Source organism: Apus apus, chromosome 2 (genome assembly GCF_020740795.1).
Source record: "Apus apus isolate bApuApu2 chromosome 2, bApuApu2.pri.cur, whole genome shotgun sequence".
Taxonomy (NCBI): Eukaryota; Metazoa; Chordata; class Aves; order Apodiformes; family Apodidae; genus Apus; species Apus apus.
In genome coordinates this window covers 117,636,259-117,912,097 of record NC_067283.1, presented here as the reverse complement: position 1 = coordinate 117,912,097, position 275,839 = coordinate 117,636,259, and the positions used below count along the sequence as shown (strand labels likewise).

At 40.4% G+C, this 275,839-nt stretch overlaps 1 protein-coding gene across 4 annotated transcripts; it reads right to left on the bottom strand.

Annotated features, from left to right (window-relative positions):
• Nucleotides 1-78,221: 78,221 nt before the first annotated feature.
• Nucleotides 78,222-200,355, bottom strand: FAM110B (family with sequence similarity 110 member B). 4 transcript variants are annotated; one of them, XM_051612178.1, is made up of 4 exons: nucleotides 200,252-200,355; nucleotides 168,883-169,011; nucleotides 95,590-95,656; nucleotides 78,222-81,928 (listed from the first exon to the last, which is right to left on the bottom strand). In XM_051612178.1, the coding sequence occupies exon 4, from the start codon at nucleotides 81,624-81,626 to the stop codon at nucleotides 80,514-80,516; it is 1,113 nt and encodes a 370-aa protein (XP_051468138.1). In that variant the 5' UTR covers nucleotides 81,627-81,928; nucleotides 95,590-95,656; nucleotides 168,883-169,011; nucleotides 200,252-200,355; the 3' UTR covers nucleotides 78,222-80,513. The 4 variants fall into 4 exon arrangements, with proteins under 4 accessions (XP_051468138.1, XP_051468140.1, XP_051468142.1 ...); XM_051612180.1 differs by lacking the exon at nucleotides 200,252-200,355 and adding an exon at nucleotides 178,134-178,149; XM_051612182.1 differs by lacking the exon at nucleotides 168,883-169,011.
• Between the last annotated feature and the right edge of the window lie 75,484 nt (nucleotides 200,356-275,839).

Here is a 275,839-nt window from a genome sequence, read left to right as displayed (position 1 = left end):
AAGGAGAAAAATTGACAAAAGGCAGCTGTTAGTTGCTATTCAGCGGCCACAGCAGTATCTTCTAGGCACTTACAGACAAATGGTAGAAATCTGGATCTACAAATCACCCTCCCATTAATCCACATTAACAGGGACAGCCCATGATGGAGTTGTAGAACCTGCCACACCTTGCGAGCTGAGAGATGACAAACACCACCTGTTCTATTTCAGGATATGTGAACTATGGAAAAAGACATTACCTGAAAAATGTCTATGAAGAAGGAATCCTGGGAAGAGAGATGTCTTCTGTGAGCCTTTGAAGTGCTCTGTACAAAGAAAAAACACAGGAATGCCAAGAAAGGTCACTTGGTATGACATAGGTTGGTACACTGCAGGTTTCTGCAAACTAGAGCATCTGGGAGTCAATTGCAACTTCTTTTTGAAAGTAAAATATTTTTCTTCCACTCATTTGCTTTTTTAATTTCAGCTTCAGCCCTTGCTCAAGTCAGGATGAAAATTTTAAAACTTGAAAAATATTCATGAGCAAAATTAAATAGGTCATTTATTTTTACTGATTTCATGGTTGGTTAGTTTAAATAGCTTGAAGTAGCTTGAATTTCAAAATATGGAACTTAGAAGAGCAGAGCTGGAATCTCCCAATTAATAATGATGCTAATAGATGTTTTGACAGGTTCAAAATGTGTTGTTTTTTTGCCAAAATATTGCAGGAACAAATATTTGTTGAAACCAAAGCCCTTTCCTCACTAACCTGTCAATTCTGACAATCTGGCATTTTGCAGTTGAAAAATCACTTGAGCGAGAAATTTCTGCCCAACTGTATTTATAATGGAAGGATTAGGCAGTTCTGCAGTCCTGCCTTGGTTGTTCCTCTTCCCCTCAATGACTGTGAAATAGTCTTGAGGTTCTCCAGATTAGCCTAGTAATCTTGTAACTCACCTCTCAGAGAAGATACCATTTTGTTACCTGCTTTGCTGCAGCACTATGTTTCAGGATGTCCAATGTGAAAATATTTTCTTGTCAAATATGACCATTAACAAATTTTGGTCTAGCTAGTGAAAGCATAGTATAAAAACAGTCCCAGGATGGACAGTGAAAGATGTTTGTATGTACCATGGTGATGCGTGAAGCTGGATGTCCTCTCATTCATCCCTAGTCAGAGAAGAGCTACTGGTTGCTACAGCACTGACAAGCAACATTAGCAGGACTTACGTTGTTAAAAGAATTGCTGAAGAGTCAGCTCATGCTTTTATACCGATTTTAGGAGCTACAAGCTCTTCACGGGTCAGCCTGCCTTCAAAAAACAGGTTGTTGGGCATTTCTTTCAGTATGTTTATTCAAATATTTTTTAGTCTCTCTGACTTGTTTTGCGTTTAAGTAAAGAGAATGTTAAAAAAGGAGTCTTGACCACTCATCATTTTCCAGTGTACCCTGTAACACTACATGATAAAACACTAGTATAGGCCAAACCTTTCCAAGATGGATATTCAGAGGCAGTGCAGTTATGATGGAGCCAAACTCCCTGGAAAAATGTGCATAGTCTAAATCTCATGTGTGGCTGCACAAGTAGTCAGTGGCTATAGGGCATTTTTGTCCTTGTTTGAAATTACTTGGCATTACATGGTATCAGCTTCTAACCCTATTGGATTTGTATTCAATTTGCTCTCAAAACTTTGCAAGTCTGGGCATTATTAGAAGCTGTCAGTTTGTTAAGGGATGCTTTTATGTATCTCCACCCTTGGGACTGTGGAATTGCATTCAATATTACTAGCTTGCCCAAGTAGCTGGCACTGGCCCCCGAATTAAGAATATTAACAAGCCACAGCACCTTCAGATGCATTGACATTAGTCTAGCAGAACCAAAGCAAATGCTGTGGGTGAGCTCTATCATCATACCACTTCCAGGAGAGAGGCAATTATAAGATTGAGATCTCTGATCAACAAAGCAATTTCTTTTGTAGTGACACCACTGGCATGGCTTGTCTGTGATGCTACGTTTGTATTAGCAAACAAATGAACCATTTTTTATTGTGAAAGAAATGGAAAAAACATTGTGAATTACCCAACAGAATATCACTGCATTAAGTGATTCAAAATGAGCATATTTTTAGCCATTGAGGAACCTTTCTGAATTTCTCTTATTAGTGACTACATAAAGCTCAATTTGCTTGTCTGAATTCTCTGTATTTTCAAGTCTCCTCCACTTCTGTCTGAATGTGAGTGGAACATTTGATTGCACAGTTGAACTTCTGGATCATTTCACTCATCAGAAGCTGTTTTAGATGCTAAGCAAAGAGGCCACCATGTGGAATTTCTATTGGAATCTAGAGGCTTGATTGTATGAAAAGTGTATGCTGGTTCAAGGTGAAGTATGGATTACAGGATTCAGGATTGTGGTCTGTGATTTGATGAGTTGCTACTCATCAACCAGAAGGTGAAAACTGTTCATGCGTGTTCTTAGTGTGTGACAAAAATGAAGCATCACGACTTAGACTACCCACCTTTATGTGAATATTGTAACCTTTCAAAAAGTTAAGTAAGAAAGATGGGTCTTTTGATTGAGGTTATGATACCTTAGAAGGGGTTAAAAATAAGAGTGTTGAAAGATGCATAATGTAGCAGGAGCAGTTCAGTCATGTGAGTAATTATGCTGGTAGCAGAGACTGAAACTTTTTCACACATAGGCAAACTCTGAGAGCCTTCAGGCTGTAATGTGATCTGTACAGGTTAGCTATTCCAACAGAGTTAAATATTGTACCTTTTGTTAAGACTGAAGGGGAAGTTTGCTAGAAATCAACAGCCAAAGACTAAATAAATAAATAAAGTCAAATTCTGAGTTCTGTGAATGTTGGAAGTTGAGACTTGCAAGCAAACTGTTTTTTGTTTGTATTTCGATTTACCAAAGTTATCAGTTACTTCAGTATTTAATGTGCTTCTACCACATCTCTGAGCAAAGTCAGCATGTCTATCCTCCCTGCAATAAAAACAAACTTTATGATGGAGAGGCTGATTTTTTTCAAAGTTATTTAAGTGGCTACAGGCACAGAAAACATTTCAAATGGGGTTTGGTGTCTAAATATGTTGAAAAACCTGGTCATAAATGATTTGCTTAGGATTGCGGTGCAAACCTGTGATGAAGACTTGAGCTGAGGTTTTACGTAAGAGCTCTCTGAAACAGCTCAGTTCCAGAAACATACACTAATATTTGCCAGTTTTTGCAATGAATTTATTTCCGTCAGCTTCTGACATAGTATAGATTCTTTTTTGCTTCATTTTTAACTTGCCAAAATTGAAGATGAAACAGCTTCCTTCCTGCTATAGCAAACTATCTCTTTGCATCCTGGAAACTGACTTCTAATACAGGGTTTCTAACTTTGTTCATTTTCAGGATATACATTTAACTCATTTGTTCTTTGACTTTGAGAGACCATGGCATGAGTTCAATACTAAGAAGTGGTCAGAATTCTAAATATAGGCTAGTGACATGGTCCCTGTTGACATTTGAAGACAATATGAGCTCTTCCATTAACCGTATGCAGTACAGGTCAGTTAAAAATTAAGGCAGGATGGAAGTAAATTACTTCATTCTTCATGGTTTAAGGAAAGGAAAATGAATCTGAAATTGAAGGCGTTTTTTAACAAACCAGCCTAATAGGGCTGAATAAATTAAACTGTCAGACTTTAGTCATTACACATCTTCCTGTGTGAGGCATGGAAATTGGAAGCACAGACTGTGCATATTATGTTAATACTATTTACTCTACTTGGTATCCATGACGTATCCTGGTGAGTCTAAGCTACAACAGAATGATGCCTTAAAGAAAAGAAAAGAGAAATAAGGTTAATGAAACTGCATCTTGGCACTACAGCTAAGTAAAACACATCTCTGACTAGAGTGCTGAACAGTATTTGGGGTATTCATGAGCTATTCTGCAGATGCTATGGCTCACATTAGCATGTATAACACCAAATCATTCTGTCAAAGAACCCTTTTTCTGTTCAAAGGCGTGACAAGGCATTGATTGTGATTGTTGGATTACAGAGTCTGTCTACTCAGATTCGTGCAAGATGTTAAAATGACACAGAGAGCTGTATTCTGCACTCGAATCTAGAAGTGTAACTTCCATAAAATATGTTGTCCCCAACATATAACAAAAGATTGTACATTTAGAACTGACTTTCTATTTCATTATGCTTTAGCATTATGGGGGATCTTACATGGTGTTTTAATTTCACAGCGACCAAAATTTTCCATTCCACCAAAGAGATACTTATCTTAAAGTAATTTACAGAAAACTTATTACTTCCTAGAGGGTAGAGTCTCGTTTTGTCATATTGAGTGACATCCTGAAACCTATGTGATTATTTGAGAGTAAGCAACTTCTTTTCAGCTAAAGACAAGACAAAGTTATTGAGTATTTTTGTCTGCTGTACATCACATTGACTTTAACAGAACAAACACCAAAGCACTATTGGATATTGAATCAGGTTTTTTTAATGCTCTATAATATAGATGTGATGCAGAGCTGACACTGCAGATTATACTCCACTTACCGCAATTCTCTGAGCTCAGTCCTTCAACCAATTCTCAATCCACACCACTGCCCTATCATCCAATCCATACTTTTTTAGTTTGACTGTGAGGATGCTGTGGGGTCCATGGATTTATGGATGTCCAGTTTACACAGTTGGTCTCTAACCCAATCCTCTTCAACCAAGGCAAAGTCTTAATTTCACCAGACTTCCTCTGTTGTCATGAAGGTCTGGGACTCCTGAGGACTGGCCATAGCAGTAAAGAAAGAACGAGGCAAAGGCAGCCTTCAGTGACTCTTCCTCCTCTGTACCCTCCATCTCCAGGGCACCCATTTCGTTCAGCAGCAGGCCCACATTTTCTCTAAACTTCTTTTTCCCTCCAATGTTGTTAAAGAAGCCTTTCTTGTTGTCTTTCACCTCTCTTGCCAGTTTTAATTCTAGGGAGGCCTTAGCTTTCCTCGTTGCATCCCTACATCCTCTCACAACATTCTTGTATCCTCCCAAGTGGTCAGGCCCTTGTTCCATGATCTATAAACTTCTTTCTTCCAATTGAATATTTTCAGTTTTTCCTTGTTTAGCCATTAAGGTCTCCTAGCTCTTACTTGATTTCTTATTCTTTGGGATGCTCCTATCTTGAGGTTGGAGGAAATGGTGCTTAAGTATTAACCAAATGTCTTGGATAATCTCCCCCTACCCTCTAGTACTCTATCCCATTGGATCTCACCAAGCAGTTCCTTGAAGAGGTCACAGTTACCTCTTCTGAAGTCCAAGGTCGTGACCATGCTCTGTACCCTCTGCATTTGATCCTGAACTCCACCACGTCCTAGTCACTACAGCCAAGCCTGTTCCCATGCTTTATGTTTTCCACCAGCCCCTCTTTGTTTGTCAGAACTAGGTCCAGTAGTACAGCTCTCCTTGTTGACTGCTCCACCACCTGACTTAAAAAGTAATCATCACGCCACTAGAAGACAAATTTAGCATTAGGTCACTAACACAATACATGTGCAGGCTGTGGTGAAGTACAGGTGATGCTCATGCTCTGGTCTCAGTGCTATGCTGCCATGTGCAGTATTGTGGTGACTCAGGAATGATGAATCGGGAATGATGTCACTACATTTGCTTCAGGATCAACTCAAGGGTGGTCAAAACGTTGCAAAGACAGGTGAGACCATGGCACCAGCAACCACCAGTTCTGCAATGTAGCTGTCAAGTCCAGTTGCAGATCTATGGGAGAATGACATCCTGAAAGGGCTTTTACACCCATTAGTGTTAACTGCTGTGCCATACATGCAGCTTGCTGTGTCATGAGTGAGCAGGTCACTGTTTCTTAGCCCTGCCACCAGAACAGGGCAGACATCCAAATGTTTGTGAGTGGTTGCTCCCTACAGCCTGCTGCTAGCTCCCGTCTCCCCAGACCAGTAGTCCAGGGCTTCCAGACCAAGGCTGTGGCAGAGATGCTCTACAGCATGACTGGAAAGGGACAGCAATGCCTTTTCCTGGCCATAGGAAGAGACTCTGGAAAGATGAGCACTTATAAAGAAATTTTGTTTTCTCACTCTGAGCAAAGTATAGAAGTGTTCTGGCAAGAATGAAATGGTGATAAAATACAATTTTGGAAACATTAAAATGCTTTGTTTTGTTTTGTATTTCTCCAAAGTAAAACATAACCCCCATTTTTCTCCTACTTGGGATGCAGACTCATGAGCAGATAAAGCTGTTGCCTGTTAAGTAACGGAGTCCTTACCTGGTTTTGCTGACTTCGCTGAGTTCTGGATAGGTCAATGTACTAGTCCAGAGGTATGCAAGAATACAGAGAAGGGTAAAAAGAAATACATTTAATAACAGTAAGTGTGGTGAACTGGAGGTGGGGTGAGATAGGGAGCTATTCTTCTGACTTTAGACAGACCCTTATGTCCCTAAAGAGGGTCAAAACTCAAGAATTTGATCTGAAAACAACCAAAGTCATACTCGTTTTTGTAAATAGCTTATCTGATGCCAAAGAAATTTCTGAAAGAAGTTATGAAGCCAAGTACATTAACAATTTTCTTGCCCTTGGTGTGCATCTTGAAGGTTGTATTATGATACAATTTGGAGGCAGATATTTCTGCTGAAAGTAGAATTTTCTAAACCATTGGTCACAGACAAAAAACGACCTAAAATGAAAGTGAAATGATGGCTCTGTTGCAATGTAATATATAAAAAATACATTTAAAAGGTATATAGAACACTGTTTTGAGAAAAAGTTCTAAAATATATTTGGTTTATTTAGGCAAAAATGCCTAATTGAATTATTTGCATTTAGCACCAAGGAATGCACTTAATTAATTTATACACGACACATTAATATTTCTGTTTAAACCAGCATAACCTAGTCTTAATTTGCTTTGCTAATCAAAATATACCACTGCAATCAAATTGGGCATAAGAGGAAATTACAAAGTTTCAGAAGGCTGTTTCATAGCCTGTTTTACCAAGTGAAAATTTGGGCAGAGCATCTAAGCAATCTAAAATACGAATTCTCTTCATTAGCAACAAATCAAAATGTTTTACTTCATTGACTTGAGATTCAGCAACAAGTAAGATGAAGTTATGGCTGGATAAATGTAACATACAGAAAGAAGAAAAAACCCAACTCTAATTAAAATAATATAGACCTGAGGATACCACATCTGTTAAAAGACATGGAACAATAAATGAATTTAGGTGACTACCTCATAGGAAAGCAGAGAGAGAGACACCTTTAGAGTTACCTTTTTTTTTGCAGCTCTGTGACTTAGTGATGAATATGCTTAATACACACTTTGTTGATTTTGCCATTTCATTTTACAGTTTCATTTGAATGAGTGGCAGGGAGTCACAAAATTCACTTGATAAAAAAGATTACTGCAGAGGAGAAATATCTCTGAAAGAAATGCAATGTACGTGCCACTTAGGAGGTGATGCTCTAATTAAAATAATTAATCCCAGGCAAGTTTACATAAGAAAGGAAGAAACTGTGGAAGCTCTGTGTGGTTTTGTGCTATGCCAATTTTATTGGACTTCGTGCCTTTTCCAGACAACATATATGGGCTGTAGAATACAAAACAAGGCTGGAAAAGTGCTGTGCATGTGCACCACTTTGATCTGAGGAATGACATGATTCCCACCAGACTTCAAAAGACCAATCTAAGTGGTTTAAAGATATGAAACCCTGGAACTGTATAAATGTGCACGAAGTGTTAAAATAAAATGTTTAAATCCAAATAACAGGACCTTTCCATAATTTATGTTTATTCCACTACATAAAAAGAGACCCTCAGAGGGGCAGAGAATGTAAAGTCTCCATTGAAGGAAGGTTTTTTTACAGAAACCTGGCATTTATATTTAAATTACTCTTTAATTCAGACTGCACCAATCTGACACGCTTCACACCACCATGCTTGTAAGACACAGCAGCTTCTTATCGAGCAGGGAAAATGTCAAAAAGCAACATGAATTATTTGCCAGGAACTGGGGAAGGCGCTCAACACTACAGTGGACTTGGCCCTTTAAATTTAGCAAGATAATTTTAAAAGCCCTGAGCATCTACATCTTCAGGAAATCATGTGGAAGAACATGCCACTTTGTCAACCTCTCCTGATTACACTGGTGCATCGGTGATGTTCTGCTTATCGTGTTTTCTCTAACCTCCACCTGGTGATGGTAGTAGCCAAATGCTGATAGTCTCATTTGCTTTTCTGATTGAATGAGTGGTTTTACAGCCCCATCTCTTCTTCTTACAGCAGTACAGGCAGCAGTGAAAAGGGTTATCTTTAAGTGCCAGACAAAAACCCTGCATCCACACACCACCACAGTCAAAGTGGGCCATCTGAAACTCTTGCACCCAGCCATGCTCCAAAGGTGAAACACTGGGCAAAAGGGAAAGAATTGTGGGGTTCCTTTTGCATATGGGAGCTTTCTTAAAAAGGGAAGAACTCAGGACATTGCATAGGGATAGTGGGGCTCTTCCTTTTAGAAGGTACCCATGTATGGAAATGGAATACAGGGGTGTTTTTTTTCTCGTCACTTAAAGAAGAGGCACTGGACTGCATCCCTGAGGCAGTGGGAGGTTGTCACTGTTTGACTCAGGTCTGACAACAATGCTCTCAATCCCCTCCCCCTTGCACCCAGGCAGGGAAGGAGAGAGAAAAAGAGAGAGACTTGGCTGGATTGAAAACTAAACTACATAGCTTTAATTAAACACTAATGAATTATATAAGAAAATATGTATACAATTATATACAAATATGTTCAGGTATGGGCAAAAGCCTCTCACCTTCCCTCACCCCAGCAACTCCCACAGCACTCCCCTGAGCTGGAACAGTCCCAAGAAATCTCAGAACTGCTGCTGGAGAAAGCACAGAGTGTTGAGGGTCAGGAGAGATCGAGCTTAAGGGTTGACGCTGATGGATGGACGGGGTCCTCCCCGGGCACCGGCCATGGACAGGAGAGAAGGGAAAAAGAAAAAGGAAGGAAGTTGTCTTCTGTGATCTCTGACCTTCCTCTGAGCTTATGTAGATACATGGAATGGAATATCTCTGGCCAGTTTTGCTGTCTGTCTAATTCAGCCTCCTACAGGGGAGTGATACATCTCCCCGTAGTATCTGAGCTGGCAGAGTAAAGATGCGACCTTGAAGCCCCAGCAGTTAGAAAAACATTCCAGTGTCTTATCAGCCTTAGCTAGAACAGAGTGTTGCTAGTTAGAATAAAGCTCACTGAAGGAAAAAAAAACAGCAAAAGGAAAATGGGCTTAATCCTGGCTCAAACCAGGACAGAGGTAGTGAAACTGAAGCAAATAGGCAGATGACAGAGGGAAAATCCAAAGAAATGCCAAATCCGGGGGTCTGGCCATGTTGTTGACTAGGCTACATTCGAGAAAAAGACAAATCTGGATGAGGTACAGTGACTGGCATTTTCCAAGCACCATGGGATTTGGGATGTAATATCTTACAAACCCTCAGCAGCACACCTGATTCCTCCAGCTTCAGGGGCTATATGGTTTTTTTTTTTGGAGAAGGATGGAAATACCCTACCTACACTGTAAATATTATAGCTTTGAAAACAACTCAGTGAAAACTTTCAGGTGGTCCAGCCTTGTTATCTGTAGTGGTTGGATTGAATTGGGGGGCCTACGATTTGAGGCCTCCCACAATGTTTTGTGTTGATGTAACAGTAAGTGTTGGGCCATACAAGTGCATATGAAGAAATGCCTGTGGTCTCACTTTTCCCTAGGTACATACAGTGCATAAATATTTCAGCCCTAAGTGTTTCATCGAGCAGCTTTCCTTGTGTTTCCTTTGCGAAGTGTAGTAGGCTAGAGGGATTTGTCCCATGAAGCACCTAATGAACCCTGCTGCTGTAAGTGATCTTTTGGATATGTATTACTTGAATTTATTTTTTAAGTGTTATGATTATTTATTCTATGAGATAAATTTGTCTTGCTAGTCTGAGACTACAATCAAGGTAGGACTGAACCTTGACATTTCAGCATTATTTCATTTTATAAACTTAATAGTAAGTTTGGTGATTTTTATGATGTTAAAAAAAATACAATTCTGAGAATGAACAACTTTTTTTGCCTCCTTCTTATCAATTTTTATACTGAGATTCACCAGAGGCAGCAAAGCCTTAATAGGACATACAATGGCCTTTTCTAGTCAGTTCCAAGAATATGTCATGTGGTTACATGCTGAACAGAGCTGTGTGCAATAGAGCAGATGTAGCTGAGATGATGGGAGAGAGTGTTCTAATTGGATCTGTAGGCAAACATTAGGAGACAGAAAACACTTGTGGAGGCCAATATGATTAAATTGCTATTTGCTAGTCATATCCACGTTGTATGCCATGTCCAAAAATACCAATATAGTTACTGAAGGTAGAACTAACAAAAGAGTGCGAGTGCCACAGTTTTTGAGGGGGAGAAAGTATCTGTTTTATCCCCTCTGTTTTTTTCCAGGCTATAGTTTTGATTAAAGGAAATGATGTCATGGGACTTTTCTAGGCAACGTTCAATGTACAGAATAAAAAGTTCAGCAGTAGAAATTAATCAAAATGTCATGTAGATATTGCTAGGAAGTCTAGCTTTTTCAAAAGGTTCCTCATGATTTCCATACTAAATAGAAGACGATCCTCTTTCTCTAGCAAGTTATAGTACTTTAATGATCACTGTGGATTACAAGGTGCCAGGCAGTGACTTGTAATGTGTCACCTTAGGTCCAGATTCAGTTTCACTGTGAGCTGGCTCTGCCAGCTAACACATCTGGGCCGCATCTGGCCACCAGCTGTTAAAACCCATGTAACCCTTGACAGTAGTGCCTGCGCTGACCCACACAGGCGCTCAGGTTCTCTGAGGATCTATGTAAGAACATCCATTTCACAATGTAGATGTACTACAAGTTGTATGGAAATGGGTATATTAAAAAAGCCAAATGGCACTGACTTGTTTGTACCCACAGTACTTAGTGTTTGGCTCCTATAAAAGAGATTTTTCCTGGTGAGACTCCATTGAAACAGTGCAAAATAAAACAGTCTAACAATTAAGTGATGTGGACACTCAAGTGTCTGGTGTCTAAATTCACTTCTTTGCTCTCTTTTCTTTAGCATTATAGTCCTGATGGTACAGTACAAAACAATTTGGTTACGTTATTCCAGTCCATATAATCTGCTGCCTTTATCCCCTTATAGTGTCCTACTTGGCATGTTATACACTGATGTGTATGTTATTGTAGCTTGAAAAGAGCAACATAAAAAGGGGAACATATTCCTCACTGCACTGCTTGTGTTATTTAGAATATTTGTCTGATTTCTCAGGGACAGAATAGTAAGTAAACAGATGTGTCAAAGACACCAGCCTATGAACAACATAAGCTTTCAGAAATAAAAAATTATAGAGGTTAGATAATGAAATTTGGAATCTGTTACCAGACAAAGCTTTTTACCAGGTATCTGTTACTTGTGATGAGACTTTAAATACTTTCTGCTGCCATGCAATGAAATGAATTGTACCGCAGCAAATATAATAGATACCAGAGATGTAATAGGTATTGTAGCCTGTTACAAAAGGAGATGGTTTCCTTGGCAATAAGAATGATGCCAAAGGAGTACCTTATTTCTTCTCTTACTTTCTTTTCCATAAATTCTCATGTTTGCTGGCTTGCATGAAGACCCAGCTATCTACTATCTAGCTTCAACTGATGTGAAGATACGCAAAGTGAACAGATCTCACATTGATTAACCACAAATGAATTCTATGAGATCAGGCTCTTTTTAAACTTAGAAATATTAATGGTTTTCCTGTTAGTGTGCAATTCCTGACTGACGCTGTGGGAAAACATTTGCATTATGTATCTTGCATGACATTTGAAGTGTTGAGTGTTGGCATATCATCTAAACTGATTTCAGTTCTCATGCTATTAGGTCACATGAATGCATTTAATGCTTAAACCAAATTCTCAGGTTTCGTACTTAGGGGAAGTGGATAAGAAAGGATTCATGCTGTCTCGCAATCCTAGTAGCTATTAGGAAATCAATACTTTTCAGGCACTAATCGATTTCCATAATTTTATGTGGAAGTTTTTTATGAAAAATCATGCAGGATTTCTAAACACCTGATTCTCATAGGATCTGATTCTCATTTACCTTGATACCCAAATTCTGTTCTGGCACCATGAAACATGTTTAAACCGTATACATTTTATTCTTGAGATATGAGAAAAGCTTACTTGTTATGCCATCCACAAAGTATGTTCTTCGTAGAGAAGTTGTATAAATCTATAACACAGATTTTTTTTCTTAAATAAATGAGATTCTGTTAAAACAACTACATATATAAATATAAACATTCTGTATTGTTCTTCTTGAAAGAAGTAAACAAAACCAATCCTCTCCCTGCATGTCCCTTAGCTATAATTTGTTTGATTTAGCTGTGAACCTTAGAGGACTATGTTGCAGGATTTGCAGTCCTGTTTTTATAAATAATGATCATAACACATTCTGGGCAAAGCTGAGGTGTGCACAACATACATTGCTACTGTATTGAAAACATATTTAAAAAGTATAGATAAGACATTCTGAAAGAATCTGTGACTTGTGGGGTGAATAGGGCAAGGGACTAAAGAAGATACATGATGCTGCACAAAGCAGAAGGGAAGTCATGCTAAATTGTAATGTCAGAGTGTTGATGGTCAGGAAGAGTATTTTGCTCCCACACTGAACAAAGGCAATGGCGGTCTGATGTGTTAGAAGCACAGTGTGTGACTTAAGAAGGATTTAAGAGTACATGCAATGCTGCCCAGTATTTTAACACCTCCAATATACACACTTTTCACTATCACAGAATCACAGAATCATAGAACCATCCTGGTTGGAAGGGACCTTAAAGATCATCAAGTCCAACCATAACCTAAATCCCCCTACCATAACCTCATTTACCCGTTCAGTGCTTAAATCATGTCACTAAGCACTACATCTATATTTCTTTTAAACACTTCCAGGGATGGTGGCTCCACCACCTCCCTGAGCAGCCTGTTCCAGTGTCCAACCACTCTTTTGGTAAAGAAATTCTTTCTAATATCCAGTCTAAACCTCCCCTGGTGCAGCTTCAGGCCATTTCCTGTCATTCTGTCATTATTCACTTGAGAGAAAAGGCCAACTCCCATCTCCCTACAACCTTCTTTCACGTAGTTGTAGAGAGCAATGAGTTCTCCCCTCAGCCTCCTCTTCTTCAAACTGAATAGCCCCAGTTCCCTCAGCCTTTCCTCATAGGATTTATTCTCCAGACCCTTCACCAGCTTGGTACATCTTCTCTAGACATGCTCCAGCAACTCTACATCCTTCTTGTAGTGAAGGGCCCAGAACTGAACACAATGCTCAAGGTGAGGCCTCACCAGTGCCGAGTACAGGGGCATGATCACATCCCTACTCCTACTGGCCACACTATTCCCGATGCAGGCCAGGATGCTGTTGGCCCTCTTGGCCACCTAGGCATACTGCTGGCTCATGTTAAGTTGCCTGTCAATCAGCATCCCCAGGTCCTTCTCCACCAAGGAGCTTTCCAACCACTCATCCCCAGGCCTGTAGCTTTGCATGGGGTTGTTGTGACCAACGTGCAGGATTTGGTCTTGATAAAACTCATACAATGGTACGAACTAAAAGTCCCCCTAACTAGAGAAACATAAGAAACCCTGATTCCAGTTTTTCAGAAATGCTTATTATGGTTAAAAATATATCCAATATTTAAGAGCTTTACTTTATTATGTTCTCATTCCTGCCATACTGTGTCTGTGTGTGGCTGAAAGACAGTGCTTTAGTGTCTTGTTGGGCAATGAATTGGAAGGCAGACATATAAAGTGCATGAGCCTTTGAGATATTTGAGAAACAGCCCTGCTTTTGTGATACAAAGTATAGATGAGTTTAACTTGTGAAGAAAGCTTTCCCATGAAAATCTGAGCCATGAAAATCCTAAGGGAAACAATCAGATTAATACTATCTCCATCAGTTTCCTCATTTCCCATGTGCTCTGTCTTCCAAACCAGATTGGAACAGACTCCAAAATTTGATAAATTCACATGAAGTCATTATTCTCAAGGCCTCTCAGGAGAGCTTGATACAGACTCCAGGCTGTTGATATTACTCTGTTGTGTTTTAAAGGGTGAAGCTTACAACAGCACAGGCACGTTTTCAGTAGTTGCAAAAGTCTCTCAGCCTCCACAGAGGTCACTGAAGTGAAGTATTTCCAATGCAATCTTTTTGCCAGGAGTCTCCAGCTGATAGGTTCTTTTTCCTGAAGATGGACTTCAGTTTAGACTTCTCTGGCATGACGTTTAAAAATCATAGCCCTTGGCTCTTCCAGAGTTAGTTCACCTTCTTTTGCAGGCTCTTATTTCACGTGTTGAAGGCAGCAGTCATTGCTTTTGAGACACCTCATCAATCAGAGAGATTTCCCAGTTTGTGTCCACATGTGGCTATATATCCTCCATTTTAGGGGAGAAAAATGGTTTCATTTTAATGGCTTCATCAGATAGAAGACCAAAGTGTTCTTCAGCTCTTTGCTATCCAGAGGGCTTAATTTTCTCTTTACCTATCTAAAATTACATTGTTACTCTTTGATCTCTGATGGGGAGTGTCTTAATACCAGAGATAGCACAGACTATATATACGCTCTTAGGGATGCTTCTCCTCTCTTCATATATGGTGTCTTTTTAGTTTCTAGAACTCTGCTGCTGTCAGTTGTATATTGGTAGTTGTTTTTTCTGTGATACACACCTTTCTGAGTCCATTAAATATGAATCAAACTACTATTTTTTCTGAAGAACACAGAAAATTCGATGACTAGTGGGGTTTTTTTATGTTGTAAGACACACTTTCAGTGTTTTTTTTCCTTTTTGTCTTCCTCTTTATTTTAGTTTTTCTTTCCCTCTCCATTGGGATTGGCCAAGGATTGCAGTCATTGCTATATCTGTCAAAATTATGTGAGAAATTAATCACAAGAATAATTTCAGACCCTAAGAAGGAAGTCCAAATTTTCTATTGCTTTTTCTTCTCCCAGATATCCATCCACAAATTGTGGAATACACTGTGTGACTAGAGGGTGTCCTAAAAAGTCCTTATAAGGACCTGTCACACTGAGTGAAGAATGGGATAGGTTCACTCAGTGAGGCATTTTTGGTAGTGTTAAGAAGCAAGAGAGATATGCTGGTGTGTCACTCCACAGAGAACCCAGACCCACATGGCCAGTCCTGACCCAGCTCATCCCACAGGAAAGCCCCAAACACAGCTCCCTGGACCTTCACTCTTCCTCCTCCTCCAGACTGTCAGTCACCTGCTCTGCTTGCCCCATAGGCATTTCTGAGAGGTAACAGTATGTTTTTGTCATCTGTCTGGCTTTATTGTAAGCCTCACTGACTTGTGACTATTCTCCTACCTCCGACTCCAAAGTTAAGTGCCCTGTCCCAGATGGTGTGAAAGGAGGCCACCAGCCCCACCATGGAGAGTGGCATGGTGGAAATGCCATAGCTTCATGTATCAGGGAAGGATGCAGCAGCCCACGGAGTGACTACCCACAGAGCATGGGGCTAAAACATGCCTTCTAAAGCCTAGCAGCTTTCAAAAATTATGGGTAGACTAGTCACCTTCCACAGAAGTCCTTTTGGACGTCTTTGGAGATGAAGGAATTTGAGGACAGAGGATAATGTTGAGGCTGCTCTGGAGGCTGAGAGAGCATAGCATTGGTGAAATGTCACACCACACCTGTGGTGATGCATGAAATTCCCTTTCTGCCTTCTCAGCCAGTTCACAGCATCATGGGAGAGCACTTGAAGGGAGTGTTAGGCATTATTCACAGTGGTGATAGTGCTTAGATTGGGTATGGCATTTCCAAGGTTTCAGATGAAACTTTAAATATCACAGCTGGTAACATTTCTAGCATCAGTTGCTAAAACTACTGTGACAAACTGAGTTTCCCCTTGTCCTTTTTGCATTGAATAAATTTAATCCTTTCAGCTTGCTATATGCTGAATATTCAAGACCAGACTTCAAAAGCTGTGTTTCTGTCTGAACAGCACAGACATTAAAAATCTCCTGACTAATATATGAAGCAGCTTCACCTTTCTGTCCTTGGCAACAATTTCCCCTGCCTCCAAATGCTGCAGTTGTATGATACAACATGAGCTACCTGTCCTCTTTCACCCCTGAAGTACCTGTATGTCAGTGCTAGAGGCTGCATATCATTAAAATACTATTTGTCATTCTTTGGTGTGTGAAGACCTATGGATATACATTATTCAAAAAAGAAAAATCCCTTCCAAGACCTCACTAGGTTTGGCTAGTTAAGTTTAGCTAGCTAGATTTGGCTAGCTAGGTTTGGCTAGCTGCTTGCCTAGCCCTTCTGGAAAGCAAAGGGAATTCTCACCAACCCCAAGTCAAAGCAAGTGTTCTCAGCGACCTTGTCCAATGCATTGCATTTAGCAGGCAAAACTAGCACAAAACTAGCACAAAGTCACAGAGCATTCCTGTCACACAGCTTCTGCAGTTTCTTCGTTGCCAAAGTCTCCAGTATTTTTTTTTCCATTTTGCAAATATTTTTTTTTATAAGCTCTACTTTCACCACTTTGATTGTGTTTAAATCCACTGAAAGTGGATATTGCTGCAGTGAAGGCAATGGGAATGCATTTTGATATCATGTGAGGAAGTTCAGTTACAGGCCACAGCAGTTCTTTGCTGGGTGTGATCTGTAATATTGCCTGCAGAGTTATTCCTGCCTGGCAGAAGGACTCCATTAGGGTATGATGCTGTTACAAGCTCCTTTTTTACCTTCACTGTGATCTCAGAGGACAGTCTTTTATATTCTCTCAGACTTCCTTAGGAGCTAATTTATCTTTGCAGAGCATGTCCTGCTCTTTGGAAGACAGAGGTTCTTATAATTAAAAGTCTGGCTAGGTGCTGTTCTGGGGCAACATTTATCCCTCCAGAATAAGATTATTCTCTTTTTTTAAGTCTAAATAATATGTTTTGTCTCTTTCTTTTTAAAAGCACTTATCCTGGTAATTCATTAATATGATCTGGGAGCACATGGCAACTTTTATCTGAAGCCTCCTATTCCAGGTTGAGGTAAATACTCTAATGAAGGAAGCAGGAACCAAACACCAAGAAGCTTAATTTGGGTCATATATAGCTGTGCAGGACAAAGAAGATGCCACATCAGGTAAAAGCATTTTGGGGGAAGGATGCAGCCACTGGAAGCAATGAAGAAGCTCCCTTCTGAATGACTTTCAGAAGGGAGAAAAATTTGCAAGCAAAGTGTGGAGTGGGATTAGAGAAATCCTCAGGTCCAAGACCTAGAAGTTCAGCGCTATATATCACTGTAGGCACAGAGCATTTGTGTATCAGTACAGCACAGCGAGCTGTCTGTACGTGAGCTGGGTACTTCATGCACAGCCAGGCATCCTAGAAGTGCCTGCGATTATTTCTTTCCACATGCAGGAACATCATTTTGACAATGGAACCTAGAAATTGAACCGTAAAATGTATTTGTTGAAATGTCGAAATGAGCTTTTCCCAAATTATATAAATTGCAAATGGGCATGAAGGGGAGCTGATTTTCTACATGACTGAAAATTCAGTTTCAAGAAACTAATGAAGATGAGGATTTTGCTGGGTAACAGGATCCTGACAGAAGCTGCTAGTATGTAAACACTACAGTAAACTGTATGGTTCATATGGCCTTGCTGTCTATCATAGAAGCATTGAATCGTTTAGGTTGGAAGGGACCTTGAAGATCATCTAGTTCCAATGCCCCTGCATGAGCAGGGATGCCTCCCACTGAACCAGGTTGCTGAAGTCCCCATCCAACCTGGCCTTGAAAACTTCCAGGGACTGGGGCATCCACGACTTCCCTGGGAAACCTGTCCTAGAATCTCACCACCCTCATAGTGAAGAATTTCATTCTAATGTCTAACCTGAATATACCCTCTTCCATTTTAAAGCCATTGTCTATGAATCTGACAAAGTTTATTAATCAAGATATTATAATATGCTAGGTTTTTTGGTTGGTTGGGTTTTTTTTGTTTCATTGATTTTTTTCTTTTTTAAACTCATGGCAACAGTGATGCATTAAATTAGCTTTTATATCTAACATAGTTTTCTAACTGAAAGAGTGAAAACTTTCTCTATTCTAACAGCAGTTGGCACTGAGATGAGACATGCCAGCAAAGCAGGTAAGAAGTTTCTTTGTTTGAAATCCCAAGGCTACAGAAGGCGTATCTCTCTACCTGGGTAAAATACACTTCAGTGAAACAGGGGTTCTTTGTATAAATACTGAAGTGTAAACTAAAGGCTGCTCTCACCCCCCAAAGCAGCCTAAGTACAAAGCTAACTTATGTCCATTCACTGTGGACTGGGATTCCTTAGGAGTTTATTACACTACTAAATTAAAGTTTCCTCAACCCATTCCATGGCAGCAGTGACAATGGGAACCAAATATCCCATGTTATAATCTATTACATGGTAAACAGGTGAGCTGCCTGTTGGGAATCGCCCTTGGCTTATACTATCTCCCAAATTGTGCCTGGGAACTGCGAGAGAAAGTGCAAATCAGAAAGCACCAAAAACATGACAGAAACCCTTCTGATGCTTAAAAGTAGAATGTAGAGTAGAGTTCCTGTGTCTGGGAACACTCCTCAGTGTCATTTCATTTACTAGAAGAGAGGTCCATGTATGAATTTATTTTTTATGACCTGTGGAAACACGTCTTTAAGAGAGGCTGGGGTTACATACATCATGTACAGTGAAATTTGGATCAGCTTTTTCATTCCTGGGTGACTAAATTGTTTAGTGCTGTCTCCAAAGCCTAGGTCTTAGGCTAAATTTTTCTGGAAGTGCAAACAGGTGTAGGAGCTTTTTGGTAGCAAAGGAACTATCACATCTTACTAATGGCATGCAGATTTTGAAGAGAAGTTCATAGTGCTGATCATTAAATGGATGGATGTACATATTGGGATAGCTTTTTCCCAATAAAGCTAGTCCGTGGAGTAGTTTCAGATTCTTGTTTTTATTTATTCTGCTGCTTGTGGAAAAATTTCCATTACTTGTAAAGTAGCTTGGGTGAAAAGCAGCAAGATTAAGTGCAATTAAGAACTAATCCAACTTCTCCTAGTAATAGGTATAGCAAAACAGGTGAACCCTGAGAAAAGCTGAAGGTGAACTGCTGGGAATCCTCAAATAAAATAAACACTTTATCCATTAGATTCACAACCTTCCTACTGGAATGTACAGATGAAGAAGTCACAGGAGAGCTGTGATTGCTAGGAGCCATACTATGCTGAGAATTACAGGTAAAAACATAATGAAAATGGAATATGAAACGGCATGGTTCACATAGGGCTGTTGTACATATACTGTCAGTCTTTTTCTGGACACATCTAGAAAATGCCACAAGCAATAGAACTAAAAGAAGACGTTTACATCTAGGAGTTATTTTAAATGGATCCCCTATTTGTGTATATAAATACATTTTAATAATGTTTTTCTGCACAGAAATTTAAGACAGTTAAGCATAGTTGCATGTCCCTAGCTGTGTAAAGTTACAGTTTGTGCATTCTCCAGCTACAATGCTGCAGACAAGAAAAAAAGGACCGTTTGTCTTTAAGTCACCACTGGGGGCATTAAACTCTGCCGGAATATTGCAAAGACAGATTGAAGTTAACTTTTCTATTATTCAGGACATGACATGGAGATGAAAAAAGAGTCTATGTGCTGCACGTGTTGGTGTTTATGTCCTGATTTCACTCAAATCCATGGCAAAATTTCCATTAATTTAATGAAGGCAAATACATCAACCAGGAGATCATTTGTAAACAGTTATAAGAATGCAAACAAAATGATGGTTTGATTCACCTCACCTGGTACTCATCACCTTTTCTTATGGTAGAACTTGATGATCAGAACTTTTCATTTTAATTAAAACAAAAAAAGATCTGTGTAGCTAGAGGAACAGTATTGTCTGTCATTCTGAGTAGCTAGCTTCTGCTCGACTAGGTTTATAAATGCAGCAATCAGAAGCCCAAAGTATTTTTGGTTATTATCCCTTTAAAAACCTTGGTTTGGGGAGTCTGTATTGAAATCACACCAATAGGGGTGAATTCAGATAGGTCCAAATGATTGAAGTCCAATGTACATGGTCAGGTTCCAGTCCGGTAATGAAATAATCCTTTTAGCATGGTGCACACAAGGGGGAAGGGACAACTCTGTGCCACCAACTCTCCACCAGGACATCTCTCAACCGGGACATCTTTATACCAGGACATCTCTGCACTGGGACATCACTGCACTGGGACCCTGGCACAGCTCCATACTATCTGCTGATCTGCAGAGAGTTGTGCCAATATAGAGATGTCCTGGCTCAGAGATGGTCCTCCTGGAGAAGAGCTGGCAGCGGAGACTTGTCCTAGACCCCACGCATGTACCCTGCCCATTTTACTCTGAGATCAAGCAAAACAGTGGTCCACAGAGGCCTGTGGCAAACCTGTACACCATGCATGCAAGGGCTACAAGGAGAGAAAGTCTTCTCTTAGATGACTTAAATTCATCAAGTGACAGTCTGCTAGTTGAAGAACCTAGGAGCTAGTGTTTATGACCGGTAAGTGGAAACTCCCTATTCCCTCCACATTTCCCTGGGTGCAGCAAGGGGCAACTTGCAGTAGAAGAGCTTTTGATAGCCATACAAATAGGTACATGTAATACAATGGAAGCTTTGGCTACAAAGAGTTAACAGGCAAGGTCCAAATTTTTAAATAGAATAAGCCTCATTGTTCAGTTGTGAGCATGTGTGTAATTGTTGACAAAACTGAAGCCAATCTTGGGAAAAAGGCTAGCAGTGATTTCACCATGGCTGCATATAGTGTAATGACAAAAGCAATTTAGACCGTGAAAGTTAAAGGTTTTTATTGACTAGATAGATCATGTTGTACTGTTCCCATGTGGTCCTGTAAGCACACCATCAGCTGGCTAACCCAGCTAGCAGGAAGTGTAACTCAGACAGATTTAATGAGATATATTTAAAGTACATTCACAACTAGGTTCAACACACAGGATTTTTTTGTTTTCCCCAGGCTTCTGAAAAAGCCTGTGACCAGCTGTGAAAGTTAATTGTATGCTATGTTGTAACTGGCTGGGGCTGGCAGAGAACCTTTAGTCTACGGTATATTTTTGTCCCTTGGCAGCAACACAGAAGGAGGAAAGGCTGAATTTCATTTCCCCTTAGTTTGATATATTACTAGTATGGCAAAGTGTAGGAACATGTTTTTATGTTGCAGTTTGTTGCAGATGGGGTCTTCAACATTTTGTCTTTTTGCTTCCATAAAGCAGAATACAGACTCTTGAAGATTCATTTGTATACACATTTAACCCTGATAAATCCAGTTATGGTGCTTGTCTGGTTTGCCACTGTGGTAAACACTGAAGGAAATTTTTCTGTATTCTTTCATGTGCTTAAAAAGTCTTGTGTTTCTCATCCAAGATAACACTTGCCTTTTTTTTCTGCTTTGGTGATTTCACATTTAATTCCAGGTAATTTGCCTTTGCACATCTTGTCACCCCTTTATTAAAACCACTGTTACACTAATCTACTCCAGTTAAGTAGCTGGTGATATTTGCATTGTAAACCATCCTATTTGGGTTGTACCGGTTGAGCTATTTGAAATCATAGTGGAGATTTATAACGGTCTCCTCCAACAGCAATGATTACAATAAAATTATTTATTACAATAAGGTGATTTAAAGTCTCCTTTTCTCTGGCCTTGCGTGTAGTCCCTGCTGCAGCTTCCTGGAGACTGCTTAATCACATCAAAACCAGAAGAACAGTTAACTTTTTTTCTTGGAGTTTATATTAAGAAAGTGCTTGGGCATTCTGTATCACATGGTGGGTTTTGGGCTTGTTTCTTTGTTCCTGAAGCCCATAGATTGCCATGCCTTACTAGAATGGGTGGGAATGAATGGATCAGTCGGAAAGGGCGTGTTGTAGGCAATAATTTCTTTGTGGTTTAGAGGCATCTGTTTTTTCTTTGTTCAAATAAACATTTTATCATCAAACAGCAGAAAGACATAGTCTTTGCTTCTTGCTTCCCAACACCCCTAATAGATCAAACTTTTGTGAATGCAAATTAAATATTTTAAAAATAGAACTGCAATATAGAGTGATTTGAAAGTTACAAGCTTATTGAATTGAATGCCTGTAAGTGAAGAATTTTAAGATATTTCACAGAGCAGGAAGGGACAACTCTCCACCACCAGCTGTGAGGTTTGTCTGTCTGGCTTTGGCTCTGTCTGTCTACCTGTCCTCTGCAAACTTATTTAAGCACAAGGCTGGGCTGAATCACTCTGGGCAGCATTTGGGCCAAGCTCAGGGGTTCCACACAGACGATGTCACTCCATGGTTTAATTTGGTTTCCAAAATACATAATTTATTAAAGCTGGTGCAGCTTCAGGAATTTAAAAACAAACAAACAAAAACCAACAACAAAAACAACAAAACCCACTCCAAAACAAGAATTAAAAAAAGCAAAATAATGTGGCTGGGAGGAGCAGGAGCTCTGCCTGGAGGTGACAGAAGATTATAGGATGTGAAGACTTCAGGTCAAATTTGCCCCTTCAACACAGAAAACAGGTGCCTTGGGCTGACATCACCAGAACTGTGGTCACCTTGGACCCCTCTGTGGTCCAAGTCCTGCATGTATCTCAACCCAAATATCACCTACAAACCCTCTGCGACTGGCCAGTGGCCAGAGGATAGTGTCTTTGAGAGACTTCAGAAGTGCAGAGGTATGAAAGGTAAGGGCAACACAGGCTTCAGGACTCACAAGAGCTGTGTTTTCAGCATACAAGCACAGCACTACTAGATGAGAAACACCTTGTATTTTCATGCAGGTGGGGAGCAGAGGTTTGCACTCCAGCAACAGGGAGAGCTTTACAGGGACACTTACAAATTTGTCTTTGGTGGGACAAATCTAAAGCTCTTCAAAAGCACAGCCTGCATTTGAACAGGTAAGTATACAAACCTGTTAAACCAGCTGGAAGTCCTCTCTGAACACCCTGACATCACCATAGGGTGCCCACAGCCTTTCAGCAGGTGGCACTGGCACTGCATCTGTGCCAGACTAAACTACACCCAAGAAGTATGGACCCCTCTTGCCATGAGAGCTGCTTGATAAGCAAATGGCCTAGTGCTGATAAGGGGATGCTCTGTGGCTGCTGGCCCCCAGATTGGGAAAGTAATTCATCTTTAGCCACAGATGAGGTTAATAAAAAATTGAGCCTTATAAGAGTGAAAAATAGCTCATTAAGAAGTTACACTGATAGTCTGGTCCTAATAAAACTTGAGCAATTCTCATCCACTGTGATGCTGCTACTTTCCTATAGGATGCTGATAAAATGGTAATGCTGTTTCTGGGAGAATTATCTTCTCACAGTAATTCGAATGCAACAGTTCACCACGGATACCTTTAAGTGTTTTCATGTGAGTAATATTAATGGATTGTGTATTTCCTGTGACTGATTTCATTTTTCCCCATTTGCAGACCCTCATTCTTCTCCAAGGACATCCTCAGCTGCATCCTGGTTTGTACTGTACCCTTATACATTCCATAAAAGGAATTATTTTTATTTCGTATTAAATGAGGGAAGAAGAGGAGTCACCATAACAACTGCTCTACCACCAAGAAAAGCAGCATTTTCTTAAAGTGATACATGTATCAGGCATGAAAAATATATATTTGGGGCTTAGGGTCAAAGACTGATGGCAATTACAGCAGTTTCACCGCAAAAAGAACAAAGAAGCAGGCCAACATCTTCTGTCTCAGTGCCTCAATTCTTCCTTCTTTTGTTTTTCTCAGATTATATGCACTTAGTCAGGTATATTCAGCAATATTTCTACACAGCACCACTTAGTTCCGATGTTTCTGTTTTTTCCTAGTGCAATATCTAAAACTAAAAAATAATTACATGAAGGTGACAGTTTCTTTTGTGTCAAGTGGAAATCCGTATTTCTTGGGTTATTTGCCTACACAGAACTCTGTCCTATCAACCCAGGCATTTTAGGCAGGGGAGTAGTCTTAGGGGTTGTCAGAATCTGGAGCTTTGATGTAATTTTAATGTTTAATATCACTACTGAGCTTCCTTTGTTAGGGTTTACACAGACACCTCATTATCAACACCAGTTCCTTCTTCCCATTACAAGGAAAACAACATTTGTTATCAATAAGAAAACAATCATATCACAGTTGGAATATTCCCTGGTTTATTCCTAAATTTAACTGTAGCTGGATAGAATTATTACAACACAGTAGTGTTGGAAAACAAAACTAATTTACATATAATGTCTCGCTCCATACATCCAGAGAGTTGTCTTACTCCCTTTTGGTATTTTCAGGCATAAGATTATGCATGTAATAACAATAGACCTTTTTGTCCCTCAAGTCTTCCATTTAGCCTCCAGAGGCAGATGATATCTTGTAGCTTGTCGGTGTGACAAGGAAAATGCTCTAATCAAACACTCCTGTGGGCCATTATAGCACATAATAACAGAGGTTTTTGATGACTTTATCAGATGTGCATCAGGAGGTTCCTTTTCAAAGAGGAAAAAATTATTTCAGTTTAATGCAGAGCTTTGGGATATACATTAGAAGGGCTAGAAACTATGAGCCAAAATGGAGGGACAAAACTATTATGTCTCTAGTGACACACAATAAATGTGGTTTATAATCTATGCTGTTTAAATTGAAATGTTCTCATCACTGATTACCAGGGTTTTCAGCTTGATTTCCAGGGCCTGAGCTGGGAGTTAGTAGTGTACAAAAGTCTGCAAATTCTATTACATCACTCGAATTATATGTAGTATATCACAGCTGCCCCAAGCTGCACCACTTCAGGGGACGATGTTTTCAAGACTAGCAAGAAAAAAAAACACAAACAACCAACTGGAGGAAGCCAGTGTGCCAGCTCTGCCAAGTAAAGCTGGATAGAACACACAGGGCAGTGTGGGCTGCTTTAGAGTCACCCTACTGAAGAAGTAGCTGTGTAAGGTGTTAGATCATCCAATCAAGCTGTCTCTAGCTGGACAGGCTGTCTGGTGAGCTCCTGTAGTCACTGAAAATCTATCATGAACATGATTATGAGCAAACATGTGCTCATTATTCACATGTGTACATTTTTACCTGCCATTATTTTGCTTACAAATGAAATAAACAGAAGGCAGAGTATGTTATGCACACCACAGGTAGGTGGAAGAACACAAATAATTTCACAAAGCAGTGAAATTATGTCAGGTTCAAGCACGAGCTAATGGAGCCTGGGCTGTTGTGCATCTGGAAGACAGTATTCTTGCTATTGTAAGGATTACTTAAAATATGGTACCCTTTAATTCTCTCTGCTTTTCCTTGGATAGTTTATATTTCCCTATACAAGAAAGCAATGCAAAAGTTCTTTAATCCTGTGATAGAATGTATTTATGAAGATCAATACACTCTTGGGTTTTTAGTACCTGCTTGTTTTATTACAGAGTAGTTGAGGTTGGGCAGGATCTCTAGATATTGTATACTCCAGCTCCACTGCTCGAGGCACGATCATCTAGATCAGGTGCCAAAGGCTATGTTGAGTTGGGTTTTGGATACTTCTGAGGATGGAGACTTCACAGCCTGTCCCTGGAAGAGTTTGGCTATGTCCATGCAATTCTTCCTCCTGCACAGAAGAGTAGCTTTTCCAATGTATAATACTCCCAAGTGCTGTTTTTTTGGTGTTTTGTTTGTTGTTTTTTTTTAAATCCAGATATAAAATATTACAGGCAACCATTGTTTCCATTTCAACAGTACATGTCTTGTTTATGAAGAACTGGAGACAAGCACTTGCCAGAGACATGGGGTAGTAGTGTTTCTCATTACAGTCCAGGCCCCTAGAAAGTTTGCTAGCCAAATTCCCATAGCATAACCACTAAGCAAGCATGTCTGTGAAGAAGATAAGAAATAATATTGGGAAACTCTGGCATGTTTTACACTGTCTAATACTGGCCTAAGAGTTCAGCTTCAAAATGCATCAGAGGAGACCAGGTTGATGCTGCAGAAAGGTCGCACCTGCTTTGAAACCTTACAGGCAAGGTTAAGATTTCACACACTGTTCAGTATCCACACATGCTGTATGTCATCTGAGCATGTATCAAATCCTGGGACTGAGCCAACCAGCTGGTGCAGCTGTGAAGGCAATGACAAGGTTGGTGTGGCAGCAGACATGCCAGCCACTACATTGAGTTAGCACTCCCAGCAGGTGGATTAATTCACAATTAGGAAACCATCTTTTTAATCATTTACTCACCTTTGCCTCTGAGCTGAGGTGCAGCCATGATAACTCATGAAAGAAGAGTGATGGCTTCAACAATTACAAATGCAATCTTGAACATCTTAATTAAATTGTGAAGGTGTTATTCATTCCAGTCACATGAGGCAACAGTCACACAGCAATAAAAACAGTAATATGCCATTGTATTCAACAGGATGAGTCAGTCAAGAAAATACTCTCTATATATCACATTTTGACACTTTTGGAAGCATAAATTTGTTATGATTAACTCTAGAAGCATTGCCTTGTCATCTGCAAAACAGATGAGTGGATTTAGGACTTTATCCAGCAGCAAGGCAGCCAAGGGATTTGCTACTGCCAACAAATACTCCACAAGTTCCTCTGCAACACTCTTACATTTGATCTCACTTCTGACCTGTAAGGAGGTCTCCTGCTCCCTCTCAATCTCTGTTGCGTGTTGTCCAGGGATGACATTAAAACCGGCAGATGGATTTTGATTGTGGTGCACAGCAGAGATGGGCTTCCTGGTGCAGCAGGCAGGAGTGGACTTGCCGAGGCAGATTGTGGTAAGATCTGCTCTCTGCACTGTCTCAGTGTGCAGCTTGGCACTGTGGTCAGGGTTAAACCCACCAGAGAGGACTCCTGAAACAAAAAAAATGCTTCAAAGAAGCCAAAAGCACAAGAAACTCACTAGCTTTTTATTTCATATTTCTTATTATTAAGTGTGAGTGGCTAATGATACAACCGAAGCAGGGAAACACAATATTCTGACTTCTTTAATCATTATTCTGGCAGAACATGAAAGAAAAACCAACCCAGTTTGGCTCACTGTCACATATTTCTCTCTTAAAATCAAATAGTATTTCTAAAACCTCTACCAGCTTTGAGCATACTCAGTGCTGCTCTGGAAGGATCCTTCCTCCAAGAAGACAGCGTCTTCAGGTATGTTCTTAAGCTAAGACTTTTTGCTTAGGTCTTTTGCCACCCTTGATGCCTTCACATTTTCCCCATTCCTTTATTTACCTCTAGCACAACTAAAGATGCTTCAACATGTTTTTATTCCCCACCCATGAAATATTTTAAAATAAAATACCAATTCTAAATCTTAGTGTTTCCTGCTGAAGAAGTATAAGTTATTCACGTTCATCTTTGAAAATGTGATGTGTGCCAGGGGAATAAAAACTCCAAAGATATGTTATTGCTAATCCCTCATTTTTTCCCCAAATGTGATTGCAATGTTTCAATTTGGTCAATTTTTATTTTTTTATTTTTTTTTTTCTCCAAGGCAGTGCCTTTGATACACAATCTGATTTTTTTCCTGGCAACTTCTTATTTGTAATCTTTCTGTTCATGCCAACAAGGTCTCCAGGGCATTTTCACTATGAATTTCTAAAATCTTCCCAAGATGGTGAATACATTTAAGGTAACAAAATTATTCTTTTAAAAATTGCTCAGATGTAGAAAAACCTGAAATAATAGATTGGATAGAGAAGAGCTTGTATGAGGCTGAAAAGGCAAATTACGTTAACAGTGTTTGCTTTTGCAGATTCTGTCAGCATTTGTGTTTCCCAGGGAAACGCTACTGGTTTAAGTGCAGGAATTCATAATTTTCTTAAATCTCTGCGATAAATATGACAACTGACATTTAAGGAATATCTATTACCCAACCCAAAGGAGCTATTTTTGTCCTGAAATAGACCATGCAACCAGTAAAGCTTTACAGCTTCTAGTCATGAATTTATTTTTCGCCTTCCCCTTGAGGGACAACAAATATAGCCCTATTACTAAGAGGAGCTGCCTTTCCTTGGTGTGACAGATAAAGAATTTAATCATTTGCCTTGCGGCTTTGTCAAACATTCCTTATTGCTGTGTTGACAATGAAATGTCAAATAGGTCCTCAGGGTCTTAATTTTATTTTATTTATTTGTTTGGATTTGTTAGGAGTGACAATAGAAATATCTAGTTTTTAAACTTAAACATCAACCTGAGCAAACAAATTACCCTTAAGGCACTGGGAGAGGAACTGTTTCAAGAAAGCATGTCAACATAGGTGAGAATAGGTTCAGATCTGAAGGTAAGAGGGCCCACTAACTTTCTCATAGAACAGATCTCATTGAGGTGTCCTTACCCTATAATACATTCACTACAGAGAAATACTCATACTCCTCAAACCTGAAAGGCACCCAGCTCCTTTCTTCATGCACAGCAACATTTAAGGTTACAGACGCAGTCTGTATGGTATGTGGAGCTAGTTATTTTCCTCAGCTTTGTCTCCAAGTTTTGCAATGCATTACTTATCCCATTTGTACTTTGCTTCATCAATAAGCATAGATAAAAAGTTCGTAAAACACCTCAGGATTCATGTCATCTAAGTGATGCACTTTTTATTCCAGGAGACGTGCATGAATTACCCCATCGACTTGCTTAGGTTTGCACTGGATCAGTGGAAGCTTCCCAGACTTCGTGGCCAGGCACACTCCTCTCAGACTTTTCCTCTTTCCTGCCTCCTCCTCTGGTGCTTTGGAGATAAGGTGGTCTTTGCCAGCTTCTTGGGTGTATGAATATTTACACCTGTGTATCTCAAACATTTGCAAAAAGCAGCTGAAGTTCACAAATATTGAGCCCTGTGTTCAGTCTGAGTCTACTTTCCTGTTAGAAGGAACTGCTTCACGTGGCTGTTTCTGAGGTCATTTGGGATGAAAGACTTCATTGGGAGGGAGAGCTTCCTTCAAAAGGCACAAAGTTACTTCTTTGGGAGAGCTGCTATCTGAGATAGTCTCAAAAGAGAACAACAGATCCTATTCAAGCAGTCTCCAGGCTCAAGTTCAGACACAAATCAGAGCTTCAGACCAAACCAGAGCACTGAGTCAGAATGTAGCCAGGTTCAGGAAAGAAAAATTTAGATTGTCTGCAAATCTAGACTTGACCATCATAGCTCAGAACCTGTTGGAACACATGCTTCACTCTTTATGATTTGTTGCATCATGAGCAAGCAGGATATAGGCGAGTGGCTGCAGCCTGCTGCTGAGCACCCTGGGTCATGTGATGGCAGGGGGATGGTGGCAGCATCGGACTCTGCCACCTAAAAGAGCCCTTTGTGGGCAGGACCCTGCTAGTTTACACACACATGCAAATACAAGGACACTACTTTTGGGTCAAGAGGCCCTTGAGCCAGAGACTGCTAGATGCAACGGTGGGAGTGTGCAACAGGAGGTATTGCTGCCTTTGCCTTGTTCTTGTACACTCCCAAGCCAGCTGCTTCTGGTCACTTCTGGCAATTGGACAGTGGATCAGATGAAGCTTTTGTCTCCCTCCTTATGGCCAGTCATAAGTCCTGAAATACAAAGATATGATTTAATATATAAATGCTCTGCAAAAAAAGCATCACTGGTATAATGAAAGAGGTACATCAGGGCCAACTACACAAGCTCTGCAATTCTTTTTTGCACTAGTCTGTGAGGATTTGAGGAATTCTGAATCTCAGAAGTTGTCCCTCTCATGGCCCTTCTTGGTGGCCTCCTTCTCACAGGAAGAGAGAGGGAGCAACACTCTGGTAATCCATAACTGCATCAGGACCTGGTGGGAGCCCTGGCCAACCAATGTAAGTCCAAAAATGCTTGGCAGGCTTGGCTTGGTACTGGCTCCTTCCCCCCGAATGATCTGGTGGGGAGAGATGGGGAATGCTGCTCCCAAAAAGACAAGGATGCATTTTCACACAACCTGATTTTCCCAGGGAACTACAAGCACAGTCTACTTGGCAGGGTGAATTATTGCTGTAAGAGGGCTTGTGCAGGTGGACAAACACTTCTGTTGTTTAAAGTGCACTTGAAATTCTGCAAAGAGACAGTAATACTCTCTCTTTAGATGGACAAGATACTATTTAGTAGCTGGTAGTCCTTGGAATAGCAAACTGTATGGTATTTTCTTAATCACCTCACTTCAGCCCATTTGTAACGGAAGAGAGCTCTTCTGTGGTCTGGGTGACTCCCCTACTCATACCCAGTGATACATATGCCATAAACAAAAGAAGGTCTTAACCTACAAGAGTCACCAAAATTATAGATGTGATGATTGTGCCTATCCAGTCACTTGTAAGTACCCTCTTAAGGCAGAAAGATGTTTTACAGAAAAAACAAGCATCAGTGAACAGTCATTACATGACCAGTATCCGCCCTGGAACTGTGATACAAACTATAAGCCAAATGCTGAACTTTGTCATCTTCCTAAACAATTTTAAAAACATATTTTTTAATATGCATTTACAGATTAAGTTAAATTTCTTCACAGTGACGACCTTTATTTTCAGTTGGATATGAAAGTGCAGAAGTTGGAAATGGAAAAAGCAGATTAGTAGTTTTGAAGTTCTTTTCTTTGTTTTCCATGCTTAGTCAGTCTGATCCAAGTCAATGTTAGTTCTTCTGTTAACTTTAGCTAGATTGACAACATCAGTGTCTTTTACCCCAGCTTGTACCTGTTTACCCTGGTGGAAGATTTTACCTTAGATGGAGACTTCAATGTTAACCTTAATCTAATCTGTTAAAGAGTAAGAATGGTGTCTCCTTCCAAAAGCAGTTTGGAATCTGCAAGTTAATAATGTTGTAAAAGAGGATGGTACTACATAGATACTATACTAATTATTACGTACTCATGGCTATGACTACTATTATGTGGGAGTCCAGAGAACTGCTTCTGGGAATGAAGAATGAGACATCATTTGTAGCACAACTAAACTGAAAAAACAAAGTTCTATGGGAGTCACCCTTAGCAAACCCTTTTCTGAGATCACAGCTGAAATAACAGCAACTGGTAAACAGGCATTAATCAAGCCAGCAGATTTCTCTTAGTGCAAGTAATTAGCTACTCTGCCAGCTTCCAGTCTGCACTGGAGTGGTGATTGGCTGGTAGAAAATCTTCATGGCAGACATATGAATGTACACACCCGTACCCAGATCCTGACCGGATTATAAAGTAGCTTTGCCGTGGAAGCTTCGACGCATAAAGGCTGCTTTTGGAAAGAGAAGTGCTCTGTACAAAGCCACTTATGATGTCTTCAGTTCCGTGGATGGCAATTGGATGTTTTCCATTTATTTTTATGAAGCTAGGATTTTTACCTTCAGTTTTACTCACGTGTATTCTCTCTCCACAAGCCTAATCTTCAGGGGCTTTTGAACATCTGTCAGATTCAAGTGGCAGAAGGAGATGGGCTGTTTTTTGTACAAAGAACATATTTTTAATGGATTCGACTAAAGCCTGAATTAACCTGACAACAGATACACTTGGGTATCCACAACTGAAACAAGAGGTAGCTCTAATTTTTGAGTCCATCTGCAGCCAACCCATGACATGGGGGAAAACTCATGGGATTTCACTTCCTCCATACATTAAGTTACTCTTTCATCCCTTTAATGTACTAATTCCTCAATTTATTCCATCCTAAAGCATACTTCTGTGCTAAACTGGTACAGCAGAATATATTTGATGCAGTTGATTGGCAACTTGGGACAAAATAACTACAGAAGAGTAAGAAGTAAGAGAAAAGACAATAAAAAAACAAATATTTACCTTCTGTGGGGCACATTCACAAAGACTAATAGTACTCCAAAGCAAGTAGTAATTCTGAGTGCCCAGTTTAAAGTTGATGAAAGAGATCAGATTTCCAGAGATCTGACACTGAACATTGTCAGACTCCTTGGGAATTCTGCAATTGGGGACTGAATAATGAAGAATTAAAAATCACCAGTTGCCAAAAAGAAATGTTGGCTGATATTCGTAAATTTGGTCTCATTTTTAATTTTCAAACTTCCAGCTGTGTTTACATTTTAAAACATTTCCATTTCAGTTCAAGTGTTCTTTTCGTAATTTCTTGATATCCTGCTCTCATAGTTCCTTTCATTACAGGAAAAGACAGATAAATAGCAAAGATAAGAAAGCTTATTTTGCCTGCAAGAAAACACAGGTTGTTGACAGCATCTTCTGTGACTTCTGAATGCTTTTCTCTTCCTTTAGCTACTTCTGAGTCTTGACAAAAAAGCTGTTCAAGGCCATTACATCTTTGCAAAACTGAAGCTTGACTGGAAAATTTGATGGATAATGGAGTCTATGTTAATCACAACTTCTGCTGGCAGGATTTGCAACTCAAAGTAGAGGAAATCTTTATTAGTGTTTTATTCAAAATACTTTGTGTGTCTGAGCTTTCAATTAAGTACACCAGAGCAAGAGTCAAGTGCCAATTTCATTAGATTCTTTCACTTTTTGTTTACCTTAAAGGTATACGCAATTTTTATTTTTTATTTGCAATGGAAAACAAAATAATAAAACACCCTTTAGGTACTTCCTTGTGAAAAGCAAATATTGTATAGCAAGCCCTGCCTTCTTCAATATTTGTAAAGCTTGCTAAGGCAAAGATTCACGTGTATGTGTTTAATGCTGCAGTACTTTTTCTACTTTTCCTGAAAAAACACTTACAAATCCTACGAAAGTATGAACAGAAGGGAGGATTTCTGGAGTACATAAAAATCACTAGGAGAACCAGTTGCTCCAGAATTTGAGACAAGTGTTTGTGGCACAGGTTTGTGCTATGAGAGATGCCTGAGCTAGCCTTGCATGAGCCTGTTTAGGTACCAGACATGCCTGGCTGTGTTATAGGGCATTGTATCAAGTGTAAAGAAGCAGCACCAGTTTCTACCAGGCTCATCTGGCTGTTCTGCTTCTCTAGGTTGAACTTAATGAGACGCTGTTAATTTTAGAACTCTCCCTTTCTGGCTGCTTTGGTATCGTTCAATTTCTAGAGTGGCACAACTTAGAGGGACATTGAGTGTCTTGGTTTTTTTTCTATCTGGTCACTCTTGCAGCATCAAGATTCGGACATTTACTTGGAATTGGTTGATGTGTGCATGAAATGTCTCAGGCCAGGAAGAACCCCAAATTCTTGTTTCCTACTTCCATTAGTCAATATCTTTTTTTAGATCAGCTGATGGAGCTGGAAGAAAACCTGATGTAGCCAAAAATGAAAAGGTTAAGAGCCTTTCTGCTCATCCTAGGCAGGATTTGTGTCACTCTGGGATTGTGGTTTGCAAATAGTCTGTATTATAACTGTAGGCTTTGGGTTCCTTTCTATCTGCAGAAGATAAGAGCTTAACTTGTTTGTGCATAAACTTGTCTGCATGGAACAGAAAATCTTAAAATAAGAGAGGATAAATCATGGGAAGAGTGAACACGCTATCGTTTAAATTTCCTGAGTGAAAACAGGGAATGCTTTATATTACTTTATTAGGAAGTAATAAAGGAGAGCTAAAACTCTAGGGCTTTAGTAGTCATACTGCTAGCTATAACACTGCTGATAATGAGCCACATTTGCTGACTATGCTGTTTTGAGTGCTCATTCCCTTCACCTCTTGCTCCCCTCCACACTCCCATATTGGCATCTGTAATTAGTTGTGGCCTTCAGCAATAACTACTGTCTCCCAAGCCTACCTTCTTCCCAGGGCTTTCAGTAGCAGTATCCACTTCAGGGCCTCAGGTCAAGTAATGAAGGAAAATTGTCCTGTCCATATAATAAGTATGAGATAATTACTAGGCACAGAGAAGGGAAGAGAGAGATCAGAGAAAATTAGAAGGCAAATACTAAACAGTGAAAGAATAGCCTGGATCCAACACCTCCATCAGAAGGGCTGGGAGCACAGAAGGGGGTTGTTGCATCAATGATACCCACATAGTACTGACATGCTTCCCATCCAATAAGCCACAGCCTGTGCTCAGTGCCTCATCTATCATTGTGTAAGATGTGCTGGTAATTTCCAAGCAGTAAGGATAGCAACTCCTACATGTGTACACACCTCCACACAAGCACACATGAAAGGCAGGAGCCTCCCTTCCCTTAACTGCCTTGAGGTACTTCTTTTTAAAGAAACACACCATGGGACATGTAGCAGTCCTAGCTGCTGCTGCACAAGCCCAGTGGCTCTATAGGATACAGCTCTGAAAAAATACAGCTCCTGGCCACACATGGGCCTGTTGCTCATCTACTGAGAGAAGAGGAAATTAAAAGAAGTGATAAAGAACAAAAAGCAACCTAAATGTGTGCATGGAGCTATGGGTACCTGCTGCATTAGGATATCTCCATACAAGTCCTGCCTCGTCCAGGCTATGGGAAGTCTGGCAAAGGCTGAGGAGCTGTTCTATTTCCACAAATCATTCCCTGCCAAATGAATGCAGAAGGACCTTTGGTAGTGAACACTTTGTCAGCAGCAGTTGCTGCTTGCACTTGCAGCTGAACCCCTCTGCCAGCATGTCTGGCACAGCTTGCCTGGGGATGGAAGGCAGCACAGCAAGGGTTAAGGGAGGCAGAGCCTCTCTGGGAACCTCTCAGCCTTTGTCAGAGCCACCTGGCATTACTTCCTGGGACATGGGGTATCTGTTGCATCAGGGGACTTTCTCACCCTGCAGGAAAGCTAAACACACCTGGCTTTTGGGAGCCCACCAACCTCCAGAGCAGCCAGAACTAAAAAAATACATGGGTTTAGTGCAATGAGCTTGGCTGCCACTAAGCGCTAATGGGACAAATCACATGAATTTCTAATATTCAATGACAGACTGTCTTCATATTCCCATTTTAACTGGCTTAAATCCCCTTGGAATTGTGGCAGATCAGCAGAGGTCTCAAAAGGAGCACTGGACTCTGTTACAGCAGCAGATGACTGCCAGTGCAGTTGGAAATGTACTCTGCACTTGTGCAGCAAAATCAGTCAGATTGGGATGTAATCCTAAAATTAACTTCATCATTTTGATCCAACATCCCCAAATCATTGCCATGCAAAGGAGAATGATGCCAGTTTCAGGGAAGTGGGACCATATTCCATTTGAGGACTCCTTCCCCTACGAGGTGTGTCAGTTTGCTGTTACTATGAAGTCCTGCAACTAGTACATGTCAAAATGTTAGTGCTCATTGTTATAATCTTTGTATTTCTCAGCAGAAGGCTGCTTATAGAAAGTGACAGTGATTCCAGCTTCCTGTATGCCAGACAAGCATTGATGCCTTGTTAGAGAGGTTTGCATTTTTCAGACAGAAAAACAAATAAATTAAAGGAGCCTGTGTATTAGACTGACACTCAAAACTGACAGAAAAACTCTGATAATACAAAGGACAACACAAGGCAAACATCTGTTAAAATAAAGAAAATTAGATAACTGCCTTTTGTTGCATTGAAGCAATATTCCACCCATAAAAATTAACCACTGTGTTTCTCCCCACACTTTATATCCTATTCATTTCTCCTTTGGATTGTGTTTACTGGAAAGTTTTGCTTGTGTCATTTCTTTTCATAGCAAGCTCATTTGTGGTTCCATGTAGCTTAATCACATTTTCTTCAGCCTGCTATTGAAAATACTAGCCTGGGACAAATAAAAAGCCATCATTCAAAGGAATAACATACCTTCTTAACACAAGCTGACATAGGAAAGCAGGCTAGGGCTCAGACAATCCCAAACCTCCTCCATTAAGAAACAACATTTTCTACAATAGATCTGTCGAACCCCATTGGGAATAATGGGCCCTCATCACAGCAGGAATTAGCACTGGCGACAGGTGATTATGTTCTGGAAATGTTCCAGTGCCAGCTGTGTTGCTGCACGTTATTTGTAACCTCTGTAATTGCGGCTTTTCCAAACCATTTTTATTTGGAAAGCTGGTATAGAAGGACAAAAAAACCCTACCACCATTTGTTCAGGGAAGAAAAGATCAGCATATCAAAGCCTGAACAGTGGTGCCTTGTTTTCTGAATTGATGGCTTAGAGTCCCTGTTCTAATAAAACCCCAAATGCTAAAGTAATTATTGTTACGTGTTTTCCCCCTTTACTCATAGTCCAGTTACAAATCCTGCTTACAAATGAATGGACCAGCAAGCATCTGTTTAATGCTTGTAAAGGAAATTCCTTCTGAAATACCAAGATGGTTGGAAAGCTGAGCCTGTCCACAGGGGTCAGTTGAGCAGTAAGCAGGCAGCCTTCTTTGTGTCTGGGGGTTGAACCAAGCAGGAGACGGAGAAATGAGCCATCTAAAGTTGCTCCCAAATGAACTTCATGCGTATTTTCAATTGCACATGCTTTTAAATACAGTGGCACTAGGCTGTGAGTAGTAACTGCGTGAGCCCACTACCAGCAGCTCTGGTCCCTGCTGCTGTTCTGGTTAGATCACTACTTTTGTCATATGTAATCACTATTCAGTCAGAACCACCCATGGAGGGAAGACATTCATTTTGTTTGCTCTGTACAGAGCAGAGCAGACTTGTGGTTGCTACACAGATAGTAATTCTTTCATGCTGTTCTTCTTGCTCACCTTGGCATTTTAGGAAAATTCTAGTCCTTGAATTTCTTTCCTTATATCACATCTGACTAGAGATTTAGAAGTTGGTGGGAGAGCATTACTTTGCCCCCCCAAAAATACAAAAATCGTCTGCCCATTATGCAAGTGATGGAGTACTAAGGCAGTAATGTGGGTAGTTATATTCCTGGTGGAATAGATAATCTAGGCATGAATAACCTTTTTTCTCCATTGTTTATATTCACAGCAAGTATTTTTTAATCTGTTGTTCATGATTTCTGAAACCACCAGAGGAAAAAAAAAGTATATAAGAAGAAGTCACATGAGAAATGAAGGAAGTTTTAAGAGCTTTCCTAGGATTTTTAGTTGCCAGGGTAACAGTTTTACTCTGTAATCAATATATTTGGCATGTTTCTATTGCTTTATGACTAATCCCAGAGACAACATTGAAAGGTGTTTGGGGAAAACACTGGAAGCAAAGACAACTACAAACTCTGAAAAAACCTGCTTCGGATATGAGAAAAGGAAATAACTTACCCCCCAAACAGTCTAAGGCTGTATCAGATTTTCTTGAGAAGTAGTGAAGTAATTTTCTTTAGTAGGTTTGCAGGATTTGAGAGGATCCTTTGGAGTCTGTGAGTTTCAGTACAATTCTTGCCAAGTTGAATGAAAACTACAATTTAGTTATTTCCCATGTTTAATATATTGCATCGTTTCAATTATTTTGTGACAATCAGTGAAGCTCTACCTTTAAGTGAGTAACACCTAAGTTTAGAAAAACATGGTGAGCCCACAACCAAACTACTTTAGCAAAATATCTGAGAAATGTTACCTATTTACATTTCTTCTTATTAAGACATTGCAAATATTTGGCACTGATCCAATGTGCATTATTAAGAAACTTGGGAATATCCCTACATAATGCTCATGTCGTATTTTCCGAACATTTCAGAATGTTTTTTGTAAACACAAGTATCATTCCTGTTCTAAAGGCAAACAGCACTATAACTATATACTATATAGTTATATACTATATGCTATAGTATATAGTATAGTATATACTATATACTGGCAAACAGCACTGTAACTATTTCCTCAAAGCTTTCACGGTGAAGCATAACATGACTTGTTGCTACAATTTTGACTTACTCCTTTGTAGACATTTCCATTGCTTGTATGTGTGTAGTAACATGGTGCCAAAGCTTATAACCCAGTCCCTCTTACTCACCACCTCCTGCCCCATTTCTTTTTTCTTGAGCTACTTCATCACAAGGACTGTATCAGATGTCTATGATGAAGTTGACCTAGGTTAAGGAGGTTGCATGACATAAATCCTACTGTTCCAGAAGGAAAACAGCAAGGGAGCTGATATGCTCATCATTTATCAGAGCCTCATCCTACCCCATGTTCTGAACAGCTCTTATACACACAGACATCTAAATGTTAAAAAACTCTTTATTCAGTTCAGCCTATTTTTTCTTGCAGCATTTTTCAAACAGAATCTTCAAAAACTTCACAGCTCAGGATATAATTAGAAACTGCTTTAAAGAGCTCGCTGCAGAAATGGCAAGATTGCAAGAGAAGACATAAGGAGATATATCAGAACTGTAAAGGAAAAAGTATTTTAGTAAAATTAACATCTGTATCGATGGGCATAGGGACAAGGCAAAGAAAACAGGGAACAATGGAAAAATGCTGGCTGTAAATAGCTGGAGCAGGCCATTAATTTTCGCTATTAGCATTTATGTAGTTCATAAAGGATCTTTCCATTTATTTTTGGATGGTATTATGCAAATTTTGTGGTGTCTGTAGATATTCCATGTGAAAATTTCTTTGTAAAATGAGTTCTCACTGAACCAATCCAAATTTTCTTTCTCTGAAAAACAATCAGAGGCCTTGGTGGTGACTTTGGTGCTCATGAAAGGTGACAGAGGCCTCTGTCATTGATCAAGCCTCTGGTTATAAGTGGTGTGGTACAGACTGTTCCCCTCCATGGAGGTGCTGCAAGGTAACTCTGAGATGCCCACATCAGTTGTTTGCTTCATTTATGGCACTTGTCTTCCTGCATCTTACATTATCTGTAAGTAATAACTACTAATGTTGTTTGATATTATAATTTATTACTCCTTTTGTAGCCATAATAGTGGGACCAAGAGCTCAGGTACCTGAGGAAAAAATAAGCCTGTGGAGCACAAGTCTGTCATAAAAAGTCCATGTTCTCTCTAATAAAGAAAAGGGAAACATTATGTTTGCAAAACAAGCTCTAAAGGCTTCCCATCTCTGCTTAGGAAAAAGGATGGAGAGCATGTTTGCTGTGAAGACATAGATGATGGTCCTATTCACTTCCCTCCAGGCAGGTCCACACTATAGGTCCTGGAGCCATCCTGCCCCCAACATACATTCAGCTACTTAAAGTGATGGGTAATAGTGGGGCTTTTACACAGCTTACTGCAAAATAACCTGTTCAGGGCTGCACTGAGACATTTGGCAGCTCATCTGTGCTGACCCCTCTGCTGCTACAGGCAGTGCACCAGCTGTGTGGGGGTGGATACGTTAATGGTGTTTACAGACAGTAACTGTTTACCAGCAGTGTTAGCCTTCAAGCCCTTACCAAAGTTTGTGTTTTTTTTCCTTAGACCTACAACTCTAAATTACATAAGATTTGTGAGAAGCTCATCCTGCCTAAAGAAAATACGAACTTTTTATCCTCACACTTGCAAACACACAGAAATGCCCAGCCCTTCTCCCCATAGTATTTTTGTTTTCAACCACATGATCTAAGTCATGATGTGGAAGCCTCACCTCATGTTTTTATATTTCTTCAGGTTGACAATGCTCTGATAAAGTCTGTTCTACCAGCAGAAAGGAGCTGACCAAATTGGTGGTACAATTTTTTTCAGGTCAAACCCCATTTGGACACTCTTACAGGGAGGACAGGAATGTGAACAGGGTACATCTTCCCTCAGAGACCTTTTTGGTATTTAATTTCTCTCTTTCACCACATGCTTTTCTGTACCACATAGTAATTATTTTAAAATGCATACTAAACCAGAGTTAGGGTTGTGAATATATGCAGTATGTTAACGTAATAAAACCTTACAGGGATATTATAATTACCCCATAAAGAAACATCACCATCTCAGCGACTTGTGATGAAGCATAAAATAAATTAAGTTAGAGATAGGAGAAATGTCTCCATATAACCTTTGTGAGGTTCTCTAGTGAGATCTTGAGAATTAAAAAAAGAAAAAAATAATCAAGTTAAATAAAAATGTCTTCTTCAAAAGCAAGAAATCATTGCTTTACATTCCTATATTGTTAAAACATAGTATACCTAAACCAGACTAGTTGGCAGTGGGCTAAACTTAATTAGTGTTTCTGATTGCAAAGGCTGGATCAGCTCTTGATTTACAGAGCTCTTTAGTGCCAGGTTGAAACACACTGGAAGCTCCAATGGGGACACAAACATGGCTTTTGTTTTCCCAGACTTTTTGAGAGTGTGCTCTGCTCGCTCTCTTGTCTTAGAAGAAATTTCATTGTTCACACTTGAGAATGTTCTTTTGTCTGCAGATGTTGCTTAATTGGTTTCAGTTTTGAAGACGTCCATGTGAGACTTACAAAATGAAAAATAAAATGAAATTTGATTAAACATTACAGGAAAAGAGCTAAGCATGGAACTGAAAGATTTCAGGAGTAAAGCAAGAAAAAAATAAAGAAGTCACAGTGGAATGTAAGATGGCTAGATTGTTATGGTGCACTTTCATTTCCATATTGCACTTCAATTCAGCAGTGTTGTGATACACTGTCTGTACAGCCAAGGTAATAATGATATCAAACTCAATCAGACTTCATGGGTTCCAACCTTTCCAAAGGCAGCTTAAACTGTGAGGTGATCTAGTTATCCATGCAACTGCAATGTGACAGAGATGTGCACAAAAGGTGCATAAATGTCACCAAACACCTGTGGCGATTTTCAATAAATCGGAATTACAGTTCAGGTGGGATGCTGGCACCATGCAGAAGAATCACATACCAGAAAATGAAAAAAAGGAGGTGACAAAATCAAAATAACTTGCTTCTGTATGTGCTGGCTTATGTACATATGCATGTGTACCTGAAGTAATGAACAGTGTGTCTGGATGAGGAGGAACAGGCTGATGCTGATCTGTTCTTGACACTGTGTTGAGGTCTCAGGTAGCTGTCAGCTCAGCTGTAGGTAAACTCAGAAACCAGCTCACTTGTAGCCACAGTTCAGTATCCTGACTGATTTGGTGTTAACCCCCCTCTTGTGTACTGATTGTCATCTCTTCTCACTACTGTTTTTCGTGTTTGCATCCACTCTTTCTTATATCATGTTGCATTACTCTAATTTATTAGTATCGCCAAAGTCAGTACCTTCACAAGACAAGAGCTACACTCCCATTACCCTCCCTGGTAGTGCTCTGGTTCTGCCCCATTGCCACGTGCACGTGTGTTGGGATATAATTTTAGTCATTCTTCATTTAATTATGGTCTCACAATGAAGCAACCTGTTGGCTCCCCGGTTGATGTGATGTATAATATTATTATTCTTTTATTATATGATGCCATATGATGTAGTGCCTTACAGCAGAAGGGGACTCATCTTGATTACCCTTCTGATACCAAGATTCTGTGTTGGTTTAACTTAGATAAATTGAAATGTGGCAAGGGGTAATGGGTTTTACTTGTGTGTTCACCATTTATACTATAGGTGTTGTATGTTCTCCTACAAGATGTCTGGACTGTTGCACTTGAGGCAGGCAGAGCCCTGGCAGAGAGGGGAGGAGGCAGCAGGGGAGGAAGTTTGTCCAGTTTAGCTGGGCTGCTCATGGACAGAGGCTGCAACAGGGAGCCTCCCATAGCAGTGAGGCTGAAAACAAAGAGGTTGCCCGTGGAGAGACGCTGTGTAAAGTTCCTTGCAATTTGGAAGCTACTAAAAGTTGCTGGCATGCTAGCAAGACTGAAGGAAAGGACCTACCCTGAAGAAGAGGGGGTTGGGGTTGTGAGGAGGAAGAGGTTTGTTTACAAGACTTTCTGTTTTAATCTGCTTCAGATGCAGCTGATTCGGGTTTCCTTGCCTGCAAGAGTGAGCTCTGGCTTGTCTTTTTAGTGAAACAGAGCTGCAGAGGTTGAAACAGATTTCATATGCTTACCAGAAGGAAAAGGTGTAAGCAGATCTATTTCAGAGCTCTGTCTTATATTGGGTCGTATCACATTAGTTTAAGTAGCAGTTCTTTTTCCCCTTTTCATATCTAGTTCAAAACCCCTCTCTTATGCTCTGCTTGAACAAAGCAGATGAAATCCAGCCAAGCTTTCAGCACAAAAGCCCCCAGCTCCAGAAACCAACATTAGTCTTGGCACTGTTCTTCTCCATTCTTGGTGGCTTGTGCATGCATCTAAGTACGGAAATCACCCTCAGCTCCCTGGACCCTCTAATAGAGAAAAAAATCTCTGCAAGAAATCAGTCTCCCTTTGGTCACATTATTTATTCTGATGTAGACACAGATGTGAATTCTGCAAGTATCCAGACTTTCTAGTGCAATTAAGTGCTGTATAGTGCTAGGGATGTCGTCCATGCAGTTTACTTTACTTCAGTCTTAGTCCAAGCTATTCACTGATCTGTAACTTTCATTTTCCCTAGCCCAGAGGTAGCTGCCAGCTCATATGCTGCAGCTAACTGCTGAGTTTTCTTCTTTCTTTTCACAGCAAATCTCTGAGCTTGTTCCTATTCTGTAACTCATACAGTTTAATTTTTTCTTTCTCCCTTCTTGCCTCTGCCTGAAGTCAGCTTCAGTCTGGTTAGCAAAATCCATGCTGATCCTTTATGATTTTCAGTCACAAATGTTAGCACCACAAAGGCAGTCCATTCCCTTGGACATTTTAATAAGCATCATCTATAGCAACAGTAGTGGTTTTTTGCAATACCTCTCCTACCTTCTCATCACACATTAATGTCAGTACTGTTTTAGGAATTTGTTCATCTTCTTTTTCTTGCTCTTTCCTTAATTTGGTTTTTTGATCCATCTAGGCCTAGAGTTCAGAGGCTTTCTGTTTGTGCCTACAGTCATCGTCTTTAGTCAGCTGTGGGCTGGCCCTCAGAGCTCTGATGAAAACTACATTTTAGGTCATGACTGTTCTTTGTACACCTTCATCTGTGAGGTTATTAGAGCCATCGATCAAAATACATAGTAAATAAAAAGCATGACTCTCCCTGGTGCTAGATATAGTATTGCTTTTTGCCTCTGTCTACTCTGCCCTTGGCGAATTCCACTTACCTTTTAATCTCTCTCATGCAAGCTTCATTCTGTTCAGGTGGCATGTCACATCAACATGCTAATGAGGTTGCAGCTCAAACAATGCCACATATGTCTCTAATATAAATGTTAAGCATTAAGCACACGTGTTTGCATGGAAAGTATATTTTGAAAAATGGGCTGATTATCATGCAGAGAATCAGGAATGTGCAGATGGCAACTCCATCCCCATCCTGCTCTCAGTGGGGTGACCCTTTCTCTGTTGTGCCACTAGAGCCCATTATCCTGGCTTACAATGCTGATGCAGGCAGTCCTTTTATACATATGGAGCATCAGAGTTTTTTTTCCTCTGAGTGTGTCACAATGCCTGGCTTCTTGATTTCAGAGGTCACCGGGGCTCGGATAACAGATTTTTATTTGCAGAATATGAATAAAAATTGGCCAATGCTTACACAGCATTATAAACTTGTTTGCTTTCATGTGTTTTCTGTGTGTTGCTTAAGAGATTACCGAGGTACTGGGCTTGGCATGAGGCTTCTGCCTGTTCACAGGACACAACACACTTGAGATCACACAGACTTCTCCATTAATGCTACTACGCATTTCCAAGACATGCCAGTGTAGGCTTCCTTCTCTGGCAGAGCTGAAAATCAGAAGGACTTGGAGCATCTTATAAAATTTACACATAAGAAATGTGGACATCTGTTCATTTCCCACCTTTCCATCCCATTCTTCTGCAGCTGTTTCACCTGCAGCATCTGTGGCTTTTTGGCTCACATGCTGCCCTCCTGCTGCAAGTGCATAATATCAACAGAGTACAAACTCTCTTTCAGCCCTTCTGACTTAAGTGTTGTGGCTACCTATCACCAGTGGGATGTTTCTTTTTTTCTTAAGCTTCTATATTATTTGAGCCTCACATTCCAGTTTTTTCCACATAATTCTCACCTCTTCTGTCTTTGAGGGTGCTAAGCCTGCCTTCTCTCACTTGCTACGTCACCTTGATTGAAACAGTATCTCAGCTGCCTCTGCCAAGATCCATTTTTCTGCTTATCTTGACACATTTAAACTCTAGGACTCTGAACACCCATTTACTTTTAAATCCAGCAGCTCTAGTCAGAGCTGGGAACAAGAGCGGTGCACCTTCTGCCTCTGGTATTGCCACTGTTCTCCAACCAACAGTAGGACTCCAAAAAAAAAAACCTCTGTTGCACATGAGCTTTCCAGAGCTGCCCCGCCCTTCTCTAGCCTTCTGATATCATCTTCTCACCTTGTAAAATTTATTATTTGCATTCTTCAGCCCCCCACATTAAAACTCTTTCCTCTGCTGCCTTCCACATGAACAGAAAATCATCTGGGCTGTCTTCACCGTTTAGTACGAGTGCCTACCCCATAGATTCCCACTGCATATTCCCATTGCACAGACTAGGCTACATCTGGCCATACCTTGGGAGAGGTCTTGACATCAGCACAGCTTCTCCTGTGGTGTGGGGTGGGCCTGATGCTGCTTAAGGGGACAATGAAATTTCATGCTGCTGGTGAACCTGTCATTCTGAAGGCCCATCTCTCTGCTCACAGATAAGCCAGATGTACCTTTCTCTGCCCTGCCTATGCTGGAAAAGAACCAGGAGAAGCTGTCTAATTTTATTTAAATTTTGTGCATAGTACCTATAATAATGAGATTGCAGGTAGAGGCGTTCTAACCATTATGTTTTATGAAAATTATATTTCCATATTTTCCCAGATGAAACATCATTCAGATTCCATCTCTATTTTTCCTCCAGAAAGGTCCAGAGGAGAATAATTTTTGTAATCTACTTTCAATTACTACAATTGCACAACCATAAAAAACCCACTAAGATAAAAAAACTCTGAAAACTATAACAGAGCCTCAGAAATTAACTTTTAAATTGCTGTGTTACATTCATTACCTACCTCAGTCGGCTCTCAATAGTTTATTATCATTTTAAACTCAATAAAGAGTGCATTCCTCAAAGGGCAGAAAAATCTTCATACTATTATTTTATTATTTATCAAGTTAATGCAAAAATATTTAATAATTAATACACTTTCGATTTTCAGAATTTTTCTTTTTAAAGCAATTTTCCTAGAAAATAAATGACAGAGAATCTGAAAATCTCTGCTTTTCAACAGTTCTGTTTTATACTGTTATTGTTCGGTTGTTTTCCTCCCTAGTGAGATACTGACCTGTAGAAGTGTTGCATTCACGAGCACATTGAATTTAGGTGTTCCAGTCAGCATTTTTGTACACTCTGTTTTTCAGTGAGTACTGGAAAGATGATGTTTGGTTGGCTGAACGTTTTATTCACTAAAAAAAAAAACAGTTTAAATTGTCTTTCCACAATTTAATGTTTTTATTTTAATGTTAATAGTTTATTTTTTAATTTTAATAAATAAAACAATAAATACAATATTTTTATTTTAATAGTTCTGAAATGAACTGAAATTTTTAATTGGTTCTGAAATGAAAATTTATTTCACTGAGGAATAAAGAAAGAGATCATGCTGATTTTATTTAAATTGATTTTTCCCATCCCAGGCTCAGTTCAGTTCTGTACCAGGTGAATCTATCCTTTATAATTCCTTTATACTTTTACTTGCAAGTGATACTTGAGTACTCTTCGAGAAAACTTGTGAAGACACAGCGGTCATATTCACATATCAATAGTTATAGGTGCAAATCAGGAAGTACATTTTTGTGTCATTGGCACATATATAAACAAAATACCAAATGAAATACAAATACCAAAACACCTCAGTGACAATCCCACTGATTAGAGTACAGAACAGTTTAGTCGGTAACTGCGTTGTAAAATTGTCTACCGAGTTTCTGAATCAGATTAATTGGATACCAACTGAGATCACCATTTTGTGAGAAGTATTACTCAGTCTGTGGAAAATGGGTTGGTCTGGTTGTCAGTGGAGGACACACATCCATAGATGCGGAGGTTTCACATTTTGGGGAGGTTCAGCAGTGGAGCTCTGGAATGACTGTATGGATGGAGCTATCTAGATTCCACCAAGACCCACCGTGACTTGGGAGGAAGGGCATGACAGACAGAGAACCTTAGCACTAAAAGAATAGGTTCACTGTAGAAAAAAAATGTAGTAGATTGTATTCTATGAATACGTTAAAAAATCACATAATCACAGAATTGTCAGACTTGGAAAGGACTTCGAGAGATCATCTAGTCCTGCTAAAACAGGATTGCCTAGAGCACATTACAAAGGGCTGCAGCCAGGTGGGTTTTTAGTATCTCCAGAGAAGGGAACTCCACAACCTCCCAGGGCAGCCTGTTCCAGTGATTTGTCACTGTGAAGAAGTTTTTCCTCATATTTATGTGGAACTTCCTATGTTCCAGCTTGTGCCCATTGCCCTTTGTCCTGTCACTGGGAACTACTGAAGAGAGTCTGTCTACATCCTCCTTGCCACCCTTTAGATACTTTTAGGCATTGATAAGGTCTCCTCTCAGCCTTCTCTTCACCAGGCTAGAGTCCCAGCTCTCTCAGCCTTTCCTCATAAGAGAGATGTTCCAGTGTCTCAGCCATCTTTTTTGCCCTCCACTAGTATCTCCCTGTCTCCCTTGAACTGGGGAGCCCAGAACTGGTTGCAGTATTCCAGCTGTGTCCTCACCAGGGCAGAGCAGAGGGGAAGAATGTCCTCCCTTGACCTACTGGCCACACTCTTCCTTATGTACCCCAGGATTCCATTTGCCCTCTCGGGGGCAAGGGCACATGGCTGGCTCGTGGGTAACTTGCTATCTACCAGGACTCCCAGATCCTTCTCTTCAGAACTGTTTTCCAGCAGGTCCACCCCTAACTTATATTGGTGTTTTGTGTTCTTCCTCCCCAGGTGAGGGACCCTACACTTCCTTTTGTTGAACCTCATTAGAATCTTCTCTGCCCAGCTCTCCAGCCTGCCCAGGTCCTGCTGGATGGCAGCACAGCCGTCTGGAGTGTCAGCCACCCCAGTATGGTATCATCAGCAAAGTTGCTGAGGATACACTCAGTCCCCTCTTCCAGGTCATTGATGAATATGTTGAACAAGATCAGACTGAGTATTGACCCTTGAGGACACCACTGGTTACAGGCCTCCAACTTGACTCTGCTCCATTAATCACAACCCTCTGAGTTCTGTCACACAGCCAGATCTCAGTCAACTTCACTGTCTACACATCTAGCCCACACTCCGTCCATTTCCTAATGAGGATGTTATGGGACACAGTGTCAAAAGCCTTGCTGAAGTCAAGGTAGGTAACATCCACTGCTCTCCTCAGCCAGTTATGAAATCATCGATTGCAATCAGATTGGTCAAACATTATTTCCCTTTGGTGAATCCCTGCTGACTTCTGCCAATGACTTTCTTCACTTTCACTTGCTTTATGATGATGTCCAGAAATTTTTTTTCCAACACCTTACTGGGGATAGAGGTGAGACTAACTGGCCTGTAGTTCCCTGGGTCCTCCTTCTCATGCTTTTTGAAGACTGGAGTGACACTGGCCTTCCTCTAGTCCTCAGGCAACTCTTCTGTTCACCACGACCTCTCAAAGATGATGGAGAGTGGCCTAGCAATAACATCTGCCAGCTCTCTCAGAACTCATGGATGCAACCCACCAGGGCCCATAGATTTATGGATGTCCAGTTTGGTTAAGTGGCCTCTAACCTGGTCCTCCTCTACTGAGGGAAAGTTTTCCTTTCTCCAGACCTTATCTCTTACCACCAGGGTTTGGGACTCCAGAAGGTTGGCTTTTCAGTGAAGACTGAAGCAAAGAAGGCATTCAGTAACTCTGCCTCCTCTGTGTCTTGTGCCACTTGGCACCTGCCTCATTTATCAGCAGGCCTAATTTTTCAGTAGTCTTCCTTTTTTTATTGATGTACTGGAAGAAACCCTTCTTGTTGTCCTTGATAACCCTCACCTGATTTAATTCCAAGTGGGCCTTAACTTTCTTTGTTGCACCTTTTCATTCTCTGACTACATCCTTGTGTTCCTCCCAAGTGGCCAGTCCTGTTTTCCACATTCTGTACATTTCCTTCTTCCATTTATTTTTTTCCAGAGACCCTTACTCATCCATGCAAATGGTGTGGATTGATAGCTAAAAATCTCCTTTGAAAAAAGAGCTAGCAAGGACTTATGTCCAAATAACATACTTGCTCTGCTTTTATCCACAACCAGTGCTGCGAGACTGGCAATCCCTCTCTTCAGGCAAATCTCCACTGTTCAGTCAGAAGCTTTTAATCCCTAGACATTCACCATGGTGCAAATGACTGCAGTCTAGTTTTTGCTAAGAAAGCTAGTGAAAAACATCATTCCAAAGCCCAAGATGTTCTGTTAGCCTCTGTGCTTATATGTATGTGGTTCTGTAGACACGTACATGATGCTGTCAGTTTGGAGACAGGGATGAACAAACTCACAGAAGCTTTGCTCCTGATTGCAGGATTGTTGATGAGGACAGAATTGGTACCTTCAAAATAGTTGTGGTCATTTCGCTGTTATCTCGTGCTGTGTACAGTGTCTTACCCATTTCTTGTATCTCTTAATTTTGCTGCCAGTTTTGTTACCATACGTCAAGCACGAATTCCTATGTGGGGCTAGGGCCTCATCACAGCTCTTCAGACCTGCCATAGTAAGGACAAATGACATTGAGTCTCTGAGAGGTGTACACAGTGCATTTGGAGGTGGACAGTATAGAGGCTCAGAGGGAGAGTACAGAACCCTCCTGCAGATGGTTCTCCAAAGGCAAAGGCACAATAATAGTGAAGAACTTTGTTTGGAAACTTGCTGCCTGTGAGCAGACTTGAAAGCCTACAGGACTATCAGATGCCTTGCCTGTACATTGAGAGGTTTGTCATCAAAAAAACCCCAAACAATTAACCTCCTTTGTACTGGAAACTTGCTTTTCTTGTCTGCAAAAAGGGAGACTGAGAATATGTAGGGGGTGGGATGAGAAGAAGCTGAGAGTGCTTTTAAAGTAAAAATGAAGAAATACCTATGAAGATTGCAGAGAAGACCAAGAGCTCTTCCTTCTGTCGGATAGAAGAGTGAAAGGAGAAAATACACAGTGAAGAAGGATTACTCTGGGACAGCTGACTTTACAAAGTGGATTACTAAAAACTCACTACCCTGTCATGCTAATGTTCTGAGAACATCAGCTGTTACAGTTTTGTATTTAACGTATTTAAAGATGGAGGAACCTCACCCTGCTGTCCTTTTATTTTTACTCTAGCGATTTAAGTAGTATAAATCACTGGTTTAATATTACACCCCAGACATCCTCTTTTGGCCTAGGAAGAAGGCACTAAAGTGATATCTTGAATCATACCTTCACTGCTTTGTTCACCTAATGTTAAGCCATTTTGCCCACAGTTTCCTGTAGGGTGATAGAGGAAGGGCACAGAAGGCTGGTCTGGCTACCTGTGAGCTTCACCAGGCTGGGTTCTCCTGGTGCAGACTCGAAAGTTTGACTAATCTAGCTTGGAAATGCAAAAAGTAGTTTAGCATAAAGACATTGGATGAAGTGCACCCTATAATGGCTTCTCATCCTATGGCAAACACATTAGCCTCATGGGAATTTCATTGCTGGGCCTGGCAGCAAGGTGTGTCCACCCTGGCAGTGCTGCTGGAAGTAAGTCACCACCCCCCCATGCAGCAAGGAGTCAGGAAGCCAGAGGATTGAAATCCCCACACCTCATGCCAAGAAGTGCAAGCAAGTCTAAAACCTTTTAAAAAACTTTCCTGCTTTGGAAGAATTTCAGTTCTCAGGCCTTGATACTGGAAGTGATATGCTTGGTGTTTCCCTGAGGCCAGGGGGATCCTGGAGGTGAGAGGCAGAAGATCTTTTGGGTGCAGCTGCACTTCCTACATGAGGAGGGTATTCTATTTGTTTCTTTGTAGAGACTGAGAAAAGATTTAAAGGAAGATAATGTGATAAAAAAACTGCAGGTGTGTTTTGATTTTTTGTGTTTGCTATGTGAACTACACCAAAAGAAGATGATAAAATAAACCTTTTCCTTAAAGGATTATTTATTTATAAGGTTGGATGCCTGCACTCTTCCTGCCTTGCTTCATACATCTTGTTCTTAACCCCAGCTCTTTGACTTCTCTTTGTAATGCAATTGTTAGAGAGGAAATATAGTTATCAATGATTGGTAGTAAGGAAATTCATTCAGATTCAGATACACCGGAGGTTTGGGCATGTTTCTGCTTCACCTTTATATTCCATCAGGCTATTCTTTACTGTTTACAGCTTCATTTTTAACAGATGAGAAGCACTGAATTTTGCAGACCACGGATTCAGTGTCACCAAACAGTAGGGAAGCTGAATGGTTTTAGAATGTCTACATGTCGTATAAGGCAAATACCACAGTTTTCTTTCAAACCAAAAATGTCAAATGCAAAATGTCAGCTCAACACTAGGAAAACCAGTACTGTTGTTATCACCTGCACATGCATACAGGATGCACTGAATGAATTCTTAAGATCTTAGCAGCTAAATTGAGAAGTGAGAAGTGAAAAGTAAAGACAGCACACTGGCCCCTGGGGTGTCATGGTACTGTTCCAGTGGCCTCTTGGAAGGAGGCTTGATGCTTCAGATCACCCCAGGGACAGCTGTAGCTGATTACTCTTCTTTAGACTGTGTATATGTGATTTTCCTGCATAGGTGCAATTCTTTCTTCAATGTTAAAGATTTTCAAAGGGGAGGTCATGACTGGTGCTTCAGCAATCACAGCCTTTAAAATGTTAGAGAACTCAAATGCTCAGTGGAATGCAATCAAGCTTCTGTGGACCAGGTGCATAACCGAATAAAGAAGATATTGTAATAATTAGAAGAATCTTGTGATTATAATCACAAGATGCTAACAGATAAGAGATGAGTGTGTGCTGGGATGTGATATCAAATGAAGAACATTTGCTTCCTGGCTGTGGAAACTCTTATACACCTGGACGGAGCCTTTGTCTGTTCACAGATTCAAAGGGAAAAAGTGAGATGAGTGAAGATTTAATGCAAGATGGAAAAGAGAAAACTGTATGCAAAAAGAGAGATTTGGGCATTTTCATATAAATTTGCCTCTGGAAGGAAGAAATGTGTAGTGGATGGCTAGTGTTACGCTTTAATATGTTTACTCTGGTGAAAAGGTCAGTGGGTCTTCCAAAGGTTAGAGCCAGTAAGAAAATCAATCACCGTGATATGCAAAGTTTGCAAGGTTGCAAAGGAAGAGCAGCATCCCTGGCCAAGCATCTTAGAATAGACTTGTAGAATTCAAGAGGTTCCTGGAATGTGTGGAAGATAACTTCCTCAAACAGCTGATAAGTTAGCCTACCAGGGAGGGTGCCTTCCTGGACCTGCTTCTGGTGAACAGGGAAGATCCTGTGGGGGAAGTAAAAGTTGGAGGCTGTCTAGGGCACAGTGATCATGAGATGACTGAGTTTTTGATTCTTGGAGAAACAAGAAAAGGGGGTAGTAAAACTGCCATCTTAGACTTCTGGAGGGCAAACTGACCTGCTCAGAAGACTGATTGACAAAGTCCCTTGGGAGGCTGCTTTGAAGGATAAAGGAGTCCACTTGAGCCACAACAACCCCATGCAACACTACAGGCTTGGGGAAGTGTGGCTGGAAAGTGTCTGGCAGAAAAGGACCTGGGGGTTCTAATTGACAAGCAGCTGAATATGAGCCAGCAGTGTGCCCAGGTGGCCAAGAAAGCCAATGGCATCCTGGCTTGTATTAGAAATAGTGTGACCAGCAGAAGTAGAGAGGTGATTGTCCCCCTGTCCTCAGCACTGGTGAGGCCACACCTGGAGTATTGTGTCCAGTTTTGGGCACCTCAATTCAAGAGAGATCTTGAGGTGCTGGAGCAAGTACAGAGGAGGGCAACGAAGCTGGTGCAGGGCCTAAAGAATCAATCTTATGAAGAATGCTTGAAGGAGCTGGGAACGTTTAGTTTGAGGAAGAGGAGGCTGAGGGGAGACCTCATCATTCTCTACAACTACCTGAAAGGTCATTGTAGAGAGGCTGGTGCTGGTCTCTTTTCACAGGTAATTAGCGACAGAACAGGAGGGAATGGCTTCAAGCTGCAACAGGGGAGGTTTAGACTGGACATTAGGAAAAAAATTTTCACAGGAAGAGTGGTTAGACACTGGAATAGGCTGCCCAGGGAGGTGGTTGAGTCACCATTCCTGGATGTGTTTAAGGGTCGTTTGGATGTGATGTTGGTGGATATGTTTTAGGGGAGAACTTTGTAGAGTAGGGATGATGGTTGGACTCGGTGATCCCAAGGGTCTTTTCCAGTCTGAATAGTTCTATGATTCTATGGTTCTAATGGAGAATGCATGGAAGCATGTATATGTACATGTGCCTGTGTGTGTTTAAGAAGACTGGGACAGGCTATTCTCCTGAGTCTTGATTTTAGCCACTGGCAATGCCACAGGCTGAGAGCTGTCCCTGTGTAGATGGTGAGAGTAGCATGGTCTCTCCCCACTCTCATGGGATTTGGCACCTTTTTATCTCCTCTGGAGACGATAGAGGAAGCACAATATCCCAGAAATTGCAGGCTTTACAGGATGACTTGCAAGTGGAGAGGGCATTCAGCTACCCTGTGGTACTACTGCCTTCAGACACTGAGTGTTACAGTTTAAGAAGAGATCCTCCTTTACCTGTGTGCAGGACCTGTGTATTTTTGCAGGCTACATGGTCAGTCTCAAGATGCCATCCTGAGTACCATAGTTTTTCAAGCCTCAGCAGTAATGCTGAAAGCTGATCTTTTCCCTCTCTCGTGATGTCACCAACTCCATTTCCTTCGTGTTTCTTCACTTGTCACTTTCCCTCATCATGGAGGTTGCACCTTGGTGTGTCCAGCAAATTAAACCTAAAGGCTTTTTTCAAGCATTAATGAGGTGAGCTGCTTTTCCTGCTATGGACATTCACTGCACTTTTGTGCCTTGAACAGCTTCAGCATTTTTACTAAGTTGCACAATGTTATTGATTTCTCCAGCTTCTGATGTGAGGGGCTTGTGGCGAAAAGCAGTGACTCAGCTGGTGTGCTCAGTGGAGCTGCTTTACATGCTCAGACCGTGCTGTTGTTGCTGCTGAGTGGTTAAAAAAATAATCAAAGGCAAGCCTTTTAATTTGGTTGCAGTAAAGTGCAGGCAGCAGCAAAGTTTTCTGAAAACTTTGCAGAGATTATTGCAAATAGTCTTAATGGCAGGCCTAATTCTGGGGGATAATGCTACGTGTTTCTGCAGCAAGAAAAGGGGAGACAGAGATCAGGGCTCCAGTTTCCCCCTTGATCAGAGCACAGTGCATTGAAGGAAAGAACAATCCCACCCCTTGAGCTGGGGCATTTGGAAAGCAAGATACCTGGAAATGCTGGCCTGTCTGCTGAAGCAGTGCAACCAATGGTGGGGTGGGGTTGTGCTGGCCATCTCAGCTCTCTGCTTGCATCTCTTTACTGCCTGCCTGGTCATGAGAGTGATTTACTGAGGCTGACCACCATTCTTCACGCCATCCCTCAGGAAACCTGCAGGTATGAAATGCTTGCCCGTCACCAGCCAGAACAAAGGTCAGACCTCTGAAGTTCTCACAGAGAGAAAATTCAGGAAGTGTGCAACCTGAGGAAGGGGAGGGAAAAAAAATGCATTTGTCCTGGGGTGAGAAGTGGGGATTTTTTATCCTTTTCTGAAAGATGAATAAGCTGTTCCTGCCTGTGATCCTGCTTATTTGTAGCACATGACTCCTAGGTGCTTTCAGATCACCACAGATTCAGAGAAGTGTAGGTCAGACAGCATCATTTAGAGGTCTCTAGTTCAGCCTCCTACTAAAAGTATGTTTAGCACTGATACTGCATGAAGTTACTCATGGCAATATTTTTTAATATTTAAAACCTCCAGGGATGGAGATTCTACAACATTGCTGGACAACATGCTTTGGTGCTGCACTGTCACCTCAGTAGAGCCATCTAATGTCTGTCCCAAACCTATCAAGCCAGAATTTGTGGCAATTACCTTTCGTCATATGGTCTGCCACTAACAAGAATTTGACTTTATCATCTTTGCAATTATCTTCTGAGTAGTTGTAGGCTGCTATTTTATTCCCCTTAGCCTCCCCTTCATCAGATTAAACAAGCCCAACCTTCCCTTACAAGATGAATTGTCCAGGCCTCTGACTCTCCTAATACCTTCTACTGGATTTCTTTCAGTTTCTCCATGAACAAACAAGTTGGAAAGCCTTTGGGCCCCATCAGTGGAGCAAGACCAGGACTTTTGAGTGTCTCTGGATGTGGAACTGAAATTACACATAGGAGACAACCTTGGTGTATTGAAAGAGAACTATATTTTTTCACCAAGCTTTTATGTTTTGACATCTTGATGTTCTTCTATCTCAGTAAAACTTCTGAAATCATATGGGTTACTTCAGTAGAAGAGTGCTGACTGGAGAAAATACTACTTTTGAAGCACTTAACCCATGTACTTTGCATTGCTCTGCCTTGAGAAGCAGAAATGGAAAAAAAAAAAAACAAACAAAAAACAACATAGAGACCAGACTGCCCTGAATTCAAAGACTGACAACAAGCCCAGTTGTTGGAAGACTGCAACACAGAAAGCTCACAGCGGGATCTCTGAAGCAGGGAAACCTAGGATCTTAGGGAAGGAGCACGGAAATACTGACTCACTGTCCACAGCAATCTCTCAGGTATTGCTAGGTCCATTACATGTTGGTGAGACCTCAAACTGCCAAACGTATGAAAAACATTTTCAGTTGTATTTAACAGTTGTGTAATGGCAAGAAAATGCTCTCACTCTTCTGAGTCCAAAGAGAGGAAGCAGCAGAGCTGCTCTCTTTCAAGGTCTGTACTCCCCCTGGATTTATGCATTCAGTGACCCTGGCAGAGGTACAGAAGAAACCCTTTACCATAGCAATGGATTGTTTCTGATTTCTTTCAAGATTAGGCACAAACAAAGTTTCTTTCATCAGATACACAGATTTTGAAATTCAACTTTTTTCCTCGCTCTCCAATAAAAGGATTTTCAAGTGCAGACAAAAACCACATACACCAGCTGTTTGGTTTCTGCTGCCCTCCTACAGCATCCCAAGACAGCAGATAAAAAGTTGCTGCTTTGAATCCTCTTTTCTGAGTCCAGTATTCAAGTTGCAATCAAAGTTACTATCTAAGTTGGCAATTTTAGTTCTCTGGTGATTGAAACCAATTTTTCTTAGCTAGACATGTAAAAATGTGACATGTTTTCCTTCATCTGAGAATACACAGGAATGGTATTGGGACACAGATGATGGGAACTGGAGGGTTCCCAGTTTAAACAGAGGATTTGCTATACTGAATCAAAGAGGTTTCCTATCCCACTCCTCTGCCCTCCATGCCAACAGTGTGATACTCTCAGTGGAGAAAAGGTGATTTCCTTCTGATCTAGAAGACCAGCTTAAGCAGTGAAGTTGCCATTATGCAAGCCAACAGATGCTGTAGTCAATGTCAAAGATCTATCACTTCTTATGAAAGAAAGACTCCAATGCTGCACGTAAAAGCTATAGTACTCTAAAGAAATATCAGACAGTATTAATATTGATAAACAACCAGCTTTTTTTTAATTAAATGTGTGGATATTTATATTTTGTAGAAGCTTGTGTTATACAATGCAATTCTTTTTTTCAGAGTTGCTTGGCCATCAGTCTAGCCCAACACTTCCACACATTTCTGACTAGAATAATTCCCTCTTGCTGGCAAGTTGCTTGTGGGATGTACCCTTGACAACATGATGAGAGCCATCTTCAGGTACAATGAGTTCTTTCCTTAGCAATTTCCACCATGAAGTTACTCTAAAAACCCCTACAGGATCAGTCTGCAATTATCCAGAAACAGAAAAATGCACACATTTTCAAAGGAACAGTCATGTTTCTCTTATCATGATATTAGTGAAAGCAAGCAGAATACAAAACCTTTCTTAACCTTGCACAAGCTATTATGGTGAATGGCTGTAGAAAGGTATTCTAGAAAACTGTTAATTCAACTGCTCAAGTCCTGTCACTTTTCTTTTCAGTCACTGAAATCACTACAGTTTCCATGTTAGTGACAGAAATACCTGATGGAGCTGTTAGATTAGAAATTAGGTGGCTTTCCCAGGTCACCTAGTCTGTATTCATAGAATCACAGAATCATCAAGGTTGGAAAAGACCTTCAAGATCAAGTTCAACCATCAGCCCTACACCCCCATGACCATTAAACAATCTCCCAAAGCACCAGGTCTACCTGATTTTTTAACACCTCCAGGGATAGTGCCTCCACCACCGCCCTGGGCAGCCTGTTCCAATACCTCACCACTGTTTCTGTGAAGAAATTTTCCTGATATCCAGTCTGAACTTCTCCTGGTGCAACTTGGCCCCATTTCCTCTTGTCCTGTCGCTAGTCACTAGAGAGAAGAAGCCAACACCCACCTCACTACAGTCTCCTTTCAGGCATTTGTAGAGAGCTATGAGGTCTTCCCTCAGCCTCCTCTTCTCCAGGCTGAACCGCCTCAGCTCCCTCAGCCTCCCCTCATAAGACCTGTTCTCCAGACCCCTAATCAGCCTTGTTGCCCTTCTCTGCACCCTCTCCAGCACCTCAATGTCCTTCCTATCCTGTGGTGCACAAAACTGCACACAGTGCTTGAGGTGCAGCCTCACCAAGGCTGTGTAGAGGGGCAGGATCACCTCCCTGGTCCTGCTGGTCACATTATTCCTGACGCAGGCCAGGATGCCATTGGCCTTCTTGGCCACCTGGTCACAGTGCTGCCTAATGTTCAGCTCAACCAGCAATCCCAGGTCCCTCTCTGCTGGGCAGCTCTCCAGCCACTCCTCCCCATGCCTGTAATGCTGCCGGAGGTTGTTGTGGCCAAAGTGCAGGACTCAACATTTGGCCTTATTGAAACTCATGCCGTTGGCCTCAGCCCATCGATAACGCCTGTCCAGATCCCTCTGCAGAGCTTCCCTGCCCTCAAGCAGATCGACACTCCCACCCAGCTCAGTGTCATCTGCAGACTTACTGAGGGTGCACTCTATCGCCTCATCCATGTCATTGATAAAGATGTTAAACAGGAGTGGCCCCAGCACTGAGCCCTGGAGAACACCACTCGTGACCGGCCGCCAACTGGATTTAACTCCACTGAGCACAACTCTGTGGATCCTTATTCAGCAAAGCATGTGCACATCCAAGCCATGAGCAGCCAGCTTCTCTAGGAGAAAGCTGTGGGAAACTGTGTCAAAAGCCTTGCTAAAGTCAAGGTAGACAACATCCACAGCGCTTCCCTCGTCCAATAAGGGGGTTACCCTGTCATAGAATTCATTGCCTTGAAAATTACTTGGAATCAGAATGGTTTGGGTTGGAAAGGACCTTAAAGGTCATCTAGTTCTACTTACAGGAATGGGGCATCCACACTTTCTCTGGGCAACCTGTTCCAATGTCTCACCACCCCCACAGTGAAGAATTTCTTCACAATATCTATTCTAAATCCACCCTCTTTTAGCATAAAAGCATTACCCCTTTTCGTATCACTACATGCACTTGTAAAAAGCCCCTCCCCAGCTTTCCTTTAGGTCCTTTCAGGTCCTGGAAGGCTGCTATAAGGTCTCCCTGGAGCTTTCTCTTCTCCAGGCTGAACAACCCCAACTCTCTCAGCCTGTCTTCACAGAAGAGGTGCTCCAGCCCTCTGATCATCTTCCTGGCCCTTCTCTGGACTTGCTTCAACAGTTCCATGTCATTCCTGTGTTGTGAGCTTCAGAACTGGACAGAGCAGAGGAGAATCACCTCCCTCAACCTCATACTTCTTTTGATGCAGCTCAGAATACTTTCAGGATTCTTTCTAGGGAATCCTTAAAGTTTAATTGCTGCACTGTGTCATATGACCAAGAAGAGCAGATGTAAAAAAAATATTGCATTATCCATGTTATCAACATCAGTTTTTACTCCTCACCTGCATGCATGGCTTTTTATAGACAGTAGCATCAGCAGACATTTTAAGAAGGTTTGTTCACAGAAACACATGACTGATGCCAAATATTTGCCCACTTACAAAAGATTTCTTTATTTACTTTTCGTTAAACAGTGTTAATGTGATTTTCATTAGACCCTCTTAAAGGGCTAATGAGCACAATTTGCCTGTGCACACACTGAGGGACTTCTCAGTAGATTATTGACATAGGAGTTACCAGAGCTACCATTACAACAAGAAGATATATTTACAGGGAATATGCAGGATAATATACTAACAAGTCAAAGCCTTTCGAATTATTGGGTAGGTCTTCTGATTTATTTGCTCAATGATTCATTTCAGAAAGGGTTGTTCTTGCTTGTAAGCAGCAAAGCAACATTACTGAAGGCAGAGTGAAAAAAGCCTTTCCCTTACAGATAAACATCAATGACCTCTGGCTGTTTGGTGGTGAAGTAATTCCCATGAGCATAACCCACAGTATTTGCTCCAGGCCTGCCTCCCCCTTTCACTGTGCCCTGGCTATTGGCACGTGTGGGAGATGGAAAGCAGGTCGTCGTGCCAGTGTCTTCTCCCACCAGCCTGGCCCTGGATAGGCTCCTGGGCCTTCACACACACCACCAAGAGTTTCTGGCCTGCAACAAGCACCAAAGGTCAAAATTAATTACAGAGATGGTTCGCAGAGAGCAATCTGGCAATCTGTGTCTTCCCACACAACCCAACTGCCAACAAGAAAAGCCAGTGCTTGAGGCAGACCTGGCTTCAGCCATTCTCCCTCTTTCATGTCTGGTACTGCATTATCTTTTCTAAAATGCTGTTCTCCTTCCCACGTGGTGGGGGAAAGAGAGATAACCATCAGTGCCACACAAGGGTGCAGGCAGAGCTGGCACATCTAGGATGAGACTTCCCTGCTTATCTGGGCATGGCACTCCCTGAGGCTGTCAGCAGAGCAGTGGGTCTTGGAGCCACATCTAGAAAGAGAGAAGACTATAAATTATAAAGATTGCCAGACTTAATGAGAGGAACTGGGCTCTTAGCTTTCACTGCCTTTCCCTGGGAAAGTAGTTCACAGACACTTGTGTAATTATTCTTTAACTGCCACATAGAGAGACAAAGAGAGAAACAGGTAGATATTTTGTCTGGCAGGCTTTCACTTAACAAGCCATATATTGGGCTAAGGCAGCTGCTATTGAATTTCAACTCCAAATTAAATTGTAGCCCTATGAATCGACCTTTTAAAATCTTGTCTTCTGCAGAGGCTTTTTTTTTTTTTTTTTTCTGGGGAAAAGTATTCTGTAATGCCTTTAAGCCATCCAGGGGCAGACAACAAGAAAGCAAGGGGAAGGCTTTCCTTCTGAGCTGACTTAAAGTCCTTCTTAAGCCTGGCAATGTGAGACCTGTTCTTCTAAGCCTGCAGAGACACACCATGGTCCACCTCCAATTCAAAACCCCAATGTAACCTCTATCTAAAGACATTCTCTTGGACGTTACCTAGGTACAGATAGGACTTTGCTAAATCTAAGTACTGATCCAGTCCTGTCATCCTCTGAACACCTTGGCAAATTAGTACTTACCCTAATCTCTTACAAGTGAAACATCGTTCTCTGTTTCACATGTAAAGCACAGAGAAAATAAATGGCTTTACACACAGAAAAATATGTCTGCTACAGACCTAGACTTTGAACTCAAGTTGATGGTGTCCCACATGGAAGTGTCTCCCTTGGCCAACACACTGGCTGAGTGACAGAGCACCCAGGAGCCACATCCTGCACCCACTGTCCAGCCATTGAGCACAGGGCATCAGCAAGGGCTCCTCACAAGGGAGTGCAAGAGTTGCTGCAGCAGCTGAGAATAATCCTCTCTTGGAGCTCAGAACAGCTGGAGTAATATCTATTATTCACTACACTAGAGTCGTTCAAGAGTAAAGATCCCAGAGGCCAAACCCATGAAAAACTTGGGAAAAGGGCAACAAAGACCAGGGAAGCATAATTTGCATTCATACTAAATACCATCAAGGAGTCTTAAACTCTTTGGGTTTATACTTGCTGAAGAAACTTTACAGATTACTCTTCCCCCTCCCCTTTAGCAAAAGCACATTTTGAAAATATAATTGAGAGATTGAAAAGACCTCACCTTGCATTTTTCTTCTATATCTGTATTAGGTGCTGACTGACTTAAGCTGTCTCTTAACAAGTATGCTGTTTATTTCCAGCTGATCAGACGCTTTCTGTGAGCACATTTGGCTGGCAGAGTAATGCTTTTTCTTAAGTACCGAAACTTTCCACAGCAGGGTGCTGGGTTCTGTGCAAACTTTTCCAAGCAGGTTCACAGCTCTGCCACAGCACTTCTGCTCTGAGAAGCTGATGCTAGATATCCCAGCCTCTTAATACAGCCACTCAGTAGGTTTGGTGCCCATGCTTAAGGCTGACCTCCCCAAGTTTAAGCAGCGATCCATGCCTGTTTCAGCTGGCATTGATGGGGTTCATAGCCACTTGGGTATTGTTTGTCTGGGACTAACTGTGTCTTACTTTCACAAATAATTTCTTGGGAAAGAAGGACCAATCTACCCTGAGCTTTTTTGGCAAAACTTAGGGAGCCAAAATGCTGATGCTGCAGTATTTCAGTTCCCATGTTGTGTGAGCTGCAGTGACCTGATTATACCCAGCCAGCAGGTTTTGTCAGCATGTTTCTTTTTCCTCTACATCATTTCCTTCCAAAAACAGCTTAGAAATTTAGTTAGGGCCTGGTTGGGTGTAAGAAGCAGGTAAGGGAATTGGAAGAGGACAGAGCCCTATTGAGTAGAGTGCATCAGGGGTAGCAGGGCAGACCACTGCAGTCTCTCAGCCCGTCTTCTACCCTGCTGTCTTCTCAGCAGCTTTGGGAAACTTTCCTGGAGGAAATCAGAAAGTTTCTGCAAGAGAAAGAAATGAAAATATTTAGAACTTTTGCTTTAGTCAGATGTACTTTCTCTCCTCTTTTCTTAACAGAACCTGTTACCCAAACCTTTCTGTGCTTTTGTTTCCAGCTCTATTCTGCTCTTACCTGAAGGGAGCAATTTTGCTCAAGAGATTTATAGCAATAGGAAATAGAAGACAAAAGTCTCACTGATTATTTCAGACAAAAAAGGGAAAACTGAACAAGAAGATAATTAAAGTAAAATCCTGGAAGCTTTTCATTCTACAAGGTAAAAAAAGTCTCTAAATCCCAGTTTAATTTTTCTTGTCATGTTGACTATCCAGCTTCAATGAACAGACAAAATGTTCTAGTGTATCTCCCTTTGTGTACACATTTTTAATTCTTTTTCCTGTACTTATATTACAAAAGATTGAGAAGCGGGAAGTGGTTTGGTGCACAAAGGAAGGGTATTTCCTCTGCAGCCTGATGCCTATTAGATTTTAAACCTGTTTTAAATAATGAATAGCAATCTATAGTAATTAAATATAAAACATTAATTAACTGAGTATGATTAACAAAGCAAACCAAGAACTGTTTGTAAAGTTTGTATTTCCTTTTACAGAAATTTCCTTGCTTATGAGAACACTGCCATCTAACCCTGACTTAAAGACTCCATGCCAATCACAAAAAGCATTTTTCGCTTTCAGATGAGAGAATTGCATTCCTTCATACAATGCAATATGAAATTATTTGAAGTGTAGAATTATTGTATGAAGAGCTTGTGCAAGAATTCTATCAGTAAAAACTGTAATTCTCTCTTTGCAGATATTTGTCTACACATCAGTCCCAGCAGAAAGATGCATGTGAGCAGTATAATTGAATTACTGGAATACACAGAATACACGTCATTCGATAACCTAGGTCTGAAAAGGCGCACCAGAGACCAGCATCTCAAGTGCTCTAGCACTAAGAAAATCTTAGAGCAAAATTTCTGGCCAGAAGGGAGTAAATGAATTTATTATACGTACCTCAGATTTTACTTCTTAAGATCTAATTGTTTCTGTCCCATATTGCACTTTGAAGGGCAGTTGACGAAATTTATTTTGGTGCATAAGGTACTTGTCTTTGAGAGACCTTAATGAACTGAAAGACTTCTTAAGTTTGGAGAAGCACAACATTGCCCAGTATAGTTGTGACAGCAGATGATTACTGAGGCAAAACAACATCTTTTTTTTGCGTTCTGTTGTGCCCCACCTGCTCCCTTCTTTACAATCCACTCATGGCATGGAACCTGCTCATCATAACCTATCACTGCACTGCCAAGGTACAGCAACCAAGGGTACAAACTCAGGTACAACTGCCCTTTCCTCTTGCACTCACACTAAGAGCAGCCAGTTTCCCAGTACCTCAAAGCAAATACAATAATTTAAAAATCACTAACTGCTGGGCTTTTGAAAAGAAAAAATTGCGAAGGAAAAGCATTTGCTTCTAGGCTCTGAAGGGAGACAGAAGGAATAATGGCTTGGCTGTTCAGTGAGGATTTGCCTAGCAGCAGCATCTGAATGCCAGTATCTCACCAGCAATGCAAATATTTTCTGCACCTTCTGTCAAGACAGAGATTAATTGTTAAAATAGATATTTGTATTAGGACACATGAGAGCACACCCTGCAGAAGTATGTAGACACAGCAGCCTCCACCTTGCTCAGAGAACAGCATCAACAGTACTTGGCTAAGCTGTACCCAGAATTCTGTCATTTACTCTTAAGGAGGGTTTTCACAGGCGTTTCTCCCTGTGTTAGTGCTATTTCTTCAACATGGAGCAGGAATAAAGCCAAAGCTCAGCAATCCCTTTAGCCTATTGCCTCCAAACTTCTTAAGAGCCACTGTCAGGAAAAGATAGATAGGTTCACATCTATGTCTATAGCTCCCTGTCCTCCTCCTCCTAAGTGGAGGAGTGTTTGCATGGGTTTTGTGCAGATATCCTTGACCAAATCCCAGTGTTCAACCTAGTTAATCCTCATAACTTCTCTGTGCATACATAATCCAAACAGCCATCTTTCCCAATATTTCACTGACATTTTTTCTGTTTGCATAACCCCTATGAGGTTTGCAGGCTGCATCTATTTCCCTCAGGGAGGTGGCAAAATCACAGCAAATCAGGCTCTTTGCTCTATAATTTCCCAAAGATCAAAGTTAAGTTATCATTAGAATGTAAATGTCATAATATTATGAAACTGGTGCATCAGGACAGAACATTTCTTGTTTGAAACTGTTTCTATGTGATGTGACATTTTGGTAACATTTGAGGGAAGATTATTTTTTTCATCTTTAATGATCTTTCTCAACATTTTTGCCCACTGTAGGTATGCTACTTCCACCTGCTAAAATAACATTTAAAATAAAGTATTTTACAAAGCTTTTTTCTTTTTCAAACCAGGTCCAATATCTACCTGATTATTTTATTGAATCTCTTCCTCAAGGCAAGAAAAAAAAATGGGTTGAGTTAATGAATATTCAGAAAGTATGGCTCCTAATATGTTTCTAAATATTCTTAAATATTATCAATATACCACAGCGAGAGCTGGTGTGGGAAACTGTTCTTTTCTTCCCCACATAAGTCTAAACTGGTACCAGCGTGCAACAGCTGGGTTGTTGGAGAGTGTGGGAACTGGGGATTTACTTGAGAAAAAATAATAATTTAAAAAATCCAATAAAATAATTATTCCTTTGAACAACAAAATTATGTATCTTAAACTTGCCTCTGTGAATCTATTACAACTACAGAAATGATAGTCCAAGAACTGTCTCAGCTTGTATGAGACATAAACAGCTGGTGATGCTGAAGCAGTACAATTTCTCAGACTTTGCTTCTGAACTCAGCCCTAAATTGCAGTTCCTGTTTTCTAAAGCTCCTCTGTGGGTGAATTTCATGCTGTATGCTACATATTGATAGAAAATGCAGTGTCAGAGAACAGCAGCTAGCAATCTGAACTGTCATCAAGGAAATTTTACCAAAGCTACAATCCCCAGCAAGCATTCTCAAGGTCAGACTTTTCTTCATTTTTTCAAGCCCATCTTGGCAACGTATTTCAGCTGAGATGTCTCAGGACACAGCAGAAGGCTGTTTTTACTAATTTAAGTACCAGAGAGTGGTTTAGTGGGAATTCTTTTCCAGAAATGGCCAGAGAAGAAATGGAAATTTTTCAAAGTGGTCTTCACTAGTCCGCTTCACTTGTCTTAGTATAATTCTCTCTTTCAAACCCTCCACTAATCAAAATCCCATATGAAGCACATATGCAGATGTCAGCAGTCTTCAAAGTCCCACAAGAAGGAAAAAGCCCAAGAAAATGTGATAAACATAAGCAGCCAGAAAAAAAAACCCCAACAAACCTAAACACCAAAAAAGAAAAATCAACAGAAAATGTTCTGAAAACATTACAGACGATATAAAGATGGGAAGTGAGGAGGAACAGAGCAAACCTTTTTGTTCTCTCCATTTGAAAGAAAAGAAAGAAAATTGCTGTTGTGAGATACTTGAATCCTGACTTGCACATACCACCTCCAGTGTGAGATGCAGCACATGTTATCAGATCATGTTTGTCTGTTTCTTCTCCAGTAGGTCAATTAAACTAACAGGACTGAGGTTTCTAAAGGTGTATTACATAAAGCACCGACTGCAGGAATCACGTAGTGAATATATCAGGTAATGCCAGTACATTGGACCATTACTTCAATGCAGCAGCCTGGAAACATTCATCTCCACACCAGCCCAGTTTAATAAATGATTAATGAAGCTACTCAGTTTGGCCTGTGGTAAGCAGTATTTGTGGCCCTGAGGAGGCCTGGCAGCCAGTGCTGGGCAGAGGCTGGGCTGCAGACCAGCTTCTTCCCTGCCAGCCCCTTTGTGGTGTCACGGGTGACCCTCCAAAGAACAGCTACCTACCTCTCCTTCAGTATGGGCTTCGTGCCTGCAGAAAGAGGCAGGAGCAGCTCCTACTGTTTCCTAGCATCCCCAGGCAAACACACCCCTGTGAATTTCCAAAAGGTATAGACACATGAAGAAATGTTTGAGTGCAGTATCAGCAACTATACTTAACCGAAGCACCTCAGCCCAAAAGGATTGTAAAGGAACACATTAATACCTCTGAAATTAAGTATTTTATCACCATAAATGATGCCTGCAGTCAAGTGATGCTCTTTGTTGTCAGCCAGTAAAAAGGCAACATTGAATTGGGGTGTTAGTGGCCATTAAAGAGATTTTTTTACAGAATGGTTCTTATAAGAAAGAAAACTAATCCATACTATACTATATTTTTTTGCACATTTTGGCTTAGACATTGTAAGGAATACATGCAATCTTAACTAGCTAAAAGTTGTGGGGTTTTTTTGTTTGTTTGTGTTGTTTTTTTTTTATATATTCCAGCGAGAATTATACCCTGTAACAACTCTGATAAGATTTGGAAAAGAAACAAAGATTCAAATGGAGTTTTAATTGGTTTGCTTTTTTTTGGTGTCGTTGTTGTTGTTTTTCTTTATTTTATTTTTAAACCATTTTTCAGATTCTGCTCACATTTCTGTTTGCTTTTTTCCATGCAGATAAACACTAGTAACTTAAACCATCATATCATTGTTGCTGTGAAACAAACAACTTAAGCAAAGCTTGGTTTTCAGCCTCTGGTTATTATAAACCAAATTCTGTTTTAATAAGACTAAATTGATATGAATAGGTAGGAATAGTGCCTGTTATTCCAATACTGCACTACATTGCATAAGGAAAACCTAAGTAATAAAGAGCTTAATGAGCTGTAATTTATATTGATCTTTATGATAATAAAATCATCAAAGTTTGGAACAACCTAATTTATTTTTTATAAGTGTTGCCTGAAAGACTAGTGATTACAGTCATAAACCAATTACTGAATTAAAGTGTACAATTTACAAACAAGAGCAGTCACAGGATATTTCTTTAGGAAGCCCACTATGTCAAAGCATAGGCTAATTTATGTTTATATGACACTGAAACTGCAGTAGAACCTGTGACAGGTGAATTTTCAAGTCTTTTTCCACTCTAAACTCGTTCTTGAGGTTTCCAGAAATATTTCTATTTTGTCTTTACAGTTGTAAGTACAGCACCAAAGCTGTCTTGTTGATTTAAGTGGACAATGATAATATTATCTCTGTGCGATGGGCGGGTGACAAATTCCCAGCAGACCCAGAAGTAGGTAGGTTGTGTTGAGTCCATAACTGAAGAACTCTGGAGAACAAGTTTGTGGGCTGACAAAGCAAGAGCTGCTCTTGGCAAAACTAACAGCTGTTGACTGATATATGAACTATGAATTCTTATGCTGAAAAGAACTTATTTTATTTTGTAAACTATGCCTAAGGAACGTTAGAGGAACTTAAAAATGGGATGGTAAAAAGATAGTGAAGACACAACTGTGTTAACATTTCTGCTATGGTGACACTTTGTGGTATACTAGAGAGGACCCAACCTCTCCTAAAAAGTTTGCTCCAGGCACAATGGTATGATGGCTCAATTTCTGAGAAAACTGAAGAAGACAGTAACTATTCCACTCAGTGAATGAAGAATGGTGAACATCATATCTTTCTTTAAATCCTCTCTGTAATTGAGGGTTATAGATATTATAGTTCCCACAAATGTACCAACAGGGTTCCCTGCAAAAACTGGACAAGAATTTATAAAATAACTCAATGAAAGACAAACTTGTGAAAGGTTACTAGTGATAGATGATCAAGCTTAAGAATGTCAATTGTTCAAGAGCTTCGAAGAACTACTTGGGTTTTCTAACAGATAAAAGAATTAGCAAATTCTGAAGATGGAGCAAAATTATTTGTTTTTCAGAGCAAGCAAAAAGTCTGATGAATTTTGCAAGCTTTAACACAGCAAGGTGTGAGGGTAGAATGATGTCCAGTAAGGCTGACAGTCAAATAATCCGAGACCATGTGTATTTGAGGGAGACCTTGACTAACATTCAGTTGGGTACGAAGTCATTTGCAAATGTGCAGGAAAAAGTGGTTCCTACTAAGGACTGTCAATGAAAATGTGTGCTCAATGCACAGTCTTGGACAAAGCAAAGAGAAGTTTTGGCTGAGCTCCAACACCATGTCCTGACTGCAGGTGACTTGATGTATGAGCTTATATCACTGCTTTCTGACCCTGTTCTGTCACCATAATCTAGGTTTGCCTTAACACTCTGAACAACGTGTTGCCCGTTGCTCCAGAACGTGCAAAGACTGCACAAAGGCAAGAAAATATAATTAATGGCATATGCATGGATAATGGACCTTCTCATTTTGACTGTTACTTCTGCTAGGACTCCCTGGAGCAGGTAGGATGATAAACTGTTCATCTGAAGGCTGTTTGGTTTGCCCAAGAAAAAGTTAAGGGCAGACACGATCACAGTCTCTGCACCTATACAGCCAGCAAAACTGTGGTAGTGGGCTCCTCAGCCAAGCACACGAATGTACAGCAGCACCTCGGAGCTGCTCTTTGAAGCTGGACTAAATCAGACTGGAAAGGAGATTACAATTTATCTAAGCAGGGGGTTATTAACCACTGAAATGATTTAGTAAATGCCGTTGTGAGTTCTTCATCACTGCCTTTGTTTGAATCAAAATAGGATTTCTCAGCTGAAATACAGTCTGTAATTTGAAGGGGAACTAATTCCTGCCCAGTTGTAACTGGTGTTATGGAGAAAGTCAGACAAGACAGTTACAGTGATCTCATATGGCCTAAATATCAATGAGTCTATTTAAAAGGAAAAAAAAAACAAACAACAAAACACCACATCACCCAATGTAACAAAACTCTCTCAGGAGGAATTAATTTAAGGAGATTGCATTTCACATTGCATATTACTTTCCACTAATGCAAATTCATACCTGGGGTCATGGTGCTATGTTTCTCAAAAAACACTGCTTAAAGAGGCAAACTGCTTTTTAAAGACAGCAGTTATTGTAATTCTTGGGTGAAATCAGAGCCTTGGTGGCAGAAATGAGACAAGTTTCACTTCTATAGGGGGTCAGAACTTTATCTGCTTTTCCTTCCTTTCACAGCCAAAAGCGTGTCTCATTCTGCAGGATTTTACAGAATGATACAGGGGATTTTCTGCTCTGCAAGTGGGGTGTTTTTTTTAGAAAATAAGACCCCACCATACCCTGGCTGAGTAGTTGGCTTTGATCTGATGGTGTCTTGAAGTCAGGGATTAGATAAACAGAGAATTGTCACTGATACTCTTCAGCTACAGAGGGTTGCAGTTACATCAGTGTGACATCCTCAGCAATAATGATTTGGTGTTTTTTATAGCCTATCACTGAGAAGGACTTAAAAATCAGAGTGAAAAAGCAGAGTACATGTAAAGAATTACTGCTACCACCCCAGAAATGTAACTACTGATGGAAAGGAATATGATGAGTTTTTAATACAATGAAAGAAAACCGATTCATTGAAAGAGACAATGGATAAAATTTCCAAAGCAAAGGAATGCTGACATCCCTCTTTCTAGCAAAGATAAAGTACGCTTACTGTTCAGAAGTGGTCAGAAAGATACTGGGATGTCAGCAACACAAAGCCATGTTGCTGCATTTTGGGACACTGATACGTTATCTCAGTGCATATACTGAATTATCAGACATTTCACTCAGAATCCAAGGATTCCAAAGAAGCCAAGCTCAAATGTAACATTTCAATGCTCACATTCACATTTTGAGGTGGTACTTTGTTTGAGAAGACATTCAATCCAATCCCACCCCTCAGAAGTAGCCAACGTGCAGTGAGCAGTTCAGCAATCCAAAACCTAACTTGTAAAAAGAAAAATGAGTAGTCTCCCTTTATTTAGAGTTTTCAGTCGCTTACGTAAGACAAACATGTACATATTTTTACAATATTTTATATGATATGGGCCAATTTTTTGTAGTGCGAGCACTGCTGAAGAGCCAAAGAAAAGGACAGGGAGAATATTTATTCCCTACATTTTACTACAGAGAACACATCTCCAGGTTTTGCAGATTTTTCTTGGACAGAACTGACAAAAGGAGGAGCTGTAAATGCTAGCTCAAGCTTATAGATTAGCCTGAAACAACAGCTGGCATCTGTGCTGACAAAAGCAACCCTATCTCAGGAATGAGTCCTCTCCAGAAAAGACTAAGATCTCAAAATTCCCTTTCCAAAAACTTTTGAATGCTCCCACAGGGTAGAAAACACCAGCATTTGTGGTGCAGAAAAGGAGGGCCTCAGAGCGCAGTGTTTCCCACCGAGGTGACTTGGCCATGGGACATGTTGGTTTTGATGACTGTGATTTCCAAGGCTCCCCCTGGAGCTACCCAGTTTAGACATGACTAATTCCCTTCACTGCCCATCACCAGGTGTGATACCATATTGTGATACAACACCTTCACGTTTTGCAAACTGTGTGCTCTTACAGGCCACACAAGCAACTTGTCATGGTACAGGGGTTGCCCAAATAGAGTGAAACACATATTCCTGAAGATGATGGGATATAACCACACAGAACAGCACCTGAAGAGACAACCACGCAATGGCTGCAGCTGCTCATGTTTTCTGAAGAAGAGTCATCTTTGGGAAGCAGCGCAAAGAGAACTTGGTAAAGCAGTAGCCATCTTAAAGCTGCAACTTGGTTAAAAGCGCGATTTATTTTAAAGATGGAGCTAACTCTGTTTGAGAGCAGCAACCCCAGAACGGTGGGCTGGGCTGCAGGTGATCGCAGGGCCCTTCTGCCCTCGGTTCCTCAGAAACCAGAAATCCCTAGAAGCAGAGATTTGCTGCTCTTTCATGACTCACTTCTCAATTAAATTCTTTGCTAGAAATAAAGCAAAAGCTTCAAGTTTCAACAGAATTATTTGAGGTTCCTCTAACTTGAAGGTGGCGCTTTTTTTTTTTATTTCCCCTGCTCCACAGAACATTTTCTCAACGTCAGTACAATTATGCACTGCTGAAAGATAAACAGGGCTCAGTAAGAGTTATTTCTTATGGGAAAAAAAAGTCTGTCAGGAACACATTACACATTCTATTTACTAATCAGAATCTTCTGATAATTTTAACTGTGAATTGCAAATGCAGGCAGCCCGTGTTACATCTGCAGTGCTCAGATAGTCTGGAACTGCTCCAAAATGCTTCTCAAAAAGTTATTTCTAGAATTTCCCATACATTTACTGTTCCTTCATTTGGGCCACTAGTGCATATTTATCCAATGAACTAACTACACGCATATCAATAATTTACTAAGAGTTACGTGTACCACAGTGTTAAAATAGTGGACTGTCTTTCAAAGTACACAGAAACAGTTGCTTAAAGAAAGAAATGCTTCAACTTGAGGAAACTCAAAGACTGAAAATACCGAGGAAGAAAGATAAATGGCCTCAGCTTACAGAAAAAAACAATAGGAAAACTCAAATTTTAGTAATATGCTTCATGAAACGATTTCATATGGATGGTCATAAATAAAAAGAAGAGCCAGGCAGTTGTCAAAAAAATTGCAAGGATGATCCAAACTGGTGAACAGCTGCAGCTCTGATTTCTGGTTTCAGCACTCCGCATCAGAATGATGAGGTCCAGGATAAAAGAACTTTGGCTTTTCAGCAGCTGTTGTGGAAATGGCGTTGGTAAAGAAATACCAGTGGTGAAGCACAGAGGAAACACAGAGACAAGAAGCATCACTCTGCAGAAGTGTCCCTTCCTGAAGCACAGGGGGAAGGGACATGTGAGGACACAGCTCAGCCAACCAGCTCCTGAATGTGCCATTTCCCCCCATGCCTACTAAATCACTGTAGAAATGCTGCTTATCTGTGGAAGCAAAATGTTTGAGGTGGCATGCAGGGCAGGACTGAAAAAAAGTGCCAATTTGCTTTCAGCAGAAGCTCTGAGGGAGACTGGGATTAGCATCTTGTTCAAAGAGGCTGGTAATTCCTTTCCAAAATGTTTAAAGGAGGCAGCTCCCGCCTCCACTATTGCACATCAGTGCCTCCCCCAAAGGAGCTGGTTTCTGAAGGGAACAGACAGGATATTTTCCTGAACTCCTGGATCTTTCATATCGCTCTCATCTCTGCTATGGTTTGCTGCTGAGAGTACAAAGACATCCAGTATTCTTCTCTTGGTATTCCCCTCTTAGGGGAATGAGAGAAGCATTAAAAATGAAGTCTGTAAGGGTGTATCATGAGAGGAGCAATAAAACCTAAAAACCTGTCACTAGGGGCTATGGCCACTCAGATCTTTTGGGAGCACTGAACAGTGAAACTGTCCCACATCCCTGCTCTGAAAAACTTCTTGACTGAAAACACAGTGACTAGCTCTGCTCATGCAGATTCTTCTGGTGGAAGACCTCACAGTCTGACCATCATGGCTAATGTTATTTTCAGATCACATTTCTGCTCCTCATTCTCTTCTCCTGCAGCAGTCCCTCCCCTTATTGTTCCCTGGCACCAGGCGGGACATAAGCAGGATACACTAACATCAAGGTCACTCTAAAAATTCATGCTCTCTCTCCTGTTTCCTTGTTTAATGGCTTTAGAGACAGCAAGTCTGTCACTTATTTTTGCAGCCTACAACTTACTTGTGGCTGTTGGGAAAGACACATGTGCAATAGTCAGCATCAGTCAGGAAACGCTTCTGTATGTTTTGTTTAAATCAGGGTTTTTTTCTGAAGAGTTTCATCTTCTTCATAATGCAGATAATAACTTCACACTGTTGTCTACGTGACCTGCTATCATCTGGCACAGTGAAAAAAAAGTGCAGTGTCATATAGAACTATTTCTCTAATTTAAAATAATATTAAAAAAAATTAAACAAACCACCACCACTCACAAACACATTACTCCAATGGATGAAATTTCCTGTGCATAAATATGAAGCTATAAATGACTCTTTGAAATGCTTAATTAAAAATATAATTAATTGCCCAAGCCTGGCTGGTGGTATGGCTTTATGGGCAGTCCCTCCTTCCAGCGCACCCAGGCTTCCCCATGCCTGGCATGTCAGCCTGTATCCCAGGAGGGGCTGATGCAGCTGCAGGATTTCACTGCTCCTTAAGTCACCCAAGTTCTCTCCTTCAGGCAGCCAGTCGGACTGCTGACTTTTGCCCAGTATCTACTGAATCTGAGTGCTCTGCCATGAATTCGACTATGGGAAAAGTAATTTTTTTATTCAGTGAAACATGTGGTCAAGAAACCCCTTTCCACATGCTTTCAACACATTCCACAATTCAATGGTGTTACACATCTGTCACTCAGCAGCCCCCTGAAAACTGTGTGCCTGAGCATCAGCTCTGTGTGGTACTTGTGTAGGAATAAGCCCAAGAGAAAAATCTCTAATTCCACACCACAGCTGCCGTTGGATATTAAACCATACACGTCCCCAAGCCCCGACAGTGCCCAAGTGTCCTGCCCATGGTGGGGGATTTGCCAGGACAGGGTCTTTAAATGCTTCCCTTGCTCCTTCTACCATAGCAGAGCTGGGAAGTAAAACCTCCAAAGAGCAAGGTCCACCGTGAACATTTCAGAAATGGCATCTAGAATAAATAGCACCCCATAAAGATTTTTGATGTCACAGCTGACTACTTTGCCATTTATTACTTAAACATTGTTTGTGGTAGGGTTCGTTTTAAATGCTATCAGTCACACATTGCTCCTGAAACACCTCATTGGTGTTTAGAGATGAGGGAAAGGGGCACCTTCCGAGGCCTGATATGAATATTCATGATGGTTTGTTAGTTCCCTGTTTTTCCATAAGGTGGTCATTAGCAGTCGGTAAAAACTCAAGAAACAAATTATAATGTGTGCTGTGTGCAAGGAGAGACACCCTGTGTTGGGCAGGTCAGTCCTGACCTTCTCCTCATAGCAGCAGTAGCACATCGCTAAGTTGGGCTTCACCAAACCTGCTCTTTGCCTCATTGCACACATCTACAACCTATAGAAAAAGTATTTTTCTTAAAGATCTTTCAGGACAGAACATCATGCAAATCTTCCGGGGTTAATGCAGTGAAAGTAACTGTAAAATTAGTGGTAACTTAGGTGTAACACATGCAGCTGTATGTGTGGGCAGCATCTGCTACGACTGTCTGGTGGCCTACGTGGTGTTTATCAGGGGTCTGAACAGTGCCACTGTAGAGGTGTGGGAATAAATTTCTTGGCCCAATGAGCAGAAGAAGCTGTAGATTGGGAATTTCAACACACCTAGCTAGATCCAGGGTAGATTCTCCTTCCATGTCACAGGATGAGGCAGTGACCTTACAGCGGCTGCTTTGTTTAGAACAGGGCTGTCCTCTGGCACCCATATCAGCTAGGTACCAAGGGTCTGAAACAGCCTCTTTGGGTGACTAATTTCACTAGACACCATTTTGGTAAGATCCACACATTCCTCAAAACACCAGGCTACCACGGGACACACCTGCAAGCCAGGAAAACAAGTAAGGTCGGAGAATATGATGGCTTTTTACCCTCTGAACCAAGGCAGGCTGATGGCCTAGGCAAATACCAGGCCAACGGTGAGTGATCCAGTGATGCTGCTGTGGGTCTGTCTGAAAACGAGGGATCTCTGCACGTGTGCACCAGGTTTCTCAGCTCCTGGGGCTCCTACCTGCGGTGCCTGGAGGGATTTCCCTCTTGTGCTGCTTGGGGAGACAGAAGAACAGGTGAGGAACCAGGAGAAAACAAGGTTGACAATAGAGGAACAAACCCACCCCCAAGAAGAGCAAAATAAAGCGCTGACAGTGGGTGAAATCCTGCCCACCCCACTTAAAATCAGTGGTAAAATTTCCATTTACTTCAATGGGGCCAAAATTTGGATATTTGCTTTTTCACAGTCTTCCCAGATGAAGCACCCAGGCACGTTTTAAAGTTTCCTCATGCCACGGTGTGGAACATCGCTATGGTTTTATTAGCTTCTTTGGCTCTGTTTCACTGTATGGCATTTAGGGGCAACCCCCCCCAACCCTGCAATTACATTAGGAAACAACAACAACAAATCATTTTACAATATGACCTCTTGGCTGCTCTCTACCTCCTGAATTCGATACCAGAGCAGATAACGATATAAAGCTCCTATTTTAACTCAGTCCATAGGAGAGGGTTTGAAAGGCCTCGCTTGTCGAACACGCTAGAAACAAAACCATGGGAAATCGAAAGCATTATGGTAGCTCTCTGCTCAGAGTCCTTCAACACAAAAGAAAATTCAGCAGATGGACTCAAATCCGTAAGCTCACAGAAAGCATTTTCAGATGGGATGAGTTAGTTTTGTGCCAGATACATGTAAGCTGATATGCTCCAAGATATGCAAAACATGGATAAAGAAAATCAAGCCTCTGCCAAAACTTAATACTGTAATTTTCATGCAGTCAGACATATTAACTGAACCTGTGACTCCCAGTGTTATTTGCAGGCCAACATTAACAAGTAAGATTATGTTAATTTTCTGTTGTCCCCCACAAATCTATTTAAAGAACAAAACCACCATCCCCCAAAACTCTAGTATAATATCGTTCACATTCAGCTAAGCACCCTTTTATCCTACTCTCTAAGCCACTCCAAATCACTGTCAGTATCTTTCTGAATTCTCTGTGCTGAGAGTAGCAAAGCTTTTACAGTTCAGAATGGCAAGACCGACTCCATAAAAGATTAATAACTTGAAAAGCAGGTCATTTATTAAAAGATCTTTTAAAAGCTTCATTTCTTAAAAAGCAGATCTACCTACCTTCACATCTCATCTGAAAGCATTTGCAGACACAGTTGTTCTTCAGATTTCAGCCCTGTTCTTTTTTTTCCCCTTCTTCATTTTTTAAGATATGAATAGCAGGTATTTATTGAAACAGTACCACACTCCACCAAGAGCCTTGTGCTTCCACACAGATTTATCCCATCTCCCAGATGAACACACAGATACCCTTTCCCACACGCAGGGTTGAGGTCCCAGACCCTTAGCCCCTGGGCCAGATGAGACAGCAACTGTGGGACTTTAGATTCCTAACCTACTCTTCTCTTTAGCACAGCTGGAAGTCTCCTTCAACAGCCACTGAGGACAGACTTTGTCTCACCTGGATCTTCCACTGTCCTCTTGTTTTACAGCACCCTTTTTAGGCAGTGCTCTTTGGCTAGCTGTGGGGGAACTGAGCAGTCATCACAAGTGTTCTGGATGCCATGGATGTAAGACACACAGATGAAAAGATACTAAATGGCAGAAGTCAAAATGGTAACTGCTGCTTGGATAGAAGACCTGTGTTACTCTTTTCTCTGGCAATTGTGCCACCTTTGTACATTCTGGTCCTCAGGCCAGCATTTTGTATACAGCTAAAGAAGGAGCAAGGGTATGCATTGAGTGAGATAGAGCACAGAAAGGAAAAAAGGGCAAATCTGGCCCTGAAGGTGGGTACTTCAAGGTATGTTTGGCATCTTGTTCTTCATGAATGTTTTCAATCACTACTTCCTGAAGAATCACCTCTTGCTGTTATGTCTTGCCTGCAAATAGCATGGCACAGTGAAAAAATTAAAAAATAGACAACTATCAGTTCAGGACAGGATAGCTCAACAGCAGCCACAGAGTTCCTCTCTTGGAAACAAGCTGCCACAAATGTGGGGGTTGTAAAGCAGGGGAAACTGTGGGAAAGTTGTTATGGGATTCAGGGGCATTAACATAACTGCTTAAGAGGCAAATCAAGGAGTAGATTATGACCTTGGTTATACATTTCAGAGAAGGGAAAATGAAAACACCAGACAAGACAAGAAATGAACATGCCAAAAGGAAGAATGGAAACTGGGAAAACTCAGAAAAGTTGACAACAAGAAGGTGGAAAAGACTTGCAGTGCCAAAAGCAGAAAACAACAGCACAGATAACAGCCCTCTCTTTCTCTTATCATAAGATCACAATGAAAATTACTTTAAATTTAGAAGAATGACATTTAAGAGACTACAGTTTTTGTTACATAATTGATTGTTTTCCATGAAAACTAAACAAAAAAAAAGTAACCACTTGTTATTACTGAGTTTTGATGGGCAGCCACAACCAAATTCTTAAGTGATCAAATATCCTATATGCCTGAAAGCTGTTCATACCTACCAGGGTAAGGCCGATGGTGTGGTGCAGGTGTCTCCACTTGACTGCACTGTGACCCAAGTGGACAACATCTAAGTATTTTACAACAACATACTAACTGTAACAAACAGTGGGACAAAGCTATTGGTCAGCAATTGAGCTTCCAGTGAGAAAAAGAAAAGGTGTTAATGAGTTAATACTTTTGACTGAAATGGGTTTATTTAGAGCTTCACTTAACAGATGCCATCATCAGCAGATAAAAGTCCTTACACTGAACAGACAATTTTAATGGCCTTTCCCATTAAGCTATGGGTGATATATATTTCAAAGGGCAGATTATTTGAGTCTTTCTGCTGACAGCTAGGTATGTCAGATGAATTCAGAATATCAGTGAACACCTAAGCCTTGGTAACTAGCATTTTAATATAGAGTTATATTACAATTTAGGACAAAACACCTTGACCAATTTATTCTCTTGTACAGCACAAAGAGACCCTACGCTATATCTGCATTTATATTCATTGCCAAAATAAGCAATGGACCCTTACTGTTCATGAGAACAAAGCTCCAGATGCTCTTACATTCTAAGCCTAATGTGCTCAGCTACTGGTGTGGCACCATTAATCACACAAAACATGAGTTTTACAGCTGTGGAAAACTGGCACCTCCCAGATTCATTGGTTTTACTACTCTGCTTAATAAAAAGTTTCTTACAAGTAGGTGAGCTCTGAATATAACATACTAAACATTATCATCCCGTGATCAATACGTAGCAGGAAGACTGGTTTTAATGTTTAAGTTCCTTTCCTGTTCTCCTACAGACAGTTCTTCAGCTCTGTACTGCAGAGCTCCATTAAGCACTTTGTTTTCCATTGAATGGCTAGAATCAAATGCGTATGGCTCTGTGGATGGATAAACTGCTGTAAAAAGAGGTAAGTCAGCAATACTGATTGGCTCTGTTGTCTGAGTGTGTCTTTTGATTTTTGAATTTCTGCCAAAAGCATCATCATTCTGTCTTTACCCTTCAAAAGCCCTTGGTCACTCAGATGGTGCATACATTTGCAGCACAGTAATCTCCCTTGCAGAAACAGAATTCATAAAGAAGCAAATTTCAGTACTTGTATTTCTGGAATGTAAATTTGTGGCACAGATCCTGTATCTCTCATCTTTCACAACATTGTTACTATATATTATGAAGTGATTAAAAGCGCAGTTTTACTTTGCTGCCCAGCTCCTTCACTCAGAGAAATGGTCTGTCTCTGTGCAAAGCTGTACATAGACTTCAAAGTGTACTTTGTCACATAAGTTTCCTTTTCCTTAGTCTCCCCAACAAGTCAAAATAACAGAACCACCATAAGCCTCTGTGGTATTTTCTTTTGTGCATGTGTGACTGTGAATTTATACCAACTACTGAAAACATACTGCATTTTTCCTCAGTTCTTCACTGGACTGCCAGTGCTGGGCTCAGGACTGGCTTCCACAGGATGTCACAGATTTGCATATCCCTCAAGAGCTGCTGCTGCAACAAGAGCTGTTGTTTAACCATGGCTGCTTGCTGTGCACTTTGCACCTGAGTAAACGGCAGCAGGAACAAGACCAGGAAGGGTCCCTGATGAGGTGTTTGAGCTGGATACAACTCTGCAAATTCAACATTTGGCACTCAGGAATCTCCTCAGGCAGAGACAAACAATACACCCTCTCGACATGTCTGCAAAGGCAAAATGGTTATTCTCATTTGAAAATAAAACAAGATCCGACAACAACCATGTGGCTTTTATCCAAACATACAGGTCACAGCAAGACTATAAATAAATAAATCGTATCTGCATAAACTGTAATAAAGTGACAAATGAAGGAAAGTGTTATTTACTTGTTCAAAGCCTTGGGGACACTTTGCAATATTGTGACTTCTATTACTGCAACCTCAACGGAGTTGCAGGTTCAGCTGACTGTGAAGGTCTGGGTCCTCTAAAATCTTGTTAATGTGCATGTTGTAAGAAGCAGGGACAGCAGACTCAGAGCCCTTTCTGTGTCAAAGGCGCTGCTTAAGGTCTCAGGCAAGGAAATGCTATCTTAGAGATAGCTCATGAGCCTAAAACCCTTGTGGCATTAAAAGGAAACAAATTTCATTTCTCAAGAGCCTACGGCTTCCTAACAAACCTTAGGAAACAAGTTCAGAATACTAGCATATGCTGAAATCCATTTTCTAGTTATAAAGCCTTCTTTATTAATGTTTTTGGCTGACCACAGTTGAGATGGCATGTTTATCATCATGCTCAAAACACTTGAGAGAGAACAATGTGAGTGCATTTTTATTTCGGTATTAACTTCTTTATTTCATTGCTATACAGCTGCATTACACTTGGCTTTAATCCCTTAAGCATTATTTTCCTTGGCAAAATAATCACTGAACTGAGTAGAACTTACTATTGGAAAAATATGCTTGAAAAACCAGTGTGATGTCAATGCCAACTGAAACCCATGAAGCTTAAAATGTCACAAATGTAACTGTAGCTGAAACACATAGCTCCTCATTTTTTTGACCGAACTAGGAAAGTTGTTAAGTTCAAGGTTGTGAAGCCAACTGTAAAAATCACAGAGTAGCCTCCTGATACTGAATGTGTGCTTTTTTTCCCCCTACATAAACAATCATTTGGAAAACAATTATATAAAACTTGATGTAGGATAATTTCATATGCAACAAATCACCACATGGCTTAGCTTCCAGGCTCACCTGCATTAACTGTGGCTATCAATAAGAAGCTGGGCTACAGGCTTCTTAGAGAAAAGATAGAACCCGACTTTGTAAAACATCTTTAATATTCAAATATGTAAATAAGCACTACTGAAGAATAATTCAGAAGACTGTGGTGATTCATTATGAACAGATGCCATAAACGGGAACAGTAACATTGCTAGGTAAGGAAGAAGCAAGCTATTTTAGGAGTCTGGAAAATCTCTTCTAGGTCTTCTGACAGATCATGCTGCTATAGTTACTTTATAAAAAATTATATTCTGAAAAGCACTTTAGTAAAAGAAACCTTTTACTGGAACTATTATTTTACCAAGACCTTCTACAGCACTAAAACACACTCCAGCTGAGTTCCCGATATAGTTTTAAAAATGGGAGGGGTAAAAAACAGAACAAAAAACCTACCATACCTGCACCAGGAGCTATTTATTAGCATAACACTCTTCCTTTTAAAGATTTCATAACAACTGAAGTATATACAAAGTCTTACAGCATTTACACAATAAAAAAAGTTTCCTATTAGCTGATGAAGTGTAAGGTAGTGCTGCAATTTACTTCAAAGCATGTATACAATAATAATGAAGCAGACCACTGTACTTTCAACTTCTGGGAAGACACAGATTATCAAAAGATTTTTAACAGGTTGACGTGCAGCACTAACCATCATAAGAAGAAATCAAATTTAAAAAAAGTAAAAGAAAATAAAAGCTACATACTGTCATGTTTCTACACTTTCCTAGAGCTGTAACAAATTTCCACAGCCTTAGATATAACATATGCAAGACAACATAATCACAATTTCTCAGATATAGTTCAGCTACTGAGTGTATTTACTTCTGAACAGGAGGCGTTATATTAATATGGCTGTGTGTTTCCATTTTTGTTCATTAACTGTTCAAATAGGTCTACAAAAATTTTTGAAAGACAGCATGGAGTTTGTTGCCATGATGCGTTTGACTAAGAAAGGCATTCAATATCAGCTATAGGATCTAATAATTCCTGTCAAAAGTTTAAGACCAGGAATCTTCGATTAAAAACCAAACCTGCGAAATCCTGCACCCACAATGTTTCCACCTGTTGACTCCAACCTTCTTTAAGCTTTTCCAACAGGGTAACACAAAACCATTAAAATGCTTATACCATCCCAAACACAAGAGTCATTTAGTTTATGAGAGGTCAAGTAGATTCACTAGACTACTTCTGCTGTAAAATTGAGGGAACTTACCTAGAAAAAAGAAACCTTTACTGAACAGTCCCTTACTACAAGTTGGGATATACAGTTTAACAATGATACATAATTTAAGAATACAACATTCTTTGCTTTTTAGAAACAGTTTTACATATGCCAATAATGCACTTTCTACAAGAGATAAGGCTGCTTTGCCTATCGTCGTATGCCTAAACCTCCTATTTTGGCCAATTTTGCTTTTCTTCTCCCCAATGGGATTCTGTTTCAACTTAGAAGCTAGTAACGTCAGTTGACAATATCTGTATTAAGACAAAAAGTGACATATAAAATCCACACGGAACTACATAAATACCAAAGAAGTCATATAACCTTTCCATGTAAACACTTTGATTATACTGAAGCCCTAATTAGATTCTTGTCTTAAACTTTTGGCAGATAATGTGTATGCTCAGCCAGGCTTTGTAGTTAGTTATTGTTCAAGTGGAAGCCAGGTCAGCTCACATGTTGACAGGCATGCAACTTGGAAACATTGCACAACAAGCAACACAAAGAGATTTGAGAAGTGTACAAGACTTCAAGTAGACTTCACAACCCTTCACAACTGAATATTCACAGACAAAGATACAGTCCTTGCTTTTTCTATGGTGGATTTTCTCTCACACATGGGATACTTTCTGTGACTCTCTAGCTTGCTTGATGCTATATAACCACTTGATGATTCTGGCATTCCTTTCAATGGCAGAAATGCCATATGGCACACGGTCATTGGCACTGTCATCATTTCTAAGGTCACTGTTGCTGTCCTGAGACTGTTCACAGTCTGAGCTAATCATGCTTGCACTGCGAAAGTTGAGGGATATAATATCAGAGTTAGCCCTTGCAAAGTTTTCCATCCCGAGGTTTTCAAGCTCTTCAGGATCCAGTCCGCAGTAGTTAAAGAACCGCTCAACATCTGCATCGACACGAAAATATCTGTCGCTTAAGTCTGATTTTGATCGCTGTAGGGAGGGTCTTCTACTAACTCCACATCCAGACTCAACTGCCTCAATCTCTGGGGATTTCAGGGTGGCGATGGCAGCGATTTTGGGCTTTGGAGGCAGGGGTGGGGCTGAACTACTGCAGGGTATTGCTTTTAAGGGCTTTGCACTAGTTACTTTCCTAATGTCTGAGGAGCTGTGAGAGACGTGCAAGAAAGTCTCTGCTGACTGATCTAGGAGCCTTCTGCTGACATTGGAGCTGCTCTCCTGTGGGCTGCTGCGGCCCTGCGTGGGGTAAACCTTCAAAGATTCAGCAAATGAGTGTCGGTTCAACTCTGTTGAATCAGCTCTGTGGGGTGGCCAGTTTCGAGGACCGTGCTTATACCCTGAACCTGAGCTGGAGCCTTCGGAGCTGTTGATGATGTTCTTCAAAATCTCAAGTTTCAGGTTTTCTCTCTGGACACCGCTCTCTGTCTTTGCATTGTTGCTGAAGACTTTCAAGGTGGGGCTCCCGAGCGCTCTCTTGGCCGCAGGACAGACGGGCGGCTTTGCCAGCACCGCTGGCTTCACAGGCTCCTGCTTGGCATTGATGACCTCCTGGCTCTTGACATATTTTGCCTTGTCGGCTTCTAGCCTCTCCACCGCACTCAGTCTTTTTGGATTAGGCTCCGCCTGCCTGCGAAAATAGTCGGGTCCTTTGTTCAGGATGCGGAGAGGAACGGCGGACGTGAAAGTGACGGCAGGGCTGACCGGCTTCACCATGCTACCTGTCGGTAGTGTTTCTGTAGGCATGTTTGGTGGCCTTTCCCCCGCAGCCGTTTTGGAATCTTCTCTGGGATCTCCTCAATGCACGGTGCAGAAACATGTACATTAAGCACAATGAATAGCCGATGAATCCTGGGATCTGAGCGTCAGCAGCAGCGCCTCATCTCACAGCTCATTAAATAACACTGCGTTTCTCTTTTAAAGGCAGCCTTTGTAGGGCAAGGCCACCCGACACAAGTCCCTGTTAGTCTGCTCCACCGACTCCTTTCTTCTCGCTGAACGATGTGGGAGTCTCGCCGTCCCCTTTGTGCTCCACTACCGGCAGCGATCTGAAACGCAGGAGAACCAACCACACGTTAGTGAGGGCGCCTGACATCAGAGCGATAGCAACAGCCGCCTCCCAGCCCTCCGCTCCCACTGCCGGCACAGGGAGGCAGCACTTGGGGTGCCCATCTCCCCGCCTCTCGCTCTGCACCCCTGCCCATCTCACAAGAAACATGTCACTCGCTGCTTACAGCCTAAGCTTGGATTTAACAAAATTACACCAGAAAGGATAAAAATACACACAAAAAAAGAAAGGCTAGCATGGTAAAGCCATGTATTTCTGGGAGCGAAATGTGTCCATTCAGAGACTGAGACCCATCTATCTCCTGAAGGTCAATGGAAGATCTTCTTCACTTTTAAACTAATACATTGAGCTTTGATTAGTTGATTTGCATATGCATTTTATCTCCAAACCTCAAACTTCTCTTTACATAGTCTGTAAATGAAAGAGATTAATTATATTTTCCTTTTTAATGAAATGCTCCAGAAAACAAACTGGCCTAAAAAGGTGAAAAAAAACAGAGATATGTAGCGTTTTAAGTGCAATGCACACCTTTTGTTATTAATCTAAAATCAACAAGTATAAGTAGGAGATCTTGCTAAAGTCACCTATTGCAGTTCACAGTCTGTTTGAACATTAGTCACCAAAGCACTGGTGCTCCAGCAGTCACGTAAGGATTTTCAGGTTCTCATGGCCACCTTACAGGCTTCACAGAACAACAGAAAATGCCTTTGTTTTTTTGAGGAAAGATTTCCAGAGCATGCAAAAACATTCTGATTGGGTTTGAAAGAAATGAACTTGTCTTCACATTTGGACATAATCATTCAATTTTTCTACCAAGCACTAAATGCATATGAAGCTTACCTTCATCTTAATTATTTTAAGTTCCTGTCTCTTAGGATTGTCACAACAATCTCAAATCCAACACCATGGATGACACTGCAAGTGCTGTAACTATTTCTCCCACAAGAGGCACTGAAGGGCACTTATAACAGAATCTACTTTTCAGTCAATGATTTAGCTAATGGGTCTCATTTGTTTTATTACTACTCCATTAATCTATATTTCCCTTTTTAATATCCCATTTCTGTTATCACTGTGTTCTTCAGAGAGAAATAGAAAAGAAACTGCTGCTTTTTCACGTGTCCTCAGGAAGGCAGAGCAGCATCCTTCCCAGGGATGACCTGTCTTCTTGTGTACTGCCATGACGTGCCTGCTCATCCATCAATACCCTATTTACTAGTTCAGGGTGTGCCATCAATATATTGTTCGGTCAAAAAAACCCCACAAAGCCCCTTAAATTCCAGCTAAATGTACGTTACTAGTAACAAGAAAACAACCTCAAATGCTGATTCCCAGAAATGCATTACATGTACACTGAATATTCTCTCTAAATCATCCAAGGTCAAAGCAAGCAAATGAAATATATAAATGCTATAATGAGATTACACAAAAAAGCTGAGCTTTCTCCTGAAGGCTCCCTGTCACCAGCATTCTTCAAATACAAACTAACATATTTAGGTGGGTGATAAACCACACAAGCATTTAGTGCAATTGAAAGGGTAGTGAAATGTTAATTAAGCTTCCCATTCAATGTTGTTTTATAAATCCTAGTGCTAACTCCTCAGCAGTTTGACTTCCTGAATTTTAACTAAGTCTTTCTGAAGGAAAAAAAAGCTTGCTTTCCTCATTTGAATCAACATATTTATTGGTACTATTTTGAAATTAAGTATCAAATTTCCAACATTCCTGAAGGCAATTCCAACACTCATCCATACACAAACATACATTTCTCTTCTGTACACACAAATCAAATCTTTCCACGTTGCCAGCCCAGAGCTTGATGGCTAAGTACTTGTAAAAATACCCCACTGGTATGTATGTTTGATACCTATGTGCAGAAATCAAATCTATGTGACAGCACAGGTCTTGTCAGCAGGAAGAATAACCCCCCCAACCAAATAATCAATTCTTTCTACTAAACACTGTCACCCAACTAATAAAATGTCACTTAAATAAGCAAGACCAAAACTCTCCATTTCTTCCCCAGACATGGTCATTAAAAGCCACCGTGGTCCTGCTCTGGAGGATAGTTGCCAAATCTATTCTCCTCCTGGCAAGTGTCTCCACACAACACTGCAGATTGGAGCTGTGGGAACTGAGGCATTGGACTTTTGGAAGTCTTTTTTCAGCACTTAACAACTTCCTCACTCTGGACTGCCCTAGTCAATGCCAGCAAGCATTGCTTAAGAGGCTAAGCATCCACATTTGCTTCAATACCACACTTAAAAGGAAAAAAAGAAGTAAAAAAAGAAAATCCCACTGTGCATGCATGTTCACCCAAGAGAACAAGAGTGCTTGTTTGCAAGCACATGCAGGGCCAAGTGCCCTGAAGTCAATGGAAATATGCTGTGACTGGCAATGAGCTTCAGACATGCCTAGAAAGAAAAGCAAAGACCTGCTGAGGAGCCAGGGCAGAAATGTTCAGCCAAGCATAGGGTACCAAGGGAATAACAGCCAGGTGATGATGTGGCCAGACATGGAGGCTTTGTACCTGTGAGGCTGCTGGTATAAATTAAGGTACATGCAGCTACAAAAAAAGGATTAGCTATATTTTTGTGTGTTCTTTGAATTGCTCCATTTCACTTAGGTGCTGAACTTAAAAATCACAGGGAAGTTTATTCAGTAGTCTCCTCTCAGAGACCTCAAAATTATGAACCAGACACTGCTAGAAAAGAAAGTGGGATGAAAGAAAGGTGGATGAATGTAAAGTGCTAATAAAACAACTTTTCCTGCCTGTGCTAGTGATGACTGCAGCCTAATTCTGCTCCTGGCTGGGAAAGTGAGAGCAATTCTTACCAGCCTCTCTGCTGTTTACAGGAACCTGAAACAGCAGAGTCACTAGAGAGCCTTCCTACTTACTAATTTCATTGGTAATGAAAAAGGCTGAGCAGCAGCAGTACAGTGTAGTCTCAGGAAGACAAAATTGTGCCACTTAAGTCTCCAATTGTGAAAATCATCATTGCAGCAACGGGGGTACAAAAGCAGCTTTCTTCTGGCTTAAACTCCAAAGAAACTCACTGCATAAGCATCTGAATTTCCTGTTTGCATCGGTTTTGCAGTGCAGAAATTCAAAGGCAAATTGGTGTTCTTCACCTGCCCATAGGAAATGTGTGAAATATACTTAGGGACCTAAGAAATGGTCCTTTTACTCTGTTTACATATGAATGTCTACCCTGTAAGTGTAATTCTTTTGTGGACTGAATTGTGTTTTCAGGATTCACTCTGGACTTCCATTATTGCTCTTCCTTGTAATAATTCATAGACCCAAGAGATTATATAAAGAAAAACAAAGCTAAAAACTTTCCAAACATTCAACCGTAGTTCATTTTAATACTATGTACACGTTAATAAAATCTTTATTGAAGTTCTTACTAACTGAGCTCCTCTAACACCCAACAACTGTTACAGACCTGCTGAATAGAATACGCAACATACACAGGGGTAGAGAGGGTTTGGATTTTTAAAGCTGTATTTTCAGATGGATAGTTCCATTCAGGATTCCTTTGCAACAGAGACAGAGTTCCAAAGCTCTTATTCATTCTAGGCACTGTGCTCTTAATCACTCTTAGGTCTGTAACATGTTTGTCAGATATTCACATTGAAACTACAGATGCACTATCTGTATGATTTAGGGGAACACAATAAAACCTAGAGCAGCAATAGCTATACAACTGACATTAAATACAAATAAATCCTCTAGAAAATATTCTTTCATTGATCACAGTAGGAGGAGATAAACTTTAGAATTACAGTTCCATATAGTCTATATATGCAGTTTTTCGAAATTTAAAAGACATCTATGAACTGGCCCCATTCTGGCAAGTATTTATTTCTAGCTTTATTATTAAAATAATTTTATTGTAGAATACTCAATGTTACTTTTCCTCTCATACTTAAAGGTGTACTCCAAACAAAGACTGAATGATGCTAACTGACAGCAAACAACACACTTCCCTCCCCAGTTCTCTGTTGCTCTGTAGGTCTTACACCCTGGCTAAGTTTCAGCCAGTCTTTACCTAAAAGTATCCACAGAAGAGCACTACATATTTTAACAATAGTCAAGATGCAAAAAAGCAGCAAAAAAACCCCCAACAAAACAGTGAAAATGTGGCCCAAATGAAATCGGTGGAATTTCTGCTCTTGACTTTGGCAAGGACACAGCTTCACCAAACAAAGCTACAATGAAGTTCAGGCTCTTAATTCATCCCTCTGGGATAGCGGATGAAGGGATTGTACAGGAGCTAGGATGAAGCACAGTGAATAAATACAGCAAAGGCTGACAGCCTTTACTCAGCTTTCCTTGAAATTTAAAGGCTTGTGTCAATTTTATTTTCCAGATGATAAAATATAACTACCACTACCTCAAGATGCACCATAAACATCCCATAAATTCCAGCATAAGTAATCAAAAAGTGATCTCAATAGGACTCAAAGAGATCACAAAATAAAATCTGCATAGGAACACAGGGCACAGATGGAAAATGTCAGGCTCTGCTAATGAATGACTAGGTGTGCTTTAGAGGTACCATTATGAAGATGCTGCTTTGATAACAGTCCCTGCAAAGCTCACAAATGAGGACTTCACTGGGAATGACTTGCTACAGGTCTATGCACTAAGTTATACCAATGTGTATGTCTAAAACCGGTCTAAGTTCTTCTGTGGATAACTGTAATTATAACCCCCCCATATAATATTACTAAGTTTAAAAATATAGGTTAAACCCAAATAAACTAGGCTTAAACTGACTTAAGATACTTCAAACCCAGAATGGCAGCAGTATTTAATTTTTGAAAACAATTTTAGATAAACATCTATAGGTGTAGACTTGGTCTCACATCATACAGATGAACGTATAACAGACTGATAAACTTATGCAAATGCTGCTTTGCTCTTATATCACACTCCAAGACTTAAAAGATAAAAGTCTCCATAAACAAAACACTGCCACCACTTAGCCTTCTTTCTATTCCACTGTGCAGTTGATACGATGAGGTTTAAGGCAGGATGCTGCCACAATCTGAAACGCTAACACTGTTATGGGAAAGTGCTTCTGAAAAATCCAGAGGTACAAATGCCTGGAAAGCAGGAAAGCAACTTAGCAGCTATACTTACATACAGTCCCTGTAATGCATGCCTAGTGCTCACTGGGAGCTGGATAAAGGTGTCTCTTTAAAAAAAAATATTCATAATGCATTTTGCTTCTTTTTACTTCTGAAATCTGGCACTATTACAGTAGGAATAACTCACTCTCAGCGACACTTGTTTCTGGGGATATACTGCCCTATAGATGGCTCCCAAACATGAAAACTCTGATTTCTTCCAAAAGGTACAAACAGCTGCACAAATGCACAAGGAATCTCAGAAATGAGAATTCCCCTTTCTTCCACCTAGATAGTAAAAAAAAAAAAGAGTCAACTTATTATTTAGAGCAATATTACATGCTGTGTTTGTAAAAGCTGTAATGGAAATTAATTCTGTTTTCTTTGGACCCCTGTGTTGCTTACACCATATTGCACACTCTTTGGAATAATTTCAGCCTCTTATTTAAAAAAAAATAAAAATCAGGGTCTAAAATGTATAAAAGAGAATGTAATTTTTTTCTACATTTGTAGCTGTAGCTTGATGTGAGTACTTCTATTTCAGTGTGCATTTTATGAGAATGATTCTCTAAACACTTTGCAAAGCTTTAGGAAACACTCTTACTGCTCATTCATCAGCCAGTGCCAATGGCCCCAAGCCAAACCACCATTACCCTTTTAATTCTGCATCTCTCTATGAACATCACATTTAAATTTATGACCTCCTCCCTACAACAAGATCACAGTTCCCAGTTTATCCTGTTATCTCCTGGGCCTACACAATTTCCCCAGGATCCTCTCTGTACTTTTACAAATCAACACAATCCCCGTCTTCATTACAGGATACTTCATCTTGCTGCTCTGTCACATTTCAGAGGTTCATAAGACCCTGAGACAGTTTCCTACTGCCCCGTGTCCCAGCTGCTTGGTTCCTCTTCTCTAGGCAAAGGGAAATTCTTATTCCTCTTCAGCTCCACCTCCTCTTCAAAGCATTTTTTTCATTCCATCATCCCATTCTTGAAAGACATGGCAACTCCTGCTCTGCTTAAGTTGAAGGAGCAGTGCTTTCTGGACTAGAATCATAGAATGGTTAAGGTTGGAAGGGACCTTAAAGATCATCAGGTTCCAACCTTCCTGCTATGAGCAGGGACACCTCCCACCAGACCAGGCTGCGCAAAGCCTCATCCAACCTGGCCTTGAACACCTCCAGAGAGGGGGCATCAACAAACTCCCTAGGCAACCTATTCCAGCACCTTACTACACACATGGTGAAGAATTTCTTCCTGATGTCTAAGCTAAATGTCCCCTCTTCAGTTTAAAATCCTTACCCCTTGTCCTATCGCCCTCTCTGGTGAAAAGCCCCTCCCCAGACTTCCTGTAGAGGCTCCTTCAGGTACTGGAAGGCTGCTATAAGGTCTCCCTTTTCTTTTCCTCTCCTCTCCTGACAGGAAAAGCCAGCACCTCATCTCCTTGCTCCTGGAAGCTGTCCTTCAAAGCCATGCTTGGATTTGGCATCCTGGAAATCCACTTGTTTTGCTAGTGGTAAGATCTTCAATGTGTAAAAAAAAAAATAATTAACTAGGGGAGAGCAGTACACTGGGAGAAAACAAAGGAAGGCAGAAAAATAAAACAGTTTTAATGATGAAGCTCAGTAAAAATGTTTTAAATGGAACACCATTCATTTTGATTCCCATCTCAAATCTGAGGTAATTCTTTAAAAGTCCATTTTAAGAGTGAGATGTATTTTAAGCTACCCAAATCTTTGTGGTAATAGGTTCAGTAGTAACCAAATGCACTAGTGAAGAAGGAAATAAAATCTTCTATCTGCAAAAATGTGCAGATACACCTGCAAAGCACCCTCCTTCTAGTATCACCACAGATACACCACCTCACTAGTAGAATTTACAGACTTCATACATCAGTAACCCATGTGGCCTGCAACCACACAGCAAAGTCTGATCTTCTGCCCTGCACAGAACAGCAGAAGCACAAACGTTATCAGTACTTAGGCAGCTGGGAAACAGCTCAGTAACTTCTGCAGCATCCCTCACCAAAAACTGATTATCATTAACTCAGCTATGGAACATACATTTCGAGAACAGCACTTTCAAGAAGCCAATTTGGGGTCATCTGACACACTGAGATAAGTTAAACATAGTCCTAAAATCTTTAGATGTTTGAAAATTTGCAGGAATGGTTGAAGCATTCTGCTGCAGCATCCTTAGCATCACCAGTGAAACTACAGAATCAGACTTCGTCTTTACTTATACTGTGGAGTGAGTTCTAAAACATAAATTACCTTGGATTAAAAGAACTGCGTGTAAACTTGGAAATACTAGGAAATCAAACCAGATTTAAACTGATAAAGTGAAAAGGATAGATATTCAAAATGAAAATTTATATTAAATCTGCAACTGTTATGTCTACCAACATGGCCCTGGAAGTAAAGATTTGAGGACCCATGACCAGGTGACTTCAACAGGTTCACCTCCTTCATTGCTACTGCAGCACAGCAACATGGCTCCCCTTTGAGATGTGGCATCTTGCTTAATGCAAACCTGTAAAAGCAACCTCAAGCTAAGCACTCAAAACTAATTAACACTGAAACACACACACACACCCCTAAAATGGCAGATTCTGTACAGAAACAGAGTCTCTATGGCAACCATTTAAGTCATAGTAGTTTTCATAACATCTTGGGTAGCTGACATTTAGCTTATATCTTCGCCTTGAAGCACACGTTCCTCTGCCAGTACTTTTTTTGCTTAAACTGAATACATTGAGACTTACTTCTGACTTCTGTCTGGGTACAACACCCCAGCTATGTCCTGAACGCCAAACCAGGTCAAAACTTGGACTCTGCTCCCATTTCCCATATTTAAGTTCCATGGACAGGAACTGTGAGAAATCTGTAAGGAACATGAGCATGCAGGACAGGAGGGATGCTCAGAGAGGTCCAGGGCTGCACGCCCTGGACACCCAAGCCACCCAAAATAGACGCAGCCCTGTTTCTAGAACTTCTTTCCTGTGAGGGTGACCGAGCCCTGGGACAGGCTGCCCAGAGAGGTTGCACAGTCTCTTTCTCTGGAGACTTTCAAGACCTGTCTGGATGCCTTTCTGAGTGACCTGCCCTAGTTTTGGTCCTGCTCTGGCAGGGGGGTTGGACTCGATGATCTTCAGAGGTCCCTTCCAACCCCTGACATCCTGTGATTCTGTGATTCTATGAACAGGAATGCACATGACTAAGCCTGATGGCTAATTCCTGAGCTGTAGAGGATCTAGGGACTTCCTTGCCCATCTTGCATGTTCACATTGTCTCATCCAGCAGGTACCTGCTGGCCCTAAAAATGCAGTCAGGGATAATGAGGATGACAAAGACAACACCTTTTCCTCTGCTTGACTTGGAGTGCAGACTGGAAACAGCCCTCCAGGGTAGACGCTCAAACTACTAGGCTATAACACATATAGAGATGGATCCTTCTCCAACACTTCTTTTCAAAGGTTTCCACTTTAAAAAAATAAATACTGTGCAAGACTTATTTGAACTAGGAAAAGAGTAAATAAGCTCACATAAGGTACTTGGTGAGGAAATTGGCTTATGAACCCTGCTCTTGTGCAATTAAGTAATTTCTAGCAAGCAGGACATTTTAGCAGACATAGGAAGACCTGCTTGATGTTCTGCCAACTGGGATCTTTCTCAGGAGGTAGAAAACTTGCTCCAGTTTGAGGATTTGGGATTTTATCCCATCTCGTGTTTCTCAGAATTGTGCAACAATCTCTGATCTCATGAACATAAATGGATACCTGCTGTCACTGCCAGCTTGCTTTCGTGGGAAAGAAAAAACGTTTACCAGACTGTTCTAAGAGGCCAAAAGCCCTGAAATCTCAGTTTGCTGTACTTAGACTTGTGTTTATTGATAAAAGGTTTCTAAAACTGTTTACAATGAGAAATATGTTAAGGGAACAGAGTATTGTAACCAGAAACAGTTTTTATTCGAGAAATAACAATAAACCCACAACACAACTAGCTGCAGTTAGACATTGCCTTGGAGTTACTAACCCTGCAAAACTCCAGAAATGTTCAAATACACAAAAACCCAAAGTAAACAAACATAGCCAAAAAAACAGGAATAATCCCAACAGTTTATGCTAGGCAAAACAGAAACTATGAAGAGCTATTACAAGTGGAAATAATAATAAAAAAAGATATAGCACTTAAAATTTCATTTCCTTTAGTCAGATTTTAATTAGAGAAACTTTTAAAAAGTTTCAAAAACAAAGCTTGATAGCATCTTTCTGAAGCTTCTTACCCTGTGTTAAAATACCTTTGAAAGATACAGTGCCCAAGTATATGGGATATCTTCTGTAATACTTACAAATTTTTACAAGCAAGAAACCAGAAAGTCACACAGATTATATATAACTCTTTTGTCTCTTAGTTTAGCAGCTTTCTCTTACCTGGTTATATGGAAAATTCTTGTTAATAAACTTGATACATAAACACAACCCTTTAATCTTTATACATAAATATTAAAATATAGCCAATGAAAGTTTTTTTACTGATACTAAGAACCTACAAGGCCACCTTTAATAGGCAGTAGAGCAGGCACAATTAGAAACTGAGTGTGCTAAAACAAGTACCATTACAAAAATGACAACGTCCAGCAGTGAAGTACAATAGAGTGGCCTAATTCTGACAACTGAGGACTCTGAGCCATTCTTCTCATTAGCTGTGGGGTTTTGTTTGTCAAAACTTTGTGTTAAATAGCTTTTTCTGTAACATGAGAAATTACTGCACTAAGGTCAGCATGGCTATTTAAAAATAATTTCTACCCCATAATTGCCCTTAGTTAAGAATTTCTAAGCACTGAAACTTTGCTACATGAAATATTGCCCATTTATTTTTTTCTTAAATAAACACACTACAAAAGTTTTGACTACGTAAAGACAAATCAGTTCTTTTTTAAAGAATAAAAAACCCAACATAAACAAACCACACATGATTTACAGAAGTGTTCCATGGCACTGCAACCTTCAGAGCAACTCCATGGATGATATCTCTTATTTTTGACTGGTACAGCTATGTTTTTCTCTAGATAAGAGGACTTTTTCCTGTGCCACAGGACAGTTCATTCCTCCTTCTTCCAGCCTGAAGTCTAAAGATTCATGGTGTTAGATGTTAAGAAAGAAAATGAAAGAAGTGCATGTCTTGAAGATATGTCTGAACATTTACAATCTCTTCAAGCAGATGGTTAAAAATACCAATTTTGGCACTGGAACACAATGTAATTTAGGTCTTCAGTGTTACTATGATGTTGCAATCAATGATACCGCTGTATAACCCAGCACAGGTACTTCACTGTATGTGCATGGCTTGACTGCACGTTTGCATGTGTAACCCTCAGACTACAGTAGATGTTTTTACTAGAAGTGTTGAGGTGTTAGCTGTTAAAACACACTGAGTGTATTTTCTTCTTAATTGTTTTATTGGAAAAATGTGCCCCCAGAGACCACATGTTAAAACCACAGATCTTCAGAAACTGTTCACAACTTACCTAACTGAAGATGAATATCCAATTAGCTACTTGTTAATGAGCATCTAAACTTTTGTTTAATGTCCAAGTTTGATGCTTAAAGTGTGTTTTTTTATTACTGTCATTTAATGTAATGACTCTTCACTAGGCAATGTTCTTGCAAAAATGCTTTTAAAGAAGTCAGACTGTCCAGAATCTGCACACTGAGTATTTTTTGCCTGAGAGCCCTGATGAAGCTATGATGGTGATGGAAATTCTTCCTGGCCACAACTTTTAAGAAACCATAAAAATGTCATGATCTTAAAGAAAACAAAAGTGTACTGAGTCACCACCAGTGCATTTAATCAAGTGGATAGGGAGGCAGTGCAGGGAGGGTTGAGGTATCTCAGGTCCAAGAAAAGAACAGACCCAAACGTGCAATTGGGAGTGTGCAGACAGACACAAGAAGAGTGAGAAATGGCAAGTCACAGAGAGGTAGAGGAGAAATGCAATTACCAGGAAAAGAGAGAGAGAAAAAGGTCGGGAATAGAGACACCGAACAGTGGATTGGAAAGCAGAAACAGATTACAAGGACAAAATGGAATTAGAGGAGAAAGGAAGGACATTCAAGTGCTCTTTCTCATCAACTCCCTCACAACTCCTAAATCCTGCATGGGGAACAGAGCTGGTGTAAGGGTGCAGAGGAGAAGAGTATCACCCAGTGAACTCTACCTGAAGCAAAGCTCCCTCCAACCTAGGCCACTTCTGGGTTGCTGTTGAGAGATACGTCCTCTCCTCTCTCCTATAACCTCTATGTCCAAGACAGACTGCCCACTGAGTCAACTGAACAAGTGCTGAGGTTACTCCTCAGTAAAACCAGTTCTTCCCTTTGGCATCATGACTTCAGCTTGCTTTCACATGCTGTCTGTGCAACAAGACGTGCAACAGGCTTAACCCTGGGGAGTCTTTCTGCGCTAGAGGTGCTCTTGATCCTGTTCTCACAAGCACCTTAGACTATTGCTTTGAAAGTTTACTTATTCTCTATTCCTATTCCCTCTTACAGCATCAGAGTACCTACTACATCAATGCTACAGATCTGTTCTCCTCTCAGACCTGTGATACACAGCCACATCAGCAGGTCCTCCCTCTCCTAGTAAACAAAGCAAATACTCCGAACAGGGAACTAAATACAGGATTGGATATGATTGCCCAAAAGAACAAAGGAAATTTATTCCAAACTCAGAAACCTGATACAAGTATCCCAATTTACTTGCTACTGCTTTACCCCAATAAATTGCTACTTCTTTTCAGATTATTATCAATACAATTTTAAGTGGATGCAGAGAAACTGAACTTGAGTATCAGACAGCCAAGCTGCTTAAGCCAGACAAATCATGACATGCAGCAAACAAGGTGCTGAGCCTCCAGGGAAGACACGTGGTATCTGTTTTTTCTCCTGTCCGGCCACCCTGTCAGCACACTGTCTCTGTCACTGCTGGGGAACAGAATCCCTCCATTGAAGATGTTCCTCAATCACTAGCATCAGCTCACCATTGATCTGGACATTTCAAGGCATTTTCTAAAAGCCAATAATGACAGAAGCCTAGCTGTGTTACAGCAGCCAGGACCAAACGCTGCTTTCATCATAAATCGCAGATTCAATCTTTGCTGTTTATAAAATAAGCAAAAAATCTCCTGCAAAACTACAGATCTCCTGGAGCATGTAATTCCCTTTTTTAAGAAGGGAGAAATAAATCCCATCCTGTATGACATCAGGAAGGTAAAAATATGAAATGTGACTATGAAATTAGCGTAGGTTAACTTGTGACCACAAAACATAACACAGATCACTTTGAAGGCTTGGAATGTTCCTGGTGTCAGTCCTTGGCACAGCCAAGACAGTTTTGCTGCCTTTAATTTCATACAACAATGCATCTGGAATTTCAAGCTCCCAATTTTGTCAGCTGACACAAACGGCTTCTGAGATAATTTCTATATTCTGGGAACAGATTTTTACGCTTAAAGAAGTCATGTGCACTTTGAGACTTAACATTTTTTATCTTGAAGTAAACCAGCAGCATTAATTATTCATTTAAGACCCCACACAATGCCAATTTATGTTCTGGAGCCAAATATGGTAACTGGAAACAGATGAACATGAAACATCTTCTAGTGAGAAGATTAAAACTTAATATTAGTGAAGCATGTTGCTGATGCATCAGACATTGATTACTGATTTTTTCTTTGCTACAGTGAAATACCAGAAATGCCCTACTAGTCTTCCAAGAATTGTACAACCACTGGTACAGAGTGCTACATGTACAGCTCCTGTCCTCTCCTGCCCTCTTAGGTTTCAGCTGGTTTCCTTGTATGCACCAAGGATAAAGCTACTCAACAGATGAAAATCTTTCCATGATTCCTAACACAGGATTTCCTCCTTTTGTTTAGGAGATTTAATGATGAATAAAGGATTTTAAACTTCAGCACTCATCTCCTGCTCAGTATTGAGGATGGACTCAGAGATGCTTAAGCTTTCTTCTGTTTCTGAGTGCAAAACCAGATAAACAACAGAAAGTACTGGAAGACTAAGGCTAAAACTGCTTGCTTGCACTCAAGGTCTCAGTTCTAAAAAGTCAACACAATCTAGTGAATGGGAAGCCTGTAACCAAACCATAGGTTGTGAATAAAGGATGGGAAGAAGCCTGGAACTACTAGACTATTTCCAGAAAGGATTCTGCCACATTGTCACACACATCGCTGCAAGACTGCAGCCAGCAAAAGCAAGCCTCAATCTTTCTTAAACAGTACTGAAGTATGCATTTGCATCTAATGAATCTGCCAAGCCAATCAATCAGTAAAGGTCAAAAAAGAGAAATGCATTACCAGAACACACCTCCCAGGACAGTAAATGAGGACATGGTAAAGTCCTTATGGAATTGTCCTCCTTTTATCAAACCTTGAGAAAGAAGGCATTTTACATGCCTTTTTACATTTTAATTCAAAAAGTTACCTGTATGAGGGCAATGCCAAACTCTTGTCCACACTCTGAATGAGCGAATGTAATGCTCCAGGGGATTCTGAAAAAAAGAAGAAAACAAAATATGAAGAAAGGCATTAAAAAACCCCAACAGAACAGTAACATGGCAGGCACATACACATCAGTGTGTCAGTGCTGCTGTGACGTTGGAGGTCACAGAAACAGGACGCCAAGCCATAAGAAGGGAGAGAAAGAAATGCCAAGGCAGCCACAAGAGCAACCAGGGCTATTTCACATGAAAGATGAGATAAGTGATGAAATCAACATGGCTGTGCATAGATAAAGCTACGAGCTGTGTAATAATAACAACTAATTAAAAAGTTGTTTAGGAAGCCTCAGGACACAGGCTCACATATGCCACAGTATCTGAGGTGTGAGATGAGATGCAGCCATGCAGTGGATTGATGTATAAATGCAAACAGGACCAAACTGCAAAATCAAATTCTAAATTCACCTACTAAGGACAACACAAAATTGTGTATGTTAAGCTCCCGCTATAGATAAACAGTCCCTTTTGATTTGGTTTTGGCTATTTACAAATGAAGAAGAGAGAAAATACTGTAAAAAAATAAAGCCCACTATATGTGCATGATACAGCTTTAATAGGGCACGGAATCCATATTAGCTACTTTGCAAGTAACTGAGGAAACATATCAACGTGTAAATGTTGGTGTTATTTCAGGGCAGCAACTAGTTGATTTTGACATGAAGACAGGCAACCTACAGTGATGATCTGTTTTTAAGTGACCTCTCATTTTCAGAGTTAAGGCCAAAGAGCAAAATGTTCATGTGCTTGAAAGCCCCTGCACCTCCCTGCTGAGAACTTGAGAGAGCTGACAGGACGTCTTCCAAACTAACAACCACCTCGACAAAAACTATTACTAAATTTGTACACATCAATTACAAACTTGTTATTTACTTTTCAACACCTATTTGAAATGATTATTCATGGATGAAGTATAATGTAAAATTGGTGGCAGAAAATTACTAAAATGTGTGAGTTATGTTAATTATTTTTTTTTATTAGCCTCTGCCCCTTTTCTAAAGCACTTATTTTTGACAATGCTTTTTTAAGCTACGGCAATATTATATTTACAAAACACTACTCCTGTCTAGCCAATGGATATTTCATTTTATACATAATATCTTATATTTTTTCTCTCAAAAATTATTACTTATTTTCCTGGGATTTAAATCAGTTATTAAAATGCATGCAAAAAAAAAAAAATAATCCAAACCTTCATATTTTGTGCCACCTGCTAGAAACATTTTAAAATATCTTCATAATATAATAAGCTGACAGAAAGGACATAATTCACATTTGGGGATTAAGTATTTGTATACATAATAGTTAAAGGAAAAATAGATCAGTGTATTCATTTGGGAGGAAAATGCCTTTGCTGCAGGATGCAGCCTTCCTGCGCACATTTTTTGTAAGAGAAGATGCAGTTTTCCTAACCCTGTGATGAGGCTGGTGACACCCAGCTGAAAGGTAGAAATGCCAAGCTGAGGAAGACTCTCCAGTACAATGCTTTTTTTAAGAGAGCTCCAAAACACAGACACGACATAAGGACACACACCCAAAAGTTTCTTTCTTCCCATATCTACACGTATACACTTTTATTTTTTATTGATACAAGCATATAGACATAAAAAATCACATACATGTGGTTTACTCCAACGCTAGTAATTCAAATGGACTTGAAAACTATTAATAAGATAGTAGGTATACACAAAAATAAATAACTCCAAATTTTCTGCAAGACTAGAAAAATTTCTATCATTTCCTCAAAACATATAACGTTTATTTTAGATTGTTATTCAAACAGCAGCAGGAATCAACACATTTATGATACAACTGTCAGTGTGAATGATACAGTGGAATATGTTCTGGTTTAGGGAAGAGCAGTGCATCCTACTTAAAAAAATGTGTAGCCTGTTGCATCTTCCAAGTGCTAGGAAGAGGTCATGGCAATAAAAAAGTGCAAGTAGTAATAATACTGGAGTAGCTCTCATATAGTAGGTTGCCTTAATCCTCTAGTTCCACAATAAACACACTGCTCCAGGTCTCAAGGGTTTCTCAAGAGGGTATGCATTAAACTGTGAAATTGTTAGGAAGGGACTTACCACATGGGCTTCACTGAGGTTGGATGTGGACTCAGTTCAGCAATGACAAAGGAAGATATACAAACAAACCCCAAATAGATTAATGCTCTGAAGAACTTTAAAGCACATCAAGCATGTGTAGATGTGGTGCTTAGGAACATGGTTTAGTGGTGGATTTGGCAGTTCTAGTTTAATGGTTAGTCCAGATGATTGTAAAAATGTCTTCCAACCAAAATGATTCTGTGATTTTATGAGTGGTTTCAATGTCCATGCTATGAAACAAAGCACCAACACTACCATTTAGCATCTGCAAAAGGAGTGTGCATTTACAAGACTGTTAATGGATAAGGCTGATAAGAGTAACATGGAGTCAGACCAAGGACTATGTAAGTTCTTGAACACAACACTGCAATGTTCTCCAGTCTACACATCTCAAAAATAGATGGGAACAACCATGAAGTACCACTGCAGACAACCATCTGTGAGGGCTCAGGTACCTCCACCAGGAGGAGAAGAAATTCTCAAGCAGGAAGCACTGGATTTTGTACACGCAGGATGAACAGCCCAAGGGAGAGCCATGCATTAATTGCACTGTTTTAAGTTCACAGAATCACAGAATGCTTTGGGTTGGAAGGGAACTTAAATCATCTTAAATCATCTAGTTCCAATGCCCCTGCATGGGCAGGGACACCTCTTGCTAGATCGGGTTGCTCAAGGCCCCATCCAACCTGGTTTTGAAGACCTCCAGGGAGGGGACACCCACAAACTCCCTAGGCAACCTGTTCCAGCTTCTCACCACCCTCAAAGAAAAGAAGTTTTTCCTAATGTCCAACCTGAATCTCCCCTCTTCAAACCATTGCCCCATGTCCTCTCACTATACACCCATGTAAAAAGCCCTACCCCAGCTTTCCTGTAGGCCCCCTTCAGATATTGGATATAAGTTGATAAACAGTTCTGGTTACAGATCACCATTACCACTTCATCAGTCCAACACAGTGTCCTTCAGTGATAGATTTCAGACAAACTTCTAAATCAACACAACACCCATAACACAGTTGAGAAGGACTATGGTGAATATTTTAAAACATAAACACTCAACTGCAAGAAAAAGTAAAGAAATGTAGACTACAGTGTAAAACTCAGCTGAAAACATGAGTGATTACTTGTTGGGACACCCAAAGGCACCAAATCCTCATTTCCCCATTAGTTATACTGTTGTAATGTTAAGAGATGTCATAATAGTATTACTCAAGTTCTAATTGCTCACAGAGGGTGAATTCTAAGGTATTTATAAAACTTCATCCCTTCTGCATGCACTAGGCCAGATCACTGTCACAAACTTTCGGTTCACCCACCCATCTGCCTGTCCAGCTCATCCCCAATGCAGAGCAACCCAGAAGGACCCTCACCATATAATGTGTGCTTGTCTTCACCAAGCAGAAGGAAGGTGATAAAGTAACAGCTGTGCTTGTCCCATGCCTTATGGGGAATTTGTAGTACAATACTTGGCCAGTCTTAGCTTGGAAGAGTCCATGTACTTGTGACTAAACCCCTACCAAATGCCTAGACTCCAAGAAGGCAACCAAACATTCAGTTGATTCTTTGGGGTTTTTTAATTCTTTATTGGATTCCTTCCTGGACTTGGAGGTCCAGGATTTAATTTATCTTGCAGATGTATGATTCCGAGGAAAATACAGCTAAGGCATGTTGCCATACAGTTTTACAGTGGATGCACAGTAGAGTCTGAAAACGTTTTCTAGCACATACAGCTACTGAGAGCTCAGTGATTCTTTCTGGTGAGGCACAAACCTGCTCCCTGCAGGCAGGGTACAGCAGGGCACCCCCACCAGCACAGCTGCCACAACATGCAGTGTCAGCTGTGCACAGTTACCACTCAATTTATTACCCACTGCCACTCTTTCTTAGACTTTTTTTTTTTTTCCCTGTAAGTAACTTAACAAGGCTAGTAGCAGTAGATTTGTATCACCTCAACAGGAAAGACTGGTCTCCAGACTAACTTATTTTAGGAACTATAAGTGGTCCCACTGTACTTCTCTTAAAAATCCATAATACATATGCTGGTACAGTGCCAAAGACAGAGTATCTGAGACCTGTGCAAAGAATGGATCGGTCACTGGCAAGATACTACTAGACAGATGCAGGGGATGTAGTTGAATTCTGGCCTCAATGCTAATCATTACAGCAACTGTCCTTATCTTTCCAATTTTCTTTAATTAAAAAAAATAAAAAAGAGAGTAAGGGGAAAAGAGAGAAATTTAAATAAGGGGAAAAAATGCTTTGAAACATCTAATCTCAAACAGCACAAGGAAAGCTGATGTCAGACTTCTAAAAATCCCAAAAATCCATGAAATTGAGCCGGTTTACCGCCTGAACTTCATCTGGAAGATTTAATCTCCTTTGTAAGGGCAGAAAATATCTAACACCTAGACAGGAAGCACCCAAACTGAGATAAGAAATTCTAGTCTAGAAGCAGATTGTAAAAAATATTTATTTAATATTTTTCAAATCTACCAATTACACAGTTGTGAAAAATTACATTCTCTTCTAAAGAGATGTTTACCTATAGTTTTGTTTCGTCTATAAAATCCTACAGCTTCATTCCAAAATTTTAAAAAAATATATATTTTTGAATGCCTACAATAAAACACAATGGATGGGCAGCTGGCATATTGCAATTGCTCATTATCCTGATTTCAACACTCTTTCTCATCTGCTGGTGAAATCAAGATCAAGCGAAAAACATCAACAACCACTATAAGGAGATCTGGGGATCTCAAAATTAATTTGGTAGCTAAAATAATTCTAAATATTTCTATGGTTTTCACTTTTTTAAAAAAAATTCACTTGGCAAGCAAAAGGATAGGCAAACTGTTCAGGAAGGAGTGATGCTCCTTTTCAAGACTGACTGACTTGAGGAAATCCACACCCAGGCTAGGTGCTGGCAGGACCAAAGCTCTCCTTCCATCTATAATGCCAGGATGTTCTAGTAACGTGCCACATTAAGACGACTCATTAAATAACTTCTATTTTCATAATGGGGTTGAGATCTTGAGGAGTAAAACTCACTGAAATGCAAGAGCAACATAAGAAAATAAGGATTTTTCTCTTTCTGCCTACCATCACTTCTTTCTGTGGGTCAACCTTATCTCTAAAGTTAGCTGGTCCTTTTGAGGTCATGTACATTTCCAATCAGTGAGACCAGAAAAGACCATGTTGTCCCACCAGTGGTCTCTCTAGTTGGCTGATGTTCAGCATACCTACAACAAAAAAGCACCATGCTATGAGAAAGAAAAACGGTGGGGTCCAGGTCAATGAGTACTGTGACTGACATTGCATATTCAAAATTTTGAAATCTCAAAGAAAGGAATGGCCAACTTGTCTGCTAAGCACACAAGAATCCAGTTAGGATTTTAAAAGGAAGAAAGAGGCCAGCCTGACATCTGGATTACTTATTTGTGATACATCTGAAGAATGAAAGACACATCTAGCCCTGGACACTACCAGAAATGGATATAGGTAGCTCATAACCAATTCTCCAAGGTATTGCCAAGTATGTATCTCCCTCAGTAGCTCTTAACTGAAAAGCATGGTGAATCCTACACCTGGGGTAAGCATACTGGCACTGTGGTGAGGATTCAGGGAGTCTGGCTGATTCTTCATATTTTAACTTGCTGAAAACCAGGCAGTTTGCTTCTTGAGACAGAACCTGGCTTTTCCTTAGATATCCACAACCACAGCACTGCCAAAACTTATCTCAGTTTACACTCAGAGATCTGAATCTTAAAGAAGATTAATTAAAGCAAATTAAAGGAGTGTTTCTCCTTGGTAATGAAAACTGAAGTGAAACAAATGGAAGGAAATTCTCATAAAATGAAGTTCAAGTATTTTCTTAGACAACATCATACCAACTAAAAACATCTTACTGTTTGCAGTCTTCTTTTTTTATGAGAAGCTAAAATATTTACACCTAAATGTACTTTCCATTGCTGTTCTGTTCAGTGAAATCTTGACCTCAAAAAGTAAAAGCACAGAAATACCATAACACAAAAAGTGAAAACCACACAAACATAACTTCATTTAAACTACCTGGATGATAACAAATCCCAATCAGAATGTCACACACTGGTGCATGCTGACCCAGAGAGGAAAGCTGTGTGCCCAAGCTGGCCAACCTGTATGTGAATAGAGAGGGAGCTCAAAGCCACAGGCTGTGCTGGGCTGAGGAGAACACAGTGCACATAATACAGCATGTGGTTGGAACCACGAGTTGCATGGCATATAACAGCTTGCTTAAAACATGTTTCCCATGACTGAAAACAAAAACTGGAAATTGTGTTAAGCACCTCACAACCACCTTTCTTTGTAGAAATACTTCTCTCACTGCTTTTTTTCGCCCCAAAAATTACCGTAATAGAGGGAAATAAACAAACAAACAAACAACCCAAGACAGTTCCAGAGCCACAAAAGCTAAATGGAAAATTTTAAGAGAACAAAAGTCAAATCATTACTGACCTTTGCCTGCATGAATCATGGTGTAACTTTGCTGGCTGTGGTACTGCCAGCAAATGGAGACTTAAAAGGTTTGATGGTTTATTTGAAATACTTGTATCTGGATGTGCCATTTTCTTACCTCATTCAACAAGTGTATCTGGTGTTTTCCGCAATGGCATAATCTAGTCCTCCACTCAATCAGTTGTGTAGTTTTTTGTTTGCTTTTTTAGAAATGTCTTGCAATAATTATATGTAAAAAAGAGTTGCAGGTAGCCTTTCATTCTGAGAGTTAATGTTGAACATATGTTTCAACACATCTAATTGTACTCAATTTTCTTAATCTACCACAAAAGGAAACCAAATTTTGAATTAAAGAGCTGTAGCTGGAGCAGTGTAGTTGGAGCAGAACTGAATCATACTACCTTTCCCAACAGTTACTGTGTATAACAAAGAAATTAAAACATTTTTATAAACATTTACATTTTTGCATAATTTTTACAAAAAGGTGAATTTAGGTAGTGAAAAGGTCAGACCCACATTTTTAATGGAAATGGTTAATTAAGCCTAAATTCAGAGCCTCTGTGTATCCTTTCACGAGGTGCTTAGCATTCACAACTCAAACGGTAATCATGAAGAAGGTGACTGGTATCTCTGAAAACCAAGTGTAGCAATTCAAACTGGAATGTACAAAGTTAAAGTTGAAAAACTGGACCTCATGTACCTCTGCTGCACAAAGGCACTGTGCAAGATGTAAAGAATACAGCTCGTTCCTCCTAATATCCCTGGTTCTATCACCTGTGGCAGCAGATCATACATATCTGTTACTAACATCTCTTGGTGAAGAGGTAGAGATGAAAATAGGACCCAACTACATATGTGCTCTAATACCAAAAGGGGATTCTTGCTTCCTCTCAAAAAAAACACAACAAAACCACCTTTGATTTTTATGCAGTTACCTAATTAAATTTCACCGTGAATATTAAGTTTTCTGATGTCTAGCTGTTTTATGTTCAGTCTAAAATCAAAAGAGCACACATTCATAAACATCCCTTTCATTAAAAGAAACCAAACAAAAAACTAAGACAAGGTTTGTTATATATAAAGATAGCCCTTGCTCTACTTTTTCTTTCCTCAGTTCAACCAAGGAGATCATGCACATAACTCCTAAGTAGGTCACAAACTTTACCTTTCTCATGTTTTATTCATGTATCTTGTAAAGGGATGCACATTATGTCAAGGTCCAAAAGGAACAACACGCTATGTGCAACAGCTCTTCAAGGATGGATCAATATGCTGTTAGTATTTCTCTATTTTAGCGGGGGAGTGACAGATCCAATTTCTTCCACCAGTGAGAAATACCAGCATAAAATTGTCATTCTCTTGACATACTATTTATTTTAACCTATAGTCAATAATTCCTTGATGAGCCTGTGGATTATTCCAAAGGAATTCTCAAAAATACCTTTAAGAAAACTTATTGTCTAAAGCCTAAATTAGTCACATAGAATTAATACATACATTAGGTAACATTTAATGGTCAGCACATTAAAAGGAAGTTGAAACCTAATGCTTCATATTACCTACTTTGAAAACCACAATGCTTTTAAAATATATACATAGAATAACTGCATATGAACATTAAGCTGGGAGATAATTGGTAACTTAAAAAATTATGTGAGAATTCATCAGACGCTGTAGATCTCAGCTCATTAACCTGGATGTTTACAGTGTGCTTGATCTTGTTTCCTAGGATCTTCACAAACTGTTGCCTTCTTCCAGTACTTATAACATGTGATTCACTAAGATTCAGAAGTTCTATCTTGAATTTTTTTTCTTTCTTGGCTACAAAATGTTGCTTATCTACACCCCATTCAGCACTGCTAAGAAAAGGGCCTCTGCAGAGGTTAAAAGCAGACATTGGGCACTGAGCCAGTCTCCTACTGTGCTCTGCCCTGCTAAACTGTGTTTGGATTTGTTGCAAGAGTATACAGGATCTGTATAAAGGCTCTTGAAATTTCAGGGACAACCTAATTTGAAAAAAAAACATAGGGAAGCAGCAGAAGACACTATTTAAACACCATTTTTTCACTTCAGTCGCTAACAGAATACGATTTACACCCAGATACTGTATCTGGAGTAGCATCCACCTTTTTGGGTTGAATCTTTGAATTTAACTGCAGAATATTTAGACAACATGTTTTAAGTTCCTCAAGAAAAAAAATCAGGATCAAGACTTTGCTGGATGGGGATAGTTTTAAGAATGGACATTGCTAGAGATACAAATAACCGAGCTAAGAAAGAATTTCCTTTTTTCTTTTCTATCACACCATACATAGAATGGTGTGACACCATGCTATATGCAACTACATGAAAACGTTTTTTTGAGATGTTACACAAAAAGGGAGAAAAAAGGGAAAGCTGAAGACAAGGTAATATGAAAAAAGAAACCACTCTCTGGAATACATCTGGGATGCAGCGCAGGAAGAAGAAATGCTGCCTAGAGAGGTGCTGGCTGCCCACTGCCAGACCCCTGTTGACCCACCAGAGTGAGCTGGGGGCTGCAGTATAGGAGGAGAGGGTGAAAGCACTGTGCTTGCTCAGCCCTGAAAAGAGAGGGCTACCGGGTAATCTACCCACTATCTGCAACTGCCTGACAGGAGAGGACACTGACTGTCCTCAAAGGTGCACAGAAAGGGGGACAGGCATTGGCCAGAGTTGCAAAATGGGAAATTCTGGTTCCATAAAGGAAAAAAAAATATCCTTTTATTGTCAGAGGTGAAACACTGGAACAGACACCTGGAGGGTTAGCTGGACAGCCATCCTTACAGATGCTCAAAAAAGTCCTGTGCACGGCCATGGGCAACCTGATACAATGGGACATGATTTGGGCAGCAGGACAGACCAGGTGATCTGTGGAGGCCCCCTCTAACCTACATAATTCTCTGATCTCATCTTGCTACCTCTGTTTCAGCAGTACCAAAATAAATATTAAAAATGTACATCACCATATAAAAATTCGTCACCATATACATCCATTTATTTCTGTTGCTCCTTTTCTCCATTCTTTCAAGACTAAGATACTTGCTTCTCAGTGTGTATTTCTAGGCATTTCATCTGCTATTCTGCTTTTTGTATCTCTCAGCGATTTAGTTGTCAACAGCAAACCAAACAGGATCACTTGAGGAAATCAAGAAAACATGAGGAGGCAGAACAACTACCTAGTAAAAAAACCCCAAAAAGCACGATCTCCTTTTTAGCAGCAGGCACCTGTAACATATTCAGCAAGGCAGTTAGTTAACAGGCAGTGTTATGCAGGACTTCTTTGTGTACAGCATTTAGGAATCAGTTCAGGAAAGGGCTGAGAAGGACAAGAAGCTGCTGATGCTGGTGTTTAACTGTCAGTAGAGCTTAAGCAGGGGGCTAATGGACGGTCATTCTGTGCCTAGCTGGCACACTGCAATAATCCATTATTCTACAGGCGTCCTAAATATACTGTACTGGTGATACAGATACACAGGGACACGAAGGTTACATTGAGACAAAACTATATGTTGGGGTATAACAAACATTGCTGTTTAGTAACTGTCTAATGAGAGGTGATTTTGTGGTGCCACAAAACCCTTACTGGACAGGGAAACATGGAGTCCCACACAAAGTTCTGTGGTACTTATCACATTGACTGAACTAGTCAGTTTGATAAAAATACTGTGATCTGCTCCTTGCAGCTCATGGAAGATCAATGTTTAGGCAGAACTGTGCAATGGTTTTGTCAAAAGAAAATAGAAGATATGCAAATAATCTTGAGCGAGGCTAACTGTCAGGTTCTCCTCAATGCTTCTGCTGACAGTATAGACAAGAACATACAAATTCCTAGCAGACACTGAGCAACAGAGCTCAAACTCATTTTTTTTTTTTTCTGTTTAGTGGAAATAAATAACAGCATTATTAGAAACTGACAGAGAACAAACAAACTAAAGCAACTCAGCAAACCCACACAGAAACTGGGCAATTAAACAAACTCCCATTTTTCAAAGCAAGGATGCCTGGAATCTCAAGACTGTAAAGCACGCAACTCTCTTCCCCCATGCCATTCTCCTTAAATCAGCTCTTTTTCTTCAGTATCCCAATCAAACAAGAATTACGTCTTAAAAACATCCATCTTAAGAGATGAGCACAACTTAATAATGAAGCTACTGAAATTAAAGCACAGCCTTCTGGTATTTTGTCATGTGGCTCCTGGGAAACACTGTTGGGAGAAGGGAGTCATTAGAGAAGCAAGTCCTGCTCAGTGGCTGCACATCTTAAAGATGTTAATGGAGATCTCAGGATTTGGATTCATGGCTATCTTGTCTGCTAATTACTAATGCTCACAAAGTGCACTTTGCAATGGAAATATCAATGTGTTCACCAGTAAACCTCCAAATGGCTTTATGCTGCAGATGTTTGTCACTCTGTATGTCAGCCACGGTATTACTAATGTGGTTTAAGGTTTGGTGAGGTTTCAGACCACTGTCTGCGCTGCCAGCAATCTCTTATTTGGTTCATCTTCTCATCATGTTGTCTATGCTATCATTGTTCAACACAATTATTACAACAGTATACCAGAAACCCACTGAAAAGGAGCACTTATTAGGATGGAACTGTTTTGCTTTCAGTATTTCCTCTGAAAGAATAAAGGTATACGGCTTGCACCACTGTATCTTTGTTTTCAGTTTCCAAGCATTATTACCAACTCTTCTGATAATGAAGTTATTATTATGTTTACACAATAAGAGGTGATGCTAAGGATTAATAACATGCTTAATGTTTATTAAATTCATACTGACAATTTATTTGCATTTATAAGCTATACCTCAGTTACAAAGACAGCACAGCTGCCCTCCACCAGTCACCGCAGCCAAGTTGCTTTCATCCTACAATCCTTCCACCAAAGCTCATGGTAAAGAAAAGCATAACTAATGTAAAATGCTTCACTGGGAAGCCCTGGGATGCTATGGGAATGCCATAGCATCCACAATGTATTAACTACAAAGCACTGAATCTAACCACTGAGCTCTCCCTCATCAAACTGCATACCTGGTGGGGCCAAGCCCACAGCAGCAATAAGGGATGTCCAGAAGCAGTGTGTGCCCTCCTAGCTATTTCAGCTGTCTGGGATGGAGCTGCAGGTGCACGATGCTGGTGGACGGCTCACCTCACAAGATGGATGCAGCTTAGGGCAGGGAGGGGGCTGTGCTACGACAGCTCTCGGTGCAGCTGGATGCTGGAGCACTTGCTGCTGTGACAAACCCTGGTGCTGCTGCCAGGAAGTGGGAGCGGAGAGAGGCAGCCCAGCCCAGCTGAGCAGAGGGTGCTGCTTGTGCTGCAGGTCACCTCCTGTTCTCCTGTCTCACAACGGCAAATCCCTTAGTGACTTTGCAGTTCTGGGAACGGAATATGTTCTTGGGAAACTACAACGCCTTTTCAACGCAATCATCATTAGCATTGTCTTCAGACAATAACATGTTCCGTCGCAGTCGCTGTGGGATGACAGCAGTGAATACACACTGAGTCACCCGCGTTAATTTAAACAGCGCAACTGGGTGAACACATGTTCTTTAGTTAAATACACACACACTCAAGCGAAAATAAGCAGATCTCCCAAGAAAGAACTCACTTTCTACACAATGCCAAAGCAACCCTTGCTGCTGTGCTTGAACAAACATGTAGCAAAGGTGTGGGAAACTGTTCTTTTCTTCCCCACATAAGTCTAAACAAAATGTCTTTTAAGCCAGTGAAGGCCTCTCCTGATTATCCCTAGCTAACGAACTAAAACAGACTTCCTAGCTACCACCCTGAAATACGGTCCCGCGGTGGCCGTTCCTCCGTGAGAGGCAGCGCCGCGTGTGACCCTCGGGCTCATTCACAAACCCCTCCACACTGAGAGGGGGAGTCGCAAAAGTATCCTGACAGCCGGTAGCCCCCCAGTACCGGCTTGCGACAAAAGGGCATAGTAAGAATACTCCTATTTTGTGATCTGGTAGTAGACAAGTACACAAAGGCACTCCCAAGGGGTTATGTCATTAAAAATGTATGCACCTAAACCTGGCTTTATTTGGTGACCTCCACAATACAAGTGGAGACAATACCCATAAACAGGCACTCAGCATCATGATGTTGACACAGAGTAGTTTCAGGTTCTCCTCCTCCCTCCCCCTTCAAATCCAAACAGTACCTCTCAAGAAGAAAAGTCACTCTGTTGTCTATTCACTATACATAATAACATACCCCCTGCCCTAGTTATGTTCAATCCCATTGAGAGCAGGAGATGCCCACAAGATTTCAAGTTGAGCACAAGGGCTACTGCTCAGACATTCATCCTTATCATAGAACTTTCTGTGCTGCCAACTCACCACGCACTGCTGATACCAATGAACATTAAAAGCAAAGTAAATAACTGCTCTGTGTTCACACTGGTCAGTGTTTCTGTCCCTTAACTAAACCATCACCAGAAATAGAAACAGGATGAAGTACAACTTCTGTATTTTGAAATGAAACTACAGAAGGCACAGAGGGTTTAAACAGTGTGTGTTTTTTCATATTACACCCATGAAACCATCCTCTAGTCTTCATCACACAGACCAAAGCTGCATAGCTGCCTGAAGGCACATAATTTTACACTTCCTAAAACAAATCTTCCTACGTCTAATGCTTCTAACATGCAACCACATACACTCCAACCAGGTATTGCCAGTATGAAAGGATTTTGCTGTCATGCATGCTCCCAATATCGGCACTTGATCAACTGCCCTGCCTGACAACACATGACTTCAGTACAACACAGATTCAAGGCATGTAAACTGAGGCCAACAGAGTATTAATGACACCTTAATTCCCTTTCTTTACAAGAAGCCCTAGAGTGCATACCTTGAGCTTGCTTTGTTTCTTAAGGGAACTTCTCTTCCTCTCCAATGATTCCTCATGGATGAGAGCTAGGGAAACAAGTCCCTGGCTGCCTGGCAGTTTTAAGACGAAGTTAGACAACATGAGTAAATAATACAGCATACAAAAATGTTTGAGTGTAGACCTGACTACAGTAAAAATAACACTGATAAAAAGCATTTATTTTTTTTCCACAGAGGATATCTGAAGGGCACTAAATTTCACAGGAAAATCCCCCCTTCTCTTAAAACAACAGTGTCTATTGGAAAGAAAAGGGGTTTTCTTGACTAATTGTGAGGGAAGCTGTGGATATAGTGTAGGCAATACCTAAAGATCTGAAGAAAGACTTTTTCACCCCTGTTCGAATCCTTACACAAGTTTCCATGATTGCCTACACAGAACATTAGACAAACACCCCAGGGCATCCTAAACCATACTTAAGGCTGTGTGGGAGCCAGACAAGAGGAGACAGCAGCTGGCCACCTCTCCAGGGACCAAGGTGACAGGACACGCTATCCTTAGGAGTTGCTTTTATCCTACACTTATTTCTCTTTCTTCTCCTGGCGGGTCTCTTGTGCATCTGTGCAATGCAAGCTCTCTGGCCCTTACTTCTACTGGCCCAAATCAGCCCAGCCCAGCACAGCCCACAGGGTCGCTCCCAGCAGCTGAGTTACACACAAAACAATGGTGTGCCGTTGTCCAAAATGTATGACATGTGCCACAGATTTTATTACTGTTGGGGCTCCTCAGGTTTACACAGTGTGGTTTATGTAGCAAACAGACAACAGCTTCCCCAATTCTCTGTGTTTTGCACAACAGCAACCAAATGCCAGGAATGTGCCCTGTGCGTAGAAATCCTCAAGATCCCCAGGGCAGCAAGGTGGGCTCACAGCAAGCTTACATACCCTTGACTTCAGAGGGGCAGATTTCAGCCTCTTCAGGGATCTGCTCAAGAGAGTGTCTTGGGATAACATCCTGGAGGGTAGAGGGGCCCATGAAAGCTGGCTGGTATTTAGGGATCACCTTCTCCAGGCCCAAGAACGTTGCATCTCAACTAAAAGGAAGTCAAGTAGAAACTCCAGGAAGCCGGAATGGATGAGTAAGCAGCTCCTAGAAAATCTCGGTCTTAAGAAGGAAGCGCATAGGGGGTGGAAGCTAGGACAGGTGTCCTGGGAGGATTACAGAGAGGTTGTCCGAGCAGCTAGGGATCACGTTAGGAGAGCCAAATCCCTGCTAGAATTAAATCTTGCCAGGGATGTTAAGAACAATCAGAAAAGCTTCTTTAGGTATGTTGGGGAGAAAAGGACATCCAGGAAGAGTGCAGGCCCTCTCCTGAAGGAAACAGGCAAGGTAGCATCACAGGATATTGAGAAGGCTGAGGTCCTCAATGACTTCTTTGCTTCGGTCTTCTCTGGCAAGTGCTCCAACCTCAACACAAAGGCCACAGAGGGTAAAAGGAGGGACTGGGAAAATGAACTACCCCCACTGTAGGTGTAGAGCAGGTTCGTGACCATCTAAAGAACCTGAAGGTGCATAAATCTATGGGACCTGATGGGATTCACCCAAGGGTCTTGAGGGAGCTGGCAGATGAAATTGCTAAGCCTCTGTCCATCATATTTGAGAGGTCATGGCAGTCTGGTGAAGTTCCCGCTGATTGGAAAAAAGGGAACATAGCCCCTGTTTTTAAAAAGGGGAAAAAGGAAGACCCAGGGAACTACAGGCTGGTCAGTCTCACCTCTGTGCCCGACAAGGTCATGAAGCAGATCCTCCTGGAAAGTCTGCAAAGGCACATGGAAAATAAAGAGGTGACTGGTGGCAGTGAACATGGCTTCACTAAGGGCAAGTCATGCCTGACCAATCTGGTGGCCTTCTACATCAAGGCTACAGAGATGGTGGATGGTGACAGACCAAATGATGTCATCTACCTGGATTTGTGCGTCTGACACTGTCCCACATGACATCCTGGTCTGCAAGCTGACAAGGCATGGATTTGACAGATGGACCACTCAGTGGGTAAGAGATTGGCTGGATGGCTGTACCCAGAGAGTTGTGATCAATGGCTCAACATCCATGGAGGAAGGTGACGAGTGGTGTCCCTCAGAGGTCAGTATCGGGACCAGTGCTGTTTAACATCTTTGTTGGAGATATGGACAGTGGGATTGAGTGTATCCACAGCAAATTTGCTGGTGACACCAAGCTGTGTGGTGTGGTTGACACCCTAGAGGAAAGGGATGCCATCCAGAGGGACCCTGACAGGCTGGAGAGGTGGGCCAATGCCAACCTCATGAAGTTCAACAAGGACAAGTGCAGGGTCCTGCACCTGGGTGGGCACAAGTCCAGACACAAATACAGGCTGAGGGAAGAATGGCTGGAGAGCAGTCCTGAGGAGAAGGACTTGGGGGTGGTAACCCTTTCAGTGAAGAAATTTTTCCTAACAGCCAATCTAAACCTTGCCTGGTACAGCTTGAGGCCATTTCCTCTCGTCCTCTCCCTTGTTACTAGGGAAAAGAGAACTTCCCCCTTGCTACAACCTCTTTATGGTATTTGTAGAGAGCTGTATGGTCTCCCCTCAGCCTCCCTTTCTCCAGGCTAAACAACTTCAGCTGCTCCTCTTAAGACTTGTTCTTTTGACCCTTAATCAGCTTTGTTGCCCTTCTCTGAACATGCTCCAGCACCTCAATGTCCTTTTTGTACTGAGGAGCCCAAAACTGAACACAGTATTTCAGGTGTGGCCTCACCAGTACTGAGTACAGGGAGAAAATCACTTCACTAGCCCTGCTGGCCACACTGTTTCTGATACAAACTAGGATGGTGGTGTTCTTCTTGGCCACCTTGGCACATTGCTGGCTCATGTTCAGCTGGCTGCCAACCAGCACCCCCAGGTCCTTTTCTGCTGGGCAGTCTTCCAGCCACTCTGCCCCAAGCCTGTAGCATTGCATGGGGTTGTTGTGACCCAAGTGCAGGACCTGGCACTTGGCCTTGTTGAACCTCATACAATTGGCCTTGGCCCTTCAATAGCATGCTACTGTCACCAATCCCTAGCTCTCTGAAAGCTTATTATACCTCGCTGAGGAAATTAATGAGACTCCAAGCCAAAGGCATCAGAGGAAGCAGTATGGCAGAGAGAAATGTGTAGATCTTTGCTCTGGGGTCCTTCCTCCCCTTGTATTTATTGCTCTTATTTCCTTCAGAGGAATCCATTTAAAGCCCTGCTGGCAGGTCACAGGCTTTCTGGCTGTCACACTTGCATTTGGCATCACACTCTGTTCAAATTAGACAATCAAGCCAGAAATGACTACTTGAGCAGTGAACAAAACTAGTGTAAACTACAAAGGGAAGCAGCATGGCTATCAAGGGTAATTTTAAGACAGTATTTTTAAGTCTAATTTTTAACTGGTCTCACATCACCACTATGACATGAATGGAACAAAGCTTCTGAGAAGGGTGTTAGAGCAGCCCTGCAAAGACTTGCAGCAAAATCAGTGAAATGGCAAAGTGCACCACGCCGACTAATGGCTAACTTGTGTTACTCATTTCTGATTACTCCTTGATTATTCCTGTAATCAAGATGCATATTTTTAATCTCATTTCCTAACTGTTCACATATTTTCACTTTATGTTGCCAAACAGGTCAATCCTTCAAACAACACTACACAAAAACTACATAAAACCTCAACATTTCAGGTCAGACCACTTCCTCTCCTACTTAAGCCCAGACTTTTCAAACAAGGAGAGACATGAAAAAATTATTAGTTATTATTACAGTACGTTTCATGCTAAATATTTATGCCCTTTTCTTGAGTGCCAAAAGCCTACTTTGATAGTTTTAACTTTACTGTGCAGATGTGAGCCTTGTATTTCTGGGTTACCTATCTTTTTTTCTTTTGTTTTTTTTCCTCCTCTTCCCTCAGATGTGAAGGTAAGCTTTAGTATTTATTCCAAATCCAAAAACAATGAAATTTTGGTGAAAAAAACATCTAAGATGACAAAATGCCCTGAGAATTAAAACATATTAAAACCACTCTATTTTATTTCACACATTCAATTCTAGAGAGAGTTTTAGTAGCCTACAGAACATTAAAGCCTTATAAGGTTAGATTTACAACAGAGCTTGAAACAGCCCCCTCTACAGCCCATGAAGTGCTGCTATAATACAAACTTTAAAACTGTCAAACTTCAGAGAATTATGAAACTCAGCACTTCTCTTGTTTTTAGCTGTAATCTTAAATGAAAAGTGGTTATCACAAAAACTGCCTGTCCTTCTGCTGTAAAAATGTATTATTTATCTCAGAGTTGCTACAAAATTAAAAACAAACCATGCACTAAGTCACTGGTTTTGTGAATTATTTTTTAAAGCCTGAATATCATTATAAGTTCTGCATTAAAATATGCAGACAAAAGCAAAAGGGACAAGATACACCAGGAATAAGTAGGTACCTTAAAAAATTAGGTTTATAAGTTTCATATTTTAAAACATATGGGAGGCAAAAAACAGGAAAAGAAGAATCTGACAATAACACAAATTCAGGCAGTAATGGTACGAAAGTTAAATTGAACAACTGTTTACTGGTTTTTATTACTTCTTCCTGCTTTCTCTTAGATTTTAGTATTTGCTACAGAAATTCAGCAAAATCACACACAATATACTGGTTTTTGTACATGATGTTTGGGTCAATCTGTTAATTTTCTTCTTAGTGGTACTTTCAGAAGTATAAATTTATACCAGTTTTTCACGGTGCACAAAGGTGAACAACTACTGGTCAGTAAATGTGAAAGACCTAAATATATATGTGCATTTCTCTTTAAGAATATAGAAGCACAATAACTTGGAGGAAACCCCATCAAACTGCTACATGAATCTACATGTACCATATTTTCACAGCGAAGGGGCAAATTACATCAAAGTAGCAGACTTTACCTTTTCCATGCACGCACTGGATGATAAATATATACTAGTGAAAATGTTTCTAAAAGTTCCATGGTAGAGGAGTTGGAACTCGATGATCTACAAATACTCTATTTTTTATATATTTTACCCTGAACTTCAGAAAAATCACTGCTTTCCTCCCCACCATGTTTTCCAATTCCTGCAAAGGAGGATGAAGATCTTAAGTAAAATGTCATTATAATGTAAAACATTTTATAAAGAGTAAACAGAATTTAACTTGTGGCAGTGGATGATACGAATAAGTGAGAAATGTCAGAAATACTGCCAGAGATAGACAGTGAACCAATTAATTAATGAAGTTCATTAGCTCTTAGAAGAAGATACCAAAGAATAAAATTAACAGAGGGTCAGCATCCCCACAGATTACTAGGATTTGAAAAGAGCAGAACAAACACTTCTAGACTGATTAAAACTGATAAGAATATCCAAGTAGCCACCAAATTTTGTGAAACTTTTAAATATTTCCTTTGTGATGCAAATCAAGCCTCCCTTACCCTCAAAACCCTTATCTTTCACAGCTTTTTCTGGATCTCCTCCAGGGCAAGGGAGCAGTATAGATGAGCTAAAACAAGTAACCCAACATATTAAACCCACTGCAAAACTGGATACATATGGAAATGAAATTTACATTCCCAAGCAGATAGACTAGATATGTTGGTACATTTTTGCCATCTCCGATATAAAAATAGGTGTCAGCAAAAGACAGTATAAATTCTTGCAAGCCCTTGCAGGAATGCTGCTGTTTTCCTCTGGACTGTTCAACCAGCACAACCACCCAGAAACTTCTTATAATCAAGGGGAAGGGAAACCACCCCAAACCCTCACTTTGGTTATATTAAAAACCTCTATCAAAGCAACTGAAACCATTTTTCTTCTTGATTATATGAACCTTGCAAAAAAATATTCCTGGGTCATCACTACTGACCCAGAGTTTGCCCCTTGTCCCAGAGGGAATGACAGGAGATCCCTTCCCTGGGGTACTGGTGCCGTCACTTGGGGTCTGGGAAGAAGAAGTCAGGAGCATTTTGTGGCCTGGAACTAAATCAAAACATCTGCTTCTACCAGCAAAAGCAAAACGAGGCGTGCTTCTACAGGCTGCATCTTACTATTTCTCAAGAAAACCTCCCTGGCTTTTTCTCTTCTGTATTTTAATGTGAGCAGGCATCACGATCGGCATGTGTGGGGGCTGTTGCCAAGTGCTCCTAAAACTTGCACTCCTACACCTCGTACGTGTGTGCCCCTGCTCACGCGTGCATAAAAAACCCTGGCAAACGTGGCAGCTGTGACCTGAAGGAAGAACCAAGTGCTGAACCAATTTATGCAGACTGCAAAGATGCTCTCCATCATCAGTGGGCAACAGCAAAATGCAATAAAAAGGAGCTCTTTCAAAAAACAAAGTAAAAAAAAAGGTAGGAAATGTTTTGCCTTTAGGCAGCTCCTGGTTTCTCCTCCCACCCAAAAAAGCTCATGTGTTGCTTTTCTAAGCCATTATTGTCATCATATACACAAATACAGCGCTTTCACACCTGTTCTAGACAGTGAACAAACTGAACTGCTGAAACACACCCCAGCACAAGACCAAAATGCAAGCTCTTGTGCTTTGATCAAGCTTCTCAAGTACAATTTCGCTTTTTTTTTTTTTGCATTACTTTCTATTGTTTTCTCTAGTTCCCTCCATTTTGTTCCAGACTTCCGATGTCGACATTTCAGTAGATTAAACTGGCAGAGATCTTGCTCCTCAATAAAAGCACTTTTCAGTCTGCAACCGCACCAGACAGGCAGGCTGCAGCCCGAGGACGCTGGATCAGACACAGAGTATGGAGCGTTTCAAATTTAGGTCACCCGTGCCACTCCGATCCCAGGGAACGGCAGTGGCATGATTTTCCACACTTGGCTGTTTTCCTGCTGACCTGTGTCTCCAATGAGACAGCAGTCCCAATGCAATATAAAGAACAAAGTCAGCACAAAAGATGCTGAAGATGTCAGGAAAGGGCTGAGGTGACTGGGAAGAAGAATTAACTTTCCTAAATCTGCTGCTGGAGACTGAACGTGCAAAGACTAACACTGCGGGAATGTACATCCTTTGGCCGGGTTCACTGCCTGCACAACCAGGACACAACGGGGAGACTGATGGCAGGCAGAAATTGTCACCATGTGAGGGAAAGCGGAGCTGAGCGAGCAGCACACATGATAAGAGTTATCTCTGCTGGAGGCTGCTCGCTGCCACGCCGGCACCTCAGCTCAGAGCTGACAAATGCCGGGGGGAGATGCAGCAGACGCCGGACCTCGCTAATGATAAATACGGTGCTTTGGGTGCATGGGCTGTAACACTGGCAGCCTACCCACTTTCTGCAAATTACCTAAGCCAGCCATATTCAAGAGAGTAAAACTCCTTGAGGAAGTAACTGCTTGCCACAGGAAGGTGACCCACCTAGCTGGGTCCTGTGATAGTGGAAGGTGAAAGAGGGAAAACCCCAACCCTCTTTCCTTGGGGCTCTGCTGTTCCTCAGAGGGCTGGAGTGGGGGAGCAATCCCCAGCATCCTACATCAGCTGAAGCTGTCCCAGAGCAGTGTGACAAGGCAAGACGTGACAGCTCTGTTGCACCTGCTCAAACTGCTTTCTAGCTGCTGGATTCAATGTTCAGCACCTTTGCCCCTGGAGTTCTCAAAAAAACAACAAGGATTATATGCTCAGCATAACACAGCAACTAGGCATGTTTTTACAGAAGAACAGTTCTTATATGACTGTGGTGTTCAACTACATATGAATCCAGAGGGGAAAAGCTTAATGGACAGTGATATGAGGTATTTTAGCTCACCCTGTAATTCTTATCCTACTGGTTCAAAGCTGTGTTGCTCCCCCGTGGGTATCCACAAGCACAGGCAGCACGGGCAATCCAAGGGAAAATGACTTGTGAGGATTTTTGCCCACTGGCTGTAGGCTTAGCCAAAGATTAATAGAGGGATCACCAGAGAAGCTACACCTACTGAATATTCACTAGCAACTAAAGCAGCTGAGCATGTAATCGAGCATTGCAAATTATTCACAAAGGAGAAAAACAATTTGGATGGGTCACAGTGTGAGAAGAAACTTTATTTTAAGGAGCTTTGGGTAAATCCACAGAATAGTAGATGTCTTACCCAGAGCATGATTTTCAATTTTAGAAAAGATAATAAGGGAATGTATCAGAAAAGATCCAACTTGGGGGAAAAAATCCACTTTATGTAAATAGAGATAGGTTACATGAAAGAGCTAAAAATGAAACTATAAATGGAAGAAAACTCAGTAAAATCTCTATATCATGACAACAGAAACCAGACCTGTCATGATAAGCACAGTTCATATTGTCTAATTTAGTTAATAGGTTTCTAGAGAAACAGCAAAGTTCATTCATGGGATACAATTGTTTTATGTCTGATGAGAGATTTGCAGGAGAATCAGTGTGACAGGCAGTCTTATTATAACTTTCACACACATAAAAGGCTAATAAGCAATTAGCAATTATAGATGTTAGGAAAAAGAGCTGAGCCCTTCTCCAGTCCATTACCCTGCCAACTGAAGATTATTCTCTACCATCTCTTAGCTAATGAACTGCTAGGTCTAGACCTAAAGGCCACAACTGCTAGAGATTCTTCACAGTTTCTGCAGGAGATCATTCCCTGGGTTTATGCCTCTACAAAACTAATAGTAAAAAAAAAAAAAGTGTTTATATTTTTCCTCTGTTAAACCCTGATTCTTGTTACAATCATCCAAGTTGAAAGTTTCTGTTGTACTTCAATTTTATTTCTTTTATTTGTCCTTCTCTTTCCTGACATCCTTCAAATATCGTTTATCTCCTCTAAGGGATAAAGCATCTGCAACTGACTGCCCATTTGAGGTGTCCACACAAGAGAAATGCAGAGCTTGTTGCAATGCCAACCAACATGAATATGAACCCTCCACCAACTTCAATGGGGTCAGGATCAGGCCTTCAGAGCTACTACTTCCCCCTGCAGTATGCTCATGTTAGGCTTATGTATTCAGCTAATAGCTGTAATATCCCTTCTCCCTTGTATTTCAGAACTTTGCTATTATTAGTCCTAAGTTTTTTACAGCATTACCCTTTTTGATGTCTCTCCATTATTTGCAATAGTTTTATTTGGAATTATCTTCAGTAAAGTTAATTACAGTTTAGCATTTTGTTTTATGTTCCTGACCTCTTTCGATTCTTTTGAACTTTAAACATTTGTCCAGACTTGTATTTTCAGCTCTTCCTAATTTGAATGTGGTTTGTACAGCATCTTAATTCCCTCCATAGTTTAGAAAGGACAAAACTAAGGATTTTGGAGAGGCAAAGCAGGAGAAACCTTTTGAATAAAGACTCAACAGTTAATCCTGTTTTATCACACTACCCATCAGATTATTTTTGCTGAAGCAATTTTGACTTAAAGTCCTATAATACTGGCACAAATGAAATATATTTTGAAGAAAAAAAACCCAACTCAGAATTAAAATTACATAAGCTTAGACTGACTTTTCTAATAAAGCAATGGGAAGCACCAAACTGCAGAGAAACAAGAGAAAACATCAGTAACAGACCCATGGATCAGAGATTATATTACCATATCAGAGAAAAATAGACACTTCAAGAGATGCCAACCTATGGGGAATACTAAACATCATTGTTGCTTAAAATGGTACAAGTAGTAGAAAATAAGTGTTTACAGAGTTACAGTTAAGCTATCTTTAGCACCTGAGGAGTCATTTTTTATTTTCTAGTCTAAGAACAAGAGGGCCTCTGCACATAATACACGTAAGCTGGGGAAGAAAGAAACAATTTGCACTAAAGACTTGAGTTTGGATATAAAAGACACTTTCCAATAATTTTTCCATAGTAAACAATGATAATAGAGAAAGGTGATGTAGACACCATATGGTATGTTAACTCTAGTCCTGACAACAGTTATATTATCCTAATCCTTTGCTAGACTGAGAGAAAACATGCAACTTGTGTCATTGACACCAACAGCAAAACCCAGCCTCCTCAGGCATGGCAAGTATTAATGGGTAGGTAAGTAAAAGCTTGGGAATAAAAATGTGAATAAGCAGCCCTACAAGTCATCTCTCTACCAACAAAGAGCATAGCTGTATGGACAAAGCACCACTGTAACTTCTTAGATGTTCAAGGAAGCCAGGATAATACACCCTGAAGCAAGCAGGATGCACGCTGCCTTTCCAGAAAAACATACAACAAAAAAAACCAAGCATCCAGTAACATACTTAGGAAAGGAGCCTGTGTCATTCTTCTATAAATTAAACCAGTCTTTATTGCACTAGAGCATAAAATCACACCTTAAAGGACTGGTGAGGACACAGACCCAGGGGCTGTGGGTAAGTGCACCCCACCCCACCAGAGCCGTGATGCTGATGCACCCAAATCTTCCTCGCAGGTGAAGGGATGGGGGAAAGGAAAGGGCTGACTGACCTGCTCATACTGGCAGTTCACAAACTGGCCCACAAACAGCCTGTGGCAGGAGACCTGCAGGAGACAATGAGCGGGCATTTTGATTTGGGGTGTGAAAGGCAAACAAAACAGCCTCTGCTTTCACATTCTGCACTGCAGCATGGCAGCGGGTGGTTGCCTCTGTTGGAGGCAGGCCTCGGCTTTTTCTTTTTAAGTCTCCTCAACTGGCAGGCAGGAAAATACTACACTTAAAAGAAATAGAAAAAAACAGCAACACAAAAACAAAAATAAAATAGGAAAAAAATCTCCCCAAACCCTCTGAAATCAATTAGACTAGGGTACCTGCTCCCAGTATCACCGTAATATTATTTGAAGGTCAGAAAACCTTGAGATACAACAAATGAGAAAAGCCTTTCACACCTCTGAAAACTAAAATTAGTAGCAAAGGGAGATGAAACTAGGAAAACTAAACAGAGTGTTCAGGTAGGACACCAGTTCTTCACCTAAAATATATTCTGACAACAGTAATTTAAGCAGGCAAAACCAGACAGGCAGTAATTACTATTTTGTTGTCTCCAGATAAAGCCGAAATGCCATTGCGGCTTGATACAAGAAGCAATATAATGAGTTGTAAGGAGCAGAGAACACAGAAATGCAAACTTGTTCTTGCTAGGCAATGTCATTCAAACTCTAAATATTTATTTACTTTTGCAGGGGGAAGGCAGCAGCGGGCTGCTGCAACACAGATGGGATGGCTCAGCAGCACGTGTCGCCGTGCTGTCCCACATGCCGCAATTTCCAGCTGGGATGGCACATGGCAGGGGAAGGGGAGCACAGCCAACATAGAAAACAGGACAGCTGTGGTCCCAGCAGCTGAGGCTCACTCTTCTCACTGAGCATGGAAACTTGGCCAAACGTGGTTCTTTTTTAGCCATGATTTTCCTCTCCCCAGCCTTCCCACTTAAAGGCCAGATGAGACTGGGCTCATACCTGCTCCATCCCAGTTCCCACCAGTGCTCCCCTCTGCACCACCTCCAGCACCAAAGCGTTTCTTGAAGGACCCAGGATTGTGTAGGTTGGGGTTGTGTATCCCACCCTAACTTCAAGATCTGGTCAGCAGCCTATCCCAGTCTGAGACCAGCTTCTTAAGTATCATCCCAGCACTGATTTGTTACCTCTCTGACCTAAAATTAGGCCATTTTGGCCAAGCTGCACATAGAATCATAGAACTATTCAGGTTGGAAAAGACCCTTAGAATCACCGAACCCAACTATCATCCCTACTCTACAAAGTTCTCCCCTAAACCATATTCACCAATACCACATCCAAACAACCCTTAAACACATCCAGGAATGGTGACTCAACCACCTCCCTGGGCAGCCTATTCCAGTGTCTAACCACTCTTCTGTGAAAAAAAAATTCCTAATGTCCAGTCTACATCTCCCCTGTAGCAGCTTGAAGCCATTCCCTCCTGTTCTGTCACTAATTACCTGTAAAGAGACCAGCACCAGCCTCTCTACAATGACCTTTCAGGTAGTTGTAGAGACTGATGAGGTCTCCCCTCAGCCTCCTGTTCCTCAAACTAAACATTCCCAGCTCCTTCAAGCATTCTTCATAAGATTGATTCTCTAGGCCCTTCACCAGCTTCATTTCCCTCCTCTGTACTCACTCCAGTACCTCAAGATCTCTCTTGAATTGAGGTGCCCAAAACTGGACACAATCCTCCAGGTGTGGCCTCACCAGTGCTGAGGACAGGGGGACAATCACCTCTCTACTTCTGCTGGTCACACTATTTCTAATACAAGCCAGGATGCCATTGGCTTTCTTGGCCACCTGGGCACACTGCTGGCTCATATTCAGCTGCTTGTCAATTAGAACCCCCAGGTCCTTTTCAATCAGACACTTTCCAGCCACACTTCCCCAAGCCTGTAGTGTTGCATGGGGTGGTTGTGGCCCAAGTGCAGGACCCAGCACTTGGCCTTGTTGAAGCCCAAACCATTAACATCAGCTTGATGATCTAATCTATCCAAGTCTCTCTTTAGAGCCTCCCTATCCTCATGCAGATCAACACTCCCACCTGGCTTGGTGTCATCTGCAAACTTACTGATGATACACTCTGGTCCTTATCAAGATCATCAACAAAGATGTTAAACAGAAGTGGTCCCAACACTGAGCCCTGAGGAACACCACTTGTGACCGGCCCCAGCTGGATTTGACTCCATTGGCCACCACTCTTTGGGCCTGACTGTCCAGCCAGTGCTTGATCCAACAGATCGTCTGCTTATCCAGGCCATGAGCGGCCAGTTTTTTTTATGAGAGTTCTAAGGGGAACTGTGTCAAATGCTTTTTGGAGGTCCAGATAGACAACATCCACAGCCTTTCCCTCGTCCAACAGTCAGGTAATCAGGTTATAAAAGGAGATGAGGTTCATCAGGCAGGACCTGCCTTTCATAAACCCATGCTGACTGGGCCTGATCCCCTTATTATGTCTTCTAATAACACTCAAGATGATCTGCTCCATGACCTTCCCTGGTACCGAGGTCAGACTGACAGATCTATAGTTTCCCGGATCCCTCTTTCTGCCTTTCTTATAGATGGGTGATACATTTGATACCCTACAGTCCATTGGGACCTCCCCAGTTAGCCAGGACTTCAGGTAAATAATGGCAAGTGGCTTGGTGATCACAGCTGCCAACTCTTTCAGCATCCTTGGATGTAGCCCACCCGGTCCCATAGACTTGTGTGTGTCTAAGTGGTGTAGTAGGCCTCTGACCACTTCCTCTTTAATTGCGGTGACCTCATTCTGCATCTCCTCCCTGTCTCCTAGTTCATGTGGCTCATCACTATGACAGTGGACATCAAGTGGCTGGGCAGGGTCAGGTTGCTGTGAGGCAAGGCACAGTGAGGAGGACAGGTCACAGCAGACATGCTCTGTACTGGAATCAGGCTGCAGGAAACCATACTCCAGCAGGAACATCATCTTCTGCATTGCAGGCATGATCCTCCTCTCTCTTCTGAAACATCTCTTGGGTTTCAGGGGAGCAGCAAAAGCAGGGTAGAGAATTGATGCAGCACAAAAGTATCTCCTCCTCACCAAAAGGAGTGTGGGGAGGACAAGAAAAAGAAGAATAATTTATAACCTGGCTCAGTTTTGGGTGCATTTAATTGTGCAAAATATGGATGCTTTCCTGTAGCTTTGTTCAGTTTTTCTTTAAAAATCTGAATGTTAACTGTTTTATTTAATCTAAGTATCTGCATTTGACATGCCCTGCTCACAGTATTGGCTTTACCCTATAAATACATACATGCACAGCAGCAATTATTATGGGAAAGCTTGAAATCCTGGCACAAGCACAGCATCATGTTGTTTTGGTTTGGAGCTTTTTCCCCTTGACCTGCAGAGGAGAACTGAACACAGGCACTTGCTGCGTGTTCAGACAAGGAGATACCTCAGCCTTCAGACACAGGCTGCAGTTGTTCTGCTTCAGAGTCAACATTCTCGAAGGCTGGTATGGTAGATGAAACAAATCCAAACTCTGGTTAGTACAGAGACATGTGAGGACATGTATGCTTCAGTTGCACTCCACTTGCAGGTTCAATGGTGATCCTCTTGACCATAAGTGCTGGAAATGCCTTTTTTCTTCTTTTAACCAAAGCTCAGAATCTAGAACAACCTAGATTTTGGCCAAGCTGGTGTTATGATCTAATCCTAGCTACTGATTCCCAGATCTGTCAGTTTAGTACCACTTAAAAAATAAGATTAAAACCTACCTTTGCCCCCCAAAAAAAGGATTTAAGAAATTTTCATGAAACAAGAAGCATACCAAGTCACTACAAAGAAGATTTGGTTAAATATGCTTCCTTCAGAGCAGGTTACTTTTCAGTCAACTGTTTTAACTATATTTCTTGACACTTCAATCTTCTTGTCACATCTTTTCTGGCAAAAATCTTCTTTACTTAGACTGTGGAATCAATTCAGCTGAGATCTAATGTATACTGCTAATTTCCCATGCTAAGATTGGTTTTGCTTAATGTAACTGAGATAGTAAAGAAGTGACAAATCCAGTTGTGTGCACATGTATTGATATGCAAGAAAAAGCATGTGAGTGAGTAAACATTACCAAAAATCCTCTGTAATGAGACCTGGTGAAAGAGGCCATAACTGACCAGCACCCCAGTTATGCACACACATTGCTAGTCCCACACAACCACAGTTCTCGCCAAACTCTGCAAGAAATAAGGGCTCACTGCAGCCTTAGAGCGTGTTATGAGAACAGGTTCAAGGAGTTGAGCCTACAAATTACTCTACTGAAGTCACCCATGACAGGGAGTGTAACAGGTAATTTTATTTACTTGGAGTTTTTTTACTATAAGATAAAGGAAATTATAGATGTAGTAAGAACAGTGAGATTGACAGATCTCTTGAAAAGAGGCATCTGCATTCTCAGTGAATATTAGCATTTCATCCTCTCTACTGCTGACATTTTTCAATATTTTTTTGCTTATTAGTTGAGAATAAATGTAAAGGTAGCAATGCAGCATTACAATAAGAATTTTTTTTTTTTTTTTTTTTCAAATATGCAAAAGAAAACACTAGTCAGCTCCCCAATGTAAGTGCAGCTGATATAAGCCAATATCATTGGGGAAAAAAACAGCAATCACAGGCAAATAGAATGATGCAGACTTGTTAATATCCAAGACTTGGAGCATGATAAACAGTCCACATATTGGGAGCAGGAAGCACATATCCATAATAACAGCCCCCTGTAGGGAAGAACTAAGCAGTTGCACCAATCACGTCTTTCAAAATAGGACCACAAAGGTCCAATTCCAAGAGAGAAATAAAACACACTAATAAGATAAATAGTGCAACCATTAAGATAAATTACTTTTTTTTTTCTGGTCATAGATATTTTTTACAATATAAACAATGTGAAGCCTAATAGAAACTGGGAGGAAAAAGTCCACATGTATCTACAGGGCTCATCCTAACTATTTAGCGGTTACTTTGACAATAAGTCTTTTCATGTTTTGGTATAGTAATGCAATGTTAGTGTTCTCAAAATTAGCCTGAAGGGTTTCTAAATTAGAAAGTCAATGTTACCATGGTAACATAATGTGCTACCAAAATGGATCACTTTTTATACATGCACTATAATCAAGTTAGTGACCAACAAGTTATAAAAATTGTTGCTTTTTTCAGTTTTGGCGGCTTGGTTTTTTGTTGTTTTTGTTTTTGTTTTTTTTTTTGTTTGGATTTGTTGTGGGGTTTTTTTTAACTATTCCTTCAGCCTTTTAAAAATCATTGGTGAGAAACAAACAGAATTTGTTTTGTTTATCATGCAGGAATAGATCCTGTATAAGCCGAAAAAGAATCACCACCACCAGCACCAATAAAATAGATCTTAGGACTGGCTCAGGGTCTCTGCAGTTTTACTGTCCAGACAGTGTAGATGTCCCATCTCTGGTTTGACTTTTGCAGACTGCTCCCAAGCAGAAGACAGTCTTTCCTTGTCAAGATACTATTTAAAACAAAGTGGCACCTCACTCTCAGAGCTTCTTACACAGCAGGATCCTGCCCACTACGCTGCTTCAGACACTCTGGGGCACGTTAAATGGCACTAGATGCCCTAAAAGTCAACCTGCCATCCTTGATCAGACAATTTTCAAAATGAGAATATTATAAGTTAAAAACACTCTCATATAAAGTTCAATATTCAAAAGACATCATCTTCACAGTCACCACATGTGAACAGACCAGATTATCTGCCCTACATTCATACAAACTTAATAAAAATTAGTTTCTTTATATCTCAAAAAAGCACCACCCCACAAACCAAAAATGCAACAAAAACAATCATCCTGGGAATAAATGCTCTCAGCACAGCCAGCCCTTCCCAGCTAGCCACATCATGCAGCACCTTCATACAAGGGCTACCACAGGATCCCATGAGAACAAGGAGCCCTGTCCATACCAGCAAGTTTTCACACTTGCCCATGTTTTTATTCAATTGGCATAAAATATTTTAACTTAAATTTTAAAGACTTGTATTTTGATATTTTCTATTAAAAGATAGCATCTTGTTGCATATAAATACTTCTTGTCATAAGCTTGCTGCAACAACCTCCTTGGGGTATTCTTGTGGTCTTACCATTACTAAAAAATATTTGGAAAAGTATTGAGATGATAAGAACTTTTTCTCACTTTCCTGTGTTGAAATAAAAGCTAAAAAATCATTAGTTTATAGTTGTGTCAATAAGAGCTGCATATATTGGTTTACAACATTACTTGCCAATAGCACTGACATTCTAAGCTGATCGCAGAGTTCAATGGTATGTGAAATTAGAGGGCTTGTTATTTTTAAAATTAATAGGAATTTTTACTTGCTGTTGTTAGTGGGATAATACAGCAAATATTCATCTTCTCTATTTTTGACCTGGCTGATTTGTTTTTATTCTTTTGGATGATGCTATCATTTATAGTTAGGAGGTTATTCCAAAGCATTTTTCATTAATTTTCTTAACTGGTTGCAATTTATATTCCTTTCAGAAAGCTGAAGGGAAAGTAGGAAATAATGTCCAAAGACATTATGCAAATCCCTCCAGAAAGACTTACAAGAACATAGGGATTGCTCCTCGCCTTCCTTGCCACATGAAGCAGCAGTAAGTGAGCCAAGAACCCAGGACTGGATGCTTGTTCCCTTCCACACTAGCTTTTCAAAACTAACATCCAGAAGATATAAAGGAGAAGCTGGGAAAACGTTTTCTACCTGGAAAAACGCATCAGTCAAAACAGACTACGTATATGTGTAGTGACATATTTATGTACACACACTCTCTCTGTATTTTTTTTATTATATTACTTATATATATATATTTATCTGTGTGCATACATGGCACTACAGTTTAACTTCTGTGATTTCCAATGTGGATGCACTTATTTAGGTATGACTAACTTTCTGCTATATGGGTGGACTTTGAGGGAAGAGTACCTGATTTTGGTTTGTGTTTTTTTTTCAAATATGTATCAAGGGGCCACCAAAGTGAAATTACACATAAAGCTCAAATTTAGCACTTACCATCTTAACTTCCTAACTTTAAATGGCTGGTTTAGCATAGCTGTACAGTCTGCAATACACTGCAAAACTTGTGTGTCTGTGTGGCTCTCTCTCCTAATGATTACTTTTTGTAGGCTAAAAAAAAAAATTAAAAAAAAAAATTAAACAAGTGGCTTAGGGACTTTCACATACAGCACTGAATTTTTACCTGAGTAAAAAAATACTGAAATCCCCACAAACTTATCCATTCAGTAAAAAGTAAAAAGCCCTGTACCTGTGAGTGTTCAAAATATCACACGAAAACTAAGTTCAAAGGCATTAGAAAATGTCCATTCCCCCACTATGTTAGAAAACATGCAGTGTGAAAAATCCTGTAGGATAATCTTCTCTGAATCATTAATTCTCTTCCATTCACAGAAGAAAAGAAACACCAGTTTGTTTTACATATATTCTCACAAAAAATCACAGCCCAGGGTACTTCCCATTAAACTCTGAGATCTTAGAACCTGGTCTTCTCCCAGCTGCTTTGAATGACAGATCCTTAATTCAATATTATCGTATTTACATCTTTAGGTAAAATAATTCCCACACACTCCAAAAGTCTCAATAGCTGCATCTTAATAGGAAAGAAAACTGATAAGGATGTGAATTAACAGTTGTTACTGCAAACTAGTGACTCTGGATCATCAAACCCTAAGGAGCCGCCTTTCTGCAAAAAAACAATACATAATCTGTAAACCTAAGGTGCTTGAAAATAAATCAAACACCAAAACTAAATTACTGCCAATAAGGACAGTGTATTTTAATGATAAAAATGCATGAAGCACCAGCCAATTTCAAGCTGCACTAATTTGAACATAATCCTTACATGCAAGTCATAGTACACGGGAAATAATAATTTGAAATACCGACAGTAGAATTTATATCTCAATAGCTAGCATGCCAACCCCTGAAACTACCCACACACCTGGCTGTTGGTATAATGTGTACTGCTAGGGTGGTGCAAAAATAACACTTATTTTCATTGATACCCATGCCAAGAGCACACCTGTCCTCCGATGGGTGAAGAAAACCAGTGGGTCAGCAGCAGCTCAGCTCTCACTTTACATTCCTCTGCTGCACATCAGATCGCCTGCCTTAAAATACCACAAAGTTTTACTGAAGAATTTCACTCCTTGTCAGAGGAACGTTTAAAATACAGCATCTTCTCTTGTCGAGGGTGATATTTACGCACATAAAAAAATGAAATTGCTGTGACAGTGTACAAGAGTTGCAAATTTGCGAAGGGAGTGCAGCGCAAGTCTGGGTGCTTCTCCATCACTTTGGCAGTGATGCATGGAAGGAAGGACAGTGGCTGCTGGGCAGCCACCATGCTGCCCCACCACGCTCCTCACTCCCCCTTTCCTCTCCCTGCTGCAATGACAGTCCCAGGGTAAGGAATAAAAACAGAGCTTTTAAATGTTTTGCAGTTGCTTAGCAACTGCTACAAAACCTCAAGACATTTCAGTCAATGAACTGGCACATACTTCTCTAAACATGTTGATGGTGATATGAGGAGTGCCACCACACTGTTAGACATCACAGCCCTGCAACGTCCCCAGCCTCAACCCTAGCATGTGCCTCATCACCTTCCAAACCTACTTCCAGCCTCCAATTATCCATCCCAAAACTCCCAGAACCACACAGAAGACCAGGAAAGCACCTGTGTGTTGGTAACAAGATTAATTTTAATTGCAAAGAGGCCAGAGGCCCCTGAACTAGCCCTCCCATGGTAGAGACCAGTTTTCTCTAAGCCATTGCAAGGCATGGCAGTGACCATTACTGGCAATTCCCATGGCTGTTACCCATGTCAGTGAGAAGTGATTGCTCAATTGCATGAAACTTTCAGACTCCATGATGGCACATCATCAACATCCCTAGTGTTTTCAGATTTTCAAACCCTGATATATGCCTCTCATGTAAAGATTTTGACAGGGCATGAAGATTCTTCCACTGCTTTTCTGTAAACTGTCTCTGGGTTCATATAATCTATATAAACTTGAAGAGATTATTCAAGGAAGCTACGCTTGGTAAAAAAACCCAAACTCTTCTATTTTACAGACACTTCACAAAAGAGTACATGAGGGGGGAAACCCACTCTGTAGTGCAGTAAGTTTTCTATTATCAGTATAGAATATTGTAATAAGAAGTAGACATTTATGCTGGAAATTAGACCACTTCTAACCACTGCAGCAGTTAAAATTCAGAAACAGCTTTCCAAGAAAAGCAACATGGCCAAGAAACTGCAGCCACATTTGAGTCATCTATCCCATCCTTTCCACAGCCACCAGAGAAGAATGACTACCTCCACCACCCAAGCTGATCAAAGAAGTCATACCTGCCCATTTCTTTTCACCAAATGCACTTTCTGTGATCCTTTACAGTACTCAAGTGCTTCTCTCACATGTTACCTTTACAATAAAGTAACTTTTAAAAATGCTGCCCCCAGTGAAAGCTCTGAATAAATATGCCACCATATTTCTAAGGAAGAGAAACGCTTATCAGAGTCACATTTGAATTTCACGGTACTTCTTGTTTCCTATGCTTACTTCAATCACTAAAACAGGAAATCCCTTAATTTAAATTAGTACCTGGTACATAACAAAACTCCTCCTTATCTGCTCTGAGTTATCACCAGTGAGTTTTACTTATGACAGCACTGTGGTACCAAGTAGACCTCTGTGACAGTGTTTCACAAACATCTCACTTGGCATCTCCAAAGGATCCATTACATTCTTTATTCTCATAATTCTTAGTATACTGAAATAATACAGATTCTTAAGAATGCTACTGTTCACAGATTTCTTCTAAACACCTAAAAGCAGTTAACATTCAAAAGTTTTCTGATTTCTTTCAACACTGTTTCACTTATTTTAATAGCCATGCACTCCCAAGTGTGTTTATGTGAACACTGGAAATATTGGGGACAAAGCCCGCAATAGACAGGTTTGGTGGTGTTGGTTTTATGCTGGGTTTTTGGTGTTTGTTTGGGGTTTTTTGTGTGGGTTTGTTTTGGTTGTGTTGTTGTATTTTTTTATTGGGGGGTAGGTTGGTAGTTAAAATGAAGTGACCACACAGTAGCATTGTTAATTGCCTTCACTAGGAGCTAGTGAATGTAGCACAGTTTTAAATAATCTGGCAAACAAAAATAGACTTACTACTTTCAGGCATCTGTTAAAAACCCCCACCACTAGACCTGAAAGGACAACAAGAAAAGCCCCTTGGCTTTCGAGAAGGGTATTAAACAGTTAATTAATGCATGGAAACACAGTGTGGGTTGGACCCGAGTCACTCTTGTTTCATACATGAACAAAGGTGCTTGGTCAGTGGAAGAGAAGTACAATAACTATTGCAACTCCTGGCTACTGAAGGAAGGCTGCTTCTTTGAGAGGCCACAACACAATGCTTCAAATCTTCCAAAATGACAAAGCTACCTTTGCTCCCAGAGCCAGCATATCTGCACAAATTATTCTGTGGAGCTCCAGAAATCACATACACACTTTGTTTAGGACCTCCAATACCACATAGCACCATAATAAGTTGTACTTAATTTCATTATTCTTTAAGCTGTCCTTTATCTTGTATTAACACTATTCTTTACCTTCCTTTCCCAGACAATTTGCTTTTCTAATTGATGGTAATTCTCATCTAATACAAATCCACTCATCTTGAAACACCACTGGACTAGACTCGTTCTCTGTAATCAGCAAAGACACCTCAGCAAGTTTCCATTGCATTACCAGCTTTTCCCTAACATCTGCAAAGAAAAGTCTTCCCAGCAGACATGATTCTCCAGCTGCACTGTTAGAAATACAAAAGCAAGTCCTTCTGAAAAGACCTTTTTCTAGGTCTTAAATGAAAAGTTACTAATATTCATTGTGCAAGCTTGCCTGGTGATAAAAGGTAAATTAAAGACCATAACACAGTGGAGCACACTGAATTGATTAAACAGTATTAGCTCTTCCCAGGTGGACAGGATGTAAAACAAAGGAAAAAGATAAGTGTTTGAAGGCATTATGACAAGGTGACTTCAGATGGAGGCAGAAAGTCAACATTTTGATAATAAATGAGATATCATAGAAAATGCTAGGATATCTCCTTAGTAAGAGTTTCAGTACTGGGTACAACAGAGGAGAAGGAAAAACAAGATGTGAAGAGGAACGATGTAATCAAAGCTACAGGTTTAGAAAAGGCTCTTTCAAGCAATATTCAGAATTGATATAAGTGGGACAAGGCTGCTTTCATCCAGGCCATAAAAGTGAAAGTGCAGTACTTCAGTAGCAGGATGAGAGACATGGACAGAAGATTTCAAAACACAGACAAGATGCGGAAGGCTGCACCTCAGACATGCTACTCTGGGAAAACCATCAAGGTATGGGCTTCCCCTGCTTGTGGGGACCTTGGAGGAAATAAAGCAGGGGTAGGAAAGATTAGGCAGTTTTTATTCCACCAATACTATATTTGATGACTGGCTGGTTTTTTTTATGTGTTCATTTCTTGTTATTATTTTAAAAGATCAACAGGTTTAAAGTGGGAAGAGAAAGCTATTTTCTCATTCAAGTGGATTGAAGAATTTCTACCTTAGAGAGAAATTATGAAACAAGTGTAAATGTTACTTTGTCTGGAAAATTCATCATAAAGAGCCCTTAAGACATGAGGCTCTCAGTAGGCTAACTTAGTAACAATTGCACTAGCTATGCAAGAAAGTGACCTTTATTGGTAAGAGCTAGTGATACACTTAATGGGTTTAAAACGCGCTGAAAGCAAATTCAAGTTTCCAGCTGACCAGAGGACAACTTTTCAGGAGAGACAGTAGTGTTTACAGAATGGTAGGGGCTGGAAGGGACCTCTGGAGATTATCTAGTTCAACCCTTCCCTACTAAAGCAGGTCCACCTAGAGCAGGTTGCACAGGATCATGTCCAGGTGGGTTTCGAACATATCCAGAGAAGGAGACTCGAGCAGCTCTTGGGGCAGCCTGTTCCAGTGCTGTCACCCTCACAGTAAAGAAGCTTTTTCTCATGAACAAACAGAACTTCCTGTGTTCAATTTTGTGCCCATTGCTCCTCATCCTGTCACTAGGTACACCTGAAGAGTCTGGTCCCATCCTCTTGCCACCTGCCCTTTAGATTTTTATAAGCATTGACAAGGTCCCCACTCAGTCTTCTTTTCTCCAGGCTAAACAGATCCAGCTCTCTCAGCCTTTCCTCATGAGAGAGATGCTCCAGTTCCCTAGTTACCTCCATAGCCCTATGCTGGACACTCCTTTAGTTCCTTGTCTTTCTTGAACTGGAGGACCCAGAACTGACAGTACTCCAGATGTGGTCTCACCAGGGCAGAGTATGAGTTATCCTCCCTCAACCTGCTGGTCACACACTTTTTAATGCACTCCAGGATGCCACTGGCCTTCCTGGCCACAAGGGCACATTGCTGGCTCATGATTAACTTGTCCACCAGACCTCCCAGCTCCACAGAACTGCTTTCCATCAGGTGAACCCCTAACTTGCATTGGTGCGTGGGATTATTCCTCCGTAGCTGCTGGATCCTGCATTTGCCTTTGTTGAACTTGATTAGATTCTCCTCCATTCAGCACTTCAGCCTGTCCAGGCTTCACTGAACAGCAACACAGCCTTCTGGTGTATCAGCCAATCCTCTCAGTTTTGTATCATAAATGAACTTGCTGAGGGTACACACTCTTGTCCTTTCATCCAGGTCATTAACGAGTATGTCGAACACCGTGTGGCAGAGCATTTGTCATCAAACCCCACTCCCCCTCCCTGGTGCTGGGGGTGGTTTTATCATCTGTTAAGCTCTCTGGAGATGGCAAAAGAACCTTTGATGGGCCTATCTTTGTTAGGTCAGACTGGGTGGCAATGAGACAGATTTCTGGTCTTAGCCCCTGCTGGGCTGTGGGACTGCCAGCAGACAGGGTGGTACCTGGTTTTGGCAAGCAAACCTTCTGTTGATGAACAGCGTATCCAGCCAATGGGGTGTCTTGGCCCAGGTAGATGAATGAATGAATGACCACACGTCACACCTGACGTAGTACATAAAAATGGAGTACCTCGCCAGGAAGCCAGTCAGCTTCTCCTTTGGAGCGGCAGGTCTGTGAGGAAGCCTACCCCTTAGGTCAGGAAACTGACAGAAACTTCTTGAGATTGAGTGACCTCATCTTTGGTGAATGATATATTTCTTCCATACATATCTCTGAGTGAGTCTTGTTCCTATTGGGCAAGTGATTCCAGGTACCTGAGGGGGAGTTTTTCCCTTTGAGTGAATGTGCCGACATGCAATTATTATTATCCATGTTAAGACTAGTAAAAAAAAAGCCTAGGAATTCTTAAGTAGTTGTGCTGTACTGTATTAATATTCCCAACCAACATCTGAATCTGTGATATTATTTTTTATCTATCAGAGTGCTAAATAGTGTTGCTTGGAATAAATATTCATTCCTAGTAAGCTCTTGTGTGTTTGTGGGTGCCTCCTTTACACACTGGACCCAGTACTGATCCCTGGGGAACACCACCAGCTACAGGCCTCCAACTAGATTCTGTGCCACTGATCACAATCCCCTGAGCTCTGTCATTCAGCTACTTCTCAACCCACATTATGGTCCACTTATCTAACCTATACTTCCTACACTTACCTATGAGGATGTTATGGGACAGTGTCAAAGGCCTTGCTGAAGTTGAGGTGGATAACACCTACTGCTCTCCCTTCATCTACTCAGACAGCCATGCCATCACAGAAAGCTATCAGATTGGTCAAGCATGACTTCCCCTTGGTGAATCCATGTTGGCTACTGCTGATCACCTTTTCCTCCACATGCTTAGAGATGACACCCAGAATGAGAAGTTCCATCACCTTTGCAGTGATTGAGATGAGGCTGACTGGCCTGTAGTTTCCTCTTAACCCTGTTTTTATGTACTTAAAAAATTATACAGCCCAATAGCACAACTATACAGAAACACAGGTTGCAATCTAACCATGTCAGAAGACAAGCATTCAAAACTTGTGCAGACTATTTTGAGGACTTAGTTTCAAGGGAAAGTACATTTAAGGAAGTACAGTTCTCCTCAGATGACAGCTTATGTGAACTAGAGGTGTTAAGGAAATTTCCCTGGACTCCAAAACTATGCTAAAACCATGCTAAATACAACAGGGACTGAGAGAGAATTACACCTAGCATGGTTTTACTCTCAGAGAAGCAAAAATGCAATTATTTTTTTGAGGCTGTATCAGTTCTGCATTCATAACTGGGCCATCTGACTTCTCCCACAAGTGCAAAAAATGTAAATGAGCCAATAGTAAAAATTAACCTCATAAACCTGTTTCTCAGTATTAGCAATTTATTTTCTAAATGTGGTAAAACAACTCCATTTTGAAGACAAAGTGCAATCAGGGTCCCACATAAGCATTATTGTAGATGGGTTTCTGTGCTCTTTATAAAAATGCACAGCTTCTAAATGTTTCCACTGCAAAGCAGGATCACTGATACAAGGTAGAGGGTCATGCTTTGATTGGTCTTCTGTCTGAAAGAAACCAAACACTGTAATGGCCTCAATCTATCGTAGCAATCTCAAAAAGTCACACCTCCACCCCAGCGTCCTGCACAAAAGCACCTGCCTTTGTGCAGCTTGCAATTGTTGTTCCAGCACCACATGGTGGTATTACAGGAGCCTACACAACTGGCAGGTTTCAGGAAGAAAATATCCTATAAAAGCATCTGATCCAAAACCATCATGCTTAATGAAAACTCCTTTCCACCTGAGAGGACAAGCAGGAAACTCATATCCCAGTACCTGTCACTTCCAGAAGCAGGGTACTGCTAATACCATTTTGAAGATCTGACATCAGATCTTCAAAACTTCAAGTCTTTCTTCCTTGGGGAACACCATACAAATACTCCATTTAGCTGAAGAGGAACTCTATCTACCAGTTCCATCACTTCTTCCCTGAGGAGTTTGGAAGGGAAGGACCATGCAGCATTTCCAGTTGTATCATAAAAAGGAAACTAAAAGCAAGGTTTACAATTTAAAACACGGAACAGAACTTCTTCTTTCTTCAAATGGACAAACAGTCCTTGAAATTGAAATCCATGACACATGAGTATTACAAACTGGAGAAGAAAAGGGGCTGGAGGACAGAAAGAGAAAGGGACAGTTTAAAAAACATGCAGAAAGGGAGAGAAGAGCAGGCAGGGAAGGGAAACTCAAGCTGTCTATAGGAACACATTCCTTCTTCAAGCATGTTTGTAACACACAACAAGATACAAGTTCTCTGCTATCTCAGGTGACCTCTAAAGGATTTTCAGAAGACAACTGCATGAACCAAAGAAAGTAATCTAATCAACTGTAAAAAGTTTAACTGTTACACTAAAATGAAACAAAGAGAGGAAAAACAGTACATTTGAGAAAGATTAAAGGATTTATCAGATTAATTTTTGAAAATTCAATGCAAAAGAAGTTCAAAACTTCCTAGTGGCTGTGATTCAAACTTATGAGTTAAGCATGGAGCTAAGCAAGTTCTTACAAATAGAGATTGCTTTCTCTCATCTTCAAAACAGATATTATCATTGTTATTATTATTGCACGTGCCTTAACTGCCTTAAAAATGTCTAAGTAGCGTTTCCAAGATGTTAAGTCAGGACCTGTGAACATGCGGAAAGAAGTAAATCTCACACTGTATCTGAACACAGTGCATCAGAGGAGAAAACATGGCATTGCCATGTATTTAAACAGTAAAAATCCAATTGCTTATAGGAACAAAGATAATGGTTTCTGCATCTTCAAATATAAAACCCCAGGTCTGCATGCTCCGTCACTTATCCTGGCCAAGATGTAAACAAAGACCAGCTCTTCAAGCCCAAACAATAAAATAGTAACAGTGATGATAATTTAAACAAGAGAAGAATTGACTTTAGTGGGGGCTGAAACAGAAAAAAGTGCTAATGCTAGAAGGCTTATGGCCTTGAAAGGACACCATTAAAGAGCTTTGCACGCATCCATTTTTCCTTACAAAGTTATCCAATTCATACTACAAAGGATGGTCACAGACAGCTTCATCCAGCACCTTCCCTGAGGTCATCTTGTGCTTCATGTGTATATTCCAAAGAGATTAAATGCAATATAGTAGTCAGCCTCACCCAGCTTCCTAGTTTTCAGCAACACTGTCAGACCTACACAGCTACCGTGGGCTGCAGAAACTGGGCTGAACACCAGCAGAACACTAATTATGCATATGTAGGACTCCAAAAAGTATTTGCATAAATACAAAATGCCTGTAGAGAGTTCTCAATTCAGGCCAATTTTCCCATGTTTACTACTTGATTTGAAGCTATATTTTTGAGAAAGTGGAATCTAGCTCAGGGTGCATTCTCCCTCTTCCAACCCAAAGTCTTTCAGACTCCTCTTTCTCTCATGCATATCTCCTTCTGGAAGATTTGTGTCCACTTAAACATAATGTGGACCATAACAAAGATGTAATTATGTATAAGTAGTGCCCAACAGAAATAATCTAAGAAAAATAAAGCTTTTTTAAAAGCAGTTTCATCTAGCATTTTTTTACTATACAGACATAGCATATTATTGTGGAAGAAAAAAATATCTCAAGAGTTACATAAAGCATAGAAAACCAATGTGGCCTGTATGAAATGGCATTTGTGTTTTTAAGAAAAATATAAAACATTTTTCTCCTCCCTTTTTCCATCTCTGGCATTCTCTAGTTTGTTCTAGCCTCCAGCTGTGTTTACACAGCAGCCACAAATAGGCAGGTGCATACACACCTATACATGTGCACATTTGTAACTAAGGATAGCATAAAACATGAAGTAATTTTGGATAGCAGAACACAAAAAATAACATGCCTAGATTTGCGAGGCCTGCCTGGTCTGCTGTTTGGAGACCTCTAATTACAGAATCATGGAACAGCTGTGACTAGACAGCTTCTCTGGAGATTGCCTAGTCTAACCCCTTGCTGGAAAGCAGGGTTAACATAGAGCGGTTTGTCCAGGACCATATTCCAATTAGGTTTTGACTATCTCCAAGGGCAAATACTCCACAACCCCTCTTGGACAACCTGTGCCAGGGTTTGGCCAATTTCAGACTAAAAAAAGTGGGGGTTTATGTTTAAATTGATTTTTTTTTTAATTACAATTTGTGCCCATTGCCTCTTGTCCTGTCATGAGACACCACTGAGAAGAGCTTGACTCCACCCTCTTTACTCCTCCCCATCAGGTAATTCTATACACTGGTAATTCTATACACTATTTTAGTGAGAAGCAGGAGAAAAAGAAACAAAACAAAAAGGCAAAAAAATACAGCTCTGTGTAGGATGCTAATGCTGCCAGCACTATGTTTGGCAAAAGTCAGCAGTAAGAGTCGCTATAAATGGCAGATGTACATATTTCTTGGCGATGCAAGAAGCATCAATCCAGTTTCGGCAAGCTTGCAAAAAATCAATGGTAATTCAACACCAGATGGATTTAGTGTTTGTAGACATCTTTTAAGACTGGAAGTGCTTCAAGAATTAATTGCAATCATGGTTTTGATGAAAATTTAGGCTTCAGAGTCATGCTGTAAGAAAGTGTAAGTTGCTTTCTAGCATATGAAAAGAGCATTTTACTTACAAAACCACAGTCAAGAGTAAAGAAGCATCCCGGTTTTTCTACGTGCAGCATAGGAAAAACTCCTCATCAAGCCACAGTACAGATGAACACCCCAAATCCCATTTACTTTAGCACAGGATGGTGGCATGATCTGCTTGGCTCTTGCTTTGTGAGAATTTAACAAAGGCACTCTGCAAAACCCTCTTCCAGGGTATAGTCTCTAGCAGGATCCTTTAGGCACCCAGTACAGCAAATGTGCCAAGTAGCTCGCACAAAAAGGAGCAAAATAAATGTGACTTTAAGGCAGTAAGCACCCACATGGCTCAGAGCCCTGGAGACATCAGTGAAGCTGTCAAGATTCAGGTCAGTAATGTGCCACCACTGCTTGAGACTTACAAAAAGCAGGAGGGCTGAAAGCAGCTCTGTAGGTCAAGCTCTTACAGAAGCAAGGCAACGTGAGGTACCTGCATGGAGGCATGATGAAAAGGAGCCTCACTTACTGAAACAATCAGCAAAGCTCATTAATCACTTTGGAAAGGCCTGATCTAGAGATGACAGGAGGATGATAGGAAGATGAACAGAGATGCCTGCTTTCAGTAAAGAGATAACAGGCTCAGAGAAAAAAAAAAAAAAGCAGACTTGGAAAGGTCAGAGTTAAGATTTGTATTTGTCAGAATGAGCTTTTGAAGCAGGAGCTGAGGACATCTTGCTCCAACAGATAAATAAATAAAAACTGCAAAAATACCAAGCATCTCTGGTAAGAGAATCAAGTTCTTCACCTGCATGCTGTCCTTGAGCACCTCTGCCTACAAGGTATTTTTGGATATCCACTCCCCCAAGAGGAGGAATGGCTGCAAATAAGTCAAAGAGCAAATGGTTGAATGACAGATAGAAGCTGAAAGGCAGAAAGCAATTGATTGGGGAAAGTGAATAAAAAGAGAAGACAAAAGATAGATTTGAATGGGAAAATGGGGCAGACAAATTTAGAAAGGAGGCAGCAACAAAGGAAAAAGAAGAGAACTGTGGGAAGAGAGAAATTAGGCAGCAAAACACTGAAGGACAATGACAACGGTCTATTTCAAGGTCCTGTTGCATAGCACCCACCATGCTACTTGCTTGCCATTTAAAATTAACAGCAACCGTACTGCTTCTGCTGGACTTCACCCAGTCCCTGGGGAGGTAGGGACCAAAACAGCAATCTTGGCACTCTACAATATTCTGAAGGAAAATGAGGGTAGGGGGTGGATGGTACAGGACCACAGATTGCAGCAGGGCTGATGTAACAGTAATGGAAGAGGAAGGGATGTAATTTATCAAGTCGCTTACATGTATTCTGAGTAGACTGCTGTTGTAATGTCACAGTAGAAATACAAAGCTGCATGCTCATTTCCAGATGACTGCAATGCCCAAAATACCCAATGCCAATTATGACAGTGAGACAGAAGGAAATCATCCTATCCTGGGACATTTGTACTGTAAGTGCTTATGTACAGACAAAAATAGCTAGAACGATCTTATTATAAGTTTCACTCTTTTTCAAGACATTTGCAGTCATGGTTTATGATTCTAAAGCACAAACTGTTCAGCCTACCTTGCAAGCCCACAGCCTGTGGTCATAAAAAGATGGTTCATCTTTTGCCTGTTTCTCCCATCCTCACTACCCCTTTTCTGCCAGGCAGATTAGACAGGCAGGAGACACTTTAGAACAAAAGCTGTATTTTATTATGCATTTGCATTGTAGGCCAACACACCTCATCATACTAGTATCTCTCCTTCAGTATCATTACCTACAAAACCAATACCCTGACCTTAAAAGAACCCATTATAACCACGGACCCTAGAGAGATACAAAAGCCAAATATTCCTCAACTTGTGAAAACGTGCATACTACTGCAAACCAGGATGTTCACAGTTCTCTCCAGTTAAGCAGAACACATAACCAATCCAATTGTATTCTGCATGACATGACTTTGCTACAGAATGTATTTCTACAGACTTCCTGATCAGGAAGCAGAACAGCCTAATCTTTGGGTTAGTTTACCAGCTTCCAAAATGCTAAGCTCCCTTAAAAGGGAGGCAATAATTTAATAGCCTTTGCCATTAATTGGGATTTTGTAGTACATGCATTCATATTAGAAAGGCATGAATGGATGCAGTAAAATCATTGGACAAGACTCAACAGATAAGCAGTCAAAAAAAATAGATGGCCATATAAACATCAGCAGTATAAATAAAATACTGTTTCAATTCATAAATCAACATACCACAGATGTACGAGACATGTGCATGACCGGGCATAAAATGAAACAATGTCTGTTATGGAATGGACAATTAATGTTTAAAAATGACATATTTACAAAGTGAGGATCTTGGTTGGAAGCTTCAGGTGCTTTGTGGAAAGGCTCTAACAAGGAGTTGTACCTACAGGTGGCTGAAGCACATCTATGAAAGACAATGCGAAATTGAGCCAGGAATCTCATTACCAGGATTATGCAGACAATAGCATCCAGGATTACTATTTGCCGTTGCATTCTACATTAAATCTATCAGGCCACACTTAAAACCGTAGGTAATACATTTATGAACAATTAAAATTAATCATAACAGGAGATTAAACGTAAAAAAAAAATAATCTATTTTGTTTTCAACTCGCCACACCCCTGCAGCTGTAAGAACTGTAAGACGACAAGATCACTGCTTTCATTCCCCAGTCTATAAAACACGATCTTCCTCTAAACATTGTAAATGTTTGACACACTGATGCCAAAAGCTAAGCACATTTCACCTGCTGTTTAAGTTTCTGACTCCACATAGTCCCCACAATAACTTGTGCTGGGTGAGCAAGACCCCTGCAGGAGGAGAGGGGCAGGACAAGGCAGACCTTCCCCACGGTGGGGCTCTGCCTGTGCCTGCCCTGGGCATGGGAACACCCCTGCCTCCAAACTGGGGCAGCAGCCACCTGCTTATAGAGAATACGGTCACATTTCTGACCCTAACAATGCTGCTGCATCAGTGTGGGAAGAATGTCTTGACAATAAAGCCTTCCCAACTTCACAGAATCGTAGAATCATTAAGGTTGGAAGGGACCTTAAAGATCATCAAGTTCCAACCCCCCTGCCATGAGCAGGGAACCCTACCACTAGACCAGGTTGCACAAAACCTCGTCCAACCTGACCTTAAAAACCTCCAGGGATGGGGCATCAACAACCTTCCTGGGCAACCCATTCCAGTTCCTCACCACCCTTACAGTGAAGAATTTCTTCCTAATATCTAACCTAAATCTCTCCTCTCTCAGTTTAAAACCATTACTCTTGTCCTGTCACTGTCTTCTCTGATGAAAAGCCCCTCCCCAGCTTTCCTGTAGGCCCCTTTCAAGTACTGGAAGGCTGCTAAAAGGTCTCCTCAAAGACTTCTCCTCTCCAGGCTGAACAGCCCCAATTGTCTTAGCCTGTCTTCATAGCAGAGGTGCTCCAGGCCTTTGATCATCACTTCCGTACACTTTCCAGGAGGTTGCTGGATCTTCTCCTCTCCAGCAGGAATGCCTGCAAGAAAGACTAATTCTCAAGAATTATGATTCACCCAGAGACGCTCAGCCATGACCTGGCAAGGGTAAGATATATTAACTCTTTCATTGTCTGTATTAATGAACCTAATGTTAGGTAGTCTTCATCATTAAATTTAAGACTGTAGAATCCTTGAGGAGTGACCATGAATTTTCTAGGCCTAGTATAGAATTTGGTAATAAGTTGCCAGCATTTGAATGATTAACGTTTGTTGCTTGTTTTAACTGTAAGTAGTAAAATTCCCTGTTAGAATACCCTTTGCCTTCAACTTCCAATCTCCCAGTTTCCCTGTGCTTTTGCTGTACCTGTGCCTTCCATTTGGAATAGTTAAGAACCCAACATTATATGTAAGAGATAATCATCTGTGCATATACAACTCACCTGCCTTCAGTCCCGTCTGCGACACAGCACCTGCCATCTGAAATAGCTTCTGGCAGTGCAGGTGTAAGAGCAGGAGCAAGCTGGGCAGGACTGCGTGCAGGTGCCCTGTTGTATTTGCCTTCCTAAAGAGCAGAGGTGGCAACCACAGGCATCTGGGTGCCCTTGGTGCATCCATCATGTGGCTGCATCTGGAGAGGGCAGCACATGAGGCTGTGTGGGGACACTGGGAAGGGCTGGGCTGGGTGTCCAGGGGGTGTGAGGAGAAGGCGGCGCATCCCCAGGGCAGAGGGACTGGCAGCTGCAAGGAAAGGCAGAGGTGGGGAGGCAGGGGACAGGGCGAGAGGGCTAAAGGACACGTACACTTTGCTGAGCCCACAGAGGAACTCTCCACCCAGGCTCATCCTGCACCTCCCCATCACCCAGTCCAAAAGTTTTCAGATTTAAAAGAATAAAATTACCTTCACCCAACAAAACACAGAAAACAGGCTATTGATTTCCCATGAACTCTTGAAGTGCTATAATAAGTGTTTATAAATGGGCTATTGAATGTCTCAACCATTTAACAAACAGATATTTAATCAGCAAAGTAATAACTGAAGTTGGTTCCAAAAACAGAGGAAAAGGAAACAGAAGCTTTAGGGCATAATGTCACTTTCCTCATTCTAATGTAAACCTTAAAACATGTATCACTTACTGCTACTTGACTTCAAATCCTGCAAAATAAACACTGTGGTAATACTTTAAATCCCTATGACTGTTTTACAGGAGTATCGCTTTCATTTCTAACAGACTACAAAAAAAATGCATTAACCTTAAGCATCATCTTTCCCCTTTAGACTTGGTAATGCAAAATTCACTTACACACATAGCAGTAAAAAGATGCAATGCCTTAATACACCAGAGCAAGTGTAGCACTGTTTATTACAGGCACTTAGTTTACTGCCTATATCCATCTTCAGCCGGAAGCTAAAGCCAGTGTTTTTGAAAACACTAGTGTTCAAGGAGTATTTATCTTCCTGTTGGATTACAATGAGAGTACTAGTATGACATTGAAAGTGTTAACAGCATACTTACATCTACACAAACATACATTAGTGTTAGATGGTATAAATGATTCTTCTCCGTTTATACGTGTTTGTATACATACACAAAACACTCAAGACATTGACTTTGTTAACAGACTTTTGTGCTCATACCATACACACTACACTCCTGACTGGAAAGAGAACTTTCCCTTTTATATAACAGAGGACTTGGAGATTTATCTACTGGGAAACACATCAGAAATAAGAACAGCTCACAGAGATGCACAGAAACTATGCTATGTATGCATCTTCTAATAAAGAACAATTAAAAACATTTACATCACGAAACTCACTGGCAAAACTTGAATACAAAATCTCATTGAGATTAATCTGAAGTGTGCTACATTTCCTGCAGCAACACGCAGGTTATCATTGCTATAAACATATTATAACTAAGATGGGACAACTTATTTAGAAAGCAATCCACATGAACTGTTGCTTCAATTTTTAATTTTTTTTTTATTTATTTACCCAGAAGCAAATAAAACCAGGTTATAACAAAAAATGAAGAAATAACAAAGTCACTTATTCCTTGCTGTTAAGGCAATGCAAGTTTAAATGACACATCACCAATTTTAGTTTCCCAACTAGAAACTCTTCTTCCAATGATGCTTGCTCATATCTTTTTGGAGGTAGAGATGTCCACACCTAAATAGCTGCTGGTGGTGGCATCACCTGTATCCATCACCAAAAAGATGCTAACTTCTACAGCATTTTTTTCCAGCTGTGCCTTAAGTTACTTACAAATAATGATAGCTCAATACATGGAATAGAAAATGTTTGCTTCCCTTCTCATTAAAATAAACTGTCTGGATATGGTAAACATACACATTCATCTAGGGATAGTATTTTCTACATGTCTTTATCACTAACATTCTTGTTATTTACTCCTTCATGAGATGCTGTTGCAAAGGTCATAAAGATGTAGGTAAATTACTTCTGGTAAGCCTCTGTTAAAAAAGGCAGAACGTATAGTTTAACTTAAAGCCTCTTTAAGATACTTTTAGTTGGTAATTCAGAGCAACACGGGAATATGAAACAGCCTGAGAACACACCTTCACATCCCTCCCTAGTCCTCCCTCTCCAGGCTTAACCATTACTACACAAAAATGTGTTTTCCAAGTCTACATTGAAGAAAACAACTTCAGATATAAAACCTAAATGAGCACTAAGGTAACTATTTTAATAAACAGAAAAAAAATTCAAAGAAACTAGTACCAGCTGTGATAAGACATCCCAAATACTTTTCCTTTTGAACACATTATCTCAAATAATAAAGCGTAAGTATGTGTTTTACCCACAGCAGTATAAAGTTAGCAGCCGCATAAATGCCCACTTTTAAGGGTATCTGTTCAGGGGGTAACAGTTTCATACCGCATAGTTTAAGAGACAACAACTTATATTTTGCTTTTGTTTATACAGTAGGAAAAACAACTTCATGGATAGGTTCAGAAGGAAGAGTGGAGACTAATACCAAAATAACTCCTGTTCCTGACACCTTTCTGATCCTGCCCGAGACAATCTACTTGTACCTCAGACGCATGGTGGCAGCCAGCCAGCCAGATGACTGGTGAGTTAATATACAAGTTCATGTGGGCTCTGGAGTCTGACACAGACAAGGGCATTAACTTTGAAGTCTCAACAGTCAGCCTCAATACAAAAGTCATGAAATGAGGCTTTTTTTTTTTTAATATACTTCATGCTTGCTTCCTTCTGTTCTGAATAGCTTTCATTGTAAAATGTGCTCATAAAATATGCATGTTTTCTAAAGGAAAAGTTGTGATCAATTGATGCATAGGTCAAGTGTGAAAAGAACTTAAATGAGTATGATGGTATGATAAATACTGAAATAGCCTCAGAATCACAGCTGAAAAGATTGCTACATTTATCTTGTTTCATTCTACTGCTGAGGGCAGCTCTGTCAATAAACAAGGCTTTGGACCAAAATCAAGCCTTTGAGAACAATACAAATATATTTAATTTATATGCGTGTGTATATATATAAATACATGTGTGTGCAAGAAAAGGATATACTGAAATCCACCAGGCAGAGTGGCTTTAGTTTCAATTTGAAAGCCACTTAAAACCCAGTGGATGAAACAAAGAATCCACCCAAATATGAAGCCTTGAGAATCTTTGTTGAAAGAACAATAGCATATTACTCCTCATCCCTCTATCTTGTTGCAAGAAAATCATCAAGACAGTTATTACTGGGATCAAATTAAAGAACACTTCACAGAAATATTCTTTAATCACTATTTATAGAGATTTATCTTCATGTACCAATAGTTATAAATGCTCTAATTCAACTGCTCCACAGAAAACATGCCCCAAAAATAAATATTTCCATTAGCATAATAAAAGGCAACCAGTAAAATCACTCAGATGCACTGGGCTCAAAATGTGAAACAAAAGCAATATTCCCATATAAATGCACCCTATTTTTGAACTAAATCCACTCTAATGACATGTTTTGTAATCTGATGGCTCTCCCACCAGACTACACATGATATTAATGAAAGCAAGATCAAATTAAACAGATGACATGATTAACACTTCATTTCATGCATGACTGTTTTACTGGAGAGATAAAGACCTGAAAGTAATTATCCCCAAGTAGAACTCCTTCACTGACCTCTCTCCTGGCTCCTAGCAGTCCTTAAGTCCTGATGTTTTGCAACAAAGACCAGTGCCTTTCATCTGTGAGCTTTCTGTGACGCTCCAAGCCGAGCACCTCTCCCGTCGCATGCACACAGTACCTCTGTATCTATGTCTGTAATGCAGCACACAGATTACTGGGGAAACCTATCAAACCGGCAGGCAGCAACCTTGCCCGCCAATAAGCGCCAGGCACATGCAGAATCCAGCACATGCTCGCTGGGGCTCGCAGGCTGTCACCGCTGCTTAGCAGCCTGCTCAGCTAATTATAGCCGGGCGCTGGAGCACAGGGCTGCCGAGGAACCGCGCGAGGAAGCCAGAGCTGAACAGATTACACCTCTGAGCCGAAGGCATCCACGTCTGGAATGGTTATTTGGTGGGGTGCACAAATATGAAATTCCAGTTGGGGTTTGTTGGTTGTTTTTTTTTGTTGCTGCTTTTCCAAGCGATTTGCCTAGGAGGGGAGTAGTCTCCAAGAAAAAGGATATATTTAGAAGTGCTCTTTCAGAAGCTGATCACTTGTCGTTTGCTAGATCTATTGGAAGGAGACAATAAAATGCAGCAGTTTATTCTGCCAGCGGGAATTCTTGTTCTGAATGCACACATGACCAGCGTCTCACAGGGGCTTATGTGCAGTACTTCACCATCTACAACACAGCCCTCAGAGCGAGGCACCACACGTGTGCTTCCAGCGCACAGTAGCCCTACAGAAGTCAACAGGATCCCCTCTGTCCTTTACCTTTACTCGTGGGCAGACACTCAGATGACGCCAGGGCCTCTGTGTGCATTGGCACATAAAGTCCTTACTAAGCTTTCACGAGGCTGTGGTGGAAATGCCAAGGAATTTCTTTGCCATTATGCAAAACAACTTGAATTCATTTGGAAAATACTTACTGTGAGCAAATACTCCTTAGAAATATGCAGAACTAACTCAAGTAAGCCTCACACGCACCTTATAAATATGGAAGTCCAGAAAACTAAGGAAAGTTATGATCTAAGAGACAATTGTGCATTTGAAAGATGCTGAGAGCTTCTCCAATATCAGGTAAATAATAATGAAGAAAGATAGAAGCACTTGTAGTTTAGTCTTCCTTGATAACATATTTCAATTAATCTTCTTTCTGATTAACTCAAATTAGGGAAAAAAAAAATATCTTCCGAAATTCCTTTCTCCCACATGGTTTGTATAATCATCTAAGCTCTACAATGACCAAAGGGTTTTCAAAAGCTAGTGGCAAGATGGAAGTACACAACCTGCTTCTCATGAATGCCAGTGCCAGCTGCCTCTTGTGAGATAAAGCACATTCTTCATGAGCGATATTGCCAAAATATCAAAATGCTACAGAATTTTGCATACACAAACTTCATGTTTTAAGATGCTCCACTACATGACACATAACACAGATCCATAAACATTATACTTACAAGACCATGAACTACACTGCAATGAGTTCCTGTGTGCCCACACCAGCATTTTTCCCAATTCTTTGCTTCCAGCAGCAGCACCACACAGTATCAGGCACAGTCCAAACGTGTGATATTAAAGGTTGATAATAATAATTTTTATCTATCATACTTACCTGAGTAAAGAAATTGAATTTGCTACCAGATAAATTGCTACTAATGCAACAAGACTCCCATGTTGTAACAGTGCAAAACTGTGTTACAGTATGTATTTATTGACAATATGTAAATAGTTGTGCCCCAGCTTTCATCTGCCAGTAAAAACTGCTCATAACGAGTCACTCTGTGCTAGAAGCAGACTTCATTTCTGTAAGAAAAACATTCTCAAAGCTATACATGGCTAGAAAGAAAAATTAAATGCAGGAAGAGTGGTATTTCACTCCTTTATTCAACTTTCAGTCAACATAAGTTTTGTGTTGCAATAAATGAAGGAAGCTGTTTTACTAAGTCTTCCTTCAGAGAAGGAAGTTACAGAGCAGTCAGGGTTGGAAGGGACCTCTGAAGATCATACAGTCCAGCCCCTTGCTAAAGAAGGATCACCAAGAGCAGATCACACAGGAAAACATCCAAGACAGGTCTGGAATGTCTGCAGAGTAGGCTCCATAACCTCTCTGGACAGCCTGTTCAGTGCTCTGTTACTCTCACAATAAACAAGTTTCTCCTTATGATTAACTTGAACCTCCTATGCTCCAGCTTGTGCCCATTGCCCCTGGTTCCATCATTGAACACTGTGGAAAAGAGACTGGTACCATCCTCCTGACACCCACCCTTCAGATATTTATAAGTGTTTATGAGATCACCCCTTGGTCTCCTCCCAGGCTAAACCAACCCAGCTCTCTCAGCCTTTCCTCATATGGCAAATGTTCCATTCCTTTAATCATCCTGCACTCTCTTTTCAGTAGTTCCTTATCCTTTAAAACTGCAGAGCCCAGAATTCGATGCAGTATTCCAGATGTGGCCTCATTAGGGCAGAAGAGAGGGGGAGAATAACCTCCTCTGACCTACTGCCACACTGCTCTTAATGCACCCCAGGATGCCACTAGCTTTCCTGGTTGCAAGGGCACATTGTTGGCTCATGGTCAGAAGGAGGGACTTAAAATTTCAGAACAGTTCAAGAAACACGGGGAGAAGAGATGCTCAATTATTTGATGATCAAATCCACAGTTATCTTTCACCAAAGGATGTAACAGGGGAACATGACCAATAGCCTTGACCCTAGTCCTCTGATCCAGCTATTGGGAACATTCATATTTGCTAAGCAAAGGAAAACACACACACAAAATAAAGATAAATGTATTTAAATAATTATTTTAATCTGATCCACCTTCACAGACCACCAAGACACACATAACAGGTGACAAAATGACCAAGAATCTTTAAAGAGAAATTAAACAAGCTTCAGCTGTCACAAGACACTCAGTTTTGGCTCCTTCCCACACAAGCTGCTTAGCTTATGCATCCGCCATCTCTGCCCAGTAGCTTCCCCAAGCCCTGGCTGCTGCCTCCTGCATGAGTCCAACACCATCCCCCAGCAGCCAGCCTGCTGCCTCCTCCCCACAGAGCTGCTGGCTCCAAGAACAAGTACATCCCATGTCCCTGGCAAGGGCTGTCCTGGCAGGGCACCCTCAACATACCATTGCATCAGGGTGTTTATTCTAGGAGTTGCCTTCTTTTTTAAAACATCACGGTAGCACTAACTGGCAGACATGTTACCACATCTAAGATCACATGGTGGGTTCAGGTCTTCCATTAGGACATTTTCCAATCAATGGCTGCCAAGCTGAAATTCCAGAAACACCTACTTGTCTCTGCAACACAATCAACATTCACTAGGCCTCTATGCCTAGCTTAGCAGACCAGTCAGAGGAGTCCTAATGTCTGTCTCAGTTTTAACAATTACTTCTAGCCACTGCAAAAATGTGCTAGGCAACAAAGGCGTGAGGAACAGCACTGCAGGTCTGACATCTGGAGCCAGCAGTGGTTTGTGAGGGTCCACATTCAGCAAAGGCAGGTGGCTAAAGCTGCAACTAAGAACAAAGTAGAGCTCCACCAGCCTGCTCCCACTGCCCACAGTGACAGCAGTGCCTGCACAACACACCACCCCTGAGATAGGATACAGTCATGTACAGGCATGCCAGCAAGAGAGGCCAAGAGAGGTTTCACAAGGACAGAGCCACAAGACACTCCTCAGGCCCAGCAAGTCTCTGTTGGAAAAGAACAAATCACAAAAGGTATGTGAGTTGGCCAGTATTCGGCAGACTTTCATCGAAAGCAAAAGCCTGTCCTTGGCACAAGTTACCACTTGTGCTGAGCTTCAAGATCCTGCTCCTCTGCAGAAGGTCTCTACAATGTTTTTAAAAACTAAAGCAAGTTAGGTTTTTTCCAGCCCTGCTCCTTGACAGAACAGTTTCTATCGAAATTTTCCAAAACCATATGGTCTAAGGCAGATGCCCATCACAGAGGGGAGGAGAGAGGAAAACCTATGGGGGTATGATGAACTCACCGAATGAAACTGAAACCCACAATATCTTACAGTGAAAAGTGCCTCGCTAGCACATTAATGAATTTTACACTTCATTTAAGCACACCTAGGTGAATTGACAGATGACTATTTTGGCAACAAATAACTTTTTACTATGTTATGATTACTTTTATAAATATTTCTTTATCCAATTATTTAAATACCAAAATATATAAAAATAAAAAAATTCTGATGTATCTTGCAACTAAACAGCTTTCACTCTGGGTAACACTTAACTTTTGACTTAAAAATATATCAAATATTGCTTGGAAACTACTACCTCAGTTATTTGCTTAGATTTTCAAAGTAGATTAAACATATGGAATGAACATGAGTTGAGCAAAAAGGTTAGTGATTTCTAAATGCAACAGTGTGCATATTTCCAAGCTGCAGTCTTGAGAGCTTGAACCGAACCAATTACTCTAATGAATATTTTACTTGCCTTGATGCATTCATTAGACTTTTAGAAGTAAGCCACATCATCCCATGGTTATGTCTACATAACAACAATAAAATCTTAAGATTTTTGTATGGTACTTTTAATATTTACACAGATTAAAAAATGAGGGAACTATTTTCTCTTCCACAATTCCTTCTACATTCCAATTTTCCTTCCAAAGAAAAGTATCTAGCTTGATTTCCTTTTTCTTGTGAAAGGTGACTTCACAGTAGCTACTTGTTGGGCTCTTTCCGCCCCGAGGAAGTATTTGGTAGCATTTGGGAAATCTGCAGACTAATGGGAAACTCATCACAAGAGCAATCACCATTTACAGAGGAAAATAAAACACAGGCCTAGCAGTGTTTGCCATATAAGCTTTCCTCTGGAAGTTACAAATGCCAGGCTTCAAGGTCAGCAGTCAGCATGGAAAAACCTACGCTCATTTTATGGAGCACAGGGACATTTCTTGGACTGATCTTGATTTCAGTTTGGTAAGACAGCAATTACCTGTACATGTGTGCACACATATGTGCACATACATCAACATTATTGATTGTGTTTTGAAGTTGGTCAGCTAACACACAACTTTAGGGCTTTTTTTCAAATACACTAATGATATCTCTAAACTCCTCAAACAGTGCTTCCTCTGTAGGCTTAGTAACAGGCAGAGACATCTGAAGTCATAGATTCTCTGCAGGATGGCACCAATTCCCACAGAGTATTTTTTTTTATAGCATTCATATTCCCTTTTTCCTCAGAATAATAAAAAAACCCCTACACATCCACATTCCAAAGGACGTTACCATCCCTTGTCTCCAGATGTACACATTGGCAGTATCTTCACTGAAGACTCAACTGATCAAAATGAAGACATCAGTCCACCACTGCCACCTTGGAGAAGCAGAGGAGGAGCAGTTAAAGCAGTCAGTGAGGTGCGTTTCATCTTACCACTGATGGATGCAGTAAAGAAGGATCTGAAGTGAAGCCTGCAGGAGGTTTACTATGCTGAGTACTTGCACGTTACCAACACAACTGGACACGGAAGAACAAAGTATTAGAATTCTGTTTTCAACCTTAAGAACACAGAAATCCCAAATTCAAAGGATAAGTAATTTTAAAGACTTCCACATCACCCTGAAACATGCTGCTGATCATGTACCACTCCAACAAATCCCCATCCCAACGTCAACTTTCCATTTCTTCTCAAGTTCTTTCCATTTTTCCTACAGTGCAATATTTTCTTCCATCCCTATACTGTATTTCAGCAATAACGTCAAATGATACAAATATTCTTTGTGTACTCTTGTCTTTCCGCCCTACTTCTTTTTCACTCCACTACATTTCCTCACAGCTGGCAACCAATATTCAAGTATCAACTGTCCATCCCAGAAGGCAACACAGCTGCCTGCACAACTGAGACCTTAACAAGACCAACATACATGTGACTCCTAACAACCACTTCATGACCTCTGGTTGATCAGCTAGATGGCGATGAAGTTGATGAACCACAGAAAGTGATCACGTTGCTTATCAGTAAATGATAAGCATAAGAAAGCCTAAGAAGTAGCCTTAAATAGTACATCCAGGCCATGGACCTCATATACTGCATGCCTGATTCACACAACATGAAAGCTCATTACTCTAGTGAGCCAGACTATAAAATATTGTTTAGAAAAAGTAGCCTCTGCTTTCAAACAGCCAAATGAGAAAGACACATTAGCAGACTGTTACAAACAGGTTTAAAAAGAGAGAGCAATTAAAAAATAAAAACAAAATATCACTGATGCTAAGATGTTGAAGTCCTAACACAAGGTATAATAGTAGCAAAAGTCAACTGCTCACAAGGACATGGGAGGTTAAGTCTACACTGGAACAAGCCACAAGAGGGCTTCGTAAGTGGAGATACATTTTCTGTACTTGATGTGGTGGAAAATAGGGACCTCAAGAGTGCCACTTTGACAGAAAGCTGACAGACAAGTACAGATTTTCATCAGTGGAAGAGCAGAAAAGCTTGCAATATAATAAGTATACTTCCCGTGCCTCTGCATTATTAATCTTCATCACTACTGCTGGCACTTTCTTCTTCTCTAATTAGTAACATTTTCACTATGACTGCCCTACTGCAATGGGTGACACAATCTGATGCTGAGTGTATCTAATTGAGATATCTATACATTGGCCCAGGAAAAATTTAAATGCAAGCCTTCCATTAGAAGACAGGTGTAATTTTTCAAAAATGCTATACTGTAAAGTGCACAAAAGCTGATGGATGAAGTGCAGTGTTCCTCCCTTTGAAAGGAAACTCTGTCAGACTTGCTCACTTCTGTAATTAAGAACGTTATTTCCAATTCTGAGTAGAAAGCACAGCTCCAAGGCTTTCTTTGATCTTGTGTGATGACAATGAAGACCCATCGAGCTCTCTAAAGTCCATTGTTATTTTATTCTTCAAAGACTGTTTTCTGTTCTGTTACATCTCTCTATGGGAAAACGATGTTTATGTTGAGCTGTAAGATGCAACTAGAAAGCAAGTGAAAATGTGACTGCTGGAACATGAAGCGGTTCCTCACAGACGCTAATGCGTACAGGCATTTGCTCAAAACCCGCCCCGCTGCCAGCCAGCTTGCTGGGAGCTCAGACACTGCAAACCTTTGAGACTTCAAGTCTCCAGTCCACACCCATAACTCAAAGTTTCAGAGAAACTCTCAGATCTTACTACTTTACAGAGGAGGTGAAGATACTCAGCACAATGAATTACAGAAGAAAGCCAGCTTGAATACAACAGCCTGGATTATTGTTTCAAGGCTAACTAGTTTGAAGACAGCCCACTAAACTTCAAGACTTTTTAGCAAAATGTAAAATAAATGTAGATTTTAATCTTAGAAAGATTGTTAATATAATCACTAGAAATTATGTCTATATAAAACCAGCCACTGTGACCTGCTATACCAGAATCCAGTCTCACAGTCTTCTTACAAGAAACCAGAAGCAATTTTCTGGAACAGATGAAAAGCCTCTCCAGGAAGAGAAGCTTAATTATTTAATACAGCAAGCCAAAAGCACTTTTATGAAAGAGTATTCAGGACTCTCACTCCATATAATGATCCTAAAGAAGCGCATTCTTGCATCTTGGCCACCTTGTAGACCTACCTGTTAGAAGTTCGCTGGACTGATTAGATCTCAAATGCTGCTTCCAAGACTGCTTCTGGCTTTTATCCAATCCTTTAATGCAAAATTAGCACACAAGTCACGTAACTAGGGTTGTGAAAAATCAGTATATATGATGATAGACAAATGTCCATTTCTCAAGTCTAGAGAATCCTACTCCTTGTTTTCCACCCCTTTCTGATCATTCAAACAGACACTCCTCTCTCTGCATAGCCCCCCAACCAAGGCGAGAGGGACAGGTAGGATCCTACCAAAACTAGCATGGGAGCTAGGGAGTGCTCTGAAGACAGAAAACATGCACCAGGGGAAGGAACTCTGTCATGTGGTGGGGGCAAACTACTTACTGGTCTACCTTCTTACACCTTTCTTGGACAAAACAGCAAGCATTTACTTCACCTTCGCTTCCTAGACCTGGGGGCAAAAAAATGTTGCCCAATTTCTCTGCAGTAAATGTCTGAATGGCACAGTAGCTTCCCCAAAGTCACAACGTGTAATACTACTGTTGTCGATGACCAGAATTTCTTCAGGTCGCCATAGCTGTGAAGTGCTGGCTGCTCAGAGAACCACTCTCTAATCAGATGGAACATTTCATCACCCTTTGTACCAGCTGCAAATCCCCAATGCTAACAGAACAGGTTTCTAAAAGCCAAGGCTTCAGGGTCTTCAGTTTCCCATTAAACACAATACAAGTACATAACAACCTTTGCCTCACTGGCACTGTTATTTAACTGTTGACTACACACATCATTTTAGTGGGCATTTGTTATTTTGATAAGAATTTATACAACATAAGATTAGGAATAAAGCAGGTTAACCGTTGTAGGTCTGAACCTAGTCTTCACTGCAAACTTCAATACATTTTGTGGGCACAAATATGGCTCACCTTGAGATCACTGGTTTCCCAAAATGTCTCAGTGGTGAGTCTAAAAGTCTCAAACATGTCAAAGGTGGAAAGTGAAATCAGTAATCCTGTAACATAACCTTAATAGCATAACAATAATCCTTTTCTGCCCCTACAGGAATTAGGCACAGACATGGGAAAATAAGGTCAAAAGCTGAGCACTCACAATTAAATTAAGTCAAAACTGGGGCTTCCAGTCTGTCTCAAACATGTATCCCCTGGATGCTCAAAGATAACGTAGTCTTCAGTGATCTGAACAAGAAAGTCTGTCCTTGCTCCCCAAACTTCAGACCCAAAGGTCTAAAGAAGCTGCTCTAAAGCTAATGGGTAAATAAAACAGACATTGATATTTTCAAAGCAAATTCCAGCAGTATGTAGTCAAAACATAAGCAGCATAACCACAGTAACAGGGCTGCTAGAAAAGGGAAACATGAGGAAGTTTCAAAGTTGTATGTTTAACACTGATTTCACTGTACCTATTTTAAAACAGAGACCACTTAACTATGAAAAACACTGCATAACTTAAAAACTATCATAATTTCTATACTCAGTCGGACTGCTGCACACAATCCCACCCACTAGAATTTGGAAGGACCAAGGGGAAGCAATGTACTGAGTGCACATTGTACTGAATTTTCACATCAATCAGTTTAGCACTACAGCTACAAAGTCTAACCTGCAAAGTCTAACCATTTATTTCAAACTAGTCTGGGTACTTAGAGCTGCCTCATTGTTATAATTCCCTATCTGTTTCATTAAAAACAAACTGAAATAGTTTGAAACACTGATGTTGAAAAGATTTTAAAAGGTTTGTTTTCTCTTTGGATACGTGGAATATAATAATCTTTTGTGGTAAATTAGCACACTACCTCAGGAAACAGTAGTTTCTAGTATTGCTTTGCAGCTCATCAGTACCATGAGAAAAAAGCCCAGACAAATCTATGAATACTTTTTCTAAACTCTAATCTATACATTATGGTAAATATTTAATAATATTTAAAAGCACCTACTAATTCAGAATATGTGATTTAAATTTACATTTTCAGGTCTGAGACTGCATAAAGGAAAAGTCTTAAAATTACCTTTCACCTTTTGTAGTTGACACAATTTTTTTTAGGACTGTCTGTACATGCTTCTTTAACTTCCAACAAAAGGAGAGATTTGGAGTAAAATCAGAGACTCCTTCAAATTTTCCCAACAACATTGTATACTAGAATATCTCATGTTTTCCCATTCCTTGACATCCCTTCAGCCTTCCTGCAGCTGAAGTGTGAGTTAATGTTTGGCAGAACTTACAGATAAATTCTTCAAGTGTATAAAAATTTACCAAAAAAAGAGTAAAAAAATAAAAGAGTATGAAACCAAACTAACTGGGGATATGTAAAATGGATTAGATTACCAAAAAAAACAAAATCTGTATAACTTGCTGGTGGCAAAAGAGGTGCAAGCCTGCACATCAGAAGTCTGCTATGTCAAAGAAAGCCTAAAAGAACAAAAAACAAAAGGAAAATTAAAAAAAAACACATGCACCTAAAAGAAAAGTGCAACAAAATCCACACCTAACAGATACAAACAGGCAGAGAAGTCCAGAAAACAAAGTATGCCTTCTAGGTGGAAGTTAAATCTTTGCTCACTTCACCAGCTTTCAAAGCCTGCTAGAGGCAGAACTCAAAAACACAGGAGGAAAAAAACCTAGATTTGCCACTGTTTTATACATTGTTTGCATCTCAGTACTACAAATCTCAAGGGAACTTAACCTGAACCTACTTTAAAACAAAAATATCTAGTCAAGATTCTTCCCAGCAGTAACACAATCATCACCTCATACTTCCTAACTGTATTTCTTGCAGCGTGGACATAACTTTTTTACAGATAAATAATTTACATAGTCTTCAAGGCAGCCAGATGGAAAAAGAGTATTGATTTCATGTCTGACCCCCTGCAATTCAGAACTTCGATCTAGTGAGCTAATAAGGCAGACACCCTGATCTGTGGTTAAATACTGCAGTCTGCAACACACAGCGTGTCCTCAATGGAGGAGAAAAGTAGTAAGGCCAGTGCCACGTCTTGGCAAAGACCAGTCATCACAATGAAGGCACCTCTGGAGCTACTTGCTATTAGGGGCACCACCAGCAGGGGCAACACCACAGCAAAAAACAGAGAGAAGGCATCTCTTCTTAAAAATATCACCTGCAACTTAAAAGTGTAGTCTGTTGGAAGGTAGGGTTAAGTATGTTGTGTTTGAAGGTACCGTGAAAGAAGACAGAGGATTTACCCTCCATATGTCCTGACCATCAGAAGAAAGTGCTTGTGAAGACCCTGCAGAGGCTGTTCTTGTGAGAACACTTGGGAATACTTTCCATGTTCTTTTCAGGTTTTGTTTGTCTAAACATTAATGAAACTCACTGTAGCTCACAATTGAGAAAATGAAGATAGAAACAAGGATAAGAAGATAGAACAATGCTAAATATAGGTATAATTACCTGACGCTTTAGATAAGAAGCGATTCATTTGAGTACTTGTGCTAGAATTAAAGCATTCCAAAAAGGCTGCTGGAGCGCAATCTTTAAAAGAATGGAAGGCTACATTACATGCAAATCCAGGCTACATCTCACAGATCCCTTCCTCCCCACCCCTCCCCAAGATTATCTGTACTTTATGTTACAAGATGAGTCCATTTTGTTCATACACAACATTCTTTAGCACAAGGAGTACCATTCATTTGAACAGCCTCAAAATATTAAGCTAACAAGATACGAAGCTATTATCACTCAGGACTCTATATAATAAACACCTCCTTCTGCCTCCCTTAACATTGAAATGTAAAACATTCACTGTGACTAAAATAGGTGAGCGAGTGCAGTAACTCGGCATAATCATAAGCAATCATTCAAGCAAAATGTGATCTAATCCTTGTAATTGAAAATTATCTTGCAATCTGACTTACCAAAAAAGAAAAATATATAATTCAGGTGACTCAATGTTTTCATTACAGGCTACCAATCACAGTGAAAATTCAAGCGAATGAGCATTGCAAAAGAACATGTTGTTGTAGAAATAAGTTATCAAGATGCAACTCAAAACAGTCACAAAGTTAGAGTGGTGTATATACATAGGTTTATTAACTTCTAACCTGTTCCTATTAGAAGAGCAGAGAAAGAAAAGACAACAGAAAGCTCTACAGGAAACAAAACTCTATTGGAATAATCCATGTTACATAAAACTTGAATTAATGTAAATATACCAAGATTGGGTATCAGAATGATTACATTTCAATATCAAGCAATTCTGGATGGAGATAACCTAAATCATACCGAAATTACTAACTGTTGGGTGAGATCATGTATCTTAAGTCTTGCTTTGCTCAGGCCATCCAACACAGAGTGCTTATGATCAAATACTGGTTATATGATACATGGGAAAATGCTTCACTCATCTGAAAGCTTACAACACCCAACGTAATATAAATTAGAAATTGTGGCTGCAACAGACAGCAGCAATACAAGAGATAAAGGAGGGTTTCTTATTTTTTTTTAAGCATTTAACAGCTCTCCAAATAAACCTCTCTATCTGGAAAATAGCTTAGAGAGCAGAAAACTATTTGAAGATGTTGGCACCTACAAATGAGGGAAGGCCCATTTAAGTTCCAGATTGTGCTTTTATCTAGCCTAAGTATTTATGCTTATTAAGTCTATTAAGAAGCCTATTACTAAGAAGTTTAATTGTTGTGAATAACAAGCTCTTCTCATGCCATGGTGCTATAGTAGGACAACTCGGGTACAATGATGAAAAAATAAAAATCAACTATGAATGAGATCACTGAAAAATTATTTTCTACTCTTTGTACTCTTAAAAATTAATAAATCAGAGCGCTTAGTACTAGCTCCCCAGGAAAAATTATATAGGGATTCTCCTTATTCAACACACACACTAAGAAACAGGCGTGAGTGGAAACATTTAGTATTATCTCATAACAGGTAATTCTAAATGATTTACCATGATAACCACCATGACACCAGTTACCCCTATGGAAGAATAAGGGAACTCAGGGAAAGCTACGTTAGGTGGAATTATACAACTTCTGGTAAACTGGGAGACAGCCTCAAAATCAGCAACCACCATGGTAAAACTTTAGGTCAGAAATCCTCAACTGGAAGTCCACATTGTATGTAAAAAGACCTGCTTCGCTCCATGAACAGCTGTTTTCAGTGCAGAACACATGCAGCCACCACCTTCTGAACACCACAGTGCTAGGCCACTCTCCATCACCTTTGAGAGGTTATGGAGAACAGAAGAGCTGCCTGAGGACTGGAGGAAGGCCACTGTCACTCCAGTCCTCAAAAAAGGCAAGAAATATGCAAGGAACTACAGGCAAATTAGTCTCACCTCAGGTCCCCGACAAGGTGTTGGAAAAAATAATTCTGGACTTCATCATAAAAACTAAAAGAATACAGTGAAGGGCTATGAGGATGACTGGGGGATTGAAGCATCTCTGTCATAAGGAAAGGCTGAGACAGCTGGGACTCTTTAGCCTGGAGAGGAAAACAAGGCTGAGGGGAGACCTTAGTAATGCCTACAAGTATCTAAATGGTGGGTGCAAGGAGGCTGGAGCCAGACTCTCTTCAGTAGGTCCCAGTGGCAGGATGTGGGGCAACGAGCACAAGATGGAACACAGGAAGTTCCATTTAAATATAAGGAAAAAATTATTTACTATGAGGGTGATAGAGCACTGGAACAGGCTGCCCAGGGAGGCTGTGGACTCCCCTTCTCTGGAGACAGTCAAAACCCACCTGGATGCAGTCATGAGTAATGTGCTCTAGGCAATCCCCCACTGCTTTAGTGGGGGAGCTGGACTAGGTGATCTCTAGAGGCCCCTTCCAACTCCAACAGTTCTGTGATTCTGTACTGCTACTGGTCTGAACTAACCAAGGTTAAGTGCACAACCTCTCCAGTAGGCAGTTAATGCTCAGTATTAGCAGTCGATTGATTAATGTGAACTATTTGTCCCACTTTGTACATCAAGTTCCTTATTCAACCAGATCTGGTAGATGCGACGGGAGGATCAAGCCACCTAATGCTCTGATTCTGCAAACTTTCCCATGAGACGGGCCCAAAAAACTTAGCATTCAACAAAAAATAGATTCATCACAGGAGCTGAATTCCTTTACAACACAGAGAAGATTCAATGTCATCAGAACAGAGAAAACAATCTCTGTCCTATATTACACATTTTTTGAATGTCCTTTTTTAGAAATGTAAGTTAGTTTTCCTTTTAAAAGTTTACAAAGTCCAGAATTTGGGTGTTGGTGGGTTTTATGGCTCTTTCAGGGAAATAATAAAATCACATACCTAGTGTTTTGACAGCATACTTGTAGCAATTAATGTAGCTGAAAATTTCATTGTCCCTGAAAACGTATCCCCTAAAGAAACAGCATAAACACCTAGTTTGTTTAATTACTAGGGGGTGGAAGATCTGTGCATATGTTAGGAGAATAACTTTTTTAATTGTCACAGCTCAAAGAAAAGCTTCCAAGAGAACAAAGCTTATAATTCATCCTGACTCATTTCTGAGTAACAACACTGACTAGTAGCTAGGAACTTATCAAACTGTTCGTTGTTGTTTTGGATTTTTTTTTTAAGTTTAAATATAAAAAAACAATCAGGAGAAAAAGTAGGGGTAATCCACACACTTCTGCCCTTAAGTCATCTCCTCTGGGAAAACTGACTGCAGAAATTCAGGTTGACATGAAACAATACAAAAGCCACAAAACCTCTTTACATTTCTGTGTGGCTTCCAGCAGTTAAGTGGCCAAAGCCACCTCGGAGAAAATGGGCAAGTCCAGTCAGGGATCACAAGGGCCACAGCAATGAGCACTTTACTGGACACTGAACTCTTGTGTGATGCAGCTCTCTTCTCCAGGTGGCAGCCGTATGAAATACTATGATCCCTGAACACTCAGCTATGTGCACAAAGATTCTTCCTTTCCATCACCATTTTCTTCTCTCTTTTGATTTGGAGAGGACTAGTGAAGGGTGGGACCAGACCGCATTTTTATCACAATGAATACTCATACCTTTCCTTTTACTAGGTCAGAACTTCCACACGACATGATAAAAAAGGCTGAGACCACAAGGTGATCCCTCCTAGCATTGTGGGGCACCTTAAGGTTTGAAAGCCAAATACAACACAGGCAAAACAGTGCTGGAAAAGCAATTAAATTTAGGGGTTTTTTATGCAGTTGATGACCTCCACATGACTATTCCTCTAAGAACAGTCCCCTCCTGTCCCATGCCTGTTCCTCCTTCCCCAAGTTACCCTGTGGCCTGAGACACCAACTGACCCACTTGCCCCAACCTGTAACTCAAATCACTTCACTAACCAGCTTCCAAACACAGCTCAGCAGTGTTACTGAGCAGCACAGCAACTTCAGTTTCACCACCAGCCACTTTCTGCCATGACTTCCATGGCAACGTCTTTCCTCTAATGGCCTCTCGTCAGCATCTCCTTCCTCATCATGTACACTGCTTTGCACCTGCTTGAGGGTGACTGAATATGGACACTGGGTAATTTTGTGTTGGGTATAATGCATGCCTGAGGAAGAGTAAGCCCTTTATTCTTACCTCAGGTATAAGGTTTTAGAACTGTTTTGAAGATGGGAATAATGGAGGACACAAAACACTGGAAAGTATGATGAACTGCAACATGTATTTGCCAAATTTATTGGGCTAGACTCATCCTGTACCTTTCCTTAGCAGTGATTTTTTCAAGATGATGGCAGAGCATATATTTAATCTCTACACTCTCCTATTCTAATTCTTATGAATTTTTATGAATTAGAGCAGCAGACATTGAAAGAATACTAGCAGCATAAAATGCAAGTTTAGTAAGCAAAAACTCTGCTAAAAATGTCAATCATCAGCTGGAAACAAGAAAATAAAGACCACATGCATGTCGCTCTCAACTATGAGCTGCTGTTATGAAGCCACTTGTGATGGACATCTTGTGCAAAGACTATCCCAGGAAGAGGAAAACACTATGAATTATGAACTTTCAGTAAGCTGAACATGAGCAACGTTTTCATCTGAGAAAACTGAGAAGAACAGCAGGACACTTAAAACAGTAGAAGAAAGAAAACCATCAAAAATTTTACGCTACATTTTCAGCTCCTCCAGTATCTTCAGCAGACACACTTCAGCAGACAGTCAAGACAAGAGCTTTCAGAGGTGTATACTCAGTGAAAACTGTACTGTCAAGAAAATGCAGTTTATTTACCAAAATTTATCTTTTGAATCAGCAGGGACAGCACTGTTCAAAATATGGATTGGAAGACACAATTGTACATTTTGAGGAATAAGATTTCTACAGCTCATAGAAAATGGACATGAAGCTTATCACACATAACATAGCATGTGCTACCTGTAGCATAATCACTAAGATTAGTATACACCGATGAATTAATAGATCAGTATTCTTTTGCATAGGAGTACAGTCCTATTTTTCTATCGCATAGCAGAGCTGCAGCACAGTGTTAGGAAAGTTGGTGCCAGCAGAGGGAGGCAGCTTGCTCTCCAGGACACACATCCTCACATTCCCCAATGCACAGTAGGAAGCTAACACGCTTGTTTTTGTGGAAGTGAACTCACCCCTCAGCCACCGTGTAAATGTGGCTTTAAATCAAGCTGTAATTAGATTTTGCTGTATTTAACAAAACCCCTCTTGTTGCTCCTCTTTTCCAGCTCTAGACAGGAAATAAATGTATTCGCGAAAGAAAAAAAAAAAGCAAAAGAAGTTGATGCCTCTTCCCGGAGCAGGTCCTGGCATGCATGCAAAAGCAAGTACAAAACACACAACAATAAGCTTACAGGACACTCAATCTTCACATTACATAGGAACACAAAGATGTCTCAGCTGGCCCACTGTTAAACATCACTTAACTTTTATCAATATTCGCTTCACCACATTAACTTTAAGAGATGTTAACAGTCCAACACTTGGACTCAAGCTTCCTTCATAAATTTAATTTACTTGGCAGAAAACCCAAGTGGAAATCTTCTGCTAAAGACTCAAACTAAGACTGCCACGTATTCATTTCAGGACAGATCTTTTCTTTCCCACTTAGTTGAACTATTACAGCCTCAGTATTCCCATTTTAAATCCCCCCTCACAGTCTTTGTACAGACTGGTACCCCTAAAAAAAACACTCTGCTGTAGTCATGGGGTGGTTTTATTTTGCAGAAGTTATTTATGAACTAAACTGCATATTTCCACTGCACTTTACACTGCCTTATGAGGAAATGAATAGCAAATGAACTTGAATCCACTCAGAACAAGGTATAGGTTTGGTTATGCTTTTACTCCAAAGCTTTCAAATAACTTTATGGTGGTGGCAATAGCCATGGATACAATGGTAAATTGCTGAAGGAAGTCAAGAGGACATGCCTAAGGCCACACAGCAAATTAGATGCTGATCTAAGAACAAAAGGTTTCTGCTCCTAATCTAGACCTCCTTCCCAGTGAGTCAAAACCCACTGATAATTATCTGTTCTTACAAAAGTTTGATTTTGTAGAAGAAAGGAGACCAACGGTTAATTACTTACTTATGCGTATGCAATCATAGTTTAGAATTAAGTTATTTACAGAATTTACTCATTTTAGGAGAGTCTGCAAAGCACCTCCTTTCAAAACACACTTATTTTAAAAACATACCTTCTAATATCCTAATTCTCTACAAATCTTCTATTGTGCTGCAAATTTTAAGAAACCTAAGGGCGATTTAGACAACTCAAGAGATAACTTTATTTTGAAGTCAGTTTGCAATTTAACCTCTAAATGGAAAAGATCATTGGGGGTAGATGATCCTCCTACACCTATAGGAAAACTCCTATATTTGTTTTTATTATCTTTCCTGAAGGCAGGATAATGAAATGTGCTTCAGTACTGATCCAAAGTAACAATTAAAAAATTCTTACTATGTGCAAAGGATTTCTGTTTCTGAAACAGTAAAACACTTGAGCAAAAGCTTACACATATTCAACATCCTAGTTCTTACTGTATTTCTACTGATACTGAAAAAAAATAAAATTAAACCTCCAACATAAAAGACAACTGAATTTGCCATGACCAGAGAGACATTAGGTACATTTATTTTTACACATCTTCTTTGACCCACAGAAAATAACACTTTGGGTGTTTTTTTTTTCTAGAAGTCTGGAAACTGGCACATTATAGTGGCATTGTCCACAACTCTGTGAAACATCTTGAATATTAATGTCTAGCCAAGCCAACAATTCAGAAAAAACACTGTGGAAGAAATCCCATCAACATGTAGATGATGGTATGGTGCCATAAGTAGGAAAAAAAAAAATTCTACATTAACTACTAAAGTGGAAGCATACAATAAGATTAGCCTTATCTTATTTAAGTTTCTTAACTGCAAGACTGCATCCTTCTGACAGCATTCTGTTTCCAGCAGGACTCAAACTGCAAGTTAGAGTCATTCTTAAGATGAAGTGGCAATAGTTATGTTTGGGCAGAGCTGGAACCACAAGGACAACACAAACAGCCAAAACAGTTTATTCAGGTTTGACTGGAGTGGAAAAATGAAATTTCAGGCCAGACAAAAACAAGACACAACATACTCAAAGAAGTTTCCAGACTACCATTTTTAGGTCATGCCCCAGTACTTTTTCCTGCCTTTCAATTCATACATAGGAAGGTCACATCATAAAGTGGCTCCCACTGTGACATTTCAATTAAGATTATTCTCTATGTGGTAATTAGCACCTTCTCATCACTTACATACTGTTTTGCTAGTCTAAGAATGTTATTTGTATTTATTTCTGAGAAGCTTCTTTTAATCCCTTCAAAGTACCAGTATGCTAATCATAGCTATCTCATGCTCCATGAACTTCAGCACAAATGCTGTAAGTATTTCTGGTCTTCTTAACAACTTCATTACAATGTTTACACAGGAATATGGTGGTAGTACTGTAACCATGCAAAGCAAATATGCTGTAGTAAATGCAAGCTTTATTCAAAGTGTAGCTTTAAAAGTCTTTATGGCATACCCTAGCCTGGACTGCCAGTGATAGTGTAGGGAAAAAGGCAAAAAGAAAACTAAATTACAAACTTCTCACGCTAACAATTTTGGAGCAGTCAAAACTGAAAATCTGTGTGCTAAACAATATTGCCAAAATGCACCAACCTGCCTCTTGAAGTCAACTGCATTTTAGCTCCACACAGATAGTCTGAGTAGAAACAGTTTAATCTGGGAAAATCTTACAAAAAGAAGGAGAGAGGTGAATATGCCTTTTCAGCTAAAGATTTTTGTGTTGGTTCCTTATAACATCCTTCTTTTGAAGAAGTATTGAGGGACAGCATCTCTGGTTATCTCATATTCGGCAACACAAGACAAAATTGCAAAATAAGAGCCAGGAAGAAATGTGGGAATGTACAAACACTAAAGATCCCGATTTGTCACTGTGATTAAGTGATGTTAATGCTAAGGCACTTTGTCCTTCAGAGAACATTTCAGAAGTTAAGTTGTTTAAAATTTCTTGGCAATATCTAATATCCAAAATCTCTATTATGTCTAAGTCAGCAGCTACTGGATATAAGCTGTCTTTATGTTTATAGCAAACTTCATAATCACACTGTTACTGTATGCTCTTCCACACTACTCTCAAAAAAAGATTTTGCAGCAGAACATACATTCAATAAATACTTAAAAATTCAGCATTAATACTGTGAGTAAAACTCTCCAATACTTAAAAATTTAGAAAATGGTTTTAAACAATGTTTGAAACTGTAGTGAGATTCAGGCCCATAAATCTTGTTTCCACTGTTTTCCTCCAGATAAGCCAAATCGTTAATGTTTGTAATTTGGATTCATGTACCTGTATCAAATCTCACATCGCAGCCTTTACAAAGAAAATAATGCAGCTGTCACCAACGAGCTCCATCCTAAATAGTATTTGTTATCACTTTCTCCATTCTCTCAAGAAACAAAGTCCAAAATACTTCCAAGCCCCAACTCTCATACAACTCAAATTCTCATTTTCCTCTTTGTTAACCCATGGCATCTCAAGCTGCCTCTGCAAAAATGACCTCAGTTCCTCTACATCATCTTCTCAAGCCATTTATTCACCATGAGATTGTTAAGTATACTGGAGTGAAAAATGTTTAAAGACTAAAGAAACCTGGATCAAAGTTACTTGAGAAATGGAAAAATCTCTTTATAAAGAAGAAATATAATTCTGGCAAGCTAGTGTGCAAGTATCAAGTAATGATTCTCCTTTTGGTGGAAGTCAGCACAACCAGCACACAGACCACCAGTGGGGGACTTCTGAAGGAAATACAGCACTTGGAAAGAAAAGCAGCATCAGGGATCCCATCCTAAGGGCTATTTTAGGAAAGAATTTTTGCCAGAAGTCAGGTGCTTCAGCAAGACTGAAATCCAGTTAAGGATGAAAATAAGAAACATCAACAGTCTCTTATAAAGGAGAGTTTAAATTAATTCAAAGCTATTAGTGGTCGATGAGGGGAATAAGAAAAGGAAAGAAGGCATAAAAGTTGGTGTACTATGAAAATCTGCACTGTTTGTTTCAATTCTTCCAAAAAAAATGTCTATTTTAAGAACTCTTTTGGTCTCAGCCAAAACAACACTCTTGCATTTTACCTCCTTTAGCAGAAGAAAAACTGAAGAACATTTAATGTTCAGAGCTTCTTCTGTATGAAGTAGAAAATTATTATGCTAGCCCTTCACACTCCTGTTGAATGAAGGCCTGTTTATTGGTTTTGCCCTTTTTGTTTTATTTTTGAGGGAAAAAAGACTTCACTGAAAGGCACACAGAGAGCTATTTTTGATGATATCACTACGACAGCGCTAAGTATTTTAATTCAGGAAATGCAGAAAATAACTGGATGATTTGAGAAAAAAACAAGCAGGCTGGAGTTGCTATTTTGAAATTCCAATCTAGTATTCATGGCAATAAAGCAGGGAATAGCCATGAATAAAATCCAACACCATAATATCTCAGACATACAGCGATGCCTGAATAAATGAAAATCATCACTTTTGGTTTGCGCAACAAAACTTTACGTTTTAATGCAGCTGGATTGCAGTCAACTAGCCAGCTCCCATAGCAGCACCTTCAAGCTGTATTGATTTCTAGGGAAGAAAAGGCACTGTAAATCTGCTTGAGCAGCATTGCGTCATTCTGTTGCTTGGCCTGAAGAAGTAAATTGAATGTTTTCCATTAGTATGGTAAAGAAGCTATACAATTTTGTTTTCATTGCAAATACAGTCTCAAGTTACGGAACACTTTAGCTAACGCTGCGGCAAGGACTACGTGTTTTGTGTTTGTAAAGCCAGCAATTCATGCTTATGTGAAACCAGATGTGTACACTGCACAGTTCCCAGGGCTGCAGAGGTTTTTTTTTAAAATGTGCTGCTGTTGATTAAAAACGACCCTGCTTTTCAGTTAAATCATGGAATACACTAAAGCAGAAACAACATGCTCTTGTGAAGAAGAGGGAAGAAGGGGAGTGCAAAGGGGGTGGGAGCAGAAGAAAACTTTAAGGGAATAGAAACCACACAGAGCAGCATATAAGCAATGCTGTAGTACAACAAAGAGCAGCACAGTTCTGAGAAGCAATAAGCATAACATTACTTGAGATAACAAGAACTCCTTGATCAATTATTCATATAACTTGCGACAACAGTTACAGCTGCATCAATTAAAAAAAAAAAAGAATCTAGGGCAAATATTTAAAATCTTCACAGATAAGTAGTGCCCTTGATTTTTCACCAGAACATTTGGTTGTCTCGTATCATGTGTTTCTGGTTAGCAACACACCCCTCCAAGAAAAGGGAAACAAAAGACAGAAAAGCACAAAACAAACTGCCTTGCTGGAAGCAGTGACAGTGTTCAAGAGTGCATTTCCATCCTGGACACACTGCATCACAAAAAACTGACAGCATCCTGCACTCCTTTACAAGAAACCTAACCACTACCACCCCGCTTACACACATCCATGCACCCCATGGGATTATGTGAATACATTCTATGATGTCCTAAAGCAAATGTAAGAAAGGGAAACATTAAGAAGATAAATATTTCTGGATTGTTTTGGTTTTTTTTTCCCCCTTCTGGTTTGAAATCACCATATAATCATCAGTTCTTCTGCTCTGCCAAGGTTTCAATACAGTATCCTCAAGTTGTTCAAGATGACCTTGCTAGTGAACTACAGAAACACAGCTGAAACTGAATTCAAAGAGCTGAAGCATAAAGAAGGAGAATGGTGTAAGAAAGGGCTGAGTGGGCCTTACTGTGCTTGGTGGTCTTACTCCCACGCACATAAAGCAGATGAGGGAAGGTTCTGGGTGAAATGCTGACTGTGCTAATGGGAACACTCATGCCCATTTTGATTTTACTGTATGGATGGCAGGACAATGAACTTTGGTCTAGTTAGGAGCTCTAATTCCAGTCTACATTAGAAAGATCAATAAAGGATCAACAAGAAAAATCTGCAATTCTTCTTGGATGAATCAAGGAATATTTATTTCAGGAATATTCCAAGAATGAAGTTAACACCTTTCAGAAGATATTTAAGAAAAATGCAGAAGTTGGAAAACCTTCACAAAGCCCTAACTTGAAGAAATTGGTAGAAAATGTTTCCACTACTACTCAATTATTTTTCAGCAAATTCTCTACACAAAGTTCAATTAATCTTTTTGGTATTACGGAAAGATTTTGCATGTATCATCACTACATTCAAAATCCTGGCTATCTAAAAAAACCATAGTATAGTCAGGGAGGTAGATCAAGAACTGGCAATGTGACAAAACTCCAGAGGGTTGTGAATAATGGAGCAGAGTCAAGTTGGAGGCCTGTAACCAGTGGTGTCCCCCAGGGGTCAATATTAAGTCATCTTGTTCAACATATTCATCAAGGGCCTGGAAGAGGGGACTCACAGAGTGTATCCTCAGCAACTTTGCTGATGATACCAAACTGGGAGGGGTGGCTGACACTCCAGAAGGCTGTGCTGCTATTCAGCATGACCTGGACAGGCTGGAGAGCTGGGCAGAGAAGAACCAAATGAGGTTCAACAAAAGGAAGTGTAGGGTCCTGCATCTGGGGAAGAATACCATGCACTAATATAGATTAGGGCTGGACCTGCTGGAAGGCAGCTCTGAGAAGGATCTGGGATTCCTGGTAGACAGTAAATTATTCATGAGCAAGAAATATGCCCTTATTGCCAAGAAGGCAAATCAAATCCTGGGGTGCATAAGGAAGAGTATGCCCAGTACGGTGAGAGAAGTCATTCTCCCCCTCTACTCCGCTCTGCTGAGGCCACAGCTGGAATACAGTGTCAAGTTCTGGGCTCCCCAGTTCAAGAGAGACAGACAACTACTAGAGAGAGTCTAGTGAAGGGCTATGAGGATGACTGGGGGACTGAAGCATCTCTGTCATAAGGAAAGGCTGAGAGAGCTGGGATTCTTTAGCCTGGAGAGGAAAACAAGGCTGAGGGGAGACCTTAGTAATGCCTACAAGTATCTAAATGGTGGGTGCAAGGAGGCTGGAGCCAGACTCTCTTCAGTAGGTCCCAGTGGCAGGATGTGGGGCAACGAGCACAAGATGGAACACAAGAAGTTCCATTTAAATATGAGGAAAAAAATATTTACTATGAGGGTGATGGAGCACTGGAACAGGCTGCCCAGGGAGGCTGTGGACTCCCCTTCTCTGGAGACAGTCAAAACCCACCTGGATGCAGTCATGAGTAATGTACTCTAGGCAATCCCCCACTGCTTTAGTGGGGGAGCTGGACTAGGTGATCTCTAGAGCTCCCTTTCAACTCCAACAATTCTGTGATTCTGTGAAATCTCCCAAAGTGCCTGGGTCTGTAGCACTGAGAGGTTCAACTAAGTTCCTGAGGTCACATTTATTTTTCATCCTTTAGCATCTATCCTTCATAAGAAGGAGGAGTTCTGGATGACCATACTAAAAAAGTTATAGTGCTGGTAAACAGAAATTCATCACATGCAAATCCTGTTCTCCTCCTGTTGCTGAAGATGTCAGAGCATTTCCATATTTTTGTGGCCACCCAAAGCAAGCTCTGAATGCAACAATTAAAGTGGGGTATGTTTCTAAAAACAGAGCATGCTTTAGAGCTGGGAAACAGCCTGTTCCCCTTGTCAACAAAGAACTGCAAATATATCTTTCTACTAATATTATAAGGAATTGCTTCTGGCTCTAACCTGCAAGGCACTATGTTGGTTTCGCCATCTACCACAGCATTTACTATGACATTTGTACCACGTAGCAAGCAGCAATACACATAAACGAAGGAGAAAGCTCAGAGATGCACCTGTGTGTTTATTTAGTGAGACGAGAAATCCTTATTTTGAAAATTATGTCAGCCACTTCAATTTGCTTGAAAAATTAATCTCTTTACCTTGATACAAGACCTTTGATCTCTTGTTAAGGCTGCCTGACCTGTTAGGTCTTCACCTTTAGCAGAGGTTTACAGATGGAGACAGGTCTCTTCACCCTGGAACTCTTCAGAGGCTCCTCACAGCAGCTTCTGGAGACACAGCAACAAAGAAAGCATTTAGCTCCATCACCATGCATCATCAAAGACACAGTTTTAGGATGAGCAACAACCCTCCTTATAGGACATGTCTTCTTTTGGAGACTAAAAGGCTACAAAGAGGTGGTTAGTGATAACAAACAAGTAGTCAGATGTAGGTGTTCTCTAGCATTTATATTGCTAGTCCTAACAGCATAAAGTCAAAATGCTGAAATTTAACAGGTGACCTACAGGTATCAATTCTGTGTTTCTCTCATGTCATTATATTCCCTATATTAAAACTGCTCAGAAACACATCTGGAGGATGGAGCCAGGCTTTTTTCAGTGATGTCTGGTGATAGGATAAGGGGCAATGGGTGCAAACTGGAATATAGGAGGTTCCACGTAAACATCAGGAAAAACTTTACCCTGAGTGACAGAGCACTGGAACAGGCTGCCCAGAGAGGCTGTGGAGTCTCCTTCACTGGAGACATTCAAAACCCGCCTGGACACATTCCTGTGTGATGTGCTCTAGGTGATCCTGCTCTGGCAGGGGGGTTGGACTAGATGATCTTTCAAGGTCCCTTCCAACCCCTAAGTTTCTGTGATTCTGTGTTTCACTTCTGCTTCTTACATGTAAAACAACCATACAGAATTTAGTAGTTTACAAGATGTGACCTAAATCTCTGTTCAGGTTTATGTTCTTTTTTCTCAACATGCCACCTGAGGTAAGATCAGCTCTAATCATAACACTCTAAAAAGAAAAGCAGTCACATTTCTGGAGTTTGGTTTTATTTGACAGTATGTGCTCAAGCACCCTTACTGGCACAAGCAGATGGCACAGCAGTGTCTTTTAAGCTAACCGTTCTGAGTAGTTTGAAATTATTTAAATTTTCTCATCAGTTACTCACTCTAGAAACAGAACTGCAATCAGGTTATATACCCGTGATGAAACACAGGGTTCCTTTAAAAAAATAAAAATAAATTTAAAAAAAATAAAAATTTGCAGAAACTGTTCAAGCACAAGTTTGAGAAAACAGTTGTCTCAGAGTTAACACACCAAACAGGCAGCAATATTTATAAGATCTCACTTACTGTGGGTTTCTCCCCTCTCAATCTTTGGGGAATCTGTCTGAGTTTGTGTATTGACATTAGTACACCTGAGGGTTCATTTGTGTTGAGTGTGTGGATGGAGCTTTATCTTGAAGACTGGCTGCCTTTGAAATAATGGAAGAACAGAAACAAGTGACAATGGAGGGGTTTCAGAGACAGATGGGCACCCTCATGTAAATGCTTATAAAGTAGAAATAGCAACATGAAGAATACAAAGGCATATGCATATTTAGAGTGATGTGGCATTACAGCTACCCAGTTACTATTCAACTGTGGTAGCACTGTCATTCTGTTATTTGATAAAAGAAGAAACAATAAATTGTATTTTAAAAACATAAGGGAAAAAAAGGTATTTTCCAACCTTTCCTTATTTAGCACCACAACAAAGCCTAGCAATCCATTACCAACCAAAAACACTCTTGTGTTATTACAAGTTATTCCAATATTTCAAATTACTATCTTTTAAGCAGTAATTCTGAACTGACAGTCATTTCAGTCCCAAAACCAAGTAACTCTGCAAGCAAAAGGATGGGAGCAACTCATAGTTTAAGTTTCCTGTAAGTTTATATTCAACAAGTCAGAGGGGAAAAAGAGAACACGGACAATAATTGCAGCTAGGAAATCTGTTCCAGCCACGTGTCTTGGTCAACAGCTTAAGCAACTTCAAATACAGGCACTTTAATCTCTAATTAAAGTGATAATTTTTACAACAATCAACTGGTCAGGAGAGAACACACCCAAAAAGGCTGCTAGATGTACTGCTTAAAAAACAAATACTCAGCTTCGCTAACTTCTCCCCTTCTGCCCTGTTGCAATTGCTTTCTGCTTCCCCACTAAGATGCTGATTTAGAGTCTGCAAAGAATATGGGTTGTAGCTCCCAAATTTACATCTGGTACTGCTAATGTTACCAGTCTCCTACAGGAAATACATATCATCGAATTTAATATGTTCCTGTTTAAAGAAGGAAGTATAGCATGAGTGTATGTGTATATATGCAAGTGCATGGATAAATATATATATTAAAGTAGCTGCAGAGTTATCGGTCAGTTTCTCTGAAGCACTCAGAACTGCACTTTCAAAATATTTCTTATGAAACTGTTTTGTATTTATAGACTAACTCCTGAGTTTCAGCTTCTATCCAAAAAGCTGGAGTCTTTTATGACACATCAATTCCTGCTTCGCTGTCCAGTATCAACAAGTCTTTGGGCTTTCTTTCTAAGAAGAGTCTTCATCCTCACTTGCTATGTTCTTCCTCTCTTTCATTCTCTTGCTAAGTATAAAATCAAAGTTTTAGTATTTAGAAAAACACACATCTCAAGGAAGAGAATCCAAACCTAAATAAGAAGAATCTGTGAATGAATGAATGGGCTTCTTATTCTAGCCATCCCAAAGGCATCAAACTAAACCTTAAAACCTCACTCAAGCCTACCCTGAGGTTTCCATAATCCAAACTGAAGTCTTTAAAAATGTAGGATTTCTCAACAAAGAAATAAGCTGATATGAATACTCAGCAGCAGATGATTAAGCATTTGATAACTTGATGCTTTGATAAGGCGTTACCTTAATTACTGGCACTGGGGAGAAACTGAAGCCAGAAAACTGAAACTAGGCAGCTGGAACAGTCTAGCTACTCAAATAAATAAGACATACTTTCTGTGCCAAAAGAACTATGAATGCTGTCTGCAGCCAAACAGAGCACAGATTCTGAGAGAGAATGAAGTTGTTTAAAAAAGTTAAAGTAGTATAGGAGATATCAGCCATACACATCACTAGAAACAAGGAAATATTCACCAATGGCTATCATGCCAAAAAAAAAAAAAGTAGGCTGTTTAATGCAGACACTAAATTTTCAGAGACAGGAGGTACAGAGTCACTATTCTCACATATCTATAGCTTTCAGGTAAAAAGCTCACATTAAACTTAAATTAGAAGGTGTAGTCAATTTAGAAAACATGATTTTCAGAAACATTAATTGGTGGATTTTTGCTAGGAAGGGGACATATCCACTAATTATGAGAAATGTTTTCATTTAAAAAAAAAAGCAATAAAACTAAGCTGTACTTTGCTAAGCATTAAACTACTGAAAAGATGATGTAATCAAATTAAAGAAATCCAGAAAAATCAGAAGTCAGTCTCCTCAATTAATGTTAACATGTTCATACTTCACACATCATTACAGTAAATATTATTGTATAGTACCTTTGCTGGTAAATATATCCATGAGTATGTTCAATATTGGATGTTTCAATTGTGAGCTGGAAATCTTAACTTTCACATTGTCTGACTTTCATACACAGCCATTAAAAAAATTTCACCCCAACTTAGATCAAGAATAATACACTTCATCGCAATGTAGGATACCCATAAAAAACCCACAATAACAACAAATTTATATATAAAAAACAACAAACAAACAACTAAGAGCAGCCTTACTCACCACAAAGTTTGATGAAAATACTGCTAACTTTCCCCAGCAATAATTACATCAACTGGACAATGTCTTTGAAGTCTCACAGTTTCACTACCACTATTTTTGCAGCTGTGAGAATCTCACTAGCAAACTCTGGACCAGCACAGCTATCCAGCCACTATATACTGTTAGGTAAAGTTACAGTACATTTCCAGAAGCAGAAGGTATGGGAATCACCTAAATGTTAATTATACTGACTGAGAGCTCCAATTAGAAGCAGATTACCAAGTCCAGCATACAAATTTTTTTGTCTGTTGATGTGTACAAATGCAAGTTTGAAAGATATATCTAAGAGAAGAGACACAAAACAGGCCTCACTAGTTTTCTGCTCACATTCTCAAGTACTCTCTTTTCTAGTCTCCAAGACAGAGGGTTTAATTTAAGGTTTGTATCAGTTATGAATTAAGCACTCGAAATACAGACATTAGGAAGTTGTATTTTATGATCCAAATGCACTATTGTAACATTTATCAGGAAGAGAGAGTCCTTAATGCAATCATATGATTACCAAGAAAATCCAAGCTTCTGTCCTTCCAAATTTTCTCAACACACTTCTTTTATGTTTATAAACATAAATCAAGGAACATAAACAAGGAACTTTTTAATTAAAGGTTAGCACTTGCCTGCAATTAATCACAAACAGTCAAAAAGGTATAATAGGAAAAAAATCACACAAAAAGAAACGCAGAAAAACATGTTTTCTCGCCAGCCTACTACCTGGTTCTGCAGGATAGCTTTTCTAGAGACAAAAAAAAAGTGAAAAGTATAGAAATTATGAGAGAAATAATTCAGGTTCCTTAGCATCAGCAGGCATCCCGCTAATACACAATTCCAAAGATGAATAAAGAGACGCTGTGTCTCACAAGGAAGAAATTGTCTTGGAGAGCAATGGAAAGCAGGACTTGAAGAAAGCAGCAGCATAGATGGGCCTGATGGGCTTCCATCCTGCCACTCTTTGTGCACTTGATGAACAACGGCCACACAAACTAATGATAACATAAAAGCAGTCAGATTTATGTCTGCCAAGACAAACAGTTAAGACAGGCAGTTATTGAAAAAGATGGACACAACTATCACAGGGAACCTCTGCTTCAAGAAACTCCATGGAAAAGTAGCAGATGATAGAAAGTACAAGCCAGCTGCCAGCACAAATACAATTCAATAGCTACCAACTAAAAACTGCAATTGGGAATTTATGAACTGAGTTTGTATGCTAATGTACAATTTCCTATCATCTTCAGTTTCTGTAAATATACAAGTCTTGCCAAGGGGCCTGAAAGAAGAAAGTCTGTGTACTTGTGAATGTTCCTGGGTTTGGTGATGATTGAGCTTAAAGTTGAAAGAGCTTAAAGTTGAAAGAAAGGCTGTAAAATGGTGAAGAAAACAAGGTATGTGATGAAAAGCAAGGATAATTATTCAAGTGATAAAACGTAGGCTTAAGAAGGGGACTGGTACAATGATTTAAGTAAATATGGCTAGGAAATCCAATCAGAACAATAAAGTTCCTTCAGTTTTCCCTGTGAAAGGGAATAGGAAATCACCACACTGCCTTACTACTGTAAACATTACAGGGAACCAGAAAATACCAAATGGAAGTTGAAATTAAGGCAAAAGAAGACACCCTTCATGACCTTGGTGACTTCTCTAGCAGTTAAAGAAAGTCAATTAAGCTCTGAAAAAGGACATCATTAAAGTAATTAAGAATCAGTCAGGGATACCAATATGCATATGCCAAGGAGATTCATGACTTGGAGGTCTTGAAAATGTTTTAAGACTTAGACACAGCCTTGGAGATTTCCATTTATAAAAACCAGTACACTCTGAGTCTTCACTGATGATCCAGAGAACACGTCAGCATACACTATTTTAAAGAGCCATGTCCAAAATATACAGGTTTCTGAATGACATGCTGGGTATAATACCTGAAGTAAACCAAATTTTGAACAGTCCTTGTTTTGAGTTTTTAATTTAGCTTTATTCGTTTTTCATTGTCCCCACATAAGCATAACCATTTTGTAGTTAATCAGCTGCAAGTTAATTGATTTGAATTTAAGACAACCATTAGAAGCAACCATATGCTATCACCATCTTTGCCTGCTATTTGGGAGAAATCTTAAGACAAGACATTCATTAAAATATACATGAGAATATTTATACAAAGCTGAAGAGGGAATCACTATGTCACACTTGCCTATTCGCATCCTCATAACAAACTTTCCAAAAATTAGCAGCACTTAATGAGTAGAGCCAGAACTCTGCTAAGCTTAAGAAAAGCATGGAGCTAAAAGCATGAACTACACGAGACAGATTTTTTAGACCTGACAAGGGTGATATCTCTCTCCAGCTTTTAACAGTGACACCACCATTATTTTAAGAAAAATTCTCTGGAATGTATAGACACTTCCAAAAGTCTTGCAACATCAGAATTAGACAAATGCTAGTTGACACCTTCAACAGATTTGGACTCAATGGTTTTTGTTGCAAATTCAGCCACAGCTGGAGAAGTAGGAATTTTACAAAATTTATAAACAAATGTGCTGTAGCCTCTAAATGTTGCCCTCATCTTGCCGTATCTAAGTAAGACAAGCTATGCAAGAGATATGGGAATCCTAAGCCTTCTATCCTGGTACTGAATCACCATGAGAGATGTATTAATTCTCCCTCGGGTATGATCAAAGGACAATGACCCACATTCAAAACAATAAAAGTGACACCAAATCTCCTTAAAAGATCAGATCAAGACAGCTCTCTGGTTTTCAGGACACAGATGCTGAGGTAAAACTTGCCCAACCAATTTTGCCAGGGAACAATGCCAGGGAACTGAAAGAGTAGTTCTCCAAAGTACCTGAATGCCTAGAGGCAGGATGGCACTTCATCACATCTATGGGAAAGCCAGGAAGTATGAAAGTGCCAGATGGTTACTGAATACCAAGCCATGCACACATTTTGGTGGAGTTTCAGGTCACTTTCATCTGCTCAGTGGCCAATGCAAGAACTGAATTTACAATATAATCCTCAGAACTAGAATTAGTACATATTAATAACAAGATCTTTGTAAACGCAGAACAAAAAAACCCCAAACCCCTAGTCAGTTATGCACTCCAGAAGAAAGAAGAAACAACTGGCAGGAGAAATTAGCTGAGGGAATCCATTTATCATTTCATTAGGCAAGTCTGAAATACAGATGAAGGTTAGAGCCTGTAATGGCAATTTTCCTCTGGCATGAAAGACTCTCCAGTCCACACTTCTACATGCAAGCTTCCAGGTAAAGAATTTTCATCAGCAAGTTATTAAAACCTCAAAGAAGGAAGAGTTTAGCTTCATCTATATTCACTTGAGTACAGCCACTCCGACTGTGCAATTCTCTCTTCACAACTCAGTATAATCAGGAAGACTAACCTGGCTCCTGGCTATTCAACTATAATTGTTCTCTTTGGATGTTTTACAGCTGAAGAAAGAAAGGATACAGACAGCTGAACTCAGATGAAACATTAGTAATAAGAGACATGAAACAGATCTACTGCCGATTATTGGAAATACTAATTCTAGAGCTGGTCTTAAAAAAACCCACAGTCCACTTTCCTGGGAATAAGAAGATAGGCAAAGCTTTGACTTTGTGTCAGGCTGCAGGGTCAAACATACAAAGAAAACATAAATCAAACATTATTTCTAAAAGGTACTTTCCAAAGCACAAGAGAGTCAGAACCCAAATATTTATGAAACATACCAACAGTAAAAAAGAAAAGTCAAGTACAGGGGCAACATTATAGTACTGCCTGCTGCAGTGGTCTGCCCTGCTCCTTGTTACCAGCCAAGCTTGGAGACTGAGCTTGACTCTTTTGGCTCTCACACCCAGGTTTCATTTGCATCTGCAAAGTGGGGGAGCTCCCCAACAGCATACCTGGGAGTACCTCAAAACCACAGCATACTGACTTGGGGGGTCAGGGAGGCCGAGGGCAACACACCTCAGAGTACACTCACTACAAACATCCTAGAAACTACATTAAAGCATTATTGCTGTTTATTTAATACATCTAATACTAGACTAGAAAAAACCAAAAGCAGTTTAATGCCTCCCTTTGTGTCCTGTTTTGACACTTCACCATCACCATTGATAGCATAGTAAAATGGTATCAAACTTGCAGGAAAGTGTGCTGGGTCTAGGATATCAATGATCCAACTTTATGAGGCTGTGGAAGGAGTCCCTGCATCACATCCAGTGATGAATGGACTCAGCACATCTTACCAAAAGCTGCCTTCCCTGGACAAGCGCTGGTTCCCACCCCTAAGCCATGGGCTCAGTGCTCGGGACAATCCAGTGTTTACAAAAGCAGGAATTAAGCACAATATGCCAGCTCTACAAAGTCTACCTTCATCAGAGGCATTTAATAACAACATTCTTGTGATGCACATGACAATTCTGAGGCACAGAGAAGGAAACAGCTTCATATATTGATACAACTCTAGCTTAGAAATGGGCTATTTGAGGCAATTCTGTACAGAAGAAATATAAGATCCCATTATTATTTATTTATTTTTAAAGCTAGTTATAAAAATCTGGTTATTGGTTAAAAGATTTTAATGAAAATAGAAATTATTACTACCTAGAATTTCATTGCAGTTCTACAGCACATCCATACCCCAAAGAAAGTGAATCCAGGCAACTGCTCTGCTTCAAGTAGCAGGAAGCTGGCAAACACAGGCAAGGGGCAAGCAGCCAAACCAACTACTAACTCTAAGAGCAGTATAAATCAACAGTTTGAATCAGAAGGTTTTACACTTCCTTTCTAAGGACTTAAGCCACTTACTGCTTCTTTTATAAATATTTATCAACTTTGTATCAGGTCACTACGGAAAGCATGAAAGTGGCAACAGTTGCAGAATATGTCCATGAGTTTGACCTTGATTAGGGCCAATTTTTTTTGCCTGATGACAAATCAGGAGCAAGGCCTAAGAGACTATATTCTCATAGTGTCTGACAACTCATAAACCAGAACTTCTGACACTTTTTTATTCCTTATAAATAAACATATCAATCAGGACTTTCCTCTACAGTTGCTACTGTATCACCAGACACAGCACAAAAAGCCACAGGTATCTGATAGGGCTTTTCCATGAATTGTAATGTGTCTAGTCTTTCTTTGATAACTGTTAAGCTCATTTAAAAGCACATTTAACACGGAGAAGGAAAGAGCATACAGTATTATTTTAAAAGAAGCTTTCAAAATAGGAACAGAATTCATAAAGTATGTAGTTATTTCACAGCAGTAGTCAGAAAGGACACATGGGAGGTTGTAACTTCCCAGTTACATGTCATCAGTCCATAAAGAAAGGTCTCTGCTACCCCGAAGCAAAAAGGCAATCGAATGCTCATCTACTCTGTCTCTCATTCTGCAACTACCTAGGAATTTTAATAACAGAGATAGTCAACTAACAGATACACTAATCAATCTTTGGAATGTCAAATGATCCCACAGCTAAGAAAAGATCTCTCCAAAAATACATGCAACATTTTTGTATATCAAATATGCATTTTTCACTGGAGGTACTCACCTATCCCTAATGCTGCACATTTTGATGATTCCACCAGATTAAAAAAATGTCCATGTGGCATTCTCACTTGTAAAAGTTGATAACATTTGCTATACCAGATGTGCTGATGCTTCCGCAGAAAATTCTGTGCAAGTTATCTACAAAAACAGGCACCCAAACAAGTATTAAATCCCAAACATTGAATTGGAACGTTCTGAATTGTATGCTCAAGTATATGAGGCTCCTATGAAGGTGCTTGTGTAACATACAAAATTAAGTATCAAAAGCATTAAAGACAAAAGGAACTAACTTTAAAATGAAGTCCAACATCTAAAGAGATTTCTACTTTCATCTTTATTGCAGTGCTATCATTTCTACTGCTACATTTTCATACTGCACAAACAATGCATTTAAGTTTCCAGTTATTATGTTTGAGTGCTAATAAAAAAGAGAATAAATTTTTGAGGCATGCCTCCTCAGACCCTGCTGAAGTGCTTCATATTATGCAGTTCAAGCAGAATATGTTTTATTTGCTTGCCACAAAAATCAGGAATTATTTTATTACACTCCAAAGAAAAAAAGTAGTATAGCAAAGTCACCATTTGGTCACTAATTTAAAGAGTTTACAAAAAAAGTATATGAGATGTTAACAAAGTTTTTTAGGTATACTTAAAATACACTTGACATTTTTCTCTTCTGTTTTATGCTTTAATGATCTTAATAATCTTTGCTGATTTTACATGCAAATAACCTAACTATGCAAGTTAACTTTTTAATCCAGCAAATTTCAAGTGATTTTCAACATATGAAGAATTGTTGGGAACAAACTTTCTCTCTATTGACACTACTATAGCACTTACACTACATAGCAATTTATTCGAGATGTAATAATTTAGTCCTGGTGTGGGTGTCAACTGACTTGCTTCAAAATCTGCTTCACAGACTTCTTTATTCAAAAAAGAAGATACAATTCTATTAGTCACACAGGTTGACTATGATGTCTACAGCTCCTGCACATCTCACTTTGGGAAATTAGGACCTACACTCCACACATTGGAAAATTTCCCCTGAAAGCAATAAAGACAATATTTCTTGTCTTTTGTCAGCACAGACCCAAGTTTTTTTGAGGTAAATAAGTATCATTGTCAGGTCCTGTAGCAGCAGATGGGCAGGCTTTCCCAAATCCACAAGATCTTGGGCAGGAACAGGAGAAAAGGGTGAATACAGGAGTCCTAAACACAAATTTTATCTTAAAATTACCTGTTCTCCCTCAGGTTTGCACTCCTTGATACAGCATTAGACATGGAAATACAGACCTATTCCCTAAATCTTAACATTTAAAGGAACTACTTCAGAAGCAACTTCAAGATGCCAACACAGATGGCATCTAACTTAACCTAATTTGTTTGTCCAAGTACAGCAGCCATAGCTTACAAACAGCATATTTTAGGGAAGCCTCTTATCTTGATCTACAGAACTTGTAAATTGATGGAAAATTCATTACATCCCCTGTGCAAGTTGTTTCATGATTAATTATCCTAATTTAACTACCTTTGCTTTTGATTCTAGAGTGACACAGAAGCTTCAGGGAAAATTAAAGGCTACACAGGAATTATTTTACCCAAATTTGTTTAAACCTGTAACACAGCAGATTACTGTAGCTGAAAGAATCAAGAATTTCCCTATTCTTCCAGTTTACATCTTTAACACCACGCTGAGGCACTGGAAAGCTAAACACCCAGTGCAGTGACTGCTGAGGAAGAGCAGCAGGAAAGCCAGACAAGGCCAAGGGAGAGATTTCATACTTTAGCATCTCCTAACGATTTAAAACAAGAATTTGCTAGCTTTCAAAATTTATTTATTTTGCTGACATGGATGCTTGCATGAAAGAAAAATAAAAATAATTTGGTCCTGTGGCCAGAGTTTGTTTTAGCAGCATCATAAGACCTGTTTTGGGTGGAACGCTATCACCTGCTGCTGGGAGGCCATGGCAGTGCTGGAAGGCCACACCATGCCCTGGGGCCCAGGCCAGACAGCAGGAACACATGATGCAGGAGAAACATTGATGGCCCCCAGCCCCCACCATGGCCTCACACAGAGAAACATGAAGAGTGTGCCCCTGGGAGCTTTTATAGTGGAGATAAAAAACACATGGGGGAAAGTGAGTGTTGTAATGCCCTGACGGAAAGGGAAAAGCTCCCATAGATATTTGAGGGCAGCAGCGGGTTCCTCACTGACCAGCGTTTCCCCAGCCAGGAGGCTTTCCAGCCATGGAGAAAAAATTTCGTTGAATAAAGACTTAAGTTATTAATAAGAATGAACCTCTTGACCTAGATTTTCTCCAGCTTTATAGAAAAATGTGTACACACAACACAGCCTCTCTCTACAAACACTGAGGTACTACACTCAAAATACATATTTCACAATGAAAACAACAAAAAATAAAAAGCTTTTCACGTCCTTCCCTTACCCAGCATTGTGAAAGAACATGAATACAGATGATTTTGATTAAAACAGAAACCTGAACCCCAGGTTGAATGTATTTACTTTTCAAAAGCATTTTACAATTTGATTTTCTTCTTGCCTGCCGTGATAATTGATGAAAACTACACAGGGATTAAAATGAGCACAGGTGCGTGTCTACACAGTTCAAAGAGATTTGATCCCAAATCAAAATAAAAAACAAACAAACTCAAGTATTTTTAGGAATGGATTTAACACAGCCTAACCAAATAAGCCTAGATTAAAAGCAGGATTTTACAACCCAGATGTAATGTTACTGAAATTTAAAACTCTTATTTCATAATGTATCAGAAACTTTTGTACGCAATACCTGATTTAAGCTGGTATTAACAGCCCTCCATATCATAAGCATTAGAGTGGATTCAGAGAAAAAAATAAAGGCACTAAAAGCAGTTAAGAGCACTAAAATACAAACAGGCATGTGTAACAGACACCTGGCACTAAATCAACATTACTTTTAAATTTGTGAGAGCTAAAAGGAAAGCCCATGAGCTGAGAATATTTTACTGCCAATATACAAATCTGCACAAAACCCATGCTTATTTTCTCTGCCAAAGTTATACTGCTACAGCTGGATCACAATTTCCTTGCACCCGTGAGGGTCAGGAACCATTTGAAAAGAAACACATGATACAGCTAATCTTTGTGCCAGTTAATCATATCTAATGCAAAAGATGTGAATTTCCCCATTTTTTTGTTCCAGCCTCCTTCAAAGCTAACAAGCATGTCAATAATCCCAAATTTGTTGCACTACTTTGTTCAACATATTTAAAAGAAAAATACACACCAATTACACAGGATAAAGAATTTATTCTGTGCTCAAGGCTTATTTCTGAGCTTCTATGAGAACCCAAAAAAACCAGCACCCAATTGTACAGAAAACAAATTAATTTGTCTCAAAGGCATGTCAACGGAAGACCCTACACTTATGTAGTTATTTTTATACAACAGTTATTTTCTTGCTTAAACTACCTAAAACACTGCTCCTACAGTAACATACATTCAATTTATTTTTTTTCTTAATGGAATCCAGTATACTTTCAAGGCCTCCAAATAATAACACTAGGAGATAACAAAGAGATGGATCAGAAATAGACAAATTCTCTCCCTTCCTTTCCCTCCCCTCCAGAAGGGCAGCTTGCAGCTCCCTCAATGTGGGACACATGAGCTAATAATTATAAGTACCACCAAACACGCTTAATTTTCATTTAAGCATCTTTTTGATTAGTCAGATTAAGGGAACACTCACAATCATTTTGCAGAAACACTTCAGTGAAACTGCCAACATCTGAAATTTTCCAAGCAGTCCTGTAACTACACTTACTTCCATGTGTTTTCATGTATGTTTTACCACGGATTTGTATTTTTGTAGCAGTCACTACAGAGAACACTATTACAAATCTAAATTAACTCCATCTCCGTGTCAGAAATCTTACTGACTTAGAGGTTTTGAAACCTCTGAAGTTTTGCTTTTAGATTTTCTAAGATTTTCATACCAACCCTCAGAGGTCTCACCAGGGCACCAAACCCAGTCTTTCAACAGACTGGTACAAAAAGTAAAACTACAAAAACGCGATAAAAATTAACACACCACAAACATATGCTTCTAGTATCTTTATTTTAAACAAAAATGCCATCATCTGCTATTACAGCACAATTAAAAAAAAATTTCCTTTAAATTTCTCAGAACACCAAGAATGTATTTTTCCTATTGCTTAAATCACCTAGATAGTTTTAAAAAGATGATGGATTATTTAAATAGCTCCTTAAACACAAAAAATTTAAAGACCAACAAAAGAAATGACATAAGGATAAAACAGTCTTTTACCAGCTTCTTAATCCATTAAACATATTGGGGAACAAATTTAGTTGCACATTTTTGTCCTAACCAATATTAATTTTAGATGCAGTTCACTTTGAGCACAATCACACTTAAAACCGTAGGGATCATAAAAAGTACAAAGAGAAAGACCATTAAAAAAGTGATCACATGATTTTTCATATTTCACAAAATCCTAAAGGTCAGTTCACGCTCCAAGGAAGACCAACTGTGGGCTTTTTGTTACAGTATATCATTCTGTTCCTATGGAAATATATTTACTGTACAGTTAAAAAGTAACAAAAAAGTAGATTAAGGCATTCATTAAAAAAATATCAGATCCTAAATAATTCAGGTATTCTTAAATAACCTAAATCTGAAATTTCTATAATTTAGTTTTAATTAATAGATAATCAATTCCTTTGCACAAATTTGCACAGCACATGGCTAATTACTACCCTGTAAAGAGTCTTGGGCGGAAAACGGGCATAAATCTTAATGCAGTTAATTAATACAATAAAAATCAAAATACCATTGTCAGTGCCTTTTTTTTTCAGAGCAAGTAGAAATAAAAACATGCTCTTTCACACACGGGCAACTAAACAGAAATAAGACTGTGAAGTGATTCTGCACAGGAAACCCAGGATTAGGGCTGAAACTCTATTCTAATCCTTCTGTCCACAGAGGGATCGGTCACCAAGCAGCATGTAGACCACATGGGCACGCACCTGCAACATACAGGCAGAATTTAAAATACTCACAAAAAGATCGAGCTTTGTCTGAGGGAAGTTTATTTTTGGTTTAGAAGTTGGATTATCTGCCTTCCTCAAAAACAAACAATAACCACACACAGCAGCTTGTCAGTGATTTTGCCAGAACGATACCTGGATGCGACATGTACACTCAGCCCATCATTCCTGGGAATGGCCTCGACAGTGAGAAAAAAGGTCAAGAAAACAGAAAAGAAGACTCTTGCTGCAAACATACTATACAATTCAAGTTGACACAGCCATAACACACCACTACTCTGTGAACTTTCCATTACCTTTCTGTAAATTCCTGGATTAACTCATGAAGTCTAAGCACTTAGTAAAGGTCTTCACAAACTGAGGAGGGGAAGAGCAATTTTTCAAACAAAACAGATTCCCCTAACAACAAAATAATCTGAGAAGACAGTATCATTTATCTGGTTCTGCAAAATGACTGGTAGAAGAGCAAGGTTCATCTTTAAATACCATCTCTTTTTGTCTCACACAATCTTTTTGGATACTTTTATACTACAATATTCAGCAAAGCCACAGCAGGAATCTTCTAGCTGAGCTCAGAACCTCAGGAATTCCTGCTGTTGCTCTCTGGGAGCTCTTCTGGTGCACCTGGGAGCTAAATGAACATCAACAATTTACACGTCTGTGGACTCATTTTTTTTCATTGAAAGTTTGGTCCACTATTAAAAAGTGCATGGTGAGGGGTTTCTAAACCCTGTGATTATAGGTTTGGCACGAAGTACAATAAAAAGGGAGAACCACAGAGAAAGATATACTTTCCGGTGCAGCAGTTTTGCAAAGTCTCCATTTTCCTCTGAGACTGAAGCTACTACTCTCAGTCCTAAGCCATTTTGTCATAAAAGTTTAAATGACAAAGCAGCAAGAAAGATTATGCTTACTTTTGGTACTGCTTCTCTTGAAGTGGAGTAGAATTTAATTTTGTGAGATATACCCATTAACTGGGTTCAACTCTTACCATTTTCATAGCTGACACCAACAATAAAACCATTATTTATAATCGGGAAGTGGAATCATTTGCAAGCTATATTCTGGTCCTTCCCCCTCAAGTATACATGACAAGGTGATTGCCAACAGGACAGGTTTAATAACACTTGATATTTTACCATCGGGTATGTTCCAGGCTGTCTGACAAGTCTGAGGAGGTGGATGAGCCACCATCCCTGGAAAAATCTAAAAAGACAGATGTGGTGCCAGGGGACAGGGTTTAGTGGTGGATGAGGCAGAGTTAGGGCAGTGGTTGGACTTGAAGATCTTAAAGGTCTTTTCCAACCAGAATGACACTGTGATGATACTATAACTTAAATAATTTCTGTGCATGGTAGGCATGCATGTTTGTTTGTAATAAAGCTACAGGATCACCTTACTAAGAATTTTATGGTGTCCATTATTATTTTAAAGCAGTCACACATCAGCTGCCATATTTGACCTATGAAGAAACTGTCGCAGCTAAGTTAACAAGCTCCTAAAACCAGCACTCATTGTACTGATACTAAAAGATACTTGGAGAAATAAAACAGCACTTCAGCTTCCAAACTGAAGTTTTACAAAATTAAGATATGCAAAAGTAGGGACAAACAAAAAGAAAAGCAAAAAAGTCTTTACAAGATCAGACTAAATCTGAAACCATCTTCCTACTTATAAAGCCACATCCTTGATTTTCAGCTTAGTGAGAGGAAAGGCTCTGACATTTATTTTATATCTAATTTCTGAATGGTAATACAGCATGCTGCTTTTGACAAACAAGTACTAATACTAATGGTTATTTAAAAGGTCATGATAATTATATAACTCATCCTTAAACAGTTTACTGTATTAAATGCTAAAAAGCTTTATCCTGGAGAAAAACCAAGCCAAAAAAGCAACAGAGCATTTTCACTGCAATTCTCAATTTTTCCTTTGAAAAGCAAACTCATTATGTTCTATAAAGGGAATAGTCTCTAAAAGACAACCAAATTCTTTCTTTCTTTCTCAAAAGCAGGCTCTGAAGAAATGGCATAAAAAAATATTTTATTCTTGGCTCAAATACGAACATTTGGGAATCACTACTTTAGAGCAAGGACTCATCCACTTAAAGGCAGAAGAATTTATTTTGAAAACTGGTGTGAAATTTCAGGGGGGAAAAAAAAACATACATACTTTGCACTTCCCAGCTTTTGGTAGCTCTCCAGATAAGACAAAAATCTCAAAATAACCTCTTCTGCATATAACTGTTTTCTCATAGATGTTGCCAAGTTATCTTATACCACCAGCGAGAACTTCAACAAGAAGTAACTACTTCCAGAAAAAGCAACTCAGAGCACAGTCATTAAGTGAAAATTAAAAGCTTTCGAGGTATTTTAGAAGAGAGACCTGAGAGTGGGGCCTGAGGAATACATTTCCCTACGTGCCCACCACAGGCTGCTTTGCCACAGGTCTTTCCAGCGCCCTTCAGATGCCACTGGGAGCAAAACTGTAGATCAGGAACAGAGGGCCACCTCTTCAAGACTCAGCCCAGAAGATAAGTTCAAGTCCAGCTCCAGTGCTAAAGACTAAGTTCCTATCGTAGCTAATGGTCCTCAGAGGAACAATGCTTCTCCTTTGGATGCAGACCATGTACTGTAACTGTTCCCTGGAATTGGTTCAAACCAGCTGCAGAAAGGGAAAGCTCATCTATAAAATTTTATCAGGTCCCTACAGAAACATTCAGGGCTTTTAAACAAAGAATACCATTTGTGCGTGTACACATGTGGACATCATTATGTTATGGCAAAAATACCAAGGGATGGGAAGGAGGATTCACTCTTTTGTCTCTACGATGACTCAAGATTACCTGGAGACATCCACATAACATTTTTTGAATGTTGAGAAATACTGCAGGTCCCATGGTCAGTGATGCAAGCCATAAACCAGAGTTCCCCTACCAACTCTTTTTCCCTTCCTCATGGAGACCCATTTTCCCAGGAACACCATTTTGTGTATTCTCCCAATGTTTTTCACGAAGGGACAGTTACTTTATGATGCAAAACCTGTGACCTGTAGGTGCTCTGGCATATTAGCCCTCAAAGCAAACTGTGGCTCACCTGTTGAGCATTCCTCACAGAATCAATGGTAAGGGACACCAAAGGATCCAGAAGGGGTGGCTAGGTAGAGCCCACGATCCAAACCAGAGGCCAGCCATGCCACAACCATGAACAGCAAACAAGGCCATGTACACTGAGCTTCTGTAGGAAACCCGGACCTGCACCACAGCAGGGAGCCACAGCACTTTTCCACACAGCCTCTTCTCAAAAGCACCAGGGAGCACAGCCACCAGGCATGTCCCACCACAAAGACAGATCTAACAGGTGTCTTGCCATCAAGATCGAGCAGAGGACTGCAGAAAGACTCTGCCCCGAGCAAGCACTTGGTCTCTGCATTGCCACAGATATGTCTCTATGAGCTGCTTTTACAGCAGGGTCAGAAAAAAAGGGCACCAGATGGCAGCTATTTTGACAATTCCACTCCCTTCAGTCTCCCGCTACAATTATTGCACCAACTCATCTTCTTTTCCCTTTTTATTTAAATACTCACACTCTGGAATGTACATAGAAGTAAATTAAGGTACTTCTATTATATAGGTCAAGTCCTTACCTGTTCATCTACATACAATAGCATAAAGGTAAAAGTACTAGAGACATCAAAAAAGAAGCATTAATAGTTAATCTTAAACACACGTCCTGGAGATTGTTAGAAGGGGAAAAAAAAACCTAACTGAAAAAAAACTTAAGACAACAGAAAAGTAATAATAAAGAAAGTGAGGCAATACCTAATTAGAATATTTTCTCCAAGATTTTTCCCTTGTGACTAGTTAGTTATATTTTACAAGCAGATAATATATCAGGCATCTTCAATTTACATCACTGTACATTTCATACATACTCAAGTTGAAGAGCAACTATATAAATCAAGATAATTCAGATAAGTTTTGAAACATTTTTAAATTATCTGAAAAAGCTGAACACAGGTCTCCATGTAAAACACACCCCTTTTCTTCCCAAGTCAAAAAATAATTGATTAAAACAAAAACCATAATGTAACGGAGAACGATTAAGCAGCTATGTTCTATAATTTCTCAGCAAGAGAAAGTTCTCCTACACTTCAAGCTGCTAAAGGCTGTGAAGCTGTGATCAAAGGCATGATAATATTAAAAACAAGAAAGAGACGCTGTATAGCAACCCAATGGCACACTCTCTTCTTTCTCAAGAACCTTCAGAGGTATAAATTTCAGCAGCCAAAACCAACCCAGCCACAGTCTAACACAGTAATTCCCTCCACCATACCCTTACCAACCTGTGGCTCTTCCCTGTCCTTGGAGAACACGCACTAGAGGTGCAAGAGAAGTTTGTAGGGTGGTGACCACAGGGCTTCTTATATTCTTATTTACACTTTTATTAATTGTCATGCCAATGAGCTAGTTGATCATGGATAGTAACTGTACGAGCTGTTTGACTTGATGAACAAGATAAACAGAATTAAAGTGAGGTATATTTCATTGTCAAAGACCACAAACTTTGCGAATATGAAAAAGTTCTAATGTTGACTTTAGAAAAATCCCAGCCTAGGAAGATCTTCACAACTCTGTGTAACTCTGCAAAACAGCTTCAAATAAAGGAAAAAAAACCCACAACCAGTTGTATCCATGTGACTGCTCTATAGAAGAACAAGAGAATATCTTCTGTACTCCAACATTCATTACAATAACACTTAAAGTGAATTTTAAAAGGTCATGTTCCATATATTGCCTAATGAGAAGAGAAAGGTATTAAGGAAACAATGCTAAATTCACTGCTGCAACTCCAAAATTGCAAAGCAAAAAGGACCAAGTGTAGAACTACTTTATTGCTTCTTTCAGTTCAGGTTATTGTGGTACCAAATTATACTTCCCAGAGACTGCTAGCACTCTTCAGTCTGGCCCAATGCCAAAACCAGCTTACTTAGTTTTAAAATATTAAATGGCTTTCACAATGTGCACTAAGTTGAATGAAGTATTCCATAAAAGCAAATCACACTGATTAAAGAACAGGTTCTGTTTCTCATTAGAAATTCAACTTTAAATTAGTGGAAGTTCCAGGCATGGGAAAGGCACGGCAGAAAGACTGGAACCTCACAGCAAGCAACTTTGCATTAGACAGTATCTGTATCACAACAGCCATAATACAGACTGCCTCCTCACCTTCCTGTCAGTCTCATACTAGAATTCCTTCATGCTTCAACTGCAGCAATGGGTGACAGGCCACTAGCCTGCAGCAATGCAATGCTAACCACATCCACTCCTAAACCAAAGCACAATTATTAGGTGTAAATGCTACCAGGACTTTTCTGATAACAGTCTTTGTCCCTCTGGTCTCCAACTCACCCAGCCTCAGCTGCAACAACTACAGGAAACAGTTTTTGGTGAAGAAGTTTTGGCCCTGCAGAAAAATGAGAACAAACTACTGAGAAAGTGTGAACCTATAGGGTAGGTGGCTTTTCTGCTCCACAGCTTCATCAATCCCCTCTGACCAGAATATACAATACTATCCTACTATCTGGCAGTAAAGCAAGCCTACCATCACAGAATCACAGAATCACGGAACCAGAGTCCTTGGGTTTGGAAGGGACCTCAGTCCAACTCTTCTGTTAGAGCAGGATCACCAATAGTAGATCACACAGGAACAAGTCCAGATGGGTTTTGAGTATCTCCAGAAGATATACCACCTATCTGAGCAGCTTTTTCAGTGCTCTGTCACAGTAAAGAAGATTTTCCTTATGTTTAACTTGAACTTTTTATGCTCCAGCTTGTCCTCACTGCCCCTTGTCCTGTCATTGGACCCTGTGGAAAAGAGACTGGTCCCATCCTCCTGAAACCCATCCTTTAGATATTAATAAGCTTTATGAGCTCCCCCCTCACTCTCCTACAGGCTGAACAGACCCAGCTCTCTCAGCCTTTCTGCATAGGGCAGATGCTCCATTCCCCTAATCATCTGTGTGGCCTTGAGCTGGGATCTTTACCATCATTAGTAGCATTTGATTAGTATTGACCATGATGATAGCACAGGAAGAAAATATACCTCTCTATTTTCTGGCCGAGCAGTGCAGCCCACATGATGCAGTAAAATTTACGTAGGAAGTGGAGTGTTAGGATCCGATTTCACAATGGGACAGGGCAACTTATAAAAAGTCTTTTCACTAACAGTCCTCCAGAAGTAATACGGAAATCAAATTAGTTGATTGCAACAATCTAAACAGCATCATTTGATATCTTCACAGCAGTTCCTGGATAATGAAAGTTTAGAGGGAGAAATCCTATCTTTTATTAAACCAAACATAACTGGGGGAAAGGACCTCTCCCTACAGCTCTTGCCTGTTCCATTTTAGGCCAAGTAACGAAACATTAATGCTGCTTAGCCAGCAAAGCACAAGTTAATTCAGCTTCTGTCTCCCCAAAGCCTCTAATTCTTGGTCTAGTTTTCTTGAAGAGCACTTAAAAATGTTTCAAATATAAGGTGAAGTTCATATGATTGTATCTTCTCTGCACTTCTCTTTACAAGTGGAGTGACAAGGAATAGTGTACAGTTCCCCTCCCGGGAAGCAGGTGTACCTACAAAGTTAGGGTATAAAAATAAGTACAGGAGCAATAGCTGTTTCACCATTACACTATGGACATGCCAGTTGTGAGGACACAGATGTTTCATAGAACCAAAGGATATCACAAGTTGGAAAGGATCTGTAAGAATCATCAAGTCCAACTCCTGGCTCCTTGAAGGACTACCCAAAACTTAACTGTGACTGAGCACATCCCCCAGGCACTCCTTGAACTCTTGACAGCTTTGCTGCTGTGATCACTTTCCTGGGGAGCCTGTTCCAGTGACCAACCACCCTCTCAGGGAAGACTCTTTTCCTAACTTCCCATCTGAACTTCCCCTGACACAGCTTCATTCCATTCCCTCATGCTCTATCACCTCCCCCTCTGCTGCCTGTCTTGAGGAAGTTGTAGACTTGGATGAGGTTTCCCCCCACCTTCTCTTCCCCAAGTTGAACAAACCAAGTGACCTCAACCACTCCACATACATCATGAGTGCACAGTATCAAAGCTACAGTGATTGGACAGGTTGTCAACAAACCAAAGCCTAGCACATACGGAAAACATTCACTCAGCATAGGCTTCAGAAACAGAAGGAGGGTGGCAGCAACATGGAGTACAAACAGAATGCATGTCAAGCAAAGTTCAATTTGAGGTACCACTGGATCCCAGAGAGGCCACCAAACTCCTCATTCTCCAAAGGTGTCTTCTAGGATGGCCCTATACAATTGTTTCAGTCTTTCCTTGTGGTGTTAAGGGAGGCCTCTTATTTTTTCATTCACATTCAGCACTTACTTGAGCAATTTTCCTTTATCTTTTATCCTACCAGCCGACAAAATAAAACAGGTGACCATATATAGTAGGCCACTGAATTGATTTTGCATTTTTATTACATTTGGGAGAAAGTATGCTGCAATAGTTTTGTTCTATCTCATCAGCACTCCTGTACTTTAGTATATTTTCTGGATAAAGCCCATGCAGACAAATTTGCAGATACATCACATAGTTCTTGGTCTTTATGGTTCACTCTCTCGCTTAGCTCATGTTTGCTGTCAGTTGCCAGGTTCTTAGATCAGGAAAGGGTAATTCACACATCTGCCTACTGTAACAAAAACCAGAAAGGCCAGAATGGAGCAGCTGATTTTCCCATATTGCAGAGCTTTCAAATATGCCATTTAAAGTTCTATTCCCAACAGTGACAGTCCAAAGAAACTCCAAGGCAGGTACGCAGAAAATTTTTGCCCTTAATGCTACTAATTTTACACATGCTGAGTGAAAAACATTTGCCTATTTGAGTGCATTTCTGCAATTGTACTTTTTCATTCATTAAGGTAAGAAATTGCTTCTTCTATGCAATCTGCTACTATTCAGATAGCAAAACATTGTGATGTCTGGTAGCAGACTTGCTTTTTTTGGCTTTAGGAGAGTTCCCCCCTCCCCCTTCCTGTGAGAGGAAAGCTTTTCCCAAAGGATTTAAATGATTTCATAAAACAAATGTAAAAACAAAGACACTTTTGTTTAAGGACCGAAGGTTTTGTTTTGTTTTAAGGGGGATGGAGAGGGAAGGAAGAGAGAAATGACACTGATCATCTTTCAATTAAGCAGGAAAAAAGTTGATATCTCATTCCTAAAATAGAAACTTTGTGATAGCACAAACTTGCTATAATAAAAAGGTCATCTGAAAACAAAAAAATAATCAAGATATTTTTCCTAAGTATACAGGTTTTGTTTACTAAAGCCAGAAGTGAACACCTCAAATCATTTAGCAAAGATCTGCTGAGAACATTTTCTCTGCAAATTCAAGTGCTTACACTGTACATTCCTATATGCTCTGCTTCATTAAAGTCAATTTCTCCTTTCCCACAGTCTATCAAACAGGAAGAAAGAGAACAAAAAAAATATCTGAAATGCCTGGCTTTAAATACAGAAAGATTTGGGAGATTTACTTCAGCTAGAGCTTCTGAAGATTAGGCATTATAATACTCAACCTTTCATTTACTGAAATAGGACCCAACATTACAATGGGAGTAACTCCCTGAACGTGCACAGTAAGCCTTGCAAGATGGGAACAATGCTAACAAATGAAAAAGGAAAAACTAACTAAAACATCTTGAAATCTTTCAGAAAAAAACATGTATGGAGGTTCTGCAGGAAACCTGAGAGAGCAGACCTTCACATCTGCAAGTGTTCCCCAAGCATTTATACCAACGCATTGCAGAAACTTCACATTGCAGATTTGGGATTCTAGTTTATGATCAGCAAAAACTACATTGATGGATCTGTAAGTCTTTACATATTGTATTAAGTTTTATCACACAGAGAGAAGTCCAACAGCCTCAAGTGATCTTCAGTGAAAAAAAAACTCACCTATCCAAATGGAGTGAAAGCAATGCACAAAGTCCCATTCACACTGCCTAGCATTTAAATTCATTCAGAATTGTCACTCACTGCAATTACCATTCAACATCCAAAACTAACACACTAGGAGAACTCAACAGCAATACACTTCAGTAATATCACAGCTCACAAAGGCAAAACAAGATAGTTAAGAATCCTGCAATTAAATACAACACGTAAGTGAAATCTATCACATTTTAACTACTTGAACTTGTATGACTAATTTACAAATGTTAGCAGTATTCAATTTTTTCTAAATGCAGTAATGAAGTACACACATGCACAGGAAATCACAAGATGTTCTTTTAATTACAAGATTAAAAAAACACGTCTAAAACCATCGGGGATGGACAGGAGAAATAACATTCTATCAAATATATCACAGCAACATTACTGTTTATAAAACAATATAAATAAAATTTATATTACCATAATTGCAAAAGTGCTCTACCCAACAATTACTGAAATTATTTTCCTCCATCCTAGTTTAAGCTGAAGATATAGATACGTATACACACACATACGTACATAGAATCATAGAGCGGTTTGAGTCAGGAGGGACCTTAAAGATCATCTAGTTCCAACTCCCCTGCATGAGCAGAGACACCTCCTGCTAGATCATGTTGCTCAAAGTCCCTTCCAACCTGGCCTTGAACACTTTCAGGGAGGGGGCATCCACAACTATCCTGGGTAACCTGTTTCAATGTCTCACCAAGTCTCTGTCCCAGGTTAACTTCCAGATCAGCTCTGGAAATACACATGCAAGGAACAGCTTCATTTCTAGCGGTCCCCTGGCCTCTCAAATGGTAACATGCACACATTAACTTGTCAAAGAGAGAAAGATAACATGCAAAGGTCATTACAAACCCAAGGGTCTGGGTTCACTCAAGGATTTGGGTAATTATTTAAAATAGCCTTGTCCAATACCGTGCAGATATACTAGACAAAGACTAAGGCACTACAACCTATGGTTCTTTCACAAAACTCCTTAAGCTCATATTTACACAAAAAAAACACCATGACTCTATGTAGAAATCTGAAAGTTAAGCCACTGGAAGGCTGCAGAACAATGTTTCTTTCCCCTTTCTTCTGCCCACAATTCTTCTATTTTCCTTTGCTTTGTTTCTGAACTATGCAAGACACCATATAATTTACAGATGCTCACACCTCCCAAGGTTTTCCTGTAGTTTGCTCGAAGGTTCTACTTTGTTCCTTCCCTGCTGTAATCTTTCTTCATTCCAAATTTTTCTAAACAGTGCAACCCCAACCAGCTAAAAGATATATCCACACTTACATCACAGCAATGAATAAAACATGAGCTTTCCAATTTAATTTGGACACAAGTTAATGTACATACTGACTTCATGTGTAATGTATAAGCATTTATCCTTCATTTCAACCAGCTTGTTCACCGAGTATTTCCATAATTCTCATTTTCTCGGTCACATTTTCTCTCTTGTATTCTTTCACATGTGCATGTTCCAGATTTTGCCTCCATCTCCTATACCACTTGCTTCTTGCTCCAATCCATTTTTTTGCTTCCCAGTCTGAGCAGGATCACCATGAAACATAGTTCCTTGACCTATTAACAAGAAGGATATCCCTTCCCACTTTTTTGGGCTGCAGACAATACTGGATGCTGCTGTTATCCTCCCTGCCCCATAAAGTCTTAAAACATTTCCTCCCATTTCTTAATTCAGACTTTTCCAAGACTTTAAATTGTAACAGGAAATTATTTGAGCAATTTTCTTTTTAAAGAACACAGTAAACCATCAAGAGACAAGTCCTCTGCTTTCCAATTTGCTACAGACTGGTTGAATTTAGGTTTACTCTCTCCTTTGCAAGTCTGAAATAAGTAACTTTTCCACCTCATCCACTTGTATTCGGAACTTGAAAGCTGTCAAGCGAAAGACACTGCAGAAATGCAAAGCATAGTCCTAGTCTCATCTTCTTTAATGATAAGCCCAACACTCATATAAAAGAGCAATAGGAGTAAATGAAAAATCACAGTAAATGAATAGCCTAACACTACATACTAAAAGCCACCAAGACAATAAATTGAGTTTTCCCTCAGACTGCTATACTCTTTTGATGGCTCAACACAATCTCTTCATGTTTACTTCCTATGGGGGATGCTGACATGTTGACCTCATTACACAGCTCCTCTTTAACACACACTTTTAAGGTGAACACCTACAATCTAATAGTCCAGATTTTTCATAAACTAAACTATGCATGAAAGGAGTTAGCAACTAGATTATTTCTAAGGAAGCTAGACATTTGTCTTATAAATTCAAAGCAAACAGACATAAAGCAATATCAAGACACTGATCTTGCTTTGATGTACAAACACACTCAAAGCATCTTACTTTTTAAATTGCTCTTCTCAAGACGCGTCCGCACAAATGACACACAATTCTTCTTCCTTTTTGAATAGTCATCTTGAAACTTCCAGAAGTCTGGCTGTGCGTTCAAAGCCCAGCTACAAAAGAGCTTATAAATGGACAGACTATGATCCTATAGCAAAGATGAAACTAAGTCAAGATAGTGGAGCCTTCAAACCCCATAAACCATCATTACACTTTCAATGAAACACATGCCTCTTCAGTATGTCCCAGTCAACTTAGCAGTTACTAGAGAAAAGTGTCTAAACTAGCATATCTCATACCTCAATTTGTTCCCAGCAGTTAGATTGTGTTGGCTTTTGTATAGCTCAGTACCAACACCCGGCTCAGGTCACCTGCAAAATAAAGCTACAGACAAGCATACGTCCCCCTGTCTGGGAGCCCCAACCCTGGATCTTCAGCAGTCCTGCACCTCACCTACTCACCTACTCTCACCGACACCCTTCCCAGGTGAAGCCTCCCTATTCCTGTTCCCAGTGGCATGTTCTTCAAACAGCAGGATGCAGCCAGTGCCACGGACCTCTCTAAAGATAAGAGAGCATGAAATCAAGCAGAGGATAGACATGGGCGGACCAGGAGAGCATAATCCTTTTAAGAGTTTAGGTCAGCAATCCTGATCTCCAGCTCACAGGTCCATTTAAATGTTCTTCTGCCCCATACATATTACTTTGTGGTTATTTGTAACACTTCACGAGTTATACTTTATTCCACTCCAACATACACAAAAAAAAAAAGAAAAATCAACAGCTACTAAAGTCATAGGTAGACATTTTATTTTTTATAAATGCCATTCAACATCAAGTGACTGGGCTCATCACATCTTCTTCACATTAGTTTTATATTTCTGTTGATTATCGGTGAAGATCAAAGCATAAAAAGTTATGGTAGCTTGAATTACCCAAACTGCCCATTTCCTTGATAGTCACATACAAACTTAAACACAAGCTGGGATATAAGAGACATAGCTGGGAGAGCATCCTAATTCTGACAATTGGGAAACTCATTTTTATTTCCATTGTACAATATTCTAATATTCATTCAACAAATCATCAAATCACCCTCCTGTATGTCAAGCTTTTAATCCAAAATTACGTATGAACCTTCAGTTTACAATCCTTACTCCTCTTCAAGAATCTGCCTGAGGGAATTTATAAGCAACTGCTATCTCCTCTCTCTGCTGTTACTAAGCTACAAAAGCCAGGACAACTTAAGTTTTGGTCTCCCACCTCACTCCAGACTGTCCACACCCCATCGTCCCTGTACATATTAAATTCTAGCAGAACATTTTCTGTACACGTGTGACCAGAACTATGTACAGAATTTGACATTAGCCTCCCTAAAGCCTTGCATAACAACTCTCTTATCTGCACTGAAGACTCTCACCAAGGATCACACTTGCTTTAATTTCATGCCCACCTCCAATAGTCATCCCTGTTTGACTATGGCATTCAGGTCTTTTCCTCCAGGCCTGTTTTAAGAGATGACCTGCCAGCTGATAGCACATTTGACGTTAATAATCACTCAGTAGATAACTTCACTTTTAGAGCCATTTAACTTCCTCGCATTCCTCCTGCTTCAGTCATCACAGACAGTCAGTTCTTCCTGTGCAATAATCCAACCCCGCTTGGTGCTGACTACATTTCCAAGCTTTGCCTCATCAGCAACCATCCTTTGCACAGCATTATCTCAGCCAGTATGGTGAAGCAAAAAAATACAGCCTCCCCACTAATACTGATCCAGAACAGTAATTCCATTCCTTTATTCACCTAGACAGGGTCACAGTTTCTCCTTCGTATACCTCATCATTTTTAGCCAAGCTCCATGCTTCCAACTTCGTATTTTCAGTGTTGCACCCACCATGGTGTATACACATCGAACTGAAGCTTTCTCCTCACTTTAGTACATCCAGTATTTAACCAGTAATAATATTACTTTAGTCTTCCATGACCTAATTGTGGCAAATCCATGATGCATTTTATCCTGTTTTCCATTTATCTTTCTACACTTAATTATCTTTTCCATTCCAAATTTGTTCTAAATACTTGAATACTATTGAGACCAGAGTAAAATGTGTAAAGATTTCATTCTCTTCACCTTTTAAAATAAATACAAGTGTATTTCTTCTCTTATATTGCTATCACAACTGATACATTCAACAAAAAGAGATAACAACCAATCTCTTTTTTTTTACCTGGCTGCAGTGTCCTTTGCCAACTCTTTCAGACCCCTAAAACAGAGACTCTTTACTTCTTTAGTTTGTCTGCACTAAATCTGGAAGATGCTTTAAGACGTTTATTCAGGTAATTTGTTTGGCATCCTATTCTTCTCTCATGTTCAAATCCTCATCCCTATTGAAAACTGGTTAAAACTGCTAATTTTGGAGGCACTAGACACATTTTTCAACTACAGCCTTGTCCTGACATCATAGCAAAGTTCGCTTCTCCTTTTTATTTCCTCTTCATCTTAAATTTCTTCATGCTCTAGCTTTTGGCAATTCACATGTTACTCCTGCAGTTTCTGCTCTCCGATGATCAATCCCTTCTTTTGCTTCATTCCTTGCAGGTTTTCCGGTAACTTGCAGTATCTTAATCTCACAGCAAGACCCACAGCCCCACTTGGCAAGCTTTTCCTCCTCCTTAAAATGCAGTTTGCAAGCAGCTGTAGCATCTTCTACTTAAACACAGCCCAAGCTTTTTCTTTTTTAAATCTCTAACTCCTACAGGTCTTCAGTCTTGTGGACTTCAAAAACTGGTTCCTCTAACTTCCCAGAACTTGTTCTGCTAAAGTAAAGCTTCCTTGAAATAAAAACACTTTATAGCTGACATACTTATCCTTCAGTTTAATTTAAAATTATTAACTTGTGGCTAATCAACACATGTGCTTAAGGCATGTGGAATGGAGCCATAATCTAGCAGTGGAAAGCAAGACCCAGTGTCAGCCACAGAGAGACCAGAGACATTCCTTACCCAGAGTTCAAAGATACACCCTCTAGTTCTGGGCAAGCTGTAAAAACGAGCCCTCATTTACTCTGCATTCCACTACAACTAATAGCCAAAATCTACCCTATGATATTCCACTGTACTCATTTCCAATCCAACTATGTCACCACTGCAAAACAGACTTAAAAAAGCACATTTGAGAAACACAGCCCTTCTATACACTAGCACAGTATCTCAAATGCACCCTGTAGCTCTGAGCAACCAGAAGAACATATTTGCAAGGCTACGTTTGATAATTTGACTCAGTTTTGCCTCACCAAATCAATGTTAGCCCTCCAGATCTTGGAGTGTAACATGAACCCTTAGCAGAAAGCCACCTCCCAACTACTGGAGAACTTGCACCCATATTAAGTGCCTCCAGCAACAATTTCAGATCTCAAGCCCCCAGAGTGCAAACTACAAGCCTATGATGAACAGGGAAAAACAGAGCTGATGGCCAAATGCTATAGCAGAACATGGAGAAAACCACTCTGGCAAAGTGACAGTGAATGATCTCCGTATCTGGAATACAACATTTCCCTCTTAAGATTACCTTGTGATAGAACTTTATTAATATGGATGCACTGGAATGAACGCAGGCTAGGCCTTCTGTGCAAGAGTGAACTTACTGGCATAGGCTATCAGTTTCATCAAGGCAGTAAATCACACTAACCACCACATTCCTGCTATACCTGCATCTACACTATGGCACACAGGCACCTGCCTGCTACCTCCTGCCCACAGAGAGGAAACACAGCACCACAGCATGAAGTATCAACTGACACAGTAAGTTACTAACACACATTAAATGGGGGACCTGGCAGGGCCCACAGCTCTGTCAGCTCTAACAGCCCCAAACGACAGCAAGCACTGCCCCCTGCCTCTGCAGGACTGATGGTAGTCTCTGCATTGACCTCCCTGGCCACTGCCACCAACAGGTACATCTCCTCAGGAAGCACATTCACACAGCTGGTGCTTTCTGTCCCGTTACCACTCTCCCTAGCTTGAGCCAAGCCTTTGCAGAAGTGGAGTGTTCAGCCACCCTCTAAACTGAGGAGCATTGTGCTAGACACCTCAAAAAAAGCAATTCATTGTGTTGGTCGTGGACAAGGAAGTAACATGCCACCTTTTACTCCAGGAGTGCTTAGAAGTGTTTTATCTTGTTAATTCTAGGTCAGTTGAGCGCATGTGTGGTATGGATTACACTGACCCTTTTAGAGCTCTCAACGTTTTTAAATAAGTAGGACACTTAACGTTAGTACAAGCCAAGCACACTTCTATGCGCCAAGCTCAACCAGCAGGCTCTATGGGCAGAAGCAAGAACAAACTGCTTTAGAAAGCACAGCTCTTATAGCACATTATAACAAATGTAAAACAAATTATAAATGCCAAATCTGACCCAGTATCATATTAAATTCAGGCACTGCACAGAAAAAGGAAGTTGAACTCAAGTGACCTTTGGGAAGCCACCCAACAGACCAGTGGGAGATTTACAATCAGAGCAAGTATTTACAGCTAAGTGTTAAAAAGGTCCACAAGAGAGCTGAAAGTTGTCTTGCTGCTTACAAAACAAAATAGCATTGGTATTTTAAGCACAAAGGAGATGTTTAATTCTTAAATATCTGAACACAACAACTTCAGACTTTAAATACAAGCAAAGTTTAACACACAAATGACTGTAAAATTCAAGTTTGAAGAAGTTAATAATGATTCACTGGAGATGTTAATTTTCCAGTGACAGCTCTTAGAAAGTTTTCACCTTCATCTCTTAACGTACTACCTGCCATATATACAGGACCTTAGAACACAGATAATTCCATTGCCTTCCCTGCTTTTCACAGACACCTTGAGTAAGGGAAGTAGGAAAAAACCCCCACATTTCAGTAAGTTACCTTTTGGATAAGCCTCCTCCCTTCTCCCAGCTAAAGTTTTCTTTCGGCCAGACCGGCCCTTGGCGAGGGCACCAGGCGCCGGCAGGCCCGGCTCCAGGCGGGGTTTGTGACAGATGCGGAGCCGACCCTGAGCGGGGCGGGCGCCGACCCGCGGGAGCCGGCCATGTGCTCAGCCCCGCATCCCCCGCACGGGCATCCCCGGGAAGGAGGAGCTCACCCTTCGCACCGACTCTGGGAAACAACTCGGAGGAGTTCCGACAGCTATCGCTTCCAGCGGCTTTCTCCCGGGCCATATGTTTTGCCCTTACATTAACGAGAAATTTCAGAGGAGCCAAACCGCTCTGCCCGGACCCGCTGGGGCCGCAATTGCCGCCCCCAAGCGCAGGGGACGAAGCCGGCTCGGCCCCGCTTCCGCGCCGGGCACCTACCCGCGGCACCGATCCCACCGGGACTGCCCCCGACCACCAGAGGCAGCCGCCCTCCCCGCCGACCCCCGGGCAGGGCAGGACTGGGCGGCTCCTGCCGCAGAGCCCCCCGCCCGCCCCGGGGGCAGCGCGGCGCCGCCAGCCCCGCACCCGCCCGCGCTGCCGGCCCCTTCGCCAGCTGCCTGCTGGGGCTGGCAGCAGGGGGTCCCGCCCGCCGCCGCTCCCCGGGGCCGCCCCCAGCCAACCGGGGAACGGCTACGGGACGGCTCCGCGTTCAGCCCCGGGCCCCGCCGAGCTCGGAGCGGCGGCCTGGCCCGGCCCGCCGCCGTCCTTACCGTTCCTCGCCAGAACGGCGCGGGAGCCTCCCAGAGAGGAGCGAGACGAAGCCGCGGGGAAGAGCAGGGAGCCGGCCGAGAAAGCCGCCGCCGCCGCGAGGAGGAGGAGGAGGGGGCGGAGGATCGCGGCAGAGGGGAGGATACGGGGGCGGGGGAGCCGACCGGCTGGCAGCCGCCCGCCCGCCGCGCAGCCGGCGCTTCCTCCCGACACGCTGCTGAACCGCGCCGGGCCGGGCCGGGCCGGGCCGGGCGTGGGGGCTGGGGCGTGGGGCCCGCCCAGCCCCGCTGGGCTCGGCGGGCGGGGAGCCCTGGCGGGCGGGATGGCCCCTTCCCTGCCCGCGCCGCACAAAGGGGACCCGCCGCTGCCGCCTTTGTTCGGCCGAGCGGCGCCCGGGAGGGGGGAAGGGAGGGCGGCGAGGTGGCAAGCTGGGAGCTTCTTCCCCCCGAGGGTTGTTCCTCCGGCCCTGGCAAACGTGGGGTAACTTCAGTGAAGTTAATTTGGGTCTGTGATGAAAACCCCCTCCACCTGTGCCAAGTGCCGCTCGGCATCCAGCATTGAAGTCAGCCTACACGCAGTGCTTCAGCTGCCTGTTTACGCCTCAGGAGCTGACTGGTGACTCCTCTTAAATTAAGCTGGGTTGTTTTTTGTTGTGTTTTTTGGTTTTTTTTATTGCAGAGGGTAGATGGGATCGCGAAGATTGGTTTCTTAGCATTCTGCATTTTGCAGCCAGCAAGAGCTACTAACAAGTGAATTACATATATACGCCTTTTATCCCATTGTCTGTGGTAGTTCACAGATTTTCTTGCAAACGTTGTGGCTCATTTGCCTATTGATCTACACACCCAGTTGCTCACTGAACACTGATCACTTTTGCAAGCACGTTTTTTGCCACAATACTCCATTGCTCATCCTGTAAACATCCTCCAACCTTCCTGATTTCAGTCCTTCAGTTCAGGTACTTAAGCCAACACACGCAGTCCTGCTACACCAGTTAAAAGAGTGGAAAGGGGAGAATTTCCCCTAACTGACTTCTCACTTAAAAGAGACTGACAGACTTGTACAAGGCCTTCTCTGAAGGGTAGTTAGACTTCAGCCATTTCTATAGAAGTGGGATGAGCAAAATGACTCGACCTACAGGACCATCTGTTTACAAGTGACCATTTCAGAAGGCACTAACAAAACTAGACTGTTACTAGACTGTTAAGACTAGGCATAAACAGAGAAGCTCCTTAGCTATCAGCCTCCCTGAATAGCCCTTTCCTCTAATGCTCATTTAGCCCCTCCCCAGCAGTTGAAAGATGCCACCCGGCTGTCCTCACTGTTGCTCAGAGTTCTGCTTCCCAGGCTGGAAGGGGTAGAGTCTCTCAAGGCTTTTGGTGTCAAGCTCGTTGAGTTTAGTACTAGACCCAGTTGCTTTGTTGTGCCACAGGCTCTAAAGAAACAGGTGCTTTATCAGTTCCTCTAGCTATTGTATAGAAATTATCTGCAAGGCCTGTGCAGTCCCTGTTGCAAGGCATAGGTGTGTGAGGAAGGTGGGGAAGCTGCAGCCCTTTGGCTCTTCCACAGCAACACAGAACCTTTTTCCTCTTGTGTGTGCTAGCACAGCTGCCTTAGAAAATGGGAAATTAAACTATGTGACTTTAACCTCGAATCCTATGGCTGTGTTGTAGGGAAGAATACATTTTTTGTTTTTATTTTAAAATTTAAAAAAAAAAATGGAATTTATATTCTATTCTCCTAGGGGTTAGGGAAAAAAAATCTGAAAATATAAAGCAATGTAATAAATGTAGAGAAGCCTGCATAAGCCATCAGGCAGCCTTAAGTAATGCCAATGTGCTAGAGGCATAAGCTACATCGTATATTCTAGGTACTGCCAAGACCTGCTCACTGCATTATTCACTGGGGACAGAAGCCAACTATCAGCTCTGTAGCCTGTGCCGAAGAGAGCACCTACCACACAACAGGGTGCTAATTTGTTATGTGTTCAATACATAGGCACCCCCATTCCGTGTTCACCATTTATAGGAGGTGTATTTTGCCCTTCATTCTTTTGACAGGATGCCTGTAATAAATGGAGGAATAGGCAAATGCAGCACATGTCCTTTTATGTGACCTCTTCTGGCCAGAAGATTTCCCATTCCTAGTCAATACAGAGGCTTGCTAATATTTTAATTCCAGGTGAATATAAAACCATTTGTTAAAGCCTAGGCAAATGTATAGCACTTCTGTTCTGCCCTTACTGATGAAACCAGATCTACGGATTTGTTTCTTACATTACTAAATGGTAAGTTTTTCACACCCAGGCATCACATGATGGAGAGCTTTATTGAATTATGCCATACTATGCAGCTGCTGCCTCTGGGAAGGAGTATGGAATAATACAATTAATGTCTCACCTTTTAATTTTAATGTAGCTGCTAAAATATGATCTTCATTCTCACCATCAAGACCAGTGAGAGCCTAGACTCCACTTCAGACAGATGACCATGCAGTGGCTAGAAAACCCCCAGCTACAAGGCAAGCTGCAGACATGAGCTGATAATGAACACCCTTGGACTCCATCATGTTCCAAATCCCTTTAGTGAAACCAGAGCCCTGGCCCCACAATGATGTTTAAGGGAACCTTAACTGTTTATCCTTGTACACATATCTTTGTATTTTGAGATTTCATAACCTCGGATTTATAAATAATACCTAAGGCAAGAGCTTAATTCTATAAACATGCATATACCTCATTAGGCTAATTCAATAAGACTACTTACTAGGAGTAATATAAATGTGTAAGAAAATGTATTGATTTGAACTAATATAAGAACTTACAGGGATAAACATAAAATTACCCAGTTTCAGACGTACTTCTTCTTCACACTTGCCTAAGAACAGATTATTATAAAATGCAATAATCTTATCAGTCCATTAAATATTTCATAACTTGTTAAAGGTTTTAGGATACAAAAATGAAAAAACCCAGCTACCTTGTCTTCCTAAATCTGTATTCTTACAAGACCAAGAACAAAGCTTTTGTTGCATTAATCAGTATGTTTACTCAGAAACAGCTGACACTACTTTAAATTGTGTTAATTAACACAGGTTCTCGAAGTCCTGTTCTAATGCAGCACAACACAGGAGTGAAGACAAACTCTATCCACCTTAAACAATGTGGTGTCATTGTTCACGCTACTTGAATCTGCCATTAACAGTAAGTCTCCATTTCACAGCTGCTTCTAAACCTAAGGCTTGCTTGCATTCAAAGATAATTTCAGGGGTTTTTTTGGCATTGCATATGCTATTCACAAAGTCACCTGTAACTGCGCTTAAGAACAACTGTGAACAAAGCAGCTCATTTCCCTCTGTTTAGCTCTAGAGGCCTGGCTGCAGGATGTTCAGGTTTTGGATCTGTCCTGCTTGTGTAAACTTCTGTGTAATGATCAAAATACATTTCAAAATGCAGACTGCTGCTTGAATTACCACAACACTCAGGCTGAATTAGCTACGGCAACTCAGGTACTGAATAGTGTTGCTTCCCTCCCTGCCTCTACATCTGTAGGATGTAGTTACTCTCAAGTCTCTCCACTCTACTGACAGGGAGGTGTGAACTGAGGCCAGCAACATCCTGCGGGCACAGGCCACACTGTGACCTGCAGCAGCTTTGCCACCACCACATATTCTAGTGTACCCATTCTTGTTTAAATCCATGAGCAAGGTATGTGTGTGATTCCTGATGGTCAGCCTGCTCTGCCTGCTCAGCCTGCTCAGCCCATCCAGCCATCGCCTCAGCTACGCCTGCCCGAGGTGGGGGTGAGGTAACTGGAGAAAAGCACTGCTACAGCCATCACAGCTGGGTCAGCCCATGCCTGCACATCACTGAGCTGCATGTGCACATTCAACAAAGTTCACTGAGCAGTATTTTACAAAAAAAAAGCTGAGTTCTCTATTCCCACCCCCATGTACATCCAGCTGCCCACACAAACAAGGTGCTGCAGGACACTCTAGTCCTCTGGGTGTGTACTGGGCAGTATTTTTTTGTTTGTTGTTTGGTGTGGGGCTTTTTTACTTTAATAATAATCTCTGTAGATAATGTGTGAGCAACATATTAGTGGGTCTGTAAATGATGCAGATATTTAGGAGTGCTGGAAAGTGTTTTCTCAGTATTGTTTGAAGCAGGGGCCTGATGACAAAGGAGAGGTGTGCGAGTCGTGCTGACCTGTTCTGGTGCTCAAATGCCTCAAGAAACAAGACAGAAACACCTTTCTCAGCTCCCTGAAAGCCTCAGCCACTCAAGCAAGGAAATAAAGATGCATCTGCTTTATTTTCCTACATACGTGTACTTACAAAACATAGACCAATTAGAGCTGAGCCAGAACAGATACCAGTTCTTTAATTAGGCTTGTCTTTTCAAATGCCCCAGGAAAATTATTATAAAAAATACCATACGATTGCCCAAGAACAAATGAGATATGCTTTTAAACACCCTTTATTACTGACATTGCATAAGCATTTCCAACAATCAAATCTAACAGTTTGTTATCATAGTTGCAATCCCTTTGGCTTAGTAGCAGCAAGATGAATAGCATGTTATATCTGTTCTCAGCAAATAGCTGCCTGCCTTTGTAAACAAAACTGTCAAGACTGATTCTCCATACATATTTGCAAATTATATCCATTGGTTATGTGTCTTGTGGCATTTTTAGTATGTTGCCAGCGGAATGTTGCCTTCACATCACTTTTATGTCTTACCAACATCATAATGTTGTCAAGGAACAGGTACCTTGAGAACGGCGGCTTGAATTCACAAATGTCTCCTACAGCCCCCTGGTGAAAAACATACTTATTATTTAGTGTATAAACATTTTAACCTGGCATGTAAATGCTGTCCAAGACTGTTTGCTCGCTTACTCCAATAAACAAGAATCATGCAACCTTATATTACATTATTATACACTTATTCTAGTCCTAAACCTGTTATAGATTGTAAGATAGTTACATCTCTGGACATGCTGTTTGTTTTCTATGTGTGTACCTATAACTGCAAACACCTTTCCACTAACAACTGGTAGTTTACTCTCCTTATACTCAATTAAATCCATGAGTGAGATGTGTATGTGATATACTGATATTCAGTCTGCTCTGAAGCACAGATCCTCGTGTCCTCATCCCACCTCCACCATTTTACTTCTTGGCTGCCCAGGAGGAATTGACTTCAGTTCCTTGTCTCAGTTTAACTGTATGTAATATGAGAATAATATCACTTACTTCACAGAGGAGGAGGGTAAATTAGTCCATGTGTGCCTTGTACTCTAAGAATATAGAGCAAAACATGAGCTTAATACTGTAATTTCAGGCCTTCCCTTTGGCATTTTATTGGGTTTTAATTTAATTTAATCCGCACAATACATGCAGAGGACAAAATTGATAGTCACTGACATTTTTAAAAGGAAGAATTCCCTTTTTATGATTTTAAATATGGCAAAACCAGTGTCTAGCTCTTTTGAACAATAATACAAAATATCTTAAGATCCTGATGTTCAAAGTCCTGTTCTTTTGTTGATTGCACTTTAAAAAGTAGGCCCATTTTTCATATAAAATATATATCATGCTAATTCTGACTTTCTATGTTAATGGTATGTAATAAAGTAATGTCATTTCAACAGAGAGTTCTAATTAGTTGCCAGTAACACAATATAGTCTAGTATAATTACAAATCTTGTGTGTGAGGAGAACTGCCTTGTTCTCATTACAGGGACTAAAACCACAGAGCATCACATTTCTCGTTATTGTACCAGAAGAATGTAGGAACACACTCATGACCACATTAGGGAATGGCACATAATAGCAGAATCAATAACAGATAGAAAATGTGATGACACTAAACTGCCAAGCAAAATTCATCCATGGATAAAGCCCCCACCCTACTTATGTGTTCACATCACCCTGCAGCCCTCTGGCTGTTAGAGCTCTCATACACCAGGGCAGGCATTTCTTCCCTTCAGCTAATCAAGCCAGCACAGGGAATGATGCTATCCAGGATCAGAAGGGGAGATGAAAAAGATCTTGCAGCTCCTATAACACACAGTAAACACTAGGGAAGAGTCACTGCAGGAGCCATTTCTAGCCCATTGCATGGTTTCTCCTGTAATTACCAGGAGCTAGAAAATTTGAGATCAACAGAAATGGATCAATATTGCCAAGTGACTGAGCACTGTTCAAGCCAGATGAGTTACAGCATGGATGTCAGAGTGCTAATAAAACCAAAAGCTGTGAGTTCTGATTTCAGGGTGTCACCATTATTAAATCAGACCTATTTTTATTTCAGGTATGTGAGGTGCAGAAGTAGCTCAGAAACACATGGGAGAAAGGACAAATCAGCACACCTTGTTCTCAAGAACTAAAACTGTTTTGGATTGGTAAAGCATTAATCCAGACAGCGGTGTTTGCTTGCCTGAATGAAAGCTTGCTATAGCCCTTTCTAAAGGAATATTTACTTAATTTTTCTCAGAAAAGAGGGTCAGCTTTCAAGGATCTCAGGAATGGTTAAGGAAAAAGAAGGAATATTAAAAGATTAGTGTAAAATGAGTTGTATGTAGAAACTAATAATTTGTTATTTGAACAACCATGATACATCAAAATAAACATAAATTAATCATAACGTTTATTTCATTGTATGTATTGCATTAATACAATTTCCTAGTATGAGAATGGGCCGGTGCTACAGAAGTACTCACAATCAAAATAACACAGTAATGTGACAAGAAAAAATGTAATCAAAGGCTGAGGTATAAGATCAGACACATGAAACCTTGTACTGTCCTCATAGCTCTCTGCATTTTTTTTCTACTTTTCGTTAAAGCACTCTGCTAGAAGGAATAGGTGCCACTTTCTCAAGAACTTCATCTGCCAGAATTGCTGCCCTGAACCAGTTCTTTCCCATTTTTTTCCTGGTCTGCATGAAGACGGATCCAGAAGACCAATGGTTTTAAGTTGCATGGGAGGTTTTGCTTCCATTTGGCCTAGAGCTGACAGCAACACTCTCACACCCTCTCTGCACCCAGCTGGTGCAGGACCCTACCAATAGTGCAGGATGAATTGCATTGATGTTCCTCTACGATTAGACTATCAGAGAGGGGTTATTTAAAGCAATTTTGCAGATATGAAACTACCCCACCTTCCATTGCTTGCTCGCTCCTTCTTGCATGACTTCTCCACCAGGAACAGCTCAGCAGGCAGCACAAAGTGGCCTTATTCATTGTCTAACACCAAATATGCAGTGTCATCCCAGTACTCACCTGCACCATTCCTCCACAGAAGCTGCAGTGGTGTTCCAGGCACTGCTTCCCCCAAAGCTTGGCTTTCAAGAGTGCAACAAATTCAGCAAGGGCAGATTAATATATATATATATACACAAACATATATTTTTTTAATATATAGATACATACATGCATATATATATACATATATCTCTCAAGCCATGTTGCAGCTGCTCAGAAGGGACTCACCACCCCCCAGAGTTACCAGCTCTTGCTGCTTATAGTTACGTGGCTCATATTTATATAGTGTGTGAGGGTAGTGACCGTGTCCCTTTCTCTGCTGGCTAATCCAAGAGCTTCTTTTGAAAGCACATACATGAAAAGATTTTGTTATTTTTTGAAATGTAGTAGTAGAGGTTTTATACTTTGGGCCAGAGTGTCACTGAAGGCTCTTTGGGGACATGTGCATTGGAAGTGACAAGCAGTGAATAACTGACATCAGGCATAAGTAATATTTGTAGTCTGACTTTGGTATGTTATTCTTAAAAAAAATCCAGTCTGTAAATACAGTCTACGTTTGTTAGCTTGAAAGGAAAGAAAAGGGATGAGGGCAAATGCAGAAGAGAGAAATTAATAATAAAACAAAAAAAAAGGAGAAAAAGCAAGCAAAACAAGATAATAAATAAAAAAAGAGAGTGGAAGCATTAAAAGGATAATATAAACATAAAATGGATAAAAATGAATATAATGTTGCAAAAAAGCAAGAGAAAAAATGAATGAAAGGGATCACAATATAATAGATCAAGGAAAAAAACACCACCACAAAGTATGAAGTGTTTGTATACTTAGTCTGAATTCCTATATACAGTCAATAATGGCTCCAGCACCCTAGATAATAAGAGTACATTTGTAAAACAAGTATGTGCTGAAGTCCCATTGATTGTGAGACACTCTAGTTTGCAAGTTAAGAAAGATTCTATAAAGTTACTTAAAATATACAGCAGGAGTGGGTGGGTTATGTGTAATGTAGAAATAATTTGGATGGTGATGAAGTTGTGCTCTAGCTGCAAAACAAATATTACGTTTAACCCCCATAGGAACAATGCAGTTATTTCAGCAAGAGTTGAGTTATGCAAGGGCACATTTTTGAATGAACCTGGGGGGCTTCTTCAGTGACTGATGACTGTATTTTCATTCAGGCTTTTTGCTTTTTTGTGTTAATTATCTGTAGACTAGAAATGGTGATGAGAGCAATAAGCTGTAAGGTGGTATGTACTTTTTCTCTGTTCTTTATTCACACACTGCCCATTATTTTCTTTGAAAGCAGGCACCGGTATAATCTATCAGGGAACAAATCTTTAAAGTCGAACTATTTTCCAAATGGAAGCATTTTACATCAGAAAACCAGAAGAAAGAGCAATGAGGGGCTTCTGGGATAGGTCAGTGGCTGAAGCAGAGTATCAGCTCCCACGTGGTGGTCTCATTATCATCCTCAAACAGCACTTTTAAGTAGAAGAGCTGTCAGATAAAACTTCATGTCAGTCAGCACACTGAACATAGTAACAGGAAAAGCGTGCAAGTCAGCATGTTTAAATATCATAAATCATGGAAGAGACACATTGTCTATCCACAAGAAAAAAAGCAACAGGATTCTAAAATTGTATTACAGAAATGGAGTGTCAACTGCCTTCTTTCTGTACTTGGCTGTTCATAGGACTTAATTACAGCAGAAAAAAAAACATAGATGAAGATTTTAGGAAGGAACGGAGCCAAGGCTGAGTACAGCTACGGTGGGGCAGGGACTGCACTCAGCTCCACTTCTAGGGCAGACACAGGTGCTAAACAGCCTCCAAATGCTCATGTTTCCACGTGGGTGTGAATGCAGATGTTACCTCTGAAAACATGCCTTCTGCACTTCTGTTCCTGGGACAGAATAAAGATTTGTTTTTTCCTCATCACAGAGGGCCTCTGCAAAATTATATGATAAAGTGTGTAAACAGCAAGGAGATCTTGGTAAGAAGGCACTACACACAGCTAGGCATATAGTACCTTCATTATGTAATAGATTAACTAAAGGAGTAATACACTGGTTAGTTAATTGCTGTGTGAATATATCATTTATAATATAAATGTTATAACTTTATGTAACATTACAGAAACTGAAAGTACAATTTACAACAAAGACTTGGCCATTAAAAAATTCTTTATTATTAAATAAATATATAAAAAACATTTAATTTTTTAATTTTTGTTTTGGTTGTTTTTGGTTTTTTTCCAGAATTCCTGCAATTATTCCTAAAGTAATACTTAGGTATTCAAGGGGGAGATGTTTTATTAGAGTTACCATACACTGGGATATATCCTACATTACTTATCAACCCCTTTTTCACTTACAACCCTTTTTTTCACTTTTATGTGCATGAAATGATGGAAGCTATTGGTGCATGTGAAGAAAGATTGAGTTCTTGCATTTTACACTCTGTTACAGTAGCCAGAATACATTTCACAGCTGCATCAAACGCACTGTGTAATATTTAATGGCATATTGTCACAGACTATACATGGAATTTACAATCACAGTTCCCAGTTTTATATTGTTTATTACACATACAGAGCACAACCTGAGTGCAGAACAACATCCCTTCTCAGGGATGCATCAAACTCAATTTATCTTTAGTTCATCCTTTCAGCAATAGACTTCAACCACTACCCAAGCATTTCCCTGGATTTTGACCAGTTACATGTCTTAATCTATTAAAAACTATGGGCAGAATTCTGTTACCCAGTTGGGAATTTTCTCTTTGTTGTTGATGCTGCAGATTTAAATCTAGGCATATATTTAGAGGTACATTCAACTTCAAATAGGTTGCAAGGAAAGATTCTTCAGAGATATATAAAATAAGAAGACTGCATACAGCTGATTTAAACAAGGGAGATAAACAAATATTCTTGTCTGTTAAAGTTTCTGGCTTTTATTTATTGTATTCCTTACTGTGCTCCACCTTACTTAGATTTACACAGCTGTTACTAATATGTTTTATTCATAAAAGAAAGTGACAAAACTGTGCTGCTAATCCTCCTGACTCCATAATAAATCATTACTTGTTTGCTGTACTATAATGTGCATTTTCAATAATGCAGAAGCAAACTTGGGTCCTCAGGTACTAATAGTCTCCACACAAAGCAACTGTTCTTTGACAATAAGGCATCTCAAATCTTTCTAAAATCCCTAGCATTTTGAAAACATTTTTTATTTTACACGTGAGCTTTTCAGGTGCATTGTTGTGCAGGGTCATTGTGCCAGCATGACATAGCTTGGTTTTATACCCACAAAATTAAGGATGTGGGGAGCAACATGTTCTATCCTCTGCCTTTCCATTACCTTTGAGGTTGTTCTGTAGCAATGTCTTCTTTGTTTCACTGAAAGGTATTTTAATACAGCAGGCAGAAAACCTTGGTACAACTGTTTAGTGTATTGCCTTTAGTCCCCAGTGGTTTCGAGAAGCGTATAATATTAGATGGGATAATAAGCAGGTCCCATACACTTGTTAGTGCTTTAATAATTCCCTTTCTTGAGCAAAATGGAATTAACATTCCAGTATTACAGTGTTTTGTGCCTTCATGTGGCTGCCTTGACACCCTATTAAAACAGCACAAAACTGTTTTGTGGGGATACAGGTCTGAGTTACAAAGTACAGGTCCAGACCTCACTGTGCACCAGATGCAGCTCTCACTTATAATCACTGGTCTCTTGCCAGTTAGAAAACAGAGAAAAGCTAAAAGTAATAACAAATTTTTGAAGAAAATATTATCCAGAACCTTTTTTTTTCTGTAACATTTCTATAAGGCTAAATAGATTTCGTTTTAAGAAAGAAAAAGATCCTGGTTTTTTTTCTTCTTTTTTTTTCTTCTTTTATATGATATCAAATTATTATTGTTTTTATTATTTATTTATATGGATTTATCTCTTATAAGTAAAGGCAGCTCATGGCACTCAGGCAGCCCAGAACAGTGTGGCGTATGCAGAACTGCAACTCAGAGCCAGCCAGAGAGGTGGCCAGAGGGGAGCTCACACAAGTGTTAAAGAATCTGAGAGCTCGTACTGTATTTATTCTTCGTACTAGAAACACTGGATTTTAGTTGCTTTAGTCAAACCAGAGGTTATCTCTTGAGAGAGGGGGAAAAAAAGAAGAGGAAATCAAAGTACCTGAAGTATTTCTACAGGACAGGAGTAAAGAGTTAGGAACTGTTATATCCATACCCATACTGTTATATCCATACCCATACAGTTATATATATACAATCCATACTGTTATATCCATATATCCATAACACTCAGATGTTGCTTGGGATAAAATACAGAATGGCAACAGTTTGGCTTACAAAGTCTTTTCAGCATTAGAAATCTTGCTGGTAGTTACAGAACGTGGCTCCCTGGAAGGAAAAATCAGTTTATATCTGATCAACCGTGTACCTAGAGATTGCTCATCTATTCCTTTCTTCAAGAAAAGCTTAGATAACACCCAAAGGTGGCCCTGGGTCCATTGTGCAGGACAAGAGTCACTGTTAGGCCATTTGTGTCAAGTGAGACTGGGCAGGAAAAATTAACACCAAAATAGTACTAAACTGTGTGAAAGTGAAATGGTATTTCCTTTTTTACTGAAAACTTTGCAGTTAAAGCATATTTGCATTTAGTGTTGGTTTATGATTGAACTTAATTCAGGTGGAGACAGTTTTTAACACTCTTCCTACTAGTGGTACATGTAATGGCAAAGACTTATGTTAGAAATCCAGAGTATTTACAGATGGCAAACCTTCTTACACAGCCAATGGTGCAAACACTTTGAAGTTTTAAAAAGGAAACCCGTCAAAATGTTAACATTAGCATCTGGCAAGAAAGTTGAGAGAATACACAGAGGGAATCGATGCTTTCATATAAAGTCACATGAGGCTTAGGAGGATAGTTGTTTATAATGAAAGATTTTTTATGAACAGGAGTGATTTGTAGCATAATAATGTAGAACAGTGATTCAGAGAGGAGTGGTTCTCACTTCAGATTAACTGCATTTTGAACATTCAGTGTCGTTAGCAAAAGCATGTGTCAAGTTAAATCACTTCATATTTACATATAATAACAAGAAAAAGAAAGAATAAAATAAGGCATAACTCGTAACTTTTTCTTTAAGCTATGTTAAGACTGTTTTCTTCCAGTGAATGTATTCAGAAAAATCGGACAACCTAAAAGTTGTCATGGAACAGAAGGAAAGCTGCTTCCTACAGTGCTGAAGCCAATGGCCAGTTTCAATACTTTTGTTCTTCTTAACCTCTTCCACAGCAGTGGGACCAATTGCACCCTGTCCCTGATGAGCAGGCTTCCCTGCACAGCACCTGTGGCAGAGTCACAGGGGACAAGAAATGCCACAAGAATTGGGCTCCCCTGTAGCACCGAAGTGGAAACGTGTGACACTTGTAAATCCTTTCATTCTTGGAATGTATGCCTCTGGTTTTACTTAAGAGACTAAAATATAGTCTCGCCTCTGTGCCCAGCAAGATCATGGAGCAGATCCTTCTGAAGGTTCTGCTAAGGCACATCATTGTGTTGGCTGTCACCAGTCACCCCTTTGTTTCAAACTGGAATGATATGGATTTGATAGATGGATCACTCATTGTGTAAGGAACTGGCTGGATGGTCACACTCAAAGAGTTGTGGTCAATGGTTTGATGTCCAGATGGAGACCAGTGACAAGTGGTGCTCCTCAGTACTGGGAGTGGTGCTGTTTAGCGTCTTTCTTGGCAGCATGGACAGTGGAATTGAGTGTACCCTCAGCAAGTTTGCTGATGACACCAAAGTGTGTGGTGAGGACGACATACTGGAGGGAAGGGATGCCATCCAGAGGGACCTGGACAGACTTGAGAGGTGGGTCCATGTGAACAGCATTAAGTTCAACAAGGCCAAGTGCAGGGTTCTGCACCTGGGTTGGGGCAATCCCATGCACAAATGCAGGTTGGACAGATGTAGAATGGATTGAAAACAGCTCTGAGAAGAAGGACTTAGGAGTGATGGTGAATGGGAAGCTCAACATGGACTGTCAATGTGTGCTTGCAGCCCAGAAAGCCAACTGTGTTCTGGGCTGCATCAAAAGAAGCATGGCCAGCAGGTCAAGGGAGGTGATTGTCCCCATCTACTCAGCTCTCATGAGATCCCACTTATGTCCAGTTCTGGAGTACCCAACATAAGAAGGACATAGACTTGTCCAAGCAAGTCCAGAGGAGGGTCATTAAGATGATTAGAGGGCTGGACCACCTTTCCTATGAAGACAGGCTGAGAGAGTTGAGGTTGTTCAGCCTGGAGAGGAGAAGGCTCCAAGGAGACCTTATAGCAGCCTTCCAGTACCTGAAAGAGGTCTACAGGAAACCTAGGGAGGGACTTTTTACAAGGACTTGTAGTGAGAGTACAAGTGGTAATGGCTTTAAACTGGAAGAGGGAAGATTTAGTTTAGCTATTAGGAAGAAATCCTTCACTATGAGGGTGGTGATACACTGGCACAGGTTGCCCAAGGAAGTTGTGGAAGCCCAATCCCTGGAAGTATTCAAGGGCATGTTGGATGGGGCTCTGAGTCACCTGATCTAGTGAGAGGTGTCCCTGACAACGGAGGAGGGTTGGATTGTATGATTCTGTAATTTCCCCAGGAGCAGAACATGTCTGCACTGGTGAATGTGTGTCCCTTAGCATCAGTTTCCACCAGTCCTTTGCAATTTGTGCAATTTGGAAAAAGTGGCAATATGAAGCCAGCTGCTGACTCCACCTGAGACCTTATCACTATGGCAGCCCACAAAGAAGGAAAATAATGCTAGGGGGAAAAAAAATAGTGTTTTCAGCCTTCGTTCCTCTGGGGAGCAATTGGGAATGTTGTACCTGTGGTTGAGGCATGAGGCAGCATCACAACAACACACACAGCAAAAAATTGCAGTTGCACCATGGAAAATCAGGGAATGGGGAAAATTCTCTTTCTGTGTCTCTTCATGAAATTGTAAATAATGATCTCTGTAACAGCAGTAAATATGCTCATCTGTCTTTCAAAGTTTGAAGAAACTTTTTTTCAGGAGCTGCCATGTGAGTCCAAGTCTCACTGCTTAAGCTACTTCTGAAAAAGTGACTGCATAATAGATTTTCTATTTAGGGATTAAAAAAACAGTTATCAGGAGATAAGAGTCTGAGTAACATGACAAATTCTGAAAATTTTGCCATGAAACAAAACATACATATTTATGAGATTAATAAACTTCTCATAACATACCATAATTCTCCAAAACTATAAGAAATCTGAATTCTATAATGTTGTAAACATTACATTGCATAGTAAACTGCAATTATGGTAGATCTAAATAAATTCTTCATACATCTATGTGTTTACTTCCAACATAATATGCTGTAGAGCTGGTTCGTAAGTAAACGAAGTGATGCATCTATGCATGATGAGTCATATCTACAGCTAGATTAAAAAATAATAAGTGAACATGCTAATAATTGAAGAAAAATATTCACTAACGGGAATTATTTTTTATCATTTATGAGGTGAGTCAATCATAAATTGATCATCATTAATCATTCACTGTTAAATAATGTAAAAACAAAAGGAAAACCAGCATATCAAAATGAGACTGTACTTGCATGTTACATTGGAAGCTCATGTTTCAATAGACGAGCTCTGAGAGTTAATGAATATACTTTCTTCTTAGCTGAAACATTAATCTAATACTTGGTTTTGAAGGTATTTGGGGGGAAATAACTCCATAATAATAAAGCTGTTGCTAGGAGGCCTGCAGAAACTTAAACCAATTTGGCTTGGGGAAAGAGATAATCAGTATCTTAGCACTTTCTTTCTACCGTGCCCCTTGTGCTTCTTCCCAAGAGCAGAAAATCAGTGAGTGGAGAATAAATCTCCATTCTGATTGTTTACAAAGCAGAATGAGGGCCTCAAGCAAAGAAATTCATCATTTGCTTTAAACCTGAGGCTGAACTGTAACGCATTCCATTAAATACCTGCCAAATACCATTCGAGATGTGCAACAGAAAGCTGTCATTTTGTATGATCATGCCCTTATCCTGCAGAGGGTCTAATTCTCTGTAGGAAACAACAGTCCATCCTGAAAAGTGTTTCTGGTCATTTCAGATTTTATAGCAGTGGCCTCACGTTTTGGTTCTCTCATTTTCTTCCTTGTTCTTCTGTGTAACTCACTCTGAGTAACATCTGATCCAGGGGCAATTTGCTGCCTTTATTTCTCTCGGTTCTCCCTTTTCCCAAATCCTGTGTCTTCTCTTCCTTTTCCTCCACTTCCAGCTTCATTCTGGAGAGGGAGAACTGAGATTTTGGCAGCAACTCTCCCCTCGCCCCATCAAAAACATGCTTTACTTTCAGCAATGATCACTCAATAACTAAATTTTCCAAAAATAGGCCTCTCTGGGGGCTTCAGTAGCTCCCTGGGCATCTCTGCATGCTCACCACTCTTGCCTGTGGCCTGTCTTATTCTCGTTCTCTTTCTCATCTCAGTGATTCCAAGTGCATCCAAGCCCTCTTTTCCCTCTGAGGATATTGTGTCTGTTTCTCCATACCTTTCTATTGGATGTTATGCTGCTTCCCAAAATGAAGGAGCTATAAAATGGAGCTTCTCTTATTTCCTCTTAAAATGCCTTCCCTCACCTGTCTCCCTCTATCACCATTTTTTTCCTGCAACATTGAAGCTCAGTGATAGCTTTGATCTTTTTCATTTTATTCTCCTCCTCTCACATTAAAACTTCCACTAAATCTTTTTTCTTATTCTGGAACATTCAAAATAACAACCCTTTTTGGTAGGTATGTGATAAAAAAACTGACACTGGTCATCTCATAACTGGCAGTAACCACTTCCTATTACTCCTGTTAACTGACCTTTCTTTTGCCTATACAATGTACTGACTGTAAATAAACTTTACCAATACTCAGGTCCACTCACTAGAGTCCCCATATATCTTTCTCATAAAATTCAGGGTTCTGTATCCTCATTTTTAAGACTCTCTGCAGGTTTTATCTGACTATATTTCACCTGTTGTTTCTCTTTACTCTCCTCATCTCTCTCTAGATATTTCTAAGAATTCCCTTCACCCCTCTTTTTCCCGAATAATCTTTTTCCGGCTCCAAACAAGTTTATTTTTCCTTCCTTTTTTGTTGACTTTGTCTTTTCACCTCAATTATCTAAAAACATAACAAATCACTTTTTCTTGGATTTGACTCTTAAGAACAAAACCAAAACACAAACCTAGTCAAATGTGTGTCTTTGACTTCTGTCTGATATTTGCAGCTCAAAAGAAGGGGAAGAAGGCTATTCATTACATTTCAAAATGAGAAGAAAATGTGTTGCTGTTTGTCTTTTGTGTGAGGTACCACAAAGGATTTCTGTAGGTGGTGTTACTGATGCTACTGATTCACTACAGTGGAGCTCCATCAGTGAGACTTTAATTTCTCTGTTGCAACAATAATTTTCTTAAAGTCTTGATCCAGCAAAGTACTTAAATGCATGCTTTTGCTCAGACTTGTGAGTGACCTCACTGTAGATACCAAAATTGCACACCTCATATACTTGCAATTAAGCACATGAATAATTATTCTACTGAATTTGTGCTTTAAGCGAGCTTAGTGGTTTATTGCATTCATATTGTATTCAGGACAAAAAAAGAATTCATTTAAAGAAACATATCTTTTGCAAGATGCTGAATTTAAGCTGATTATTCACTTTAAAAATATTTTTAACTGAGATATTAACTTTCTTTTCCAGACTGAGACATTAGTCTGCTGAATTTATGGAAACTCTCAAATAAAATAACGAGTATGTTAAGTATATGTGAAATCTCTTTATGCTAAAACCAGAGAATGACAATTATTGCAATTTCTTTTCTACATCATATAAAAAATGCTTTACCATAATGATATCTTTTAAACTATAGTTCTGTTAATGAATACTGACTTCCTCTGAAATATAGGTATGGATAAATGGATACAGAAATGTAAAAACATGCCATGAAGTATTTATTGCTGAAAAAAAAGGATCATTGTTCTTTCCTATATACTACTCCAAATTATTATAGCATTAATAATGGTGCAAATACTGTAAAGTCTAATTGCTTTGTGTCTGGGGCCAAACCAAAAAGACCAAATGCATAGAGGAAAAAAAAAAAAAAAGTAATATTTACCTGGTACTGAAAAATGGTTATATCCTTAAAGCATGGGAGGAGTACTTGGAATATCGAGTAGATATTTTCACTCTTTTAAAGATTTACAAGTCAGGATTTCCATTATTAATGAATAAAACTTCACAATTTGACTGTGATGAGAAGTATTTACCACTTCCTCAGGGAAGGTAAGTTTTATGACTTGATGATGCAGTAACTGCTCAACAAACTCACAGAGGACTCCTGAATGCAGCTCAAACAGCTTGGCTCAGACTTTTGGATTTTAACTAGTGTTTTCCTCCCAAAATATCCCATTTTTTTTGATATCTGCCTCCAATAAATGCCACCTTTATATACCCTCACTAATCCTTCCCAATATCCTTTTACAGAAACTCCTACGTTATGAATGTGGAAGCTCCAACTGTTTCAAAATATATATGCCACCAAGACACTAGCTCTCCAGGTCACTTCCCAGTGTTTTTTCTATTGATCAGCATAAAGAAAAGGTTCCCATAAGATGTCTGGCAGAGTGAATACCTCTTTGACTATTGCGAGCAGATCCTGAGGGTTTAACCTGTTTTATGGAGCAGGACATGTATAAATGTAGATCTTTTTCCTCCAGGTATCCCGTTGCTGTATTTGAAAATTACATAATATGCAGGCTGGGAACAAACCTGGGGATTTTCTCACGGGGTGCACTGTCAAAGAGGAGTACAAAAAGCTGAGCTCTGCAACGCCCTGAGCATGCTGGCCAGCAGTCAGCACAGCTCTGTGCAACTGAGACAGTCCCTTTGATCTGCGGGATCAGAGGTTCAGCCTCTTCGCTGGTCAGACCGCTGCTAGGCTTTTAGCAGGGAACTTTGGATTTAGGTTCTCATTTTTAAACATCCTGATTCTGTGCTTGCTGCCAGGTCAGGAGTAGCTTTGGGCACCAGTGAGGTCTAATGTTCAAGAAAAGTGTTGACTTCTCCCACGTTTGGGGAGAGGTGTTGGTGTGTGTCTTCTGCACTGTGCAGGGGAAGATGTTGCAGGATAGTGCTCTGAGATCAGCCACCTGTAAGTGGGCTCCCTGGCCAAATCCCATATGCCTAGAGATTCTCTTCTCCCAAAGCAGTTATGAATCTGATTTCCCTATTGGTGGTAATGGACAATGTGCTGCTTGGAATTTTCTAATTGTAGTTGTGAGCAGACATTTCTGTGATGCCACTGCATTCAGGCTTTGGGGGGGCTGACACTTCTGAAGGGGTTAGGATTCAGAAGATCTTTTCCTATCATATGGAGAAAGAGGGGGGAGGAAGGCAGGGAGGAAGAATGCTGTGCAGTTTGCTTTCCAGTGAAAGGGTTAAGAACTGCCAACCCCATTTTCTGAGCTGGGCCCCAGTTCCATCCTATACCCATGCAAGTGACAATCATGCCCGCACATCTCACTTTATTGAGGACTGAGTCATTCCCTCCTACGTTCAAACCCATGTTCCCAACAGCTGCTACACAGTGTCTTCAGTAGCTTTTTTTTCTGGAATTTTCTTGCATATGCCATAGTTTTCTTGTTAAATACTGGTCACAGTCCTCCAACATCCTGATATTCCCAGTTTCTACTGGCAGGGCATCAATAGCTGTTCTTCTGTTGTCAGTTCTGCTGCCATTAGTCTTATAAAGATGTTCTGGGAGTTCTGAGAGGTTTGATTCCTTTAGGCAAAAACACCAGCATCAGCCTGGTTCCCATGGCTACCAACTCCCCAATCTCTTCTCAGTACAGAGTTTTCAGCTGCTCTGATTAAAATAAAATAAAAATGCTTCCCTTATCTTCCGACACTGCAACTTGAATTTCAGCTTCCTCCAGAAACCCTGGAGAGAAATATTAAAGAAGACAGGGGTGTGAAGACTTACTTCAACCATTCCATGCAAGCATGCAAGGCCACTGGTGTCACAGAGACATCATGCAATCCCATGTGTAAATCTGTCAAACTTCCTCATAAATAACTTCTAGGGTTCGTTTTTGTGGGGGTTTGTTTGTTTGTTTGTTTGTTTTGTTTTTTCCAGTTAGAGGTTTGAGTGGATAATTAATTTTTTTCTGGTTTCCTGGACAAAGTTTGGTTAAATTTTTGACACTCTCAAATCAAATAAGTAAAAAGAACACATTGAATCAAAATTTGAGCATTTTGGTCCCTGTTTTCACAATGAAGAACAAGGCATGCCAAAACTAGAACATTTCTTTTCAATAAGGGCAGCTTTAACAAATGCAAGTAATAGAAAACATAGAAGTAGCTCTGAGAAGCATTCCCAATATAAAGTAGAAACTTGAATTTCTGTTACATCTTGTTCAGGCAAGCCAAAGCCCACTTCCCACATTAAACATAAGTTTTCTGCCTTATTTCAGCAAGTCTTTAAGGACTCGCACAAAACCTAACATAGCTTTAACGCTTTTTCTTCTTGTACCACATCATGTTCTCTAGTGGGTTGGGAAGTTAAAGCAGTCTTCTGAAGTGCTCTTATTCCAGGACAAAACATTGAATTCACACTTTTCATGTCCAGAAAGAGTGTCCCAACCCATTAGCTGGTCAGCGAGGATTTCTTTGCCTCTTATTTCTAAATCGAGTCATACACATGGGCAAAATTCACTTAAGTATACTAGTGGTTTTAGGATGAACAGTCTCACATTGCTTTCATTCAATAAACTGGTTTTAAAACTCTAGTTTTTTGGTGGCTGACGCAAGCCTGAGGAGATCGGATTTATGTTTTACAGTAATACTTTAGCTTGTCATACAATACTTGATGGCCCAAAATACCTGATTTGGGTGTAATTTACACAGGAACAAGTCTAGAGCATCTGGGAACTTCATGCTGATTCACCACTGTATGTATTACCCAAACTGCACATACTTTAGAAAACAGAAAAACTTCTTGTGGCATATCAGTGGCAACCATTCTAAAGATGGAGAGAAACTGTCATATTGAAGAAAAAAAAAAAAAAAAAGGGTCTTCTTTTGAACTATGAAGTTAAAATAGTAGCACTCTATGTAAAACATAGTGCCTTGATTTTTATTTTTTTAAGTGATGCAAAATATTTGCTGAAATGAAGAAAAGCAGGCAGATTTAGACACTAAAAGTTGATTAGCCAACAGAAAAGATATTTAAATTAAGTAATAATGGCAGATCTTTCTTAAGACATGGTTCTTTTGAAACAAATGTGAGGTGAAATTTCAGTCTTGTGTAGGATGCCTATATGACTTTCCAGATTGTTCTTTGTTAGGAGCCTGGATTAAATCAACCCTCAAATTATTTTTCCTGCAATGACACAGCCATCTGCAGCTCTGCTACACCAAGTGTCTGCCGTCATGGTAGTTTAGTGCACTGATCCCTTTGAGGGATTACTCTCCTGAGGACAGTACTGGTAGGGCTATCTGGTGTCTGGATTCCCCCACATACGTCCTGTTGGCTCTCTGGAAGAGCTGTTTGGTGGCATTTGAGGAATGTGTACATTTGCCTGGGATTTATGGATAACAAAGAACCAAGCTGGAATAGTTTCTTCATCACAGGTTTCCTGCTATGTGGGGATCAACTTTTCACCATGTGTGCAATGAGCCTGATGTTTCTGGAAGGCTTCAAATCTCCTGCATATGTGTGGCACAAGTGGTCTCCGCACACAGTAAATACACAATCGAGGTTACTGCGGACCATCTGTGCAGCACACATGGGGAATCTGACACTTTCTGTCATCATTAAACATAATATTAATGCACTATTCTTGCACAGGCTTAAATAATGGTCAGAGCAACTAAAACTAAAATAATCAACCTATAGCCATCCATATGCCTTCCAATCTGGACTGCTCTTCAGAAATCCCTTCTTCCCAAAGCTAAGAGTAAAGGTGGGTTTCATTTGACCATTTGACAAATTCTTCTGACCAGAAATATCCACTCTGGGCAATTTACTTCCTCCTCAGCAATACATTAAAATAAGTCAGATGATCTGCTGCCTAAAACTGACAATTTCTTTCTCTTTTTGACAGAAAGACTAAAATGAAAACCTTGGCAGTGAACATCTACCTGACAAAGGCCATTATATCTGGCTGAGAGGCATTGTATTGTCTTTCAAAAAGCTTTTAGCTAAATCTAGGTCCTTCTAAAATGCTTCATGCCTTCCCAGGGCTGCCTGCCATTGCATCCATCCTGCCTTCGATCTGCTGTGAGACTGTTGGGCAAGCCAGAGGCCAACAAAAGGAGCTTGTTCCACTTCCATAGATTTCCTACACATCAATTATCTCTCTCTTGGACTTCTGCAGTTATATGCCCAGATCTTGTATGCCTCCTCAAGGTCTCCACAACAAGTCTTCACTCCCCAGACCTAATGGCTTAATTAACAGTTCCCTTCCAACCCTCGGTACCAGCATTGTGAAATGACTGACTGGGCATTTGCCTTCCTGGGCAGAGCTAAAGGACAACAAATGTTATAAGAAGCTCAAAGAGATGATGTGGCTGGTTTGTGCTCTTGAATCAGGGAAACTGAAGATTGCACCTTCTAATGATCAAATACATCCTACATTAATTTTTAAACTTACAGGGAGAATAACCATTGGTGATGCTACTATGTTCCCCCAAATTAAAACAAACTTAGTTTGTGGGGACTGTTTAGGCCTACTGACAAACCCACAGATCTGGACCTGGGTTTGAATGTGGAAGTTCTGCCAAGAGGTCTTACACCAGCATTTAAACTGGGTGAACTGAAAATGAAATGTGTCTCATAAGCCAAGCATGCATTAATATTCAATTAAAAACTTAACTGCTCTCTCAAAATTAACATTTAAACATTTCAAATAATTAACATCCCCTAAGATGCAAATTGCAGTAAACATTTAAAATATGGCAGTTTTTCTCAGAATTTACTTTACTATAACATGTAACTCAAAGGGAGGCTGCAGACAATTTGGGGCAGATTAATGAACTCCATGTTCTGCCAATCTGTTCAAGAAGGTGACCTCATTGAGTGCATTCAGGAAAAAAAATATCTTTAATTCACCAGAATTCAGTATTTCAAAATCTTCTGGGTACTGCAAGCTAAATGTTGTTACTGCTGAAGAACAGACCTGCTCCCTGATATACTTGTGAAACTCTCCTGCACCCTTTCATGTTGCAAGTACATAACTGAAGTTGCAATTGGAACTATTATGTACAGTCTAATCTCTGCACAACACAATGGGAAATTTTCAATTATCTTTGTGGCAGAAGACATGCTAAGAAATCAGCAGAAGAGCTACTCACTACAGTTTTCAAGCATGTTTTGCTACCAAAGGTATGTTAAGCATAGTCTGTTAAATGTGGTAACAACTTACCTCCTGTTTAATTGTCCCCTCAAGAGTCAGTGTCCTCTCATGTGGTCTCTTAATAAAAATAATATAGTAGTTAAAGTAAATTAAAAATAAAGTAATTAATATGTACAACATAATGTTTATTTATAAGATGTTCTCTCTTTAATAAGTCACTCTGGCATACTCCTCACTCTGAAGATCTCATGAATTAGTAATTAATGAGGCCTTATTTTTAGACTACCTTCTGCACTGATAACTATGATGAAACTATGCCATGTACTTAAACAGGCAAAAGAAAGTAAGCCCAAGAAACTGTCAAGTCCAAGGGGAGAAATCTCTCCTTTCTTTACTTCTGGGATCACTGATATGTGGAGTGACAAGGCCATTCCCTGCCATGGCCAGCTTAGCTTTACACCTGTGCATTTAGAACAAAGAGCATGGTAGAAGACGGGTGGTAGCTTTCCATGCTTTTCAGTAGCTCCAGGTGCTCCAGGAGGCATTTCCTGTTTCCAGCAGCTTATCTCTTCCCTGGGGATGAGAAGTCTCTGTTCATTTGTGAAATCTTAGTCAGCATCTGAAAATTGTGTCTCTTTAGCTGATGTGGACACTTACCTGCAGTGAAGGCCTTGGGTGGAAGTGGCATGGGTCCTAAAGCCTTGGTTGGTGCTCTGGTATTTTTCTAGTCCTAATCTATTCCTCTGTACAACACCAAAACTACTAAAAAATATTCAGAAACTATTTTCAGGTCCAAAGTTAGTCTTCTAACTTCAGCTGTATCCCTGAGTGTAGTATGCTAAATTAGGGAAAGTTGTTTTTTTTTTTCTCCAAACTTTTTCTTTACAAGTCTGTCATGTATTAGACTCATCTATATTACCCTACAGCTCCATGGTGTTTTGTACATTTACAATTAAAGACCAACATCCTACCTTGGTGTTTTGCCTTAGAAAAGGGCTGATGGAAAAGTACTGAGCCTCTTCAGGGCCTGGGTTGCAAATACTACAATTTGTAGAGCCCCTATGGTATAATGGCCTCCTCTGTCTTTATCTATTGAATGGTATGGGCACATTTATGCTTTGAGTAACCTTCTAACCCTTGATGGGAAGTTGGGGAAAATTAAAGAGATTTGTAAATGGAATGTAACAATGCTCACCATCACTACTGTACAGCCATAGCATTACTCTACAGACATTCACAGATTTTTTCTCCTTTACTCTACCCAGCACACCTCCTTTCCGGTTCTTACTTGTTTACTGGTTTATTTATTCCATGAAAAAAACATGATGTATTTCAAAACTGAAAAAAACCTGCATCAACAACTCTTGTTTTGCTTAAACAATTCTTGGCTACAAAAATGCAAGAGGTTAACTTGGTTAAGGTGATGGTGGGGAAGGATTTTGCATCTTTCACGTTTTGAAGATTGGGCTGATTTTTCTTTTTACTTAGAATGCAAGTGTTTGTTGATGAAGCTATTTTGGCTTCCACTTTATGGCTTTCATGGTGCCTTCCACTATGCAAAGTTGTATTATATCTTCTGAAAGACATAAATAGAGCATAAAATAATATAGGAATGACTAAACGACCAGGTTGTGGTTGCCTGAGAGATCCCATCACATATGCCCTTCTTGGTTCACTGACACGGTTACAGGCAGGAGAGATGCCCATGTTTGATCTCCATTTCATAGGAGAGAGTGAACTGCTGACAGATGTTGACCTTACAGGCTTGCAAGTCTGCAGTGCTTCCCTGTGCTTGGCCCAGAATAGCTTTGATTAGCTCATTTTCAGATCGTGCTTCAGTGCCCATTTGTTTTGCCTGGTTCTTCACAAAACGCAGTACAATTAATGTGAAGAAAAAACCCAAAAAAGCTATGCAGTTTTCTGTTAAGTAATTGGCAAACAGCTGTTTTTTTGCACACTTTTTATGTAGTGTATCAGAATAAGTAAAACAAGCACACCACTTCTTATCAAAATATGTTTCTCCTGTTAAACAATGTTACTTTGTACATATTTCGCATTTTTTGGTAATATTTGAATCTGAGGCTCCCTCTTTTATTCTGTAATTGCAATAATCTGGATTTATTTTGTTCCTAGTAATGAATGAAAATGATGTGTAAATTCTATTCCCAGGCCAGCCAGATTAACAACTGTAAAACCCTTCAACCCTCTAGTTGGCAAATGATTTATTGACATGACATTCAAATGTGTTTTGCTTCAGTATTAATGACAGGAGTTCCAGAACTTCTGTCACTGAGGTGATAAACGGATCATTATATGTACAGCCTTGAAAAACTGGGAACAGAGCCATTTTTCCCTTCACTTTATTGAAAATCACATCTCTTTACACTTACAGGAAGTAGCGATGTCTTTTTAGTTCTGTGGTTATAATACATCACCATTTTGTTTATGCAAAGTTAATCACTTTATTTGACCTAGTGTTATTGGGAGGGTATAGGTTAATATACAGGAAAAGTACAGTGAAAACAGCTGTTGGAAGACAGGTTTTTTGACCTTGAAGAAGATAACTAGAATGAATAAAGCAGCCTAATCAAATGCAAGAAGTAGTAAAACTGCTATGGTCATGAAATACATTGGCGGCACATTTCCTACTGTGTCTGGTTTAAGCATATCTATACAAGCTTATAAAAATGAGGAAAAAAGATTCCCAAGGACAAGTTGTTCCTATGCTGAGATAAAAACATTAACGCTGAAGTCTATCACAGTTGCTAAAATATTTATGCAAATGGAAACTAACAGATTTAATCATGTTGTGATAAAAGTTGGAGTGCTCTGATATTTGCAAAACAAAGATGTGAGAAAAAGTGATTTTCACTCTTACTCAAAGAGCAAAGAGAAATTTGATATATTTTTTATCAAAAGCTTTTGCTCTGAAGACTCAAGCACATTTGAGAAAGGGCTCATTTTAATGATTCTCTTATTTGGGGTTAGCTTTTGTAAAAATGTCCTTAATTCATGAAAATTAATGCTATTTTCAAATGAAAAAAATTCAAACTGTTCATGCTGTGATGGCTGTTACTCAAGCAAACTGATTTAACTTACAGGAAAGAAAAAAGAAGCATATAAATTACAAACAAAATTTAAAAAAAAAAAGTGTGCTGAAATGTTTCAATAATTCCCATTCTTTCCTATTATTAATGGTGACCAAGTTGAGGACATTTTCTCTATCAACTGTTTGACTTGGTTTAGGAGTGAAAATTATTTTTTAAAATCCCAGCAGTTTCCCAGAAGAGCAAGACCATTTTCTGTTGTTTTGTCTTAATAAAATATTGTCGCAAAATAGAAAACTCAATCTGTTAACATGTGTCGTTTGGTATTTTGAAAAGATTCTGTGTTTGAATGTCCCAGAAGGGTTGATACCCTTTGCTAACATTGCCAGACAGTATTACACCAATTAAGTATTTCACAGCTCAGTCGCTGCAGAGCTATCTGTGCATGCTGAAAGGAACCAGGTGTCAGACTGCAAAGACATGAGAAGGCAGGAGTGAGAATCAGTTTTGGCTGTCCCAAAATATCCAGAAGCCAGGACAGCCTCCTCAGCTCACCGTTTTAAGGTGCCTAAACAGAGCTGTGGTTATTCAGATGAAAATTAAGGCTGCTCTGCTAAAGAAAGCAGGAATAATCTCGGTGTGAGAAACGCTACCCAGACCAGCAACAGCTTCTGCATCTCCAGCACAGATGATTCATTAGAAGTCCAAACAGTCCAGTTGTTGGAATTAATACAGTGCCAATATTTTTTAAATACATCTGGAGTTTATCACAACTGTAATGGCAAAAATTGGATTGAAACTCCTGGGAGAACCCATTTCCCTTCCTCCAGTGAATCTGAAGCTCTTGTGTGTAGCTCTCCTCCTTCGTATTCATGCATCTGGAAAAAGGGTAGGATGAGAGCAGAAAGTACCCTTGTGTGTAAAAAGCTTAAAAGTAACAGGGGATTAACTGAACTTTGTTGTACACCAGAAAATATTTAATGAGCATTTGTCTGCTGCATGAAATCTATTGGAGCATTATTTTGCTAAATTTTCCCCATCAATTATTAGTGGCTTATTTCCATTGTTAGTGACTTTTGTATAAAGGTTTATCTTTAACTTGGACAAACTTGATCAGATTCAGAGCTGGTACATTTCTGAATGGTTATTTGTTTTGGAAAATGAGAGCTGTTCCTCAGGCAATTAGATTTCCATGTAAAACTATCTGCTCTGATTCCCAGGAGCTTTATTCCACATGAAAGATTAAAGGTAGATTTCCCAAGTGCATGTACGCTTCCTGAGTCTTATAGGAAACACTTCTACTGTGCAATAGTGCAGGCTGCAGTTTTAGGTCAGCATTAGGTAAGAGGGAAATATGAGCTGTGTTATACTTGAGCAGAAACCACAGGCCTTACAAAATACCAGTAAAGTTTCAGTGCTGTGAGAAAAATTATGATGCATTTTTTATTGTTATGAAATGCCTGATAAAGACTGAAACACAGTCATACAAGAGATTTAAATAAAGTTTCTATTGCACTGCTTCCTGGCATTTTATCAGATCAGATGGATGTGAACAACATATAATATTATGAACCTCAACCCTACACTCAAACCCTCCAAAGCATCTGAAAGTACCACTGGATGGATTTGTTTTGCTTATATGTCAATACCTGTGGTGTAAACTGGAGACATAATGGTGCTGAGAAGTAGCACATTTTGGTAATAGGTAGCGCCTTACCTTACTTGCAGCTTATGTTGCTCATTGTTGGCTCCCTTCAGAGTGCTTTGCTTTGAGGTGGCTGTGAAGTGCTGGTGACTCGGCAGCAAAGCTGGCTGTAGTCTTCTGTAGTCTCCTGTGACCTGTTTTCAAGGAGAATAGCAGGCAGAGAAGCAGTGATAAGGAGAGTGATTAAGATTAGGATATGATACATCAACTTGTTTAGGTATAGAGTGTTTATTATATATAAGTACATGTGACTTGGAAGGTGGAGTGATCGCTGGGGAAAAGATGAGTCAAGGTGACTTAGAAGAACCTGAAGGCTGAGGAGGAATTCATACCTCAGTTACCCAAATGAATGATGGCAAGTGAATGCCAGTGTGAAGCAATGTAAAATCATGCCTGTTGAAGAGAAAAATATAAACTTCCCAGGCTTTACAGAATTCTCAATTAACCTTATCAGCCCAGCAAAGAGGCTGGGTTCTCACCATTGCGCCATTAAGGCTCTGCTGAGTGCAGTCAATAAAAGACAGGATATGCCACAGAGATAAGAACAGGGTGATAAACCCTGCAGAAGTTATAATGCTGTAACCAAGTGTGCAATCCCATCTGAGATACAATGAACAGTACTGGGAAGAGGAAAAGACGTTTAGAAGCATGGTGAAACATCTGACCTGCAAAGTGGAACTCTTTGCAACAGAAAGACAATGAAATCAGGAACTTAAAAAATATTTTAAAGTTATTATAAAGAATTACAACAGTTTGGTGAAATAGCTAGGAAAACTCATGCATAGGCTAATAAGGAGGAGACAAAATGATGAGAGACATCTAGCCTAGCTGTGCTTACTGAGCAGTTCGTAAATCTTACATTGAAACATCTGTGGGGTAGTAATTGAGAGTACTGGGCCACATTTCTACTGTGACAGTTCCTACACTCCTATATTGATTGAAAATTAGAGAGGAAAGAATGGGACAGAGTCACTAATGTAGTTGCTCATAACTTTACCACCTAAAAGTCATAAAATATACTTTTCAGAGTCTCTTGAATTTCTGTGGAAAGTTACTGTGCAAATGCTTTCTTTGTGCCTGTTCAGCCATAAATCAAAAAAGAATTTTCCCATCAAAAGAGCAGCATGAGACCAACCTCTGAACACTAACCTCAGAAAAGTAGTCTTGTGCTGCTACAAAATTAGACACTTCTCTGTCTCTGTTCTGAGTAAGTTGTTAACCCTCAGACTTTTCCCAGCTCTAGCAGAGAAAAATATTGCTGTTTACAATTGTTACTCAGCCTTTTCAAAAACATATGGCTAGTTGGTGTCCTGCCTTGAGAAGATTTTGGAAAAAATTGCATGTGCACAGTTAAAACTAGAGAGATAGGGAATACATTGTAGTTAATAAGCCATAAAGATCCACTTGAAGTAGGACTTTTAAGATGTGATTTGAACACAATGATAGAGAGCACATGATACGTGAGAAATCCTCTATTCAAGAAAAAACATGATAAAAATAATGATATCCCCTTATGAAAGGAAGTGCTGATGTATTTGTTCTATACATGTACCTTAAAAGCCAAATTATCTCTCTCTTTTTAGTCCCATTGGAAACAAGATCCAGAATTCATATAGTTCAAATTAATCTTCTTTTCCATGGTCCAGTGAGACGTTTTATACCATATATTTATTCTATGCAAGGTCTGGAAAGTGCTCACATTCACAGAGTTACCTGTTTTCTAAAATAGGCTGGGTTTGAACCTATGTTCTGGGGTCTGATGGAGACCTGTGTTTGCCCAACTGCCCTCTGATAGGGAATCGCTGCCGCTTAGCAGAACTGTTTTAAAAGGCAAAACTTGGTTTTGAAAGCAACACTTTGCTGCATAATTTAAGAGCAGGTTTTGAACTGTGAGTTCACAGGTAGCATTGGTTACTCCCTCACATTTCAGAATTAGGCCAAAAAGGAGGAGAAATAAACATCTGCCTTTGGGTGTTTTGCAAGAGCTAGTTGTGGTATCTCTCCACTTGATGCACTGCCTGCCCTGAATCCCACCTGAGGCACCCATCACTTCTCACACACTGCAGGAGGAGATGTAATGTCCAACCCAGGGCAGCAGATTCCTCCTGGGGAGGGCAGTGCAACACTCCCTCAGATGCACAGTAGCATTTTATCCTCTAACTCAGCTGGGGAGAATCCGAGGGGAGCTTGACACTCACTCGGACTCTCGAGAACCTTCTTTATAAACAACAAAAAAAGTAGAACAAAAAGTCAACATAGCATTCCTTATGTTTATCAAATTGGTGTATCAATACCGTGTAGTTAATAAATAGTCTGATAGAACAGAAAGACACATAAAAATCATGTCGTCCAATGTTCAGGGCAATGCATGTCAGAAAACATCTCAGTGATTTCTGAATGAAGATCAAAACTTCTGTTTGGATAGAGAAGAACAGGTCCAACCTTGATGTAAAGACTTCATGTCTTCATCACATACAGTGGCAAACTGTTCCAGTGGCTAATTATCCACTCTTGCTGCTAGGAATGTGCTATTTCTGGTTTGATTTTGTTTAGCTTCTATTTTATCTATTTATTTACTTTTTTCTTTCATCTATTTTCTTCACAAAATTTAGCCAAGCACAGTCAGTAATCTTTTTCCTTATGTTGGCACTATTAGACTGTGACTGAATTATTGCTTAGCTAAATTAATGCTATTACTGTTTGGCCAAATCAAGGTTGAGCTGCTCAGATTTCAGTATCTAAGTCAGACTTTCCAGAGTATGAATTATTTTTGTAGCTCTTTGTGACCCCTCTTTCATTTGCCATTCTCTTTGTGCCACCAGGACCAGACTGTTCTAGTGGACTTAACTATCTCAAACACAAAGGCAATACCTCTCTTTCTGCTGTAGCTGCTTTTTAACCCAAAGATCCTACTTGGCAGGATGAACAGTTGCTCTTTAGCCTGTGTGGAGTTTAGTGGAGTCGTGCCACTTTGGAACAGGAGAGAAGGACTGAAAATTTGTTCATGGTAGTACAGGAAAAAGAGGTGCTGCTCTCCCTGGAAAAGGGTTAGGAATAGCAATCCTGTATGCATGGGGCGAAGTTGCTTGTGGGGTCTGGGAGCTGACTATGATTGTGCCATGGGATCTGCTGCCTGTGAAAGCCTGGGGAAGGAGACCAGGACAGCATGGCAGGTTTTGGCTGAGTGAACCGTGAGGACACGTCATACGGGGTGCTGGACCTTTGGAGTGCTTCTAGGTGGCCTAGACAACAAGGATCTCCTCAGGAATCAGGGTGCATGCAGAGTGCAAAAGGAGCATCCTCCTCAGAAACAATTCATACTAGTGATTCTATATCAATTCTCATTTTCCTGATTCCTTCCTGTCCAAATATGTCTATGTAATGCACAGTTCGCACACTTTGAACTGCTGCAGATACCCCCTCTTTGGACATGCAAACCACACTCATGGAGGGAACCAGCTGTCCACTGGGCAGATGTCTGTGAACTTTGATCACTTGATTGACTTGTAAATGTCAGTATAGCAAAATTCCTGCATGATGTGCAGTAACAAGTTAGAAGAAGTCCTCATTAAGTAAAAACGGGAAATGCAACAATATTTTAAGTAAGTGCATATCAGACACTACCTTAAGCTGCTCTCTATCAGAATTGGGAGATTCTTTATGAATATAGCCCTTTCCCTTTCTGCACATTATCTTTGTTTTTCTTTAAACAATATTATTCAAAATTGTTCAATGAGGCTTTTTTCCACATATATTTCAACCTACTTCTTATCTAAAAGGTAATTAAATAAATGAGAAATGTGCTGTCACTCATCCTCAGGTGAGAGGGTAGTGGGTTATTTAAGTTACCTGCTATTACTTCTATTCCATGATTGGATGAATCACATTTTTATAAGCAGAAGGAAATATATCCAGGAGATTTTTCAGATAGCCTTTGAGGTCATTAGAACTACGTACCTGGTTGCACTAGTAATTTCACTTCACATTATCTGCATCTTTAGGCTTTGAATCATCTCTCAGTTTGGCTATATGTGCCTAAGCCAATTTTGAAGAAGGAAATTAGGCTCCTGATTTTGAAAGCTGAATGACATCAGAGTGAATTAGGCTCTAAAATCTGGCTTGGTTCCGTTCACTATCTATGCCATGACTACAAGACAGCCCAAGGCAGCTACGCCTCCCCAAGTTGTTGCTTCTAATTTTACATGGCAAAAGTTATCCTACATACACCATATATACAGCCATAAAATTTCCTAAAGTATTTATATACTGTTATGACTAACATAGGCATTCTTAATTAATAAGTCACAATTTCTTATTAGGTCCCTACTCACTAAGTGGCATGCGACTCAGTTACAAGGAAATCATCAGGCAAAGCTCTAGTGAGGGCTTTAGAAATACTGTAATGGCTGCACTGCAATTAATGAAGTGTTAGAGATAATCCATTGCCATCTGTCTTTATTTTGCTAAGCCACTCAAGTAGAGACCATATATGAGGGGAGAAAAGAAAATCCAGAGCTAGAAGAATACTGCAAATGAGTATTCACCAACATTTGTTCCAGTTCTGAGCAGCTGTTCAGTCTGAACATGTTCATACCTCCTTTATTCGCTATTCATGCTCATTCTAACAAACGAGGTTATTCTTCCTACAAATACCTAATTGCGAAGGAGCACGTTCCTATTCTTTTGTTCTTTTATTCTCAGCGCTTTTGCCTCCCAGCCAGGGACCCAGATCAGAGCGTCTGACTCCCCTGGTAGGCAGCCTGCTGCTGAGAGGGACCTGCCCGCAGAGCGGAGGTGAGACCTGCACAAAGGGCTTTGGTGCACAAGTCCCCGGGACTCCTCATCTCTGAGCCTTGAGTGAAAGAGAGAACAAATGCAGGAATGACTGAGCCCGGCAGGCACACGGCTCACTAAACCCTGCCGCCAGCTGTAGAGTTTCCTAAGCTCTAAGCCAGTCTGCAGCCCAGGGGCTTGCAAAAGCTGGTCTGAAGGCGGGAAGCTCTTGCCTTTGTCTTCTTTTTACTAGGGAAATGCAAAGAGGGCAACGATATCTTCAAACGACCACACACATAAATGTATATTTATATGTATGCACGTGGTGGCAATGCTGTATGGGGATATGGACGGAGTCCCTCGGTATCTGTGCATCTCATGAGTCTTAAATTTTTTTATTTATTTATTATTTTTTTTTTTTGCCTGGTTCTGTTTTCTCCCTTTCATAGAGGGGAGCTGCCTCTCTGCTCTGCTTATCCACCTGGTGTTCATCAAATACAGGTACAATTTAATCATTAGTATACTGGCACCACTCTGAAGTGACCAATGCCTTTTTTTTAAAGGAAGATTCATTCGTCTTTTTCTGGGACACTTACCTACTGGTCAGTCTTATTAATCCAAATGGAAAATACATGTTAATATTTATAAGTCTACAGCTCTCTCAAGGCAATGATTTTTATGACAATGAAGTGAAAAACTGTGGTACAGACAGAAAATGGTCAGTGAGCATCTGAAAAACAGTGTGAAAAACACTGACCTTTATGAGTATTTGTTCCACTCAGTAAAATTGTCCAAATCTAACACTGACAGTTTTATTACCTAGTGGATTGCAATAAACCAAAATTCAATATTCTTGTTTCACTACCACTATTATTTTGGAACATCTTGAAAGATGATATTCTTTGTGTCCAAAAGCCTAAAATGCGGTAATTCAAGATACACCATGCAGTTTGCCAAACAGATTTTGACAGAGGTGCTTCATCAATATTTTACTGAGAATGAAAAATGAACATGTCCATTTTATTTGTTCTCTCAGGAGCCTAGTAACCTCTTCCTATACTCCAAGGGAAAACTCAGTGCTTCTGAAATGATAAAGTCTTTCATGCAACCTTTCAAGAAGACTTCAGTGCCACATGCTTAATATTTTTCATTTATTGTTTTAATGGGAGCTTTTCCATGAACTCATATCTGGCATATTTTTGAGTAGTAATCATAGCAAAACAGCACCTTGGTTGTGGAGGTATTTATTCCTGCAGAGATCTGCATTTTGATTTTACCTGTATGTGTAATGAATTCTGACAGCTCAGCCTGTCAGTAAAAATGAAGGCTGGTTTTAAAAAATAGGTCTGCTTGTGTACTCCCCAGCTCAACATGCTGCAGAAGTCTTAACAGTTTTATCAAGGAGAGGAAGTCTTTGAATCTGTTTGCCCACGTTTCTTAACTTCACTTTATAATGAAATTTTGGAGAATGCAGTGCTTCAAAGCACTGAATGAGCTCTCTTTACTTGTTGATAGCCAGATATTCCCACCTTTACCATTCATAAGCTTTTTCTCCATGGTTAGTTCCTTCAGGGGAAATCTGCACATGTGGTGGAGGGACAGAAGTTGTGAATTACAGGCTGTTGCAGAATAACAACCTAAGTGCTCTGGATATCTCCCTGGAGGCTCCTGTCTCTTTTCACTGGTAAGCTTGGGGAGAGGACACATCTCCATTTTCTTGGAATTGGAGATGCCTAAAGGAGATGGTGTGGAAACCATCCTTTGTACAATGAAATAGGTTGTTCTTTGGAAACCACGTGCCTGCCTACTGAGGCAACACCACGGTGGTGCAGTCTTCCCTTCCTCATCTGCATGAGTTTCCTGGAAAAGGTGCCAAAGGCAATGGATGATCACTCTTTCTCAGCTGCCACTCAGCTCTTGGCTGTCAAGTGATCCACGTCACTGTGATGGATGCCAGCTAGTGCTGGTTATGCTATTTGTAACTCCATTATGGCAGATAATAGTAGGACTGATACCATTCCTTTCTTCCTGTGGACCAGAAAATATCCTTTGACTGGCTTCTGTCACATTTCTGTGAGTGATATGAATGATAATGATACCTCTGTTATTTTGCATAGAAAAAGGTGTTGTATGCCATAAAACTCTGGAAAGAGTGAACAAACCCACGACCCAGTACTGGTCAAAAGCAGGTTCTAGTGCATCATTCTGGAATGGAGCTCTGCCTGCATCCTCTTTTTCTGCTGTATTTCTCTTCAAACATGTTCTCAGTGTCAGCATGCTGGTCATTCCAGCACAAAAAAGAATCCTCATTTGTAACGTGTGATAGAAAAGCCGCAAGCACACATAAAACATCTTAGATCACAGAGATTTTCTAAGAAGTGACTAATAATCAGTGAGATGATCTGACAGGAAGATAGGCAATGTGGAAGTAAGGCCATGACATAAATCTTTAAGAGGAAAGGGAATAGCTTTTTACTCAAAATGAATGAGAATTTCAGATATTCAGCAAGTTGGAAAACATCTAGTTTATGGTGAACTTGAACACTCAGAATAAATACTCTTGGAGGACAGCACAAATAAATCAAAGTGTCTGTTTCCCCAGTGTTCATGTTTCAGTACTGTTTTGGTGTATGTTCCTGGTTTGAGGTCATTGTATGAGGTCAGCAGTTCATTGCAACTGAATTTGTGTATGTCATTTAAATGATGTTTAGGATCATGTTTACTTGTTTACCTCAGCACTCAACTGTGGGTGCGTCTCTGTGTACCCAGTGAAAACTGGCTGCTGTGCATTTTGATGTTACAAGATTCAGAGCACTGCACATCCCTGTGTCTGAGGGCACAGTTAAGCCCTCAGAACAGCTGAATTGTGTCTTTGTACAAGAGGGGATTTGATAATTGGGCAGATGAAGCATGAAGGAATGAAGCTACGGAGCTGGTGGCACAAATTCCAGTCTGAATCCAACAAACCACATTGTAAGAATTATTTTTTTTTTTTTTCTTTAAAACAACCTTACAGCAGGGCTGTAATGGAAGTAAAACAAAGGTTATTCATTGCTACAGTTTCACTGAAGTGTCATTCTTTTAGCAGCATGCTATACCGCTCCTAAGTGGACACAGAGCAGCAGCCGAAGGAGCTGTGTGCTGTCTGCATTTATAGTTATTCATGCTGATCAAAAACCTAAGGCCACTTAGTATCTGCATGATATGTAGCATGGATATGTCAAAATCAGATCCTGTTATGTTTGGGGTGCAGTTAGACACATAATAATTGTTTGGCTTATAGTTTTAATCAGCAATGATTAAATGTGTCTCTACCAGATACGTAGAAAAACAACATTCATGTCAGCATTGTATCCAGTTTTCTTAGTTCGTCATACATGGGAAAAGACTAGGGAAGTATTTTGAAATAGTGCCAGCCCATAGATATTAGTTTATTACTTTAATTGACTACATCAGCAAATGCACAGAAGTATCACTTACCAGACAAGTTTCTCTTGGTTAGTCTCTGATAGGGGATTTTAGTTCAAATAAATGGAGTTTTGAGAGCTTCCTAAGGGAAGAAATATGAGGAACAGACATCCCATTTATCATCCTTAGGCCAGTGGGGACATTGAATATTTTAACTAAGTTTTGACAAATTGTGTGCAAGTCAGTGATCTAGGAATGAAGTTCTGGAAACCATTGGCTATACATTTGTAAAAACAAGTAGGAAATTCAATATGTCAGGAGCCAGCTGGAAGGAGCACACTAGCATCATGCAGAGAGAAACTTACACTAGAGACATGGAATAAACTGCATTTATAATTACAGAAAGAATTTTTGGCTCAACTGAAGGATGTTTTAGCATTGATTTCAGAGAGAGTAGAATATAATCCAGAGTATGTAGGAGTGAACAATATTTGTTAGGATCATATCTCTATGACAGATGCAGGTATAAACTAAAGGACAGATGCCTCAGAGCGAGCAGTAATAGGAACAATAATAGTTTCCCTGAACAACAGAAATGTATGATTTTTGTAAAGGTGTTTTTATGTTTCACGGTGCAATTTTGGAAATCATAGAATCATAGAATCCTAGGGGTTGGAAGGGACCTCGAAAGATCATCTAGTCCAACCTCCCTGCCAGAGCAGGGTCACCTAGAGTACATCACACAGGAAGGCGTCCAGGCGGGTTTTGAATGTCTCCAGAGAAGGAGACTCCGCAACCTCTCTGGGCAGCCTGTTCCAGTGCTCTGTCACTCTCACAGTAAAAAAATTTTTTCTGATATTCACCTTGAACCTCCTATGCTCCAATTTGTATCCATTACTCCTTGTCCTATCACTGGTCATCACTGAAAAAAGCTTAACTCCATCTTCTTGACACTCACCCTTTACGTATTTGTAAACATTGATGAAGTCAGCCCTCAGTCTCCTTTTCTCCAAACTAAAGAGACCCAGCTCTCTCAGCCTTTCCTCATAAGGGAGATTTTCCATTCCCTTAATCATCTTTGTGGCTCTGCGCTGGACTCTTTCAAGCACTTCCCTGTCCTTCCTGAACTGAGGGGCCCAGAACTGGACACAATACTCCAGATGCGGCCTCACCAATGCAGAATAGAGGGGGAGGAGAACCTCTCTTGACCGACTAACCACACCCTTTCTAATGCACCCCAGGATGCCATTGGCCTTCTTAGCCACAAGGGCACATTGCTGGCTCATGGTCATCCTCCTGTCTACCAGGACCACCAGGTCCCTTTCTCCTACACTGCTCTCCAGCAGGTCAGCCCCCAACCTGTACTGGGACATGGCATTTCTCTTCCCCAAATGCAAAACTCTACACTTGCCCTTGTTGAACTTCATCAGGTTTTTCCTCGCCCAAGTCTCCAGCCTGTCTAGGTCTCTCTGAATGGCAGCACAGCCTTTTGGTGTTGCCAGAAGAAATTTCCACAGGAAATTTGTTTTCAATAAGTGTTTTGTTTCTTTATTGCTTTAAATTTGATGGTTTCAAGCTGGTTTCTGTGAAAGAAAGCAAGAACACAATACTTTGGTAAGCACTTGCTGTAGGAGAAAAAATGTTGGTATTTGCATGAATGTAGTGGCACCAAGTGCCAATCCCCAGAAAAGAAGTTTCACATCAGCACAAAAAATGACAGTACTGCTTATGTCAATGCTAACTTTGTGCAGGGCTGTGATATATCACTGACTCTGTAGAAGAGCCACATTGCCCCTTCTTTTCAGACATGTCAGCAGGTCCTGAGGACAAACTTCTGTTAGCTGAGTGTTCCCATGGCAAGCTGCTAAAAAAAGCCATTACTAGCTCTTGCACTCAGAGCTCAGTAAGTACAGACTGCTTTTTCACAATACCTCTTGTTTAAAACCTGGAGGAAGTATTCTCACTTTACTTGTGCTGAGCTATCTTGCAGAAAGCAAGGCTGAAAGAGAAACTATGTGGACACAAAATATATTCTGCCAGTGGCAAAACTGCAATTGTGAACTTCATTTGCATACAAATCAAAGTTTGTTTTTAACAGTACAGAAAGTACTAAGGTACATTCTGCTCATTCCAGATCAACCTGGTTGCAGAGCTTCAGCAGGGGTGAAACACAGCAGTTCTGTGATGCCAATGCTTGAGGGACTGCCGTTGCCCAGGATGGCACCCCATGGAGAGAATGTTATCTTCACAGGACAATATTAGCTCCCATGTAAACTCAAGACTTGAAAACTTTCCTCTGCTAACTGCATCATTAGAAAATAAAGAAATCTCACATCTTCTGAGGCACTTTCTGCAAGTTTGCAAAATTTTGAACTTTCCTGCTTCCATTTCCATCCTGGAAAATTAAGAGTGAGGGAAAAAAAGTGCTTTTTACTTGGTATTACAGTGTTTTGAATCCAGAAATTCAAGGAACATGGAAAATAAATGTGCAATGAAAGAACTGATCTGACTCTGCCAGAACCTCAGCCAAGATTGAGTGCAGCTGTGGCTCTGCAAGGGGCTAGGGGCCAGGAAGTCACATCGGTCTGGCTGTTCAAAATATCAGTTCTCTCATTGCTGTCAGGTTATACACTGAAGAGAAGAGGAAAATCAACTTGCTCTTTAGAATGCAGGAAGATGAATAAGTTTGCTACCCAGCCTCACATTTTGGAACCACCATTCTGCTGATATCAGCAATAGCCTGCTGAATCATCTTTTTCTTTTGCTGTTGATTTGGTACTCTTAAAGGAAAAAAATCCACAGTAAATCAAGATGGAGTAAAATGCAGCTGAACTTTAAAGGGAGTTCCATTTGTTCACCACCAGAGACTGAAGATCCACTAAAAGACACAGTAAAGTAACACACTAATGTAATGTTTGTATAACAGGGAACAGTGGCAACTTTAACCATGGCTTGGGAGAGCTGTGGTCCCATACAGTGGAGTGAGAGCTATGCATACAGAAAAGCCCAGACAGATGGATTTTTGTGGATTTTGGCTTCCACCCAATTTTGCAGTTGGTATGTGGCTCTCCTAAAAATGGTGGCAGCATTATCACTGAGCAAGATGGAGTCACAGGTTGAACCTGAATACAGATATGCCCCACTTCAGTCTTTGGTGCAGTCCTCTATATGCAATGAACATAAACAGATTCTGCTGCTCTGAAATGTGAATTTCAATTTGTTATCCGCTTTATTTTGATACAAATGTTCCAACCAAAGAAAGAAATGGAAGCTCCAGAGTAACAAAAAAAATGTCAACACACACACACACAAATCCTTCCAAGATTTTTGTTACAGTGCAAACCTTGGTAGTGGGACATTGTTAAGTCTGTTTTTCAGGCTTTATGGCCGTTTTTAAACCTCTTTTCTAGTAGAATAATTTCATTGACTTCAAAAGACAGGGTCCTTACTTACCAAAGGAAGATACCACATTTATGTAGCAAGATGAGCCTAGGTCTCTCCTCCCAAGTAACAAATGATAGAACAAGAGCAAATGGCCTCAAGAGACGAATTTAGATTGGATATAAGGAAAAAATTCTTTACTGAAAGGATTGTCAGGCACAGGAACAGGCTGCCCAGGTAAGTGGCCGGACTCACCGTGGCTGGAGGTATTTACAAGATTTATAGATGTGGTGCTTAGGGACATGGTTTAGTGGTGGACTTGGCAGTGTTAAGGTAAAGGTTAAAGTCTTTTCCAACCTAAATGGTTCTATGATTCTGTGATTTAGCCCTGAGAAGTTAACAGAACTTAAACAGGCAAATTAATTTCCAGATGCTTTTCTACTCTGAGTGAAAAATCAGGGTTCTAATCTTGTTTGTCTAAATATATCAGTAATGATTTACTTGCCTTTACAAACGAATAATATTCCAAGTTATCTGTGGGTTTCAATTCCTGTTTCTACAAATATATTTATTTTTATTTTATCTTAGATTTTCTATTTACTTTTTTCCATAAACTGCACCATACAATAAATATTACTGACAGTGTTTATTAAAGTTGACAAGAATGTTTAATCCATATCATAGTTTTAAGGCAAATTTTCCATTTAGCAGTAGTGAACTAGGCCTGAGAATTTATGACAAAATATAATTCCTAGAGCTGTTATTTATTTACCACAACTGAAGAGTTGCACTTTCATGTTATCACTTCAATGAATAACCACTTCTCCTAATAGGAAATTAAATTTTTAAAAGTTTATGTTCTCTTGGGGGATTATTATTATATTTTTTACAAGCTATTTTAGATAAAATTTCTGTATTTCAGTATTTGGGGTCCAAACACTTTCCCCCAGTTCTTGATAAAATTACTAAAATGGCAGGAGGAGTGGTCCTAACTAGCCTTCATCTAGTGCTGTGGGGGGAGTATTTAGCCTAGTACACCCTGCGCCTCCCTGGATATATATCTTTCTCCAAAAGCTGATTGAGGAAGGCAAAGTAGAACTTATGCTCTGAATCTTTCTCCCAAAAGCCCATCCTTCTCTATTGATACCAAGGTAAATTCAGCTCTTGCCAGGATAACATTACCAAATGGATAAGCAAATGGAACAGCTGATTCATATGTTTCATGGTGGTGTCCACAGGCCTTGGTCAGCTTCTGGCATTTAATAGAGCGGTGCACAAAAGCTGTAAAAGGCACATGAGGGCATGACTGAGAGAAAAAAGTCTAGCTGCATGGCCTCAGGTGATCCAGTGCAGCTCACTAAGCCAGCAAAAGCCTATTCTGTTTTTTTCCCTTAGTTTTTTGCTGATTTAATGAGTTGTATCAGCTCCCTGCGAGGTCAGAGTAAGGTGAGAATGGAGAGGAGAAGGAAGAGGAGGAACAGGGAGGAGGGCTTTCCCCTTCAGCAACACTAGTCTCTTCCACTGTGCTCAACCCAGTTCAGCTAATCACTTTTTGATTCAATTCACATGAAATAGTGAGATGAAATTGAGAAAAACTCTTTGACACTCAAGACCTACTCATTCACCACCTTCCAATGTCAGTGAAGAACAGCTGATGCATGCACAATTTCCAATCACTTTTTATGTATTTCAATACTTCTATTTACATGTCTGCAACTTGGTTTTAGTACTGCTTAACAAGAAGCAGTTTCAGTCCCTTTCAGGTATGTAGTTTTTCTGGGTGGTGTCCTATTCATTGTGGTCCATTCAGCAGGAACTAGTTCATTTACTTGGGAGTTAATCTGGAAAACCTCTGTGGCAGCCGGAAACAAAGAAGGATTGAACAAAAAACAGACACAGCAGTCATTTATTTGGTGATGTGGTCTGAATAAGAGATGAACAGTAATGGGTTATTTAAACAAGCCTGCTTTATTGTCTTTATGCTAACAAGATTCTGTGACATTACAGAAGGAGATCATCAAAAGGTCCAATAAAGTTCTCTGCCCTTTAGTGTAAAATTTCAACAATTTCCTCCAGGCAAAACCAATTTGCTGACTAGTGGCATCTGCCCTGTGCTGCACAGGCTCTTTTACTGTGGATGAGATTGTGCTTCCTTCCACATTTGAGTAGAGGAAGTGAAAGAAGAATTGTTTGCCAGATACATATACAGTGATATGTGTATGTGTGAGATCATATATGTCATATACATACATGCTTATAGGTACATATATGCATAAAAATGCTTGGGAATATAAGTATGGCTTAGAGTTAACCAAAATTGTAAGGCAGTAAGTAAGCTTGTACACGTCTGCTACTGTAATGTCTCCTTAGGTCAACTATGCTGGCAGTAGGAAAAACATCACCTTGTCAGCCCCTATCTGCAAAAAAGCAAACACGTTCTGCCTGATGCCATCTGCCCCATGACTGTGACTTAGGCACGTAGGATGGGTAACGGCAGGATGTTTTAGCAGGGCTGTCCTATCTAAGGCAAGTGAAGATGTTCGGTATTTGATATGTGGAGCAGTTGGAGATAGGGAAGAGAAGGTCGAGCTATGACCAAAGATTAAATGACTTGGACCTGTTTATCCTAGAAAAGATTAAGGAGAAGACAAAATATTAGCCTTCAAGTAAAGATTAAAAGTGAAAAGGAATACATTATTTCTATAACCATGGTGAATCCGACAAGAAGGAATAAAATAAGTTTGTATCAAGGAAGATATAGGTCAGAGACTGTGAAAAGTTTCTGCTGGGAGCAAGCAACCATATTCTGACATATGCAGGGAGAGGATGTGGTTGCCAGCACTGAGGTCTTAAAAACTAAAACAGAAGAGGGGGTAACAGGAGAGGGCCCAAGTTGTCCTTTCGTGCAGAAAGGTGGAACTGTTAAGGCTCCTACCATGTTCATTTTCTGACTTCATGGTAATTTTTGAAGGTATTTTATCTGGTCCAGTGCTTCCTGACTAGAAAATGGAATCAGCGTGTGTCTGGGACTCTTAGGATACTCTAGAGAAAGACTAAGACATCTGAAGATGATACATCTGCTACACAAGTCTGATGTGCTCAGACAAGAAGAACACACTTCATGAGGGAATCTTTTAGTGTATTATATGATAGTTGCAGACATTGAAGTTGTTTTTTTTGGGCACATGCAATTGAGACAAATGCTTCTTTATTTCCCAAAACACAGAGAAATGCAGTAAAACAAATGTTCTGGGTTAGGATTAAGCCTGTCAAATCCAGGAAACTGAGAGTTAAATTTCTCACTCTTTCCCACAACTGAAAGCTGTTTTACTTGGTCTTAGATGCATAGCTTGAATTTTTGCATACTTTAGGTAATTTAGAGGATTTAGGAAGCCTTGCTATAAATATTACGTAACAGTAACATTCTGTTGTATTAAGAATGAATACCAGGGATTTTATCAGTGACAGGAGGTGAAGTTTGAATCATGGCAAAGGGGTGTGTGGAAAACAACGTTCAAATGGATGTAGAATCAGTTCAAGTATACCAAAATACGCTAATTTTTTATCTTCAACTTAGCTTGCTCCCTGCTGACCCCCATTTCCAAAAGACCAAACTATGTTGTAAAACCAGAAAACCTAGTACTGTAAAATACTTCTTGGACCTTCTTGGATGTGTTAACTCAAAGACTGCTGATGACTTCAGTGGATTTGAATCTTATGAATGTCTGATTGCAGTGTGTGGTGATAATGTAACCAGCAACATGATTTATGTTCATACTTTTGGAGTAGGGGGAGGAACCATAGGGTAAATATGCTTCTTTGAATAGCAGTGCATTAGTTTATCATTGCATTTTACCTTTTCAACATCACTGTCTGTCATGTTTTGAACAACCTAGATAATGTAGTGTAGGGTAGGAGGCTTATACACACAAATTACAAATCCCATGAACAGTTTACCCCCAGCATACCCACAGATTTCTTGCAAGGTTGAGCACCTATCCCTGAAATTTTTCACTCGGAGATTTTTCAGAAAAAAAATATTTATTAGATGTAAAATTGAGTAAATAAGAATGTGAACATCTTAGAGAGGGAACGAGGGAGAAAGAGAGTCTTCAAGAGCAAGACTGCGAGCAGCCAGACAAGTGGAAGCCAGTGAACATTAGATATTTTCTCCACATATTACAGCACATACTGATTGTGTGACCCAGATCTTAGATGTTCTGGCTGTTAGCCGCCTTCAGGGAATGGTTAGCCATCATCAAGGGGAAGAGCCAGGAGCTGAGGGCAGCCCTGGTGTGCTCAGTGCCCTCACTGAACAGAGCACTGTCCTCCAGCAGGTAGAGCTAGTAACAGGAGCTGGTAACAGGGTCCATCAATAGCCCCCCACAAAACAAGCAATAAACCACATCCAGGATCCATCCAGAAAAGCCAGTTGGGAGCAGCAGGAGAAGGGACCAAAGAAAAGACTGGAAACTAGGCTACAACAGAGATCCAAGAGACTATCCAGGAGACTGGGCCAACACAAGACCAATTCTGAGCTGAAATAGGGCTCTTGGACCTACGGACAGAAGTGCAGATGTAGGTCTCTGATGAGTCCATCAAGGCCTGTTGGTGCACCCATAGCTCTGGCAGACACCTAGTCGGGGGCATTACGTGGTACTGTGAGATGGTGACCAAAATCTAGAGAATTTTATACAGTACTGTTCTGGATAGCTAGGGGTCTATAGCCCAATCCTGAGGAAGCTTAACAAATTGAAGATTGGCCTGTTGAGGATAATATGCTTTCCAGATAGATTTCATTAGTTCTTTGATTATGTCTCCTTTCAAAAATACTCCCTTTCCTAAGGAGGACTCTTTCAACAATCATATTAGATGATGTCACTTACTAGATGCTCAGCCTCCATCCAGAACTCAAATCTTGCCCGATTACGGAAGCAGACAGTTTGTATCAGCAGAAACCCATTACTGTGCAATGTAAAAAGGGAGGGCATAGGGTGCTGGAAAGGTTAATATGTAAGTAAGAAGCAGTCCCTGCTAGTTCTAATTGCGTGCCCCAATTCTGACCTGAGAGAATGGGAGAGAGAGAGAAATATCATTAGAAAAACTACAGGTAGTGAATTTTGAGTTGCAGCTGGACTAAATATATTCAAACAGTGTTTTCTTAGCTCTTTCAATTTGTTTGAGCCAAGTTGTGCTCCTGGGAACATCTTATGGCCAAAGCCAAGATTATTAATTGATATGCAGTATCCCCTAGCCTGACAGAGCAAAATCAGGTCTGAATTGGCTGCTCAGCACTGGGGTTCAAGCTTAGACAACTGTTGCTTTGTTTCCTAATCTCAGAAGTCAAGAGGTAGAACATACTGTCATGGTTCCTTGTCTCTCTCCTGCCTGGCTCGCCAATAATGTCGTGGTTTTGGCCCAACGTGATAACAAAGGAACAGCCCCGTGGCTGCTAACTCAACTTCCCCCCCCCACACACACACGCTGGGATGAGGAGGACAAAGCTCATGGGTAGAGACAAAGGACAAGGAGGGTTCTTCACCAATTAAGGTCCCGGGCAAAACAGACTCAACTTGGGGAAAAAATAATAATTTAATTTTACACTAATCAAACACACACAGGACACAGACAACACAAAGAGCAGGGCTTGCATATGTTACCCCACCCCTCCCTTCTTCCTGGGCGCAAATCACTTTGTTCCTGGTTTCTCTCCCTCCTTCCCCCCAGCAGCACAGGGGGACAGGGGATGGGGTTTAGAGTCAGTTCACAGGCTGGCGGTTCTTGCCGCACCATCCTCCTCAGGAAGAAGGATTCCTTACAGTCCTTCCCTGCTTCCCCATGGGGTCCCTCCCATGGCAGAGAGTCCTCCATGAACCTCTCCTTCATGAATCCTTCCCAGAGGTCCGGAGCTGCTCCAGCCTGGGCTTCCCACAGAGTCACAGGCTGCTTCGGGAACAGCCACCTCCGCTGGCACCGGGGTCTTCCAAAGCTGCGTAATCAGAGTCCACTGGCAGCAAATCCTTTGGCCACAAAATCCAAGTCCACTGGCCAAGTTCACCCTTCCTGGTGCCTTCAGGGAACGTTCATTCCTCCATGAGTGCAGGGGAACAGCTGCCATCTTGCCATTGATTGAAGGGAAACTTCTGCTTGGGCACCTGCTTCGTCACCAACCACCAGCACTGTTCTCCTTCCCCAGCACAGCTCTTCTTCCTTAAGTACCTCTCTGTTCAGGTGTTATAACTGTTCTTTCATATGTTAATTGCCAAGGTGCATCTATTGTCCCTCTAATGGCTCCTTGGCTGGGTTTGGAGCAGGGGGAGCTTCTCAGCTTCTTACCTGAGCCACTCCTGGGGCTCTTCTCCAGCTACCAAAAAACCCACCAAACCAGAACTCATACTCTTGCACAGAAAGTCAAGAAAGGGTTATGCATCAGTCCAGTCTTTGGGTTTATGGTGCCAGTTGACACCATGCAACACCAGCCTTTACCCTTGCAAAATTCAGATATCAGTGAAAAGACACAAGACAGTTCAAGAACCATCCTTCTGTATTCACAAGAATCAAAAAGTTCCCCAAAAAATGGATACGTTGGTAGAAAAGTAGTGACCTGGGTTGTGATAAAAGAGAAATCGTGCCATTTTTGTGGCAAATCCTATGCAATAAATATTTATCTAGTTCATGCATTTTTCAGCCAGGAGGTTGAATGCTGTGGCCCAATTTGTGGATTTTTTATAGTGGCAACACTGGTAGGGTGGGTTAGATGATGGCTGTAGCCAATGCCAAGATCCAGCAATTTGCTGAGGGTGATACCAGGGCTGTGGGTTCAGAAGTTGGACACTTTAAAGACTTCTGTATATTACAGTGCTGACTGGTTTAAGTCTTCCACCTCATGTGAGCTATTGTTAACAGTATAAAATTAGGAAACTTCTGTTGTTTGCACCCCATGGGAAAGACTTACCAGGGCTGTTAGATCCTGGCTCTGCAATATCATTGAGTCTCTGGTTCTGTGGCAGAAATCTGTTGCCACATTGCAGAGTTTTAACTGTGGTCATCACAGCATTGAGGACCAGTGAAGACAAATACATGGGGAGTTGTGAGCTGGCACCCTCATAAGTTCCCTTCTCATGGAGTTCTCCAAAGGGCCAAATGGGAGCAGAATCCCACCAGGTCCATGCTTTCCTCTACAGTAGTAAGGAGCAGGAAGGGCAGAGTCCAGTTGTATGGAAACAATATTGCAAGAATAGCAGAGCCCTTTATATTCAAAAGGAAGATCTCTAGAGGTGAAAGCTACTTTCCACACACAGGGCTGGATGTTGCATTCCTGCCATTCTCTGGGTGGAGACATATTTCTTATTCAGCTAAAAGTCTTTGGTATGTATTTAATCAGAATTCTGTCTTAAATAAATCACAGGAACAAAAACCTCTGAAGAACACGTAAAAACTGTCAGCAGATATTTTCCCTGACAGTGAGACACTACTATGTGTCCCACACTTTCCTGTCCGTAGTAGTCTGTGAATGTACAAGGAGAAGGGATTTTGAGTGGGTTCAGAATCATGCCTTGCAAAAAAAAAAGGTGCCCCAGAGATCACAGGGCTCTTGTTTGTTTATGCTGAAGGAGGTGGTAGCAACACTTCTAAGGAGGCAAGAAATCTGTTTCACACCAGTAGCCAAAGCTGTCACTTCCCCACATAGCTGTGAGCACCTAGAGATGCTGGAAGACAACAGCTTCTTCACACCTCCTGGGCTGGAGCTCTGTGTTGGTGGCAGAGTGCTCACTGGAAAAATTTAGCTGCTCCCATGGTCTCTTTTCATTCTATTTTTCTTCTCAGCTTATTCCCTGACTTTTCAGCAGGCTCTGTGGGCATCAGGGCATGTGCTGGCCCGGCGCTCAGCAACAGTGTGTGCAAACAGGGTGCTGACTTACAGAGAAGCTGGGGGGTTGCAGGCTGGCTCCTTGGAGTCTGTAGCCATCTACGTTGGGCTCCAAGCTTCCTAGCTCCTGGATTGTCCTCACCTAGATAAGATTATGCACAGTGTTCACAGTGCATCGCATATTGGTCTCTGTGAGTTGACTCTCTAGCTCTTCTGATAGCAACTGAGGAAGATACTGACACCAGGAAGCCACCAGTCTGGGCTGGCAGAAGGGACAGGGAGAAGAGATGGTGATTTCCAGTGTCCCATTCTCCTCTTTCTAACCTAACCTCATGCTCAGCAAACATCTTGTGGCCAAAGGTGGCAGTTTTGTGTTATCCTTTTTTTTTAATTTTTTTTTCTTCATTTTAGGTTATGCTGGGGTTGAGGTATCTTCTCTCCAGCCATTTCCTACTCCTGCCTTTCTGTAATGGTTCTGACTGTGGCACCTATTGCTAATAGCACTGTCAGATAATCTGGAGAAGACTTTCAAGTCCAACAAGTCCTAGGGCAAACATGATTATTTTATAATAAGAGAGTAAGTGCCGTAGCCCAGAGAATAAAAGTATTGGCAGAGACTGCAACTCAAGGTTTAAATTTGAAGCTCACTTTGATGACCTGGAGCAAGTCTCTGGCCTCATTTTTTCACCTCTTGTGGTAAGACCGTGAAGTTAATATACTCTTACAGTGTGTTTGCCCAGACAGACTCTACGAGTGGATCTTTTTTTCTCTTTGGGAAGATATCTAAGTATCATTGTAAAGCAAACCCAAATAATTTGCCAAGGCAAGTCCCAGGGTGATTAAAAGGGATTTCAGAGGACTAGGCCAAATACTTGTGGAATCAGGAGCACAGGTGATCTTTTCCTCAGCTCCTGCAGTGGCAGGACAAGCTGAAAGGACTAGGAAAACACTACTGATTAATGAATGGCTTAGAGGCTGGTGCCATCGGATGAGCTTCGGGTTTTTCGATCATGGAGATGTTTACAGGGTACCAGGTATGTTAGCAAATAATGGCATAGAGCTATCAACAAGGGGGAAAAGGATTATTGGCAAGGAGGTGGCAGGGCTCATTGAGAGAGCTTTAAACTAAACTTGAAGGGGGTGAGGGACAAAAATCCTGAATGGTTTGATATACAGGACACCAGGCTTGCTGGCATTGGATGGCAAGACCCTGTCTTGTAGGTGAAAAAGTGTCCTAGGGCAGGAGTTATCAGGGCTCATTCACAGAGCTTTAAGCTAGATTCAAAGTGGGAGGGAGTTGTAGCGGGGTTTGAACTAGTGAGGCATTGTTCTAGTATTAATGAAGACCAGAAGGCCTCCTGCCTCCCAAGGGTGCCACCAGCATGCTCAGCTCATTCTCTGAAATGCCTGCACACCAATGCAGGCAGCATGGGGAATAAACAGGAGGAGTTAGAGGTCTGTGTGCAGTCTAAAGGTTATGATCTGGTGGCAATTACAGAGACATGGTGGGACAGCTCACATGACTGGAATGTGGTCATGGATGGCTATGTCCTTTTTAGGAAAGACAGGTCAGTGAAGCGAGGTGGTGAAGCTGCTCTTTATGTGAGAAAGCAACTAGAATGTACTGATTTCTGTCCAGGGGCAGATGAGGAGCAAGTGGAAAGTCTGTGGGTACGAATTAAGGGGCAGGCTGGCATGGGTGATACAGCTGTGGGGGTCTATTACAGACCTCCTGATCAGGACAAAGGAGTTGATGAGGCTTTCTACAGGCAGCTGAAAGCAGCCTCACATCTACAGGCCTTAATCCTCATGGGGGATTTTAACTACCCAGATATTTGCTGGAAGGCCTACACAGCCAGCCATTCACAATCTAGGAGGTTCCTGCAGTGCATTGATGATAACTTCTTAATGCAAATGGTGGACAAGCCGCTAGGAGAGGAGCACTGCTGAATCTTGTACTCACCAAAAAGGAGGGTCTGGTTGAAGCAGTGATGATCACTGGCTGCCTTGGCTGCAGTGATCACGAGATGGTGGAGTGAAGGATCCTGTGTGGGAGGAACAGAATACCTAGCAAGATCACAACCCTGGACTTCCGCGGGGCCAACTTTGGCCTCTTCAATCAATTGTTAAGGGAAGTCTCATGAGAAAGGGTACTAGGTGGTAAAGGGGCTCAAGATAGTTGGTCAACATTCAAGGACCCGTTCTTGCAAGCTCAGGATCAGAGCTTCCCAATGGGTAGGAAATCAAGTAAGGGAGCCAGGAGACCCACGTGGTTAAACAAGGAACTGCTGGGCAAACTTAAGTGGAAAAAGAGAATTTATGGCTCTTGGAAGGAGGAGCTGGCCACTTGGGAGGAATATAGGACTGTTGTCAGAGGATGTAGGGAGGCAATTAGGAAAGCTAAGGCTTCATCAGAACTAAACCTTGCCAGTGAGGTCAAGGACAGTAGAAAGGGCTTCTTCAAATACATTGCAGATAAAACTAACTCTAGAGGCAACATAGGCCCACTGCTGAATGAGGTGGGTGCCCTGGTGACAGAGGATATAAAGAAGGCAGAGGTACTGAATGCCTTCTTTGCCTCTGTCTTTACTCCTGCAGGCTTTCCCCAGGGGCCTCAGATCCCTATAGCCCCAGAAGAAGTCAGGATAAAGGAGGAGTTTGCTTTGGTAGATGAGGATTGGGATAGTTAAGCGATCTGAACATCCTTAATTCGATGGGTCCGGATGGAATGCACCTGTGGGTGCTGAGGGAACTGGTGAAGGTCATTGCTAGGCCACTCTCCATCATCTTTGGTAAGTCGTGGCCAACAGGAGAGCTGCCTAAGGACTGGAGGATAGCAAATGTCACACCAGTCTACAAAAAGCACAAGAAGGAGGACCCAAGTAACTATAGACCAGTCAGCCTCACCTCCATCTCTGGAAAGGTGATGGAACAATTTAAGAGGAGACTGAGGGGTGACCTCATCAATGTTTACAAATATGTTAAGGGCGAGTGTCAGGATGATGGAACCAGGCTTTTTTCAGTGATGTCCAGTGATAGGACAAGAGGCAATGGGTGCCAACTGGAGCATAGGAGGTTGCACGTAAACATCAGAAAAAGCTTCTTTACTGTGAGAGTGAGAGAGCACTAGAACAGGCTGCCCAGAGAGGTTGTGGAGTCTCCTTTGCTGGAGACATTCAAAACCCGCCTGGACACATTCCTGTGTGATGTACTCTAAGTGATCCTGCTTTGGCAGGTGGGTTGGACTAGATGATCTTTCGAGGTCCTTTCCAACCCCTAAGATTCCGTGATTCTGTAATTTTATAAAGCCAGAAGAGATCACAGCAATCAACAGCTTCAGGATCTTGCCATACACAGTAATAAATAAAACAATAAATACTTGAAGAAGGTTAAAAAACATTTAGTTTAACTGGCCCCTATTTGTACTTTTCCCTTTAGGAGACATGAGAGTCTTGTTCCTCATATACAGCAGTGGAATGTTTTAGGGAGTTTGAATGCAAAAACTGACTTGCTGGTACCACGCCTCAAACTTCACCTCAGCAATTGACCCTGGGCAGCCACTACTAGTTACAGATGGATATTTCACAGTAGCTGTCATAAAGTTAATCCTTAACATTTGAAAGTTGAATGAATGAAGACATTTTAATATATTAATGTGCCTGCTTACTGTGGATCCCTCCCTCCTATGGCTGAAATAAGAACATATGTTGATAATTCTCCTTTGAATTTGATTGTATCAATGTCCATTAAAAAGGCTGGTCTTCTACATGAAAGACTTAAATGGAACAGAAGGACAGAAATCAAAGTAACTTGGATGTTAAAAAAACCCACCCTTTGTGAGTATCCATTTTTACCCTGTTTTGATTCTTGTTTTCACAGTCCTTTTAAGTCTTACTATACCTTGCTGATCTCTCCATCAATGGATAACTAGAAGGCCATCAAGTTCTCAGTGGCAATGACTGTCCAGATATCCTTTTAAAAACATGGTTGTTGGGTAAAAAGACATCACTCTGCATTCCTTTCTTGAAATATTTGTCCTATTTTTCATATATTCCTGCCAGCAAGTATGTCAGCATTCAGCCAACGTGCTGAAGGGCAAAATGCTAGCAGGAGCCTTCTTGATACCATGTGGTACTTCCCAAAAGGAAAAATAACAACCAAAGAGCTCACATGCATTGTGCTGCAAAGGGCTGCATCAGCTTAACTTCCACTTTCATACCAGATTTCCCTGCCTGAATTGATCTTTGAATGGAAATGCTAAAGGACTCTGACTCTCATTTAGTAATTCTTGCTCTTTAAAATCTAAAGCACAACTGGGTATACAAGGATGTGGCCTGGCATGTCTAAATGACCTTTTAACAAAATAACAAAAGAATTTTTAAAAGTTACAGCTCCTTATGATGGTGACCAATGCATTTTGAAAAAAAACCAAACCAAACCAAACAACAGAACAACAAACCCAAACAAACTGTAGTCAAATGACAACCACAGATTAGCAAGAATTCTGCAAGGCTCTGTTTAAAGCCTCTTGGGTGTACTCCAAAAGCCCTTGAAACACCATCTCCCCCAGCTCCCCCATCCTAACAGCCTGCTATAGTGCTTTTTGTGTTCGTATCTTATGATAGTCTCTATTTGGCTGACTTTTAAGGAAACTTTGCTCCATTTACTCAGAAAAAAGTAGAACAACAAACAAGCACAGAGGTAACTGAGAAAGCTCAGAGAGTGAGAGGCATTTGGGGACAGGTTCTAAACTTGTTAAAATACTTGGGAATTGAAAAAAAAAAAAAGGAAAGAAAAGAAAAAAAAGAGCTAGTGCTTTGTCATGAGATGCTGCACTTACAAGGATTAAGTAACTGACTGTACATCTGCCTCACAGTAAAGAGAGAAAAAAACACAGTATCTATTCCAGTAATTCCCCCAGGACTTTGTCTTTTTCAAGGATGTTTAGTTCAAGGACTGTTTTTCTGGTTTTTGCTTTACCCCTCTCCACCCCCCCAGCTACTAAATGAACTACTGAGAACAAAATAAACAGTGCATAAAGACTGACTACTGAATCTGTTAAGGTATCCAGCAGATAACTGGATAGGATAGGGTTCCTGGATCGATGGATCATCATCATGAAAAGCATAAAGAAGCAAATTAAAGTGGTAGCTTACTTCTGGCATTTTCTGTTAGGGGATCTCAGCTTTGTAACTTTGATGCTAACAGCCTATTTGATATAAATACTAATATGCAAATAAACACCATATGAGAGGGAAAATGAGTAAGAGAGCAAATGGATTTGCATAAAAAGTGTATATATTATGCTCATAATTTAATATATACTATGAGCTAAATGCTCCTCTCAGATACAATGGTACAAAGCCAGATCAATGTTATTGGCTTTGACAAAATTAATCTGGATTCATCATAAGAAATGGGGGGGGGAGGGGGGCTCTTTCTGTGAAACAGCTTCTTATGAAAATTCCCTTTAAGTTGAAGATGTTTAATTAAGATCATATGTCAGTGTATAAAATTCCAGCCATTTCTACCAAAAGCCTTTAAAATATGTTGCTTATTTACTTGTAATCCAATAATTCAGCAGGAAGCTGTCAGACAATGAGAAAATCTACTGCAGGTGAAAAGAAAAAAAGAGGTTTCCAGCACTAATGAGTAGCTTTGGGCAATATATCTTACTGAGGTATTGCCACAGCCCTCAGGGGAAGCTGCTCTAGAGCTGGGTATGGGATAGCATTTTGAAGAACACATTCTTCCTCCACATCTAAGGTATTTTTTTATGCTCTCCCTCTCCATGGCACTGGTCTCAGATATGATTCAAGATGCTTCAAGTGCTGCAAGCATAGCTTGGGCCTTTCTCTGGCCTCCCAGGAAAGGCTCGTCCAGCATATGGCAATAATTTGAGCTCTCCAGATGTTAGCAGGTCCAGAAGAACCTGAGGGCAGCTCTCTCCTGGTACCATCTGATAGCTGTTGTTGGAGGAGCTGCTGCCTGCAGCACAGATAGCAGATAACAGCCTTGACAGCTGCTCTGCAAATCCAGGACAGGGCAAGTGAGGTTTGGACATAGCAGATGAGGTGAGGGGTGGGGGAAGCTGAAACTAACCTCTCTGCTCTGATATTGCTCATGATATAAAGCAATCTGAATTCAAACATGGAATATCTATTGGCAAGTCTGTATTTCTTAGTCACTAAGGGAATGCTTGCACAGTTTATGCCCCCAAATACTAAAGTTTACTAGAATTTGTAAAGGACATGAATGAACTCTGAATGTACTTATTGAATTAATCTCATAAACATGAAGTAAAAGATGATGTTTAGAAAACAGTGATCAGGAAGAAGGTTTTAGGTGTGTGGATAAACAATGTAATTAATTCCAGATGAAGTTTTCCCAGCGAAAACTTCAGGATTTGTGAATTCACCCTCTCTTTCCCCATGTAGCTTTAGCTAGGAAAAGACTGAGTGAGGGAGAAACTAGCATTATAGCTATTAACGCTGTGCTGATTGTGCCGTCTGCTGACCCATGGTGCACAAGCCCAATTAAAATCCTTTCTCAGCTTAAAGAGAAGTGATTTTGTATCTCTTAAAAAAGTGACCTAATCCCAGGATTACTAGTGTTTTGCTGAGCAACTCCTTGGATTGTCATCGTTTCTGTTCCTGAGGCTGCCCAACAAACCTGAGCATTGTCCTATTGATGTAACCCTGCCAAACCAGAAGCAGAACACAAGGAAAGATTGCAGTGTAGAATTAAATGATGGCCTGTTACTAGAGCAGTGATTTACTATCAGTTTTCCAAAAGAAGTGGTGGTCTTCAGTAAGCTAGAGAATTACTTCAGGTTAAAAAAGGCCAACCTTTAATTTCTTATTCTAAGAAACCAAGTGGAGGTTGTAAGTTTTCCTGTTTATGTAGTCAGGCTTTGGTAACAGATAAAGGCTGGCTGTTTTAACCTGAAGAAATGCTGATTGTTTCAAAAGTTTTGGCTCCACAATTTATTGTTTCACTCTGAGAAGTGTTCTTTTAATAAAAAATAATTTCAGTCCTGTTGTGCCTGGATTTACTTTGCCAATTAACTGAACAAAATGTTCTAAAATCACCAGGACACATAGTCAAAATCTCCTCTCTAGTGATTCTTTATGTCCTTCTGCTGGCAATGGAAACCAACATATTTTCCCATTTTTCTTTCAGTCTTGTCCTTGTCTGCCCTTTTTTCCTTTGACCTTTAGTTCTGGTTCCTCACTTCAGGTCTGTTATTTGCGGGTTATTCATCCTCTGTTTTCTCTGCACAGTAAGAGTTTTCGTGCTTCTTGAGCTCCCAGTTGCAGAGAGGTTGGAGCAGCTCAGCAAAGCCCAGGAAAAGCAGAAGAAAGACATGAGGACTGCAAGGATGCTGTATGCAACAATCTTTCACCAACTTCAGTGCATTAAGAATGGGAGCAGGAATGAAAAGAAGGCCAGTTGTTTCCCAGGGACCACCCAGGGTCAAACTTGCACCTGAGCAAGTACATGATGATTCTAACAAAAATATTAACACATTTTTCATCTTTGTGTTTCCTTTCTGGTTTGTCTCCTTATAGATTCTTTTCCAATTACTGCTTTAGAAGATTTTCTCATGTCCTACTTCTACAGTCACTGGAAACCAAAATAATAAACACATCTGTTGGTTTTACTTAATTGTATTTACTTAAATGATATGAGTCCAAGTTATCCAGTCCTATGAGGTGGGCTGTAATGGGTTAATGTCTCTGCAGAAAAGTTACTGATTTAATTTTCCATCCTTCCTGTGAAAAAGCAGGGACTACCTCTACAGGAAATGAAATACAACCGTGTCTCAAATTATAGTGTGTAACAGAAGAATGTTATGAGAACAACATCTTCTACTCTGCACGAGGCCTGATGAGACACTTTTCTGGGTGGGTCTTTAAGTTTTGCCATGAAGATTATGAAAGATCTGCAGAAATATAGGCCCATCCATATGAAAAGCTTGAAAAAAGAGAAAGATAGCAAGGACTCCACAACTTCCTGTGTCTCTCTCTTCCCGTGTTAAAGTAGTTGTGGATGGTCTGTGAAGGGAGAAAAATGCTGGAACTACATCATGTCTTGCTTATTCATAATGTCAAAAGACCCATAAGGGTCAAAAGGAGTTCCTCCTTTCTCCTCAGCCCCTCTAGTTGACTCACCAGGTTCCAATTGTCCTAGGTCTATCCCTGGGTGTGCGTCAAGACCTCAGTGGGGGCAGGAGGAGGATATGAAGTGCCATGTCCCACCTTCTCCTTATTAGGGTCCATGGGAAAATTTTGCAGACAGGAGCTTTCTCCAAGAGAGGGAATGGAAGCTGGGATTACAGTCAGCAAAAACAAAGGGGGTTTGTGTTTTAAACAACTTCCTATTTGACCATATTCCAGCATGAAGCTTGGGTATAATCTGGGGTGGATTTTACCATGCATGGAATGAAGAACATTGAAAATTGTTGTTTCTTCAGGGAAAATGAGATAAAATATATATTCTATTTTAAAATGAATAGAAAAGAAAGCACTTTCAAAGATATAGTGAACTTCACAAAATTAAGGAACCTTTCAGCAATTACAGTATTCTTTCAGTGCATGCTGTTCTTTTGCAACTTCCTTGTTCCTATTTGACCCAGAAAACCCAAGAAATACATAATTCAGGGGGTGTTCCCTGTGGTGTTCTAGATGCAAAAGTAACAAAGAACTGTGGCAAAGAAAGAGGCTATAGGCTTTAATATAACTTAAGATTCATGTAACTTGACAGGGATACAAGTAATCCGGATTCAATCTCGTCTGCATACAAATTCAGCCTCTCAGAAAATATCTACATTTGTTCAGTTAATAATAACTAAAAAATAATGGTTAATGTCTGTACTCCTAACTCTTCCTCTAGAAAATGTCATTAAATCTGCTAATAGATCAGAGAGTATAAAAAAAGATGTACAGAAATAATGATGATACAGCAGGGTAAATACTACAAATTCAAATTTCTAGTTATTTGGTACTGACATTTTATTAGGTGTATAGATAGAAGTGTGTCCAGCTCTGGGTACCCCAGCACAAGAGAGGTACAGAGCTAGTAACAAATCCAACAAAAGGCCACAAAAATGATTAAAAATCTGGAACATCTCTACTGAGAGGAAAGGCTGAGATCTGGGACTGTTCAGCCTGGAGAAGAGACGGCTCAGCAGGGATCTTATCAATGTATATAAATACATAAAAAGGAGATGAAAAGAGGGAGTCAGGCTCTTTTCTGTGGTGCCCAGTGGCAGGACCACAGGCAATGGGAAAAAACTGAGATACGAGAGGTGCCCTCTGAACATCAGAAAACACTTTTTCACTGTGTGAGTGTCAAAGTACTGGCACAGGTTGACCAGACAGGTTGTGGAGTCTCCATCCTTGCAGATATTAAAAATCTGTCTGTATATAGTCCTGGGCAGCCATCCTGATTGATCAGGGTGATTGGACCAGATGACTTCCAGAGGTGTCACCCAACTTCAATCATTCCGTGACTCTGTGAAGTAAATTATAGACCTACTTACCACTCATTAGTGCTGAACTGTGGGCTAAGTGGTGGTTCAGTGAATGAGTGGAATGCTATGAAAAAAATATAAGGCTCATTTTCCAGTGAAATCAACCACGTCTTTTCCGCTCTTTTCTTCAGTGGAACTAGGATTGCTTAGTAAAGAAGACTAATCTGTAAAGCAATTTTTTCCCCAGATCTGGAGAGCAATGTGGCAGGTTAGGATGACATTACCTCTAGGAGGAAGACAGTACTTCACACAGATGGTCAGTTTTTCATCCTGGAACATCAGATTGTATCTTGCTTGTAATTTTTATTATTTTACTTTCATAGTAAAGGATTTGGAATAGAAATGCTGAAGTTGGACACTTAACATTTTTTGATGTATCCTGAAAATAGTCCCAGCTGTTAGGTAGTGGCTCCCAGCTCTGCCTTGCACACATAATGCCACACACAATGCCACACACACGGCTCTTCCACCACTCTTCCCACTCTCAAAGGTGTATTTTGCATAGGCATTGGTTTCACTGCATTAACTTAGCTTCACAATCTGCAGACGATAAAAGTCTGTAAGGAGAGATGGAAACTGCAGAGATAATGGAAAATGGGTGGATTTTCTTTACAAGCATCAATTCCTTCACAAGAGACAGGCTGTAAAAGGGACAGAGGCCATACATACACTCTGTAAGCTGCTTGAGGGCAGTCATGGTCCAGCATTTTCTGCACACCTCCTGGAAAAACACCATCCGAACAATCCATAGTGAGTCTTGAGTTTTATTTCCCTTATTTTTTGAGACTTGCTTTATTGGGTGGAAAAACAAGTAAAAGGTTTCCCCAATCTCCCTGTGCTGTATTCCTGCAGAAGTAATAAAAGAATTATTCCAAACCCAGGATCACAGAATCACAGAATCACAGAATATTAGGGTTGGAAGGGACCTCCGAAGATCATCGAGTCCAACCCCCCTGCCAGAGCAGGACCAAAAAAAACTAGTGCAGATCACTCAGAAAGGCATCCAGACAGGTCTTGAAAGGATGGGGCAGGGGCCTGGGTAAAAAGGCTTGGATAATGGTTGGAGGTGCCCACTCTACAGTAAAAGGAAGGATTCAAACTTCTGCTCACCCTTATTCTCTCACCCTGCTATATGGGTGCTGGGTTCTCCATGTCTGCCAATACCTGCATCATGGATTTCACAAAGCAAGTAAAAATATTCAGGATAATTATATTTGTTGAGTACCATATAAACGCAGAAAGAAGGAAGAGTGTGTTAAGATTTTAAACAGCGACTTTAAAGAATTTAAAAAATCAGGTTTTTCTTTTCATCCAGCTGCCTGCTGGATTTTGTCTCTATTTGAATTGGAAGCAACAGAAGTGTGAGTCCCTACACTGTGGGGCTGTGATTGCAGGATGCTGTGGAATGAAACCCTACGGCCAAGAATAGACTGCGCTGTGTGAAGGACTGAGGATGTTGGCAGTTCTTACAAATGAAAAAAATTGTGATGGAGTTCCAGTCAGGTGGTGCCTGACTTAGGTAACATTTTCAAAGTATACTTTTAACAGAAACCTATGGACTTTCAGCTGGAGTGAACAGAAGATTTATACAGTGAAAAAAAAATCATTAGTCTTGTACCAAGATAAATGGCAAAAAACATTTAACATTTTGGGTAATATTTTGCCCTCAGCTTACTGTCCAAGGGTGTTCCTCCTGCACCTCCAAGAGCACCCAGTGGTGCATTAGAAATTGCACATTATGGATTTGTATTTCATACAAGCCTCTTTTCTATTTGGTCCCAAAGGGAGGTTTAAGAAATATCATGCCACACAAGAGAAAAGAGCATTCTGTGATCACCAGAAGGAAACTGAATGTAGGTGAGGGAGAGTATACACACAAGAAACTTGAGAGGAATATGTAATACTTAGTGGTATATAGCCTAAAGGTTTAATTTAGCCCCTTATATTTTGAATAGGAACTGTTTTGAAATACGTGAATTAGAATGACATAAATAATCCAAAACAGATGCTGAAAAACATAACCCCCCCCCCCCCTAATTTAATAATGGACAGATAACAGATTGTATTGTCAATTTGATTAAATAAAATGTTGCTTGCTCACATTTTCCCTGTCTGGTTTCCACCCGAATGACCACCACATTTGTCACAGAAGCACTGACAGCAGAAGCAGGTCTAGTTTGATATATTGGCTTGGAATACAGGAGACTTTGAATCAGTTCCTGGCTCTATCCTAGATTTTCATAATCAATGCATGTCTGAGTTCTCCAAAGGATACACAGAAGTGATAATACCAGTAACACTGCCTTTTCCTGACCTGTCTTTACAACACAGTATTTGGCACTGTGCAGTGTCTCACACTCTCTCATCTTGCTAATAAAAACAAGAGCCAATGATTTTATCATGCCTCTAATGTTAATGAGGAAAATGTCTAAGGTGCCATTGTAACTGAAGATAAATTATGATCATTGTAAAAAAGAGGGGCACATTTCCCCCAAATTGCATCTTTAATTCACCAAAGCTATCTATCAGGGGATCAAAGTATAGGGTCCATTCCATCTGGAATGAGTGTTTGCTACAAATCCTCTAAACCTCCAGTGTGACATTTGCCCTGCAGGCACAAACTATGGACATCAGAGGCAGTGCAAGCCCTGCAAGGCATTTGTGAGAATAATAGGCTATCCATCACACAGTAATTTTCCTCACTCCAGGGTCCAAAGCTGAGAAAAGGTTAGTCCTAAAGGCCGAAGGGAAACTGCACAGCACAATAGGGCTCACACTGCTGCATGATTGTTATAATTCCTTGAGTTGATAATCACTGTTGTTGTTGATAACCATCTCAGTTTCTGAGGAAATATTATAAAATGAGCTCAAGGCTTGGCACTGAGGAAGTTATTTATTTTTGCAGAGACACTGTGTAGCTTTATCTGTTTCTCTGTCGCAAGTGCTAAATTAAACATAATAAAGGCAGAATCTTGAACCCTCAGGCATCTATGACAAAATGCAAATTTCCCACTGCTTAGCTACAGCACCATGAAACTCTTGGTTGGGGGTTCTTCACTGTAGAGAATACAGAACATTTGATCCTCTTTCCACTGATGTCAATAGGGCTTTAAGTTCATAGAAAGCCAAGGCAGGCCCATAATAACCTTGTTGGATCAAGTTTTTCCTGCCAAATTTTAGCATGGTGTGATAGGATTTCTTTGTCCCTCGAATAGTCCTAGATGTTCAGGGATGAGCTGAGGAGCCCTCCTTAAGCCCATGGCAGTTGTTCTGGATAGAACTACAAGACTGATTAATGAGATGCCTAATTAACAACTTTAACTCCTGGAGTATCACACTAAATTTCTCTTACACCCCAACTGCCTCATAATCACTGCTACTTGGTTCTTTGCTCCTTCTAGTTGAGAGAACACAGGGTAAAATGAGTGAATTTGACAATGAAGTCACAGCTATTAAATACAGAATGACAAGAGCAATTTCCTTCTTTCCTGTCAAATTTGGATCTACATGTTCAGCTCATGTCTCTCATTGTGGTCAAACTGCGCAACAGGATCTGGAGCCCATGGGGTTTATTTTTTCTGAATACTGTTAAAAATCTCTATACATGTTTAAGTCATTCATCTTGCTTATAAAGCTGTATGAATCCTGGACATCTTTTTTGAATACTTATGTTCTGAAATGTTTGGAAATGAAACATTTTGTTTCACTTTGGGTTTAAAAATTGCATTTGGGCAATATTCCAAGCAAAGCCTTCAGAAATGAAAGCTGTAATGTTTTGAGTTTTAATTTAGCTATCACTATTTTCTAAGTTGACATTAACTCACAAAAAATTTAGGTCCAGTGAGACAGGCTTTTTGCTTGTTTGGAATGACTGTGGTTTCTATATTAGTTCTGGGCAGCTGTATTTCCTGAAAGTTTTGGCTTGGTAAATCTAAATTAATCTATTTAGTAAAACTGGTGAAATAAAAAATATACATTTTTTTGTTTGATGGGTTTTCTTTTTTTTTGTTCCAGTTTCTTGCTTGTTTTATGACACTTACTATGTTATTTAAAAGCTCATCAGTATCATGCAGCAATAGATGTCATCAGCAAATCCATATCTTCTGTGTTTCATGGTTTCTGAGCTGTGGTGGATGTTTATGCAAAGTAAATTACTGAGAACATAAAGAAGATGTATTATAAGCAAGAAGCTATCTGTGCCACAGAATGTGTCATTTTTAGTTTACTCTAGCACACTAGAGGAGGTACAGACACACTAAACCAGAATGTACTCGGTTACCAAAGGTCTTCAAAAGTTGAGGGAGGTCGAGAGAGGTAATTCCCTCACTCTACTTCACTCTCATGAGACTTCACCTGGAGTATTATGTGCAGTTCTGGAGTCCAAAACATAAGAAGGATATAGACCTGTTGGAGTCAGTCCGGAGGAGGGTTGTGAAGATGACCAGGAGGGCTGGAGCACCTCTCCTATGAAGACTGGCTGAGGGAGTTAGGGTTGTTAAGCCTGGAGAAGAGAAGGCTCTGGAGAGACCTTATAGTGCCCTTCCAGTTCCTGAAGGGGCTACAGGAAATCTGGGAAGGGGCTTTTTACAAGGGCATGTAGTGATGGGACAAAGAGTAATGGCTTTGAACTGTAAGAGGGAGATTTAGGTTGGACATTAGGAAGAAATTCTTTCATCTGAGGGTGGTGAGACACTGGAACAGGTTTCCCAGGGAAGTTGTGGAAGCCCCATCCCTGGAAGTGTTCAAGGCCAGGTTGGATGGGGCTTTGAGCAACCTGGTTTAGTGGGAGGTGCCCCTGCCCTTGTCAGAAGGGTCAGAACTAGATGATCTGTAAGGTCCCTTCCAACCCAAACCATTCTGTGATTCTACAACTTGTGCTGTCTGTTCTTGTTTAGCTCCAATGGTTTACATCATGCTAAGTGCATTAAAGAACATTTCTTTTTCCAGTGTACATTGTATATCCATCATCCTACAGGCTTTCCAATAATAACACAGACTAAAGGGTCTTTTTATTTATTAATACTTCAATGAAAGTTATTAATACTTCGATGATTAATATTTGTTTGGATTAGTCTTGTTGCAGAATGCAACAAAACGAGTATCAGTTTTTGGTTTCAGTTTTGCAAATCCTTGCTTAAAAATACACACAAATGTACTTGGCAAATATACTTGGAAAGAATTACTAAGAATATGTTCTTGAAATTTAGCACTTATTTTCCAGGTGCGTGCATTCAGGATAAATACTATCTCTATATCACAAGAAGTAACACAAAATGCAGCCACCATGAAAAGCAAGAAACTTTACATAAACTTTATGTTGGAACATGTACCTTGTAGGCTGTTACAGCAGGGACTGTGTCTTCAGAGTTGTCTGGGTGAGAGCAAGCACTATGAGCGTTCAGTTTTATTGTCATCCTTAAGTACTGCTGCAGCATTTGTACAAAGCATTGACAAAAATAAGGGTGTCACTTGCTTTAACTCCTGACAGCTCTGGCAGAGTAGACTCGAGTAATACAAATTTTCTCCTTCTGTTCCCTGTCAACAGAATGGATGTTGCCAGTCAATTGTAGATGCTTGACTATATTAAAAGCAACACAATGTCACAGGTACCACAGATAAAATTGGTTCATGAATTCTTCAGTATTTGTGAGTTTAATGTTCTTTCTCCCTAAGGTTTCTGCAGCTTTGAGAGAGCTCTTCTACTTCTTTGAAGATGTTTGTTTTGCCATAGAGGATCAGATGCTTGTTTCCCTCCTCACAAAGAATTCCTGTAAATTCATCTTTGGCATCCATGAAAAGGAAAAGCAGATGCCAAACAGAGGTTCAAGCCCCTACTGAAGCTAAAAGGGACCTGCAGCCCTCCTGGTCCTTGAGAATTCTGTGGGATTCAGCAGCTCTGCAGAAGGTTTTGCAAACCTCCTCTTCTGAATGTTGCTGTAGGAAACATTTAGCACCACTGAGGCTGCTCTTGCACATGATTAGAAGCATCCTATGATAATCACACTTTGGTGTCACCACTGAGACTGCCAATATATCTAACAGTGTTGTTTATGAGGTAGACCGTCTGCCACCTGAAGCTTGGGTTGCCACCATCTAATGCATTTTGGGTGGGGAGCTTTCCTGTAGGCCCCTTCAGGTACTGGAAGGCTGCTATGATGTCCCCTCAGTGCCTTCTCTTCTCCAGGCTGAACAACCCCAACTCCCTCAGCCTGTCCTCGTAAGAGAGGTGCTCCAGCCCTCGGATGATTTTCATGGCCCTCCTCTGGACAGGTTCCAACAGGTCCGTATCTTTCTTGTGTTGAGGGCACCAGAACTGTACAAAGTACTCCAGGTGAGGTCTTACCAGGGGCAGAATCACCTCTCTTGATCTGCTGGCCACAATTCTCTTGATGCATCCCAAGATGTGGTTGACTTCCTGGGCTGCAATTGCTTGTTGGTGGCTCATGTCCAGCTTTTGATTCACTAGTACCCCCAGGTCCTTTCCACAGGGCTGCTCTCAAATGCGTCCTCCCCCAGCCTGTATTCATATCTCAGGTTACCTTAGCCCAGGTGTAGGACCCTGCGCTTGCCCTTGTTGAACCTCATGAGCAACTCTCAGCAAAGCAAGGATCCCATCCCCACTGCCTTTTGTTTGCTGCCATTGTAGCAGATCCTCTCTGCAGATGTTCAGATCAAGTCCTGGAATGATGATTTCAGCCTTTCAGAGCAGACTTTTCATCTCCTTTTGTAATGGCCTTGTCAGAAAACTTGGTCCTCAGAAATTTCATTTTGGGAAAAAAATGGTACATTGCTTTCTTAAATTGTGGTCCTTTTTCATGATCTTCCCCTTTTGCAGAAGGGAAGAGGAAGCATGGCTTACAAAGCTGAGCTGGCCTCTTCATGATACCTCGAGTGGCCGGTCACCACAGGTTCACAGCAAGGCTTTCCATAATGAGCCCTGTCAATCAAATCCCAACTTATTCAGTCTTGTATTCAAGAGGCCTTCAACTTTTAAACGCAAAAGTTTCTAGTCTGCCTTTCTAAAGAGAAATTCAAAGCTCGACACTGCTTGGATTATTAAAGTTATAAAACTGGAAAGCAAGTAAAACAAGACAAGTAAAGTGTTTGCCTCACAGTTATAGGTGTTTGGAAATGGCAATATTTGCAGCTTTTTACTCCTCTTTTGAGAATGACAAGGTCTAAAGAAATAACAGAACACCTGAAATCTGAAACTAGAAAGGACTGTGTGTAGTGATTAGGCCTTCCTAGGTCCTTTAGGTTGTGTTATTTCAATGCCTTTATCTACAGTCTGGAGCTTTGTGTACCCTTGTAATTGCTCCTGACTCCCCTGCCATAGTTCCCCTCACTCCCACTGGTCTTTAATGCAGTCACGAGGGCTCACAAAAACACTGCTTATCTCCCAATACTAAGAGTATGGGGAAGGGGGTGTGGAAGCATAAGAAGTGCTCCACAAAATGAGTAGGGCACTTATGCTTTCTTAATAGCACCTAAAAACTCTTGGCTATGCTCATCTAGACTGATGAGCTTTAGTAGTGTGGCTATTGGATCGTAAAATCAGCTTTCTGGCCTTTTCCTCCTACATAGACTACCAACCCTAGAAATCTTGAAGCTATTCCTGCCTTTATACTTCACACCTTTGGTTTTTAAAGAGGCATTCAGTGGCATCTTTCTTAAAAGCATTCAGAAGGATGAGGAGTGGGATGCAAGTGATGCCAGCAGAGGAGCCAGCAATAACCAGGGAAAAAGATCTTGCAAAGAAAGTCTCTCTTGTCTGTTACCACTAGCTGTGAGGAAGAAAACATCACTAGCAGGAAACGACCTGCTATATTGTTTCTGCTTCTAAATCAATAAATAAAGGCTCTGTAGTTTCCCTGGAAGGTATTCTGCTGTCATTGCAGACTGACTCTAACACATTAAAGTCAAAGTGAGATTACTTTCTAACAGCAGCCGCTTAATCATGAGTAAAAACAACAGAGTCATCCTGGCTGCCTTTGGATTGGATTTTTCAGCACAGAGATGATAGAGCTGCTGAATATAAGGTAATCTATTAACATGGGGTCAGGTCTAGAAACACAAGGAGTTATTTTAAATTTTGGTTTTGTAATGCAGAAGATTTCTGCCTTACAGTCAGTTCTCTATTGGCCAGGGTAGAGAAAGGCTATTGTATCAATCCCCTGAACACAGAATTAGATGCTGTAAAATACGAAATTAAAAGAAACCCCTGGTGTCCTGAGTTTCAGCCTGAAACTGTTCACACAGCTGGTGATTTCTATCAACATTGCTTGCTTACTGCCTTTAAGAACTTCCTGTGCAGCAAATCTCCAAGAAAAAAACGAAAGAAAGAAAAAAGAAAGAGAGAGGAAACAAACATTTTTAATTCAAATCTGCAGGCAGTCAGGATTTTGTGTGGTTACATATGTGGCAACAACAACAGTTTAGGAATCTCCTGACAGTTGAATTTTGTTTCTTTGCTTAACGTTTGTGTAAACAACTGAGAGAAGTTTTCTTTGGTATCTCAACTCTTATTAATTCAAAACTTCCAGGAGAGTTAGTCTGACAGTTCTATAAGATTATTTAAATAAAAAAGCTGAGAAGTTTTCTTTTTAAGATTGTGAAGAGATTTATATCTTTCACTGTTCTTTTGGTGCCAAATGAACGCAGCCTAGGCTCCACAAGCAGAATTTAAATCTCTCTGGGGAGTATGAATATTTGGCACCTAATTTGGTCAAGATATCTATTTCTGGTTCCTCCTAAGGGGCATTTTGAGCTGCAAAGTCATGCGGCTGCTCTGACTCACTCTACCCACCCTCTCTTTCCACGACATTGGAAGGTCATCAATAAAGAACAGCCTCCTAGTTTTTGTGTTCAAGTCACGTGCCCAACCTGACAGCAGTCTGATGATGCCCTTCTTTTTCTCTTACTCAATTTCCATTAATTCTTTTTTTAATCCTCGGTAATGACTGGGTAATTTTATAGTCACTTTTTCAATCAGATGATGGGTGACCTATTCAAACTCATTCTGTTGCCCAGAGATCTACCTTTAGTTTCAGTGGAAAAATGACAGTTTGCACACACTGGATGATCTGAGCCAGCACTGCATCAAGTGGAGACATCTGTGGAAGCCTGTAGAATAATTTACCTAATAAGTAATTGCTATGGATATTGTCTTTTTTCTAAGTAATGTAAAAGAACAAAAACTGATCCAGAAGCTCTTTTTTATTATTTTTTTTTTTAAATCTGAACTTATTTTTTAAGAGACCGTTGTTTTGGTGTATTTACAATGGCAATGATAATTTTAGAATATTCTTTCACATCTTATTCTTTTTTTGTGGTTCTTTAGCAAGTGATTAGGCCCCTTTGTATGTGCAAAGCAACCTTCAGTTGCCACCTACCACATACCAGAGGTTGGATTTCTGGAAGTGAAGGCTGCAGAATTTGGTAGGATACTCCTAGGCAGTAAAAAGCATTACATCAACCTGGAAGTTAAACACTGAATTAAGGTATGAGAGATGCTTCCACAAACTGCAGAGAATTAAAAACCAAAGAGAAAGAAGTAATCAGCAAACTGCAGTCAGAATGTTCTAAGACTTATGCCAGCATTAAAATTCACTATGGGGTGGACTCAAATTTCAGATTTATCACAGGCAGGGTAAGATGTTTTGTAACTGTCTTGTAAGATGGAGTACTCTCTAAATTTGGACAGATTCCATACTTTGGTGCAACCTCAGAAATCTGAGTAATAAAAGATGCACAATGTTTAATTGCAGCTGGCAGTTAAATAAAACATTGCAGTGCGGACATATTTAAATAGATGTCATTTTAAATGATTACATGGTAAAAGATTTCCTGCTGTTTATCTGTAGATATTTTGCAAAAGTAAAGAAAAATAATGGCTCCCATGACCATGGGGCATAGATTGCTATTTTTTTCCTTCTATTTACAGCACAGACCATAGCGGGGAAATTATGCAAGGAAAGCAGCTCACCAGTTTTCAAGCCAGGGTTTTCAATCACAAATGCAATGTGACAGCAGAGATTTTCCTCTGTCAAAAAGTAACAAAGTAACTCAAAAGAAAGAAAATGAGGCCTGCAAACAAATCAGTGATTCAGAAAAAAAGAGAATCAGAAGTATGAGGCAGTGATCAGGAAGCCTGACACATTGCTGTGTGTGATGCACATGTACAAAGTAGGAGAGCTTGGTCAGTGCCATATTTTTTGTTTTCATTTTTTGACCAAATGGATGTTCAGGGAGTACAGTTGTCCTTGTCTCTAGTAGTCTACACCCATGCAGTTCCTGTCTCTTTGGAAGGACTATGGTATAGATATGCCTGCATACTCAGCAGTGCCAGTTCTAATTGCTATTAAAGATCCTACAGGCTTTTAGAGATACAAGAGCTTCAAACTATCAGGGTGCCAGAAGGGAAGGGCACCTTCTGATCTATACTAGCATGTTGGGACTGAGTGTATAGTGCTCGCCTGGCAATAGGGCTGTTTGGGAATAATACTCTGGAATTCAATTTTCTATCTCAAACTGCTCCTCAATGGCTTCCTCAAATATTTTCATGAAGTTCTAGTATTTCCTCAGTAATGTTTGTGATCTCTTCAGTTACTTTCTTATTACTGAATAATACATGGCTCACCATAGGTATAATTAATTACCTGGGAGTCTGAAATAGCTGTTTATGTACAGAATACCTGTTACTTTCGCATTTCTCTTTGTTAGCATCCTGTATACATCTGAAATTGTTATACACAGGCAGAAAAACCTTACTCTTGAGCAAATTAAGGTGCAACCAATTATAACCAGGTCAAGCAAACTCATGTTCCAGACAGTCATAGAAAAAAAAGGAGTTGTCTCCCCTGTTACTAGCTCATTTTTAGCAAGTGATCACATTACAATGCCTCTTCACTGAAAATCTAAGATCTCCCCACAACTTACAGCCAAAATGTCCACACTAAATTGTAATTCTCATCAAGAAGGTCGGAAAGATTAAATGCATCTTTGTCAGAGAGTAACTAGATTTATCTCCAGGTGAACACTGGCACTTCTAGAAGTGATACCTGCTGCCTGACTGATTTGCACTTCAAAGCATTTAGACAGTACAGCACCACACTGGCAAAGCCACGCATCTGATCAGCTGCATGGTTTGTTTTAATCACAGAAATAAAAAAGGTGTATCAAAGAGCTTCTTCTCCTTGATTTATCCATTGATAAAACACTCACCAAGTTTTTTGAAATACCTGGTTATTCTCAAAGATCTGAGGGTAAAGAAAGCACCTGCTCTCTCCTGGACCCGATAGAATGTCTACTCATGCCCTAGTGCAAAGCAGAGATTTCTTTTTGCATTTCTCCATTCAGAGAAAAAAATGCAGCTTCCTCTCCATTCCTCCATCATTCTTTGCTCATGGGCATTAGCTGTGGGGCATTACCAGTCAAAAACAAAGCATATTGTATCATGCAAAAGGATGCTTGTTTCCTAATGGGAAAATAAGGTCATAACTGGCAATTTCGACTCAGTTTTCAGTCCCCAGCAGCAAGGGAAAAGATGGTTAGTAAGTTTTTAAAATATTTGGCAATTAGCGAGTGCTCCATGGCTAGAGGAAAAAAGTAATGAAAAAAAGGTCACAGTTTTCTCCTCATCTGTTGAGGTTGAGGTGTGACTGGGTAAGTACACTGCCTTGCTCTTCTGCCTCGCTTACGCTTGACAACAGTCAAAAGACTTGTGTCACAGTCTAATATTTAGCTGCCTTTTTAAGAAATTACAGCCAAAGAAGGTAAATGCCGAGCCTTTCCCATGTCTGTGACAAAATTAGAAGCACTCTGTCACAGTTTACAAATACTGTGTGGACCTGGTTCTGATGTGCTTACTGTGTGGCTGCCTTGGTTTAGTTTACTTGGAAATGTGAAGAGAGGAAACTGAAAAAAAGCAGAAAGAGAAGGATGGGCTGAGATAAACCACCTCTCAGCAAACACTTAACAGTTTTTCAAAGACAATGCTAGGACAGGAAAATGCCTGGGGATTTAATGATCAAAAAACCCTAAACCAACAACAACAACAAAAAAAACCAAACCAAAACAAAACAACCCAAAAAACTGGCAGACTTCAAAAGGAAGACTTTCCCAAAATAAACTGTCTTTGGTTTTAAGAAAACTTTATAGTTATTTAATATCCCTTGCCTCTGACTTCCAAAACAAGAACTGCCAGGGCAAACATGGCGCAATGTACTGTGTAAACACAAACAGGACACAGAAGCAGAAGGGGTAGAGAAACTGCAGAATTTCATCTTGGCTTCAAATGTAAGTGCCAGGTCAGAGACAGCTGAACAAGAACAGCCTGTAACAAAAAAGGATTTGTTGGTAAACCAAATACTGCTTTTCAAAGGAAGGCTCAGCCCTCTGCTACAGTCAATAGTCTGAAGTAGGATGATATTTTACTTCATTATTTCCAACTTGAAAGACTGATATATATACATATACATATAAAGATAAAAATATACTAGTGTCATAAAGAAGAAATCTACCTTCCATTTAGTGTCTTCATTATCTTGCCACAGTTAGTTTATTCACTTGTTTTGGTTCTAGTGTGCTGTAACACAAGAGTACGTGGCTCTTGCAACAAACTGTAAACACTACCCAACTAAGACAAAAGAATAACAAGTCAATTGCATTTCCTTCACAAGAGGAGCCACCCCACAAGGAGCAATCACCAGTTCAACTTCTCTTCGTTGTCTGCTCAAACGGATGAGATTTACAGAAAGCAGTCATAAGAGCCTGAAATAACCTGAGATCCCTCCTTGGCTGGCCATCTTCTCATACACAGTCTTGAAATGAAGTCATACATTTGTGACATCCCATTCATTTCCATGGAAACAGATTGCCAGTTCACAGGCACAGGCTTATGGCTTCACTGCTACATAAAGAGAAGGAACTGATCTCTAGGAAAGAAAACTCTTGCTGGAAACAGCAGAAATACATGTGGTTTCTGAGAGAAACAGACATATTATCACAGTTATTATATTATGAGAATTTCCGCTTAACTTCAATTCGACATGTCTGAGATGAGCTGCACAGCTGCACTTGCTTACCTCTTTCTAATTAGTGATGCATTATTCATAGTGACCCATATCTGCTCTGAAAGACATTATTTCAAAGCCCCATTCTACCTTTACTTACTCTAACTTGTCCAATTTTTTGCCTTATGACTTTCACAAGGGAATCAAGTTATATAGCAAGTATTCTTCCACAACTTTCATCCTTATTTATTCCTCATCATCCTTCTTAGCTCTCAGAATCCTCTCCAGCACTACTTATCCCTCCTCTCTTTCAAGGATCGTTTACAGGTGTCTGTTTTAATCTTGTATTTTATCCTAGTTTACCAAAAAGCACCTCAGAAGGAGGTAGAGGCCTGTTACACCCACCAAAATGAACTAGATTCTGCCCAGTTTGGCAGTTTGGAGCTTGACCCAAATCTCCCAGTCCCAGGAACCAGCACTTCCCTTGGATTTCTCCTGCCATCACTTGGCTGGGTTGCTCTAAGTTAGGGCTGCCTTCAGGCAGATTTACACTCAAGCTGCCACTAGCCCGTGGAAGCCTTGAAGCTGGCTCCAGCATAGGCTCACTCCAACTGGTCATCCACACCTTTTCATCTAGAAGCTACAGGACACTGAATGAGCCATGAATATGAGGTTTCTTGTTCTCATATTTGCTTACAAATGACCTATTGCCTTGATGGTCCTGTGCAAATGTCTCAAAAATATTCTCTCTTCCTGAGCTACTCTGAACCAAACTGCCTGCTGTGGGTTACATCTGTGCTCTCCCTGTGTGCTCCCCCTATGTGCTCCTTGGCTATAAGTTGTTCTGATTCCCATGCTGCAGCTGTTCATGCTGCTGCTGAGAAAAGAAGAAGTTGAGCAGGGCAGGACCTGCTGTTATTTTAAATGAGGCCCTAAGTGACCTACCCTCACTGTCAGGTTGTAGACAGGACCAAGGCTTTCTCTGAGATCTGACAGTGTGCAGAAGCAAGGGATAAGGAAGCAGTAATTTAATGAGGCTTTTATCTGAGGAAAGCTGCACAGTGGGGACATGGTGTGGGATGACACAGAATCAAACAAGTGTCTGCACCCCAGTTGAAGGCAAGGGAAAGGGGATGTTTATAAACCAGAAGCAGCTGCATAGAGCCTGTTGTGTCCAGGAGCCAAACACACCTGTCCCTGAGTCATTCACCAGGATGTAAACCCAAGGTGATATTCTGTGATGTTAAGTTCAAGGCAACACTGAGGTCTGGCTGTTGTGCTCCTCGCCTTCCAGATGACAACCTGAAAATAGCTCATTGACACAGCAGATAAACTCAAGGGCACTGGGGTAAGAGCACAAAAGTTGGAAGTGCAAAGAGAGTCATGAGTTGTGAATGATCCACACTTCTTCCTTTGTTTCTCCTGGGAATATGTATTTTAATGCACTCAGTACCAAAAGGATGAAGACATGTTTTTCTGTGTAAGAGACTGGCTTCTGGTCATATAAACTGGTCCCAGAGTAGGCAGTAGCTATTTGTCTGTGCAAGGATTGCAGGTTTGTGCTGTACTTCTGTGGCTGACTTTTGGAAACACTTACTTGTTTTATCAAGTCAGTAGTTCATGGATGTAACATGAACACTTTGATTTTGCTGAACATTGTGGAAGGTTCTCATGATGCTTTTTTACATTACTTGCTTTTGTTAAAAGTTTCCATCTGCTGGTTTCAGAAATGGCTTAAATGATATGTCTGGACTTCGTTCATCATACAGTCCTGGTGTGAGGTTGTATGTCCATGCCATGTCCTAAATAGCTGTGGTTTCCCTTCCTGAATCCTGCTGCCCATCTGGCAATGTGGGCTGGCTCCCCTTGGCCCACAGACAACAATTTTCATGAGGGAGCTGTGAGCAGCCAGCTCTCCTTTGCACGGACTTAGGAACCAACCAGAGTGTACTTTAGTGTACCGCAATGTGGCCCTGCCCCAAAAGTTTCTCACACTTCAAGCACACTTGAAGTTTTGCATGAAGTGAAGCCAAATTTTCCATATTACACTATGCTCTCTGAGGATGTACTAGCCTGGAGGGGCTTTGTGTTTTCTAAAGCAACAAAAGCAAATTCTGAAGAGTTAGATGGATGTGGTAGAGCTCACAGCTCACATAACAGTACATAGCATGCAGGTTGTACCACTGTTCAGACCACCAGTGAAAGTAGCCTGGCACAAAAAACTACCTGCATTACCTCATTTCTTAGAAAAAATCCAGAGTTGTTAGTCCTGCCAGGCAATCACTGCTACTTCACTAAATTTGCCTCGAGGAAAACATTATCAGTGACACTGCAGAGATACAGTTATAAATTAAAAAATAAATAATTGTCTAGACTACGTCGTCCTCTTAGCTGCAGTCTGCACTAGCCCCAGAAGAAGTATGGAACTGAGAGTGAATGAGCACTTGGCTCCCCTGCACAAAGGCACTGGGCACCGTTATGCTCTTTTCAAAGCCATGAGAAGTAAAGCAAAAGAGATCAAGACTAGTGTAATCATTCTATATTAACTTAGCTAAGACACTTGCATTAGAAGGATTGAACTGTTATATTCTCCAGATCTTCACCACAAAACTTACAACACTTTTCCAGAAGCACATTCCTGAAAACTTCTTGCTACTCAAAATACCTTGGCTGTTCATCATTAAGTAAGGAAGCTACCTGCTGTCACCCAAAGCATCCTGTAAATATGCTACTACCAGCAGGAGGGTCTAGTTTACTCTCTTGTCTGTATCATTCACCTGAATGATCTTCCAAGACTCCTTTTTCCCAGATTTTTTTTTTTGTCCCTACAGTTAATGTGCTTGAATAAAAATATGTACATGAACAACCTGCTTTAGGAGACTGTTGGACATCTGCGGTACTGAGTTCAACTCAGGACTGCCTGAACAATACCTTCATGCTTTTTGGTCATTGGTGTCCCAGTTGAGGAACATTAGGAATAAAGGGACATGTGATAAAGGTGACTGAAGCTACACAAAAGAGTGGAAGGACCATGTGACCAGGCACAGCAGTAGATCCCTGGTAGATGGAAGCCCTGCTGAAACAGGGATCTCTAGATAAACAGTAGAGTCCACTTTCTGCAATCAACAGCAATTTTATTCTCAAAATCACTTTATCAATTCAAGCTGTGGGAAATAAATGCAACTGGCAGAATTTGAGGCCATGGCTTCTCTCTCTATGGAAAGCATTACATTTAACAAAGTATTTTTTCATCCACATAAACACCTAGTGTACCAATAACAAAGACCTTTATATGGTAGGAATTAAGCAGTTCTAGCTGCAATCTCTGCCACTCTGTTGCTGTGGAGCTAATCCTAGCACAGGAGAAAAGATCCTGCCTTTTTGCTTTATCCCCTGGACAACCATTCTATATAAACAAACTGCTACCTCATTCCCATTGATGGAAAGTGGTCCTTACCAGTGGTGCCAGAAGGGCTCAATTGAGCTGGTGCCAAAAGAACAAAAGGTGTCACCACATTTCTTAAGAATCCAGATGACAACATTACAACAGCACAAGCCTTGATGATATGGAAACACAAAAAACGCATTATAATTGTCGGACAGAAATGCACACAGAGTCGGATTTGGTTTCTGGGTCATGATGGGCACAATACAGTATGTTCATAGCACAGACTTTTTTCCCTTCTTGTCCACTGCCAATGGTTTTCATTCCTTTTGCACTGCCATAGGAGCTGTGTTCTATGCTGTGTCTGTGTCTCCCTACTGTTTGGGTTTTGTTTTGTTTTGTTTTTTATCACAGTATTTTCACTTTCCTATTGCTTTTTCCCCTCCTATTGCCAGGTTTATTGTCCTTCCTGAATCAACAAAACTCTTGACAACCCCTTACTCCTCCAGCTTCTATTGTATCTTCTTTCTTCCTTTCATCTCTAAGCTCACTGATTAATCTCAGGTCACATATTTCAGTTCCATCCTTGACTCTCCAGGCTGGCTTCTTCCCTTTGCATTCATCTGTAGCCACACTTAACAAAGCCTTTAACAACATCTTATAAAAATTTCAGAGAAAAAAATCCATCTTTAGGTAAGTGAGAAATTTTTGTCAGAGGCAACTCTGGTCTTGCAATTGCACTTCTTCTCACACCTGTAACTCTGGTGTGCCCCATCCTCTTACTCACTTCAGCATATCTGTCAGAAGCATGTCCTTGTCTTCCCTTAACTCTCAGTGGGGATCCCAAATGTGTCTGTCCTTGCTTCCATTCTCACTCATCTCTATATCTTACGTCTGGTTAATCTCATCAACAGAGCACAAAGTCAATTATCGTCTCAATACAAATGACCTATAAATGTCTTTCCTGCCCAAGATCTCTCCTTTAAAAATATTAGCTGAATATCACCCTAGCACCCAATTCTCATTACCTGTGATTCAGTTTACCATGTTTGTGAGTTCTGCTCTGTATCAAACATTAACTGTGTCTTTTCCCTGGAAGCTCATCATCAGGTTTATCTTCCTCATTTTTCTCTCAGTCACTGCAATGTCTGTAGACTCCCACTTCCAGCTGGTTTCTGGTATCACTTTGCAGCATTCATTTATTATTGGTTACACATATTGCAACTTACTTTTGCTGGGAATTAAAAACCTAAGCATTTTTAGAACCAGAATTAAACTTGCACATACTTAAAAGTCTACTTCCCAGCTGATCTGCAAGCTCTCTGACATTTCAGGATAAATATGATCTATCTATTATGAGATACGCGTTAAAAATATACATCTCTAATAGTCTGAGAAATTGTCCCTTAGCCAACTATTCAGTAGAAATACTTATCATAGTATCTCAGTCTGCTAAGTAACGCTTTCTCAAGCAAACGCCTATGCTATCCATCTGGAACAGATGACTGCTTTTCTAGTGCAGAGCTCTTCCTGTGTCAACCCTTACCTTGCTGCCACTTCTGTCTCACTCTTCGACAGGTGTCTTAAGTATTTTTTCAGCCTAGTGTCATCCTACCTGTTCATTTTTGTTTCTGATCAGCCCTGAACACTGGCTGTTTCACCATCTGCTTGTTCAATTTTGAAATGAATATTTCTATGCTGTCTGCTAGGCAGCTCCTTACACTTAACAAAGGCAATCTGTAATTATGTGTAAAGGAAATTATTTTTCCTCTAAAAGCCATCTTAAAACATTATTTTGCCAGGTGGTCTTGGAAAAAAAATGTAAAACACTGCTCTGGTACGATAGAGTTACTGGCATGGACCAATATTGCTTACTTGTTTCCATCTTTGTTGATCTGTTTATTGTGTGATGACTTGTGCTTGACTGAAATTTTTTTGGGTCAGGATCATCTGTTCTGTCTTGGTATGGTGACTATTAGGTGTTAAAAAAACCACATTCAGCTACCACTTATCATGTGTAGGAACAGCAATTTTAGCATGTTTTCCTGAAATAAACTGACAAGTTCTGCTAATATTGTTCTTTTTATGTGGGGAAAGAGAAGAGGAGGTTTTATAGCAAGTTTATTTGTAGTCTTTGGTAAAGGAAAATATGTCTAAGGGATTTTACTGTTGTTCTCAGCAAGTTCCCCAAGGCAGCAGTCCTTGCTGTGCAAACATTGTAAATGAGAGTCTGGGAGTGTGTTCCAGAGCTCTGCCTCATGACTTGCTCAGAGGTGAGGAAGGCAGGTCTCTGCTCATTTATGGTGCAAGCAGAGGTGATAATTTAATCCCCAAAACCAGTTACTTTCACTTGTAGAATAATAAATAGATATCTAGAGAGAGAAACGCTGTTTGTAGAAATGAAATAGCTGGATATTAGCAGCATTGTGGGTGTTTATCCACAAGGCCAGCCAAGTGTAACAGTCACCCAGAAATCTCTAGCCTCAGTGCTTTCTGTCACACTCAGTTGGTGGTCTCCTGACATTCATTCATTGGGCTCTGTTCCAATAACTGGGATGACAAATGGCTTTTTTTCAACCGTGTGTACTGCTATGATCTGGCAGTAAGTATAGCAGATTTCACCAAGTATAAGCTGCAGAATAGGAAAGATGGACCTGGATGTGTAATACATTTTCAGATGATAAGAGCCATGATTCCTGTGATTAATTTCTAAGTAGTAAAATAACATTTTTTTTTTTTCATTTAAACTCATTGAAAAG

Excerpts from the sequence above, each read along its gene's own strand:
- FAM110B (XM_051612178.1), bottom strand. The coding sequence starts at position 81,626 with ATGCCTACAGAAACACTACCGACAGGTAGCATGGTGAAGCCGGTCAGC.